Source organism: Barbus barbus (assembly GCF_936440315.1).
Source record: "Barbus barbus genome assembly, chromosome: 8".
In the NCBI taxonomy this organism is placed as follows: domain Eukaryota; kingdom Metazoa; phylum Chordata; class Actinopteri; order Cypriniformes; family Cyprinidae; genus Barbus; species Barbus barbus.
The window spans coordinates 22,319,570-22,573,646 of record NC_136736.1 but is presented as its reverse complement, the minus strand read 5'-3'; the positions used below and the strand labels follow the sequence as shown (position 1 = coordinate 22,573,646).

The window sequence follows — 254,077 nt, the reverse complement described above, 5'->3', positions numbered from 1 at the left end:
GTTCTTTATTTCCATCCCATTCTGTTTTATTTGACTTGATGGGGACATTTTATTGCCATTATAAAGTAAATAACCCTAACACTCATAAATAATCTTTCTGTTAAGTCATTTTAACAATGTTAATTCAATAGCAAACTTGTCAAGATGCATGTTTCAATTCTCCCATGGAGGTGATGAATCAAAGACACTTAGACTGCATGTGTATATCTACCTAAAATCTTTACTAAAATTGTCTGTTCACACAAACTGATTGTATAATGTAATAAATTAGTCAGTATGACTGATGCTAAGCAATTGACTGCAAATACTAAGAAGGAACAGTGTAGCATTTTAAAAAAACGCCCACTGGCTGTGTTGATACACCGCCAATGTCCTTTTCTAAAAATGTGAACAAGCAGAACAAATTTGTAAATGCAAACTTATAACTGGACAATTTCCAATCTGCTTAATAATACATCCAGATTAAAAAAAATGTCATTGCCGATACAACTAGACCCTAGTGCTGCCGTCATCCAGAATATACTCTAAGACAGACTGGAAATCCAGACAACACTCTCCGAGATGGTCCTCAGCTGGTTTAGATATTTAGAGAGCAGGGATTACTAATATTAACAACTATAAATCTGTGAGGGCCCCTATGAATTGTGGAGTCCCCCTGGGCTAAATGTTTGGACCTTTTCTGTTCGATCTGTATATGTGACCCTGGACCACAAAACCAGTCATAAGTGTCAATTTTTTTAAATTGAGATTTATACATCATCTGAAAGCTGAATGAATACGCTTTCCATGTATGGTTTGTTAGGATCGGACAATATTTGGCCAAGATACAACTATTTGAAAATCTGGAATCTGAGGGTGCAAAAAAATCAAAATACTGAGAAAACTGCCTTTAAAGTTGTCCAAATGAAGTTCTTAGCAATGCATATTACTAATCAAAAGTTAAGTTTTAATATATTTATGGTAGGAAATTTACAAAATATCTTCATGGAACATGATCTTTACTTAATATCCTAATGATTTTTGGCATAAAAAAAAATCTATAATTTTGACCTATTTGCTACAAATATACCCCAGCGACTTAAGACTGGTTTTGTGGTCCAGGGTCACATATGCTTTTATCATCCAAAAAACAAAATTTCTTACCAAAGCTATGCAAAATACACCCATATCTACAGAGCTCTATCACCAAGCCGTTACAGTTCCATAGATGTGCATTAGTGAAATTATGCATGTGCATTAGTAAAATTAATTTTAAAAGTTTAACAAGAATTACATTCTTTGTATCCAAACAAGACCTATAAAAACTAATTCACAAGATCCTGTCATAAGTTTTTTTCTTTTATGTCATATGTCATTTTTTTTATTAAACTGTATGGTTATGCATGTTTTTGCATGTGCCTGTCTGTGACATAGTAAGATTTTATATTTGTCAGATCTGCTTTATCGTATTTGATTTACAGTATGTATACAGATCAAATCAGATAAAAGCAGATCTTACAAAGATATAAAGTCAGTATCTGTCCAGCCATTGTGCAGGAGGAAGTGAGAGTATGTCATGTGATTTTGTTTTGACAAGGTAAATGCAAGCTAACAAAACTGCCATCAGAATATTAACGGTTCCTAAAACCATATAATGTAGTTGACACTTTCATTCTCATGTGTAAACTCACACACAAATACACACAAATACTCTTTATACCAAAATCTTCCTTTTCATTAGAGGTAAAGGTCAATTTTTACAAAAAATAAAAACAAAAAATTACACACAAAGGAATGAATAGTAATTATGATAGTACTTATGGCTGCTTACATACAAATGTGAGAGCACACAAACCCAATTTCAAAATCTCAAAACATTTAATGCTTAATTTTTTTTTAATGATGATGACATCTGTTTCAGACAAAAGAGAAAAAGTTGTATAACTTCAACTTTGTCCTCTTCGAGATGTCTTCCTCTTGTTGCTAAGCAACAGATTTAGCCTGTGAGACACTTTATTACACCCTGTGTTTTAGAGCTCATTGGAAATGTGAGTTTTTAAACTGTAGTTTCTTGTCAAGTTTTGCATCATAAAACGAAGCCTACTGTGTGGCGTCTCAATGGTATCTATTCATTTCCAGAGATTGCCGTCACTGCTCCTTGTTGTTAGTGTAGCTCATGGCGGCTGTCAGGAGTGTTTAACTGCATGAGGCTCAAAAGAGAAGGAGAGGTGACCATCCTCCCTCTGGTTAGACTCATCCTCACATTCATCACATCCTCTCCTATTTCTATTGGCCTTCACTCCATTACCCTTCACACTTTCTGTCCAACTGTCGGACATTTCTGTTCGATTAGTAGCCAAATAGTGACGAATGACTAAAAAATGTGTCAACTTTTATGTTGAGCTGATAGGCCCTACTTCCTGTAGGTCACAAAGAGTTATTTGGTCATTATTTCAGTTTTCCATAATGTAGATCACTGTCCATTTCTATAACTCACTTACTCTTACTCTCAAACCGATACTTAAACGTTTATTTCAAGTGTGTTAAATACCCCCTTATGGCAAAAAAACCCAAAAAACAAACAAAAGACCAAGTGTACCGTAACATGCATTTTTACATTATATTTTTATTGTTTGTCATACTACAAAGATCTGTTGTGTCAGAGGTCATGTGATATAATTCCCAATCAGAGAGAAAAGATCACTGCACTCAGTGAAGCAAACATGGATGATTTTGATCTATACTGCACTGCAGAACATCTTATTAGACTTGATGTGTCTTAATGTAACAAAGAGACAATGACAGAACTGCCATAGAGAAAGCATGGATATGAACAATATAAAAAGTAGAACATCACTGCAGAATCCACAGGATCTCCACACTGGCAGTAAAATATTCCATTCAAGTGAAAAACACTGTACAATTCCTTTCGAATATTACAAGCACGGATAACAGACAGTTGGAACACTGAGAATAAAAACAGCAGGCTCTGGAAATACATATTTAATTATTTTGCTTGTTATTTTCCCAGCACACTATTCCCCCTTGATTCCCTATAATGGTGACGAGAGCATCAGCGCTCACTTACACTTCAAAATAAATAAATATATCTGTCAAACGTGTTTGCTTGTGTTGTGATATTTTTGTTGCTCCAATTCTGGCCCTGTGTCGCTAAGCTATTGTGGGAAGTTAAAGAGCTTTCTCTAACACTGAGAGTAAACATGAAACGCTTCCTTTTTGAGAGATGCATTTTTACTCACTTGTTTGCACTAGCAACTGTCATATTGATGGCAACTATAAAATAAAAAGGTGAATTAAACTGTATAAAAGAAAATAATTACTATCAGGATAAACAGTATTGTTTGAAATGTGTTTTCAGTATTGCTCTCTATATTTAGAACATGCATGGGCTTTAAAAAAAAAAAAAGTCTAATGAACAAACAGGGAAAAATAGAAATCTGAAATCCAGAAAGATTAAAAAATACCTTCAGCAACTGAAATAGTTATTATATATACAGTATATGGAACATTGTGTACACAAAAAGCACAGTGACCTACCACACACAAACATAATCATGCCATGCATAGCAAATCTCTATAACTGCATTGCTTTGTAATCTGGGACTCTTTTGTAATGGTTGATCTTTTTGTGATTATGTTGTTGTGGTAATTTAGAACGGCTCGATCATTGATGTTGGCAAAATCCCAACAGCAGCACATGATAGTCTGCTCAGCAATAGAGGAGCTTGATAACCACTTCAATGATCTTCTATATATCATTTTGTATTTTCTGAGGGTAATTATCAAAAAATATTTTTGCTACTACACTTTTCAATGACTTCAATGACCACAGTGACCATAAAACAAGTGGTGAAGGCATTACATTTTTTCTTCTGAAAATATACTGAAAATCTGTCAATAAGCAATAGTATATCACACATAACGTGGTAATTAATATCAAATTAGAAATAGCAAAGTATCAATTACAATCATTATCCATCAGTGAAGATGTACATTTATTAAACTATACTGACACATTCCTATTTGTTTGAAAATAACAAAACAGAACAAACAAAAAACAGTTTAAAGAAGGGTTAGCCAATCAAGACCTCGATTATCTGGTTCTGGTGTGTTTTAATTCTGGTTTCATTATGGTATGGATCTAAACTCTTCCAGGAGCAGGACTGGACACCCTGGTTTAAAATAAACCACTGTGAGCAATAGCCCAACAGCCTTGTTCACACTGACAGCATTTAAATGGCTGGAGGTTGCGTGCTGCTCTGCACAGCTTTGTCACATCGCCAACCGTCGCTGTCACTCGTGACATCAGAAATCACAAAGTCTCTTTGAAAATGAACAATGTCAGGTCACTTTGTTCCTGCAAATTGCTGTCCATGTGAATGCCTCTTAAAAACAGGCTTTTACTTCCCACAGGCTTGGTTTGTCAAAGGAATAACTAAGAAGAAAATCTATTTAGTTTTGGTTTCAACACCCAGAACTCAAAAAAATTAATCCAGCACAGAAATAGTTCGGAGTTTCTCTTAAAAGTCACATTTGACATTCATTATACATTTAAATCCATCTTTGAATTTCTGACCTCTTGGGCTTTGCATTAATTTTTAGTTCTGCTTTCTTCGCTCCAAGTCAAACACGAAGCGAAAAGATTTCATCTTAGTGATCAAAGCTCAGTCCACTCGTCTGAACCTCATATAATTTCTGTTATGTCTTCAGACATTGACTCGGTCCCAATGAGGCCTCACTGATGCCGGACACTGGATGTTTGCAAGAAATTTATTCAGCATCCTCGCTTGATTTTGTATGTACAATTTTATGAGTATACTATAATACAGAGCTTGGAAAACAGTTCCAGCAATAGTCCTGACATCAATCATTATGTTTACTTACAATCACTCTTATTATTAAATGCACACCTTTGAACTAAATCTAAAGAGATGCATTTTTCAGAACACAGACACGAGTATCATTTACAAAACTGTACTAGAGATCTAGGCTACTAATTTTCAGTGACATCTTGGACACATCCGTGTGAATAGTCGACATTGCAACCATGTCATATTCATTCTCCCGTGCTGACACAATCTTGCAGAGTCGGAAGGCCCGGAGGTCACGCTGGAAGTTGCGGTTTAGGAACCCGTAGAACACCGGGTTTATGCAGACCGAGCACATCGCAGTCAAGTGACACAGCGAGAACAGGAGATTGTGGGTGCAGTTCATAGCCACTTCGTGGTTCCAGTCGATGACAGCGTTAAAGACGTTCAACGGGAGCCAGCAAACCGCAAATGCCACGACAATGGAAAAGAGCATGATGTTTATCCGTTTAGTCTCACTGCTGCGGTTTTTGTTTTCACGGATTCTGTCCATCATGTTATTACGCCGCTGTAGACGTGTGTAGATCTGAGTGGAAGAGAAGAGGAGGACAGATAAACAATTATAATAATAATAATAATAATAATAATTCATTACATTTATATAGCGCTTTTCTAAGCACTCAAAGCGCTCTACATTGTGAGGGGTGGTGTCTCCTCATCCACCACCAGTGTGCAGCATCCACCTGGATGATGCGACGGCAGCCATAGTGCGCCAGAACGCCCACCACACACCAGCTTACTGGTGGAGAGGAGACAGAGTGATGAAGCCAATCAGTGTAAGGGGATGATTAGGAGGCCATGATGGTCAGAGACCAATGGGGAAATTTGGCCAGGATGCCGAGGTCACACCCCTACTCTTTTCGAAAGACATCCTGGGATTTTTAATGACCACAGAGAGTCAGGACCTCGGTTTAACGTCTCATCCGAAAGACGGTGCTTTTTGACAGTATAGTGTCCCCGTCACTATACTGGGGCGCTAGGACCCACACAGACCGCAGGGTGAGCACCCCCTGCTGGCCTCACTAACACCTCTTCCAACAGCAACCTAGTTTTCCCAGGAGGTCTCCCATCCAGGTACTGACCAGGCTCAACCCTGCTTAGCTTCAGTGGGCAACCGGTCTTGGGCTGCAGGGTGATATGGCTGTGGCAATTCATATCTCATATATGAGGGTGTTTCTTCAATTACAGTATGAACACGTTTGGCCTTGTGGATATTTAGAAAATGATTAAATTACTGTATCATTTTTTTCTCTATTACAATTTCAAATGGTCCAAAAACTAAAACTTCACTGACCACAGTGAACATAAAACAAATCGGTATTACACTGACAAAACATTTTAATTATGAAGGCATAAAATATACTGAAAATCTGTCAATAAGCATTTGTACCTCACACATAACACATATAATATTCAAGCAGAGGTATCTAATATCCTTACCAAATTAGAGATAGCAAGGCAACCTTTTGTTCAGTTGCATTATGCATCAGTGCAAACGTACATTGCATTGAATACTGAGACATTTAATTTTTGCTTGCTTGTGTATAACGTGAATTAAGAGTAGGTTATTAAAACAAAACAAAGAGAAACACAAACAAAATCATCATGCGATTATGGTGCTGCATGCAGACAAGTGTAAATCTGAGTGTAAGAGTAGAGGGAGACAGATAAGCAATCATTTATTCATATTTCATATAATGTTTAATTTAATGTTGAAAAAATGTGGCCCTCTGGATATTTAGAAAATGATTTATATAATTTCCAATGTCCAGTAACAAATACATATATCAATATACAGAGAATTCTGCCATTTCTTTTGTTTTCCTGAAAGTAATGTTGTGTTTAATAACATTATTGTCATGATACGCAGTTGCAGGAAGACGTTGGAGGCACAAGGAAAAGTCTAACAGTCTTTAATCAAGGAAACACTAGGAATAATCACAACTGGAGCTGAACAAACACATGTAGAAACAAGTAGACCCGACAAAACCAAACTGAACAGACTGAGGCTTATAAACACAGGATAATGAGGGACAGACAGGTGCGGGGAATCAACTAATAATCAAACTAAACAAGGACAGGAAGGTGCCCAAATAAGGAAAATCAGGAACTGAAACACATGACAAAACGGGTCCAATCCTGACAACATGACACCTGAAACATTTTTGGAATCGAACGAATCCTTTAAGGCTAATATCAGAGAGAGAGAGATTTTATTATTATTATTATTTTTTAAAATTGTATGTATTATTTTATTGTATGTAGCATTATATTTATCCTGTAAACAAATAATGAATGTTTGAGTCACATTTTTTTAAAACTGATGTTTAAAAAAAGTCCATACATGAAATATTGAAATGGTTTATGTTCATTTGATTTTGTGTTTAAATGATACTTTATAGTTTTAAACAATATTTATTATGATGAATTCTCTTAACTGAATTTATGATTTATGAGTTTATGAATGAAAATCTGGGTCTTGGACAAAAGTAAAACAGTTTATACATAAAAGGCCTTTGAAAAGTACGAAAAATTAAAAACACAGTGGGGCGAAAGCTGCTCTGACATTTCAGATGATGATCTTTGTGTGTGTGTGTGTGTGTGTGTTTTCAGGCTCTGTGTCTTTTATAATATTATTGAGTCAACAACACAAACTGACAGACAGAATACAAACAGAACACTCTTTAAGGACCACAAACACAACATTGCAAGTTAAATAATGGCGTTTCAGCGTCAGTGTTGTCACAGAATGTTAAAGTTCCTCAGTAATCACAATCACAATGAACTTGCCAAAAACAAATCAAAGCAAATGCATGGAGATTTCTCTTGTTCCACTCTAACGACAAAGAGAAGACAGGTGAAATGAAAAGATGGGCTGGGAGGCAGGGGTCTGACCCAAAAGGTCCAGTTTTTGCTGGTTAGCATTGACTTAATTGCTGGTAGATATTTGTATTACACTATCTGTTCTATAAAGAGCATCTTTCTCAATTGATGGCCATTCAAAAAACTAAATATTTGTTTTCAAGTAACATTTAAATTACAATTATTTAATTGTATTGTGATATTTTCAAATAATAATATATCATATATTTGAGCATCCAGCATCATGTACAAACCATTAAACCATCGCATACATTCAGGGGTCCTGTGTTAGAAAGATTATTTTTTTTTTTGGTCTAACCCTTCAAATATATTTAGATCTAGTCATAGTTAACATTTACTTAAATAAATAAATAAATATTGGACACTAACTGAAACAAAAAGATTAACACTAAAATGACAAAAACTAAATTAAAGATTTAATTCATAAAATTGTTTTTGTAAAATAATTTAATAAATATTAAACACAAAAATTTGAAAATCATTTCAAATATTAATATATAATATTTAAATCATACCGAAATAACACTGATATATTCACATTGTTGCATGTTTTTCCAAACATGTCCAGTAAACACACAATCAGAAATTGTGTTAAAGCAAGTAACCAAGCATTTTTGATAAGATCATTATAGTATTAACTATCATTATAGTATAAACACTCTCATTATGTCATTAACATATCATATTAAATATGCCATATAATGTTAGCTCTTGCAATAGCTTATTAGGGTCCAAAAAAGGCAATTTAGGAAAATGTTGAAATGTGGTTCATCTTGTGCGATGTATATGGATATGTATATAAAAGTAATAATTTGCAACGTGGCATTAATGTTTAATTGTGTGAGTTTGGATAGCTATGGGTCAGAGCTATGGCATACTCAAAAGCCTTGTTTCTCTTTCCTAATGATGGAAAAACAGCCTGTCCACTTCGAACAGAACATCTACAAGCCCCACCCAGTGCATGTGCATTTGCATGCCTTATTAGCACGACAAGATGAATGAATTAATCATTAGTTCATTAGACACACACAGATCAGAGTCTTGCAAGCACAGCTGACTAAAGCCTTCTTTTCTCTCCTCTTTATTTCTCTCTCTTCCTCCTTTTTTCATTCTCTCTCTTTATTTGATGAATGGCAGCGCTGGCACAGAGTCCTGTGACCTGAAATAACTGCATGACACAAAACCCAGAGGCAGAGAGAGAGAGAATGAATACGCAGACTGAGATGCATGTGTTCATAACTTATTATTTACTTCAGCTCAAATTTCAAAGCCAGCATTAGCCAGACTGAAACAGTGAATTTGTATACAGTATGGTATGTAATTTGTAGGTTCAACTGCGTATCCAAATTATTCCCATGGAAGGCTGGTTTTGTTAAGTGGACTGATTAAATATGATTGTAGGTCGATTTTACTGACAGCTGAACAAAAAAAGTCCTTCAGTCATTAGGACTCATGAAGTCGTTGGCTCATACAGAGAGAGAGAGAGACTGATCTGATGCAATCTGACAGTTGCTGCCCTGACCGGACAGCCAGAATCTTTGTTGGCGTCACATTCTGAAGTATTGGACCGTGGGATGGTTGGCTGACAGTAGCCAAGGATCCAACTGAATATAAATGCTTTAGTCATACTCTGTGGTAGTGATAGACAAAGATTGGCCAGGGTGATTAATTGGCTGGTACATGGCCATTTTGAGATCACATGTTAAAAAAATAAATCAAAATCTACTATCAACGCTGTCAGTGAATAGCATATTTTAAATATTGTGGTGAATTTTAAGTAAATGTAGATATCAAACATATCAAAATATCAAACAAGTCATGATTTAAAAAATGTGAAAATCTGAGCACATCTTGTTTGCCATTATTAAAGGGTAACACTTTTGTTTTTGTTATACAAAGATTTTGGAAATATTTTACAATGCCTCTATTATTTATATTTGCATAGGTTTAATTGTTTTACCCTTGTTTTAATCCTTAGCTATGAAAATTCAATGTAAAATATTTATTTATTGCCTGTCAATCCAATCATAAATTTATTGACTGTGTAAAAAATTTTTATAAAATCCAATTACTGCAAAAAATACAGCTGTCCAAAGTTTTTTGCCATTATTTTACCACGTCATAAGAAGTCAGTATAATTTTTTAAAAGATGAAGCTGATTGATATGAAATATGAAACATGATGTATCTATAAAACAATGAAAAAAAATCTATGTAGATATCACTTGTGCATATTTTTTGTGCTTTATTTTAAGATTTAGCAAATAAGCAATTTGCTAAATATTTAATTATGTGTAGGCTATTTAGGAAAAGCTAGCTAAAAAATTGGTCTTGAAATGAGACAAATGAGACACCAAAATGTGATTTCCATCACCATTGTTTCCACCACAGTATGTTATCAAACAAAATACATAATTTCAGATGTGGGTTTTCATAGCTTTCTTAAAAAATGACAAAAAAGGCTGTGTCCACTGTGTGAAAAGTGCTTTTGCTTTTCTGTGATGCAATTTGGTCCAAACCACAAAAAGCACCATTTTAAAATGACAACGGCAGAGATGGAAAAAACACAAGTGAGGAAGAGGGGAAGAGAACGAATGAGACAAATTTGGATATGTGTGCATGTGGGTGTAAGTGCTGTTCCATTTTTGAACTAACCGCCCGTGGTTAATTGGGTGTAAAAGTGACAAGCATCCTTGACAAAACTCGGTCATTTCACTTGAACACCAACAAACGCTCAACAGCACTTGACAATCTGAACAATGAGCCATCATCATAATGACTGCAGAATGCTCATTCTGTCACCCCACACATGCATTTTAATTTTTACAACTCTATTAGCATAATAATCTCCATATTAAACCCATCACTGAGAAGCGGGAGCTTGTCACATGAATCTTCCTTTCCATTTACGCCGTCCTTTATGCACCATAAAGTTTTGAATCCTTTGTATTGCAGCATATATTTTGATTTCTTTATTATTATTACTTCTATTTTTGTTCCCTTTGCGGACGAGCCATTATGACTCATCCTTGTGATCTTGGGGGTCTTTGAATTTTTAAACGATCAGTTTCTGCACAGACCCTTTCTTCTCATCTTCTCTCTCCCTCTTACTTATTTATTCTACCATTCTCTAACCAATCCCACCCTCTCTCTCTTTTCCTTCAAAACCTGCAGCAGTACTGGGTTTGTGTTGGCAATGAGCTGATGTGGCAGGTCGTGTTGGCTGCTGGTCATGCTCAGTCAGAACATACACTCTGTTTCAATGAGCTATGTCCAAAGCTACTGGATTCTAGGACAAAAAAAACCTCAGCAATAATCTTTAGACAATACAGCAGAAGGGAAGAGACATGCCTTTTTGTTTGTGAGTGTGTTTATGATTGTATTTGTGAGACTGCTATAATATTCAACTAGTTCTGTATCTGTAACTTGTCTCTACTCCTAAAATGTCAATATGAATGTCTATTTTACTTCTGTAATTAAGATAATGGTAGACAGAGTACAAAAGAGTAAAACAGTCAGACTTACAGAATCTCACGTCGAGTTGAATTCCAAGTCAGCCGTTCACATCACAGTTACTAGGTCAAACACTGACTGACTCTTGTGCTTTTATTGCTTAGGGCTTTATAAATTATATTGTTACTGGAATGTATAACACATCATTTACCATGGCGGAAGTATGCTGTGCAAGAGGATGCCTGGGATTCAGTCGAAAATTCGATAAAAATTGGATTTACAAAATGTATATTAGGGCTGGCAGGATTACGATATCAATTAAATATCCTTAAAACAAAATTATTTAACACATTTACCAAATTTGATTTCATTCTGCTTTTGGAAATCATACAATTCAACTAGTTTATTTTATTGCATTGACTGTCCATGTGTTTAATGGTATATTTTATAGTGTTTAAAATATTTTAAAGGTTTATACATCTAGCATTACTGTAGTAGTAGACAAACTCGACTTACAATAAATATTTTCCAGATAGTATTTTATAATTAGCCTTAGTAAAATGACAATATAAAAGCTAATTATTTATTAACATGCCTGAATAATATCATATGTAGGGGGTCCCTTACATGATCACATTCATCATATTTGGGTGGCATCAAAAAAGTTTGAAAACCCCTGGCCTATAGGCTACATGAAAGAAAAATTCAAAATACGTTTGTACGCATCCTACACATCTGAATTATGCACATTACTAAGAGACTAATTTAAAAAAAATCATTTATCACTTTATTTGACAAAGGTTTGAGCATCTTGTGCCTCTTCTGACGGATAACCACTGACTATTAAATTGAAATCTATCAAGTATGCCAGCTTAACATTTACAAATAAGCACCAAACTCACTAAAATAATCCTGAATAAATGTCAAACTGCAAAGCCTTCAGTGACGTCTCACCCACCCCTAACTTCCCTGGTCAGACATAAGCTGAACTCTCCAGGGACAGGAAAAGAGCAACAAACATGTACAGTGCATATCATAGTCTACCACAAGAGACTTGTACTAGACTGTGATACAGCAGTCAGGATGTATTAGGAGGGATTTGTTCTGTTCTTTTCAGACTGACATAAGAATATGGAATAAATTGGGCTCTTGTTTAGTGTTTAAAAAAAAAAAACTTAAAGGGAAAATCTACTTTTCAACTTCAGTTAGTATTCTAAAGTAAACCCATAGGAAAGAGAAATAACATATGAGACTTTTATAATACTAAAATGGCTTCATTTGTTCTCACAGAGACAGAAATGAGATTAAACAAAAAAACAAACAGTGACTTTATGAAATTTCTGTCATTACTCACCCTTGTGACATTCTAAACCTGCATGCTTATTTTCAGAGAATTGTAATATTGATATTTTCCATAAAGCAACTGTTCATTGCGAACACAAACTTATTAAATTGGTCTGAATGCACTATATGCCAAGCCTTCTGAAGCCATATAATAGCTTTTAGTAGTGAGGAACAGGCCGTAATTTTAGTAAATTATTTACTGACGATGTTGATCTCTATAGCAGCTCTCAAATCGTATTTTGCCTATGATTCCTATGATGATGTCAAGGGTTCTACATCATGACATTTTGTTCAGAGACATTGAAGGACCAGTGGCGTCTGATGATACTGACGTGCAGTATGTGTCATAGTGGCATATCTGAACAGTGAAAAATGACTTCAGCACAAGGTCAATCTAAACTAAAATCACTGTGGAAAAGATCTATATATAGATGCTCTGTAAATTTGTTTGTTTGTTTTTGTGAGTGTTCCACAGAAAAAAAAAATTCTAAAAAGAAAAAAAAACAGCAAGCGAGTTTTTGAGAGTACATAATGACACAATTTTCAATATTTCATTTCACTGAACTGAAATATTGTCTGTATAAATCTCTCTCTCTCTACAGTATATAGGTATATCGGACCCACTTTATATTAAGTGCCCTTAAATACAATGTACTTACATTTAAATATATAATTTGTTATAGTGCACTAATTGTGTACATGCATGTTATTACATTATACTTATATTATGCATTGTACTCCCCTGTAATTAATTTCTGTAATTACATCTATAATTATACTGCTCACCCTTCCTTTACCCTTTAAACCTAACAAAACCACCAAACCTGCCTCAAACATTACCCATATCCCTCCTCAATAGCAGCAAAAGTATTTTGCAATTCAACATGAACCCAATAGATGGATAGATTGCTGTATTCCTGTGATGGCAAAGCTGAATTTTCAGCAGCCGTTACACCAGTCTTTAGTGTCATATGATCCTTTAGAAATTATTCCAATATGTTGGGAAAACCATTATTTTCAGGATTCTTTAATGAACAGAAAATTCAAACAAACAGCATTTATTTAAAGATGTTACAATGTAGACAATGTAGAATAAACAATGTAGAAATGTGTACTGTCACTTTTGAACAATTTAATGCATCGCTGCTGAATAAAAGTATTAATTTGTTTAGAAAAATCCAATCTAACTGACCTCAAACTTTTGAATGGTACTACTGTATATCGAGGGGTAAGAACCAGAAAGTCCTAAGTGACATTTCACCAACTGTACAGGGGAGCCAAAACAAAACTTTTACCATAGTTTGATCTGAATTTGTGTACTGATTTCACTTGTTTATAATACAAATTTGTGCACTCATGGATGACAGTACTTTTGCCAGTAGAAAGAGTTTTAAAAAATTCATTTGATATAGATATCTCCATTTCACCAAAAATGTCACTTACGCCCTTCTGGTTCTCACCCCTCGATATGTAAAAAAATATAGGTATACATGACTCATACATGACATAGACTTACATGTATAGGGCCAGATTTACTAACAGCATGTGTCAACGCAAACCATCTTTTGGCGTTAAAATAGTACTGTCAGGATTTACTAAAGAATAAGCGCTGAAAAGGTGTGGACACAGCTATTTTTGCACCTGACCTTACTGAATATGCATTTGTAGGAGTTTCCCTTTCAGACGCAAAATTATGGGAGGAGAGTATTAAAATGAATCACGCAAAACGATTTACTAACATTTGCACTCGTCAAATTACTGGTTTTTGCACCATTATTAATTATTAATTGCGCTGGTCATTATGGAAAGGATCTGGCTGCGTCTGTGTTCATTAATGTTCACATTGTTAGTAAAACAATTCTCCCCTTCCATCAACGCTTTTATGGAATTGCACTCTAACGCTAATTTGCCCTTTTTAGTAAATCTGGCCCTTATTCTTTTACAGTATGCCACCATCTCTTCTTACTCGTCTCTCTGGTCTTACCTTCAAGTAACAGATGAAGATGAAGGTGAGAGGAGTGATGTACTGCAGCACCAGCATGCCAGTGGTGTAGGTGAGCTTGATTTCTCTGGAGGGCCACTCCTCCACACACACCACCTTTCCCCTGTACTGCTCCTGAAACACTGAAGGCAGCTGCTTCAGCGGGGTGTCTGTCACCCTGGAGAACAGAAGAAAGGGTGTGGCAGTGAGGGCGGCCAGGGCCCAAGTGAGGCTGATGCCCAGATAGGCGTGGTTCAGGCTTGGCCTCCATCCACGAGGGTGTAAGATGAGCTGGTGTCTCTCAATGGCGATCAGAACCAGGGAAAAGATGGACACTGACACAGAGCAGCACTGGACCAGGCTGTTGAGTTTACACATGACCGCGCCGAACACCCAGTGGTCCATGAAGGTGTAGATGAAGGTGAACGGCAGACACACTAGGGACATCAGCAGGTCAGAAACAGAGAGGTTTGCGATTAGGACGTTTGTGACATTGTGAAGTTCCTGCTGCCGTGCGATGACAAGGATGAGAGCCAGGTTGCCGACAACACCCAAAAGTACCACAGCACTGTAGGCAATGGCCATCACAACAAACAAAGAGTGGCTGCCGTAGCACTCATCGCCATATGCGATTGTGGAGAGGTTGGCAAAGGAACAATTAGATACGTCCAAGGAACAGTTCAGAGCAGTGATTGGTGGAACTGGTGGAGAGAGGGCGGAGTCTGGCATTGTTCCGCCTCCTCTGCAGTAAATGGGTATTGGTTTATATCAAGTGATCATAGACTCCTTCCTTCCAGGTAACAACCTTTCCAGAACCATGTTTTAGTAATTCTGACAACACACTGTGGAGACATAAGAAAACATTTCAATCAATACTCAGAAAAGACAAGGCCGTATCTACCGTCATGTTTGATTACGGAACAATCCAGTTATAAAAATCAATAAATGTTCCCTTCAGTCATATTTAATAAAGAGTTATTTTAATCTTCTAGCATGACCATTTCTATTGACCTTAGCCTTGTTGACCTTTATATTTAAGACATATACTACACTTTGAAAGGGCAAGTAATACACATTTAATTGTGTAATAATTATAAATCATCCAACAGCATTCCACAGGCAATGTAATAACATTAAAAAATAATAATGTTTTCCATTTCTAAGAGCTGTTTAATTAAGCCTGCATGGTGTACATGGAATTGAGAAGTTAATTAAGATTTTGGCACTCGATTCTTTTTTATAATTAAGCCATTAAATACTCCTGACTGAGCTACTGACTCATAATATGAATAAAACCATTGGATTTTGGCCCATGCACACACAAACACACACACACACACACACACACACACACACACATCTAGGCATTTCCACTGACAGTAACACTTTATTGTAACAAGTAGTTACTAGGGGTGTAACATAATTTGAAACTTAAATTTTCGGTATGGATAAAGGGTCTTTCAGTTTGGTATGCATGTGTACCGAACAAATCATACATTTCTTTTCAGGAAATTCAAACAATAAATTGCGTTATGACGCCTTTGATGTGGCGAGACAGATCTTTATATAAAGGCCTCAGTTCAAACTGCAGCGTGGAGTGCGTGTGAGCGATTTCAACCCTTCCTCTTTACTACTTTTTACGCAAAATAAACATGAATGAACATCTCATGCCTCATGTTATCACTCAATCAGTGTTTCACTCACGGAAAGACGTCAATAAAACAGCTTGTAAATAAAATGTCACGTAGGATTTCATTTACCTCAGGTAAGTCATCAGTGTCCACAGCTCGTTAGTTTGCTGGAGAAATGAAGTCTAGAGAAGAGCATTTCATGAAATATTAGATTATATACTCATTATATTTTACTTTACATGTCAGTGATGTCTTAATTATTTAATGTATGTTTAATAAATAAATCTGTTATGAAACAAGTTATGACAGCCACTGTGTAAATTATTATATTTCAATAACAAATAGAAATGTAAAAATTTAGAGGTTAATTTAAAAATGGCATTATGTGCAGTTACATGTTTGCATACAATTTTTTAAGTTGAGAGTTGATTATTTAAAAGTAAATAGTATTTAAATTGAATTTAAGTTTGGGCTCTTGTTAATTGTAATAAGTTTAGAGCAGAAAATGAGGTAGAGTTTTATCCCTTTTTTTTATATATTTTTTTTATTATAATTTAATTTATTTAAAGAAAGAGCAATTCGTTTGCTCAGTAAACCATTGTTTAAAGTATAAAAATGCAATTTTGTTTAGTTTTTTTCCTCCTGCTTTATCAAAACCATTCCGAACCATGACGTCAAAACTTGAGGTACGTACCGAACCATCATGATTGTGTACCATTACACCCCTAGTAATTACACTTGTTGCATGTACCTTCTATAGTTAACTATAAATTATGCATAATTACAAGCAACTAACCGTAAATCAAACTCTAACCCTACAGTAGTTAATTATACTCAGTACTTGCTTGTGTAACTACACTGTAACAGCGACCCCTTAAAATAAACTAACCCCACTGGCTTCCATTGTTTTTATAGAAAGCTAATGATAAATTCTAAATATCTATATATCCCTAAACTCTCAAACCTTTCTGCATTTCTACATATTAAGACATTATTTAGTAAGCCATTTGCAACCTGACTCACACATTTCAAATTCTCTTTAAACTTCTTTAATATACTGTATGAACAGTACACATCATATATTGGTCTTAATTATAATTAATTTTACTTCCAGACATAAGCACAGACATAAACTCTATGAATGACTTGCATTGGTCTATATATCAGGGTGAAAGCAGGTTGTCAAGGTAACAGAGGTGGCAAAGCTTCCTGTTTTTAGGTCTGTGGTTCTATCATCTCGGGCTCCCTTTTCTATCAGCAGCCAAATTCAACTCTAAATTCCCTGGTTTATAATTCAGCATATTTAGTTATTGTAAATACATTGTATGAATATATATTTAAACTACATAAACATTACAGGAAGCCGAGCTGTGAATCTCTAACTAACCTTTCTCATTCATAGCAGGCCAATACGTTTACAGTACAATAGTCTTGTGCGCATGAACTGCAATGGGATATGCAGACGCTGGCTAATCCTGATAGTCTGAGGCTAAATGGCAGGCTGTTCACATGCTCTGTGCAGAGTATTCCCTTGACAGTACCTTTCTACAAAGTGACCTTAAGAGTAGAGTGGGCTACAAAGGGAATACGCCAGCATTTGAAGCAGGCACTTAAATGTCGAGATGGAGCGGGATTCATTCATTTGCCTTTTCAAGTCTGTAAAAGGAAAATCTAATTAGGTGTGCAGAGTATTAAAATTGTAATGTTAAATTAGATAATAAACTACTGAGAAGTCACTCAAAAACGCAATGTCACTTAATACTTTATACTTATACGCCACTTAATAATTATTGTAAGGGTATGTTTGCTTTATTTTATTTTTATGGACAACAGATGGCAAATGCTATGACAAATAATACACCCTAGTAGTGTTTAATGTTCCAACAGAACCTCATTAATACATAAACTGTGTGAATAATAGTCTCTTATCGCACTGACGTTTATCTTGAATCATTTAACAGACTCTTTTATTCAAAGCGACTTAAAAATGAGGAGTGATTCTTCATACGGAGGTGGTAACATTAGAAGTGGTGCCATAAGATTGTTCAGAGAACTACGCATTAGAACAGAGATAAAAGGGAAAAACAGTGAAAAAAAAGTCTTATTGCATTTGCAGGTTTGGGTCGAGCATTCACAGAAGAGATGTCTTTAGATGTTTTTTGAAAGTTGCAAGATGCTGCTTGGCTGTTCGGGTGTCTTGGGTATATAATGCATGCATAAATCATATCTGGGTTTAAGACTTTGGTAGGTTTGCTTCAATAGAATGGAGCATTCACTGAATGACAATCTGACAGGTCTGTTTGTCTCTTGAAAAGCTCTGTTTAACAGCCATAAAACCTCAGACGAGTTGCACTGTTTAAGTTGGCATGAAATGGAAATTTATCCTATCTATCTGTTTTCCAAATTTATTGATCTTAATGTGAATGATTCATCCATATGTTTCACTTTTTTGACCTTGTAATTTTTTTTAAATCAAAATGTCATTACTCCATATTCCAGTACAAACAGCTTCTCTCTGGTGGTATATACTGGACTTTATATTTATTTTTTTCCCCTCATAAACATCAAACAACAACCAGTGGATAGAACAAGGTTCCAGCCCTAATTTTTTTTTATCTTTTTGATAATCCAGTTCCTTGTTTTAGGATCTGCCATCTTTTGTTAGATCTAGTGTCCACTGTTTCTTGTATATTGCTGATGGTCACAGAAGTAATTCCCAGCTGTCCTAAGTAGGCCAGTAGTCCACATTAGCGTAGCGGGATAGGGCCCCCAAAATAAATTTTTTGTCATTATTTGTTTGAAGTTGTTCCAAACGTACATGCTGTTATTTTTTTCCCTGAGACACAAAAGGAGATTTATGCAGCCTAGAATCTTGATGCATCTTAAGTAGTCAATGCAAACTGTGTGCTATATTCAACATTTTCTGAAACCAAGTGAAAGAATAGTTCTAGGTCTTTTCAATTAACCAATAGATTCAGATAAAAAAAATCAGACTGAACAATTTGTCAAGATCAAGTTCAATTCACGGACTCTGTGATCAACTTGCAGCTCAAATTAACGAGAAGCCTGCCGGAGGAAACATTAGTGAACAATAATAATAAGTCTGCTAAACGATTAAAGCTAAATGTTAACGAGATAAGAAATAATTATTTGCACAGTTTACATATTAATGAGGCTCCACTTGAACATTAAACAGGGATAGAATTTGACAGGTTGTCCATAACAATAAAATAAAACAAACATACTCTATTATTCTCACTTTTTATTACCGAGGGTGTAATATTTGTCATTTCATTGGCCATATATTGATTGTCTACTCTAACATAAAAAAATAATAAAAAATCTTAGCACTCCTATGACTTCAAAAAATTATTATGGTTAATATTGCTTTTTAAAAAATGATCTGATAAACTTAAAAATTTATGCATTTATTGTCTTTCAATGAATCAGCAGACACTTTTAATGCCATTGAAATGACAATGTAATTAAGTCATCAACTGTAGTCTTTCTAGAGCCATATGGAGAGACTCATTGAAGAAACAGAATTGAAGATGCATGTAATGATGCTGATATGGAACATATAAAACCTTCAAATTGAGCCTTTGAGAAGTTTAAAAATGAGTTTATGATAAAAAGATGAAATTTTCTCCAAAAAGAGTAATTGGGAGCCATGGGAACCAAACAAGTGAGAGACACGGTGCAAAAAGACAAGTACTGAGATAAAGGAGTTGAAGGATGGAAGAACACAGTGACATATTGACTGACAGAAGAGGCAAGGAGAAAATTGGGAAGGCGAGACAGAGAAAACAGACGTCTTAAATGATATCTGTCTTTTTTTAGTGTTCTAGTACTCATATTATATTAGTATATATATCTCAGAATCACAAAAATCAAATCCCCAATCCATAGTGTAAAATTGCACAAATCAGTATTAAAATATAAAGAAAACATGTCTATCTTTCATAACACACATAGCATCAGACATCCTTCGACTAGAATGATGACACAAAATGAACTTTGATATTTTCAGTCTGCACCAGGAATTTATAGAGCACCATAAAAGACAAATTCACAGAATATGACAGCAGTTACAATAATATACAGGCCTGCATCTAGTGTTGAAATACAATCTTGATAAGACACAAAAAGAGTGGATTAGAGCTCACCAACACATTACCTTAATGTCTCCTCTCAACAATCTGAAATGTGCCATTACATCCTAAAGAGAAGATAAGCCCATCCAAGGAACATTTAGGCGTGAGGCATCTCCTCCTCACTGTTCTCTCGTTCCCAGGAGAGACAGTTTCGATGAGATCAATTATTGCGCGTTATTAGCCTCCAAACTCCTGAGTTAAGAGCTTTCATCTAGTGTATTGTAAAGAGGTCAAAGTCCTGAAGGCACTTTAGTCCTCATAACCTAATGATCCATTTCTTTTTGCCCGCCAGCTGCGCTCGGTATCGCGCGTCTGGGCGCGTAAAGTTTATTTGTAACGCATTATGAAATTAGCAAAATCTCCTACATTTCCCTGCGTTTTCACCTGAAGCCTAAATGTGTTATAGTGAATCGCGTCTTAACGCACAGAATAACATCAACCATATTGAGGAAGACTGAATCGCACTGCGTTGCTGGTTGTTCTTAAATAATAACATGACATTTTCGTACACGGAAAAGAAAAAGAAAAAAACAGATATAGTGACGATCGAGTGGAGAGATTCGGCATGTTTCCAAAAAGCCGCGTTCCAGAGTCTTACCTGCGGCGCTTCACGCGCGGTCAGACCTGAAGTCTCCATCAGTCTGAATGAGTGAAAGTGTGTGTAGCACTGACAGCTGGCTCAACTGTGCCTCTGCACAAGCATTACTCACGCGGGGGTCCGTGCCGTGGCCGTCCGAAAGCACTAAACGCCACCAATTCACAGCATGACGCTGTGATGCATTCATAGCATGACACTTATTCAAGAGCTGTTGAAAACTGGTCTAGTTCTTGTAAATCAGAATAATAATAAATTAATAAATAAATATATATATATATATATATATATATATATATATATATATATATATATATATATATATATATATATATATAGCCTATCTATCCACAGGTCTTTATTAAGGCTTTGTCATTTGATAAATGCTCTTTGCACTTTATTGACATGGTTCCTTTCCATTGCACAAAAGGTTCTTTATAGTGGAAATATTGTTACATTTCACGGTGCTTTTTCTTCTTTTTTTCAATGAGTAAATCCTGAGCCTTTTTTCAGCTGCGTAAAGGTTGACGAAGATACCACAATAGAAAACATCACAGAAATTCTAATGGTTTCCACTACAAATATCATTACAAAGATTACAAACCATAAACTTTTAACCATTAAAAATGATTTTCTGTAGCGCATTTGGGACATATTCCAATAGAATTCAGTGATTTTAACAAGCCACCAATAGAAGGAGATCAATTAGAGACCAACAGGCACCATTACAGTTTCCAATAAAACCAGTACAATTCCTATTATAACCATTACACATTCTGTGATGGTTTCTATGTTTTTTTTTTCAGCAGAGCACCCAGCTAACAAAAACATGTTCTAAGGTTTTGTTAACATTCACATTAAGTTAAAAATGTTTTCTTAACATTAGAAACGTCCAGTTTTTATAAATGTTTTTAAAACTCGTTTTCCTGGTTATGCAAACGTTAGAGAAAACATTAAGGAGACGTTGGGTGTGTGTGTGTGTGTGTGTGTGTTCTGACGTCTACAGAATGTTATTAAAGACCAGATAACTTTAAGCGAACGTTCTCCAGATGTTACTGGAATGTTTGTTTATAACTCTAAGATAATCTTGCCAGAACATAGCCAAAGTTCTGAGGGCATTTCCTGTTTGTTTAAAATTTCCAGTAACACATGTTGGTTTCAAACATAGATTATAGTTCAAAAACCCTCTTAAATTATATTATTTTCTGAGAATTCTGAAATTTCTATATTTTTGTAGGCTAATAGCTGTTAGGTAAACAAGTGAACATAAATCACACTGGCATAGCTACATTCAGGCATGATTGATGAGAGTGATGATTTGAATCGAAAAATTGAGTTGTGTTCTTAGGACAAAGACATTTGTCATACATGTCAGGTCAAGGCAAATTCTATTTGTATTTTAATAGCAGGATATAGGCCTATTTATGCAACTCATCCAGTTATTTTACATTTTAGTTGTTCTGTAAATTGCTTTGGTTCTGGTCAATAAAATATAAATATTCAGTAGGTCTATCTTTTTGTAGCCAAAACTTCAAGGTTCTCAGAATTTGGCATTTAAAAATAAACCAATCTGACAAATGCTGTGAAATTAGTTCCGATTGGCTGTAGGTGTGATGTTGTGAAACCTCTCTTATGGAATAGAGCAGCGCTACCTGGTGGAATAAAATAGTGAGAAAACGAGTTCAAGTGCATGTTAATGGATAGAATTGAATTTCAAATTCATTTGAAAATAGCCGACAGGTTTTACTGTATTTAAAATGTTTTTTTAGCTCTCCCAAAATACATTTTCTGTCATTGTAAATCATGTCTTTCTTTCTTTTTCCTTTTGACATGAAACATGAAATAGACATAAACATTTGGTAAAACTATGTTGTCCAATAACTGGAAGCCCACAGGTCACTGCAGAGGCGTTGAAACACTCTTCTGACACTTAATGACAACTAGACAGAAGCTCTATAGATTTTTCTGCCAATTACATCAGAAGGAGCTCTGGAGCTCAAGCTCTTTTAAATGTCAGTGAACTTTCTATTTGACCTGTTTGTGCGAGCTGTCACTTTTTATCTGGCTGGTTCTTTTTCCTCAAGCTTTTTTAAAAGGCCCAAGTGGTGGGAAGGTCGAAATTGTGAATTTTGAGCTGTTATTCAGTCGTGTGTGTGTAATGAACAATGTGCAATGGCACGAAGCTGAATTCTTCAACATCTGGATTTCAGGACGCAATGGATATGGAATAGGAATCAGAAAAAGATAAGAACTTTGAGAGGCCTATACTTTTATGTCCCAAGAATTTATTTTATTAAAATAGTATTAAACTTTCTTTCTCTCTTTCCTTTTTTCTTTCTGTTTTCTTCATTTTGTTATTAAATCTGTCTTGGAGACATTTTACACGTCTTGAGAACTTTCACATTTTAACATTTTTAAATGATAAAAATCAATGTCATGAATTAGCTATTATATGCTCTAAAACGAAGAGTAAAATACATAGACATACATTTGAATAAATACTGTGGACAAATAATTTTTCAAAAATTATGGCTCAGGCATCATTTCCAACACAATTAAAAATTTTGCCCCTATAAAAGTTTATTAATAGATGAAATGAAAAGTGATTGTGAGACTGGTGATGTGTAGCACTGTGCGGTGGAAATGTCAAAGCTAATGGCATTTATGTATTTACTTAGTAAATGCATGAACAGGCCTACATTGCATTGCACAGGACAGGAATTGCATTGCCTGTCCTGTGCACTAGGTGGCGATTCATTGCAGCTTTAATAGACTGGGACGTCTTTTGACGCACGCGAAGAAGAGTTGTTGTTAGTGGAAAAATGGCGTCGTCCATGGGCGGTATGTTCCCCGGTCAGCAGCCCCCAGGATCTCATCCACCTACAGGTCCTGGTGGTCCAGGTCAGCCAGGACTTCTCACAGGCCCTCCTGGTAACAGAGGGGCAAATGACACTTTAGTAGATGAGCTGGAAGCTTCTTTCGAGGTGAGCAGATCGATAAAACGGCTGATAGATTTTCTGTACAATTATACAAATAGCGACGGTTTCTAGATAAGTTAGACCATTAACTGATTATACACGCACTGAACCCTTTTTATATTTACTATGAATATATTCTTCTTTTATATTTAATATACATATAAGCACATGCTTTATGCATGCAGTAGAAGTTAATTGTTTGCTTGGTTGTAGATCGAAACGCTGTCCATTATTTTATTTTGTCAGTGAAGTTATCTTTTATATTTTAGTTTATATAATCAGTGGTGTTATTATTCTAGATTTTGTCATGTAATCTGTCCATTAACGTTTTTTATTACCACAGGCGTGTTTTGCATCTCTTGTCAGTCAAGACTATGTGAATGGCACAGACCAGGAAGAGATCCGGACTGGTAATCCCCTCCCCTCCACTTTTTTTTTTAATCACTCCATAAATCAGAAAATACTTGTAATGTTTTACCTTAATGATTTTGCGTGTCATGTATTTCAGGGGTTGATCAGTGTATACAGAAGTTTCTGGATGTAGCCAGACAGACTGAATGTTTCTTCCTTCAGAAAAGACTGCAGCTGTCTGTACAGAAACCAGAGCAGGTGGAAAAAGAGGTAAACACAGTTTCTCCGTAAAATTGTTTAAAATCCATCCATACATTATTTAAATCGATACCAACTTCCATGAAGATTTTAAAACTCTTACAGGTCCATTATAACATTTGAAACATACAGTATACTGTAATATAAACTATAAGTGCTGTTTGGTGTTTCAGGATGCATCAGAACTGAAGAATGAACTCCAGAGGAAAGAAATGCTGATTCAGAAGCATCTTACCAAGATCCATCATTGGCAGCAGGTGTTGGAAGACATCAACGTCCAGCATAAGAAGCCCACAGAACTGCCGCAGGGTCCACTGGCCATCCTGGAACAGGCCTCAGCCAACATTCCTGCACCCATGAAACCAAACTGAAGCATGTACAGAACACTATCCAGACTGTGTTTCAGGGGCCACGCTCTCTCGCTCTGCGCCCAGAAAATTGTACAATAAGCCTTTGTTGTGGACTCTGTTAGTGATATTTTTGTCATATTATGTACATCCATGATGCTTCAAGAGGTGCTAAAGGACGTTACTGCCACTTATCCCTCATGAGGAGTTTGTAGGTCTGCATTCTGACCAACTCGAGGGTCTTTGACATTTAGTCATCAGCATACTTAAAACCGAATTTGTTAGAAAATTGATTGCAAGTTAATCACATTTTTAATATTTCAAGCACAGATGTTCATACAGCTAAAATGACCAGAAAGAGCTTTAGTTGGAGACAATTAAGTGGGATACATTTTTCCCCCCATTGTTCATATTTTATTAAAATATCTTTTGTAAAGTTTAAAATAAACATGTTTTGTCAATACTGAAAATTGTGCGCTCTCTTACATTTTCTTTCTTTACTCAGTGCTTTAATTTTTCCCTTTATAACATGCTGTATCAATATAAGCAACATTTTCAGTTCACAAATCCTTTGCATTTGGATTTGAATATTTATTCCCTTAAAATCCAAAAACAACAACAACAAAAAATCAAATAAAACTAAGGCCTCTAACATAATTTGGCAGCAATAAAACAACCCATTTGCAATCCAAAATCTCATGAATTTCATTACAAAATCAAAAGAAAAGAAATTATATAACAAACTTGGATATTATACACAAGAAAAATCCTACTTTTAAAACATGAACATTTTTGCATGGTGACATTAATTGACATTCCCCCAGTATTGTAATGCAATATAATTGAAGAAAAACTGATTTTTGAAATATATATTTATAATTATTGCATTGCCGTATTTAAATGTAATGTACAGTAGAATAAAATACTCTTACAGTACTGGTGATCACCATTGAGAATAATTGGAAATATACAAAATTAAAAAAAGAAAAATGAATTTGAAGTGAAAATATGCATAATTGTCATGTAAATATCATGCAAAATATAATTTTTTTTTCTAATAGATAAATGGTTTTAAAATATGCTTCATTGTCTTTATGCTTTATATACCATTCCTGCTTTTATACTGTGCAGATGCATCAATATAAAAAAACTAAATAACCATTACATGTGCAAATATACAGTGAAATGAGGTCCATTATAGTGTAAACATGACATTTAAAAAAAGTTTGTTATTGCAAGTACAACAAAAATATGGTGAACTGTGTTTTTTTTTTTTTTTAAAACAATAACATGCTGATGTTGCTGTAACATTTCAAGTATTTTATATATTAATATATTAGAACGTATCCCTCCTTAATATAAACAATATTGTTTCTCTTCAATGTGTTCAGGTTTTTGTAGCTGCATCATCTGATACGAGAGAACAATGTCTCTGCAAATTATTCAAATGATTTAAAACAGTGATTTAAAAGATAAACCTAAAATGTTAAAACACTCAACCCAAGTTTTTTCTTTGCATTTTTGCTCTTGTCTAAAAATAGTTTAAACCTTTGAGAATGCAGTCAATAATGCCCCAGATAAAACAAGACAGAAAGCAACGACGAGGACAATGTAATTTCGCCAACCCTGAGGGAGAAAGAGGAGGAGATAAAGTTCAATACAAAAAGATAAAAGCAATAGACAGCAGGAACAGAACTCATACACCTTACACACAAGTATTTACCTTCACTTCTTTGAACACGACAACACCCCAAAGAGCTGCAATCAATCCAGGAACCTGGAATGAACCAAATTATGAAACATTAGCTGAAAAAATATTACCTGAAAAATATAAAAAGATGTGCACTCTTTTGAGATCTGTAACTCACTGTTGTGATAATAGGGAAGCTCACTACAGCACTGAGGTAGTGGTTGGCCAGGAACCAGCAGCATGTGGCTACACCCCACATGATGCCAGAAAGGAATCCTACAAGGAAAAAACATTATTCTATAAAACATAACATCAGGGAGTATGCAGAGTTATGCGGAAGACGGATCAATTCTAAAGGAAATGCAAATTACAGGAATAGTTCAGCCAAAATCCCCTACAGTGAATTGGTGCCATCAGAATGAGAGTCCAAATAGTTGATAAAAAATATCACAATAATCCACAATTAATCTGGAGTCTAGAGACTGGAGTCATGTGGACTACTTTGGAATACTGTGATGTTTTTATCAGCTGTTTGGCACCCCTTCACTACCAGTGTTGAAGAAAGTTACTTTTAAAAGTAATGCATTACAATATTGCGTTACTCCCTAAAAAAGTAACTAATTGCGTTACTTGGTTACTTTTTAAGGAAAGTAATGAGTTACGTTACTTTTAAGCAGAGTTGTGGACTGGAGTCGTATGACTCGAAACTTGACTCGGACTCGAGTCCCAAATTTGAGGACTTGTGACTTGACATAATCAAAGAAGACTTGCAACACGACTTAGACTTTGACAGCACTGACTCGAGACTTGATTTGGGCTTGAGCCCTGTAACTCGGCAAGTCTTTAAACCGTGTCTGCACTGGACGCGAGTGGAGCAGCGCGGCGCGACAAAATAAAATAGAATCCATTATAATCAGCGATGCAGTCTACACTGGATGCGGCACAACGCGACAAATCCCTGACAGTAAACGAATGCTGCGTTCTATTTATGACTATTTATGACACAAAGTTCAAATGATTTGAAATGGTCGAGTCCAGTGTAGGTAGATTTAGCTGTTGTGGCGTGGCACGTCCAGTGTAGACAGGGTTTTACGTTCTTTAAAAAAAAAAAAAGAAAGAAGAAAGAAGAGTTCTGATCAATATATGCTGGTTACTCGTATGATCACACTAAGATTAGCACAGTTTTTGGCACTGAGCCAGAGAGGGACTCTCTTAAATGAGCGCTTGTTAGTGTATTCATCCACATAATCACTATAAACCACTTATAAGATGAGAAGGAGAGGAAGACGCCAAACTGTGATCATTATGAACTTGTTTAAAACACAAAATACATTTACTTACATAGGCTATATTTGTGTCTGAATAACTAGTTTTGCTGTGAATAATTTTGCATGCCTCATTTCTTAAACCTGATATAGAGAACGGAACAAGATTATTGCGCTCGTCTCCTTGACAGCATAAAATGAAACACATCATGCTAAAATCCATTCACTGATGGTTTCTTATTTGTATATATTAGAACTATTGTTATTTACTTTTCTGCTTCATTTAATGTTTTCATGTTCTGTATCAATGTATCAGTTTAGGACTTGAAGTATAGCCTGCCATAAATGTTTTGTAGACCTATGTCAGTAGATGGCGATAAATCAGCGTCTGTTATTAAATATTGGACTCAATTGATTCATTAAAACCACTGAAGCATTAACATATGAAAGTGGACTTAAAAGAAGTTATTCATTCACTTATGCCTATATTTGTTTACAAACACTGATTCATTACTCAATGAAACACCATTAATTATTATATCTTTATAATTATACTTACTAGACTATAGTATAAATAACTTAAAATTTACTGTAGTAAGTTACACACTAATTAAAAATTAGACACACTAATTACTAATTAGACACTAATTTGGGCAAATAGCACTAATGACTTGTTTGGGACTTGAAACTTAAAGCTGACGACTTGCAACTCGACAGCATTGACTCGGGACTTGAATGCAAAGACTTGAGACTTACTTGTGACTTGCAAAACAATGACTTGGTCCCACCTCTGCTTTTGAGTTACTTTTAAAGGGGTCCTACTATGCTTTTTCACTTTTTGAATTTTAGTTGAATTGTGTAGTGTGTATGTTTGCGCATAAAAAGATCTACAAAGTTACAAATCTCAAAATCCACTCCAAAGGGAGATATTTCGTTTTTTAAAAATCCCATTTAAAGAACTACAACGAACGGCTCGTTTGGACTACAAAGTTGTTTTCCTGTATTTGTGATATCACAAAGCAGTCCATTAGAATCTTATTAAAAGAAATCCCGCCTACGTAAATTCGAATGGTTGGCGGGTGGGGAGAACGCTTGGTTGAGCACTGCACGTTTCAAAATCAAAACCCGGTGCGGGTGTTTTTATATCACTGTATTTCTGAAGGAAACCGACTGTCTTCAGAAAATTTTAGATGTCATTTTCATTTCATCTTGCATGTAATGTCTGATAAAGCAGCGTTTGTGAGCGGAGCGCAGCTTTGTGTACAGCGTTACTGGGTAAACCTCCCGCTCCAACAGCACCTCCTGCTGGCAGAGAATTAATTTGCATATATATGCCGCCACAAATAGTGTAAGTCTGTAGGACCATGGTATAAATAAATTCAACTTTATAACAGTTTCACTGCAATTCATATTATAATGTTAGAATTAAAGAACAATAAACATAATACATGACTTTCCTCAACTAGCATCAACTTGTTCAGACTGCGTAGGGTATTTCAGGTTTTAATAGGTTTACTGGGATGAGAGTTGTATTGTATAATTTTGTTTACTCACTATAGCATTATCTTATTCAAAATATTAGACATGTTTAAAAACATAATCCATATACTATTCTATGCAAAATATGATATCCAAATATTAATCAAGATATCTTATTACTAATGTACTGGGTGTCTAAATACTGATTATGGGTCTTGGAGTGCCATCCACTGGCCATACTGATTATAAGTCTTAAAGGGCCATACACTGGTCAAATGCAGGTGTTATACCAGTGAACTTAGAATAACCCGAGGAACTTTGGGTGATTTCCAGAATATGATAGGTACATGTAAACAACTGTGATGTATGTCTTCTGGGATCACTGCCAACCAATGGGAGTGATGGAATAAAGAACTTTTTAAAAATGGCGGATCTGGCCAAACGCCACCATTAAAATTGGACCAGGTAGGCTAGTAATTAATTGTGGCAAATCAGACAGGCATAACCAATAAAAAACAGGAACTACCAAATTTGGGCAGTAAAAAAGGTATATATGATGATGTACCAACACTTGAGAGCTCAGAAGCAGTTGATGTGGCGGCTGCGTTCTCGGCTTTGTTATTTTGTTATAATAAAGTCTTTTCTTTCACATTTGAAACTCTGCTGTTTTGAGCCTTTCTAATTGCACCAACTGAGATCCAGACGAGACAACCTCGGCGGGCCACGACAGTTGCTGAAATCGCGTTTGGTCTCGTACTGTATCGCGTATCTTGTCAGTGTGTGCACTTGCTTGGCCATTTGTAGTTGATAAACAGGAAAGTGGGTCCAGCTGAATTAAAATGATGATTTGTTGGATTGGTATAAAAAAGGTTATTATACCGCGGCAGCGGTCGCGGCAGTCGTCGTGTGAAGCCCTCTTAGTGTGAAGACCGAAGAGTGTAAAGACCATCGACTCTACCGTGCGACTCCACCGGGCAGGGACACCGGCAAGGGATAGTAGTAGCTTTTTATTAAATTTTTTCATTTATATGTTTATTATTGAAATGTTGTTATATGCATGTGTCGATTTTATTTAATTTCTTTATTTTCTTAAATATGTGGGTATATAGTATTTATAGAGTTGTAACTTTTTAGTTTTAGTTACTTTTTCTTATTTGTAAGTCGCTTTGGACAAAAGCGTCTGCTAAATGACAAAAGTAAGTAAAAAGTAAGTAATATGGCTGAATTAGATCATTGAAGTTCAGCAGCAAAGACATTGGTTAATAAAATGGGATTAAATACATAAATGATATTGGTCTTACTTAACATAATTATTGCAGGTTTGCATAATATTCTGAGTTTGCATTTGACAGTTGTTATTCATTTTGAGGAATACTGAATCTGTTTTTGTGCAGGTAAGAGGAGTAAATGCATGTTCATATTTAGTCTAGAACTACAGTAAGATCATTTTCACCCACAACGCCTCTGCAGTCTGCACTTACTCCCCATTTCTCTCAACATGAGAGCTGTCAGTTTAGACATGGGAAACAAAGTAACTGGAGTTACTTATTTGAAAAAGTAACTCAGACAGTTAGACAAAGCTAATTAAAAATTAATGCGTTACTTTACTAGTAACTTTAAAAAAGTAATCTGATTACGTAACTCACGTTACTTGTAATGCGTTACCCTTAACACTGTTCACTAGAGAGGATCCATTGTTGAGCAAGTGATGTAATGCTAAATTTCTCCAAATCTTTTCAAATGAAGAAACAAATTTATCTGCTGTACATCTTGGATTACCTGAGTGTACTTACATTTTGAGAAAAATTAATTTGGGGGTGTACTATTCCTTTAAATTTTAGGGATGGTGTTACCTGGCAGTACTGCTTTCGGAAAAACTTGAGGTCTGTTTTTTTTGATGGCACAGTACAGGATGAAATACACTGTACTAGTGAGGAAAATCCCACTGTATTGTGCAAAGACGTAATCCAGATCTACAAAGAAACATGGTATATATAAACAAAATGCATAATAGTTCATATTTAAGAATTCAACTAATGCTTGATTTACCAAACTGGCTAGCTCCACTGTATTGGCTGTCTGGATCTGATGCATGATTTTTAATGTACAGAACTGGAACAAATGATGATCCGTACAGCAGTCCAGCGACAACAGCAAGAAACGTTCCACTGCAACACAAAGCTCTTATTATAAACATATTTATAAATGCATTGTTCTGTTGCAGAGACTCAAATTTTAATTATTGTGTTCTGAGGCTGATATTATATACAATTAGTACTAAATGTATAAAAACATTTACTCAAACAAATTTGTATTTTAGATGCTAATGATGTATAACAAATGCAATTATTAATCTATATACACTTATTATGTAAGGGAGGTGTTGTAAACGTGTGTAACGGGTCATGTAAGTGTGATGTGTACATACACTAGCCGTTTGGTGCGTGGTGTTAATGCATCCACCCAGGAATCATCTGTTGCTACCACAGAATCGGAGTTCACAGTCTACGCATGCAATTAATGAAATTAGTTAACTGGATTATTCGAACATAAAATATAAAAAAAATGTGAGATGGGAGGAAAAAATATATTTCAATGCTTTTCTGTTCCTCTGAGAAACGTTTTGTTAACTCTTTGCACTCACAAAGAACAGTTTTATGTGCAAGCACTTGTATGTTTTTCGGGGGAACACAAAAGCATTGAAATAATAAATAATAAATGAATGATTTTTCCTTTCAACTCCTTTTTTTCCATCACCATGTCCCTTAAAATCACAATTTTTAAATATGTCAACATACATGGTCTATTAGTAATGGTGTTTCTTCAGATGTTGCAGATCTTTGAACATCAGTCTTCACAAAGAAAAAAACAATGGCACTATAAACACATACAAAATTAAAGAAATGAAAAGGGTGAAGAAAAAATAAAAAAATTCAGTCATTACTTAAAACAATGCAACATCACATTCTGAAATGTCTGACTCACAAAAAAAAAAAAAAAGAATATGATTATGAATGCATGCACATTTACCTTAGTAAACAAAGACCTGCTCCACAGGAGTTCAGTACTGGTTTGGAAACAGTCTCTGCACCAATGCCAAACCAGCCAAACCTAAAATCAACAGCAAAAATCAGTGTGTCACTCTTTGTGTGTGTTTATGTCACTAATAAATGGATTCTGAAATCAAATTTTGCTTACCTTGAGCTGGCCCAACCCAAAAGCAGATTAAACGAAGCCCATATAAGAAGACCAAGACCAAGCCCAATAGTCTTTACAATAGGAACTACAGTTATATTACCTAGAAGGAAAACACAAACATACGACAGACTTTCACACTGTATATCATCATTAACTGCATATTATATAATTAATGTTACCAGTAGCCCAGATGGCTCCTCCCAGCATAACAAGAGGCCAAAACTTTGGACTATGTAGAATGATGTTCACCACTAGGGAGACTGTCCATATAGCAGCACATAGAATCCACTGGAAAAACATACCTGCACATGAACACATTAGGGTAAACTGAAACTGAATGGAATATTACTGAACAAACTTCCTCACTTTAGTGGGCTTTCAAAGCAGGATATAATTTATTGTACATTGATTTATTCTATGTCCTCTACAAAGGGTTATCAATACCCAAGTATAATTTTTTGTAATAGTTGGGTCAAATTAAGGGAACGTATGCTAACATTTGTGTATTTCTATGAAATTGGAAGCATTTCTTAAGTTATATTCTAACTGCTATTTTATTTTATTTTTTGCCTAGGATCAAGAGAGTTTTGTCATAAGTTAATTTGTTACTTGGCAATATACAATTACTACATCTGGATGAAAAAAAGGACAAAGACAAATCAGCCATTACTTACTACACTTTTCAAACCTGAATGACTTTCCGTGGAGCACAAAAAAAGGATGACAGCCTCAGTTACCATTCACTTTCATTGCATCACTTTTCCATACAGTAAAAGCAAATGGTGACTGACAGACTTCTGCAGCTGCTCTCCTTTCGTGCTCCACAGATTAAATAAAGTGACACTGAGGGTGAGTAAATCAAAACAGACTATTGCAATTACCTACTTTTAACTAATACTATTACTTTTTTAAACTAGTACCTAACTATTACTTTAAAGGCATTTTTGTTGACAGTAGGCTACCATAAACAATTGCTGTGGCATAAAGAAAAGCCAGCTGAGAATCACTAACACAGCGAGACAAAAACACAATAATGTCTCAAAAATGTAAGAAAAAATTGACTAACCATCACCAGTCTCTATCTTTTTCACTGGTACAAAGTTGCTCCCGAAGAAGACTGCTGATACGGCGCAGGATATGAATCCATAAGTCAGATCAGACGAGTTGGTTCTGTTGGATTCTTGCTGAAGCTCCACAGATGCGCTTGGACCGTCTGATAGCCACTCCACTGAATCATAGTTATATTACATTGTGTTTTACTCATAAAAGGCAGCAAAGTTTTCATTATGCAACGCAGTTAATTCATTTTTATTCGTTAACGTACCTGGGTCCAGTTGTTGCGCGGCGCCGGTGGAGAGCGCGCAGAGGAGCGCAATGCTGAGCGCGGCCACGCGAGATTTCATCTTATAGATACACACGCAACAGCATTCAAGCAATCAACAGATATTCATAAAAGCTACTTTCAGGCGGAGATCGCTGGAATAAAAATATTCCGAGCGATAGCTGCTCAATGAAAAAGTGTGACTTTACTTCCTTGTCAGCTGACAGGCATGATCACATGATTGTTAAAAGACACGTCTTGGACATGAACCACGTGCTTTGGAATATGATGATTACCAGGGGTGGAGTCAGATATTGTAAACAGTAATTTTTCCCGCGCAGCTTTTTAAATCTAAATATTCTCTCTTTATCATGCAAACACACTTATAAATTGCCTTAAACATTTAGGCCTATGCTTTTACAGTTATATGCAAAAAAAATTAAAAATCAGAAACAAGTTACGAAATAAGTGTGGAAATATTTTAGCCAACATTATAGTGATAAGAGATGAATAAGGCAAGCGACTGAAAGCAATACTTAAGTTTTTGATGACCTGTGAGTGAGATACATGTAAATGTGGATAAGTAAAAACAACACTGCTGAAAAATCCAGCAAAAACCAGCATAGATTCCTAGACAGTTTATGCTGGTATAATGCTGGTCCAGGCTGGTTTATGCTGGTATAGTGCTGGCTTAGGTTGGTTTATGCTGGTATAGTGCTAATTAGTGCCGGTATATTGCTGGTCCAGGCTGGTTTATGTTAGTTTAGGCTGGTATAGTGCTAGTTAGTGCTGGTATATTGCTGGTCCAGGCTGGTTTATGCTGGTATAGTGCTAGTTAGTGCTGGTATATTGCTGGTCCAGGCTGGTTTATGCTGGTATAGTGCTGGTCCAAGATGGTTTATGCTGGTATAGTGCTAGTTAGTGCTGGTATATTGCTGGTCCAGGCTGGTTTATGCTGGTATAGTGCTAGTTAGTGCTGGTATATTGCTGGTCCAGGCTGGTTTATGCTGGTATAGTGCTAGTTAGTGCTGGTATAGTGCTGGTCCAGGCTGGTTTATGCTGGTATAGTGCTGGTCCAAGATGGTTTATGCTGGTATAGTGCTGGTCCAGGCTGGTTCACCAGCATGGTCTTGCAGGGTTGAGTGTCAGTAGGCCATTTGTCTGTATGCAAGTATAGCCTAGTGTTTTGTGGACAAACAGTTTTTTCTTGCATATTTCTCTATTTAACAGATTAATGATGCAACAGAAAAACAATATAAGGTTAAGACATAATATATTGAATGATATGATAACTTTGTAATTTCTTTTGCTCCCATGGCTGAAAGTAGAACTGAATATAGTAATTGCTTTAGTTATGATTGCATTACTAATTAATGTCACTGGTAAACTGGCAAAACGTTTCAAAGCATCAAAGGAATTGTCTCCTGTCTTTATAAGATCTGTACACAAGTACATTGCATAAATTAATTTAGAGATATGAAAACCAACAAATGCCTAATAGAAGCTTAATCATAAGCAGTTTGTTCAATTACAGGGGTTATGAGAAGAGCTCTTTCAATGGGACAATTAATAACAACTTGATAATGAAAGTTCAAAAGTGAAAGTTGTTATTTTTTAAAGAATTTCATACTTATCTGGGAAGTCACATACTGTGTCCAAATCCAGCTGTCAGTCACTGATTTAAAAAAGTACACATAATAAAAGATGTGTCAGTGCAGTGAGGACCATGAAATATTATTGAAAATAGTGTTAGTGCATACCACTGTAAAAAAAAAAAAAAAAAGTTGAGCCAACTTAAAATTTTAAAGCAACCAGCTTTTTGCAGATTTTTGAGTTCTCTCAACTTATTTTTGTAGGAGATTCTCAACTTTTTGTTGTATAAACTTAAAACAACAAGTTGAGAAAACTCAAAAATCTGCTGAAGTTTGTTGCCTTAAAATTTTAAGTTGGCTCAACTTTTTTGTGTTGCTTGTTAATCGTAGGTGTCACCACTAATGCTCAGTCATCATTTGTAGAGTTAATATACTTTATTTCACTAACTACAGCATTGCTTCAGTGTTACTTTTAGAATCAGAATCAGAATGAGCTTTATTGGCCAAGTATGTTTACACATACAAGGAATTTGTTATAGTGACAGAAGCTCCACAGTGCAACAGAAAGACAGCAACAGGACAGGACACAGATAATAAAATAATAATATACAAATATCCAAATAGGCAATGTACAAAGCAGCAAAAACACAATATATAATACAGACAACTATGTACTGTATGTACAGGTCAAGTATGTGAAAATTAGAAATGAGAAAATAGAAATAAAATAAGTGAGTGTGGTGAATGGATAATGTATTATAGTTGTGTGTTCCACGTTTATTGTTGAGTGTTCATGAGATGGATTGCCTGAGGGAAGAAACTGTTTCTGTGTCTGGTCGTTCTGGTGCACAGAGCTCTGTAGCGTCGACCAGACGGTAACAGTTCAAAGAGGGAATGTGCTGGATGTGAGGTTGTCCAGAGTGATTTTGCCAGCCCTTTAGCTCACTCTGGATAAGTACAGCTCTTGGAGAGTGGGGAGGGTTGTACCAATGATTTGCTCAGCAGTCCGGACTACCCTCCATAGTCTTCTGAGGTCAGATTTGGTAGCTGAGCTGAACCAGACAGTTATTCAAGTGCAGAGGACGGATTCAATGATGGCAGAGTAGAACTGTTTCAGCAGCTCCTGTGGCAGATTGAACTTCCTCAGCTGGCGAAGAAAGTACAACCTCTGCTGGGCCTTTCTGACAATGGAGTCAATGTGAATGTCCCACTTCAGGTCCTGAGAGATGGTGGTGCCCAGGAATCTGAATGACTCCACTGCAGTCACAGTGCAGTTCATGATGGTGAGTGGGGGGAGAGTAGGGGGGTTTCTCCTGAAGTCCACGATCATCTCCACAGTTTTGAGTGTGTTAAGCTCCAGGTTGTTAAGACTGCACCAGACAGCCAGCTCCTTAACCTCCTGTCTGTAAGCAGACTTGTCACTGTCCTGGATGAGGCCGATCAGTGTGATGTCGTCTGCAAACTTCAGGAGCTTGACAGAGGGGTCTTTAGATGTGCAGTCGTTGCTGGTTTTCTGGATCCCAGTAGTAGTCTAAAACTAGCACATTCAGTTATTCCTGGACTTTTGCACTGATGCTTTGACCTGTTTGGTGTTCAACAAGAGAAAGGCCTGCTACAAGTGTAGCCATTAAGCTGCTAACAACTTTACTAACAAAAATGCTGTTGATGCTTTTTCTCTAGTCTAGATGTTAATCCCAGTTTTTTTCAGACATTCTCTTTTTTTAACCAAATGAAGACAATTTCAAAAATGTAATTTAAAAGCTGAAAACATTTTAAAGGTGTATGCCAGTACTGTATGTCATTTGTCAGTTTTTAGGTTTTCTTCCTGTGAAAGCTTGTCTTGTAATGTGCTCATGCCATAACAGCAGTAGCCATTCTTCTGATGCGTATGGAGATACGACTCTGCTCAGAGAACTCCAAGTACCAAATTTGCCTCTATGGCTACATTCACTGTGTATGTGTTTTTATTTTATTTTATTTTTTGAGGTATTAAATGTACAATGTGCAATACTTATGTAATATGTTTGCAATCTGTTTTTTTATAGTTTTTTTTATTGCTGTTATACTTAAATGACAACATTTCTGCAAAATAATCTATTACTATAGTCTAAACTGTCTTTTTTTCTCTTTTATTATTGAAATGTAGTTCCGCTGCATAACTACACTTCACTACTCATTATTTAATTAAAACCAAGTGCACATTATACTTTATGAAAAGGATTTAATAATTTTACAGTAAGTCAATCACAACATGCTTTATTGGAAAACTATAATTTTTGTTGTTGTTGTTGCTAGACTGTTGAAGTATCTGACACAGAAATTTTCCCTTTGTTATTCATCACAGTATAGCCTTTAAAACAGTCTTTATGGTGCGTGGATCTTGTTAGTCTCTTATTTTCCCAGGATACTGAGTCACAGTGAGAAGAGCATATCATCCATAGGCTGCAAGGAATTAATTTCTCATCTTGTTGCTCCTGATGACTTAAAAAATGTACATTTGTAACAGAGCAAGAATATTTCTGAATATTTTTTTGATCTCACAACATAAAAAAACGTCAGGTTTTACCATCCAATTTAATGAATACCTTGACCACACACACATACACCATCTCCATCATTAAGCATTTGTGTTTTGTGTTCAGGTCATCCTCTGCATCATTTCTCAATGCTGCTGACACATTTTTCAGTAAAGAAAGTAAATGGTTTTGATATGGCATTTTTCTCACATGTCTTCTGCTTGTTCTAATTCGGTTAATGCTCAAAACAAGAAAGGACTGATGTAACAAAGTTAAAAATGTCTGCTCAAATGAAACCTTTATAAATGAATATCTCGCATTACACAAAACAGCAAAGGTACATCTAGTAGTTTAAAAAGGAAATATAAGGCCACCACAAATGTTCCATTATAAACCACCTTCAACCTGATTGGTTTAGTTCATTTCAGTGCAAATCTAGAAAGCTGGTGCTCTTTTAAAGGTTCTGATTATTCTTATCAGTTTTAGATAAAACAAACCAGAATAACATTTGTAATGTCTAATAAGGTTAAATGAGTTCAGGTCTCAAAAGGATTTTTCAGGCTCAAAATGTCAGAACAGAGAGGCAGGATTCACAAGCGTGATGCAAATAAAACAGTTTATTGGAATAGGCAGAACGAAGATGACTAGTGGTCAGAAGGCTGGTCGAGCACCGGCAAGGGAGACTGGTGACGCAGGATCAGTGGACAACCGAAAGCTGACAGTCCGGGAACAGAAGCGTCGAGGAACCAGAAACCGTCATCCAGCACAGCAGGAACCAGAGAGAAAACACAGGACACAGCCCAGGCGGGAGACAACACCAAACGATCTGACGATGAAGGACAAACAGAACAGATCTTAAATAGTGGTGTTAACGAGCCGCAGCTGGATCCGATCAGCTCGTCAACGAACCGAGCCACGCCCACACACACAGACAGGCACGCCAGAACACAGCCACACAACTCTCTCATACACACAGCAAAGATGAGTCAGTAAACCCATGAACCGTGACAGTACCCCTCCTCCTAGGAGCGCCTCCTGGCGCTCTCAGGGGAACCTACCCGTAGATTGTAATCATCAATAAGGGAGTGATCCAGAATGTCCCTAGCCGGAACCCAACTTCTCTCCTCCGGACCGTAACCCTCCCAGTCCACCAAGTACTGAATTCCACGTCCCCTCCGTCTCGAGTCCAGAATACGACGGACCGAATAAGTAAGCTCCCCATCTACGAGACGCGGCGGTGGGGGAACCGGGGCAGGCGGGTTAATGGGAGAATGAAAAACGGGCTTAACTTTGGAAACGTGAAAAACGGGATGAATTCTCCTGTACGCTGGAGGAAGTTTGAGGCGGACTGCCACCGGACTAAGGATCTTAGTGACAGTGAACGGGCCTATAAATTTGGGTGCTAGTTTATTACAAACGGAGCGGAGCGGAATGTTACTGGAAGAAAGCCACACTTTTTGACCAACGACGTAGACGGGAGGCTTAGACCGGTGGCGATCGGCCTGGGCCTTGGTGCGCACTCCCACCTGGAGAAGAGTCTCTCGGGCTCTTTTCCAGGTGCGATGGCACCTCTGGACGAAGGCGTGGGCGGAGGGAACCGCGACTTCGGAATTCAGACTGGGAAAAATAGGTGGCTGGTAACCTATACTACACTCAAACGGTGAAAGGCCCGTGGACGAGATTGGTAACGAGTTATGTGCGTACTCAACCCACGAGAGCTGTTGACTCCAGGAAGACGGGTTCTGGGAGACCAAACACCGCAACACTCTCTCGAGATCCTGATTAGCCCTCTCAGTCTGCCCATTGCTCTGCGGGTGGAAACCAGAGGATAGACTAACACTCGCACCCAGGAGACGGCAAAACTCCCTCCAAAATCTGGAGGTAAACTGGGGACCCCTGTCGGAAACCACGTCAATCGGGAGGCCATGAATGCGAAAGACGTGATCGACGACAGTAGCCGCTGTCTCCTTGGCAGAGGGTAATTTAGGCAAGGGGATGAAATGGGCCGCCTTCGAGAACCGGTCCACTACGGTCAAAACAACCGTGTTTCCCAGGGAGGGTGGGAGACCAGAAACAAAATCGAGTGCGATGTGGGACCAGGGTCTCGAAGGGACCAACAGCGGCTGGAGTAACCCCTCTGGGGGCCGATTGGAAGTCTTAGCACGAGCGCAGACTGAACAAGCCAAAACAAATTCCCGAGTGTCGCGGGCCATAGACGGCCACCAGAACCGTTGTTTAACCAGAAACTTAGTGCGATTTATTCCTGGATGGCAAGCCACGTTAGAACAATGAGCCCACTGAATGACGTCTGACCGTAATCTCTCCGGCACAAACAACCGGCTAAGTGGGCCCCCGGGCGGGGGCGTTACCCCTTCTAAGGCTGCGCGGACCTTAGCCTCCACCTCCCAAGTGAGAGTAGAAATAACAAGTCTCTCAGGAAGGATGCGCTCGGGGGTGGAGGGACGTTCCGAACGATCAAAAATGCGAGAGAGCGCGTCGGGCTTGATGTTCTTCGAGCCAGGACGATAAGAGATGGAAAAATCAAACCGACCGAAAAAAAGGGCCCACCGAGCCTGCCTGGAGTTAAGACGTTTGGCGGACCTGATGTATTCAAGGTTCTTATGATCGGTCCAGACGATAAAGGGTACCCCCGAACCCTCTAGCCAATGACGCCATTCCTCTAACGCTAACTTAACCGCCAACAGCTCTCTGTTACCAATATCGTAATTACGTTCGGTAGTCGACATGCGATGGGAAAAAAAACGCGCAGGGGTGCATCTTGTCGTCCGAGGAAAAACGCTGAGAAAGAACCGCACCTACCCCCACCTCTGACGCGTCAACCTCCACCACGAACTGACGTGTGGGATCAGGGGCAACAAGAATGGGAGCAGAAACGAAGCGGCTCTTGAGGTTGGTAAATGAAGCATTAGCTGCATCCGACCACCTGAACGCCGTCTTGGGGGAGGTTAAGGCAGTCAGAGGAGCGGCTAGTTGGCTGAAGTTACGAATAAAACGTCGGTAGAAATTGGCGAACCCCAGAAACCTCTGCAGGGCCTTGCGGGAATCAGGGGTTGGCCAATCCACAACAGCCTTAACCTTGTCGGGATCCATGCGTATTCCCTCGGACGAGACGATATACCCCAGAAATGGAACAGACTGTGCATGAAAAACGCATTTCTCCGCCTTGACAAAAAGCCCATTCTCTAGCAGCCTCTGGAGCACTCGCCTGACGTGTTGAACGTGTTCCTGGAGAGAAGAAGAAAAAATCAATATGTCGTCCAGGTAGACATAAATGAACTGATCGACCATGTCTCTCAACACGTCATTAACGAGTGCTTGAAAAACCGCGGGCGAGTTGGACAGGCCGAAGGGCATGACCAAGTATTCAAAGTGCCCCCTGGGGGTGTTAAAAGCGGTCTTCCACTCATCCCCCTTCCTAATGCGGACCAAATGATAGGCATTGCGCAAATCCAATTTAGTAAAAATGGATGCTCCCTGCAGCCTCTCGAAAGCTGAAGACATCAACGGCAAAGGATAAGTATTCTTTACCGTGATGTTGTTCAGCCCTCGGTAGTCAATACAAGGTCGCAGGGAGCCATCCTTCTTCTTGACAAAAAAGAATCCTGCCCCCGCGGGAGAAGAGGAAGGACGAATGAGCCCGGCTGCCAGAGAATCAGAAATATATTTCTCCATGGCCTCCCTCTCAGGAGCAGAAAGTGAGTATAATTTGCCCTTAGGCGGAGACGTACCTGGCAATAACTCTATGGCACAGTCATAGGGACGATGCGGAGGGAGAGAAGCGGCTCTGGACTTACTGAACACCTCCTTCAGGTCGAGGTACTCCTGGGACACGTTAGACAGGTTCACCGACTCATCCTGCAACAGAGAACGAGACACAGTGGGAACGGCAGACACAAGACAGTTAGAAAAACAAGACTCCCCCCAAGATGAGACGGAATTCTGGCCCCAATCCACCTTAGGATTGTGACGCATCAGCCATGGATGTCCCAGCACGACCGGAACCAAGGGAGACGTGGTGAGGAGAAAGGTGAGCTCCTCCTGGTGGTTACCGGAAGTGACCATGGTGATGGGAACAGTGGAGTGAGTGATGCACGGTAAGGATTGTCCATCCAAGGCGTTAACGGAGATCTTGAGTTTAAGTGGTGTTATGGGTACAAGAAGTTGACGAGCAAAGTTCCAGTCCATGAAGTTCCCCTCAGCTCCCGAGTCCAGCAAGGCCTTGCAGTTGTGGAATTCGGTTGTCCACTGAAGTCTCACCGGAAGGAGAGTCATAGCCGACGGGTTGCTCTGAGATAGACCGCCCGACAGTAACCCGCGTTCTACTGTCGGGCTCTGTCTTTTAACGGGCAGTTAGATAGGAAATGTCCAGCCGTACCACAGTATAGACAGAGGCCCCTAGATCTTCTCCGATCCCTCTCCTCCCGGGAGAGCCGAGCTCTACCAACCTGCATGGGTTCGTGATCGAAGACCGGGCCGACCGTGTTGTTGGCCGCATAGATGGGATGGGCAGGAAACTCCGATAGCGAAGGCGGACGGGTCAGCTGGTCACGGCGCTGAAGTCGAGAGTCCACCCGAAGGGCCAAGGAAATAAGTCCATCTAAGTCCGCCGGTAACTCAAGGGCAAATATTTCACGTTGAACACGGTCAGCCAACCCATGCAGGAACACGTCCCACTGCGCCGCCTCGTTCCACTTGTACTCGGCAGCCAGTGTGCGGAACTCGATGGAATAATCAGAAACGGTACGGTCCCCCTGCCGTAGATCCGCCAACACACTGGCTGCCTCGCGACCCATGACGGCGCGGTCGAAAACCCGTCTCATCTCCTCCGAAAGAAGTCGGAACGAGGCACAGCACGGGTGTTGGTTTTCCCACACCGCCGTCCCCCACTGGGCGGCCCGCCCAGAGAGCAGCGTCAAAACTAGAGCTACCTTAGACAGTTCAGATGAAAACGTGACGGGTTGCAGTGAAAAATACATAGAGCATTTAGTTAAGAAGGCTCTACAAAGGTTGGGCTCACCAGCGTAGACTTCAGGTGTGGGTAGACGAGGCTCGTGTACAACGCTGCGATTCTCAGGGACGGAACGGAGAGGCGGTGGTGGGGAGGGCGCAGCGGGCGATCCTAGCTGTTTCACTTGATTGGTGAGCTCGGATACCTGCGTCACCAAAGCTTGCACAGCTCGACCAGTAGCCAGCATCTGCTCCTCTTGTCGATTCATCCGAGTGTTGTTGGCTGACAAGATGTCCTCAAGCGTGGGTGCATCCGCTGAATCCATTGATGGTCAGATCGTTCTGTCAGAACAGAGAGGCAGGATTCACAAGCGTGATGCAAATAAAACAGTTTATTGGAATAGGAAGAACGAAGATGACTAGTGGTCAGAAGGCTGGTCGAGCACCGGCAAGGGAGACTGGTGACGCAGGATCAGTGGACAACCGAAAGCTGACAGTCCGGGAACAGAAGCGTCGAGGAACCAGAAACCGTCATCCAGCACAGCAGGAACCAGAGAGAAAACACAGGACACAGCCCAGGCGGGAGACAACACCAAACGATCTGACGATGAAGGACAAACAGAACAGATCTTAAATAGTGGTGTTAACGAGCCGCAGCTGGATCCGATCAGCTCGTCAACGAACCGAGCCACGCCCACACACACAGACAGGCACGCCAGAACACAGCCACACAACTCTCTCATACACACAGCAAAGATGAGTCAGTAAACCCATGAACCGTGACACAAAATGAATGAATTGGCTGCAGCTCACAGAGATATTTGCAGCAGTTTTGTGTCATTTTACAGTGAAAACCCATTATTCATCATTGTGTATTTATGTAATTAGTATTAGTGACAGTAAAAGTAGTTACATATTAATATTTTTGTGCATAATTACTGAAATCAATGATGGTCATGGCCCCCTGGCAAAAGCCATTGGTGGCACCCAGCACAGAAATAATCCTAATTCTGCTTTGCTGAGTATGGTGCGAGAAACAGATGCCTGCACACTGTCACTAGCTATTGACCAATTTAAACATTTTAAATTAGTATTGCTTATTTGGACAATTTAACGTTTAGATTATTGTCTATTGTTATGATATTGTTTTTGTATTTAAAAAAAAAGTAAAATTACAGTTAAAAATTGTATGATTACAATTCATGGCATTCAGCTTTTAATGTTGTCTTCTTTTCTAAAATCTTTGCAAAAATAATTTTATTGTTATTTGTTTATCTATTAATATGGTTTTGCAGACTCTTGTCTTAAGAGTAAAGTGCAAAGATTTGTGTTTGATTCAATTTAGACTGTGTACACTAATAATCAATATAGCTTTTATTTTTTGTATATCCAAACATAAATGTTAGGCCATCATGAATAAAACATCTAACCTATATTTGTCTTCTAGATTGTCCAGATAATGATTGGAGCAGCGGTGGACGAAGTATACAAATCAGTATACAATATATATATTTTGATATATTATATTATATATATATTATATTTAATATTATATATTACAGATATATATTTTGTTGTTGATATGGCCTATGCTGATGAGAGTGATGTAGTAATGTTCACTGTGAAGCTTACATTGTAATGAACCTGAGAGAAAACTGATCTGACCGTCTAATTTTCACCAGTAAGAAAAAAATGTTTTAAAGCTTGTTGTTTTGCAGAATGTCACATATGACATGAGAATTAGGCTGAAGTTAGGAAGAACATTTAAAAGAAAATATAATTATATTTTCATAATGATTTTTTTTTTCTCAAACCTTGTCTGTGGTGTAAAAACACCCCTGGCCAAATGCCCCCAGAGGGCATCACTTCCCACTTTGATTGGTCTTTAATTGCTGTTATTTAAAGGCACAGTTAAATCAAAAATTAAAATGCTGTCATTGTTTATTTAGGCTGATGATCCACAGGGCAACTTTTTGATCAATGTTGCCATCAACAGGGCAACCAGTTGAGACACAGGGCCCATGACCAATCTAAATGATCCAGATCAAAATTTGTAACCCATTCTCAATGGGAAAATGGCCAAGCCACATTGCTCAAAAAAGTTTCCAGGCAAACTTGTTTAAAAAGTTGCCCTGTGTATCATTAGCCTTAATCTCATAACCCTGCATTACTTTATTTCTTTCATATAACACAAATGAATAAATTCTGAAAATTTCTGGTCACTCAGTAACATACAACGACAGTGGACAATGCTCAAGTCAGTTCAGTGTTGCTTCAGTTTAGATCAATAAGAGTTCAATTCTGCTATAACAGAAATTGAGAAAAATATGTTGGGAGATACCAGGGGCTCAGTTGGGGGACCAGTTCTCCTCTGGCCTAAGCAAATGAAAACAGTGTGATACTGATCAAGGTATGTCACAATGTCATGAGGTGGGAAAGGAGTTGTAGTCTTTCCAGCAGGTTGGAAAAGTTGAAGATATAGCTGCTGTTTATCCAGTAGAAGACAAATGGCTTAGGCCTTAAGCACGCTGAACACCCTTCTTTATAAAAAGTCCCAGTTGGTCGTTGCATGACGCGTTCATAGATTACTATGGATTATTAAAGACAACTTTCCTTGAACTGTTCATGAGAACTCACGAGAGATGTAGCAATGTCCTTTGTACTTCCATTCACAAATTTAGATTTGTCCATTAATTGGACTGATCTGTTTCTTAAGTTCAAGACTCACTAGAGAGGCAAATTATCAAATAAATATAAACACGCATATCAGTCTGTTCCTGTTGATTCTGGAACTGCTTTTATATGGGCATGTTGATTGTTTTGCAGAGTTTTATTTTGAGGTCTGTTGGAATAATGCTGGTGTTCACCATTCCTCAGTTCATCATTTCCATCTGTATCTCAGCACTTGCCTGCAAAGCCACCTGCAACATCCATTCTACAGTGGTCAGTGTGGCATAAAACCAGGTAAATGATTTAGTTGTGGTAATGCTATTTTTGGCATTACAAGCTTAGCAGTTTTACCTCACCAATCAATAGTTATTTTAATTATTGAAATAGATATAGGAATTATACATCAATCACAGCCAGTGTTTATTTTAGTACCACTGTTAGTGTTTTTGTCATTTTACTTTATTTTATTTAAATATGTCTATATGTTTTTATTTGTTTGAGTTTTAGTTATAGTTATATTTTTAGTGGTCCCACTTTATATTAGGTGGCCTTAACTACTATGTACTTGCATAAAAAAATAAGTACAATTTATTTATTGTGTTCATATTGCATTGCAAAACACCTTTTCTGCAGGTTTGGTGGTATGGGTAGGTTTAAGGGTGGGTTAAGGTGTAAGGGATGGATCAACAGTGTAATTATAAATGTAATTACAGAAATTAATTACAGAAGTAATTACATGCAGGTATTTTTTAAATATAAGTACAATGTAAAAACATGTATGTACACAATAAGTGCATTGTACCAAATTATTCATTTAAATGTAAGTACATAGTAGTTAAGGCCACTTAATATAAAGTGGGACCGTTTGTATTTTAAATGTTATTTATTTTTTTATTGTATTTCAGTTAACGATTGTTTTATTTCAAGTAACAAAGATGTTTTTTGATGTGTGAGAATCTTTTTGTCAGAATAAAATTGATAATGATTACGAGATTCTTGTGTACTAACATCTTGTCTGTTACTTCTCAGGGAAACTAAGTCATGGTGAGGAGATCCTAGCATCCAAAGGCTATACAGAGAATTAAAGTCTCATATTGTTATTTTAGATTTTTAAAAAAAAAAAAACGTCTATTGTTACAGGCAATATTTTTGCATATTTTATAATTATATATTAAATGGATTTTAATATACTTCTGCCTCAGACGGATGGCCCAGTGTTTTGTAATGTAATTTCATGTTTGACATGGACTAAAGATTGTATTTGTTAACCAGGATTCTTAATGAGTATATCCTGTATTTTCAACGTTGTGATACAATGAAGCAACACACACACACACACACACACACACACACACACACACACACACACACACACACACACACACATACAGAAACTGTTCTATTCTACATCAGAGAGACTAGTAAACCCAGTGCTGTAATTTGAGAAATTAAGGTAAAAAATGACTTGATTCCTGACACAAAGACATTTTTTGCAGTTTTTTTTTTTTTAATTGCTTGCACAGTCTTAATTGAGGCACACCCTGTGAAGCCATTCAGCAAAAATCAAATACATGTTTCACCCCTTTCATTTGTTTACAGTACTTTGACAATATATTACTGAAAATGCATACAATTCAAGTCTCCATTATTTCTATAACGCTTTATACAATAAAGATTGTGCCAAAGATTATGTCTGCTCTAACAAGCCAATAATGTCATTAGACAGCTCAAGGCAGTTCAGTGTTGATTCAGTCAAATGTAAAGTTCAACAGTTGTGCATGCACCCTGCATATACAAGTGTATTTTGCACAAACATGTACATGTAAGTGCTATGACAATCTACACTGCACACCGAACAAGCAAAAGACAAGATAGTAGTGTTTTACATTTGTCACATTCGTGTGCAGTTTAGTGTATATGGTGAATCATTTGATGTTTGTGCAGTTACTATGCAAAAACAATTTTAATAAGAGTTATAATATGTTTGCAAGAAGTCTTTGCTTTTGCAAGAGATGCATAATGTTTTGCATATTGTGTGCATGTTTTGTGGTTTTGTGTGTTTAGAGAAAAGAAGCCACAGTTTCAGAAATAGTGAGTAATTAACAAAAAAACAAAAACAACTTTTAAATACAACAAAGACATACAAATTAAGTTTAACTGTTGGTTTACACTTCATCAGTACATTTTTAACACTCAACTGCGGGACCAGGCATATTTGTATTGTATAGGAGTCAGAAAGATGATGTTATACTGTTAGTTAAAAACCAGGTTTCAGGGGAATGAACAAGAAGCTTTTCCCTTGCATGGCAAGAGAACACATTAATAATAAGCATTTCTGGTCAATTCATTCTCTGCATCTTGTCTGCAAAGCCACCTGCTTCTAGTGACCAATATTTCAATAGACAAAATAAATGGTTTCAGTACTGGTGTGATCACCATAACCTGGATGGCAGGTGATGTTATCTCTATAGTTATCTATAGTATGCTCATGAAATAGAAACCTAAAACCTCTGTAGAGTACAAGTACTGCATTGCTGCTGTCTCCTCATGACAGTAAAAGCAATCTCTTCCCACTGTCAACAAGAGCAAAGTTACATCGAAACTAGCGGAATGGAAAGGAAATATCGAGCAACCACAATGGTAAACTGCCTGTCACCCGACTGGTGTAAAAGGACGTTCTGCTGAAGCTGTCTGAACTCATTCAAAACAAGAAATCCTTATTTATTATTAGATTCAATTATTAGTTTCCAGAGCAAGTTATATTCCATTCAAGGTAATATTGATTGTATTATCAGGTATGGTGCATTTCATCAGTTAAGCCTAACCCAGAGTGGCGTTAAAATAAATAAAAAAAACTTCAGTGTCTCTCTCATTAATATTACATATCCCTCATATTTCATTATTGATTAATTTTACACAGTTATTGAACTGAACACTAAATATTGTTTTGTTAGTTACTTTACAGAATTTGGATTTGCCTCATAGATTCTATTGCTTTCCTGTTTAACACTACGAAGCTGCTTAGAGACAAATCTATATTGTATAAAGCCCTATGTAAAAGTTACTGGATTGTAAAATACACAAAAAACTTCAAAAAAGTGCCCAACTACAGAACACAGGCACATTTGATTTTGCATTTAATCCTTATTGATATCATATTTGTGTTTTTAATCAATTCTGATAGTTTATGGTATTGTAGCAACCTCATATGACACAAGCTCCTCCTAGTCGCTCTTTACAGTCCATACACACAAAGAAACACCATAAGAGCGATCAGACATTCACATCAACACAACTCATTTCAGGTCAAATATTTCATGCATAAATAAACATTGATCTTTTTTTCTTATAATAGTGCCTGCATTTACATACACACTGATATATCAAATTAAAAATAAACAGCAAAAATCAAATGAAATATACAATCATGCAAAATATAGATTTTACATTCTGATCTTTCAGAATGGAGGAAAAGCTCCAAAGGCATTCTTGTAGTATATAATATGTACAACTGTTTACTGCAGACAATCAAAAGATTATGAAATGAGTATATACTAGAGTGACAACATTTTTAGCTGCTTTAAATTTAAATGTAGATGTACACGAAAAGCAGAGAACAATATGCATTAATGTGCATATTAAATCATAATATTAATTATTATTAAATTACATGTAATGCTCAATTACAGGTGAAATCCAAAACTCAACTTACAATGGAAACCAGTGAGGCTATCTCAACCGACAAAGCTACAGTTGTCATCCAAATAAATGGGAGGAAAAAAACACAATGTGACTCTTTATGGATTTTTCAAAGCACAACCAAAGGCACTGGGGGTAATGCTTTTAATGATGAATTACAATGATATGTTTTGGGATTATTTTTAGTAGTTCATTTCTTCTAGATGATTTAAAATGACAGTCTCTTGCAGTAAGTGCAAAGTACAAAGAAATGTGTTAGTCTGATTCCCTTTTGTGCAATAAAAATCAATAACTTCTAATTTTGTGTCTCCAAACATAAATGGTAGGCCATCATGAATAAAATACCTGACCTATATATGCTCTCTATAGACTGTACAGATAATGGTTGGAGTGATGACCTTCTTATTTGGTATTTTACTCACCGCAAATTTCTACAGATTTCATACTATTTCTGTCAGTATCACCTACTGGGGATCTTTCATTGTAAGTTTTATTTAATATTTTTGAATTATTCCCCTTTTAATTTTAGTTTCTAGAATGAATTTTAACATCAGTGTACATCAGTGCTGGATCGCTGTCTGTTGCTGCACATCCATGTGTGCTATGTAAACATAATGTACTAAAATCTGTGGATGATAACTCTATACTGTCACTTCCTACTACTTATTAGTATATCATTATTTACATTACTCAAAAAATTGTTGAGCAATTTAAATGTCTATGCATTGTGACTTTAGATTGGTGGTACAATGTTCTCTGATCGAGATTTGTATCAGGTGCACCACTGACCTTGCCAAACTCATCTGATATTTAACAGTTACAAGTTTCTGCAAGCATGAAGCCCTTTCAATTATCTGTTCTTTGAGTAAAGACTACATGTAATAGGGTACAATGGAACTACGAGGGGGTTCTGTGATTTTATTTTAATTCTAAAACACAAAAATTGCAAAAAATACCACAGCATTTTTTATCTACGTTTTTTGCATTTATATTTACATGATTTTAAATGAAAACTATTTATTTTCACACATACTATGTTGCTCCAATATTCAAGAAAAATTTAATTATTTTGATCACCATATATTTTGGGAATAAAAAAATCACCTCAGTGGTCTGAAACTAGTATGTTCTGTTACCGCAAGAGTACAGCCAGTATCAAGCTGTATTAAGCTATGGTAAACGACTTATGTCATTTCTATAGCCAGAGTGCCAGTCAGTTTTATCTCAAAATCCATTTATTTTAGTACTTATTTTAATCTATAAGACAGTTCTGCTACTTTTCACTCTTGTGTGTGAATCTTTTTAGTCTCTTAGTGTGCTAACATATCTTGTCTGATTCTTCCCAGAGATACTGGGTCACATTGAGGAGATCCAAGCGTCCAAAAGCTGCAACTGCAAGGAATTAATAAATCAAACACTTTATTTATTTCTAGTGTTTCTATCTGTAACAAGACAGCAAGCATATTTGCACATATTTTTTAATTATTGAACTCCAAACCTTAATCAAACATGTGAGCAAGCAAGTGAGTTGGGAGCAAAACTGTGACTGCATGGTCATACAGTAGACCTGAAACCATGTTGTCAACTAAATGTTGACGTTATTTTTAAAGCAAAACATGACTTGACTATGAGATTTTTAAATAAAGGCGACCACTTCAAATATCCTCAAACCTATAATATTTGTCTGCCATTATTTCCGTGATGTAGTACATCATTACTGACATTTTCAGTGTGATATGCTCTTTTGATATGATATGTGGTTACGTATTTAAAGCTACACAGAAAAACTGAATAAATCATTTACCCATTACAATTTTAAATAATTTATGTCATCTCAAACCCAAATTAGATTATTTTTGAATGGAAATTAAGGTAAGGTAAATTAGGCAGCTTCTGAGTGTCACCAAGCTGATCGAACTACCAAAAAAAAAAAAGTTTTCAAACAGTCTTTACAAGTAGGCTACTTTCAATAAAAGGTCCAAAATTATAGGAATACTTTAGGAATACTTTTTAATTTAGGAATACTTTTAATTTGAAGTTTAGTTTAGGCTTTATTTTCAGGGAGAAAATAACAAGAAATACAAAATTCTAGAATTATTCAGAAAACTATATTTAAGTACAAATTGGGACAGAAGTGAGACACAGTAAGACAACAGAAAGAGACTACATTTTGAACTTATTCTAGTAAAATGCACCAATTTTTGTACTGCATTAACATGTATAGGCCAGAAGTTCACAAAAAGTTGCAGTTTTCGAAGATAGATAGGAAATCAGATGTTGAGATTAGTCAGTATTGATTTTGTGCCTCTTTGTTTTTGTGCCATGACACACAACTAACTCACTGACTGCAGATTTCTAAAGGGAACACAGATTTGCTTAGGCTGCATATCCAGTGACTGTTCTGTACACAAGAATCAGTGCCTTGAACTCGCATGGATCAACTGGAAGTCAATGGAGTGAGTGAGACATTAATTGTTTATTTTCACTACTTTTGGTCAATCCTAATGAATCCATTTCAGATTCAAATCATTCTTTTTATATGTACCCTAAACTTTGCATTGCAATTCACATATTTATTTGCATGTGCACAACAAGTTTTTTTTAACAAACCTGACCAGCTTGTAAGAGGTAATGTGCATTTGCACATAAGTATTTTTGAATTTATTTGAGAACATAGTAGGATTATGTTTGGATTGTTTCAGGTCTATACACCACACCTTCCAACGTGATAGAAATTTCATTTGGATAAAGTCTACTTGAAGGTAATTCAGTCAGATTGAGCCATTATTATTTGTTTGCATATAAACTTCGCTAGTGAAAGGTGCAACACATGCTTTCTTGGGTTTGTTGGAGACCACAGAAACAGAAGAAAAAAAAAAGAAATTACATGTTTTGGTAGCTAACAATAGACTAAAAATAGTTTCTGGGGCCTGTCCTGCATTGTATGCTGAAGGGAGCAGGGACCCTTGTGTGTTAAGGAATGTGCCTTATGTCCAGAATGGCCCAGGGGTGTTCAGTTCATACTCTATTTACAAATAGCTCAGCTTCCTTTGGAACTCTCAGAATTTAAGACTTTGAGGGCCCTATAGTCTGATACCCCAAGGCACTGGCCCGATCCATAATCCTGGATGATGCTACTGTTGATGAGCCTAGCTAAACTGTGATGTTGTGATGAATTGCCAAGCTGGCTGGGAAAATGAGGAGCTCTGTCTTTGCTTGGCTGAGCTGGAGGTGGTGTTCTTTCATTCAGGCCAAGATCTGTGCATTCCCTGTGGAATTGTAAAGCTGGATTGAAAGGTAGAGTTGTGTGTCAGTGCTGCATACATAGAAAAAGCAATGCACCTGGATGTTTGGTCCCAGTTATATGCTATTGAGAAGAGAAGAGGTTATATTAAGAAGAGGTTTGAGTCCAGCACTAAACCCAGAGGTACCCCATTAACCCTCTGGTGTTATTTATTTCAATCAAATGAATGCACTATATTTTAGTTTGGTAATGTTTTTTATGTAATATTGTGTATGGTTAGGAGACTTATATTTCTGCTACATTATATTTCTGGAATAGTTATGATCCATTTATTACATGGTAACCACTTTTTTGCGCATAGACGTGAACATAAAATTTCCAATTTGAACTGTGGTAAATCTTGAATGCTTTGGAGCGTGCACTTGAATGAATGATGCATTTATGAATGAATGAATGATGCATTTATATAGTACTTTATTGTGTATTGCCGTACACCCAAAGCCCTTTACAATCACTTAAGTTTAGTCTCTTTTTAAAGACGACACTTGGCACATTAAGTAGAGTGAAAAGTGAAACTAAAAAAGGTTATAGAAGTTTATGTATTATTATGAAATGTGCACAAAAATGCCATTTTAAAATGTTATATGAAATATATATTTTCCAAAACATGTTTTACTCTAAAACTGCAAGAACATAAAAGCCAGAAATCTAAAGAAGTTAATTGAGTTAATATCTCAAAATATTAGCTTTCAGTAAGATTTCGTTTGGGCGCAGTACCAAATGTTTGATGAAATTCACTTCCCATTCATTTCCAGAGCAGTAATTTCTGACCGTGAACAATACAAGTGTGACTATTTTGTTCTGAGCCATTTAAACCTTGTTTTTTTGTTTTTTTTTTGTATGTGCGTGTTTTTTTGTTGCGAAACTTTTACCAAGTTTTATATCATTCAATTGAAGTAAGAAAAAAACACTGGAGGGTTTTTTTTACTGGAGGGTTAAAAACATATGCTTAACAACAAATAAAATCAAATAAAAAAGTGCAAGGAAAGCATGTTGAAATGTGCAATTCTTAAACCATGAATACAAACTGACCTGAATGTGCTTCATTCATTGATTTGATGCCGAGTGTTAATTGGCTGCAAGAGACATAACTATGTTTTGCTACAGGAGAATACTGATTTCTTATTGGCTGATAAAGCTAATAAGGAACTAGACACAGCAAGAGGAAACTCAACTGCTGAGCTGCAGATGCTATGTCAGTCTGTTTGCCTGGGCCCCCTGCCTAAAAAGAGACTAAAAAGAGACTGTGTGTGTTTATCTATGTCTCAGAACAATGATATCAACTAAACATCAGGCAGTAGGCACTGGTATTTTACTAAGAAATCAATAAGAAAGCACGCGCACACACATTTTGGCAATTTTCCTCACCCCAAAAGATTACCAGGCAATCAGAAACACTTGGTTAAAATACCGTAGCTTGTTTATGAGAACATGGAAGCACAACACTAATGTGTCCCCAGTACATACTGTACAGGGCCACATCTGTTCCTGTGTTACTGAGTTGCTCAAAGCACATTAGCTTGAACAAATCAACAAACTCTTTTCATTGGCTCAGAGCTCTGTCAGTGCACAACTCACTATTGGTAAAAGGCAGAGAGAGCAGTGAAAGAAATACAACTGTTATTTGCATATCCACTCTACACTGAGGCAATGATCTGATGAATTGAGAAGACTAATAATTTCTTACTGACCATGAAAATGTATTTTAAATTACTTTACATTTATTTTGTATTTTACATTATTTTTTAATTTTTATTCAAAATACATTTTGTCCCAATGGAATTATTTTGCTTTTTATTACATCAGTCCAGGTCATTGAGTTGCAGCAGATGTTGCATTTCTGTGACGCTGCACCTGTCACAAAATCATGATTTTGTTGCTCAGTTTGGGTTTGGTAGCTTAATGTGAGGAATATTCCACATGTGTTGCCACATGTTCTGTAAGAAAAAAAATAGGCATCCTAGATAAGCTGTTTCAACATTTTCATCTTCTGTATGTTAATTTTGGACCCACGATGTGAATTTATGAGTGAACAGCTGACATGCTTGTCAACCCCCTCCTGCGGCACTTTTGTCCTTCCCATGAAACAGAGAAAAACAGAATATCAGAGGATTCTCAGTCTTTGTTTATTCCAAAAGATTCCAAAAAATAAAGCAATCGGTCCACATTCCATTTAGAAAAACTACCTCCATTTCATCCCATGGCAGACTCTCCAACTGAAATTATGCTAGTGTCCATTTGTGTGTCTGTATGTGAAAAACAGCTTGGTACGACGGTCATTGGTTTCCAAACGTGCTCCCAAAAGCACATTATGAGCAATCCTCTTGTGTGCGTCTGTGTGAATTGGTGTATCATCCAAGATTTTAAGTTATACACATGAATGGTTTCTATTTACATGTACAGTACATATACATATAAAACTAATGAACAAGATTTCAGTTACACAACATGGCATAGAAAAGGGTGATCGGCTTATACTTTATCAATATAGCAACTGTAATAATCATCTCCATCTCTTAGTCTCAAGGTCATAACTGGACTACATAAATTAAATTTCTAGTTAACTAATATTAGTGATATACTTAATAATCGCTTTTATAAAACAAACATAACTAAAGGTTGTCATGCTTTTCACAGTTAAAACTGCATATCGTAGTGCACCTTATTAAAAGTACAATGCATCTGATATGAAAAACAAAACAAAACAAAAAAAAGCCAAAGATGACATAAATAACAAACCCCTGATTATAGGGTGCTAATTTGGAGTCTTCACATTTCCCCATACAGAGACAAAATTAATAAATGCATCTGAAATGCCTTGACATATTTTGGCACACATCAATATTTGGCATTTTGGGGTATCATAATATATTATATTAAGTTCATATATTAATTTACAGATCCAGCTTAATCAATATAACACTTTCAATATACCATCTAAATTGTGAAATGCAGAAGTTATAGTATTCTTGATTTTTTTTTTTTTTTTAATCAAAAGACTTGTAGAATTATAAAACTACTGCTTGCATTGCCCATAAGCAAGAAAAAATGGATCGGAACACACTGATCCAAAAAATAAACATCACAACAAATCAAACCAGTGAGGAGGAGAAACAAAACTACTTTTTTTAAGTCAAGCATTTGCATGGTAACATTAACATCAAATGAACAAAAGTGTAATTATATACATAATTTATTATACATATCTCATATAATAAGAAATGATTCCAGTCAAAGGTTTTGTTTTAAATATATATCATGTCGCTTGAATAAACAAAATCACATTTGATGCAGATGTTTTGTGTGCTTGAGTTCTTGAGAATCAGAGATTCCAAAAACACGTTGCTATGGAAACATGTGTGGAGATTTTCCCATAGGAATTATTTTCAATGTGTAACGTTGTTCCTCAGTCCACCATTCCAATGTCATCACTTACAATGTGAAAAATGTCTATCAAAACTGAAGTGGGGCAAGTGTGTGAATATATGAGCGAACAGAGGTCACATTATATGTGCGTATTCAAGTGTGTGACAAAATGAGAACTTGGAAATGCAGTTTTGTAAAACATACACAACAAGAAACTATAGGACTGTGGTTACACAAGGTTTGTGAAGTTATCTGCATATGTACACATAGCAATGTGCCTGTATACTTTGTTATGTGTCAGTCAGCTTGTTTTTTTTGCAAATGTTGGTTGTATACATCACTGCTGGTCAAAATATGATTGCACTGAACAGTAAACATAAGTGAAAGTGTGTCTATGCATGTATGGATTTGACATCCTCTCTGTAGATGTTGTGATTCATTGTATATGGAATAATTATTATTATGTATATATATATATATTTCTTTGTTTGTAAGAATATGTACATGTGTGTGCATATGTATGAAAGTGGAGGTACAGCATGCTTGCACCAATGTGTGTGTGTGTGTGTGTGTGTGTGTAAGGCACTCAGGACAGCTCGCTCACACTCAGAGGCATTGCCATGCCAGGTCTCAGGTACGGCACAGCATGGACGGCTTTAGAGAAGTCTGGAGTCAGCACTCGCCCGTTCTCCCCTGTACTGCCCGTTATAGACAACCTGGCCTTACTGCGCATAGCATCTGTGAACGTCATCTGTTTCCAAACACACACCCACACAAACAAAATACATAAATACACAGCGATTCACACCCAAATTCACACACAAGGAGACAGAAAGAGAAAAAAATAAACATTCATTAAAGTTATACAGTGCATGTTAAGTGTAATACAGATTTATTTTATATATACTGTATAACATCTATATAAACTGTAGATGTTTATGAAGAGCAGATGGGGTGGAGAATGACTGACAGCTAATGGGTCTCGCATTAAGATGGCGGAGCTTTATATCAAAAGCAAGCGGTGCAGCCAATCCACAAACAACCACAAACGTCAATGATGAAAAACAAACGGAAAATGAAGTCACGGCAGCTAAAATAAATTAATTCTCTATGAACCATCCATCTTTTATATTTATCCATACATTTTACTCTCCCTTTGTTTATCCTTTGTCTACCTAATTTCTTTAATCTTAATCACATAAATTGTGTATGTAGGCACAGTTTACCAAAACTGTGCTGTCAAACAACTGCTTGTGAGATACATATATATAAAATGTATGTTACAAAATATTTATATTTCAAATAAATGCTGTTTTGACCGTTCTATTCATCAAAGAATCCTGAAAAAATGCACAATGGTTTACACAAAAATATTAAGCAGCTCAATTGTTTTCAACTTAGATAATAATAAGCAAATAAATAAATCAGCACAAATTATATTAGTATGATTTCTAAAAGATCATGTGACACTGAAGACTGGGGTAATGGCTGCTGAAAATTCAGCTTTACATCACAGGAATAAACTGCACTTAAAAAAATATTCAAATAAAAAAGTTATTTTAAATTGTAATAATATTTCACAATATTACTGTTTTTACTGTATATAAATAAAACCTTACAGACCACAAACTTTTGAATAGTGTAGTCTGATATACTATGTGAAGATTCAGAACTGAAACCTGAAAAAAGAACATCTGAAAGTAAGATGCAAAAATCCTTTCAGAAATAGTTAGGATTTTAGTAGTGAACTATATATATATATATATATATATATATATATATATATATATATGTATGTATTTAAGACAAGACTGCCAAAATTACGTGAGCTCAAAAACTTGATCTGCCATTTGCAGTGAAATAATAAAGAGGAGGAAGCAGAATGATGTTATTATTCCAGTAAACTGATGATACTTCCAAAGGATGACTGAAGTTTATTTTTAAAGGTGTAACTTTAACAGTTAAAGTATAGGCAATTCCATTGTTGATTGTTTTTTAAACCCAGTGCAATACAGACTTTGCAAAGAGAATAGGCAAATAAAGAATAGGCAAACTATATCTGACCCGATTTTTGTTTTTCACAAACATTCTTTTCATAAAATAACATCTTGAATCATTAACAATAAGACAAGAAACATTATTTAATTAAATGTGGTCCATTTAGATTTCATGTTGGAGGAAAAAAGGCCCATTTAATTCTCAAGGATTCAGAAAGAGAATGAAAAAATATGGAAAACTTAAATTACAGCCTAAAATTAAATCTTACTAGTGGGCCTCAGGAAAAAACAAATGTATGATATGACCCCTTTAAATATTTGACAACTGCGTATAAGCATGATGCCTGGAGAGTCGTGCAGTGGCGATGAAGCATTTGGCATATGATAAAAAATGACAAAAAACAAAAACTGTGAACAAAAGACAAAAATAAAGCCTCTGCCATTCCTACCCCACTAGATCTTAACACTCTCCAGCCCATAAACGTTGTACCCTTCCTTATAAGTAGCAAAATTCTGAGAATTCTGCGAGGAAGAGGAGGGATTTAGAGCCTGAGTCTTGGCAACCTTCATGCGTTTGGCCTCCGCGCGAGACTTGTAGCAGAACTCCACCAGAGCGACCAGCATGGCCAACCCGAGGCCGCCCACCAGGATGTAGAAGACTCCCGCAACATTACTCAGGCTGAGGGCACTAGTCTTCTCCTGCAAGGAGTTGAAGGTCAAAGGTCAAAGATAAGGGAGAAAAACGATGACATTATGCCAATACTACTGATTATCACTATATATATGACAGATTACGACTATAAAAACAGTACAGTATTACGTGTGTATATGTGAGTGTTTAACAGTACATCACAGAATACATAGACGGCTACAAAGTACAACAGGACAATGCGGTGCAGTGTGTGCACATAAAGAAGGAAAAAAGACGCCACCTACAGAATTGCAATTAAAGACAGCTGAAGTAAAAGGCAAATATACAAACAACATTTACAGCATTGGTGAGGGAGAAGGAGAGACCGCATGGGAAAGAGAAAGAGAGATAGGAGGGAGAAAGAGAGAGTGTAAGAAAGATAAAAAATAAAAAGGAACATGACAAGTTGTCAATAAAGCACATAGAAATACAAAGGAGCACAAGGAAATTCTGAGCCTATACAGGTATGAGTATGCGTGTTTGTCCGTGAATTTGAATCAAGTACAAGCTTAAGTGTGTATAAAATATGTCTTCTCTATGTGTCAATCGCATGCATTACTGTGTGTTTATATCACATCCCTGTTTGTATAGGCATCATTGATTGTATACATAGGTCAGGCTCTGATTCATGCGGTGCTAAATCTGTGTAGGGGACTTGCTTTGACAGATACACACACACACATCACCGTAGGCTGTATTTCTTTTTTTGCACAAGCTTCCTTTCATATGACTCTCATACTCTTTTCCTCCCGAACACACAAAGACACACACATACTGTACACAGTCTGCTAATGCTTGGGTTCGGATCTCCCAAACTGAGACAGTGTTTTCACAAGTTTCACATACAGTACACATTCTAGCCCTGCCAGACACACACGCACACACACACACACACACACACACACACACACACACACACACACACACACACACACGCACACACACACACACACACACACACACACACACTCCCTGCAGTGACTGACCTTACTTCCAGAGTCCTTGGCTCCACATTCTCCCTTATCGTACCACCATTTGTTTTTCAGCTTGTCTAAGATGCCTTGCTCACTGAGTTTCAATACTGCAAGGTTTACTGGTGTTCTTCGCGTATGGGAAATAACATAAATAACATTATCAATGTTATTTTATGTTATTGTCAGTAACATTTGCACTCGCTAACAGCGCTGGTAATGATTCAGCCCTGAGCGTGGTGGCGATCGGCAGTCTGAGCTCCATTTGGCAGTCGGCAAACGCGGCTTTGCCGTGCCAGATGTGCACAGACTCATCGCCGTGAGCAGGAAGCAGAAACAGCGCCCGCCGACAAGCCGTGTACCTCTGGGAATGTCTTTTTTAGGTTGTTTCGATTTCATTCCAGAGCAGATGTGTCTTACTGAAAGCTCTTGCTAACCAACTGACGTAATAATCTAATTTGTTGGTGCCTCGACTTGTTTTCTGGAACTGCTGCTAGCGCTTCCTGCTCATTTGCATTTCATTCATTTCATTTTTTACCCATAAGTCCCGAGCACGGGTCTGACCTTTGACTCTCCGCCTCCGCTGCCGCACTCTCCTTTGTCGTACCACCATTTGTTTTTCAATTTATCCAGAAGCCCCTGCTCGTTCAGTTTTAGCACTGCAAGGTTTACCGCGTTTCTTAAACAAACGATAAAACATACTTGTCAGACAGCATGAGGGGGGGGCATGGCTGCAGCGGGCCACGCCCCCCACAAGTTGCATAGAATGAATGGAACATTGGGTTAGAGTTAGACAATCCATCAATCAATCAATCCATCAAATCAACCAACCAATCAAAATGACGTTAAACAACCCATTAAAATATGAGGTGGTCGAGCTTTAAGAGTTCTTTTTTAAACTCAAACTCTTGAGGCAGGAGGCCAGAACAGAGGAGGATCAGCAATAGTATCAGTTATTCCACAACCACACATTCAGATCCTCAAATCAGTTAGCAGAAAAAACTTTAAGCATTGAGGCAAACAAATCTGGTTAGAAGTATCAAGAGAGACAGCATGCATAGACAAACAGTGCATCATCAAATGCATTCATAATCAAGTTACTGTGTTTTTCAGCCTCTGCATTATCAGCTTAAACATTCTTTAATGCTTATGGCGACCATTCAAAATCCAAGTGCCCAATCACATGCATTGATTGTTACTCAATATCATAAAATAGCTTATGTCATAACACAGTCTGGTTGCAAGAGGCCATTGCTTCAGTCATTAAGAACAGACATGCATTCAATAAAACAGATACTAAAGGCAAACATGAGTAGAATGGGTTATACTAACCACAAACGAACATATTAGCATTTTTTTTACTACTACACTATGCTTGTTTTAGAGAGGGTTTAAAAATAGTTTCCCAATGCTTGCTTCATTGAACACATGGCAGTTTATGATCAGCAAAACAGGTGGAAAAAAGGCTTCAGAACTTGAAGACTATTGGATAAACCACATCTGAATTCTTCTCTTCAATTATTTACTGAGCTCCATAAGTAGACCTGTTAATTCCTGGAAAAGAATCACATGAACTTATCTATTATGTTTAGGGCTGTCAAAATAAGAACTAGGGATATACGATATCCGATATACCAGTATTTTTTAAATCATTTTGGCCGATAGATGATGCCGATACCAATATATATTTCCCTTTATTTTGAAACAACATCAAGTCTCTCCTGAGTGGAAATTATAAACAAATTGTTTTTAATTTTGCATATTTTTGAACAAAAACTTATTTGTTGGAACTAATAAACATTATTAAAGTTCTTTTTTTAATGAGAGTACATTGCATATACGTTTCCATAATTCATTTGAAAAATATATATTACATATTACTGAATAAATCTGTATATATTAAATGATATACTTTATAAGTGTTTGTGATTTTTATTCATGGAAACTATAGTTTCTGGCCTTTATGATACAGACATTACAGACATTTATGATACATAAACAGACATTTATTATATTGAAACTGCTTTATTTATTCAGAAACTCTTAATAATCTTAATCTTAATAATATTTGTGTATTTTACTTTCATTATATTACAAGTAGACCAACAGTGCCCCCTAAGTAAATAAAACGCCTTGCGGATGGGCATTAGGACCTGGGGAGGCTGCTTCTGCTGCTACTGTATGTATCTAGTGAATGTTCACTCTTTCGCACATCAGGTCCTTGTATAGTGCATTCTCAGTTTAAATGCAGCGATCCAAAACGGTGAATCTAATCATCATTTAGGCAAAAGTTTGCTTCAAGAATGCGCACACTGCTGACGCGATCTTATCACTATCACAGCCTAAACACACGAGCTATTCGTCTTGTCAGCAAGGCTTATCGGCATAATTTGTTCAAACCGGTTGATGTTTACATTTTAAACCATTATCGGCCAATTCCGATTACCTTCCGATAATATTGTGCATTCCTAATAATAACGATAACAAAAGCTATATAATGAATTGTTTAACACCATTAACGCATTTTTCACATATTTGCAAACCTGAACCAACAAAATCATTATTATTTTTTCCCATTACTCATTTTAGAGATAAGTATTCTTAATATCGGATCCTTACTCTTAACATTGGCTCTATTGATAAATGTAGGAAGCTATTTAGCAGGAACAATTTATGAGTGCAATTCCAAAAAATAATTGCTTACAGCACTGTTTGTTATCAAGCTCAATTATTTATTATTTATTAAATGAAAAGTATTACATAATTTTATTATTGCAGATGCACATATAGCCACAAATTACCGCAAGTCAATAATTACAAGTACTATTTAACTTAACAAAAATAGCAGTTGAATGCGTTTATGTGTTAAATACCAAAAATTATGAAATTATCCACAAGCAAATATTTTCATCTGACAGCCCTAATAATTTTTGTATAATTTTGATTAATTTTGCATTTTATTATGGTGCTCACTCACTCCCTGTTAAAATCTTAAAACTCCATTTGTTATTAAGCTTATGTTAAGATAATTACCTGTTTGTTTCAGACTACACTATACTCCATTTTCTACACCATCAGTCTCGGAGAGCACTGGTTGCTAGGTAACCTGCTTGTCAGCTGTCAGCTAGGCTTTTTAAAGCCCTCACTATCTGCAGTGTCCTTTGTAACTCTCTACACTGCTGTTTTTGCCATACATCCCTACACTCAGCACTGCTGTTACCTAGTTTACCTCATCTTAAAGGGGGACCCCCGGCCTACATCAGGGTAGGTGGGATACTATAACAACATGGGCCATATTGTTATACTACTCCACCCACCTTAAAGCAGATCCCTTGGGTGTAGCGATGCCGTAGCCTTTAGAGTCAAGGTTCCCTCCGACCTTCATGGTGTCACAGGGCTTGCGCTGCTCGATGTACTCATTCATAGTGGACTCCAGAAGGTAAGCATATTTGCCTTTGGATTTTCGGACACGCAAAACGCCTTCCACTGTATTTTTAACAAACACAGAAGGCTCTGCGCTCTTCATGTACTGCCACATCTTGTCAAAGAGAGCAATCTTAGATCTCTGGTTAAAGTGAAGAAAGAGATAAAGATGAAGAGAGAGAAAAGGAGAGGTTTAGATTCAGGTTAGTGAGTACATGATGTTTAGCTATGTCAATGCCATCAATGTAGATTCAAATGTCAAGAATAAGTCAACAACATGACATTTTTTTGCCTGCATTTAGTAATGTATTAAAAAATACTGGAGTTCGTTTCTTTATTGGAAAAGATTTGGAAAAATGTAGCATTACATTACTTGCTCACAAATGGATCCTCTGCAATGAATGGATGCCGTCAGAATTAAAGTCCAATTATGGACTGGTATTTTGGCCAGAATCCACAGTTTGGTCACACTTTATTTTAAGGGCCAATTCTCGCTATTAACAAACCATTAACTACAACCTTTGCTTCAACAAACTCCTAATTTTCTGCTTATTAATATGTAATAAGGTAATAAAAGGTAACAAATAATAAATAATAGTTGTTAAGTTTAGGTATTGGGTAGGATTATGGATGTAGAATATGGTCATGCAGAATATGTGCTTTATAAGTACTAATACACAGCCAATAGTTTAATAACAGGCATGATAAAAAGCGAGAATTACTCCCTCCCTATACTAAAGAGTTACCAACGGTTTAAAATTAAAATGCCTTAATGATGGATTATATATAACAAACATGCAGCTTTTGGCTTCAAACTTTACTTGTGGTTTATCAAACGCGAGCATTTTTGACGATCGTTTCTGTCCAGTCTGCTCGTTTTATCTCATTTAACCACAGCTGTCGTCAGTTTTTCGTCTGGCAGTGGCATCAGGTATGCCTTAAAATTTCAAATTGGAGCCTCTACAACATCGATTCGGGCACTCAACATCACAACAAGATGATATTTTAAGCTCCTTATGTAGCCGAATTTGCGCTGGTTTGAATGCGGTTTGAATGCTAGCACTGTGACATAATTGTGACATCGGCCCTAAAAGGGTCTATTGACATAACGTTTATGTTTATTATTTCTTATTCTCTTAAGCAGTGGCAGAGTTTTTTCTAAAATATTATAAATATTTGAAAAACATTTATCTTATTCATGACATGACAAAAACAATGTCATTTATTAATTAAAAATTCATGATTGGTTAAAAAAAATACATTGGATCTTTAAAAACATCTTATTAGGTGTACACAAATGTATTTAAGGTCTAAGGAAAATATGTTATTTTTCATTTGTTACTGATGGTTGGGCTATGGCTAGTTAGGATAGTGCTTGTCTGCAGCCCTTCCATACTGTCCACACTGGTCCACTCACCCTAAAGAACTCTTTGGTGGAGCCTGCATCCAATGTCCCATAGGCAATCTCAGTCTGTTTGGCCAGGTCTTCAGCACTCTCGATAGGTGACACCATCCTCTCCACAGTGAGAAAGGCAGCCAGGTTAGCCGTGTAGGAAGAGATGATGATGAGGGTGAAAAACCACCACACACCACCAACTATACGGCCAGACAAGGACCTACACACAGCAAACACAGTCAGCCACACACAACCGATCACACTCCACCAAGAGAACCAACATCTTGTTACTATAAAATCCCAAAGAAAGAAAGAAAGAAAGAAAGGAAACCCTTTCACTTTGGAGAAAATGGGGAATATGCAGCCGAAACACGGTACCACTCCAAGAGGGCAGGAAACGGCAACCTTGTGCATCTTACTGTTCCCAACCGGGTGAGTACATGTTCACAGAAGAAATGTTCAACCAAAGTTTAAACCACATCTTTGTTTAAACATTTCTAATCCTGTGTTGGCTCTTTCTTCTTACCCATGAAACACTGAAGTTGGGGACAAGGGAGTTACATAACACCTAGGTTATTTGCAATGGAAATGGATATGAAGCAAGAGCTGCAGGAGCGTGAACATCCACAAACCACGGCATTGATGGGAAAACTGTCGATGCACAAAGCCGAAAGCACACCCCACGCGCTAGCCAGCTAGCATTAGCAACCACTGCACGCACCAACCTTGGCGAAATATCGCATCCCTGCTGCATAAAAGCGCCCAGAGAAAACCACAGACTATTAAAGATTCCAAATTCGTTCGTAGATTCGCTAGGGCCCAGCTGCCCATCCTCAAACTCCTCAGTGTGCCACTCGTAAGGGCTGAAGCGGCTAACAAGGAAGAGCACAACGCTAACTCCGATGTAGGCAAATACAATGCACATCCAGATCTCGTAGGCCAACGGGTCCAGGAAAGAGAAGACACCCGGCTTGGATTTCTGTGGTTTCTTGATCATAATGGATATGCCCAGACTCATGAAAGGTTTCGAGAAGTCGATCACCTCCTCTCTGACCAGAGTGATGGTAAGCGGAGCTACAGCTATGTCTGCTTTCTGTCAACAGTGAAAAGAGGAGGAATTAGTTGAATGACACACATTGGCCTATAGGAAATGTACGATGAGGAGCTGGTGTTCACTGTTTTTCAAGAGTGCACTCTTGTGTGAGTGAGTGTATGCTTTACTTCTCACCCCGTACACCAGTTCCCCAACCATGCCATTCCAGATCTTGGTCTCAGCATCTCGTGCGCCATACTTTCCATCTGCTACAATCCTCAGCTGATACTTAAAGCCACAATGCTTTGCAATTTCGGCTGCCAGGTCCACACAGTATCCCTCATAACGTTCATTATCAGTGAATAACTCTGCATTCTTTTTCAGCATTACATACGGTGCCTCCTACAACAAACAAGCAGGGTGGGAAAGGTTAAAGGGGTCATATGATGCGTTTTCAAGTTTTCCTTTCTCTTTGGAGTGTTACAAGCTGTTTGTGCATAGATAAGATCTATAAAGTTGCAAAGATTAAAGTCTCAAAACCAAAGAGATATTCTTTATAAAAGTTAAGACTTGTCCACACCCCCCCTAAAATGGCTCATTCAAACACGCCTCCACATGTCTACGTCACGATGTGGGGAAATTTTCATAACACCACCCAAATGTTTACTCAAAGAAAGGGGGTGTGATTTTTTTTTCGCTGTAGTATTGTTGTTGCCGGCGCCAGGTCGTGGAGACGCTGTGTTTTGTTGTAAAAGTGAAACTACTTTGTTTGGGCTTCCAAAAGAAGACACAACTAGAAATCAGTGGTTAAGTTATATTTACAACACTGTTCCAGAGCAATACAGCGCAAATATTCGAGTGTGTGCGGCGCAATTTATGGAGGACTGTTTCCTGAACCTGGCAGGAGAGTAGCCTACAATGCTGGCTTGCTCAAAGGCTGTTTCTATAAAGTGGGGCAATTCCAACTTTGCAAGGACAGTCTGGCGCTTCTGACTCACAGCCTGTAAGTACGTTTCTGCTACTGACTATTCAAACGCGAGTTTTGAGCAGTGCTTGTTGTTTGTCGTTTCTCCGATCACAAATGCAGATATGGTAATGTTTTACTGAAAAAACAGTCTAAGTCATTGTAATCAGTAATTATGTCCCCACTGGATGCAACAAGCACCTCGTTTATAATGGGTTTTATTGTTTTAGTTTGGTCGTGCCGGGAAACGCATCACTATACGTTGAGGGGTGTAACATTTCCGTCACATGCTTGAGGTATTCGGTCAATCACAACGCACTGGATAGCTGGCCAATGAGAGCACGCCTCGCTTCTCAGAACGATGAGCTTTGAAAAAATCAACGCGTTTCAGAAAGGCGGGGCATAGAGGAGCAACAATAATGTACAGTATGTGGAAAATAATGTGTTTTTTGAAATTTAAACCACATAAACACATTGCATTACTCCAAATACACAAAATATTGTTCTTTTTAGCAACATGACCCCTTTAACACATCTTTGAATATAGGTGATTTCAATTGCTCTTGATGTGGAATATCATGGAATACCTCTTACCAGGATTGTCGTCACAACAACTGTTTTATTCTCCATTCCCATGGTGTCGTTGGGGAAAAGGTCAGATTTAGTCACCGCCATTTTGTCCACCTCATTCCAGTAACCAATCTGAGAAAAAGTACACACTCATGAAATTGAACTTCACTTCTGTTCAGAATACAAAACACAACGTTGAAGTTAGGAATCAAGAACCTTACTCAAAACCATTCTTTTGGACATTTTGGTTCAGTCTATAATGTATTTATTCCTAAATGTGACTGGAACACTGCTACAATATTCTCACAGTGTTTCCTACATCACTATTCAGCAGTGGTGCTGTTATACGACTGAATCAACAGTGCCAAGGAAAAATATATGATGTTTGAGCTTGGCTGTCTGCTTGTAGTCTGACTTGAATGTGATGAAAGAGAAAGACTGTGTGCAGTGAAATAAGACTGTCAACACACCTTAATACTGTGTTGCCCACACTGGCTGCGCAAACATCCTTCACAATCAATGTTCAATAATTATTTTTATGAACTGGTTCTTTGTAATGAATTACAATGAATAAACTCATGCCCATCTTTTATAAAAGTCATTATGTATTCATTTATTAACAGTTCAGTATTTTATGAAAGCATATTTTCATTAAGCTTTCCGCTACCAATGAAAGTTAAACAGTTAAACAGTTTATATAAATTCTTATAAATTTAAAGCTTGTTTGATAACATGATGATAGATGATAGATGTTAGATGATAACATATACGGTACAATGCCGTTCAAATGTTCTGAGTCAGTATGATTTGTCTGTTTACAAATGGTTAATGTTTACAAGGCAGATCTGTTTTTGATTAAAAATACAGAATAGCGAGGTCAAAATATAAATTTAATGCAGGATCTAGAAAAAATCAATTTTACTCAGAAAACAGGATACAGGAGGTTTAACTCATTTGAAATACTTCTGCTTAATGTTACACTGTTAGATATGCAAAAGAAATCTCTCCTATCTCTTGCTCTGGCTACTGTGTATAGACTGCCAGGGCCATATACAGATTTCCTAAAATAATTTGCAGATTTCCTCTCAGATCTATTAGTTAATGTTGATAAAGTGCTAATTGTCGGAGATTTTAACATTCACGTTGATAATACAAATGATGCGTTAGGACTTGCGTTTACTGACCTAATACACTCTTTTGGATTCAAGCAAAACGTCACCGGGCCCACTCATCGTTTTAAGCATACGCTAGATTGAATTATATTTCATGAAATTTATCTTACCGATATAGATATCGTACCTCAAAGTGATGATGTTACTGATCATTTCCTTGTATCGTGCATGCTGCGTATTACTGATATTAATTATATGGCTCCGCGTTATCGTCCGGGCAGAACTATTGTTCCAGCCACCAAAGACAGATTCACAAATAACCTGATTTATCTCAACTGCTCTGTGTACCCATAAATACACATGAACTAGACGAAATGACTAGCAACATGGGCACTATCTTCTCTAATACATTAGAAGCTGTTGCCCCCCTCAAATTGAAAAAGGTTAGAGAAAAACGTTCTGTGCCATGGTACAACAGTTATACCCATTCTCTCAAGAAAGAAACTCATAATCTTGAGCGCAAATGGAGAAAAACTAACTTGGAAGTTTTTTTAATTGCGTGGAAAAACAGTATGTCCAGCTATAGACAGGCTCTAAAAGCTGCCAGGGCAGAGCATATCCGCAAAATCATAGATAATAACCAAAACAATCCAAGGTTTGTATTTAGCACAGTGGCTAGATTAACAAATAAACACACGCCACCCGATCTAAATATTCCCTCACAGTTTAATAGTAATGACTTTATGAATTTCTTTACTGATAAAATAGATAACATCATAAATACAATATCAAATGTAGATTCTACTGCGTCTAGTATTTCAGCTTCATTCATCGCACCCAAAGAAAAACTGCAGTGCTTTACAACTACAGGACAGGAAGAGCTAAATAAACTTATCAGTGCATCTAAACCAACAACGTGTTTATTAGATCCTGTACCTACTAAATTACTGAAAGAGTTGTTACCTGTAGCAAAACAACCGCTTCTCAATATTATTAACTCATCGTTATCTTTAGGTCACGTCCCAAAACCATTCAAGCTGGTGGTTATTAAGCCTCTTATTAAGAAACCACAACTAGATTCTAATGAACTGGCAAATTACAGACCCATTTCAAATCTTCCGTTTATGTCTAACATTTTAGAAAAAGTTGTGTCTGCTCAATTGTGCTCCTTCTTGCAAAAAAACTGATCTCTATAAAGAATTTCAGTCAGGTTTCAGGCCTCACCATAGTACAGAAACTGCTCTTGTTAAAATTACAAATGACTTGCTTCTTGCTTCAGACCAAGGCTGCATCTCATTGCTAGTATTACTTGATCTTAGTGCTGCGTTCGACACTATAGACTATGACATACTCATAGATCGATTACAAAACTATACTGGTATTCAAGGGCAGGCTTTAAGATGGTTTAGATCCTACCTGTCCGATCGCTACCACTTTGTTCATTTAAATGGGGAGTCATCTCAATTATCACCAGTAAAGTATGGAGTACCACAAGGATCTATTTTCAATATGTTGCCTCTTGGTAATATTATTAGAAAATATGGGATTAGTTTTCATTGTTATGCTGATGATACTAAACTATATATCTCAACACGACCAGATGAAACTTCTAAACTATCTAAGCTAATAGATTGTGTAAAAATTTTTTAAAGATTGGATGACCAATAATTTCCTCCTATTAAATTCAGATAAGACAGAGATATTACTTATTGGACCAAAAAACAGTACACAGAATCTCTTGGATTGTTACGTCCTCTAAAGTAAAAAATCTGGGTGTTATATTAGACAGCAACTTGTCCTTTGAAAATCATATTTCCCATGTTACAAAAACAGCATTCTTCCATCTTAGAAACATTGCCAAGCTTTGAAACATGCTACCTGTTTCTGATGCAGAAAAGCTAGTTCATGCATTCATGACCTCTAGACTGGACTATTGTAATGCACTGCTAGGTGGTTGTCCTGCATCTTCAATAAACAAGCTACAGATAGTCCAAAATGCAGCGGCTAGAGTTCTTACCAGGTCAAGAAAATATGATCATATTACCCCAATTTTACAGTCTCTGCACTGGCTACCTATTCAGTTCCGTATCAGTTACAAATTATTATTACTTGCCTATAAGGCCCTAAATGGTTTAGCTCCTGCGTACCGAACTTGTCTTATACCACGCTATAATCCAACCCGCTCTCTAAGGTCGCAAAACTCTGGACTTTTGGTAGTACCTAGGATAGCAAAGTCCACTAAAGGAGGTAGAGCTTTTCACTACCAAACTCTGGAATAGCCTTCCTGATAACGTTCGGGGTTCAGACACACTCTCTCTGTTTAAATCTAGATTAAAGACACATCTCTTTAGCCAAGCATTCCCATAATGCATCTTATAATCTTGTACTGCAGTTATATCTGATCAAATGTACGTTTATTATTATTTTTTAGCTTGGGTTGAACAAATCATTTTTGCTTAGATGGAACAGCAGCTACGCTAATTATGTCTCTATTTGTTTCTCTGTTTCTGCCCGTGGATGTTAATCCCGTGGTAACAAGGAATTACAGAAGCTTCAGTCTGGATCCAACCCTTAAATGATCTGAGATGACCGAACACCTGAGAAAAGATCATGCCAACCCCTCCGAGGACCTCAGAGGATGCCAACGCTCAGACAACACACAGAATTACCAAATTTTGCCATAAGTTAAATATATTAAGGTTCTGCAATATATAAATATATTGTGGAAACTTAATTTCTTGTAGTGCTGCTTTGCAACGATTTGTATCGTAAAAAGCGCTATACAAATATACTTGAACTTGAACAGTAAAAACAATACTGTGAAATATTATAACAAATTAAAATAACATTATTATGAATGTTGAACTGATAGTTCCAAAGAACAGCTTTTATTTGAAATAGAAGCTTTTTGTAACAATGTAAAGTCTTTATTTTCACTTTTTAACATCTAAAAAAAATTGAATTTCGTGAAAAACTGCATTTTTTGTAACTTATTTCAAAAAGTGAAACTTTCATATATATTTTAGATGCATTACATGTAAAGTAAGACATTTCCAAAGTTTTTATTGTTTTAATTTTTATGATTAAAGCTTACAGCTCATGAAAGTCAAAATCCAGTATCTCAAAATATTAGAATATTTCCTAAGATCAATCAAAAAAAGGATTTGCAAAGCAGAAAAGTTCAAATTCTTTAAAGTATATTCATTTATGCACTCAATACTTTGTCGGGGCTCCTTTAGCACAAACTCCAGCATCAGTGAGGAATGGCATGGAAGCGATCAGCCTGTGGCTCTGCTGAGGCACTATTGAGCCTTCAGCTTGTCTGGATTGTTGGATCGACTGTTTCTCATCTTTCTCTTGAAAATATCCCATAGATTCCATATGGGGTTCAGGTCAGGCATGTTGGCTGGCCAATAAAGCACAGTGATATCATGGTCAGCAAAGCACTTGGAAGTGGTTTTGGCAGTGTGGGCAGGTGCTAAAGTCCTGCTGGAAAAGGAAATCAGCATCTCCATAATGCCTGTCATCAGATGGAAGGATAAAGTGCTCCAAAATCTCCAGGTAGACGGCTGCATTGACTCTGGACTTGATAAAACACCAGCAGACACCACGGCACCCCAAATCATCACTGACTGTGGAAACTTCAAACTGGACATCAAGCAGCTTGGGTTCTGTCCCTCTCCTGTCTTCCTCCAGACTCCAGACATTGATTTCCAAATTAAATGCAAAATTTAAATTTATCTGAATAGAGGACTTTGGACCACTGAGCAACAGTCCAGATCTTTTTCTCTTTAGCACAGGTAAGATGCTTCTGACGTTGTTTCTGTTTCAGAAGTGGTTTGGTAGCCCTTTTCCTGAAGATGTCTGAGCGTGGTGACTCTTGATGCACTGACTCCAGCTTCAGTCCACTCCTTGATGAAGCTCTCACAAGTGTTTGAATCAGCTTTGCTCGACAGTATTCTCAAGCTTGCAGTCATCCCTGTTGCTTGTGCACCTTTTCCTACCCAATTTCTTCCTGCCAGTGAACTTTGCATTTAATATGCTTTGATACAGCACTTTTCAGCCTTTCAGTAATGACCCTCTGTGACTTACCCTCTTTGTGGAGGGTGTCAATGATTGTCTTCTGGATCATTGCCAAGTCAGCATTCTTCCCCATTATTGTGGTTTCAAAGAACAAGAGATACTCGGAATTTATACTGTAGGGATGGTCGTTTAATGAAACGCAAATATAAATATTCTAATATATTGAGATACTGGATTTTTGAAATATCTTTACATGTTATGACTGTAAAATATATATGAAAGTTTCCCTTTTTGAAATAAGTTACAAAAAAAATGCAGTTTTTCACGATATTCTAATTTTTTTAGATGTACCTGTACATTTCTTTTAAAAAATTTAAAAAATATTGCTTTAGATTTGAGCTATCATATAATTAGAACTACTTGTAGGGCAGGGGTGTAAGAATCACTATTAGGTATTAAGTAGCATTGAAATCAGAATCTAGTAAAAATCTCTAGTAAAAATTCTTACAATTCCCATCCCCACCACAAGTGCTCAAGCTCTTGAAAAAGAAGAGATTTAGTTTAAGTCTGTGTTACCTTCACAGGGCCACTGTTTTTCAGCTCCATGACATTGACTGTGTAATTCACTCTTCTGCCATACTGATCAAATTGAATATTTCCCGTCAATCCATCCACACGCACCTGATCAAACACATGCGCAAATGTTAAATGTTATAAAGTTCTCACACACAGACAGCAGGCATTGAAAATGTGCTGGCAGAGCAGACCTGTTTGAGAGCACGCTCTATCTCCACCCCCTGAGCCCATGGCACTGCAGGATTGGCCAGGCAGTCTCCGTTGTTGCCACGGCGACTGATGTCAATCCTTTGTTTATGCAGAAAGCGGAATGCCTCGGTCATTACTTGCACAGCATCATATGTGAGAGCGGAAGTGTACTGCAAGGGAAAGAAATATGAAGACTGTCTTTCTTGGTGTTTTATGATAGACATAACATCCATAACAAATAGATATAAATAGCTATGTTCAAAATCCTGTCAGTTGCAATTTTGTTTTTGGCAAAATTTAAATATTTGCACTCCTTCACCCTGATTCTGCTGTCTGCTCCAGGGTACTCCTTCTCCTCCAGTGCCTCCCAGCGCTGGTCAAATTTAGCAACAAGCGGGTCATCAAAATCCACTATCTGAAATCCAGATACATTCGCTCCTCCATACTGAATCTTGGACAAATCTCCATCCACAAAGCCCTGAAACACACACACACACAAACATACACTTTTTAATAACATACTTCATGCTACACAAAATTGTGAGCTACTGTATTGTTTGTATCACAAACATGAATTCTTTAAATTCTGTCATTATTTGCTCACCATTGTAATGTTCTAAACCTGTACTACTTTCTTTCATCCATATAAAACAAAAAGGGATGGTTAGCCGTATGTTCAAGCTGCTCTTTTCCAAACAACAAAACAATTAGGGATTAGCTTTTTAACAAATTATATCTTAATTTCTGGTCAAATTGTAAAAAAAGCATCCCTAATTTGTGTGAACAAATTACAAATATTTAAAGAAAACATTCAATTATTAAAAGAAATGGTGTAATTATAAAAATAGGAATAGGCCTGAATCAGTGGGCTTCTGCAATGCAAGAAATGGATGTGTAGGATTTAGTTAAACAAAGAAGCTTTTGTTTTTTTTTCAGAACTGGTTTATCATTAGATTCCAGACACTGCAGCAGTTATGAAGGAAACTGAATTTTTTCATTTTCCAACAGAGGAAATTGCCTCTTTTGTGCCATCTGAAATGACATTTTAGTGCCACATTAAAAAAATATATATTTTGAGAAGAAAGTCAAAATTCTGAGAATAAAGTCAAAATTATGAGAATTCAGTTGTAGTAATTCCGAGATTAAAGTTCAAATATTTTGAGGGTATGGACCGGATTGGGAGCACCGCAAGAAATTCCGGTGGCCTGGCAAGTGATTTGAATATATGTGGGACTTTTTGCAGAAATCATACCATGTGTCATATACTCGCAGAGACAGTATGACTTTATTCAGACTTATTCTCATAATTTTGACTTTATTCTAAAATTTTTTAACTTTTTATTCTCGTAATTTTGACTTTATTTTCAAAATATTTTGACATTATTCTCGTATTGCCATGGCTTTATTCTCGTAATTTGGGCTTCTTTTTTTTTTAATATTTCAACTTTATTCTCATATTGATATGACTTTATTCTTGTAATTTTGACATTATTCCCAAAATATTTTGACTTTATTCTTGTAATTTCTCAAAATATTAGTTTATTGTCGTAAAAAAAGTTCTCAAATGTTACTTTCCTTATGACTTTACTATCATAGCTAATATTACAACATGAATCTTATAATGATGTGACATAATTCTCACAATTGTAGGCTAACCGAGACTTGTCAAAGTGCTTGCATATTGTTGCTCTTTTGTTGGTTTTGATTGCTACTGTTGTCCTCATTTGAAAGTCGCTTTGGATAAAAGCGTCTGCTAAATGACTAAATGTAAATGTAAATGTAATTCTCAAAATATTACAGCTTTATATTTTAAATGTGATTATTCTGGTAAAAGGCCAATTTTTTAGGGCACTGAAAAAGTGCAAAACTACTTTTTAGATTTAGAATACCTGGAATATATTGCATTAGCAATATTAGCCACCTATTGACAAAACTCCAGCTAACTGTATAATTTAGCTGTATTGGATTAATTTTAAAACTTTTTCCAGGGAACACTGATTATCAAATGGTTTTGGAACAAAAAGAGGTTGAGTAAATAATGACAAAATGTAAATGTTTGGGAAAACCATTTATATAACTGACAGCCGTAAAAAAAAAATCTTTGACAACTTACAAAATTTGCAATGATGTAATGATATCCTTTCACATGTCGACCGATCGTGATCACCTAAGGAGAAGCAGGCAAAAAACATTGTTCACAAGAGTAATTTAATTAAAGCGCCTCATAATGAATGGTAAAGGTGTACGCAGTACATCATCTTTTAACGACATTCCTGACCTTACACGTGTGCTGTAATGTGCTTTTAGTGCGTCATTCACCTGCTCCATAATGTCCTTGACTTTGTCCTGTTCACAGTCTAAAATGACTCTCCTCTCTTTCTTGTTCTCCAGGTCCTGAAAGAGGGAGCGATATGCCTCGTCTTTCCACTCATCCTTCAGGTTCCCAACGTTTATGGCTGTTACCTGCCATTTCCTCTCTGCTGCTGTGTCCAACACTGCCTGCAGGGTAGACAGACCTACATAGGGAGACGCACAGCAGTGTGTATGAGAGTGCCTCACATCAAATGTCTTCATAAAAATTTTCATCAATCTGCTCAGGCTTTAATTACCTTCCTAAAGTGTAAATGCTTTAAAACCCCACGTCTAGTTGCCTCACTGTGTCTTTTAAAATGAGATTCAATCTCAATTACGGTTACTCTCTGTTTTAACCACTGTTCTACTTTAATCAACCACTACTCCAAATTACACCCAGGGACCTTGATATCAGGAGTATTTTAATTGCACTAGAAGGCCCCTTGGGACACTTTTTCTCCTTCATTTATCATTTCTCCTCCTCGCTCTCTTTATTTCAGCGTTTTCTCTTTTGGTCATCTGCCCTTTTATACTCCTCTACTCTTAAGCTTCCCTCCTTACTGCACATCTCTCCCTCCTCTCCCTCTCTATCTCTCTCTCGGTTGATTTCATATCTAGGTCTTGGGGGAAAGATTTATTTTGCCGCCTCAAACCAGAGATGCAGCACATCACGGACACTCCAGTCAATAGTGGAAACATTCAGAGAGCATTCAGCTAGCATAGTCGTAATATAGAAATAGAAATTCCGAGACTGCCAAAAAATGTTAGGTAAGAGCTTACCGAATACGTCCAAGACTGAGTTACGATAAAGTGATATTTTTAGCCCTTTTACAATGCTTGTTATATATAAATATTTATGTATTTCTCCTTATTTAATATTAGAAGAACCATTGTTTTGACTAAACAGATACTGCAGTTTATTTAAAACCTGAACATATCTGAAAATTAACAAAAAAAAAAAATCTTGAATTTCTCTAAAATTCTCTAAATTCATTAGCTAGCTCTTTATGAGTGTAATATCTATAAAATAATAATAAAATCTAGTAATAATAATAATTATCCAGTAGGGGTGTGTAATGGTACACAAACATGACGGTTCGGGACGTACCTCGGTTTTGACGTCACGGATCGGTATGATTTCGGTACAGCAGGAGGAAAAAATACTAAACATATTTATTTTTTTTATTTAGTAATGTTTATTGAACACTTTCTGAAAAGTGTTGAACTGAAAATTTTCTTTAAATCTACCTCATAAAATCTATAGGCCTAAAAATCGACCTCAGCTTCTGCTCTAAACTATAGGGAGCCCTTTTACATTACTATAGCATAAGGACACAATTAACAACAGAGCCCAAACTTAAATATAATGAATATTTATTTTTAACTAATAATCAACAATCAAAAAAAAAAAAAAAAAAAGCAAACGTAAATTTCACTGAATGCAATTTTTAAATTAATTTCTAAATTATAGGCTACAATTTCTATTTGTTTTTGAAATATGATCATTTAGACAGTGGCTGTCATAGCTTGCTTCATAAAAGATTTATTTAAACATACATTAAAAGATTAAGACATCACTAACAGGTAAAGCAAAATATAATGAGTATATAGCCTAGTCTAATATTTCGCGAAATGCTCTTCACTAGACTTCATTTCTCTGGTGAACTAACGAGCCAACACGTTCTCACTCCCAACTCGTCACATATTGACGCTTGGTCAGGACCCCTTGGCGTCGCTTTTTGATGTACAGGGTCCTCCGTTGTTTTCAGTTGTTTGTCTTAATTTAATGGTTTGTATGCATTTGTAAAAAATATTAATAATTTTATATAAATGTATATTTTCATTGGAGCACCTAACCCCAGCCCTACCCACTTCTAAACAATACAGGCAAATATAAGTGCAGTCACAGGTATTTATTGCAAAAACTGACCATAAACAAGCAGTATAAAAGCATTACAAACAAGTCGTGTTGCATTCCAAGTCTTCTGAAGCCATACGATGCCTTTATGTGAAGAAGAGTGTAAAACACAAGGTTTTAATCGCTGAAAATGATCCCGCTCCATTAACACGCTCACATCTCATTCAAAAAGATACTCCCGTAGCATGACGGAATCGGTCACGAGACAAACAAGAGCTAATAGCATTTCACAACCAAGGCTCATCTAAGGCTTCTTCTGGCAGCATTTTTTGCGTTTGTGCACAGACTGCAGCACACAGGATGAGCTCACGGTGGACGAAGACAGCGATCGCGTCTATTCCTCTCACAAATCAATCGTTTTGCCTCTGAAGACTTGAAATATTGATCATTTTTGAATAAATTATGACGGTAGTTGTATCTGCCTGTTATATCTTGTGTTTTATTGACAAATGGTCGGTTTAGGGTCAGGTATTGGGTTATGTGCTCATAAATGTGTAAATAATGTAATATAAATAAAACTGTTGTGACTGTTTACATTTAAAAATCACCCCCCAACTATATGGAATAATGGCAATATTATTACCCAATATATAATTTAATCATGACGATAAAATTCCCAGTATCTTTCGCGTCTGCAGATTGACACCTAGGGTTTCTTATTTAAAGCAATGGAGGACCCTGCAAGTCAAAAAATGCATCTAAATGTGACGCCAAGGGGTCCTGACCAAGCGTCAATTTGTGACGAGCTGGGAGCTGTGCCGTTTATACAGCGATCTGTTCCAGTAACAACTGGAAAGGTCAAATTCATTTGTCAAAAGACAAAATTATTTTAATATATGAAAAAAACACAAAGATTTTCGTAAGCATGTCTGAGTCTTAACCAATTTTTTTTTTTACCTTTGTATCAATTCACTAAAATGCAGACACATTGGAAAAATTGGCACTCTTATACTTTTAAGTCCTGAGAAAAAAAGGATTGTGAAACAAGTCTTGAGGAAACTTAATGGGCAAATAAAAAATTGGAGCATTGGCAATGTTACTTGATTTTATTTTACCAGCAAAATTGTCACAAAAATGTGTGAATATTCAATATATTTAATGCAATATATAATGCAATTATGCAATAAACATCACTGTGTCCTAACCAGCTGTGACTATGACAAGTGACAACAGAAACCTGTCAGTTGCTTTATTTCTATTTTTGCGTTATCTTACTTCACATAACAGCGCATTACAAATAAAACATCCGATTGGCTATGACTGTATCATGATGCGCAGTAGTTTCACATTCAATTTGGACAGATAAATTGTTTATCAAGAGAAATTTGTCAATTGTTTTGTTTCTATTTTTTTGTGTTATCGTACTTCACATAGCAGTTCATTTCACATCAAATATTATCTGATTGGCAAAGACTGTATCATGATGCACAGCACTTCTACATTCAATTTGGACAGATAAATTGCTTCTCAACAGAAAATTATCATGTCACATCTGGTTAGATACAGAGGACAAAACCTGCAAAAATAATACGGAATGAATAAGTAAATAAATGACAGATGAAACTATTTGAAATTAAATAATTAAAAGATGCATAAATAAAGAAAAATAGACAGAGAGAGAGAGCAAGAGAGAGAGAGGGAGAATGAGAAAGAGACTGTAATGTGCATATCTGTAAGCACTCCCAACTCACATTTCACCACAAAGTAATAGGACTATTGATTGAATTCTCTAGTGTATGTGTATTTAAGTGTGTGTGCAAGCAGCTCTGAAAGAGCCTTGGCTGAGGAAAAAAAGATACAAATGCATACATTTCTCAAAAGACAGAGAGAAAGTGTTTACCCCTGTCGCTGTCATACAGATAGGCAAACTTCTCCCACTTGTAATACTCCACCAGGCTGATGAGAGGACCTTTGATATCAGGCCTCATCTGCAGAACAAACTGGTTTAGCCCATCAGCTGGAAAACTGGGTGTGATGAAGGACACGTGCAGCGTCTCACAGAAGGATGTGATGGTGTTCACCGACTTCTTATCATAGAAGCCAAAGATGGCATACACTCCTCTGGAAAACTGTGAGCAAACTGAAAAAATAAAACCAGTAACAGACATCAATACACAGTAACTAAACTAATTAAAATATTGTAAGATAACAAAATATTACATTTCTGGCCAATACCAATAAATGTCTGACATTACAATTCAAAAGTAACCTAATTTTGTCTAAATGATAAACGGATATTCATTTTCAGATTTCACATTACATGTAACTAATTTAATACTATTTTACATTTAATTAAATTATTGATATTTTCATTAATTAAAGTTGCAATGACGTTGCGAACAGAAGCAGCGCCATATCTTTTCATCTGTGTATATCCGACTGAGACAGATTATCAAAAAAGAAAAAATATATTTTGTGCGGGGACTAGCTTCTAACCATTGGTTGTTGATTAGGCAAATGATTGGACTAAATACTGTAACTAGAGAAGTCCTGCATATGTTACTAGAGAGAAATTATTAGCATTCCCAACTAAATATCCAGAGTCATAATAAAAAAAATACAGATAATTTATATATATACAGTTCCCTCCAAAAGTATTGGAACAGTAAGGCCAATTCCTTTATTTTTGCTGTAGACTGTAAACATCTGGGTTTGACATCAAAATATGAATATGAGATGAGAGATTAACATTTCAGCTTTTATTTGCAGGTATTTGCATCTGGATCTGATACACAACTTAGAAGATAGCACCTTTTGTTTGAACCCACCCATTTTTCATGTTACCAAAAGTATTGGAACAGCTATAATTAACATATATTAAAGTGAAAAAGACTTAATATTTAGTTGAAAAACCTTTGCTTTCAATAACTGCATCAAGCCTGTGACCCGTTGACATCACCAAACTTTTGCATTCTTCTTTTGTGATGCTTTTCCAGGCTTTCACCGCAGCCTCTTTCAGTTTTGGGGGGTTACTCCCTTCAGTCTCTTCTTTAGCAGGTAAAATGCATACTCTACAGGGTTTAAGTGTGGAGATTGACTTGGCCAGTCTAAAACCTTCCACTTCTTGCCCCTGATGAACTCCTTTGTTGTTTTGGCACTATGTTTTGGGTCATTATCTTGCTGCATGATGAAGGATCTCACAATCTGTTTGTTTGCATCTTTCTGTAAATTGTCAGACAAAATATTTCTGTAGACTTCTGAGTTAATTTAGCTGCTGCCATCATGTTACATCATTAATGAAGATTAATGAGCCTGTCCCAGAAGAAGCGATGAAAGCCCAAGCCATTACTTGTGTAATGTGTACTATAATGTACACCTGTGTACACTGTGTTTCAGATGAGCTTGTATGTTTGGGATCATGAGCAAATCCTTTCTTTCTCCAAACTTTAGCCTTTCCATCACTTTGGTCCATAAAATCAGTCCATAAAACCTTGTCCCAGAATTTTTGAGGCTCGTCTCCTATTCTTCTTGCTAATGAGTGGTTTGCATCTTCTGGTGTAGCCTCTGTACTTTTGTTCATGAAGTCTTCTGCGAACAGTAGATTGTGATACCTTCACTCCTGCCCTCTGGAGGTTGTTGCTGATGTCACTAACAGTTGTTTTAGGGTCTTTCTTTACAGCTGTCACGATGTTTCTGTCATCAACTGCAGATGTTTTCCTTGATCTACCCGTTTCAGATGTGTTACTTAGTACACCAGTGGTTTCTTTCTTCCTCAGGAGATTCCAAATGGTTGTACTTGCTATTGCCAATGTTTGTGCAATGGTTTGATTGATTTTTCATCTTCTCTCAGCTTCACAATTGCTCATTTTTCACCCATAGACACCTCTCTGGTTTTCATGTTGGTTACACGTCTAACTATAAATGCAGTCTGCCCGGATCTGAAACTGAGCGCAGACATTCAGTGCTATTTATTGTTTGAATAATCAATTAATAGGACACACCAGGGCAACAAAACACACCTGTCAGTCACATGTTCCAATACTTTTGGTAACATGAAAAATGGGTGGGTTCAAACAAAAGGTGCTATCTTCTAAGTTGTGTATCAGATCCAGATGCAAATACCTGTAAATAAAAGCTGAAATGTTAATCTCTCATCTCATATTTATCTTTTGATGTCAACCCCAAATGTTTTCAGTCTACATCAAAAATAAAGGAATCGGCCTTACTGTTCCAATACTGTTGGAGGGCACTGTATATATATATATATATATATATATCAAAATATTTACTTTCGAGTTAGATTATGGGTGGTAGGCCTGGGAACCAGTGTGACCAAAATATTGATTTGCATTAGAGATAACCATGTGATAATATTTTGTAAATAATAAAATAATAAAAGCAAATGAGTTAAAAACTTGAAAGGTTCTGACAAATAAAACACACATTTCACTCAAATATTTTCTTTTTTTACTTAGCAAACAAAAGATGATAATTCATAACAAATGAATTGTATGAGGAACATTCAAAGTCATTGTAAAATTGTTTTAAAATCACTGTAAAATGTCAACATTGTTTTGCAACCAACACATAAACCCCTTAATAAGTTCTGTATTGACACATTACTCAATGCTTTTTTGTTGAAGTCCTGCCCACTAATAGCCATGCAAATATATTGGTATTAAAAAAAAACGGATAGCAAAATGTTCCATGGTACAGTATATTCTTTATTGGTGATTAAATATGTGCCTAGATGGCAATGTAGTAAAGTAACTTAATTGTGCAGCCCTGAGGAATAAAAGGGGTAAAAGTGTCATGGACTATGGAAAGGGATACACTTCATGATACTCAAGATGAAAATTTTCAGGACTCACCACTGACCGACAAACCAGAAAATATTTAACTTACATGCAAATGCAACTTTTTTTTGACTATTGAAAGTGGTAAGCTCATGGTCACTGGTGTGAGGTCAGTTCTCTTATGCTAAATTTAGGAATGGGACTGATGAGCTGAATCAGTGCCTGCAGTTCTATTGGTTGATAGACTAGTCTGAGAGTATTGAGCTTAATCCGATCTGAGAATGTGTGACTGAGCATTGAAGAGAAAGAAATGAATTAGACACAGATAACGCCCACTCCTCAAGCTAGCCTGGCTTTTTAAACACAATAAATCTATGCAAACATCTCAAAAACTCAAACCACTGCCAACAACCTAAAGTATTTAGTCTTTAGTTGATATATAGAGTCTCTTATTTTGACAGAAGCCACTGAATGATCTACACTAACCAACAGAACAGAAATTGAATGGAGAATTAAGTGTTTGCTTGCACTTTAAAAGTTTAATTTCATTTTGGTTTTAGGTTTTAAGACAACTTTGATTACACGTTTTGATCCACTTCAAAAGTTGACTAGTGTAGTAATTTTATGCAAACAATTCAACATGACATAAAATGTATCAACATAAAACCCTGAACTGACCTAAGCATACTGTTATATAGTTTAGAAACAGTATTCAGATATTTCTTGATCTCAAACATAAGATCACACATTGTAAACAACATAAAGACCTGAAATTTAGAAGAAACAAACAAGCAAAAAAACTAAGAAAATGAAAGGTTTGTAATGTCAACATATTTAATTCTCTGTAAAAAAAAAAAAAGAATATTCTCTGTAATAAAAATCTTCTGGGCAAATGCTAATGATGTCTGACATCAATTACATAATACGGGGTAATGCATCTTGAATATGCACAATAATATGCACAAGATTATGAATCTTCAATGCAAGCATGATATTGTACAATTGCATAATTGAGGGTCCAAAATTAAAGGTAAAAGCAATGCCCCTGCACAATTAAACACATTTTTGTATGGTTGTTGCAATTAATGTGAAATGTTATAAAATAAAAGATCTGCATATCCCCTGGCATAGATCTGCTCATGTTGCATAAGATTTATTTTTAAGCATTTTTGCAACATTGAGCATAACCAATAAATACAATGGCCAAAAAGAGGCATTTGGAAGAGTGTGCATGCTCATCTGCACTGTTCTGAATTCTCTCATCACAGACAACAAAGTGTGGTAAGAGATTCATTCAACAGTGTAAACAGCTTTAGTGATTATAATGTGAGTTTTAGCGAGTGTGCAGAACTCACACTAGACTGAAGTCACAGAGCGCTTCAGTCATGAGAAATGTCCTTTGCTCGCTTTCTTTATATAATTTATTCCCAGTTTGAATAAATGTTTTGTTTTTCATGCTCCTAAAATAACCAAGGGTAAATCTTGATTGTCTAATGCATAAAACGCAATAAACTCATTTATAAATAGTTCTTAGCTTGTTTTGTAGCCAGAATATTGAATTTGTAGCCAGACATGCTGTTTCCACAAACACAGAGAAGTGTATGTATTTCATTAATCAACATTTATAACTTTATGTAGGCTATTCAGAATTATGCAATTGTTGTATAAAAACATGCACATAATTGCCATGTCAGATGCAGCTTCTGTTCCACCTATGCAGTGTAAAGATGGCTTAATGTGCCTTAAGGTTGATAGAATTTTTCTGACCGATTGAAATAATTAATGTATTTGTTATCTTTACTGTAAAATACCAACTTCAAACAATAAGTTAGGTATTTGACATAATAGCAAATACATTAATAATAAAGTAAATTATAAAAATGTCCTTGGAAATCAATTCCAGGGAGCAAACATTGCCCTTTAATGGAAAAGTTAAACTCTGAACCTAATTAGTCATTAAATACTGACCGCTACTCTGAATATCAAGATGAACATGTCCCCTCAGTCCTGTATTTGAGAGATGCAATGGGGGGCAAAAAATAGGATCATAATATGTGTGTGTGATTTTATATATATATATATATATATATATATATATATATATATATATATATATATATATATATATATATATACACATACATATATTCTAATTTACGTATTTAATTCCATGTGTATGTGTGCTTTTCAAACTATGAAACATATTCATAATCCAGCTGCAACTTGAGCTCACACACAGTGATCTTCAGACAGTCTGCATGCAGTCAGAAAGCTAAATATGAAACTTTGATCAGCAGTCACACGGAAGAGTAGAGAGAGCCTGCTGCTCCTGCTGCTGTCTGAGCTGGCACTGCCACACATCAGGACTTATGGGATATGCCTGTGTGTGAATGGGATGTACATGCACTGGGGATTAATTTGTGTGTCAATTGCTCTAAATGTGTTGTCAGTACAGTAGGGAATTTCAGTGTGGCAATTTGTATGCCATATTCATCCTGGGAATCGTGACCAGAAAACAATGTTCTCCCAGCATATTCCCTTCCAGTAGAATCAACTAAAGGATAAGTAATAACAACAAATATTTCAAACAAATGTATGCTTGTTCTACACTCTTAAAAAAGTGGGTTCTTTAAAAGTTCTTCACACACAATAACAGTTCTATGTGGAAATATATCGTCCTGAATAACTGTTTTGTGTTAAAGTTTAGGGTTCTTTATTCCAGACCTTTTTTTTTTTAAAAATCTGTAACTGACAAAAAATCTTTTCAAAGCCATTTCAATATTGTTTTTTGGAGCTCAAACATCCATCTTCACAGACTGTCAACACACTCTCAGCACGTACTTGTTATATTTCATAAAATGTCTATGAATTGTTGTTTCCTACCAATCATAATTTTTTTCTCTAACCCTAACCTGGTACTGTTCTGGTACTGAACCATTTTTCTAAAAGAGTGTATAGCATTAGTTCTAATACACAAAAACACATTTTTGGTTGTAGTTTTTTAGATTTTCAAATGAATGAGCAGAAGGTAATCTCTTTCAACTAATTGGATCTGTCAGCTGTTATTTGCATAAACATTAAAGTCAATTGACAAGCCTATCCGTCAATCAGTGGTAATCAGAAATCATGGGTGTTTCTGCATTTGACCTTGGATGAGAAAGAGATGCACCCACTTTTGCATTTGGTCCTAGGCATTAACATATCACTCCTGTCATTTATAATTTGAATATGCAGATATTATTGAGACTTTATGACAGAAAATGCGCTTTGTTAAAGCTTTAAAGTCTCTCCTCATAAGTTCAGAGTAAATATTTCATGAACATCACACATAAACGCACACTACAATGTAGGGGTGTTATAAATGAAATTGTATCGTATCATTGATTGAGTACAACAGGAAGTTCTGGTTTCACACTTCGCTGTGATTCAGAAAACTTTTCCATGCCAGAGCATTCCTATATTCTGTGTGCTTGCATTCACACACATGCCATAAAGGAACATGATATCACAATATAACATCATCTTATTTGTCAGTACACATATGCTGCCTTCAAGACCACCTGGGAAACTCATACTTCAGATATGAGTATTCGTTCTTATGACATCACACATTTAAGTGTGGAAAAATAACACGGAAATAGTCTAAACAAAACAAAATCACTATACTGTGAAAAATAATCCCAAATAACTACATCTGAATTTAAAATGCTGAAAATACTCATTTCTATCACATATTTATACACAGAGGTGCAACTAAATAGTTTTGTACCATAAAACAAACCACAAATGTTGAGTGATTCACTTTACACCATTAGCTACAGACAAAGGCGGACTTTGAGTGATTTGGGGGTCCCAAGCAAATTCCAGGTATGGGGCCCCAACACAATAACCATGTGCTCTTTTATGCCTAACCCTTATTTTTCTTGTTCACTCTCATAGTTTATGGTTTATTTATCCCTTCACAACCAGTAACGCTTTGTGCACGAACGTCAGATCCAAGCAAAGTAAGTACGCGTTTGTTTTCCAAATTGCCTTTCTGAAAGAGATTCTTGGCACTCTGTAAGGCTTATTGCTAAAGCTATCATTGTCTCTGCCTGTTTTCACTGATGCTGCCTTCAAGTGCTATCAGAATGATTGTGAATAGGAATGTGGTAGTTAAAAGTTGTGTATGAAAGCAATGTGAGTCGATCGCTTGTTGTTGTCGTGTTCAAAATCAGAATTTATAAAGTTTGTGACAGCATGAGACCAGCTATGTTGTTATTTTTATCCCGCCATGCTCCCCGTCTGTGTAATTCATAAACGCAAATTTATTATGCACAGTATCAGATGACTGACTTTGAAACTGAATACGTTTTGTGTAAAGATAACAGGCTTGTATTAATAGTGGAATGTTTATTTGCAAAGGCTAGCACTGCTAATGTCGAGCTTGAGCTCTTGAAGCTCCGTCCCTCTTCTCCGGGAGCAATAGCTAATTTGCATTTAAAGCAACATACTCAAAATCAGCGCGTGTTGGCTCATACCCTAAAAGTGGCAATTTTAACAAGCTATAAAAATTTACCTGTGGGGTATATTGAGCTAAAACGTCACATATACACTCTGGGGACATCAGATACTTATTTTACATATTGTAAAATGTGGCATAATAGGTCCCCTTTAATAAACTTGCACTATCAATGTACTATTATTGAACTAAACTGTATAAACACTGAACTGACTTTATAGCTGAGTTCACTCAGTGAAAATATTTAGTAGTGAACTTTGCAAAATTCATGCTGTTAACTACATTTAACAATGAACTAACCTGAGCTGAATACTGACACTATTATCTTTTTAGGGCTGCTTTACAGCTGAAAATGTATTTGATTCATATTTGAAGAACTTATTATTATTTTTTATTACTGTGAAGCTGTTTTGAGATAATCTATATTGTATAAAGTGCTATGTATTGAAATGTGACTTGACACTCTTGCTTCTGTGATAATGATTAGATAGATATATTTTAGCTTGAAATCTAATGAAGAAATGTTGTAATGCCTTTTTCCCCCAGATAATCCAGACAGAAAAATACTTTAAAAATACAAATGACAATTTTTTTTTATGGATGCAAAGCAGAGCATTATTATTCATTATAATGTGGCAATACATGCATGTGACAGCACATCAATTGAATTATAAATTAATGTGCCAAGTTGGGACAACTATCTGCTGGCACACCCCTTAATAACAAGCTTACCTCTTAATAACAACATGTCATATTGCCCACTACTTTCTTATCATCACACTTTTGACTGATTGATGGCCTCATCCAGCTTCTGACAACACGCAATCATCTTTAACCTTCAAAAACATGTTTCCTCTGTAATGATCAGGTTATCCTTGCAGGCATACATTAATGACTTTAAACAGCCCTTTTCCCTGCAGAGCACCAAATCATCACATCACATACACATTCCTCATTCAACCGTCGACTGTGTTCTTCTGATTAACTAATGACTTTAAATAAACCCCTGCTTTACTTGTCCCCCCCACACCTCTCTTTCTGCTCCTCAAGGTGATTGCAGATTGTTGGGATTGAGGGACTGTCAGTAAAGGAGAGAAAATGCTCAGTCACTCATTTTTCATCCTGTCTTCAGCACTAAATCCTCCACACCCCCTTCTGGACGTGCTGATGTGAATATCTTTAATATAGTACACACACATATATAACACATCACCATACTGCCTTCAGCATGCTGGTGGTTGTGTATGTGAGAGAGACAGATTTAGATTTAGCAGAAGTGACAGAGAGATCACTTTATTAACGCTGATCTCATTATACAGGTCCTTCTCAAAAAATTAGCATATTGTGATAAAGTTCATTATTTTCTGTAATGTACTGATAAACATTAGACTTTCATATATTTTAGATTCATTACACACAACTGAAGTAGTTCAAGCCTTTTATTGTTTTAATATTGATGATTTTGGCATACAGCTCATGAAAACCCAAAATTCCTATCTCAAAAAATTAGCATATTTCATCCGACCAATAAAAGAAAAGTGTTTTTAATACAAAAAAAGTCAACCTTCAAATAATTATGTTCAGTTATGCACTCAATACTTGGTCGGGAATCCTTTTGCAGAAATGACTGCTTCAATGCGGCGTGGCATGGAGGCAATCAGCCTGTGGCACTGCTGAGGTGTTATGGAGGCCCAGGATGCTTCGATAGCGGCCTTAAGCTCATCCACAGTGTTGGGTCTTGCGTCTCTCAACTTTCTCTTCACAATATCCCACAGATTCTCTATGGGGTTCAGGTCAGGAGAGTTGGCAGGCCAATTGAGCACAGTAATACCATGGTCAGTAAACCATTTACCAGTGGTTTTGGCACTGTGAGCAGGTGCCAGGTCGTGCTGAAAAATGAAATCTTCATGCTTCCATCTGCTGAAAAGCTTTATGGAGATGAAGATTTCATTTTTGTGGCTTGACCTGGGGAATGCGGCACCTGTAGCCCATTTCCTGCACACGCCTGTACACGGTGGCTCTGGATGTTTCTACTCCAGACTCAGTCCACTGCTTCCGCAGGTCCCCCAAGGTCTGGAATCGGTCCTTCTCCACAATCTTCCTCAGGGTCCGGTCACCTCTTCTCGTTGTGCTGCGTTTTCTGCCACACTTTTTCCTTCCCACAGACTTCCCACTGAGGTGCCTTGATACAGCACTCTGGGAACAGCCTATTCGTTCAGAAATTTCTTTCTGTGTCTTACCCTCTTGCTTGAGGGTGTCAATGATGGCCTTCTGGACAGCAGTCAGGTCGGCAGTCTTACCCATGATTGCGGTTTTGAGTAATGAACCAGGCTGGGAGTTTTTAAAAGCCTCAGGAATCTTTTGCAGGTGTTTAGAGTTAATTAGTTGATTCAGATGATTAGGTTAATAGCTCGTTTAGAGAACCTTTTCATGATATGCTAATTTTTTGAGATAGGAATTTTGGGTTTTCATGAGCTGTATGCCAAAATCATCAATATTAAAACAATAAAAGGCTTGAACTACTTCAGTTGTGTGTAATGAATCTAAAATATATGAAAGTCTAATGTTTATCAGTACATTACAGAAAATAATGAACTTTATCACAATATGCTAATTTTTTGAGAAGGACCTGTATATGTGCCAGCAGAAACTTCCATTTAGGTGTGTTAGATACAATTGAATAGAAACTAAAAGTAGTCCTTATAATATTTTACATGTATTTATAAAATGATTAAAATTATTATTTTTCACAGTATAAATTGGATCTCATTGTTATTATATTTGGGGGTCTGTGACATCAATAAGTAAAAACAAAAACTGATTTAAATAATTGAAATGGGAAAATCATCATTGGGAAAATTCAATTCTGCTCAAATGTTCAGGGTCAGCTAAATTTTTTTAATGCTTTTGAAAGTCTCTTATAGTCACCAAGGCTGTATTTATTTGATCACAGTAAAACAGTAAATATTAATATTATCATACTGTTTTCAATTTTAATATATTTTTAAACTTAAATATTGCTTACATATACCCTTGAAATACTGATTTGATTTGAAAATGTATAGATTATAATGTTATAATGTGACAAGAAATTCAGCGTTGGTATAACAGACAGATTTATCATTGAACAAAAAACCTGATCGCAATAATGCTGCGATTAACCAACTAGTTATCAGAATCAAGAAATCCACAGAGCCATGGTGTGTGCTCCAATTGTTGGTGCATCACAATAGGTTGTTGTTGTATAGTGATAACATCTCATAACTGGCGGCAAGCTGGAGGCATAGTATACTCAGTGTTAACATTAATGTGTTATTCAATCTGACTATTGAAGAAAAGCTGCTGTGCTCCAGGAACACACTCTTAATCTCATCAAGTAATAAGCAAATGGGACTATCCAAAAAAAAAATGCTTCTGTAAATTTTTGAAGAGAATAACATATTCTGCTGTACACTAAAGAACATAACTGTTCTGATACAACATGCAAAAGCCACAACAATGCTGAAACCTTTCAAGGCCACATAGTATCTGTCAATAGACTTGGATGGGTTGCCGATGAGTCACTTCAACCACCTCCAGGCTAAAACAAGTGATAAGAGTTTGTGTGTTACAACATAAATTTGTTTTTCGCTATAGCAGACCATAAACTGGCTAAACAGTTGGCTTTTCTGGCAGAGAAATTCTTATCATAATACTTACATATCATCCACAGAAAATGCTGCACAATGCCATGTATATACTGTATATCTGAATCAATGGCATCAGTGTTCTCACATACAGTTTTTCTTTTTATGTTTTTTATAAATAAAATGTAAATTCATGTCCCTGTTACACTTACTGTTGTCACATTTTTCTAATTAGGTAATTATACCTAAACTATCAAAAAAAAAGAAAAAAAGATGAAGAATATAAATGTGACACAGGGCCACAAACCCATAAGGGTAAATTTTTTTAAATCGAGGTTTATTCATCATCTCAAAGCTGAATAAATAAGCTTTCCATTGAACTATGGTTTGTTAGGATAGGACAATATTTGGCCGAGATGCAACTATTTGAATATCTGAAATTTGAGGGTGCAAAAAAATCTAAATATTGAGAAAATTGCCTTTAAAGTTGTCCAAATGAAGTTCTTTGCTATGCATATTACTAATCAAAAATTAAGTTTTTATATATTTATGGTAGAAAATAATATCTTCATGGAACATGATCTTTACTTAATATCCTAATGATTTTTTGGCATAAAAGAAAAAAATATCATTTTGACCCATACAATGTATTGTTGGCTATTGCTACAAATATACCTGTGCGACTTATGACTGGTTTTGTTGTCCAACGTCACAAATACAATTAGATTTTGTATTTTTACATTAACAATGTAATTAATGTTCTAATTATTAGAATTAATTAGCATCGGTCTCATCAATTTAGTGGTTTTAAGCATTTGTTATTTATTCCAAAATAGTAACTCAAGACAATAACAATTTAAACAATATATTTAATTGGTGAACTACATGTCTGCTCTTTTTAATAGTCGACTTTTTTTTTTTTTTAGATCATCAAAGCTGGGTAAACACTGGTCATAGACACTGAGATGAACTGTATCTTTAAATTCACCAAGCTAATTGCTCGCTAAAAATGCGCATGAAAACCAGAGGTGGGATTTATCACATGAACCAAATCATATCATATCCAATCATATCTATCTAATCATAGCCAATCACAGCACGATGCCTCATCTCATGCGATTTCCCCCCATTAATTCTCAATTACCCACCGCAAGCTTTAAAAGGTTTGTTAAAACTCAGCAAGAGAGGCAAGAGAGACACAGTCTCCCACTGTAGCTTTACACACTGGCGTTGCTTTTGGACAGTGTCCAAAATTTTTCTAATATTTTCTTTGCTTTATTTTTGCACTATGAATTATTTTTCCCATCCCATTCTTTAAAGAGGAACTGCCTCCCTTACCTCAAAGGAAACACCCCTGATCTGCTTGTGGGTAAATTCAAGAGCAAAGGAAATCCCTTGTGAGCATTAAACATAGAACATTATGTAGGTCTAGGCATGTTTGCATATAGCAAGACAAAATAATAGGCCCACTCATCTTCCAGGTGCAGTGAATACATGTATGTTCTATATTTGCAGGCGAAAAGCAGTAAGCACAGGCCCCCATTCCACACACCTCCTCACAATCAAACACCTAAGCAATTTTCAACATATTATTTATGTGTCTCCTTAAGTAGCCTATTTGAGATTTTCAGTTCATGATGTATGCATCTGTGGGACGGGAATGTGGGGGTGGGCAGGCCATGCGAATGAATCAGCGGCAGTTCTCTCTGTTGAGACACAGACTTGTCGCAGTGAAGCTCATATCGCAAAGCATCAGTGTTTGACATCAAAAGAGCCATGCACACCGAGAGACAACTCATTCAGGTTAATGGATTGGGTGAAAAACTAACGAGGCCAAGCCAGGTGTCTCCACAGCCCATTCCGGTTTGCGTGCCTCTTCAGGGACCTCAATGAAGCAATGTGTTTGCTTGCTAATGTTAAAACTGTCATGCATTTGCATAGATTTCTATTTAGAAATTATCGCTTAAAATATGCAATTGTTAAACAAAACAAAATTGAACACACCTATATACAGTTTTATCATTCCTCAAATGCCTGCTTGTTAGATTCTACTAAATACTAGATTTTACCAAAGGAGAAGTGATTTGACTCATTTCTACGAATCGTTTCTTGTGAACAGTTTGTTTCAAAGCAGTAGTTTTTTTTTTTTTAATAATCAATTATTCATTTGCATCATGACATCATAGCATAGTTTCTGACATTCCGACATGACATATTATAATCGCACCTAAACATTTTTAAGAGTATGTAGCACATACATATTGCTGTTTTACTTTTTTTCAGTTTAGTCTGTTGCAAGCATAATTCAGCTCATAAAAATATAGATGCAGTTTTATGAATTTATATTAAACATAGCCTAAATGCATTTGTATACATGGTGATGGACGATCTGACTCATTTCTGTGACTTGGTTTGAGAACAGTTTGTTTCAAAGAAGTATTTTAAAAAATGATTCAATGGTTCATTTGTATCGTGCACAAATTGTAAATCTTTTTTTGTCCTGGCATTCTGGTGTGACATATTACAAACTCTCTAAAACATGTTTAATTGTATATATGTAGCACATACTGTATTGATGTTTACTACGTTCTTCCCAAGTTCAGTCTGTTGCAAACATGATTCAACTCATAAATACATAAATGCATATAAATAGCATTTACATTACTGACTATACTTTAAAATCTCCAAGACGTCTTATTCGTAACATTTTTGCAATTCGGCCAAACAAGTAACTTTTCATCCCATCAAATGCTCTCGATATAAATTCACTCACAGGTTCTCATTTGCTCATTACGAATCAGACATGTTGGAAAGAGACCGTTCTCAGTTCAGTGAATCAGTGAGTTGTTGACTCGAAACTGATTCAGCCCAATTCGTGAATGAATCTTTCAGGCCGGTTTTGTGAATCCGTCAAACAGAACCATTGAACAGATCTGACTAGATAGAACGAGTCAGTATGTCGTGTAAGGCCAACAATTTTGAAGAATCTTAAAACCCTTTATACTGACTACTAGTACTAATAACTAATCGCATTTTTGAATCGTAAAGCGTTTCATCCTTCAACACTGGTCTTCATGCCTCAGATCATGTAAGATGCGTGGGGGGAGGGATGCGCGCCAGGTCCATTTTTACGCCCTCGTGCCTCGCTTGTCATAAACCCTTAAATTATATACATCGCAGAATAAAATAAAGAAATTCGATCGTAAAACATCAGATAACGACAAAAGACACTTAGATACTTTCAAGGGAGACAATCTGCTGTTTCATTTGGCATCTAATTGTGCAGATGCTGATAAAACGGGGCCATCTCCTCTCCTCTCCCGTTACTGTGGAAACCATCATCATGCTGCTCCCGCGAATGCCAATTATCGCATCCCCCAAAAAACTGGTTTATATAACCACTATCTTCCCAACGCATAGTTTGCACATCTAGACAGCCAGAACCAAAATGTGCCACAGTTCAGACTGATTAAAACAAAAGTGCTTGAATGATAAACCGATTGTTTGCCAACAACCAGTCCCATGTCCTTTTAAGCGTTGCGTAAACGAGTGAATAACACACCAGCGTTAATAATAGAACACATGTATGCAGGCAATATCTTTTCTGTTAACTCGAATACGAATAACGCACAGAAGCTGCCATAAAGGCTCATGTAATATTAACACGGCATGACTGGAGGATGAATGAATAATATAGGGAGGGAAACTAGCTGCCTTATGATCACACCTGTGCGTCAGTAAACTAATTCCTATCAACACCCAGATTATAATTCATGGGGGAAAAATAGTTAAAGTGGTAAAAACTCCATGTTGACTTACAGCAATTTGTTATGGCGAAGCTATTAGCCACCTCCAGGTTATCAATGTGAGGAGTGAGGCGGAATTCGGCCGTGCCGAACTGAACCATTCCGATCCGAAACGCGCTGTACTCTTGATCTGCTCCTCTGGGGAACAGACCACCTGAGAAAAGAACACATTCAAATGATTCATAATTAAATCATAAGACGAATCACGTCTCATATTCCAAAAATAGACATATTTTATAGCTCTATCACGAAAATCTCACATGGCACACACATAAAGAAGACGTTTATCATGTAATTTCGGTAGTCAGACGTATCAATTCGAGATTCCTGTAATCTAAAGGCGTAGACAGATGTAGTGCGCTCACCGATTTGGACGCTTGGAGATCCGCCGAGCGCCAGTCCCCATAACGCGGGGAAGAGGAGACCCGACAAAATCATCGTCTTCTGCTTATCCGCGCGACCACATCTACCAAACGCGCACTATTCACAAAACAACGGGCACAATATAGTGTCAACACATGTTAAAATTGACCACAGTTCAAACGCAGAGTCTCTCGATAGACCGCGGTGCTGATGAGGGAAAGAGCGGGCGCGATGATGCGGGAGTCTTGCCCTCCTCCTTTGCGGCTCCGTCCCTGAGAATCGTTTCAACTCAGACGACACGGTAAGAATACTGATGAAGACGAAAAAAGCCGAGCGGAGCCGAAGCTGCTCTTATTTTGAACGCGCATGGAGAGAGGCGCGCGCTCGCGCTGGGACATTGGCTCAGCTGCTTAGGGGAATAGGATTACGATTCGTCGATCTTATTCTTTAGTTTAATATATGTCGCATGATTTATTTTGGTTATGAATTTATTGAATTAGAAAAAGCCTAGTGTGTATCCACTATAGGCAGAGTGTGACAGATGTTCCCTTGCAACCCAATAGGTTTGGGCTCCCCATCTTCTGAAATATAACACATAACGAACAGTTTAATCACCTTCCCCCAGACTAATCAATAACTGACATACACCCATTATTACATATTATTTTCACACTGTCTAGAATGGGCTCCTTTTTCAGACTATAGACCTTTTGGTGGATAAAGAGATGGAGCAAGGACCCTTGTATAAAATGCTATCCAAAAGGAATAGTTCATCTCAAAATTAAAACTTGCTAAAAATATGTAGGCAACTCACCCATCACGCCATCCAAGATGTAGGCTAAATGAGTTTGTTTCTTCATCTGAACAGAAATATTAACCATTGCATCTTACCAATGGATCATCTGTGTGAATGGGTGCCGTCAGAATGAGAGTTCAAATAGCTGAAAAAAACATCACAAAAATTCACAAGGAAACCACTCTACTCTAGTCCATCAATTAATGTCTTGTTAAGTGAAAATCTGTGTGGCTGTAATAAACAAATCCACCATTTTAACTTTAAACCATCACTTCTGGCCTAAATATGCTTCCATCAGTAAAAAAAGCAGTCTCGTCTGAATCAGGAGACAAATATGCACAGATCAAGCACTCTTTACAACGGGGGTCACCAAACTTGGTCCTGGAGGTCCGATGTCCTGTAGAGTTTAGCTCCAACAACACACCTGAACCAGCTAATCTGGGTTAACTCCAACCCAGCGCTGGGTAAAATATGGACAAACCCAGCGATTGGGTTGTTTTGACCCAGCGGTTGTGTTACTGCCCAGAGGGTTGGGTTAAACATTTAACCAAACTGTTGGTTGAAAACAACCCAATCGCTGAGTTTGTCCATATTTTCCCAAAATATATTTTACCCATGTTTTACCTAAATCTTAACAACCTGGAGCTTAACACGCTCAAAACTGTGGAGATGATCATGGACTTCAGGAGAAACCCCCCTGCACTCCCCCACTCACCATCATGAACAGCACTGTGACTGCAGCAGTGGAGTCATTCAGATTCCTGGGCACCACAATTTCTCAGTACCTGAAGTGGGACAATCACATTGAGTCCATTGTGAAAAAGGCCCAGCAGAGGTTGTACTTCCTTTACCAGCTGAGGAAGTTCAACCTGCCACAGGAGCTGCTGAAACGGTTCTACTCTGCTATTTCAATAACTGTCTGATTCAGCTCAGCTACCAAATCTGACCTCAACAGAGGGTAGTCTGGACTGCTGAGCAAATCATTGGTACAACCCTCCCCACTCTCCAAGAACTGTACTTATCCAGAGTGAGCAAAAGGGCTGGTAAAATCACTCTGGACCCCTCACATCCAGCACACTCCCTCTTTGAACTGTTGCCGTCTGGTCGACGCTACAGAGCTCTGAGCACCAGAACGACCAGACACAGGAACAGTTCCTTCCCTCAGGCAATCCATCTTTTGAACACTTGACAATAAACGTGGAACACACAACACTTATACATTATTTATTCAACATATACTTATTTACATTTCAAATTTGCACATATCATACCTGTACATACATAATTGTCTATATTATATTTTGTGTTTTTGCTATTTTGTACATTGTCTATTTTGTATATTATTCTTTTATATTATATTTATAGTATATTAACTGTGTCCTGTCGCTGTCATTCTGTCGCAATGCTCCTGTCACTATAACAAATTCCTTGTATGTGTAAACATACCTGGCAATAAAGCTCATTCTCATTCTCTCATTTTACCCAGCGCTGGGTTGTATTTAACCCAGCATTTTTTTGAGTAAGGTCTTGCTAGATATACTTGAAATTTCCAGGCAGGTGGTGTTGTGGCAAGCTAGAGCTAAACTCCGCAGGACACCTGCCCTCCAGGACCGAGTCTGGTGACCCCTGGTTTACAATTCTAAAATTATTCTAAACAGACATGTCGGTGGATTTTGATGTGAGAGGAAAACAGGAGATGGACTTTTCCCTTTTTCTCTAAATTTCTCCAAATCTGTTCCAGTGAAGAAACAAACTCAATCTACATCTCAGATGGCCAAATATTGGCAGATCTCAATTAGAGAAATGAGCCCGAATTTGAGCCTGAATCTCTTTGTGCTTGTGAGCCTTTTGCATGTAAAGCAAGATATGCATTTTAAATGACCTACTTTTCTTACAAAAGTGAAACTGAAAATAAAGTGTATGTCTAATTAACAACATTGTAATTTAGATCACAGAAGGCATTTATCATATCACAAAAATGTGCATAGATATTAAGACACGAGAATGGCACAGTATCAGTATACAGCCAATTATAAATAAACCATTGATTTAACAAAACAACACAAGAATAGGTTTAAATATTGAAGGAGACTCAGTCTAGATGCTGTTTTTGTCCAATAAACCTGGCTATTCAAAATCCGCAAGCATCTAAGTAGTTCCCAGGATGACCAGCAGAGAGCAGTGAAGTGCTGTGAAAGTCTGACCCTACAAATGCTGAATCCAGGTACATTGGTGCCCAATCCTGTTCTTGGAGATCCACATAAATCCAGAGTTCAGTATCAACTCTGATCAAACACACCAGTCTGTAATTATCATGTGCTCCTGGGGCCAGTTGTTCAAAAAGTTTAATCTGGATCAGAACTTGGATATCCCATGTTTTGCTATCCAGGATCAGGTAACCCATCTGATCTCATCAGGTCTGTTTTTCAAAGTACAATTGGATTGGATCACCCTGATCCAGACAAACTTTTCCAGATTTCTAAATCTGGATTAGTGCTCTATGGAGCCCCTAAAGGGACATGGTGATGGAAAAAAATAAAATCTCAATGTTTTGCATTGGAAATAACTACTCTGATGATTGTGCAAATGTAGTTTATAATCAGTGATTTTAAAACAAATTAAATGAAATGAAATATTTTCGTTTGATATTGACAGCTGTTTGGGGATTTGGGGATATATTAGGCTACATTACATTTTTGTTCCTGAAATCCACCCATCTGCTGGGATCCGAATAAAGTTTTTTTTGGATCAAAAGTATTCCAATCTTGCTAAAATGTTTTGAACAACACAAATTGAGGATTAAATCCAGATCAAAACCAAGATTGGATTTTGTGATCTAATGCGAATACTTTTTTCTTTTGAACAAATCATTTTCAAAATTTGATCCAATCCGAGAGCCAAAATCCAATCAGACTACTTTTGAACAACTGGACCCTGAAGATCGTAAGTAGTTGGTTCAGTTGTGATTGATCAGGGTTGGAGATGAACTTTACAGAGACCCCTGCACTAGTACAAAAGTTTAATTCTTTTCATACATGCTATTTAGGCTAGTGTAGGCTACATTATAATAATGTTAGCACAACATGTTAATCATGTTAGAATCTTAACCTTTCTAGCATCAAGTTAGGAACATGCTAATAATGTTAAATTCATATTAACAAAATTCTAATCATGTTAGACTAGTTTTGCCATGGCACCACTTTTCTACAAGATCATGCTAGCATTATGCTAATGATATGTTAGCTGCGTTAACATCATGCTAAATATATTAGCTTCTTGTTAAAAATGTTAGCAAAAACTTAAATGTGTAAAAATCATACTAGTTATATTAGCCTTTTGCAAAAAAACTTATTTTTCCCGTAACAGCGGGTGTGGCCATTTGTAAATTTTATGTGTCTGGCTTCCGTCTCATCTGCGTCCAGCAGTTTTTAGCTGTACAAAACAGTTTTGCTGCTTGATAATTGCAATTTGGTGTGGCTTACCATATTACTTTAATGTATTATCTTAATTATGAACACATTGGTTTGTAGTGCAAACAATTTTACCGTTTACTGCATGTTGTTATTCTCATTAATGAACCGGAAGTCTTACTCATAGGTTTACTTCCGCATTGAAGAATAAGGTGGAGATAATGTGCAAATTATGCACAATTTATAGAAGTTATATTAATTAAAATGTTCCCCCAGTCAAGTAAAACCTCAAACTGCACATGTCTGTGTTTGACTAAATGTTTTCCTACATCATTACAACAAGCTAACTAACTCTACCTACACTTGCGTGTCATCTATCAATGAATCCATCCTTCCATTTTTTAATTCTTTTAATTTATATACTGAATGCTATAGGCTGCAGTGCAAATTTCATTTAATTACACACAAGGGATGTATGCAAATTTTGTATAAATTTGATTATTTCAAATGCTCCCCTATTCAACTTAAAACCTGAAACTGCTCATGGTGCATGTCTGGGTTTGACTAGTGACATTCTACATTCACCATTCCAACACATTAATTGTTGAGCATTACAGAGACTGAAGAATATGGATTACACTTTATTTTAAAGTGTCCTTGTTACAGTGTAATTATACATTTGAGTAATATGAATTACCTACATGTACTTACTATATATTTAGGGTTAGGAATAGGGTTTGGCTTAGGGTTACTTGCATGTAATTATGCATAAATTATTGTTATTATAATATTAAGTATGTAACATGTAGAGCAAGGACACTATAAAATAAACTGAATATTAAATAACTGTTACTGCATATTATAAGAATATGAAGCCAGATAAAGCAGCACATTTACTGACACAGTGATTTCACTCATTATATTAATAAAATCACTTTGTATACATCTTTCATAAAAAGATTTAGTCAGTTGTATGATTAACCATGATACTCAAGTTACCCACTTTTCCAATGTTTGTATGTATATGTAGGCCTACAACTGGGGTTCATTGTTACAGATGTGTTAATTTTGCTATGAAGGAAAAACATGTCTATATCTGAGTAGCCCTGGATGTAATATTTTGCAAAGTGCATATTATATAAGTCAAAGAGGTCGACAACATACATATTTAGCACAACCAAAAGTGTTGCACAATGGACAAAGACATTAATTAGTAGGTCAATAATAAACATTATAAAATCCCAGTCCTTCAAGCATAATTAAGTATTTATTATGTATTTAACTAGTTTTGTATCTTTAAGGAAAGTGCTTGGAAGACAGCAATACTGTAAAACTGTAGGTATTGTTTTTCTTTCTGCAAAAATGAAATGCTGCAACAGAGAGCCATGTCATGGCACTAACCATGTGTCTTGTTTTCAGGCGGCTGCACACAAGAATCAACACAAGTGCAGCCTAGCTAAATATAGCTAAATATATGCAGGAATTTAAGATATATGCAAGAAAGTAATACATATGCAATGTATATACAATGCAAGAAAGATACGATTAATTAATTACCCAGATGTTCAAAAGACAAGTTGTAAAAAAGTTTGGAATTACTACAATGCATTTGGATACAGTTTAAGTATTAAGCACTGTATTAAAGCCCATCAATGGGAGATTTTGACTAAAATAACATTCAAAAAAATTCTAAAAGTTTGTATGTTACGTTTGTGTAAGTTTGTACATTAAGCGTCTTGAAAAAATTGTAGATGTTTTGTGTTAGGGTTTTAAAACAAACTCCTGACCAAAATGTCAACAGTAAACATCTGATCATCCAAAATAATACAGACAACAGAATGTAGCTGATGAAGGATCTTTATTGTATGGCTCGATATCAGCAGTTAATTCCCTTCTTATTACAGACTCATATGCAATAAGCCCATTATGAATACTGCATGCTGTCTGTGTCAAGATCTGACACTGCCAATAAGCTATTTTTTTTTTGCCTGAGTTTATAAACAATAGACATTTGTGGATGTTTTGGCATGGAACATCATGGAGAGAATCACTATATAGCACTCTGGCCAAACATGGCTGAACACACTGTCTGTAAAGTCATGCTGCAAAGTTTGCTCGTATTAAAGCTACACATTTAAAAAAAAAGCAACTTATAAGGAGAAATACAAATAAGCAAGACTATTTAACTGGCAGAACAAAAAAACAGACATTAAAGCTGCAGTCCGTAACTTTTTATTTGGTTAAAAATTATCCAAAATCAATATTTGAGCAAGTACATAACCAGCCAGTGTTCAAAACTATCACCTTACTTTAGCCCTATTCACAACAGTTAGCTTATAATAATGTGTTCTAATTTGAGTGGTATGGGTAGGTTTTCGCAGGAAATATATATACATAATTAAATTATATTCCAGTTTTAAATGTGCTTCTGATTACAGATAGCCTGGGATTACACAAGATTTGTATTTTAAAGAAAACCAGTTCGAAGGAAGAATATCTACTTTTTGGGTTAAAAGAATTTCTTAATATGAAATTCGAATGGCATGATGATTAGATATTAGACTGTACAGAAATTGAAATCTACATGCTAATACACACTATACTCATAGTCATGCAATGCTGATGTTGTCAAATTAATAATTTGAGAATAAAGTATAACAATAAAAATAATTTGCACGGTTTGATGTGATATGAGCTAACCAATCGTTAGATTTAATCACCATTGGTAGCGCGATTTGTTGTAATGTTTTTTTCCTCAGTTGGTCAGAACAAATATGGCAGACTTGTTACTTGTTCAGATGGCAATATACGGAGAAAATTCTTATTTGGGTCATATATTTAAGACGTAGAGTACAGTAAATATTCACTCTGGTGCAGTGACTGACTGCCATGCCGACGCACAACCCCACGCAAGGAAGATCATTCCGTAAGCAGCTGCAATTCCAGCGTTTCAAACAGAGATGGCAACAAAGAGGCAAAACTTACGGATTGCAGCTTTAAAGAATGAAAACATTTTGACACTTTGTTCATGCTTGATTATCACCCTCATCAACATAAAAGCACTCACACACACACACTTACACTGTCATGGTCACAGGTAGACAGACCAGTAAATAACATTGAAGAAAAGGAAAGTGAAAGGGAACAGAGCTCGAGCATAGAGATCAATCTGTTTAGCAGCAGACGGGATGACGGGTTTCGGAGGTGACGGCTTCTTTTTGTTAATGTTCTGTGATTTGCCGGCAGCATCTGTGACCTCAATGGGCTTGCCGTAACAGTCGAAGTTTGAGAGTTCGAAATCTCGTGGGAGAGAACCGACAATACTGAAATCATTTGAGCGCAGATCAGATTTTGAAGTACACACCTTCTTACAGCGGTTTTCCACAACCTACACAAACATAAACCACACAAAAAACAATCAAATACATACAAGAAAATCTATCTCTAATCTCCCATCCATTCGTCCGTCCGTCTCTTCATCCATCCATCTGTTTCTCTCCATCCATCCATCCATCTGTCTATCTATCCGTCCGTCCATCTATCTATCTATCTATCCGTCCGTCACTCCATCCGTCTATCTCTTCATCCATCAGTCCGTCTATCTCTTCATCCATCCATCTATCTGTCCATCCATCCATCCCTCTGTTCATCTATCGTTCATCTATCTATCTATCTATCTATCTATCTATCTATCTATCTATCTATCTATCTATCTATCTATCTATCTATCTATCTATCTATCTATCTATCTATCTATCTATCTATCTATCTATCTATCTATCTATCTATCTTTGTTTTACTGTGTAAATCTAACAAATAAGAATAAGTTAAAACCTGTCTCAACAAGAATTGTTTTGTCACTTCGCTCAATTAACTGCTAAATAATAAATGTATGATTGGAGCCCTATATTTTATTCCAAAAATGACCAGTTTTTCATGAAAGTCAATCTGCATGGAAGCCATTGCAGTCATCCTCACAAGACAGTTCTCTTAAATATTTTTGTAATATGACCTCTCCCCCTCACACATACACACATGCAAGTGCACACACACTTGTGAACCCCAGTGCTGCTCTGTCATAGCTTCAGGCCTCTGTGCTGTCGGGTCACATTACTCTCAGTCCCCCAGAATCCTCTGCTCTTTTCTGCACCCATGTCCTACTGAGCACGCTCAGAGCAGTAGACTCAATTACAGCCATTTCATCTCCCCATGTACCCATTAACACACACACGCACACATTCATCTTACATAAAGAGAAGACACACACACACACACACCCTACACAGAGAGAGAACAGTCGCACACATACAAGTACACATGAATGCACACATTCATTTTACTTAAAGGGGACGTATTATGCCCCTTTTTACAAGATGTATAATAAGTCTCTGATGTCCCCAGAGCATACAGGTGCATCTCAATAAATTAGAATGTCATGAAAAAGTATTTTTTTTTATTTAAAAAAGTGAAACTTTCATATATTTTAGATTCATTGCATGTAAAGTAAAACATTTCAAAAGTTTTTTGTTTTGTTTTAATTTTGATGATTAGATCTTATAGCTCATGAAAGTCAAAAATCAGTATCTCAAAATATTAGAATATTTACATTTGAGTTTCAATTAATGACCATCCCTACAGTATAAATTCCGAGTATCTCTTGTTCTTTGAAGCCACAATAATGGAGAAGACTGCTGACTTGGCAATGATCCAGAAGACAAACATCGATGCCCTCCACAAAGAGGGTAAGTCACAGATGGTCATTACTGAAAGGTGTGGCTGTTTACAGAGTGCTGTATCAAAGCATATTAAATGCAAAGTTGACTGGAAGGAAGAATTTGGGTAGGAAAAGGTGCACAAGCAACAGGGATGACTGCAAGCTTGAGAATACTGTCAAGCAAAGCTGATTCAAACACTTGTGAGAGCTTCACAAGGAGTGGACTGAAGCTGGAGTCAGTGCATCAAGAGTCACCACGCTCAGACGTCTTCAGGAAAAGGCCTACCAAGCCACTTCTGAACCACAGACAACGTCAGAAGCGTCTTACCTGGGCTGTGGAAAAAAAGAACTGGACTGTTACTCAGTGGTTCAAAGTCCTCTTTTCAGATGAAAGTAAATTTTGCATTTAATTTGGAAATCAAGGTCCCAGAGTCGGGAGGAAGAGTGGAGAGGCACAGAATCCATGTTGATTGAAGTCCAGTGTGAAGTTTCCACAGTCAATGATGATTTGGGCTGCCATGTCATCTGCTGGTGTTGGTCCACTGTGTTTTCTGAAGTCCACAGTCAACGCAGCCATCTACCAGGAAATTTTAGAGCACTTCATGCTTCCTTCTGCTGACAAGCTTTATGGAGATGCTGATTTCATTTTCCAGCAGGACTTGGCACCTGCCCACACTGCCAAAGGTACCAAAAGCTGGTTCAATGACCATGGTGTTACTGTGCTTGATTGGCCAGCAAACTCGTCTGACCTGGATCCCATAGAGAATCTATGAGATATTGTCAAGAGGAAGGTGAGAGACACCAGACCCAACAATGCAGATGACATGAAGGCCGCTATCAAAGCAACCTGGGCTTCCATACCAAATCAGCAGTGCCACAAACTGATCACCTCCATGCCACGCCGAATTGCGGCAGTAATTAAAGCAAAAGGAGCCCCTACCAAGTACTGAGTACATATACAGTAAATGAACATACTTTCCAGAAGGCCAACAATTCACTAAAAGTGTTTTTTTTTATTGGTCTTATGAAGTATTCTAATTTCTTGGTGGGTTTTTGTTAAATGTGAGCCAAAATCATCACAATTAAAACAACCAAAGACTTAAACTACTTCAGTCTGTGTGCATTGAATTTATTTAATACTAGAGTTTCACAATTTGAGTTGAATTACTGAAATAAATGAATTTTTCCATGATATTCTAATTTATTGAGATGCACCTGTATGCGAGTATGAGTTTTAGCTCAAAATACCCCACAGATAAATTTTTATAGCTTGTTAAAATTTCCACTTTTAGGGTATGAGCCAAAACATGCTGATTTGGAGTATGTTGCTTTAAATGCAAATGAGCTGCTGCTCCCGGAGAATAGGGCGAAGCTTTAAGAGCTCAAGCTACGGGATTAGCAGTGCTAGACTTTGCAAATAAACACTCCACTATTAGTACAAGCCAGTCATCTTTACAGAAAACATACTCTGTTTCAAAGTCAGTCATCTGATTATACTGTGCATAATAAATTCGCGTTTTTGAATTACAGAGAAGGGGACCACGGCGGTATAAAAATAATAACATAGATGTTCTCATGCAATCACAAACTTTATAAGTCCCACTTCTGATTATGAGCTCGACAACTTCAAGCGATCGACTCACATTGCTTTCATATGCAACTTTTAACTAACGTTACCACATTCCTATTCTGGTAGCACTTGAAGGCGGCATCATTGAAAACAGGCAGACACAATGATAGCTTTAACAATTAGCCTTACAGAGTGCCAAGAAGCTCTTTCAGAAAGGCAATTTGGAAAACAAACGTGTGATACTTACTTTGTCTGGAGCTGACGTTTGCACACGAAGCGTTGGTATTGATTCCTAAACATTTAGGGGGCGTTACCAAAGTTTTCCAGGATAATTCCTTTGAAAATGAAATTTAACCACAGTGTCCTCTACTCAGATGGGAGGAGTTTATGGAGACTCCTATGTTCATAAGTGCATCCCAAAACACAACACTTGTAAAGCCTCTTTGGTGCTGACAATGTATATCTCCTGTAATGGCGGACTGCAGCTTCTCACTCAGGGCTGTGTTTATGCTAATAGGGCACAAATGGGTGGGACTTTTTCCCCTCGGTGACATGAACAGAGGGAGAATCTAAAACAGCTCATTTGGAGAGACTGTTCATGATATATTGATTTTATAAAAAAATGAGTTGGTGGATTTTTAACATTATAGGCTGGTTGTTTTCACACACTGCGGCAACACAACTGTGTTCAAACACCTTATAAAAGTGATTTTTGCTTAATAGGTCCCCTTTAAATGAATACACGTGCATACACACACTGACCTGTAGTGTGCTGACATGTATAGGTGTCCCACCAGTGCCATTGGCACTGTTAGTTTTAGCTGGTGTCTTGTTCTCTTTTTCTCTTGCTTTATCTTTCTCAGCCATCTTTACCTTCTCTTCCTCAATGCGCCTGGGACTGTTCAGCATCACCTAGGACACAGAACACAGACAGAGCAAATTCATGCAATGCAAACGCTCCCTTATGACCTTCGAAAACCAAAGAACATTATAAGAAAATACTGAACAACAATATGATTAGTAAGCTGTTACATGATTCCATTAATCTACGAACATTATGCCATACTTTGAAGAAAGGCCCTTTATGTCAGGCATCATGTTTTCCTTGTACAACCTCAATAAAGAAACATGACACTCCCCCATCTTCCACTGGTCAGACAAATGTGTTTGCACTCTTATGCCACACATTTTGTATGAATACCATTACATAAAAAGTCAAATGAAGTGGCATTTTTTTTTAAAGAAATAAAGCACATTTTTTAGCTAGACATTTAACAAAAATAAGTTTGATATTTGGACACTTTCTGGCTGTTAAACTGCCCATATTAATTTGATAGACTACACCAGATATAGTCAAAGCCTTTATGCAATTACACCAGTGTTAACCTGGAGAAAACTTAATATTGTGAACAGTAATTATACAAATAATTAAAGTTCAGATCCAGACACCACTTGGTATCTAATGCAATGAAATTCATACACTTTTAAGTTTAGTTTAAGTGTCCTAGTAACAAATACTGTACATTTGGCCTCATTTGTAAGTCGCTCTGGATAAAAGCAGCTGCTAAATTACTAAATGTAAATGTAAATATAATTTTAGGCCCAATCTATATACAGTAGCAATCTTCTAACCTTTTCTCACTGTTATATTGATTGCTCAAACATATGTCTACTGGCAGAAATAATATTGCACTCAAATTGAAAGAAATTGGGTATTTAAAAAGATAAATAAATATTACTGCTTTGTTGATTTTTCCCTGAGAGAATTCATATATAAAAATGTAATACACACAAAATCATTGTCAAAATCATTTCAGGTCATTTTCATATACTTTTCATATTTATGCGCTTTCAGCACAAAATTAGGAATACATTATTATGTAATTGCAGAATGTAAATTGCAGTGTTATACGGCTCCGTGCTCCCAGAGCTCTTACCCCAGTTTTCCAGGATTGATGGACAATGTAACCACAGCAGTGCTGTCGTGCTGCTGAGAGGTTTGCTATTGTAGCTCCGTGTAGCTTCGCTTTTCTGTTGAATCTCTATCTTACTTTCACTCTCTGTTGTTTAAAGTGATCAAATATAACTTAATTCCCACCATATTCCGGGTATCTATCAAACTAATCTAAAATCTTTTTTTTTTTTAAACCGCGAGTGCAGCACGTTAGTCGGTTAGCTTGTCACTCGCGGTTCCATTCGCGTTTCTATTATTGTTTTCTTTTTTCTCGCTCCATTCCATTTCTCTCTCGCTCCGTTTTTCACGAGTTCATCAAACAACAGCGGTAAGTGAATCATTCATCAATCACGGTGAGTAATGGCTTCTTCTCCTACTATTGTTGTTTGCACTGTTTGTCACATGTACATTTTATCTCCCTTTGTCGGCAACAAGGAATTCACATGTGATCAATGCAGGGAAATAGTTAGGCTGACAGAGAAGATTTCAGAACTAAAGACACACATCTAAACTTTAGTTGAGGATAGTAAGAATGTGAGGGCTGTAGAAACTGCTTTGGATGCACCTAGCTCAGGGACTCCTGTACATTGTTCAGTTCTGGTTTCAGCGCCTCGGCAGCAGGGCAACTGGGTGACTGTGAGGCGGCCTAGTCGCGGGTCAAAACACTGCTCTTCCGTTCTGATCAAAACATCAAACAGGTTCTCCCCACTCAGTGAGGCACCCACTGAGAAACCTGATGAAAGTGCTCTAGTTATTGGCGATTCTATTGTACGGAACGTGAAAATAGAGACACCAGCCACCATAGTCCAATGTTTACCGGGAGCCAGAGTGCCTGACATCTTGGCAAATTTAAAAGTGCTGGCTAATGCTAAACGTAAATTCAGTAAGATTGTTATTCACGTTGGCGCTAATGATGTTCAACTTCGCCAGTCGGAGATCACTAAAAATAATGTTAAAGAGGTGTGTGAACTTGCAAATACGATGTCAGACACTGTAATATGCTCTGGTACCCTCCCTGCTTACCGGGGTGATGAGATTCATAGCAGACTGTCGTCACTCAATGGATGGATGTCTAAGTGGTGCCCGGACGAGTTTTTTGGGCAGACCAGACCTGTTGAAAAGAGATGGTCTTCATCCCTCCTGGGGTGGCGCTGCTCTTCTCTCTAGAAATATGGCACAAAGTCTTAGAGTTCGTACTTGACTAACTGGGGCCCAGGGCAGGAAGCAGACAGACTGGCTAAACCGACCGTCTGCTAGCCGCATCATATCGAAGGAAGTCAGTTCATTTTCAGCACATAGAGACTCTTTCACCTAGATAATCACACTATAGACTTGATGATGCAACGGAAACTATGGACTCTCTCTATTCTAGCACCTTAGATACAGTTGCTCCTTTACGCTTAAAGAAGATTAAGGAAAAGAGTCCAACACCGTGGTATAATGAGCACACTCGGGCCCTAAAGAGAGCAGCCTGGAAAATGGAGCGCAGCTGGAGAAAAACAAAATTACAGGTATTTCCGTATTGCTTGGCGGGAAAATACTCTCTCCTACAGGAAAGCCTTAAAAACTGCTAGATCTGCTTACTTTATGTCTCTTTTAGAAGAAAACAAACACAACCCCAAGTATTTATTCAATACAGTGGTTAAATTAACAAAAAATATAACATCAGCAGGTGCAGACATTACCCGGCAGCACAGTAGTAATGACTTTATGAACTATTTTACTTCCAAGATCGAAACTATTAGAGATAAAATTGTAACCATGCAGCTGTCAGCCACAGTATCGCATCAGATAGTACGCTATAGATCCCCTGAGGAACAATTCCACTCATTCTCTTTTATTGGAAATGAAGAATTGTATAAACTTGTTAAATCATCTAAACCAACAACCTGTTTGTTAGACCCTGTCCCATCTAAGCTCCTAAAAGAGGTGCTTCCAGAAGTAATAGATCCTCTTCTGAATATTATTAACTCATCACTGTCATTAGGATATGTCCCAAAAACCTTAAAACTGGCTGTTATTAAGCCTCTCATTAAAAAACCACAACTTGACCCCAAAGAATTAATTAATTACAGACCGATCACAAATCTCCCTTTTCTGTCAAAGATATTAGAAAAGGTAGTATCATCACAACTATGTACCTTCTTAGAGAAAACTTATATATTTGAGGATTTCCAGTCAGGTTTTAGACCATATCATAGTGCTGAGACTGCTCTCAGAGTTACAAACGACCTGCTTTTATCATCTGATCGGGGTTGTATCTCTCTATTAAAAATCAAGATCTAAGATGGCGCCGCAGATGGCAGATACAGTGCTTTGCTCTTCAGTGTTTGTACTGTTTATGTTTGTTTTTCCTGTTTTTTGTTTCTCAAACACGATCAGTTTTACCAAGGATGACCTGCTGAACATTCGGCAGAACACACTACAAAATCTTTTACTGGATTTTGACTATTCGGACGTTTTGCTGGACATTGTAGTTGGCGGAGCCGTAGCTCTGGTCAAACGCTTCAGGATGCGCAGATTTAGAACGGCGTTGCCTAGCATCCACCTGGCGAACACCTGTGTGTACACAGAGTATACACAGAGTGTGTACTACACCTGTAGTAACACACTCTCCTCTATGTGCACTAGACACTTTCCACACACTGCTGCGTGTATACAATCCCACAAAAGACTCAGCAATACTGTATATGTATGTTTACATGCTCAGGCACTACAAATCATCCTGCTCTGTTCCCCCACCAGCTGCTCGACTCAAAATGTCTCTCTGTGCACGTGTACAGTATTTGTGAAGCATTCGTATAGTTTGTATTTTTTATCTTCTATTTTTTAGTTTGTATAGGGTAAATATTTATGTGACGCATTCATATAGTTTGTATTTTTTATCTTCTATTTTTTAGTTTGTATAGGGTAAATACTTATATATAGTATACTTATAGTTAAACGATTAGTGTTTTTTTACTTCATTGTTGTATGTCTGTATTTATGTAGCACCGTGGTCCTGTGAGGCACGACATTTCGTTCCACTGTATGTCCCCACATGTAGCAGAATGACAATAAAGCTCAACTTGACTTGACTTGAATCTCCGCTCTCTACCCAACAAAACATACAAACTCCTTCTGCTCTCTCGGACAAACAAGGATTTTTCTAACTCTGCTGCTCTGTGTTTCAAGGAAACCTGGCTGAATGGCGACATACCGGACAGCGAGCTACATCTGGCTAACTTCACGCTGATCAGAGCAGATGGTGACGTGGAATCAATGGGGAAATCGCGAGGCGGCGGGATGTGCTTTTACATAAATGAAAGGTGGTGTACAGATGTAACTGTGTTAAAGAAGATGTGCTGTTCAGATGTAGAAACGCTTTTCATTAACTGCAAGCCATTCTATTCGCCGCGGGAGATATGTTCGTTCATTCTCGTAAGTGTCTACATTCCACCGTAAGCGAACGCTAGATCAGCTTTAGAGAAACTCGCTGATCTGATCACAGACACAGAACAACAACACCGGGACTCTGTTTTAATCATTCTCAGGGACTTTAATAAAGCAAATCTCTCCCCCTGAACTGCCAAAATACAGACAGCACATCACATGTCCCACCAGAGAGAGTAATATATTGGACCACTGTTACACAGCGATAAAGGACGCATATCACTCTGTCCCACGGGCAGCTTTTTTCACTGTTTGTTTCATCTCATACTGACCTACAGGCAGAAACTTAAATCTGCAATACCTGTATTAAGAACTGTTAAAAGATGGACTAATGAAACAGAGCAGGATTTACAAGCCTGTTTCTCTCTCACTGATTGGACTGTTTTTGAAGCTGCTGCAAACGATCTGGACGAGCTCACAGAGACTGTAACATCTGTGGCGGGAGGAGCAAACGACAGACACAGTGGGCGTGGCGTCAAGCCTCTGAGAGGTTTTTATTAAACAATAAGGGATAAAATAAAGTGTCCAAAGGGAAAAAAGTGTCCAAATAAACGGGGAATCTGGTGTCCTCGTTGTGCCGCGGGGCTTGTGCAGGAAGGTAGTGTTCAGAAGGGAAGGGTCCAGGGAAGGGGCGGAGTCCGGTGGCCGCACGCGCTCCCCTCTCGGGGCCGGGAGCGAGTGGCGGCGGCGTCTCGTGCGCGGCTCCTTCCATCTCCTTGGTTCCCGGCGCTTCTGGGGGATTCGACGGCCCGGCATCCTGGCCCGTCAGCCGTCTCACGGGTGCGGCAGTCCTCCTCGACGCACCCTTCCTGGACCCACGAGGACACCAGCGTGCATGCACGGGGAAGAGACCGGTCTCCCGAGGAGAGGCGCGCTCGGCGTTTAAACGGCGGCGGTGATGAGGCTCTATTCACGTCAGGTGCGCCCCATCACACGCCGCCAGCCCTGCGTGTTCAGCGCCCCTCCTCTCTCACACACCCACTCCCGTCGGGAGCCTGGTGAAGGGCGGCGAATACGGGACGGGGTGGTGATGATGGACAGGGGGGAGGCAGCCGACTCGTCACATTCCCCCCCCCCCAAGCGACATCCCCGTCCGAGGGTCGCCGCCCACGCGGGAGTGCTACCTTCCTCAACCAGGCTCCAGCGGTCGGAGTGGGCGGGGCAGGGATTCCACTCCGGGCAACTCTCCCTCTCGCACCGCGCCGGAACCGGGACAGAGGAACCGGGTATTAGTTATCAGCCTCAACCAGCCACAGGGTAAATGACAAATAGAAAGAACGTCACTTACCCCTTTGGTGGCTGGGAGGCTGTCCCCGTCCTTCCTCCGTCCCCGTACGGGCTCGACGGCTTCTTGCGAGCGAGAGGGGATGACGTCATCTGATGTTGCCCAACTGCGCTGTCTAGGCTCCGCCTGCCCGCATTCTCCACCACTGTGGCGGGAGGAGCCAACGACAGACACAGTGGGCGTGGCGTCAAGCCTCGGAGAGGTTTTTATTAAACAATAAGGGATAAAATAAAGTGTCCAAAGGGGAAAAAGTGTCCAAATAACCAGGGAATCTGGTGTCCTCGTTGTGCTGCGGGGCTTGTGCAGGAAGGTAGTGTTCAGAAGGGAAGGGTCCAGGGAAGGGGCGGAGTCCGGTGGCCGCACGCGCTCCCCTCTCGGGGTCGGGAGCGAGTGGCGGCGGCGTCTCGTGCGCGGCTCCTTCCATCTCCTTGGTTCCCGGCGCTTCTGGGGGACTCGACGGCCCGGCATCCTGGCCCGTCAGCCGCCTAACGGGTGCGGCAGTCCTGCTCGACGCACCCTTCCTGGACCCACGAGGACACCAGCGTGCATGCACGGGGAAGAGACCGGTCTCCCGAGGAGAGGCGCGCTCGGCGTTTAAACGGCGGCGGTGATGAGGCTCTATTCACGTCAGGTGCGCCTCATCACACGCCGCCAGCCCTGCGTGTTCAGCGCCCCTCCTCTCTCACACACCCACTCCCGTCGGGAGCCTGGTGAAGGGCGGCGAATACGGGACGGGGTGGTGATGATGGACAGGGGGGAGGCAGCCGACTCGTCACACATCTTATATCAGTTTCTGTGAGGATATGTGCATTCCTACCAGGACTCACAACAATGACAAACCATGGTTCACTGCAAAACTCAGCTCAGTCAGAGCCAAAGAAGATGTTTACAGAAAGGGGGATAAAGTCTTGTATAAACAGGCCAAATACACACTGAAAAAGGAGATCAGAGTGGCAAAGAGGAATTATTCTGACAAGCTAAGGAACAAATTCTCTTTCAGCGATTCTGCTTCAGTGTGGAAAGGTATGAAAGATATCACCAGTTACAAGACACCATCCCCCAGCACTTTGGAGAATCAACAACTGGCAGACGATCTGAATGCGTTCTGCTGCAGGTTTGAAAAATCACCCCACACCCGCCCTGAACACCTCTCCACACAACCATTCACACGTCTAGGAACTCCCCTCTCCCCCACACCTACAATTCAGATCAACGAAGATGATGTGCGCAAGGTCTTCAGAAAGAACAAAAGAAGGAAAGCACCAGGCCCAGACGGTGTGTCACCAGACTGCTTAAAAATCTGTCACACAGATCTTCAACAGGTCACTGGAGCTGTGCAAAGTCCCCTCATGCTTCAAATGCTCCACCATCATCCCCGTCCCAAAGAAACCCAATATTACTAGACTCAATGACTACAGACCTGTGGCTCTAACGTCTGTGGCCATGAAATAATTTGGCTTATCTGAAGGCCTCCACTGGACCCCCTGCAGTTTGCCTACAGAGCAAATAGGTCTGTGGATGATGCAGTTAACATGGGACTGCACTTCATCCAGCAGCATCTGGACAGACCAGGGACTTATGTGAGGATCCTGTTCGTAGACTACAGCTCCGCTTTTAACACCATCATCCCGGACACCCTTCAGAATAAACTGACACAGCTCTCCGTCCCCACCTCCATCTGTCAGTGGATCACCAGCTTCCTGACAGACAGGCAGCAGCTAGTGAGGCTGGGAAAATTCACATCCAACACCCGCACCATCAGCACTGGAGCTCCTCAGGGCTGTGTTCTCTCCCCACAGCTCTTCTCCCTCTACACCAACGACTGCACATCTAAAGACCCCTCTGTCAAGCTCCTGAAGTTTGCCGATGACACCACACTGATGATGCAATGGGAACGCCCTCTGGGTGTGCCAATTTTCTGAAGCCCCTTTTAGAATCACGCCAATTCATTGGCTGATGGCACGGGCACCGCCTCAACGCTCTTACGTCGCCATCCATATACTGGCGAACACGCTATCTGCTCCTCAGATTTCTCTGCCTTCATGAAGCGGACATTTTAGCCCTTCTGCAGTTTTGTCATGGAGTTTTGTCGCTGCCAGCCACCGTGTTCTCGCTTCATTGTGCGCGACGACCCACACGGTAAGTGTGTTTAGTGTTTCGGTTTTTCACATGTGCGCGAGGTGGTTTACGGCGCTTCTAAATGTAAATTCTGTGAAAACCACTGTCTCAAAACCCTCCGCACTAGGCTTGCAGTTTTTGAGAAGGAGTCATCCGTTTTTCCCCCATCGCGCTCCGGAAGCCACCGAGGCCCTCCAGAGCGAGGCCAATCTGCAACCTGGGGTTCGGATGTGGAGCTCGAGGCGATGGCGATGGGCCTCGCCCCATTCTCTCTCTCTCTCACCTGAGCCCACGACAGGTAAGTCACTACCTTACCACGGATTCACCGGTGTAATTCTCGCATGATTATTTATGCCTAAGCCCGGAGGTGCTCAAAATTATTTCCTTCGGGCTAGAGGACGTTTTGTACACCGCGGCATCTGACCTGCTTCAGCCAACGCTCTCCCACCTAATGGCCAGGAAGCGCAGCCTTCCGTGGTCAACTCAGAGCTTTTAGACAAGCTGGCGTGCACCTCAGAGAAGCTCTCTATTGATTGGCCTGACGAATCCCAGTCATCTAAGCTTGACGAGCGGTTTCTGAGCGGCCTAAATTCAAGGCCTGCGTGGAGAAAGCTGTCCTTTTTCAGTGATCTGCATCAGGAGATCTCCAGATTCTGGAAGCAGCCATTTTCCCCCCGCCTCACTAACAAAACCGCTCGTTTTGCTGCTTGATAACGCAAATTGGTATGTGTCTTACTATATTATTTTCGAGTATTATCTTAATTATGAAGAACACACTGGTTTGTTGTGCAAAAAGATTTTCCATTTACTGCATGTTGTTATTCTTATAATTTACCTATAGCAGCTATGAACCTGAAGTCTCATCTATAGGCTTACTTACGCATTTAGGAATAAGGTGGATAATGCCATTCTGGCGATCAAGGTTACGACACCTCTCGTCATCTTCGGCTCCTTCATGGAACTCCAGCCCCCTTATCGGGAAGTCCTACATGGCAAGGCTGTTTGAGGAGGCAGTCAACTCTGTGGTCGACAAATTTCGGGCGTAGTTTTGGTTTGAATATTGGGGGGTTGATGTGGACCCCGGGTCATGCTCCCTCTTAAGGTTTATTTATTTGTTTGTTTGCTTAAATGTTTATTTTTGTAAAATGGTCTTTTGTGCTATCCACCACACATGCAAAGTTGGTTGATTGCGTAACTGCAATAAAGTAATAGGCTAGTTAACAATTACTTGTTTACATAGGATATATAATGTATTTTATATTATTTAGATACTTAGGCTATAGTTTGACAGAATGTTCTAATTCAACACGCCATGTTAAGTCAATCTAACTTAACATTTTCGTATATCGATATTGTTTGTTTCTTACTCCCTAACAGTTCATCAAGCTCTTAATGATTTAATCTATGCCATCACTGGAATATCTGAAGGCCAGGTTTTTCCATCACTCATCATTAGAACCCATTGGCTCTCGATTCTGACTTGTACTTGCTCTTATGAAAAAGTACCATAGTTCTTAGTTAGCATTTGTTATAATAAGGCTAGCCTATTAATCATTACCAGGCCAATAATGACTTTTTATTAATCTATATTGCATTTGTTATGAGAAACGACAGCCTTTAGAAACAATAGCTACAACATGCCACAGTTGTAATATAAATCTATAGGGAAAAATCTATTCCCTTAACAGATTATCTATTATAAATTCTACAATTTAGACAAAAATTTACCACAATAAAAATGGGGTGGTGATGGCGCAGTGGATAAGACACATGCCTTTGGTGTGAGAGACCCGGGTTCGAATCCACTGTGAGACACCAATGTGTCCCTGAGCAAGACACTTAACCCCTAGTTGCTCCAGAGGCGTGCGACCTCTGACATATATAGCAATTGTAAGTCGCTTTGGATAAAAGCGTCAGCTAAATGAATAAATGTAAATGTAAAAAAGTCTACAGTAAAACGTGATAAATTATAGGAAAGGTGGTCATGAGTAGTTTAAAAATACTTTAATATTATGTCAGTGCTGGTGCAAGATTGTTTTCTCCTCTTTTCATCAGTCTTTTTAGATTGTGCTTTTTTTAAGATAATATTCGACTTTCTGCATAGCATTTTAAAGTGGCAGTTTCTAAATAGAATTCAAATAGATCACATATTTTGCCATCAGCTTCGCAATAGGAATGGCGTGTTGTGCTGATTAGCACTCTGTTCGGTTCATACGTGAGGTTAGCGCTTATAAAAGTGCAGAAGGCGCGATTCAAATAATTAATAAATAGCCTGATTCTAGGTTTCCATTAACCGTGGTATAAATATTGGGGGGTTGTACTTGCTAGTTTTGGTTAATGGGGGCCCTAATCTTCATTGTTTATCCTTTTTATATATCATTCAAAAAATTCACAAAATTCCAACCTATCATTGAAGTAAAACAATTGAAAGTGGGGGGAAAATCGCTCTCGGTTACTTACGTAACCTTGGTTCCCCTTTCTTCAAATACTACTGAAGCCTTATTGAATCACGCCAGTGAAACTGGCCAATGGCGTTCAAGTGCACGAAATGTGAGTGGGAATCCCACTCTATATAAGGCAGCGCTTGTACGTCATCCATTTAGAATCTTGACTGAAGCAACTTGGCATTCTAAGATTCTGAGCTAGGTGACACGGCAATAAGAGCAATGTCTTGTTCCCTCATCTCAGGGAACTGAGTTTACGTAAGTAACCGAGAGCGTTTCGAATTGGTCACTCTACATTGCTATGGGAACATATAAAATCCCGCCGTGTCATAGCGATGGAGCATGGCTCGACTAAGTATGTCAAGTTTCACATTCTGAGCCATAATGAGAGCGGCAATGATATTGGTGCTCTTGGTAAACACAGCTCAGGTCTACAGGGCCTAGTCGAAACCATGTAATAGTCAAGTGGGAGCGTGACAACTAGACGATGCCGCATCACACCAGGGGCGGAGTTAATTCCGGTGAAACAGAGAATGTGAAATGGTGGCGGCTTCGGCACTTTCACATATAGATTAGTTGAAATTTGTTTCATTTCAATTAAATCATTTGTTATGATGCAACGGCCATACCGGAGTATGATGGTGATCAAGTCCTAAAAGACGTGATGAAGTATATCATAACAATATGATAAACTGATAGGGACAGCATTGAATGGTGCGTCAATAGAGGGGTGTATACGACCAAGTCAAAACCACTGAGATAATAACTGAGGCTGAGTAGGTGCGTGCGCTGCTCACACTGACAGCACATGTGAGGCCAGTGATGACACATCTAGGTTATAAAACCTTGTGAAAGTGCTGGGTGATGACCAGTCTGACGCCATGCAAATGTCTTGAATTGATATGCCATTTGCCCAGGCCCACGAGGACGCGAGTCCGCAGGTTGAGTGGGCCCGAACCCCTATAGGACATTTCACGCCCTTAGAGCTAAGCAATTGCGTCGACGAACCAGTGTGACAGCCTTTGCTTGGAATCAGGCAGGCCTTTTGTGCATCCTCCAAAACATACAAATAGCTGCTCCGAGAGTCTGAACCTAGAGTCTAGAGCGCTCGAAATAAGTGCGCACTCCACGTACAGGGCACAGCAGGAGTGCAAGCAGCCAGTGTTTCGGGGTGGAAAGCAGATAGTGTTATGACCTGCGCTTTAAATGGAGTCGAAAGCACTTTAGGCATATAACGTTTTCTAGGCTTCAAGGTGAGTCTGCAATCACGAGTCGTCAATTGAAAGCACCTGCAGGTCGCCAACTCGCTTAACCTGTTAACGTTTAACAGAGCGACAGCGCACTGAAGCGTTTTTTTCCCCACTAGTTTAATGTTTATGAATGAATTTAACGTGAAAGAATATCGTTAATCTTGACAAACTATATATCATTCTGAAGGTCTAAGCCTCGAGCATCGACGACAGATCGCTGTTTTCCGATGGAAAGCTTATAAGGAATGTATTTGCTACATTTGTGTAAGCAGTACACATCAAAACAGGCAGAATAAAAAAGCCGTACGTACCAGATTCATTGTAATAACGAGCCACAAACGCGTTCACTGCTGAAATCCCAGTTTAGTTAGAGAGTTAAGGGTCCACAGAACAACATCCCAGCGAGCACTTTTAGTCCAGCGAAACAATAACGTTGTAATAAGGATGAATATTCCTCTGTTTACGTTTCATTTCCTCGGAAGAGTTATTGTTCGCGTCCGTTATGGAATAAATTACGCTCAAAAACAACGTCTTGGTGGTAAAAAAACAACACGGTGCTGTAGCATACAGTTTTACAAACAGAATGAGACCGTCCACGGAAAAAAAGCCTCAGAAAAGCGGAATATAGTTTCTTTGAATTTGGCGCTCCCTCCTGCGAGCCGTGACGCACACTGTGACGCAGCTGTCATCTGAGTGGGGCGTAACTTAGCGATCTGCTTTATCCATAAAAAACTGTTTTTTTTTCTTCTACATTTTTTATATGTGTGTGTGTGTATTGTGTGGGGAATGTGGCCGTATCTGCATGATTATAATATGTATGGACGGACATCAGCGTGTTTATTACCGACTCTATGACGGCTATCATTGTGATTCAATGATCAGCTATTATTGATTATATGGCCCATCTGTATGATTATCATCTGAATGGAAGCACATCAGCGTGTCATTACTGACTGTATGACCATGTCTGCCAATATCACTTGCTATTTTTTTCTATTTTTTTTTCTATTTTTTTTCCTTTTTTATTACTCAAATAATTATTTTTGTATTTTTTTAGTGCTCAAATAAATCTGTCTATTATTTTATAATTGAAAAACTATGCAGGAACATGTATAATGACTAAATTAGCTTGTATAATTCTGCAATCCATTTGGTGGTTATTTTTCCTCAAACAGGGGGGTGGGGGGACTATAAATAGTTTCAGAAAAAATATTGCATGAATCTCATTTTTCATGATATCTTCTTCAAATTTGAAATATGAACTCAGGAGACATGTGGCTTTCAATCCATTACTTTTCTGGATTGCTCCAGGACTTATTTCATGTATTTGGAGGAGGTCTCTCACCAGCCACAGCAGTGGCCGTGAGCTCACACCACCTTGGTGATTTATAAACGCTACCATTGTCATGCTGTCCGTCCTGATAATGGTGGAGAATGTCCGGGAGAAAGCACTCGAGCACTAGGTGTACTTTGATGCGCAAGGTGCCCGTGCACCATGCGCTTTGTGGCACCCGGCTCTTTAGCCAGAGCTGAAGCATTCGCATATGTAGGCATTTCAGTGGGGGACAGTGCCCTAACTTGAAGACTGCGAGAGAGCTGTTAAGTTTTTGCATATTCACAGTCAGCCCTAAGCTCTCAAGATGAGCGAGGAGTCTGAGCTTGTCGCTGAGCAGCGCACTCTTTGATTGGGCAAAGACTAGCCAATCGTCGAGATAGTTCAGGATGTGCATTCCACTCTGCCTCAGAGGAGAGAGAGCAGCCTCCATGCATTTCGTAAATTTACGAGGGGCCAGGCATAAGCCGAAGGGCAGGACCGAGAATTGGTACGTATCCTCTCGAATGTAAATCTCAGGAAACGCCTGTGGCGAGGGGCTACCTGAATGTGGAAATAAGCATCCTTCAAATCCACAGAGATAACCAATCTCTCGATCTGATGTGTGAGAGGATTTGTCTCAGCGTAATCATTTTGAACAAGCGCTTCGAAAGCATGCGATTCAGCGGTCTCAGGTCCAAGATTGGGCGGAGTCCGCCATCTTTCTTTGGTACCAGCAAATAACAACTGTAGAAGCCGCTCTCGTGGTCTGCTAGGGGCACTGTGTCACTGCGTTTTGCGAGGAGGTTGTGTATTTCCTCTCGCAGAACTGAGGCATTCCGCTCCCGTACAGTGGACATTAACACACTGTTGAACACACCGGCTTCTGGCCGGCTCGGCAGGAGGCGCCCACTCTAACCCGAGCTCATCAACTGCCTTGGACAGGACGCTTAGGAGCTCGACATCACTACGATGGAGGTCCCCTGCATTGCTGCTGTGGGGTGCAGTGTAATCCAGCAGGCTGTTCGACCACTCCTCTCTCTCAGACGCAGCCACCGAAATAGCACCACATCTTGCGCGCTGGGGAGGAGTGGAGATCAACGGTCATGAAGCGCACTGGAAGGGAAACTGCAGCAGGGGGGTGAGGATCACGTGGGCAATGAGCCGGCGCGAGCTCATCATCTGACCTTGACAGATCCACATCGGAAGCTCTCGGCACTTTCCTCCTTGGCTCAAAAGAGGCTGCAGAGGAAGAGCGTGGCAGAGCTAGTTGGGCGAGTTCATCGCCTTGGATGATGGCCACATGGAGCCTGAGAGTCCGAAGGCTCATACCTCCACAGTGGGGGCAGTACGCCCCGCCAAGCGCCGCCTCTGCATTGGTGCGACCCAGGCAGAAGACGCACGACTCGTGGCCATCAGAGAGTTCGATTGGCTCCATGCAGGAGAGGCAATCGCGAGTCATCCTTGTTTCCTAAGCTCACCGGAACACAGCAGGGGAAGAGAAGGCGTGTCTGCTGCAGCATGTAGATCATGGTGAGTAGTCTTGTTGATAGGCTTCTTGCTTCTCGTAGAAGGTTGGCTGAAGGAAAAAATTCTGAATGGATGACGTACAAGCGCTGCCTTATATAGAGTGGGATTCCCGCTCATATTTCACACACTTGAACGCCATTGGCCAATGTCACTGGCGTGATTCAATAAGGCTTCAGTAGTATTTGAGGAAAGGGTATTTCCCATAGCAGTGTAGAATGACCAAATCGAAAGGGAACTCATTGTGAAATACATGCTTTCTCTAGTTCATGTTGGACACAATTATTGGCACCCAATTATTGCAAGGTCCTTTTCCCAGGGTAACAGCTCTGAGTTTTCTCCTATAATGCCTGAAGAGTTTGGAGAACACCTGATAAGAGATCAGAGACCATTTTCTTCATACATAATCTCTCCAGATCTGTTATGAAACACAAGGATGATGGAAACAAAGATGCAAGTAACCAGTTTATTGACAGACGGTGAAATGGCAGAAATGAACAGAAAGGATGAATGAAGTCTCTCGGATGGGTAGGTGGTGCAGGGACTTTGATGGTCAGCGTGGTGATGAATGGTGAAGAGTGATCCAATGTAGAACATCCAAAGACACGATAACCAAGACAAGACAAACCAGAGTTTCCAAGGACGAACACACGATGAAACAATCCACTGACATCAAACAACGATCTGACAAACAGGAGAGATTGCAGTGAGTTTAAGTAGCCAAGAGAAGATGAGCAGCAGCTGGAGAGGGTAATGAGAACAGGTGACGGGGATACAAAATAATGAGGGCTAAACCAAATCAGACAGATCGATGGGGGGAGACAATGGAAGAAACCAAATCAGAACAATGACAAATACCAGAAACACAAGGAGACATGTAACACACAGACCTACACAAGTACACGTGACATGAAGAACACAATGGATTCATAAACCGTGACAAGATCCTTCAGATTCACAGCTACATGTTAGTACTTCTTCTCTTCAGTTCACCCCACTCATTTTCTGTAGGGTTCAGGTCAGAGGACAGGGACAGCCATGGTAAAAGATTAATTTTTTGCTCATTGACCCATTTTTGTGTTTATTTTGATGCTTGTTTTGGATTGTTGTCCTGGTGGAAGATCCAAACATGGCCTATTATAAGATTTCTAACATAGGCAGTCAGGTTTTGATTTATCTGTTGGTATTTAATAGAATCCATGATGCCATGCAACTGAACAAGATGTTCAGGACCTCTGGCAGAAAAACAGGCCCACAATATTAAAGATCCAGAAGTATATTGAACCGTGGACATGGGGTACGTTTTTATCCCTGTTTTTACTAAACTCATCTGGTGGGTTTGCTGCCAAAAAGCTATTTTTTCAGTTTCATCTGACCATAGAAGCCAGTGCCATTTGAAGTTCCAGTCGTGTCTGACAATTGAATTTGCTGGAGTTTATTTTTGGATAAGTGAGGACAATTTTCCTTGAAACCCTCCCGAACAACATGTGGTGATGTAGGGGATGTTTGATATATATTTTTTTAGGTTTCTAACCACAAGACTCAACTAATCTCTACAATTCTACAGCTGTGATCCTCGGAGAGTCTTTGGCCACTCAAGCTCCCCTCCTCACCGTGCATTAGGACTAGGGCTGAACGATATGGACAAAATTTAATATCTCGATTTTCATGCCAGATATCTCGATATCGATACGATACGATATGACTACGGGTTCGGTGAAAACCAAGCATTTCTCAGAAAAATAAAAACAACATAATACAAAAAAATTTGGAAAGTGTAGTTTTATTTTTAAGAACTCACTGGTGGACGTCGACTCGTACGGCGTAAAGGCCCTTTCAAGGCCCTTTCACACAGGACGCGGCATGCGCTGCGCTGCGCTATGAAACCCATTCATTTCAATGGCTTGCGCTGCGCGAGGGCGGTTAGTTGCTGCGCCGACCAAAGCGCACGCGCAGCGGAGCGCACCAGCGGCGAGCTTGCGCGCGCGCCGCGGTCAAAGTTCAAAATAGTTCAACTTTTGCCGCTGCGCTCTGTGACGTTTCCCCGCGTGGCCAATAGAAACGGGGCATCCAAACAAGCGCCGAACTCAAAATGGATGAACAGCTGATTCTCTGTGTGTCTGAATTTCCAGAGCTATACCATACAAGTTTGCGGTCGAATAGGGACCTCAGCGGTGCATTCAAGGGCACTCGTAAAACTGATGTTAGTTGTGTGACTGCCAGAGTTGTATGCAGGGCGGGGCGAGCGCGGAGAGGGGAAATCTATATCGTCTATATCGTTGCTTTTTTCGATAGTAATATCTTGAAAGTTCATATCTCGATATAGATACGATAACGATATATCGTTCAGCCCTAATTAGGACGATATAGACATGTCCTCTTCCAGGCAGATTTTTAACATCTTTAGTTGATTGGTACCTCATAATTATTACTCTGATGGTGGAAATGGGGATTTCCCCTGCTTTAACTCTTTTCTTACAGCTACTTTCTATTTTGTGATGTTCAACAATCTTGTTCTGCACATCAGAACTATATTCTTAGGTTTTACTTCTTGTGATGGATGATTAAGGGAATTTGGCCTTTGTGTTCCTCATATTTATAATCCTGTGGAACAGGAAGTCATGACTCAACAATTTCATACTCCTAGTCACCCTGGTGTGCTAAAAAAATGTAAATATGAATGGGAATATACTTCACATATATTTTACACAAGAATTTCAAGGAGTGCCAATAATTGTGGCCAACATTCATTGGAGACAAACATTTATTTCATCATGAGATTTTCTCCCCACTTTCAATTGTTTTACTTCAATGATAGGTTAGAATTTCGTGAATTTTTTGAGTGAAAGATCAAAAGGATAAACAATGTAGATTTATTTTCACAGCCGCCTTTGCTTGTATTTATCATGGGTGCCAATATTAATGGAGGGCACTGTATATACACACAGTATATATATATATATATATATATATACCTGTGTATATATATATATATATATATATATATATATATATATATATATATATTAGGGGTGGAACGGTACACAGATGTCACGGTTCGGTACGTACCTCGGTTCGGGGGTCACGGTTCGATACGATTTCGGTACAACAGGGAAAAAAAACTAATCTACTATGCTCCGATTCTTTTCATTTCTTTTGAACAGACTGTAGTGCAAATTACAATTTTTTCCACCTAGATGTGAAAATACTAAATATTATTACATTGTTATATTTATAAAATCTGTTTTGTTTTGATTGTGAGTGTACACAAATAAAAGCAGACCTTTATACAGTGATGCATTATTAATAAGACAATAAGTGTTTAAAGTTGATTCTGCTGGTATAAGAAAACAGTTGAAGTGATCACGCCGGAGCGCGTACACACTACGCGTACATACTACACACACTAGGGTTGGGCCGATAGACGATGCCATCGTCCATTGCCAATGGCTGACAGACATCACGATGTTGAACCGACATTGTGATTCCTTTCCCCCCACCCCCTCTTCTGCAATCCGCCACATCCCAATACCGTGTTCGGATAGGAAATTAAGTGTACTACGGAACCCCTAAAGGGAATAAATAGCCTATGAAATGGGAGGATAAAAAAAATAAAAAAATCAATACTTTCTCTCGCAATTAAATCGTTGGGTAATTATACTGTATATAAATTGCGGGCATCAGGGAGCCGCTACTAATATGCAGGGCATTGAAACACTTTCGAATATGCACTCTCATTTCACTTTGACTTTCGAGATTCGTGATCACATGGACTCTATACTACAGAGCGGCAGTACTTACCACACATTTTACAAGATTAGATATTATAACACACACACACACACACACAAAGTAGATCAAGGTCCGTTCTTCGTACCTCGCTTAATACATCTGAGATGATTTGAAAAATGCCAGATCTTCTATCCTTATAATTGATCTCTGGCTAATTTGGTTCCTCAAATGAATTTGCATCTTAGATTAAAATATCTGGATTAAGTTGTCTAAGATTACTGCGCATTCTCATGTTCCCTGAAAAGGGCAGATGTATCGATACTCAAAACCACAATCAGCAACGCAGCGATTGGCTGGTGGCAAGACAGCAACGCAATGACATCATATAATTAAAAAGACACCTGACGAAAGAGTTGACAAATTTATGGACCTTTATAAGAAAACAAAACTACATAAATGTATATAGGCATAGATATAAATAGATAAATTAAATGTGCACTGTTTTTAATTTATTTGTAATTTGTTTTTTACATAATTCCCAATTATTTATATTCATGACTTCTAGTATTTGTACAGGCTTTACATTTTTATATCTATGTGGTAATTAGCAATTCATTTAATTTTATCTTTGAAGCAGATTTGTTACGTAACAGCATTAATTAAAGTTTCTTCAAGTTATCTGCATCTCCTGCGCTGCATCAAGCCCCTCCCATAATATCTGTCATCACTCAAATTAATGCACAACTCAGATTAACTGTATAGCATGTGTATAAGACTCCAATACAATTATAAATTAATTATTTCATCACTAATAAATCTTTCAATGAGTAAAACTGGCTGTGTCTATAGTACTATTGTCACGTGTTGCTGGGAGCAAGGAGAATGCAGGAGACGAGGAGAACAATTAACATTACTTTTAATGAAGATACCAGGAAACATGGAGCACAGGAATCACACAAACAACGAATGACGATTAAGACCGGACACAGAGGCAGGGAAGCAGAGGACTTATAAACACTGGGGAAAACTAGATAATTAATAAAACACGGAAAAAACAAATATGGGCACAAGAGGAAGGGAAACACAAGACACAGGAAGACAGGACTGACAATTATAGACTACACAACATTGTTATCTTATTTTCAAATAAATTTTTAAATTGTTATTATTTTAAATAAGTAGCAGTGGTTGGGACAGATTTTAAGTATCAATTCTGCTTAAAAAGATGCGATCTAATCCTGTTTACATGAAATAAACCTGCTCCCGAGCAGATTTAAGCTTACGGACCTGTTGCTATGACAGCAAGTCCAGGATGAGCTTCGAAGAAGCAAATGATCCAAGATAAAGTGAAATCGTCAACCATCAAATCCAGCTAACTGAGTTAGGGATGTAGAAAGATTGGACCCCAGTTCCAGCATTGCTAACTTGACAGTGCAGTTGGTACTTTATCAAAATAAAACACAGTGAACCAAACATCAGTGCGCCCGCCTCTGTGTCACCGTTGGACCGCGACTGAAGTACAAAGCCTATAATTTACATAATAAATAATAGTTTAGCATTCAGATACATCGCAAATATGGAAATATTATGGAATAGTTGGATTTGTGCCGAATGAGAGAGGTAGGATACACGAGCACAAAGCCCCATTTCGCAAACAGTTGAGCACTCCATTGTCAGTATATGTGAGAGACGCGTTCAGAATCAGCACATGGTCACTGTCTGGGGGCTTTGTTTACAAGTGTGCAACTCATGGCATTCGCTGTTCTTCTGCTGGCGGTTATCAAACAGCGTTGCATTACTGTGGGCACCCCCTTATGGATTGGGGGTGAATTGCCTGTTTTCGTTGAAAGGCCTCACACCTGTTTCACACATACTCCGTTTGCAGTGTGTTTGCGGTGCGTTTTTTTCCGCACCCATGTTAACAGATTAAAGCATTCACTGCATGCGATTGCGGTCCGGCAGTGTGTTCCAGGAGCGGTGCGTCTGCAGCAGTGCAGCGAACGTTTCTGCACCGAGTCTATTTTTGCTGTGCTGCACGCGCTGAATTAAAGTGATAGCACTTTGTTCGCTTTTTGGCTAGGTTCAAAACAATTAAAAGAGCACATTTAGATAAACAAGGCAACATGTCTTGTGGAGGTAGAAAAACAAAGTTCTTTAAGACCCTCGGGATGTTTGTAATAAAGATTTAAATGTAAAAGGCACTAGAGCCAACTGTTTCTGTCAGTGGTAAGCTTTAATTTAAAATATTTTTGAAAAGTAGGCTGTATGCTGTGTTTAAATGTGTTTCCACTTGCTTGAGCAACTTAATATACAAATCTAGAAGCCAAATGCATTTAATACGTTGTTTATATTAATTGAGTTTAAACGTAAATATGTCTGAAAGATTGTGTAACTGTACTGTGATAAAACAGGATCACAATGCTGAAAAAGCGCTTTCAGTAGGCTATAGGCTAACAAGATTTGGATTTTAAATCAAAATAATGGATAAATGTTGTGTTTGTGGTAAACAGCTGCGGATCAGGAGCGAACTGCAGAAATTGCAGATATCAGAAATTCTGAGTATCTGCCGATACCGATATCGATCCGATAACTGGGCAGTCTTTATTTTAATCAGTGTTGAATTTTTATACCTCAATTTGTGTTGACCTGATAATGACTCTTTTGTGTTACACACAATCTACTAAATATAGACAATTTTATTGTAAAGAAAGACAACAAATGAATGCATATATAATTATACTCTATGACAAAAATACTATTATAAACTAGGTTAGTGGATAATTCAGTAGCAAAAGTTACTCTAGAAAATTCATGAGTGCACAATTATATAATATCTAAAATTAGTGGGGGAAAAAACATTATTTAGTGGGGAACAAATAAAAGTGAATAACTGTAGGACTAAATCTAAAATGATAATGTAAAATTATATACATTGCTCTCTGCATTATAAAATACAATCATGAAAAACATAAATATATTTAATAATGTCTTTTATATATATATCTTTTATATATATATCTTTTAATATATATCTTTTTATATATATATCTTTTAATATATATCTTTTATAAAAAAGTTATATATTTATATATAAATATATATACTGTAAAATTAAAAGACATTTATTTTAAATGTATAGCAGAGTAATGAGGCAGAAACATATGATAGATAAGATGAACAAGAAAGGCCATTAATAATCTTTCATTGTGCAAAAGTATTATGATACGAAAGGCTCCAAATACAGAGCGGCACAAAGCGCTTAAATGCGCATTCTGTGTGCAGAATGATGCGCTTGAAGCAACAAGGAGTCACATCGCACAGCGCTCCACAAGTCCGCATAGAAAGGTTCAAAGCACAAAGTGAAAATATATTAATGCGTAGTGTATTAAATCTGTGCGATAGTTTATTGAGCCTTTTCTTTTAACAGTTTTAAATTGTTAAAACAATTCGCGTTCGACACTATAGAACATGACATACTCATAGATCGATTACAAAACTATACTGGTATTCAAGGGCAGGCTTTAAGTTGGTTTAGATCCTACCTGTCCGATCGCTACCACTTTGTTCCATTAAATGTGGAGTCATCTCAGTTATCACCAGTAAAGTATGGAGTACCACAAGGATCTGTCTTCAAGTTCTCTGCTATTTTCAATATACATGTTGCCCCTTGGTAATATTATTAGAAAATACGGGATTAGTTTTCATTGTTATGCTGATGATACTCAACTATATATCTCAACAAGACCAGATGAAACTTCTAAACTAAGCTAATAGATTGTGTAAAAAAATTTAAAAGATTGGACGACCAATAATTTCCTCCTATTAAATTCAGATAAGACAGAGATATTACTTATTAGACCAAAAACAGTACACAGAATCTCTTGGATTACAATTTGCAACTAGACGGTTGTACTGGTACATCCTCTAAAGTCAAAAATCTGGGTGTTATATTAAACAGCAACTTGTAAACTTTGCAACTTTGAAAATCATATTTCCCATGTTACAAAAACAGCATTCTTCCATCTTAGAAACATTGCCAAGCTTCGAAACATGCTACCTGTTTCTGATGCAGAAAAGCTAGTTCATGCATTCATGACCTCTAGACTGGACTATTATAATGCACTGCTAGGTGGTTGTCCTGCATCTTCAATAAACAAGCTACAGATAGTCCAAAATGCAGCGGCTAGAGTCTTTACAAGGTCAAGAAAATATGATCATATTACCCCAATTTTACAGTCTCTGCACTGGCTACCTATTAAGTTCCTGTTATGGAAGGGGACTCAACACGAGAGAGATGGTACAAAAGGTGAGTTTATTAAAAGCAGATGAGCGTTGGTAGATGAATGACTTGGTAAATTCAGACTATAGAGACTGTGAGATGACAGGATACTTGACTGTTGGTTATTGGGATCTTGACAGGAGCTCGTGGATGACAGCGGTGCCACACACCTCACTTCGGGATAGACAGAGACTCGGAGGAAGGATCTGGATCCTGGACACGGATGACGACAACACTTGGAAGGAATACAAGAGGTAAGTACACACATAGGTTGGTAACAGGTCGATAGCTGAGATAGCATACTTGAGTCCACTTCGTTGGAACGAGATCGGACGTCTGATGCTTGTGAGGTGTGTGGTTTTATGGTGACTGGTGATGAGGTGATGATTCAGTGCAGGTGTGCTCATTAGTACTCTGGTGAGGGTGCTCGCTGTGATTGGGTGGACTGAGAGCCTGGTCGATCTGTGACATTACCCCCCTCTCCATGGCCCGCTCCAGAGGGCCGGAAACCTCGACGACGTGGTGGTCTTCCTCTTCCTCTGGGTGCTGCTCGAGTCGGATGAGTGGTATGGAATTCCTCTAGTAGGGAGGGGTCCAGAATGCCATCTCTAGGGACCCAAGATCTCTTTTCCGGACCGTAGTCCTCCCAGTCCACTAGGTATTCCAACTGACCACCACGGCGCTGGGAATCCAGGATTTCCTTCACTCTGTAGATGGCTCCGTCTTCCAGGATTAGCGGGAGAGGGGGCTCGACGTTCGGACCAGGCTCTGTGGAGGGAGAGACAGGTGAGTGGTAGGGTTTCAATAGGGAAAGGTAGGATGGATCCGGTTGAAGTTTAAAAGTGACCGGGTTGACCTGACTGAGGATGGTGAAGGGACCAACAAATCTGGGACTTAGCTTTTTGCAGGGCAGGCGCATCTTGATGTCTCGGGTGGACAGCCAGACCTTCTGTCCTGGCTGATATTGTGGAGCTTCGGATCTACGAAGGTCGGCTGTCATTTTGCGCCTGCACACTGCACGTTGGAGCTGATGGTGAGCATCGTCCCAGACCCTCTCGCTTTCCCGGAACCAGTAGTCTACCGCAGGTACTTCAGATGGTTCTCCAGACCAGGGGAAGAGTGGTGGCTGGTACCCGAGTACGCACTGGAAGGGAGTGAGTCCAGTTGAGGCCTGACGTAAGGAATTCTGGGCGTACTCGGCCCAGCCAATGAACTGGTTCCAGGATTCCTGGTGTCCGTGGCAGAAGGTTTGCAGGAAGCGGCCGATTTCTTGGATCTTCCTCTCCGTCTGCCCGTTGGTCTGAGGATGGTATCCGGATGATAGACTCACGGTCAGTCACATCTAGGAGTTTAAAAAATCCTCTCCATACCCTGGAGATAAACTGAGGGCCTCGATCGGATACGATATCCTCCGGGATACCGTAGTAGCGAAATACATGTTTGAATAGTTTTTCTGCCGTTCCCATGGCGGTGGGTAAGCCCTTGAGGGGTAGAAGTCTGCAGGATTTTGAGAAGCGATCTACGATGACCAGGATGCAGGTGTTGCCATCGGATGCTGGTAGGTCAGTGACAAAGTCTATCCCTAGATGTGACCATGGCCGGTTGGGAACGGGCAGCGGGAGGAGTTTGCCTGCAGGTAGATGTCGTGGACTCTTTGACATGGCACATTCCGCGCAACCCTGGATGAACCTTCTCACGTCCCTGGCCATACTGGGCCACCAGTAGCGATCTTTCAGCAGCGAGAGGGTGCTGTTGGTCCCAGGGTGGCCAGTGCCCAAAGAGTCGTGAATGGAGCGGATGGTGGGTATGCGTTGAGATCGGGTGACATACTGTTTGCCAGGTGGGCAGCCCGGCGGAGTGGCTACGGAGGCATTGGCGGGAGTCTCAGGGTCCGGGTTCCACTGAATGGGGCAGGTGATGATACCATCAGGGATGACAGGTTCAGGATCGGTATTCTCTTCTTCCGGGGCATGGAGACAGGAAAGGGCGTCAGCCTTAACATTACGGGATCCAGGGCGATAGGTGATGGAGAAATTAAACCGGGTGAAAAACAGGGACCAGCGGGCTTGACGGGGATTCAGGCGTTTAGCATCTCGTAAGTATTGTAAATGTTTGTGATCGGTGAGTACTGAGAATGGATGTTGTGCACCTTCCAGCCAATGCCTCCATTCCTCCAGGGCGAGCTTTATAGCAAGGAGTTCTCGGTTTCCGACGTCATAATTCTTCTCCGCCGGGCTGAACTTCTTGGAAAAGAAGGCACATGGATGAGTCGGGCTGGATTCCCCTGCTGCTGGGAGAGTACGGCTCCTACTCCCGAAGTTGAAGCGTCGACCTCCACCACGAAGGGCCTCTGAGGATCGGGGTGGACGAGGATCGGAGCGTGGGTGAAGGCGTCCTTCAACTTCTCGAAGGCTTCCGTGGCCGCTGGTGTCCAGGACAGAGACTTGGGCTTGTTTCTCAGGAGGTTAATGAGCAGACTGGTTATAGCACTATAACCCTGGATGAACCTCCTAAAGAAGTTCGCGAAGCCTAGGAATCGCTGAAGTTCTTTGATATTGCTCAGTTCTGGCCAGCTCCTGATGGCATCCACCTTCCCCTCGTCCATTCGGATGCCACCACTATCAATAATATAGACGAGGAAGTACACTGAGGACTGATGGAATGAGCACTTCTCGGCTTTGAGGAATAGATGGAACTCCTGCAGGCGTTTTAAGACCTCCGCAACGTGCTGGCGATGTTCGGCCAGGCTCCGGGAGTAGATGAGGATATCATCGATGTATACCAGGACGAACCTGTGGAGATACTCCCGGAGCACCTCATGCATGAAGTCCTGGAATACGGAGGGGGCGTTGACAAGGCCATACGGCATGACGAGGTATTCATAGTGGCCGGTAGGTGTCACGAAAGCTGTCTTCCATTCGTCCCCCTCACGTACCCGGATGAGGTTATACGTGCTGCGGTGGTCTAGCTTGGTGAAAATGGTGGCTCCGCAGAGATGTTCCAGAGCCGCAGGGACGAGAGGAAGTGGGTAGCGAAACTTCATCGTGATGTTGTTTAGAGCCCGGTAGTCAATACAAGGCCGCAAGCCTCCGTCATTCTTGGCCACGAAGAAGCAGCTTGATGCAGCAGGGGAAGTAGAAGGGTGGATGTAACCTTGTTCAAGAGCCTCGCTGATATACTCCTCCATGGCCTTCTGTTCCGGGAGTGAGAGCGGATAGATAGTACCCTTGGGCACTGGCTCACCTGGTAGGAGATCGATCGCGCAGTCCCATGGCCGATGAGGAGGGAGTTTGGAGGCCTTCTTCAGGCTGAACACGTCACTGAAGGGGGCATAATATGGTGGAATGGATACAGATTGCTTCTCGACGGGGCTTTCTATGGAAGTGGAATTTACAGGAACACTTTGGACCGTTTGCTCGGATGGTTGCGGGATGCTGAGTTAGCAACCTGGGAAACATTGTATGCCCCACTTCAGGACCTCCCCGGTGCGCCAGGAGACATGGGGTTCATGCTGTACGAACCACGGGCGCCCGAGGACGATCTCGGTGTGGGCTCCCTCCAGAAACAATAGAGAGATGTTCTCCTCGTGCAACTGACCGAATCTGATGTGGACGGGCCCAGCGGTGTACCGGACGGTGGTCCTTCCGATGGGTTTGCCAGTTATCGAGTGGACTTGGTAGATGGTCGGGTTTGTAACTTTCGGGAGGTTGAGCTGGCGGCAGAGGTTGCCAGAGATGAAGTTACCGGCAGAGCCAAGGTAACTTCAAGGAGGGCTTGTACTGGAATGGAGACATTAGAAGCAGTAAGCAAGACTTCGACAGTGAGGGGCTTCATGTTTTGATTGATAGGTTGGAGGGCACTCACCAAGAGTTGAGGCGGATGGACTGGGCAGGTGGATCGGATATGCCCGCTCTGACCACATTATAAGCAAAGTCCCTCCCTGAGCCGCCTCTGCCGCTCGTAATCTGTAAGGTGGGTTCGGTCAGTTTGCATGGGTTCCTGACTGGGTTCTGGAGGGAGACTGGGAGCTGGGTGGCGGAAAGGTGGAGAGCAACGGGTTAAGGAGGGTTGTTCCACAAGGCAGGATTGCATGCGCGTGGCGCAACGAATAGACTTCTGTATGAAACTCTCCAAGCCGCAGGTGTCATCCAGGCTGGCCAGTTGCAATCGCAGTCTGGGCTCCAATCCTTGCCGGTAAGTGGTGAGTAGAGTTCTCTCATTCCATCCGCTAGCCACCGCCAGGGTTCGGAACTGGAGGGCATATTCAAAGATGGTACTGGAACCCTGATTGATACCGCTGATCGCTGATCGAGGAGTCTCCATCTACTCGTCCAAATACCTCGCGGAAATGAGTGGTGAAACTGCTATAAGATTGAGTTACAGGCCCAGACTGCGAAAAAATGGTTTCAGCCCACTGTAGGGCTTTACCGGTAGAAAGGCAATCTTTGACATCTCGGTGGGATACAGATACGGCTGCATGTCGAGATTGAGCGAGCACTGCAGAAGAAACCCGTTGCACTCCTCCGCCACACCAGAGAAGGGCGCTGGTCGGGCCATGGGACTGGAGATCATTGGGGGTGAAGGAGCTGTGGTACCGGTGACTGGTGTGATCCGAGGTGCTGGCGGTGGTATGGGAACAAGAAATCGCCGGAGGTGATCCACGAGCTCCTGAAACGGGTCGGGAGCGCTCATCCTGCTGTTCGGTGAGGTCCGATCTTCTGTTATGGAAGGGGACTCAACACGAGAGAGATGGTACAAAAGGTGAGTTTATTAAAAGCAGATGAGCGTTGGTAGATGAATGACTTGGTAAGTTCAGACTATATAGACTGTGAGATGACAGGATACTTGACTGCTGGTTATTGGGATCTTGACAGGAGCTCATGGATGACAGCAGTGCCACACACCTCACTTCGGGATAGACAGAGACTCGGAGGAAGGATCTGGATCCTGGACACGGATGACGACAACACTTGGAAGGAATACAAGAGGTAAGTACACACATAGGTTGGTAACAGGTCGATAGCTGAGATAGCATACTTAAGTCCACTTCGTTGGAACGAGATCGGACGTCTGATGCTTGTGAGGTGTGTGGTTTTATGGTGACTGGTGATGAGGTGATGATTCAGTGCAGGTGTGCTCATTAGTACTCTGGTGAGGGTGCTCGCTGTGATTGGGTGGACTGAGAGCCTGGTCGATCTGTGACAGTTCCGTATCAGTTACAAAATATTATTACTTGCCTATAAGGCCCTAAATGGTTTAGATCCTGTGTACCTAACTTGTCTTCTACCACGCTACAATCCAACCCACTTCCGAAGGTCACAAAACTCTGGACTTTTGGTAGTACCTAGGATAGCAAAGTCCACTAAAGGAGGTAGAGCTTTTTCAAATTTGGCTCCCAAACTCTGGAATAGCCTTCCTGATGACGTTCGGGGTTCAGACACACTCTCTCTGTTTAAATCTAGATTAAAGACACATCTCTTTAGCCAAGCATTCCCATAATGCATCTTATAATCTTGTACTGCAGTTATTTCTGATCAAATGTACATTATTATTCTTTAGCTTGGGTTGAACAAATCATTTTTGCTTAGATAGAACAGCAGCTACGCTAATTATGTCTCTATATGTTTCTCTGTTTCTGCCACGGGATTAACATCCATTTTGAAAACAGCACAAAGATAAAGTCCTTTTATACAAAACCATTTATCTTTATTTACAGATCAAGTGTAATATTAGGAACATTTAATAATCTTGCAGAGAGTTTTATCGTCTTGACTCTAGCAACCAAATGCCACACGCTGTTTGAACTCTGAATGGAGGATGACAGACAGCCGCAACGGAGAGAAGAGTTTACATCAACTTGATTTAAATATTCATCTGTACCTCACATTAAACTGTGGAATGGCTTCAGAACACTTGAAATATAGTGCACAAAAACTTTATGGTGTTTTATAATGTGGTATAATGGCTTTTGTGGGGCTTAACAATAACACAATAGTATACGCACAATATCGGATTTGGATCGTCTCTGCTAGCCGATACCCCGATCCGGCAGAAAATGCCAGTATCAGAGTGATACTGATACTTAACACGTTAATTTTGACAGCACTAAAATATATATATAGTTTTAATTTTTACTTTGGCAAAATGCATTGACCAAAAATAAAAAATTGGCTCTTTGGTCAAAAAAGGTTCCCGACCCCGGCTCTAGAGGATATTTGTGTAGCAGCAGGATGGTCCTCTCTGCACACTTTCATTAAGTTCTATAATTTGGATCTTGACATGGATCCTGGTTCCTGGGTCTTGTCTGCTTGAACTATCTGGTTCATCCTCAGGTCAGATACGGCAGCGCTTTAGCCTAGCGTGTTTGGTATATCGTTTCCATTGCGTCATAGCTACTCAGTGTCGAGTGAACATATGAAAGAGAACGTCTCGGGTTACTAGCGTAACCCATGTTCTCTGAGTAGGGAACAAGATGCTGCGTCTGCTGCAAAGCTCCTTGCGCTGCCGACAAGAGCTGCCTTTTTCGGTAAAGAAATCTGAGGAGCAGATGGCATTCCTATTTAAGGAATAGTTATATAAGAAATGTTTGGTTCTGGGATAAAGTTTTAAAATTCTAAGTCAAACACAGGTTAGAAATCCTTATAATATGGCCCAAAACACATGGAGATATAAGACTCGAGTGAGAACACATCAGTATACTGCTACATAAGCAGATATTTATAACAAAATGTGGCAAACTGTCTGATAATCATTAAAAGCCCACAGTTTCCAGAACTATATTAAAATATTTGTTGTGGTTATTTTTGTGTTTATTAATATTGTTTATTTTATTTTCATTCATTCAAGCTGCAAATTATGCAAAAAGTATTAAAATAACATTTAATTGTATGTGTTTTTAAGATACATAGAATGCTATACCTACAAATTACACCTTGGCAAGACAGAAATCTCCCATTTTACTCCAAAATTCAGTGTCACTGAAGAATGTTATTGAAAATATCCTTTTAAATGTAGCTGAAATGTAAATCAAATGTTCACTGTGGTGAAAATGTTTATATTAAGGAAAATGACAAAAATAAATTAATTCTCTTTTATGTTTTTCCACTTTTGGATATTGTTAGTAGAAAAACTGAGATTGTGAAATGTGTATTTTAAATAAGTTTATTTTCTGAAAGTGAGAAATGCCCGTACTGAGTGCTGAAACAGCTAAATCTGTAGTTCTTCAATGTCCTGAGTCAAGGAAATGTAAATGTTTCAATACAAGACAACAGCAGACATGTGCATACACACCTGAACCACAGCGTACTCCACAAGAGAGGCAAAACCATACAGCAAACAGGCAATCATCCAGATATCAATGGCTTTCACATAGGAGACCTTAGGAAGCTCAGATGCTAGAGACATAGACTCGGATGAAAGTGACAGAACAGACAGAATACCTAAAGAGAGACAGACAGGACAGAAAGAAAGAAGACTTCCTCATGTAGTTGCATACTGTAACTTCATTAATCACTACACTGTGCCCTGATCTTAAGCAGATATCTTGTGTTTCTTCTCACTTTACCACAAGATATAAAATCACCTATGATGCTTTAATGTTAAAACTGACCTGGGAGTAACAGCCATCCCTGGAATGGACAGATGAACAAATGAGAGAAAGGAATGAAGGAGAGGTGGAGCCTATGAGAGGAGGAATATGGAGAGATGAGAGAGGAAAAAACGGGTTGGATTTTGGGTAATCATGGGAATGATTGACAGATGAATTTCCCAGTGTAAGTGGAAATATATCTCTCTTTCTTTAACATTTTTACCCTTTTATGTGTCCAGATGTTTCATATATATTTAAATTTAGAAATGTTTATAAATAAATAATCCTAAAACGATTTCATTTTTAAATAATTATCAGAGACTTTATCAAAAATAGGACAGATTTTAATTTCAGTACATTATATTCGAGCCATTTTAATGCAAAATTATATTATATAAGAAAATATAGAAAGGCTTTTATAAAGGTTTTTCTTCTTTTGGGGATGAGTATGGATAATTTAGAGAGAATGAAAAAGAAGAGAGAAGTTCAGGACTGGGTGACTTGCTGTTATTTTTTTATGTTGCCCCTCTAGAAGTTACTAGTTGATGCTGTAAACCAGAGGTGGCTTACATCTAGGGCAGGGGTTCTCAAAGTCTACATTCAAAGGTCCAAATCTGAATTTTCATCAGTGTCAAAGGTCCGGGACAATTGGTTATTACAAAACTTGTCTTTAACAAACATACATAGCATGCACACAAATAAACATTAATAAAAAAATTAAAAATAAAGTGCCCTTTGCATTCAAAATACATTAATAACAAGTGCAAAAGTGGCAAAACAATTCATTTAAGTGTCAGCAATAGAGGTCGACCAATAAGGGTTTTTCTCTGGCTGATGCCGATATTTAGAAATCAGGGCAGCCAATGGCCGATATATGATACAGATTTTGTGGCCGATATGTTTGGCCGATTTTCTTTTTTTTCCCCTTTATCTCATAAAAGAGAGTAGAGTAAATGTTTATTGCAGGGCACAAGATGGTAATAGTAGCTGTAGTAGTTGCCTAATTCGTAGTAATAATACATGGCTCAAAATTTAAGCACCTTCTCAAAACAGTTCTGAAGCATGCTTTTTGTTTATGTTTGTTGACAGACACCAGTGTTTCCCACAGACTTGAAAATGCAAATTCATTCTCTGCCAGCAAGAGGCGCTGTTGGATCCTAGAAATTGCAGATATCAGAAATTCTGAGTATCTGCCGATACCGATATCGATCCGATAACTGGGCAGTCTTTATTTTAATCAGTGTTGAATTTTTATACCTCAATTTGTGTTGACCTGATAATGACTCTTTTGTGTTACACACAATCTACTAAATATAGACAATTTTATTGTAAAGAAAGACAACAAATGAATGCATATATAATTATACTCTATGACAAAAATACTATTATAAACTAGGTTAGTGGATAATTCAGTAGCAAAAGTTACTCTAGAAAATTCATGAGTGCACAATTATATAATATCTAAAATTAGTGGGGGAAAAAACATTATTTAGTGGGGAACAAATAAAAGTGAATAACTGTAGGACTAAATCTAAAATGATAATGTAAAATTATATACATTGCTCTCTGCATTATAAAATACAATCATGAAAAACATAAATATATTTAATAATGTCTTTTATATATATATCTTTTATATATATATCTTTTAATATATATCTTTTTATATATATATCTTTTAATATATATCTTTTATAAAAAAGTTATATATTTATATATAAATATATATACTGTAAAATTAAAAGACATTTATTTTAAATGTATAGCAGAGTAATGAGGCAGAAACATATGATAGATAAGATGAACAAGAAAGGCCATTAATAATCTTTCATTGTGCAAAAGTATTATGATACGAAAGGCTCCAAATACAGAGCGGCACAAAGCGCTTAAATGCGCATTCTGTGTGCAGAATGATGCGCTTGAAGCAACAAGGAGTCACATCGCACAGCGCTCCACAAGTCCGCATAGAAAGGTTCAAAGCACAAAGTGAAAATATATTAATGCGTAGTGTATTAAATCTGTGCGATAGTTTATTGAGCCTTTTCTTTTAACAGTTTTAAATTGTTAAAACAATTCGCGTTCGACACTATAGAACATGACATACTCATAGATCGATTACAAAACTATACTGGTATTCAAGGGCAGGCTTTAAGTTGGTTTAGATCCTACCTGTCCGATCGCTACCACTTTGTTCCATTAAATGTGGAGTCATCTCAGTTATCACCAGTAAAGTATGGAGTACCACAAGGATCTGTCTTCAAGTTCTCTGCTATTTTCAATATACATGTTGCCCCTTGGTAATATTATTAGAAAATACGGGATTAGTTTTCATTGTTATGCTGATGATACTCAACTATATATCTCAACAAGACCAGATGAAACTTCTAAACTAAGCTAATAGATTGTGTAAAAAAATTTAAAAGATTGGACGACCAATAATTTCCTCCTATTAAATTCAGATAAGACAGAGATATTACTTATTAGACCAAAAACAGTACACAGAATCTCTTGGATTACAATTTGCAACTAGACGGTTGTACTGGTACATCCTCTAAAGTCAAAAATCTGGGTGTTATATTAAACAGCAACTTGTAAACTTTGCAACTTTGAAAATCATATTTCCCATGTTACAAAAACAGCATTCTTCCATCTTAGAAACATTGCCAAGCTTCGAAACATGCTACCTGTTTCTGATGCAGAAAAGCTAGTTCATGCATTCATGACCTCTAGACTGGACTATTATAATGCACTGCTAGGTGGTTGTCCTGCATCTTCAATAAACAAGCTACAGATAGTCCAAAATGCAGCGGCTAGAGTCTTTACAAGGTCAAGAAAATATGATCATATTACCCCAATTTTACAGTCTCTGCACTGGCTACCTATTAAGTTCCTGTTATGGAAGGGGACTCAACACGAGAGAGATGGTACAAAAGGTGAGTTTATTAAAAGCAGATGAGCGTTGGTAGATGAATGACTTGGTAAATTCAGACTATAGAGACTGTGAGATGACAGGATACTTGACTGTTGGTTATTGGGATCTTGACAGGAGCTCGTGGATGACAGCGGTGCCACACACCTCACTTCGGGATAGACAGAGACTCGGAGGAAGGATCTGGATCCTGGACACGGATGACGACAACACTTGGAAGGAATACAAGAGGTAAGTACACACATAGGTTGGTAACAGGTCGATAGCTGAGATAGCATACTTGAGTCCACTTCGTTGGAACGAGATCGGACGTCTGATGCTTGTGAGGTGTGTGGTTTTATGGTGACTGGTGATGAGGTGATGATTCAGTGCAGGTGTGCTCATTAGTACTCTGGTGAGGGTGCTCGCTGTGATTGGGTGGACTGAGAGCCTGGTCGATCTGTGACATTACCCCCCTCTCCATGGCCCGCTCCAGAGGGCCGGAAACCTCGACGACGTGGTGGTCTTCCTCTTCCTCTGGGTGCTGCTCGAGTCGGATGAGTGGTATGGAATTCCTCTAGTAGGGAGGGGTCCAGAATGCCATCTCTAGGGACCCAAGATCTCTTTTCCGGACCGTAGTCCTCCCAGTCCACTAGGTATTCCAACTGACCACCACGGCGCTGGGAATCCAGGATTTCCTTCACTCTGTAGATGGCTCCGTCTTCCAGGATTAGCGGGAGAGGGGGCTCGACGTTCGGACCAGGCTCTGTGGAGGGAGAGACAGGTGAGTGGTAGGGTTTCAATAGGGAAAGGTAGGATGGATCCGGTTGAAGTTTAAAAGTGACCGGGTTGACCTGACTGAGGATGGTGAAGGGACCAACAAATCTGGGACTTAGCTTTTTGCAGGGCAGGCGCATCTTGATGTCTCGGGTGGACAGCCAGACCTTCTGTCCTGGCTGATATTGTGGAGCTTCGGATCTACGAAGGTCGGCTGTCATTTTGCGCCTGCACACTGCACGTTGGAGCTGATGGTGAGCATCGTCCCAGACCCTCTCGCTTTCCCGGAACCAGTAGTCTACCGCAGGTACTTCAGATGGTTCTCCAGACCAGGGGAAGAGTGGTGGCTGGTACCCGAGTACGCACTGGAAGGGAGTGAGTCCAGTTGAGGCCTGACGTAAGGAATTCTGGGCGTACTCGGCCCAGCCAATGAACTGGTTCCAGGATTCCTGGTGTCCGTGGCAGAAGGTTTGCAGGAAGCGGCCGATTTCTTGGATCTTCCTCTCCGTCTGCCCGTTGGTCTGAGGATGGTATCCGGATGATAGACTCACGGTCAGTCACATCTAGGAGTTTAAAAAATCCTCTCCATACCCTGGAGATAAACTGAGGGCCTCGATCGGATACGATATCCTCCGGGATACCGTAGTAGCGAAATACATGTTTGAATAGTTTTTCTGCCGTTCCCATGGCGGTGGGTAAGCCCTTGAGGGGTAGAAGTCTGCAGGATTTTGAGAAGCGATCTACGATGACCAGGATGCAGGTGTTGCCATCGGATGCTGGTAGGTCAGTGACAAAGTCTATCCCTAGATGTGACCATGGCCGGTTGGGAACGGGCAGCGGGAGGAGTTTGCCTGCAGGTAGATGTCGTGGACTCTTTGACATGGCACATTCCGCGCAACCCTGGATGAACCTTCTCACGTCCCTGGCCATACTGGGCCACCAGTAGCGATCTTTCAGCAGCGAGAGGGTGCTGTTGGTCCCAGGGTGGCCAGTGCCCAAAGAGTCGTGAATGGAGCGGATGGTGGGTATGCGTTGAGATCGGGTGACATACTGTTTGCCAGGTGGGCAGCCCGGCGGAGTGGCTACGGAGGCATTGGCGGGAGTCTCAGGGTCCGGGTTCCACTGAATGGGGCAGGTGATGATACCATCAGGGATGACAGGTTCAGGATCGGTATTCTCTTCTTCCGGGGCATGGAGACAGGAAAGGGCGTCAGCCTTAACATTACGGGATCCAGGGCGATAGGTGATGGAGAAATTAAACCGGGTGAAAAACAGGGACCAGCGGGCTTGACGGGGATTCAGGCGTTTAGCATCTCGTAAGTATTGTAAATGTTTGTGATCGGTGAGTACTGAGAATGGATGTTGTGCACCTTCCAGCCAATGCCTCCATTCCTCCAGGGCGAGCTTTATAGCAAGGAGTTCTCGGTTTCCGACGTCATAATTCTTCTCCGCCGGGCTGAACTTCTTGGAAAAGAAGGCACATGGATGAGTCGGGCTGGATTCCCCTGCTGCTGGGAGAGTACGGCTCCTACTCCCGAAGTTGAAGCGTCGACCTCCACCACGAAGGGCCTCTGAGGATCGGGGTGGACGAGGATCGGAGCGTGGGTGAAGGCGTCCTTCAACTTCTCGAAGGCTTCCGTGGCCGCTGGTGTCCAGGACAGAGACTTGGGCTTGTTTCTCAGGAGGTTAATGAGCAGACTGGTTATAGCACTATAACCCTGGATGAACCTCCTAAAGAAGTTCGCGAAGCCTAGGAATCGCTGAAGTTCTTTGATATTGCTCAGTTCTGGCCAGCTCCTGATGGCATCCACCTTCCCCTCGTCCATTCGGATGCCACCACTATCAATAATATAGACGAGGAAGTACACTGAGGACTGATGGAATGAGCACTTCTCGGCTTTGAGGAATAGATGGAACTCCTGCAGGCGTTTTAAGACCTCCGCAACGTGCTGGCGATGTTCGGCCAGGCTCCGGGAGTAGATGAGGATATCATCGATGTATACCAGGACGAACCTGTGGAGATACTCCCGGAGCACCTCATGCATGAAGTCCTGGAATACGGAGGGGGCGTTGACAAGGCCATACGGCATGACGAGGTATTCATAGTGGCCGGTAGGTGTCACGAAAGCTGTCTTCCATTCGTCCCCCTCACGTACCCGGATGAGGTTATACGTGCTGCGGTGGTCTAGCTTGGTGAAAATGGTGGCTCCGCAGAGATGTTCCAGAGCCGCAGGGACGAGAGGAAGTGGGTAGCGAAACTTCATCGTGATGTTGTTTAGAGCCCGGTAGTCAATACAAGGCCGCAAGCCTCCGTCATTCTTGGCCACGAAGAAGCAGCTTGATGCAGCAGGGGAAGTAGAAGGGTGGATGTAACCTTGTTCAAGAGCCTCGCTGATATACTCCTCCATGGCCTTCTGTTCCGGGAGTGAGAGCGGATAGATAGTACCCTTGGGCACTGGCTCACCTGGTAGGAGATCGATCGCGCAGTCCCATGGCCGATGAGGAGGGAGTTTGGAGGCCTTCTTCAGGCTGAACACGTCACTGAAGGGGGCATAATATGGTGGAATGGATACAGATTGCTTCTCGACGGGGCTTTCTATGGAAGTGGAATTTACAGGAACACTTTGGACCGTTTGCTCGGATGGTTGCGGGATGCTGAGTTAGCAACCTGGGAAACATTGTATGCCCCACTTCAGGACCTCCCCGGTGCGCCAGGAGACATGGGGTTCATGCTGTACGAACCACGGGCGCCCGAGGACGATCTCGGTGTGGGCTCCCTCCAGAAACAATAGAGAGATGTTCTCCTCGTGCAACTGACCGAATCTGATGTGGACGGGCCCAGCGGTGTACCGGACGGTGGTCCTTCCGATGGGTTTGCCAGTTATCGAGTGGACTTGGTAGATGGTCGGGTTTGTAACTTTCGGGAGGTTGAGCTGGCGGCAGAGGTTGCCAGAGATGAAGTTACCGGCAGAGCCAAGGTAACTTCAAGGAGGGCTTGTACTGGAATGGAGACATTAGAAGCAGTAAGCAAGACTTCGACAGTGAGGGGCTTCATGTTTTGATTGATAGGTTGGAGGGCACTCACCAAGAGTTGAGGCGGATGGACTGGGCAGGTGGATCGGATATGCCCGCTCTGACCACATTATAAGCAAAGTCCCTCCCTGAGCCGCCTCTGCCGCTCGTAATCTGTAAGGTGGGTTCGGTCAGTTTGCATGGGTTCCTGACTGGGTTCTGGAGGGAGACTGGGAGCTGGGTGGCGGAAAGGTGGAGAGCAACGGGTTAAGGAGGGTTGTTCCACAAGGCAGGATTGCATGCGCGTGGCGCAACGAATAGACTTCTGTATGAAACTCTCCAAGCCGCAGGTGTCATCCAGGCTGGCCAGTTGCAATCGCAGTCTGGGCTCCAATCCTTGCCGGTAAGTGGTGAGTAGAGTTCTCTCATTCCATCCGCTAGCCACCGCCAGGGTTCGGAACTGGAGGGCATATTCAAAGATGGTACTGGAACCCTGATTGATACCGCTGATCGCTGATCGAGGAGTCTCCATCTACTCGTCCAAATACCTCGCGGAAATGAGTGGTGAAACTGCTATAAGATTGAGTTACAGGCCCAGACTGCGAAAAAATGGTTTCAGCCCACTGTAGGGCTTTACCGGTAGAAAGGCAATCTTTGACATCTCGGTGGGATACAGATACGGCTGCATGTCGAGATTGAGCGAGCACTGCAGAAGAAACCCGTTGCACTCCTCCGCCACACCAGAGAAGGGCGCTGGTCGGGCCATGGGACTGGAGATCATTGGGGGTGAAGGAGCTGTGGTACCGGTGACTGGTGTGATCCGAGGTGCTGGCGGTGGTATGGGAACAAGAAATCGCCGGAGGTGATCCACGAGCTCCTGAAACGGGTCGGGAGCGCTCATCCTGCTGTTCGGTGAGGTCCGATCTTCTGTTATGGAAGGGGACTCAACACGAGAGAGATGGTACAAAAGGTGAGTTTATTAAAAGCAGATGAGCGTTGGTAGATGAATGACTTGGTAAGTTCAGACTATATAGACTGTGAGATGACAGGATACTTGACTGCTGGTTATTGGGATCTTGACAGGAGCTCATGGATGACAGCAGTGCCACACACCTCACTTCGGGATAGACAGAGACTCGGAGGAAGGATCTGGATCCTGGACACGGATGACGACAACACTTGGAAGGAATACAAGAGGTAAGTACACACATAGGTTGGTAACAGGTCGATAGCTGAGATAGCATACTTAAGTCCACTTCGTTGGAACGAGATCGGACGTCTGATGCTTGTGAGGTGTGTGGTTTTATGGTGACTGGTGATGAGGTGATGATTCAGTGCAGGTGTGCTCATTAGTACTCTGGTGAGGGTGCTCGCTGTGATTGGGTGGACTGAGAGCCTGGTCGATCTGTGACAGTTCCGTATCAGTTACAAAATATTATTACTTGCCTATAAGGCCCTAAATGGTTTAGATCCTGTGTACCTAACTTGTCTTCTACCACGCTACAATCCAACCCACTTCCGAAGGTCACAAAACTCTGGACTTTTGGTAGTACCTAGGATAGCAAAGTCCACTAAAGGAGGTAGAGCTTTTTCAAATTTGGCTCCCAAACTCTGGAATAGCCTTCCTGATGACGTTCGGGGTTCAGACACACTCTCTCTGTTTAAATCTAGATTAAAGACACATCTCTTTAGCCAAGCATTCCCATAATGCATCTTATAATCTTGTACTGCAGTTATTTCTGATCAAATGTACATTATTATTCTTTAGCTTGGGTTGAACAAATCATTTTTGCTTAGATAGAACAGCAGCTACGCTAATTATGTCTCTATATGTTTCTCTGTTTCTGCCACGGGATTAACATCCATTTTGAAAACAGCACAAAGATAAAGTCCTTTTATACAAAACCATTTATCTTTATTTACAGATCAAGTGTAATATTAGGAACATTTAATAATCTTGCAGAGAGTTTTATCGTCTTGACTCTAGCAACCAAATGCCACACGCTGTTTGAACTCTGAATGGAGGATGACAGACAGCCGCAACGGAGAGAAGAGTTTACATCAACTTGATTTAAATATTCATCTGTACCTCACATTAAACTGTGGAATGGCTTCAGAACACTTGAAATATAGTGCACAAAAACTTTATGGTGTTTTATAATGTGGTATAATGGCTTTTGTGGGGCTTAACAATAACACAATAGTATACGCACAATATCGGATTTGGATCGTCTCTGCTAGCCGATACCCCGATCCGGCAGAAAATGCCAGTATCAGAGTGATACTGATACTTAACACGTTAATTTTGACAGCACTAAAATATATATATAGTTTTAATTTTTACTTTGGCAAAATGCATTGACCAAAAATAAAAAATTGGCTCTTTGGTCAAAAAAGGTTCCCGACCCCGGCTCTAGAGGATATTTGTGTAGCAGCAGGATGGTCCTCTCTGCACACTTTCATTAAGTTCTATAATTTGGATCTTGACATGGATCCTGGTTCCTGGGTCTTGTCTGCTTGAACTATCTGGTTCATCCTCAGGTCAGATACGGCAGCGCTTTAGCCTAGCGTGTTTGGTATATCGTTTCCATTGCGTCATAGCTACTCAGTGTCGAGTGAACATATGAAAGAGAACGTCTCGGGTTACTAGCGTAACCCATGTTCTCTGAGTAGGGAACAAGATGCTGCGTCTGCTGCAAAGCTCCTTGCGCTGCCGACAAGAGCTGCCTTTTTCGGTAAAGAAATCTGAGGAGCAGATGGCATTCCTATTTAAGGAATAGTTATATAAGAAATGTTTGGTTCTGGGATAAAGTTTTAAAATTCTAAGTCAAACACAGGTTAGAAATCCTTATAATATGGCCCAAAACACATGGAGATATAAGACTCGAGTGAGAACACATCAGTATACTGCTACATAAGCAGATATTTATAACAAAATGTGGCAAACTGTCTGATAATCATTAAAAGCCCACAGTTTCCAGAACTATATTAAAATATTTGTTGTGGTTATTTTTGTGTTTATTAATATTGTTTATTTTATTTTCATTCATTCAAGCTGCAAATTATGCAAAAAGTATTAAAATAACATTTAATTGTATGTGTTTTTAAGATACATAGAATGCTATACCTACAAATTACACCTTGGCAAGACAGAAATCTCCCATTTTACTCCAAAATTCAGTGTCACTGAAGAATGTTATTGAAAATATCCTTTTAAATGTAGCTGAAATGTAAATCAAATGTTCACTGTGGTGAAAATGTTTATATTAAGGAAAATGACAAAAATAAATTAATTCTCTTTTATGTTTTTCCACTTTTGGATATTGTTAGTAGAAAAACTGAGATTGTGAAATGTGTATTTTAAATAAGTTTATTTTCTGAAAGTGAGAAATGCCCGTACTGAGTGCTGAAACAGCTAAATCTGTAGTTCTTCAATGTCCTGAGTCAAGGAAATGTAAATGTTTCAATACAAGACAACAGCAGACATGTGCATACACACCTGAACCACAGCGTACTCCACAAGAGAGGCAAAACCATACAGCAAACAGGCAATCATCCAGATATCAATGGCTTTCACATAGGAGACCTTAGGAAGCTCAGATGCTAGAGACATAGACTCGGATGAAAGTGACAGAACAGACAGAATACCTAAAGAGAGACAGACAGGACAGAAAGAAAGAAGACTTCCTCATGTAGTTGCATACTGTAACTTCATTAATCACTACACTGTGCCCTGATCTTAAGCAGATATCTTGTGTTTCTTCTCACTTTACCACAAGATATAAAATCACCTATGATGCTTTAATGTTAAAACTGACCTGGGAGTAACAGCCATCCCTGGAATGGACAGATGAACAAATGAGAGAAAGGAATGAAGGAGAGGTGGAGCCTATGAGAGGAGGAATATGGAGAGATGAGAGAGGAAAAAACGGGTTGGATTTTGGGTAATCATGGGAATGATTGACAGATGAATTTCCCAGTGTAAGTGGAAATATATCTCTCTTTCTTTAACATTTTTACCCTTTTATGTGTCCAGATGTTTCATATATATTTAAATTTAGAAATGTTTATAAATAAATAATCCTAAAACGATTTCATTTTTAAATAATTATCAGAGACTTTATCAAAAATAGGACAGATTTTAATTTCAGTACATTATATTCGAGCCATTTTAATGCAAAATTATATTATATAAGAAAATATAGAAAGGCTTTTATAAAGGTTTTTCTTCTTTTGGGGATGAGTATGGATAATTTAGAGAGAATGAAAAAGAAGAGAGAAGTTCAGGACTGGGTGACTTGCTGTTATTTTTTTATGTTGCCCCTCTAGAAGTTACTAGTTGATGCTGTAAACCAGAGGTGGCTTACATCTAGGGCAGGGGTTCTCAAAGTCTACATTCAAAGGTCCAAATCTGAATTTTCATCAGTGTCAAAGGTCCGGGACAATTGGTTATTACAAAACTTGTCTTTAACAAACATACATAGCATGCACACAAATAAACATTAATAAAAAAATTAAAAATAAAGTGCCCTTTGCATTCAAAATACATTAATAACAAGTGCAAAAGTGGCAAAACAATTCATTTAAGTGTCAGCAATAGAGGTCGACCAATAAGGGTTTTTCTCTGGCTGATGCCGATATTTAGAAATCAGGGCAGCCAATGGCCGATATATGATACAGATTTTGTGGCCGATATGTTTGGCCGATTTTCTTTTTTTTCCCCTTTATCTCATAAAAGAGAGTAGAGTAAATGTTTATTGCAGGGCACAAGATGGTAATAGTAGCTGTAGTAGTTGCCTAATTCGTAGTAATAATACATGGCTCAAAATTTAAGCACCTTCTCAAAACAGTTCTGAAGCATGCTTTTTGTTTATGTTTGTTGACAGACACCAGTGTTTCCCACAGACTTGAAAATGCAAATTCATTCTCTGCCAGCAAGAGGCGCTGTTGGATCCTATTTCCCAAGGTAACAACTGTATCAGACATTACAGGAAAGACGAAACGAAAATGAAATCGAAGCTTTTCTGAAGATGGTCGCTTCTTTTAAAGATAAATTCATATAAAACACCCGCGCGGCATTTTAATTTTGAAACGTACAGTGCTCAGTTTATTCAACCATAAGCCTTTTGGAAAATGTATTTGTGGCAGTCAGTTTTGATATTGTGACGAGCTGCCACAAATAACTCAATGTATGGGGAAAACAGGGTCATGGCCATAATCTAAGTGATAACAAAACTAAAATAAAAATTACTCATATTTGCGGTGAAATGTCAAATTTATGTCAAATTTGCTGATTATGTCAAACGTCCTACGCTCACTGGATGTCATGACAACAAATGTCATGAAGGAAAAGTTTCAATATCTCGGAGTTTTCATTTCGGACCATCTCCAAAAAAACATTAAAAAAGCAAACAAATGATTTACAAGTTTAACATACGTTAATCAAAGTAGAAAATATAATTAGTGCTCTTGAAATACGAAATGGAGGCAGGTCCGGATTGAATTCCCGATTCGACCGGAGTCCGGACTTTGAGAAGCACTGATCTAGGGGCTCAGAAACTAATCTGCACATTTTTTATTATTATTATTGTTATTATTTAATTTGTATTTGTCTTATTCTGAACAAATATTTTATTATTATGACTATTATAAATTATTAGTTGTCATTTATTAGAAATTGATATACATTACCATTCAGCAATATGTTTTAAAATAAATTAATATTAAATAATGAATATATTCTGCAAGGATGTGTTGAATTACGAAAGTCTGCAGATTTTTTTTCAGATGCAACACCTTTGTCACATAAAATCCTATGACTTATTAAATCATTAAATGGTCAATACAAGAAAGACTGAGCTGTAGCAACTCTGATAAGGGTCATCAAACACAACACTGTAATTCCAATAACAGCTGGCGTGGTGTTCTTTTGTTTTAACTGACAGCTTCATTTGAAGGCTGACTCACCTAAGGGTACTCGAGCTGCACTGGCGTCTGGGTTGATCCAGAAGGACAGCCATGATATGACGACAAGGAGCAGGGTGGGAGCATAAACACCCATCATATAAAAGCCCACCTGCCTCCTGAGAGTGAAGATGACTTCCACACAAGTATAATAACCTGTAGATTTTAAGAGGGGGAGAGAGAAAGCATTAAAATTATATGAAAGTCTTGGAAGTGTTGCAGCATATCTTCATTATTTAAGTTCCTACAAAATGCTTTTTATGTACTGTATAGGGTTTTATTGTTTTACCATAATCCCAGATTCAGACTTTAAATCGTAAAATATGAAAATCTAAAAAAATATTACATTAATAATGTTAACAAAGAGTGAAATTAACAAACCATTTAAAAGCTTAGTGTGTAAACTATTTAATAATGTTTTACACAAATTACAACAATATAGCACAGTATCATTTCCACAACAATTAATAATGTTGCTCCTTACAGATTTCTTTTTTAAGTAACTGTACTTGGTTTCCAAGGAGACAGCAGTGTCAGTGGAGAGCTTGAGATGAAATATGAGATGACTGTGATGTGTGAAATATTTTTTATTGCATGTAATTTCCAATTAAGATATGATTTAGTCAAAACATTCAGGTTCAATTCTGTGGATTTTTAGGATACTTAAAATCCTGGAATGAAATTAGCTTTAGTAAAACAAAGGAGTATTCCATATTATTCCAAAAATGTTTCCATCATTGTCATTTCCACCATAGTTATCAAGCAAAATACATAATTTTGTGTGAAAGTGGTGGAAATGACATTTGTTATTTTAGACAAAATGACTAAAATAAAATAGTGTAAGATATCAGAGACTGAATCAGACAAAGTGAAGAGGCGATCAGAACATTGAAACCTGAGGAGCTGGAATTCAGAGAGGCTCCAAGAAACAGGATGTAATAAATCTGTCCAGATCCGAGCACCAGCTAGTTTGAAGCAAAAAAACCGGCAAGCCTCTTTCACAGAATTGCTTGCAACATTGAGACAAAAGAACACTTATTAATAATTCCAATTCAGGAAGGAGACTGTCAAATTTGTTGCAAGTAATCAAGACTGATGGTCACATGTAAACCTGTAATAGAAAATCACGAGCTACAGACTCTCTTGGGCAGGTCTCCATACATAGAAGACAGACCAAACCAAAATTCCTTTGTCTAAAAGAACATGCCTTCGTTCTCCATAGAACTACATAAAATACTTTCATTTTAAATTTTTAATGAAACTAATCATTTCTATGCATAACTGCATATTGTGTATGTAACACACATTTGAATATCATGCTTTAATAAAATATTATGTATGGTCTTTTTAATCATTATTGAATAGCTGAAGGATTCAAATGCATGATTGGTATGTATGAGTTTGAAAATTCATGCTTTAAATGTTTCTTCCAATTAATTCTTTGTCAAATGCATGATAGTCTTGTTATAGAAATCATGCTCAAAAGGTATACTTTGCAAGAGCCTGTAAAGTTTGGACCTCTGACTGAACAGATAACAAGTTGATTTATTAGTGAGGGGTGGAGAAACAAAGCAATACCCCAAGCAAGGACAGTATCTAATTGGTCAAGACATCCAGATGGGACGGTCTGAAAGCAGAGTTTAAAAACTCAGGACATCCATCAAACGCTCTCTTAGTCTCTCTTACGCTTTTTGTGCTTCACTTTTGCCACTGCGTGCTGCTCTTTGAGCGTGCTCTGGCCCACATGCCAGCTGCTACCGCGATGGAAAGAAAACCAACCTAGTCTCGTTACATCCTTTTATTTTTATTCTTTTACTTTAGTTTCTTTTCTTTCCGTGGAGTTTCGTGTTCTAATGTAAGTTTGCTACAAAGTCCAGCTCCGACTGCACTCGCTTCAAACTTCGACCAGACCAACTCCGCATCCTCAGCCAACGCCCAAGACCTCACTTCAAAGACTATTGAACTTCCAGCCAATCAGACACTTCGGGGAACCCCTGTCTGCAACCAGATGCAAAGGAAACCCGTAACACAGGCAATGCAAGCAAGTAACGCCTCCAATTTCTGAATTGGTGACTTTAATATAAATCTTAGCCTCATTGAGAAACTCAAAGCGAGGGTTAAATAAGTGATTGATGGTTGTTCAGGTCTATGCAATTGAACATATTGCTGTAAACTTGGGATTTCACATTTCCATTCTCTTAAACTCATCCTTTCCTTACTTTCTCTCTTCCTGCAACGTGTGAATGCTTGTGTTCATGTGTTAGATTAGTTTATGTCTCAGGTTTATATAAATAAAATCTGATTTATATTGAAAAAAGAAGTATCTTGTGTTTTCTGCTCACACGTTAATGTCTTAACCTGCCGATTTTGTTATTGTGCCATTTAATAGTGTTTTCACTATATTTGAATTTTAATATCCAGTACAGAGTTTGTCATACGGCTCGTTCAGTGAATCGCCGTAACACTGATTCTGTTCAAATCCCTATAAAATCATAAATGATTCCCTTTGAGCAAAATTAAACTATTTCTTTAAATTACATATTAATATTACTTGTATTACATTACAATAGTGAGTTTGAAAAATTTATTTTCTACAAGTACACAGGGCCAAAATTTGCTCATAGTTGAAGAAACACCCATCTATCCAAACTACTTATTCACTAACAGTACACCGTCTTAGTCCAGTGCTCATGTGTCTCTCTATGTGTGTGTGTGTGTGTGCATTTGCAGATTCCATAAGAGGTTCAGGAGTTCATCTGTCTCCTGAGGTCACTGTGAAATCAGTGTTAAAGGGATCATATGATGTGATTTCAAGTTTTCCTTTCTCTTTGGAGTGTTACAAGCTGTTTGTGCATAGATAAGATTCCTGAATTTGAAAAGATTAGTCTCAAAACCTATTCTATATTATATATTCTATATAAAAGTTAACACTCTGCCATGCCCCCCTAAAATGGCTCATTTAAACACGCCCCCACATGTCTACATCACGGTGTGGGAAGATTTGCAAAACACCTCCCAAAAGTATACGCACAGAAAGAAGGCGGAACTATTATTTTCACTGTAGTATTGTTGCTGCCACCGGCGCAATGTCCTGGAGACGCGGTGTTTCGTTGTGAAAGTGAAAGTACTTTGTTTGGGCTTCCAAAAGAGGACACAACTAGAAATCAGTGGTTAAGTTGTATTTACAACACTGTTCCAGAACAGTTCAACCCAATATTAGAGTGTGTGCACTGTGCAGCGCATTTTACGGAGGACTATTTCCTGAACCTGGAAGAGTAACGTTAGCCTACAATGCAGGCTTGCACAAAGGCTGTTTCTATAAAGTGGGGCAATTCCAACTTTGCAAGGACAGTCTGATGCTTCTGACTCACAGCCTGTAAGTACGTTTCTGCTACTGACTGTTCAAACGCGGGTTTTTAGCTGTGTAGCTTGTTGTTTGTCGTTTCTACGATCACAAATGCAGACATGCTAATGTTTACACGGCGTGATGCAACGCGATGCATAAAAAGACAGTATAACGCCCGTTTCACACCACAAGCGTGAGCGACGCGTATGCAGAGCTGAACTGCGGCTTGTACTGCATGCAATACAGATGAGTATCGTCATTTCTGTCATATTTTCCAGTGTTCTCCTCCGAACACTGTGTGCCATTTGCTTTGATATATGATATGGCCAGCATACTCTGTGATGCGACTGTGTCCCCCTCCCCTCTGTCCCACACACATATGTAAATAACATATATTAAATATAGGTAGTTTACACGATAAACTCGAGAGAAAAAAGTTTTCAAGATGTGTATACGTAACTTGCAGACCCTGTCAGAAAAAATTGTCTGAACTTTCTCACATTTTGTATGAGGAATATTCATTTTTGCCATCTAACAGAAGGCTTAGACTATATGCTAGATTGAATTGGCTATGTTACGTAAATCTTTTGTGTATCAGTCTGTAAAATTAATAAATCAGAATCGGGGGTTCAAATAGGCCTCACTAAAAAAGGACTCACTATTCTAATGCACTGTAGCCGTGTGTTTACAGTATGTATATAGCTACTGTTGTTTTTTGTATTAAGGTGTGTCTATTGTATTGTTTGTTTAGTAATTATCGGTGTGAATTGATATGAGACACATGCTGTGAGACCCAAGACAAATTTTGGGAAGAATTCCAACAATAAAGTATAATTGTATTGAATAACTGAATTGAAAAAGTAATATTACAGCTAACAAATGCCTCTAGTTTTATTAATTTAACAGACCTTTGAAGTTTGGGCAAAAACTCATGGAAGTGATGTGTTTTCATGCATTTTATTTTTTCATATGGTGATTGTGAAACACATCACTTACATGATTTTATGGTGAAAGGTGTTATTTTAATGTTAATCGGGTCAATTTTGATCAAGAACAATGCACTGTGACTTTAATTCAGCATAAGCGGCGCATAAAAAACAGACTCGGCACCGAAACGATCTCGGCACTGCTGCTCCTGAGACAATCCTGCTTGACGCTCACGCGCTGCTCCTGCTCCCGGTGTAAATGCAGGCATTTGTTAACATGCACGCCAAAAATAATATGCGCTGCTCGCGCTTGCGGTGCGAAATGGGCATCAGTCATTATAATTGGTAATTATGTCCCCACTGGATGCAACAAATGCCTCATTTATAATGGGTTTTTATTGTTTTTCCGTCACATGCTTGAGGTATTCGGCCAATCACAACGCACTGGATAGCTGGCCAATCAGAGCAGGCCTCGCTTCTCAGAACGATGAGCTTTGTAAAAAAAAAATGTGTTTCAGGAAGGAGGGGCATAGAGGAGCAACAATAATGTACAGTATGTGGAAAATAATGTATTTTTTTAACCTTAAACCGCATAAACACATTGCATTACACCAAATACACAAAATAATGTTCTTTTTAACAACGTCATATGACCCCTTTTAAGGGGTCATCGGATGCAAAATTCACTTTACAAGTTGTTTGAACATAAATGTTTGTTGGAAGTGTGCGTACACATCCATCCTATAATGATAAAAATCCACCCAGTGTTTTTTTTTTTTAAATCCCTATTTTAAAATCCTCTTTCTCAAAGCAGGCTGTTCTGAGAGCCCTGTCAATATGATATAGTTCTGCACAGGCCGCTCCCACGATAGTTGATTGACAAGACTGTCTTACCTTAGACCCGCCCTGAGTGAACAGAGCAGTTCACTCAGGGCAGTTCACTCACTGTCCTCCATTGTGTCGACTCCGGTGCAGGGGAAGACAAGAATGTCTCAGATTAATCGATTGTTTTGTTTTTGGATGTAATAATGAACATAGCAGTCGTCATTTACTCCCGACATCTGAGCCGCTGAAGACGCAGAGGATTAATGTTACTTTTGTTTTGAAGGGAATGCACCAATCATGTAGTACTGCAGTACTGCTCGTCACCCAACGGAAGAGAGGGGCGGGGTCAGCAGAGCTCATTAGCATTTAAAGTAACATGGACTAAAATGGCTTGCTAAAAACAGAGCTGATTTTCACATGGCAAAAAAAGGTGTTTTTTACACTACCATTGAGAAATTTTTACCAAAGTATGTTATAGACTTTTCATTAAGACCCTAAAGAATCATATCAACTTATATCAAATGGGCATCCGATGACCCCTTTAAACACTGAACAAAAACCTTATATAAAGTAAAGTAAAGTCGTGACGTATTGTCAAGTATGGTGACCCATACTCTAAATTGGTGCTCTGCGTTTAACCCATCCAAGTGCACACACAAACAAAAACAAAATGAATAAAGTACAACAAAAACAAAATGAATTACACTGAATAAATCAGATGAGCACAAGCTCTATTTCACTACATTAAGTGGAGCAGAAATTATTCCATTAATGTCTATATTTAGATGTCTTATACATAATTATTCTAATATGAACATACTGTGCATACAGCCATAAATATTTGTTCTTTTGCAATTTATATTAATAAGTTATTTTAAGTGTACAATAATAAATGATGCTGAATAATATACAGCAACTTCAGTGATCAATGAGCATATACTGTATTTCAACATATAAATTTAAAACTGCCAACTGCATGAATAAATTACCCAACATGATGCACTATCCAAAATGTTGTCAAAAACAGTTTTTTATAGTTCATTTACAGTATAGGCACCTCAAATATTCACAGATAGACAAAATAGTGGTGACTTTGTGGTTGCGGTGGGCTTAAAGATATAGTTCACAGAAAAATTCAAATTTGAAGAAAATCTGCTTACCCTCAGATAATCTAGAATGTAAATGAGATTTTTTCTTCATCAGAACAGATTTGGAAAAATTTAGCATTACATCACTTGCTCACCAACGGATCATCTGCAGTGAATGGGTGCCATCAGAATGAGAGTTCAAACAGCTCATAAAACATCACAATAATCCATAAGTACTGAAACCAAAGAGCTGTGTTTGTAAGAAACACGTTTATCATAAAGACATTGTTTTAAGGCAACTTTAAACCAATGCTTTTGGACAAATACTAATAGTCCATAATCCATAATAACACTTCTTCCAATGAAAAAGTCCAACCCCTGTATTCATCACACATCAAAATGCATGTTTGTTTAAAATGGTTTTGGTCTGTTTTTGCTTATAAACAGTGCTTGATCTGTGCATATTTCTCTCCTGATTCAGACTATATGATTTTTTTCACTGGAAAAAGCTATTTTAGACAGAGGACTCAAAAGCAATGTTTTTTTACAAACACAGCTTTTTGCTTCACAAGATGTTAATTGATGGACTGAAGTTTTGTAGATTATTTGTGGATTATTGTGAAGTTTTTATCAGCTGTTTGATCTCTCATTCTGACGGTACCCATTCACTGCAGAGGATCCATTGGTGAGGAAGTGGTGTAATGCTAAATTTCTCCAAATCTGTTCCAATGACAAAACAAACTCAAACCTCTTGAATGACCTGGCTGAGCAAATTTTCATTTTTGGGTGGACTATTCCTTTAAAGGGGTCATCGGATGCCCAAGTTGATATGATTCTTTAGGGTCTTAATGAAAAGTCTATAACATACTTTGGTTAAAAATTCTCTATAGTAGTGTAAAAAACACCTTTTAAACCTGTCAATATCAGCTGTCTTCAGCAAGCTGATCTAGTCCATGTTTCTTTAAATCCTAGTGAGCTTTGCTGACTCCACCCCTCTCTTCTATGGAGTGATGAGTAGACCATAGATAAGTGTAGAGACCCTATTCGACCTCTCCAGATACGTTGACGCATCAGCCATCTCGCATTCACCATAATAATCAATGAATATTCAAATATATATACAAGCGTATAACTTGCTGTTGTAGACGCACACAGTCAATGCACTCAAAGATTCGCAGACCGTTCCAAAAATGGTGGATGGCTTACATGTGTAAGAGAACTGTTGTGTGTGTGTCATGTGTTCCTGCCTCTTGTGCCCATTTTTGGTTTGTTTCCTGTTCTCGTTTCATGTAATCAGTAGTTTATTCGGTTCCAGGTGTGTTTGAGTTAATTTACCTGTGTATTTATAGTCCTGTCTGTGTTGTGCCATTTTGTCTGGTCTACTCGTTACTCCCCGGTGTTCCTGTCAGTGTCTGCCTTGTCTTGCCCTGCCTGATGTCTAGTAAATATGTTATTTGAGTTTACATCCTCGTATGCGTGTTCCTTGTTCCTCCCTGCTGTGTGCACCGTGACAGAAGACCAGACCAGTACAGTAAGCGTCGTCCCTTCACCGCGTTTTGTTTTGTCAAGTTTTTCTAGTGTTTTTTTTGTTCCTGTGTTTGGTGTTTTTGCCCGCCGTTCGCGGGTCTCACGCCGCGGTCCGTGGGGAAAGCACACCCACTGTCCGCGGCTCCCACAAGTCATGCCGGCCGCTCACTCCAGCCTGCCGTTCGCGGGAGGTGAGGCCACCGTCCGCGGATCATCGAGCCCGCCGTTCGCGGGAGATGAGGCCGCCGTTCGCGGATCACCAAGCCCGCCGGTCGCTGGAGAGGAGGCTGCCATTCACGTGAGTCAAGCCCGCCGGATCGCCGCTGAGTCAAGCCCGCCGGATCACCGCTGAGTCAAGCCCGCCGGATCGCCGCTGACTCAATGCCCGCCGGATCGCCGCTGACTCAATGCCCGCCGGATCGCCGCTGACTCAATGCCCGCCGGATCGCCGCTGACTCCAGCCCCCCGTTCGCGGGGTATCACGCCGCCGTCCGCGGTTCACCGACCCCGCTGTCCGCGGGAGATCACGCCGCTGTTCGCGGCTCACCTTGCCCACTGAATCGCGGGGAAGGCCAACCCGCCGTCCGAGGTCACTCGGCCCGACACCGGTTGGGGCTGCCTCCAGCCCACCGGTCCCTGCCGTTGGGATGGTCAGCCGGCCAGCTGCCACCGTTGTTGTAGTGGCAGCCGGCTGCCGCCGTATTGACCAGTGACCGAGGTCTTTTTAACTTGTGTCTAGCCCCGGAGGGCTCCTGATACCCCCAACATCCCCAGGGAAATTTTTTGGGGGGGTAGTAGGGTTCCGGCTGTAGGGGCCGGGCCGAGAGGGGTCCGAGGCCAAGGCTCCGTAGACCATCTGCCTTGGCCTTCAGTGCTCCCTGCACCGCCATGGTCACCTGAGCCCCTGGCTCCACCATGGCCTCCTGGGCTCTCCTGGGTCTCCGCTGGTCTCGTCCAGCTCTCCTGGGTCTCCGCTGGTCTCGTCCAGCTCCGCTGGTTCTCCACTGGTCTCGTCCAGCTCTCCGTCTGTCTGTTCCGCTCTGGAGGTCCCTGTCCTGTGTTCCGGTCCGTGTCTGTCCTGAGAGGCCTCCAGAGCGCCCACCCCCCCTCCCCGATGGAACTGTTAAGGCTCGGGACGAGCCTTTCGGGAGGGGGGAGTAATGTAAGAGAACTGTTGTGTGTGTGTCATGTGTTCCTGCCTCTTGTGCCCATATTTGGTTTGTTTCCTGTTCTCGTTTCATGTAATCAGTAGTTTATTCGGTTCCAGGTGTGTTTGAGTTAATTTACCTGTGTATTTATAGTCCTGTCTGTGTTGTGCCATTTTGTCTGGTCTACTCGTTACTCCCCGGTGTTCCTGTCAGTGTCTGCCTTGTCTTGCCCTGCCTGATGTCTAGTAAATATGTTATTTGAGTTTACATCCTCGTATGCGTGTTCCTTGTTCCTCCCTGCTGTGTTCACCGTGACAACATGTCGTTGCCCATAGAAACAGTTGATAATGAGGAAGCTAGGTATATATATCTATGGAGCATACTAAACTTCAGCCACAAAACTGGCTTACTAGCACATTATTAGGAAAGGCGATTTGCAAAGATTCATAAAAAAAAAACCTTATACTCACTTCTTCTGTAGATAAAGCTGGATCACTAATGATTCGTGTGAACATAGATGCATTTATGTAGATCGAGGATCAGCGCAATCACTTCAAAGTGAAAGTAACATTAATCCTCTGCCATCAGCGGCTCACTCAGGGCGGGTCTAAGGTAAGACGGTCTTGTCAATCAACTCTCGCGGGAGTGGTCTTACAGAACTACGTCATTCTGACAGGGCTCTCAGAACAGCCTGATTTAAGAGAGGATTTAAAAAAAAACACTGGGTGGATTTTTTTATCATTAGATGGATGTGTACACACACTTCCAACACACATTTATGTTCAAACAACTAGAATTTTGCATCCGATGACCCCTTTAAATGAATGATGCTTATAACAGGGCCAGGATGCAGATAAACAAAGTTGTAGGATAATTTGTGAATTATTTATTTATAAATGTTCAGTAAAACATTTATTACCTATGCGTAATAGGTAACACAGACACTCATAATTACTCTTAGAAACACACACCAGAAATCTATAGATTCAAGATTCAAGATTCAAGAGTTTTATTTGTCACATACACAATTATACAGAGTATAACCAGCAGTGAAATGTAGGTCAGGTCCGCTCCAAGGACAATGCAATTATAAAGTATACAAATATTAAGAGAAGAAAAGTAGAAAAAAATAAAATAAAATAAAAGAATAAAATAAAATAAAAAGATAGATAAAAAATATAAATATAAATGTGCAGGTCAGTATGTTGTTGACTTAAATAGTACTAAGAGGAATGTGCAAAATAATGTGCAAAAAAGTTGTACAGGGTATATAATAGCAGCAATATGAGGTAGAGAAAAATTATGAATAGCTTATTGATATGGTGATATTTACATGGAGTCAAGTGATGTTATGACACAGAGTTAGAGTTTAGGAGCCTGATGGCCTGGGGGAAGAAGCTCCTCCTAAGTCTCTCAGTTTTTGCCATCAGGCTACGGAAGCGCTTACCAGATGGAAGCAAAGTGAATAGCTGGTTACCAGGGTGATTTGAGTCCTTGATTATTTTGACAGCTCTATTTTTGCAGCGTTTGAGGTAGATGTCCTGCAGAGAGGGGAGAGCAGACCCTGAGATGCGCTCAGCTAAGCGCACAACTCTCTGTAGTGCTTTGCAGTCCTGATTGGAGCTATTTCCATACCACACTGAGATGCACTGAGTCAATACACTTTCTATGGTCCCTGAATAGAAAGTTTTCAGGATTGCTGGTGAGACCCTGAATTTCCTCAGCTGTTGCAGATGGTACAGTCTTTGCCTGGCTTTCTTTACCTGTGTTTGGATGTGTGTAGTCCAAGTCAGGTTCTCGGAGATGTTTACACCGAGGTACTTGAAGCTGCTCACCCTCTCCACAGGGGTCCCACTGATCATAAGAGGAGTGTAGGGCTGCTGCTGTCTCTTCCTGAAGTCCATGATCAGCTCTTTAGTTTTGCTCACATTCAGAGAGAGACAGTTGTCCTGGCACCATGATGTGAGTCTCTCTACCTCGTCCAAGTATGCGGTCTCATCGTTGTTGGAGATGAGGCCCAGAACCACAGTATCATCAGCGAATTTGACAATAGATGTGGAGCTGTGAGAGGACACGCAGTCATGCGTGTAGAGAGAGTAGAGCAGGGGACTCAGGACACAGCCCTGTGGGGCTCCTATGTTCAGAGTGATGGAGTTTGAGGTGAACTGGCCAACTTTCACCACTTGAGGTCTGCCGGTGAGGAAGTCTTGAATCCAGTCACAGAGTGAGGAGTTTAGGCCGAGGTCTGTGAGTTTAGATGCCAGCTTGATGGGGACTATAGTGTTGAAAGCTGAGCTATAGTCAATGAATAGCAGCCTTACATAATTTCCATTGTTGCTATCCAAGTGTGTGAGGGAAGAGTGGAGAACGTGAGAAATGGCATCGTCCGTGGATCTGTTTGGGCGATAGGCAAGCTGAAGAGGGTCCAGAGTATCAGGGATGGAGGAGCAAATGTGGCTCTTTACAAGTCTCTCAAAAACCTTCATGACTATAGATGTGAGGGCAACTGGGCGATAGTCATTCAGGCAAGAGGGTTTATTGTTCTTTGGCACAGGGATAATGATGGATTTTTTGAATGAGGTGGGGACCACGGCGGTAGCAAGGGACTCATTAAAGATAGAAGTGAACAAACCAGCGAGCTGATCGGCGCAGGACCTCAGAACACGGCCGGTTATCCCATCAGGTCCGGCTGCTTTCCTGACGTTCACTTTCTTTAGCGCCCTCCGAACCTCATCCTCCGACACGGTGATTACAGGATCATCGCTGCTCTGCCTGTTGCTTCCAGACGCGCTGGTCGGCAGAAACGCGCCGCCGCCGTTGCCATCGAAGCGGCCGTAGAAGATGTTTAACTCGTCGGCCAGCAACGGATCTGCTCTCACCTCCGCGGAGGATTTGTTTCCGAAGTCACAGATGGTCCACAGTCCCTGCCACATCCGTCGAGAGTCGTTGAGCTGGAAATGAGACTCAATTCTCTCTCTGTATCTGTGTTTGGCGGCTCTTACTGCGCGTCGGAGAGCATAGCACGATGCTTTGTACTCGCTCGTATTCCCAGACAGAAGAGCCTCATTGTAAGCGGCAGTGCGTGTGTTAACCGCGGCACGGATTGTTCTGTCCACCCACGGTTTCTGATTGAAGAATGTCCTTATCGTTATTGTTTCTGTAGCTTGCTCGGTTAGCGTGTTTACGAAGCTTAATGCTACATCCGTGAACTCGCTGACGTCAGAAGAACTCGCCCGGAACATGTCCCAGTCGACGTCATCAAGCGCCGCCTGCAGCATAGTCTCTGAGTGGGAGGACCAGCGCGTCACTACTCTCTGCACCGGAGGTTCCTGAACGAGCCTTTGTTTGTATCTCGGTGTTAGAAAGATGGCGGCATGGTCCGATTTGCCAAAAGCCGGTAGTGAGCGGGCTTTGTAGGCATCCTTGAACTGAGTGTAGCAATGATCCAGTGTGTTTGGTCCTCTAGTTGGACAGGATACATGTTGATAAAAGTTCGGCATGACCTGCTTGAGGTTGGCTTTGTTAAAGTCCCCCGCGATGATGAAGGCAGCGTCAGGATGTTTGTTAATGTGGCCGCTGAGCACATCGTGAAGCTTAGACAAAGCCAAGCCAGTGTTCATTTTAAAGCAGGATCATCACTCACAGAAATGAAGAACAGAACTGAGCATTTAGAAACAAGGGCTGAACCTCTGACTTGTAAAATCATGTGCTGATACCATTGTCTGTGTACAAAAAAAAGAAATAAGAAAAACACAAGAAGCTTTGAGCTCTGTGTGACCATTTTACAATAAAATAGTTAAAGAGATAATTAAGAGAAGGCTACAGATGTTCTTTTTATTGTCTTGTTTATGGTGTGTTTGATCATTTATATGAAAGTGTGTGAAGGTACTGCTGTCTGTGTCTGTAATGTTAGCAAGTTATGCTTATGCTGTTCTGCTCTCTTATATAAGCAGTGAATACAGTATTATGTAATAAATTCCCAAAGGAGAAATACACTCCGATACTTCTAAAGCTATACTTTATGTTAAAGGTACAAATGTGAGTATGTGTGTTTATGAGGGTGGCGAAATGAGGGATAATATATATAGTCAGCAGGTTCCAAAATAAGTAGTTTTTTATCACCCTGAAGGGATTTATTTTGCAATAATGACCTGCTGACTATACACTATCCCCCTACATTTAGTTAAATGTATATGAAATTTTCATTTGAAATTATCATGTGAGAACAAAGAGACACTAATGAATCCTCTGCAGTGAATGGGTGCCGTCAGAACGAGAGTTCAAACAGCTGATAAAAACATCACAATAATTCACAAGTAACCAACACGATACCAGTCCATCAATTATTGTCTTGTGAAGTGAAAAGCTGCATGTTTATAAGAAACAAATCCATACATTAAATAAGGTATTTTAACTTTTTCCAATTCTGGCCAAAATACAAGTCCATAATCCATAATAACGTTTCCTCCACTGAAAAAGTCCATTCCCTGTTGTCCTTTCACATCAAAATCCACTGATGTTTGTTTAGAACCGTTTTGGACTTTTTTCACTTGTAAAAATGTGCTTGCTCTGTGCGTATTTCTCTCCTGATTCATACAGCTTTTTTTCCACTGGAAAAAGCAATATTATGGACAAAGGACTTTTTAGCCGGAGGCTATGGCTTGCTGCTTTTTACCTCACAAGACGTTAACTGATGGACTGGAGTTGTGTCGATTATTTTTGGATTACTGTGATGTTTTTATCAGCTGTTCGAACTCTCATCTGACGGCACCCATTCACAACAGAGAATCCACTAGTGAACAAGTTGTGTAATTCTAAATTTCCCCAAATTCTGTTCTGATGGGGGAAAAAAAAAACTAAAAAAAACTCCTCTACATCTTGGATGGCTTGAGTGTGAGTGAATTTTCACATTTTCATTTTTGGGTGAACAATTCCTTTAAGCAGTTCCTTTTTAGACAGGTTTCTAGGAAAGCTGAAATATATTAGAGCTTTTAAAAGACTTACAACACTAAGTTCCTTTTAAAGAGAATCCACTATAATGATACCTTACTGATAAGGCAGTGGGATTGCATACAAGCAAGGTATTTACACCATACTCAGCAATGGAATAGAGAGCTCAAAGCTCTGCAAATTCAAATAAAAAATACCCCAGCAAATTAAGAAAACAACTTCATCAGTTTGACAACACATGCGCTGCAAATACTCACGATACGACAGAAACACGTTGAAAATACTCACAACACAACCAAATACAGAAACACACACAGACCACATTGGAAATGTTTAAGGGAACTGCAACAAGTGACGAACCTGGCTGGGACATGCTTAATGTCTACTCTGAAAGGTGAGATTTTTGTTTATTTTAGCATCCTGATTTTATGATTCCTTAGTTTTTTTGGGATATTATTAGCCTAAATAAGCTGACAAAATACACAATTACTGTAACTGTGTAACGCTATGTAAACTGTGTAAACTTACTTTTACAAATTCTTTTAAGAAATTTAACCATGGTTTTACTATTAAAAAAAGGTTGCTGTAGTTAAACCATGATAACCACAAATTAACCATGGTTTTGCTACACTAACCATAGTTTAACCATATAGTCTTTATACAACTGTGGTTATACAAATGGTAATCAATATACCAAAAACATGGTTCCCTATTGATACTCCACTCGTACTGCATCTTGTTAAAGACGCAATGGGAAAACACCTTTTTTCTCCTGAACTGAAGTCTTATTCAATCACGCAGTGAAACTGCACGGCTATTGATTTGTGCAGTGTGTATAAAACGAACCAATGGGTTGGCATCGGAGCTGCACGAGCCTATGGCGACAAAGCCCGCCAGATCCCGCCAGAATGGGCGGGGCTATCTGGCTTTATAAGCGGCCGTTTCGCCATAGGATCCTCAGATTTCTTCTCCTTCAGCGACGACGACTTCACCTTCACTGATCCCAGAAGCCTGCTCGCCGTTCACACGCCTCGCAGCTGAACCAGCGACCTCAATCTGCAAGCTGAGACGCTGCCTTTTCCTCGCGCTCCAGAGCCGCAGAAATCCCGGTCTCGTTCACTGCCGCCATCCAGCGATCACTCACGCTACTAAAAGAGCAAATAGGCGTTGTTTCAAATGCCTTGCCGTTATTGCGACTCGTGCAGGGCCCCCCTGCACGCCGATGACGGCCACAGCGAGTGCGTTTCCTGCTTGGGGAAATCCCACGCGGATGCCGCGCTCGCTGGCGCTGATTGTTCTCACTGCGAGAACATCAGTCTCGCCTCTCTGCGCTCGCTGATCACTTTCTTTTCAGAGAGCGACTCCGCCCCTCGTGCACTCCCGTTTTCTTCCTCCCAGGGACCTGTGAGGAAAAAACAGCGGGGCAGAGGATCTTAGTGCCCAGCTGAGAGCGAGCTCACAACGGCTCACAACTCTCGCCATAAACAGAGGTTTCTCCCGTCCTTTTTTCCCGACCTGACCAGCGTCCCTCTGCAAGAGCAAGCGATCTGGTCTCGTTCAGGGGAAGTGACGAAGAGCTGGCCGATGACAGCATGTCAATGGCAGCTTCGGATGCTGAGGAGCTGTCGGGCTCAGCTACTGACTCCGCCCTGCGCCGCCAAACCCGGGATGGATGCCGAACTCTTCCGTGTCCTCTCGAGAGCGGTTGAAGAGCTGGGGTTGGATTGTTCTCCACCAGAGGAGCCCTCTCGCAGCCGTCTCGACGAGTGGTTCCTGCCGGGGCACCGTCAGGCTCCTCGTCAGCGACCCTCATCATTCTTCCCTGAAGTTCACGACGAGCTCACGAGATCTTGGCACTCCACTTACTCCACAGCATAAATGGCTGCCCACTGCTCTGGGTGTGTGTTCACGGTGTGTGTGTGTTCACTGCTGTGTGTGTGCACGTTGGATGGGTTAAATGCAGAGCACGAATTCCGAGTATGGGTCACCATAGCCATATCACCCTGCAGCCCAAGACAGGTTGCCCACTGAAGCTAAGCAGGGTTGAGCCTGGTCAGTACCTGGATGGGAGACCTCTTGGGAAAACTAGGTTGCTGTTGGAAGAGGTGTTAGTGAGGCCAGCAGGGGTGCTCACCCTGTGGTCTGTGTGGGTCCTAACACCCCAGTATAGTGACGGGGACACTATACTGTAAAAAGCACCCTCTTTCGGATGAGACGTTAAACCGAGGTCCTGACTCTCTGTGGTCGATAAAAATCCCATGGCACTTCTCGTAAAGAGTAGGGGGTGTAACCCCGGTGTCCTGGCCAAATTCCCTCCACTGGCCCTTATCAATCATGGCCTCCTAGTAATCCCTATCCATTTGATTGGCTCTATGACACTCTCCTCTCCACCTGTAGCTGGTGTGTGGTGAGCGCACTGGCGCCGTTGTACTGTGGCTGCCGTCGCATCATCCAAGTGGATGCTGCACACTGGTGGTGGTTGAGGAGAGACCCCCACATGATTGTAAAGCGCTTTGGGTGTATGGCAATACACAATAAATGCGCTATATAAATGCATCATTCATTCATTCATTCATTCGTTCACCATACTTGGCAGTATGTCACTTCACTTCACTTACTCTGCTCACCTCCGTACTCCCGCTTCATTTGCCCACATTACAGTTGACGGCCCTGAAGAAAAGGGGTATGAGCAGATGCCCCAACTGGATGAGTCAGTGGCTGCACACCTCTGCCCACCCACTGCCATCGGCTGGAAGGCAAAGGCCACCCACCCGTCCAAGCCATGCAGGACCACTTCAGCACTCGCTGGACGCTCCTATGCCTCAGCTGGACAGGCGGCTTCGGCGCTTCATTCTATGTTTTTTTTTAGCCGCCCATTCCCGCCCGCAGCAAAGTTCAAACCGCCCGCTCCCGCAAGATTTGCGCTGGGTCCCGCGGAGTCTTCCTGATCTGCAGCACAGGAAGAGGGCCGAGTCCCGCCACGGCCGGACCGCCCGCCAAACAGCCTCTCTTGAGCCTCTTTTCACCCCGCTCATTGCCGGGTGGAGAGGAAATTGTGTTTGTTGCAAATACAGGGCCCGTACAAGCGCCCATGCAACCATCCGCTGTGATAGTGGAAAAAATAAAACACATACATTCTCAAAAAGAGAGCAGATTTCCTCTTCCTTCCCTCACGAGCGCACTGCCTCTGTGCAGTTGATCGCTCGAGTTTATCCAGCCCCTTGCCACGCGGGCCGAGGCCTGGCAGGTCATCCCCGGAGTGTCAGAATGGGTTATGAGGATAATAAAACGAGGTTACTCACTTCAATTCGCTCGAAGGCCCCTGCGCTTCAGCGGTGTGGTCTCCACCTCTGTGGAGGGCAAGAACGCTCACGTTCTGCGCTCAGAGGTGATGACGCTGTTGAAAAAAGGAGCCATAGAAAGGGTTCCTCCAGCTCAGAGCGAATCAGGCTTTTACAGCCGTTACTTCCTCGTTCCCAAAAAGGATGGCGGCCTCCGGCCCATCCTCGATCTCAGACGCCTGAATCGCGCCCTCATGAAAAGGTCGTTCAGGATGATCACGCTGAAGCAGATCAGGGGACTGGTTCTGTTCTCTGGACCTGAAAGACGCATACTTTCACGTCCAGATAGCCCTCCATCACAGACAATTCTTGAGATTCGCCTTCGAGGGTGTGGCTTATCAGTACACGGTCCTTCCTTTTGGACTGATGGGAATCCGCATTCTCAATTACCTCGGCGACTGGCTCATTCTGGCCCAGTCAGAGGTGCAGCTACTTTCGCACAGAACCCTCCTCCTCAGCCACTTAGAGCGCCTGGGGCTCAGGGTCAATTTTGCCAAGAGCACACTGTTCCCTAGCCAACGGGTGTCGTTCCTGGGGATAGTTCTGGACTCAGCTCAGATGAGAGCTGTGGTAGCGCCAGAACGCGCTTTGGCCATTCAAAAGCTCGCGGCCTCGTTCAAGAGCGGCACCACTAGCCCCCTCAGAGCGTTTCAGAAAATGCTGGGCCTCATGGCCGCAGCATCACCAGTAAAGTTGGGCCTGCTCCGCATGCGCCCCCTTCAGCGCTGGTTGAAACCACGGGTTCCACCCCACGCATGGCGGCACGGTCGCCAGCATATCAGGGTGAACAGCATACCCTGGAAGAACCCACAATGGATGAAAAAGGGCGTGGCCATGGGGATGGTCTGCAATAGGAAAGTTGTCATGACAGACGCCTCCAACACAGGTTGGGGGTCGCTGTGCGAGGGCAAACCGACCTCTGGCCTTTGGTCAAAGGCGGAGGAAGGCCTCCACATCAACTTCTTGGATAAGCTAGCAGTATGTCGAGCCTGCCAGTTTTTCCTGCCAGAGCTAATAGGCCGCCATGTGCTGATTCGCTCAGACAACATGTCCATGGTGTCCTATATAAATCACCAGGGAGGTCTCTTCTCGAAGCGCCTCTTCATTCTAGCAGAGCGCCTTCTGGAGTGGACTCAGCTCAACCTGCGCTCGCTGAGAGCAGCACACTTACCGGGCAGATTGAACCAGGGAGCGGATATGTTATCTCGGAGCAATGTCCCCTCGGAAGAGTGGATGCTCCATCCGCAAACGGTTCAGTTGATTTGGAAGATCTTTGGCAAGGCCGAAGTAGACCTTTTCGCCTCCAAAGACAACTCTCACTGCCCAACTTATTATTCAAAGGTCAAGGAAGCGTTGGCCCATGACTGGCCCAACCTCCTCCTTTATGCATTCCCTCCAATCGCCCTGATTCCACAGGTCATCAGGCGGATCAGGGAACAAGGACACAAGGTCTTATTGGTGGCTCCTCTATGGGAAAACCAACTTTGGTTGTTGGAGCTGACTCAGCTGCTGACTGCAGCCCCCTGGCCCATGCCCCTGGGACGAGACCTCCTCTCTCAGGCGAACGGTACAATATGGCACCCCCATCCCGAAATGTGGGCCCTTCACCTTTGGCCGCTCAACGGGAGCCTACCAGACTCCCAGAGAGAGTGCTAAACACAATTTCTGAGGCTAGAGCCCCATCTACGAGACGCCTCTATGCCTTTAAGTGGTCGGTTTTCTCCGCTTGGTGCCTAGACCGCGGTGAAAATCCCTCTACCTCTGAGTTAGCGGTGATTCTGTCCTTCCTGCAGGAGCTGCTGGATAAAGGACGTTCTCCCTCTGCACTCAAGGTCTTCGTAGCAGCTATAGCGGCCTTTCACGCTCCTATTGCGGGCCAATCAGTGGGCAGAGACAACACAATTGTTCACTTTCTGAGGGGAGCTGAGAGGCTGAATCCGTCTCGGCCCCTTACCATCCCTACATGGGACCTACCCACTGTACTGAGGGCCCTGAAAGGTCCTCCTTTCGAGCCGCTACAGTCTACGAACCTTCGGTCACTGTCGCTGAAGACTGCTCTGCTATTAGCACTAGCGTCGGTTAAGGGAGTAGGGGACCTACAGGCGCTCTCTATTAGCCCTGCCTGCCTGGAATTTGGGCCCAACGACTCCAAGGTTGTCCTGAAACCAAGGCATGGATACGTACCTAAGGTACTTTCAACTCTGTTCAGAGCTCAGGTCATTACACTCTCCGCGCTTCCTCCCTCTGAGGAGGACAAGGAGTTATCCTTGTTATGCCCTGTCAGAGCTTTGAGGATCTACTTTGAGCGTTCCGCTTCCTTTAGGCGTACGGAACAGCTCTTTGTTGGCTTTGGTAACCGCGCCAAAGGGCATCCGGTCACGAAGCAGAGACTCTCTAAGTGGATAGTGGATGCTGTTATGTTGGTGTACTCTTCCTTGGGCCTACAATGCCCCATTCTACTAGAGGCATCGCCTCGTCATGGGCTTGGTCCAGCGGTGTGTCCACTACAGAGATTTGTGCGGCGGCCGGCTGGGCCTCGCCGTCCACATTTGCTAGGTTTTATAACCTGGACATACCGGCCTTACAGGCCAGGGTCCTCTCTGCTAAGATGAGCGTAGATTTATACACTGTGGGAATACTCCTGACAGAGAATCCTTGACCGCGAGGCGCTCAAGCTCTCTGGTGGGTTCCTTGCATACTTCGGTCCTAGTAGTACCTAGTATGTAAGAGTTTCATGGAAAGATCTCTCAGGCCGAGTATGAGTTTAGCTCGCTTTAGCCTGGAGTACACTGTTGCACTTCCCTAGGAGCATTAACATGCTTATGGAAGTGCATTGGGCAGTCGTTCCTCTACCTTGGCACGGCGTGATTGAATTGTGTTCCCATAGCGTCTTTAACAAGACGCAGTACAAGTGGAGTATCGATAGGGAACGTACTCTGTTACTGTCGTAACCTCGGTTCCCTGAGATACGGAACGAGTACTGCGTACTTTGCCGTGCCAGGCAGCTGCACGACTCAGTCGTCGCTTCAGTCGAAGTAACCTGAGGATCCTATGGCAAAATGGCCGCTTATATAGCCAGATAGCCCCGCCCATTCTGGCGGGATCTGGCGGGCTTCGTCGCCATAGGTTCGTGCAGCTCCGCTGTTGACACATTGGTTCGTTTTATACACACTGCACAAACCAATAGCCGTGCAATTTCACTGCGTGATTGAATAAGACTTCAGTTCAGGAGAAATAAGGCTTTTTCCCATAGCGTCTTTAACAAGACGCAGTACGGGTGGAGTATCTCAGGAAACCGAGATTACGACAGTAACCGAGTACGTTATTACTTTAAAACCATGGTTAATTTTCGTAAGGGTTGTTGGGGGTCCCCTTGAAACATTTCCATTGTGGTCTGTGCTACTTGTAATGCTTTTCTGTATTGGGTCACATTGTGCGTAGTGCCTATCTGTATTTGGTTGTGTTGCAAGTATTTGCATCGCATTTCTGTATTTGATTGTGTTGTGAGTATTTGCAATGCATTTCTGCCAACATTTGGTTTTCAACCACTGAAAATGGGAATTATACAACATTCTGAATATGGGGCCTCATTGAGGTCCCCATATCTCTGGGACTGAATGATACAGAACCTTGAAAATAAAGATTCCAAAAGAAAAGTTTATTAAGAACTAGAATCTAATATTATATTGCGATATCTTTAAGACTTCTTGAGATATAAGCACACAAACTTTGGAAAAAGAATACTTATGGCACTCAGACAGGTAACTGTTTAATGCAGTTGTTTTGACAGATGGAAACAATATACATTTCTAGCTGAGAGGTTTACGATTGTAGCTCTGTGTAGCTTCGCTTTTCTGTTGATTCTCTATCTTACTTTCACTCTCTGTTGTTTAAAGTGATAATATATAACTTAATTCCCACCACATTTCTGGTATTATCTATCAAACTAATCCAACTAATTTGATCATTCGCTTTTTAAAACTGCGAGTGCAGCACGTTAGCATTCGTTAGCCGGTTAGCTTCTGCACGCTGTTCTGCACGCTTGATCAACAAACTACAGCTGGTCCAAAATGCAACAGCTAGAGTTCTTACTAGAACCAGGAAGTATGGCCATATTAGCCCGGTTTTGTCAACACTGCACTGGCTCCCTATCAATCATTGTATAGATTTTAAAATCTTGTTAACTACTTATAAAGCCCTGAATGGCTTAGCTCCTCTGTACCTGAGCGAGCTCTTATCACATTATAGTCCTCCACGTACGCTGCGTTCTCAAACCTCTGGCCGTTTGATAATATCTAGAATATCAAAATCGACTGCGGGCGGCAGATCCTTTTCCTATTTAGCACTCAAACTCTGTAACAATCTACCTAACGCTGTACGGGAGGAAGACACACTCTGTCAGTTTAAATCTAGATTAAAGACACATTTCTTTAACCTGGATTACACATAACACACTAATATGCTTCTATTATTCAAACCCATTAAAGGATTGTTAGGCTGCATTAATTAGATCAACCAGAACCGGGAACACTCCCCATAACACACGATGTACTCGTTACATCGTAAGAAGAATGGCATCTACACTAATATTTGTCTGTTTCTTTCTTATTCTGTTTCTCAATCCGTGTCCGGATCAGATGGTGGATCGGCGCCCGGGAGATGATGTCTCCCTGATCATCGGCGGAGGCTGGGACACCTGGATGAGCCCTGGGGACGTATCCCCAGTGAAGTCCTCGACTTAAATACAATAAAACTAAAAATAAAATAACTAAAAATATAATAAAATACCTGACTACATAATACTGTTATTGTTAGAAATTGCAACAATATAAAATAGAAATAAATACATTTACACATTTCAAATTTTAATTAAAGTAATAAATAAACAATAAATAAACAATTATCTCCTGTCCAGAGGAGAACTGGCCCCCCAACTGAGCCTGGTTACTCCCAAGGTTTTTTTTCTCCATTCTGTCACAGAGGGAGTTTTGGTTCCTTGCCGCTGTCGCCTCTGGCTTGCTTAGTTGGGGACACTGAATTTCTAGTGATTATCGTCAATTTGATTTTGCAGATACTATTTAAACTAAACTGATCTAGACAATGGCATCTCTGAATTCAATAATGAAATGCCTTAACTGAAAATTGAGTGTTTAATTTGATATTTTATAGATTACTGACACTCTATCCTCCAATTTGATACTGTTAAGTGCTTTGACACAATCTGTATGGTTAAAAGCGCTATATAAATAAAGCTGACTTGACTTGACTTGACTGTGAGGCGGCCTAATCTTCCGTTCCGATCAAAACATCAAACAGGTTCTCCCCACTCAGTGACGCACCCACTGAGAAATCTGATGAAAGTGCTCTAGTTATTGGCAATTCTATTGTACGGAACGTGAAAATAGAGACACCAGAGTTATCTATCAGAGTTAGTGCTGGCTGCAGATAAATCATCTTAATCGTTGGTGATAATGGGCCCTCTGGTGAGATGTCTCACTCATCTCCCTCAGAGAACCAAAGTTATAACCATGACCCAACGTTCTTTCGGTCAACTCGCTCGACATCTCACTATGGGATATAGAAAACACTCAATATTCGGGCATCCCTTAGTTTATTCATTGCACTTAGGAGTCTTCTATCCTCCCACTCGTTTTCTTACAGTGCTTCCAGTACTGCCTGTACCAAGAAAAATTCTCCAACCTGCCAGAGAGAGGAGATCTCTGCGCTGAGGAAGACGTCATGGATGTGAATACAGTAGTTGAACTATCTCTGCTAACCATGTCCTCCCTGGCCATGACGGGGCTCTTAGGAGCACCCTCACCCTCTGTGATCTGATTCTGGACAGTGGGGAGGATAAGGCTTACCGGTGGGAAAGCAAATAACAGGGTCTCTGGCCAGGGATGCGCTAATGCATCGATCCCCAGTGGTGCCTCCATCCCCTTTAGTGAGAAGAAGAGGGGACAATGTGTGTTCTCCTCTGAGGCAAACAGATCCACTCTCGCCTGACCATATTTGCGCCATATTTCCTGAACTACCTGGGTGGAGCCTCCATTCCCCCGGGTGAGGATTCCCCCTGAAGGATCTGAAGGAATAAGCTAGTCAGCCCAACTCGTCGTCGGTATGGGAGATTCCATTTCCTGCGAGGATGCAGTCTCTACCTTGTACGGGATCGCTGCACACATCCTGCACAAACACCGCTCTCCTGCGCAGCACCCTAGGAGACAGCTTGCTGCATTGATTACAAGAGATCGGTGCTTGTAATGCAGCTTGGGCATGCTCCAGGCCTAGACACGCAGGACATATTACATGGAGATCTTTAGTTGCAATAGTGAATCTGCATCCCCCAGGACAAGGTCGGGAAGGTGCTCTAGACCTGTTTGACTTTGTGGAAGAAGCCATAACTCAACTGGTAAGTTGATTTTGTCTACTTTATGTGATTGGTAAAGGGTTTCAATAGACTTAATGTTCTTATATAGCCTGACGCCCTACAACAAGTGGTAACTTGTTTTCCGGACAGTTTAGTCTTGCCAAAGAAACACTAAGTGCACTGAAAACAAGGGCTCGTAGCTTAGATGCCACGAATGAAGAGATGTAGGATGCCATACTGAGCCAGCGCTGCTGTTTATATAGGAAGAGGTGGGACTTTCCGAGAGCGCAGGCCTGTGGGCGTGATTATATAGGGCTTCACGGATGACCACGCAAGAGGCGTTTCCCATAATGAGATGTCGAGCAAGTTGACCGAAAGAGAACACGGTGTTTCGCTGATGATACTCAGCTCTATATTTCTTCGTGGCCCAGTGAAGTGAACCAAATTGAGAAACTAACGGAATGCATAGTCTATATAAAAAATTGGATGACGAGTAATTTCTTACTGCTAAATTCTGAAAAAACAGAGGTGTTAATTATCGGACCTAAAACCCACACATGAAATAACTTAGAACATTGTCTAACACTTGATGGCTGCTCTGTAAATTCTTTGTCATCAGTTAGGAACCTAGGTGTGCTATTTAATAGCAATCTTTCCTTTGACAGCCACATTTCTAGCATTTGTAAAACTGCATTTTTTCATCTTAAAAATATATCAAAATTGAGACCTATGCTCTCAAAGTCAAATGCAGAAATGTTAATTCATGCATGTATGACCTCAAGGTTAGATTATTGTAATGCTTTATTGAGTGGTTGTTCTGCACGCTTAATAAACAAACTCCAGATGGTCCAAAATGCAGCAGCTAGAGTTCTTACTAGAACCAGGAAGTATGACCACATTAACCCGGTTCTGTCAACACTGCACTGGCTCCATATTAAACATTGTATAGATTTAAAAATTGTGTTAATTACTTATAAGGCCCTGAATGGTTTAGCTCCTGGTTTAGTCGAGCTCTTATCGCATTATAGTCCTCCATGTCCACTACGTTCTCAAAACTCTGGCCATTTGATAATCATCAACTGAACATCAAAATCAACTGCGGGCGGCAGATCCTTTTTCTATTTAGCGCCAAAACTCTGGAACAATCTACCAAACACTGTTCGGGAGGCAGACACACTCTGTCAGTTTAAATCTAGATTAAAGACCCAATGTTCATGTAAAGAAAGAAGGCGTGGTTTCAGTAACCACAGTCGTGTTGATGCAGTCATGAAGACGCTGTGTTTCTAGGCGAAAGCAAAAGCACTTTATTTGGCCTTCCGAAAGTAGATGCATTTAGGAATCATTAGATTACTTACAACAGAACAGCAATTAATTTTATGGACGACCGTTTCGTGAACCTAGGAAATTCTGACTTTGCCATTGCAATCTGGCGCTTCTGAATCAGCGACTGTATGTTTTGTTATTAGTTTAAGTATTTGCTATTGACTGTTCAAATGCAGAGTTTTGCGCATCGTGTGTGTGTGCTCGCATGTGTGAGAGAGGGAGGCACGGTCACACAACCGCGGCTTGTGTGCAAACACATACGAGCATCATCACTGTGTCTGTCACGCAACTCTGTTCCCCTCTCTGGCTTGAACTGATGGTAAAACTAAGGACATTATTAACTGTCTTTACATTTATTTTGAAAGCTAAAGCTTTCTAAAGATTATGGAAAGGGGCTTTACATTTCCGTCTAATGTACAGTATTTGAAAAATAATGTGTTTTTTTTTACATTAAAGCATGTCAACACCAATATACACCAAATACACAAAATAATGATCTTTAAAAAAGCATCATATGACCCCTTTAACTGAAAATTATGTGTTTAATCTTGTCATTTTACATTATTGACACTATTTTCCTATTTTGATATTGGAAAGTTGCTTTGACACAATCTGTATTGTTAAAAGCGCTATATAAATAAAGGTGAATTTCTTTTATAAAATTGTTCTTCAGACATAAAAGAAAAGAGTTATCATATTTTTGCAAAGTGACCCACATTTGGTTTTTGACCACTGAAAATGTGTATAATTTATCGATTTCCATTATCTCTGGAATTACCATTACCTCCCGGTCTCCGTCTTGAAACCAACACGGAAGTGACTTAAACTGCAATTCATCGACTGACCGCTAGAGACTGGCTCCAAAAGGGAGTCAGTCCCATAGACTCCCCATCTTAAACTGACCAAATTTACAGCAAAAAATAATTTTTTACAGCCTGGTACAAAAAGTGGATTTGGTCTATATAGCTAATTTTGCCCTTCATGACAACTGTGAGGAGGGTGAATTTTTTTTTATAACTCATCTGTTTAAATTATATTAAGCCTTAAAGTTCTGCATAATTAAGGGCGTGGCCACTTGAGTGACAGGTGGATTGTCGCTGCTGTCACCACTGTCGCACTAGGCGGGCGTGGTTTCAGCAAGCAGTTCCACCCACGTCCCGCCTTTCTGCCCATTTTCGATTATTTAGGAGTGATGCGCTGCCAAGATGGCGACGGCTGTCTCCGCGCACTTTGAGCTTCAAAGATGCTCTTCAGAAACCTACGGGTCACGTCTTGTTTACAGTCTGTGCGCTGGAACTGAACCATATAGGGCCTTAAAAATGAAGATGCCAAAAGAGAAGTTTGTTATGACCCAATATCTAAAAGGGCATTAAGGTATATTTAATACTTTTTGAGTTACAGGCCTTCAAACTTTGGAGAAAAAACTTGAAAAGTGCTCTTTCCCCATTTTGAATGGTCACCATTGGCACATAATGCAACAAAGATTGCTAAATTCAACAGATTTTACTAACAGACCAACCAATCTCTCTGTAAAATTCATTTTTAACCCCCTGTAATTTGGTTCTGAATCTCAGGTTTTGACCCCCCTCAACAAAAAAGTGGATTACTTAGTAAATATTCATCCATGACATTTAATATTTTGGCTTTCATAACTATACATGTTTATATTTCTTCAGAATAAATATTAGCAAAATCAAACATTTTAGCCGGGGACCTCTGGTTAAGTTGACACGGAATGACCCACAAACATAACTACACAGATCACATGGCAAACATGCTGTGCACAGTCTATAGCAACATTAACAGTATTATTATCACTAACATCTCTGCCAGCTTGCCTCAGGCTCAGAATGCAGCAGCATCATAGATACTGTAGCTATATCAAAGATTTGTGAATAAAGCAAGAGACCAGCTACGTTCACAATTAAATATTTGCATACTGTTAGATATATACACAAGAAATACTATGTAAAATAAAACTGTGGCAAATGTTAAGGTAACTTTACAAGGTTTCGTAAGTTCAAGTTAGTTAATGCATTAACTAACATTAATTAACAAATGAGCAACAAATTTGTTACAGTTTTAATTACCTTTGTTAATGTTAGTTTAAAAATGCAACTGTTCATTGTTAGTTCATGTTAGCTCAGTAACATTAAATAATATTAAAATGTATAAAATTGTTATTTTAATAATGAATTACTAAATGTTGGAATTAACATTAACTTAGACTAATAAATGTTTTAGAAGTATTTTTATTGTTAATTCATGTTAACTAATGTAATTAGTTACTGCAGAAATGGCATGGGTGGTATGGTAGTATGCTATTCCAATCATAGCTAGGGTGTGGGAGCAAAAAGGGAAGTGGATGGGAACATACAGTTCCCGCACACAAAAAAGTGGATCAGGTGTTTAGAGCTTGATGAGAAAACAGAAGGTCCTCAGGCATGAACATTTATCATATAACAACCATAACATTCATTAAAAAAAGAAACACATGATCATTCCAAGTGTTTAATGCTACAGTAAGACTCTGGATCTAATACTGAGTTCATTCTGCCAAGCTATCCATCCCAGAGGTATTGATTCATTTGAGTTTGAATTAGGAGTGTAAAAGAGGTATGAGGTCAGCGTTTTCTCACTTGCATGTGTGTGTGTGTGTGTGTGTGCTATTCTTGAGCTGTTGCCGTCCTGAACACTATGTCCTCTTTCTGTGTTGCCCTCCTTTAATATGCAATATATAAGTGTCTATTTATATGCCAATCCATACCTGTTCCAGGGTAGAACTTTGTGCAATTTCCATACTTAATGTCCTCTTGCTTTACATCAAACTGTGGCAAAGCAATCTCATCCATCTGAACAGGGTCTCCAGACTGCCACATAAACACCAGATCCTTTGTGGTATAGCCAACTACATACACACACAAATAACACACAACCTTAACATTAACCTGTCACCTCATCCTTATTTCCATCTCTTAAAATAAAAATAAAATTTGGTAGTTTCGTCCTATTGCAAGAGTACCAGTTTGTGTCCGTATGTGTTTATTTCACTTACAGCTCTCTAACTGTATCTTGCAGAGCTGGGTGTCCATAGGAAACAGTGTTAGATCCAGAGGGCAAGAAAGAGTGACAGACAACCTGAAAAAAAAGATAATTTACTTGAATACAGTTTTTTAGAATTTAGAACAGACGGTATGCGTGCGAGAGAGTATGTGAAGAGAGGACACACACACACACTGCAAGGTTCATTAATCTTGGGTGCATGTGGCGCAGCAGTAGCAGATGAGCGAGAGAGAGAGAGAGAGAGAGAGAGAGAGAGTAAAGAAGGCTGTGGGGTGACATTCTCATTCCAAGGCTCTCTCACACATGCACACACACATGGAAAAGCAAAGATGTAGCATATTCTCTCATCTGCTACAAAGACCCTTTCAGCTTGAGCAAACAGCCATAGCTTCAAACATCCTGTTATCTAAATATGCTGCGGTTAAGGATAAGAACAGAATAAATAGCAAGAAAAACAACAAGATACACATGTAGTGAAAAAGTGTCAAATTATAAATGTGAATACGAGAAGAATCATTTCAACAGCTCTTTCAGCGAAGCAAATGTAACAAGGACACATTGCCAGAGGTGCAATAAGCATTTCATATCTGTGAAATAAATAAACTCCAAGGCCAGATTTGAAACGGAGGGAAATAGCACTTTAAAAACTTGAAATTGAAACGTGACACCCTTTTATGTTTCTATTATAAAAGCAGTATGAACAGTTTTCTTCATATTAATCTCTTTATATAGCTACACTGTTTAGGACTAATTTTAATCTACTGCAAACCATCTGGTGAATTATGCATCAAGCACTGATATTCTTTGATTCAAAACTCTAATCTTTCTGAAACATCACAAAGAGATCAGATAATAAATTCTAAGGATGGTGACTACTTTAAGACTGCTTGGGAAGCCTGGCTTACTTTAAAATTTTATCACAAAATGCAGCAATGTCATTCATCTACACTGTCATTCAAAAGTGTAAGGTAAGACTTTTTAATGTTAAAGTCTCTTATACTGACCAATGCTGCATTTGTTTGATTAAAAATACAGTAAAAACAGCAATACTGTGAAATATAATTGCAATTTAACATAGCTGTTTTCTATTTTAAGATATTTTAAAATGTAATTAATTCCTGTGATAGCAAAGCTGAACTATTCAGCAGCCATTACTCCAGTCTTCAGTGTCACATGATTCTTCAAAAATCATTTTAATGATTTGATGGTAAAGAACTACTATGTTGCTTGGCTACTGTAAATGGCCTCATGAACTATATTACATCGTGGATAAATTGATTATTAGTATTCTTAATAGCAAATAATTCAGGGAAAACTATACACTGAACATTGGTGTTTTTATTATCATGTTGCCACTGTATTATTGAAACAATAAACTGCATTACAGATTTGTATGTAGAGCATCCAGAATATGAACAACCCCTATATGTAATAGCGCAGGTCTCTTGTGGCTTACCAAATCAGCAAAATAATTTGATTTCAATATACAGTACAATGCTTATTTTAGTATGTTTGCACTACACAGCAATGCAGTACATTTTACTACCATGTGAAAAATTCTTTCTTTTAATGCTTTTACTAACACTGTTATTATTATTATTATATATTTTTTTTTACAAAACTGTGAAATATCTGACCATGGATTACCTCATGCTGATGAGGACATCTCCATTGCGGAAAATGAACAGGAGTATGTTATCCTGTGTAACGTCATGAAAATTAGCATTTTTTTCATTGGCGAAAAACAGATCTGGTTTCCACAGGCACTGGAACATTTTTGGATCAACGGTCAATGCATCTGACTTAAAATCAGCTGGCAACCGTAGCCGTGGGTCATTCCAGCGCTGGCGCAGGAATATATTAATACGATAATCCTGGAAATTAAACATATAATTTGTCTTGGTACAACATAGTATAAAATTAGACACATCTATTTTAAAATCAATCAAACATACAACATTTAACAAGATTGTGTGCCTAAATGACTAATATGAGACAAAAAACATGCAAAGAAAAGATATGTCAAAACAGTTAGGCGGGTAGAATAAACGGATAGTAAATTACACACACATACAACTAATGTTTTGTTTTTTTTACAAACCATTGTGGTCTCCTGGATTGACCCAAAGCTGTTGATGAAGATATTCACCTTATCCTCCACTGGGATACCTGCAAACACATGATAGCATACCATTCAGAGGAATATAATCATGGACATCAGCCATGTATGTAGGATAAAAGATGTGTGCTATTCTCAGATTCACCAAAGTGCGAAATAAATACTCCCAAATGTGAGCATATTTTGTGCACTGTTGGATGTGAGAACTCAGGATGGTAGCAGATGCCCATTGATCTAATGGAGTTTCGTTCTGACATATTCTAATTCCACAGGGTCTTGTGATCCTCAGCAGCACCACGGAAGAGAATTTCCAATTACTCTGTACAATACATACTCTGCCATTCTCAGACACTGTGATTAAATTATCATTCTAATGAGGTCATCATGTTATTTGTGACTTTTTTGTGAAAAAAAGAGCAAGCATTGAATTTTATAGGTGTTTTATGAACTTGCTAGAGGTCTGAGAGATTTGATAATCAGGGTATGACACAAATACTACAATGCTTCACTCTCTCTCTTCCTTTGGCTTGCTCCCTTTATCAGGGGTCGCCACAGAAGAGTGATCCGCACAACTGATTTGGCACGTTTTACTAAAATGCTTCTAAAGTATGTATATATAGTATGTGTATGTATGTGTGTGTGCGGGGGTGTGTGTGCACGTACAAGTATGTGTGCGTATATATATGAAAAAAAAAACAACAATTATATTTGAGTCTATTCTCTTTATACATAAATATATAAAAAAAAAAAAAAATATATATATATATATATATATATATATATATATATATATATATATATATATATATATATATATATATATATATATATATACACTCACCTAAAGGATTATTAGGAACACCTGTTCAATTTCTCATTAATGCAATTATCTAATCAACAATCACATGGCAGTTGCTTCAATGCATTTAGGGGTGTGGTCCTGGTCAAGACAATCTCCTGAACTCCAAACTGAATGTCAGAATGGGAAAGAAAGGTGATTTAAGCAATTTTGAGCGTGGCATGGTTGTTGGTGCCAGACGGGCCGGTCTGAGTATTTCACAATCTGCTCAGTTACTGGGATTTTCACGCACAACCATTTCTAGGGTTTACAAAGAATGGTGTGAAAAGGGAAAAACATCCAGTATGCGGCAGTCCTGTGGGCGAAAATGCCTTGTTGATGCTAGAGGTCAGAGGAGAATGGGCCGACTGATTCAAGCTGATAGAAGAGCAACTTTGACTGAAATAACCACTCGTTACAACCGAGGTATGCAGCAAAGCATTTGTGAAGCCACAACACGCACAACCTTGAGGCGGATGGGCTACAACAGCAGAAGACCCCACCGGGTACCACTCATCTCCACTACAAATAGGAAAAAGAGGCTACAATTTGCACGAGCTCACCAAAATTGGACAGTTGAAGACTGGAAAAATGTTGCCTGGTCTGATGAGTCTCGATTTCTGTTGAGACATTCAGATTGTAGAGTCAGAATTTGGCGTAAACAGAACGAGAACATGGATCCATCATGCCTTGTTACCACTGTGCAGGCTGGTGGTGGTGGTGTAATGGTGTGGGGGATGTTTTCTTGGCACACTTTAGGCCCCTTAGTACCAATTGGGCATCGTTTAAATGCCACGGCCTACCTGAGCATTGTTTCTGACCATGTCCATCCCTTTATGACCACCATGTACCCATCCTCTGATGGCTACTTGCAGCAGGATAATGCACCATGTCACAAAGCTCGAATCATTTCAAATTGGTTTCTTGAACATGACAATGAGTTCACTGTACTAAAATGGCCCCCACAGTCACCAGATCTCAACCCAATAGAGCATCTTTGGGATGTGGTGGAACGGGAGCGTCGTTCCCTGGATGTGCATCCCACAAATCTCCATCAACTGCAAGATGCTATCCTATCAATATGGGCCAACATTTCTAAAGAATGCTTTCAGCACCTTGTTGAATCAATGCCACGTAGAATTAAGGCAGTTCTGAAGGCGAAAGGGGGTCAAACACAGTCTTAGTATGGTGTTCCTAATAATCCTTTAGGTGAGTGTATATAAATATATATATAAATATTCATATATAGTTTTTACATAAATTTATCATACATTTATGTTAATATTGATATATTTAAATTGAATTAATTTATATATTATAATATAATTAATCTTATTTACAAGGTATTATATATATATATATATATATATATATACATATATATATATATATATATATATATACACACAGTGTTGGGGAAAGTTACTTTTAAAAGTAATGCATTACAATTAGGGATGTAACGGTATGAAAATTTCTCATCACGATTATAGTGACCAAAATGATCACGGTTATCAGTATTATCACGGTATTGTTAAAATGTGCTGGAGATGTTCAAAAAGTACCGATACATAAATCACTTCACCAAGTTTTATACTTAAAAATCAACAAACAGCAAATAAAATGACTTTTTGTTTGCATAATCACTAAAACAATAACATTGCCAATGAGGTCTGGATTTTAAATGACAACTTGACTGACAACAGTTTAATAGCATGTTCAAATAAATAATGTAAATGTTCTAATAAAGCTTTGAAAAAGTTTCATATAAAGGTAAACCTCACATTTCAGCCTTTAAAGAAAAGAGTTAAGTCAAAATGATAATTGATTAATAAGGGGGGGGGAGTGGTGTATGGCCAAGTATGGTGACCCATACTCAGAATTTGTGTGCTGCATTTAACCCATCCAAGTGTACACACAGTAGTGAACATACACCCGGAGCAGTGGGCAGCCAATGCTGTGGCGCCCGGGGAGCAGTTGGGGGTTCGGTGCCTTGCTCAAGGGTCTCACCTCAGTCGTAGTATTGAGGATGGAGAGAGTGTTGGTTATTCACTCCCCCACCTACAATCCCTGCTGGACCTGAGACTCGAACCCACGACCTTCAGGTTACAAGTCCAACTCTCTATCCACTTATCTGCTCCATAAATAATTCTATATAGCTTATCTGAATTGTTTAAATGTGTAGAATTCACATAAGCTTGTTTTTTTATAAACCGGTTAAAATTTACAACAGGGCATGCAAATATGGTCCGTTTTTTGGCCAGACAGAAACTGCACACAGACTGAATGTAAATAAGTGTCTGTAAATCCACTCTCTGACAGCAGGTGGCGCTTTATATGGAAAAGCTGAATTACAGCTGATTCCCGTGAACTCCGCGAACAAAGCAGTATTGTGTTTAAGAACACTTCCTTTGGGTATTACATGGAGCTAAGATGAAAACAAAATGCCATCGAATCGTTTCTGAAGACAGTCAGATCCTTCAGAGGTGCATTCATATAATCAATTCACTGATATATTCATTTGTATAATTCCCTCAGCACTCTTTTAAAACCTCCCAGCTTTTCCGCCCTATTTTCAGTCAGAATGAAACTAACTTACTCTGCTGCCGTGCGCACCTGAGACTGTTACACTCTGCTTTATGCTGGACAGTATTTATTTATCGTGAGTTGTTCAGATCGCGGTAATCGAATACGGTTTTAATGATAATTAAAATATGAAACGGTAATACTAACCGTGGGGAATTTGATCATGATTTATCGTCAAACCGGTAATTGTTACATCCCTAATTACAATATTGTGTTACTCCCTAAAAAAGTAACTAATTACGTTGCTTAGCTACTTTTTATGGAAAGTAATGCATTACGTTACTTTTGTGTTACTTTTGCGTTACTTTTTAAATATGAGCAGGGCTTGATTGTTTTTAATACAAGAAGTTCTAATCATAGCAAATGTAAAAACCCTTTCACACCAAAAAGTGTAATGAATAAGCCTCAGGCTGAAGGAAAAGTAAATTCACGTCTGTAAAGTAGAACACATGAGAAGAAGGTTCAACACTCTTCAGCAATAAAAAAAACAATGAAGCACAATTGTTAGTTTATCTAAAGTAATTTTTGCTTATTAGTATGGTTGAACTGGATCATCAAAGGTCAGCAGCAAAGACATGGTTAATAAAATGGGATTAGATATATGTGTGTTGTTTAACATATTTAATTATTGCAGGTTTGTGTCATATTCTGAGTTTGCATTTCACTGTTTTAATTCATTTTGATGAATACTAAATCTGTTTTTTTGCGAGTGGGATGAATTAATGCACATTCACACGTAGTCTAGAACTACAGTATCAGCATGACACAGCGTACTGTCAGTCAATAAATGGCGTTACTTTTTTGAAAAAGTAACTCAGATATTTTCTGGTAAATTAAAAAGTAATGCATTACTTTACTAGTTACTTGAAAAAAGTTATATTATTACGTAACTTGCGTTACTTGTAATGTGTCACCCCCAACACTGTATATATATATATATATATATATATATATATATATATATATATATATATATATATATATATATATATAAATACACACACACACACACACAGTATATACAGTATACTATATTATATATACATAGTCGTGGTCAAAATTATTGGCACCCTTGGTAAATATGATCAAAGAAGGCTATGAAAATTAATCTGTATTGTTAATCCTTCTGATCTTTTATTTAAAAAAAAAAAATCACAAAAATCTAACCTTTCCTTGGAGAATAAGAATTTAAAATGGGAGGAAATAGCATTATGAAATAAAAGTTTTTCTCTAATACACATTGGCCACAATTAACGGCACCCTTTTATTCAATACTTTTTGAAACATCCATTTGCCAGTTTAACAGCTCAAATTTTTCTCCTATAATGCCTGATGAGGTTAGAGAACACCTGACAAGAGATCAGAAACCATTCCTTCATCCAGAATCTCTCCTGATCCTTCAGATTCACAGCTCCATGTTGGTGCTTCTTCTCTTCAGTTCACTCCACTCATTTTCTACAGGGTTCAGGTCAGAGGACTGGAATGGCCAGCAGAAGCTTGGTTTTGTGCTCAGTGACCCATTTTTGTGTTGTTTATGAGGTTTGTGTTTGGATTATTGTCCAGTTGGAAGATCCAAACATGACCCATCATAAGATTTCTAACAGAGTCAGTCACTTGTTGTTTTTTTATCTGTTGGTATTTGATAGAATCCATGATGCCATGTATCTAAACAAGATGTCCAGGACCTCCAGCAGAAATATAGGCCCACATCATTAAAAATACAGCAGAATATTTCATTGTACACATGGGGTACTTTTTATCCCTGTGTGCACCAAACCCATCTTGAGTGTTTACTGCTAAAAAGCTAATTTTTTTGTTTCATCTGACCATAGAAGCCAGTCCCGTTTGAAATTCCAATCGTGTACTGAATAAAACTGAATATGCTGGAGATTGTTTTTGGATGAGTGAGGAGAATTTTTCTTGAAACCCTCCCAAAGAACATGTGGTGATGTAGGTGCTGTTTGACCATTTTTTTTAAGGTTTTCTAACCCCGAAACTCAACCTTTCTCTACAATTCTCCAGCTGTGGTCCTTGAAGTGTCTTTGGCCACTCAAATTCTTCTCCTCACCATGCATTAGGACGATATAGACACACGTCCTCTTCCAGGCAGATTCATAACATTTTCTGTTGATTGGAAATTCTTAATTATATTAATTATATTTATATAATTCTATATATATATATATATATATATATATATATATATATATATTAATTATATAGAGATATTTTACTTTTGTCATTTAGCAGACGCTTTTGTCCAAAGCGACTTACAAATAAGATATTAATATAATATATTAAAGATAATATTTTACTCATAAGAATTTTGAAGGGTACCAATAATTTTGCCCAACGTGTATTTGAGAAAAACATTTATTTCATAATGAGATTTTCCCCCCATTTTCAATTGTTTTAGTTCAATGAAATGTTAGATTTTTGTGATTTTTTTAAATAAAAGATCAAAAGGATTAATAATGCAGGTTTATTTTCAGAGCCTTCTTTGATCACATTTACAAAGGGTGTCAATAATTCTGACCACAGTCACCAGATCTCAATCCAATAGAGCATCTTTGGGATGTGGTGGAACGGGAGATTCACATCATGGATGTGAAGCCGACAAATCTGCAGCAACTGCGTGATGCTATCATGTCAATATGGACCAAAATCTCTGAGGAATGTTTCCAACACCATGTTGAATCTATGCCACGAAGAATTGAGGCAGTTCTGAAGGCAAAAGGAGGTCCAACCCGGTACTAGCAAGGTGTACCCAATAAAGTGACCAGTGAGTGTATATTAGGGGTGGGAATCTTCAGGCACTTCACGATCCGATTCAAAAACTGGCAGACGATCTGAACAAGTTTTATTGCAGGTTTGAAAAAACACCGTTAACACCTCCATCAAAATCCCCTCTCTCCCACTCCTGCACTTCAGATCAGTGAAAATTATGTGCGTCAGGTCTTCAGAAAGAACAAGAGAAGAAAGGCACCAGGCCCAGACGGTGTCACACCAGAATATCTGAAAACCTGTGCTGACCAGCTGGACCCCATCTTTTCACAGATCTTCAACAGATCACTCGAGCTGTGTGAAGTCCCTTCCTGCTTCAAACACTCCACCATTATCCCCGTCCCAAAGAAACCCAAAATTACAGGACAATAATGACAACAGACATGTAGCTCTAACATCTGTGGCCATGAAGTCAATTGAAAAATTGCTGTTGGCTTAAGGACATTACTGGACCCCCTACAGTTTGCTTACCGAACAAACAGGTCTGTGGATGATGCAGTCAACATGGGACTGCACTACATCCTGCAACATCTGGACAGACCAGGGACTTATGTGAGGATCCTGTTTGTGGGTTTCAGCTCGGCTTTCAACTCTATCATTCCAAACCTCCTCCTGTCCAATCTAACTAAGCTATCCGTGCCCACCTCCATCTGTCAGTGGATCACCAGCTTCCTGACAGACAGGCAGCAGCTAGTGAGGCTGAGAAAATTCTTATCCAGCACCCATACGATCAGCACTGGAGCTCCTCAGGGTTGCGTCCTATCCCCACTACTCTTCTCCCTGTATACCAATGACTGCACATCTAAAGATGCAAATCCTAATGTTTGCAGACGACACCACACTTATAGACCTCATTCCGGACGAGTCTGCCTAAAGACAGGAGGTAAAAGAGCTGGCTGTCTGGTGCAGTCTTAACAACCTGGAGCTCAACACGTTCAAAACAGTGGAGATGACAGTGGACTTCAGGAGAAACCCCCCTGCTTTCCCCCCACTCAACATCATGGACAGCACTGTAACGACAGTGGAGTCATTAAGGTTCCTGGGCAACACCATCTCTCAGGACCTGGAGTGGGACATTCACATTGAGTCCATTGTTAAAAAGGCCCAGCAGAGGTTGTACTTCCTTTGCCAGATGAGGAAGTTCAACCTGCCACAGGAGCTGCTGAAACAGCTCTACTCTGCCATCATTGAATCCGTCCTCTGCACTTCAATAACTGTCTGGTTCAGCTCAGCTACCAAATCTGACCTCAGAAGACTACAGAGGGTAGTCCAAACTGCTGAGAAAATCATTGGTACAACCCTCCCCACTCTCCAAGAACTGTACTTATCCAGAGTGAGCTAAAGGGCTGGCAAAATCACTCTGGACCCCTCACATCCAGCACACTCCCTCTTTGAACTGTTGCCATCTGGTCGACGCTACAGAGCTCTGTGCACCAGAACGACCAGACACAGGAACAGTTTCTTCCCTCAGGCAATCCATCTTATGAACACTTGACAATAAAACATGGAACACACAACACTATCATACATTAATTTATTTAACACACATACTTATTTACATTTCAAATTTGCACATAACATACCTGTACATACAAAATTGTCTATGTTGTATATTGTGTTTTTGCTATTTTGTACATTTGCATATTATTCATTTTATTATCTGTGTCTTGTCTTGTCACTGTCATTATGTTGCACTGTGGAGCTTCTGTCACTAAAACAAATTCCTCGTATGTGAAAACATACCTGGCAATAAAGCTCATTCTGATTCTGATTATATTTTTTGGGCCGTAAATGTTTTTAATATTTTTGTGTATTTTTCAGTAAATCGTTTAGGTTATTCAACCACTATAGCAGGATTTATTTAGCAAGGAAAATGAAATGAAACATTTTTGTAAAAAAAGAAAGTATATCAAGATAGTATACTGAAATCTCAGTACCTTTGAAGTTTGGTCGTATTCGTGAATCATAGGTCATCAACAAGCGGTTCAGTATGTTGCTGGTTGAGTTGGCTGGGACTCTGTCCAAGTCTTCTGCTGATAACTGACTGGCAATGTCAAAACAGACACACGCACACTATACTGGCAGTACATCACTTACCAAAGTCACACTAGGACATAACTTGCCCTGGCAAAGAGTCAAAGCCTTCTCAGATTCAAGAACTATTCAACACTATCAGAAAAAACAGTTAAAAGCACAGACATTTATTCATGCTTATAGATTTGGGCCACTAGCCCTGTCTATGGCCTAAGGCCAGTTTAACTGGATCTGTTAGTATGCAACAGAGAGTGTTGACAAAAACACAACTGGTCCTGGACCAGTGCTAACAGAATCATCCAGTCTTGCAGGCTCCAAAATTTATCGCTAGACTTTCACTCTGCTTAACAGCACTGTAATTCTTCATGACTGACATCCATGCATCCTTGGCAACCTTAAATGATAATGGAATCAGCACAAATATGTGTGTAACTGCCTGGGAGACTTACGAGGGACAGATGACTTGCTTGCCCTTTTTCCCCTTCTTGGGTTTGCCTCCTTCTTTGGCAGTGCTCTCTGCAGAGAACTGTGCCAACAGCAACAACAAGATCAGCCCTTTGAGAACCATGTCTGCACACCTGCAACTAACAAACACATTAGTCAGCAAAAATACTTTTGAATGTAACTGTGGCATTAATTTAACCATTACATGAATGCCACCAAAAAATAAAACATCAGGTACAATCTGGAATAAAGGAATGTGGAAGATATTTATTTGTTTGTTTGTTCACCTAATAATGAAAATTAGCTGAAAATGTACTCGCTCTAAGGCCATTCAAGATGTAGAAGATTTTTTTCTTCTTTGGAACAGATTTGAAAAAAATTCTCAAAAAAATTTCACTAATGGATCCTCTGCAGTGAATGGGTGCCATCAGAATGAGAGTCCAAGCTGATAAAAACATCACAATTTGACTTCAGGTCATCAATTACCATCTTTTAAAATGAAAAGCTGTGTGTTTGTGAGAAGCACATTTGGGGCAGTCGTGGCCTAGTGGTTAGAGTTGGACTTGTAACCTGAAGGTCATGGGCTCGAGTCTCAGGTCCGGCAGGGATTGTAGGTGGGGGAGTGAATAACCAACACTCTCTCCACCCTCAATACCATGACTGAGGTGAGACCCTTGAGCAAGGCACTGAATCCCCCAACTGCTCCCCAGACGCCACAGCATTGGCTGCCCACTGCTCCGGGTGTATGTTCACTACTGTGTGTACACTTGGATGGGTTATATGCAGAGCACAAATTCTGAGTATGTGTCACCATACTTGGCCACACACCACTTCCCTTTCCCCATCCATTATTAGTGCATTTTAACTTGTCGCTTCTGGCCAAAATATGAGTCCATAATCCATTTAATGCTTCCTCTAATGAAAAAAAAAAAATCCACCCCCCTTACATCAAGATGACGTTTTTCATTAGAAAAGGCAGTATTATGAATAGAGGAACTTGTTTCTACAAACATGCAGCTTTTCTCTTTACAAGATGTTAATTGATGGACTGGAGTCAATTGGTTTACTTATGGATTATTGTGATGTTTTATTAACTGTTTGGACTCTCATTCTGACCCATTCACTGCAGCAGATGATCCATTGGTGATCAATGTAATCATCAAACTCACCTACAACTTGAATGGCCTGAGGGTAAGTACATTTTCAGCAAATTTTCATATTAAGTGAACTCTTCCTTCATTCATTTAATTTGAACAAGTTCATGCTTAACAGACATAGAATGATATAATCCGTTATGTCTGATGTACAAAAGATCAATGCATGTTTTTAAAGATGGAAATGTAACAGCATATGGGTTGAATAGAATGTGGGAGACAAGACAAATTCAGAAATTTCTCATAAAGCTTTAAAAAAAAAAACAATACTAGGGAAACATATGGCTTGCGTTGTATTATATCTCTCCCACAAATATAGTCACTTATTTTCATATAGGAGACCAAGGCTAGTTGTTGAGCTATTTTTCTAGTTCTTGAAGCTACATTTCGACTGTGATTTCCCAGGAAAATAGAAACAGTTCACTGAACACATGTTCACCTAGGGGCAGGCTGTCATAGTTCTTATGGTCTTGGTCACAATGAAACATTCAATTGCCCATTATGCTTTTCAGCTTAGATAGATAGATAGATAGATAGATAGATAGATAGATAGATAGATAGATAGATAGATAGATAGATAGATAGATAGATAGATAGTCCCAATGTATGAATTAATTTTGAACTACATGCTTGTAATATACATACAGGCCTATAATTAAAGTGTTTGGTTTAGATGAGTATCATCAGAGAAATGTGATTTGCTTAAACTCATAAATCTCTTACAAAACCCCTGGAACAGCTTGATCAGACCTATGTGCAGATTAATTAGCCTCTCGCTCCAGTGGCGGACTGAAAAACACCCGGGACAGAATCCAGCACTAGACATCCGCAGTGGAAACACTCATCTCAGCACAAAACACTTCCAGATCTCCCGGCGCAGACGTATACAACAACATAAATAAAGAGACGCTCGTAATAACTCACTCTGAGAACTTGTGAAATCATGTTGAACCGAGAAAACCGCGTCAGTGAGATAATCTGTACATATGACAGTATAAAAACACGTAGCCTTACCTCAAGAAGAAAACACAGCTGATGTTAGTGTCCCCCGCTCAAACACGCTTCCAGCAAACACACGTCTGTCATTGCATGTAGGCTACATGCACACTCGGGCTCAGTGTCGGTGTGTGTGATGGATCGCGCGTGGATGCACCTGTCCCGCTGCAGTGAGGCTGCTGCTGTGCTCTCGCGTGATGAGGCACGCGCTGTCCCGCACCGGCGTCACTTTCTCTGCCTGGATTTAACTTACGAAACCTACTGTGCTACTATAGCCTAACATTAAGTGATTCTGAAGATATAAAGGACCTGCATTATGCAGAATCAAGAGTTGAACAAATAGAAGCTGTTAGCAGCACATAAAAAGCATAAGAGCCAGAGAGATGTTAGTGGTTTAGGAAAAAGCTCCTCCTCACCTCGATTTGTCCTTTGTGTCACATTAAATCACAGCCCTCTCTCTTAACAGATTTACACTGAGCCCACAGAACTAAAATGAGGGCATGGGATGGGCTCGTGCGTGTGTGTGAGGGAGAGAAAGAGAGAAAGAAAGTGGCAGGAAAGATAAATGATCCCATGTGAGAATGGGAATAAGAGAGAATAAGATTCACAAATAATATGAAGGTACACTGAGAAGATGAATTATATTTAAATATATCATTAATTTATTGATACAGAATAGACTGATTAAATATAATTCAATTTTTCACACACACGTAATAGCATAGCAATGATATATTTATGTATAAACATGAGGTATAATACCAGTCATACATAATTCACCTCGGTCTCTCGCTCTATAGAAAATAATATTTAAATATATTATTGATAGATTTATGTATAATAATAGGACACACTGATCAAATAAAATTCATCTTATTCTCTCTCTCTATACATACATAAAGTAATAGCATATCAAACGTTGGTGCATAGGTGTGTGAGAGAACCCAGTACATATACAGCACAAATGGGAAATAAAACAATACAATTGTGTTTCAGAATTTGAAACCCATTCTGCTCACAGCGTGGCACAACGCCAGCATGCTGCAGAGGAGACACACACAAACTCTCACTCTCGCACGCACACACACACACACACACACACACACACACACACACTGGACAGCTTCATGATGGTCTTTACGAATTACAAACTTACCTCAGCGTTTCAGATGCTGTAAAATATAAGCTTTCACTCCTCTATCCCACACACACACACAATCTTGTGTCAGATGTGGTAGTTTCACAGGTGAATTATGCTTTGAAGAATACAATTACAGAGAGTGACTATCATTCTTATAAAAGTGATCATTACACAACATCATCCACTCTGATAATACAAAACAAGACAGATGCTATGCAAATATGGGCCATGCTTTCATGCCTTCTACACATATACAACACACACACACACACACACACACACACCATCTGTCCAGGGCTGACAGGAACACAATTCATCTTCTGCTTGGGCAAATTTGACCACTACCAATGAAGAATGGAGCTCACTGGCTGGATGCCGTGTCCAAAGACAGAGCAAGGGTGTGTATTTTGAATCCACATTTTAATATGTATTAAATATGACGAGTGTTGACCTTATTTATTGCTTTCACTTGCCCTACTCAAAAATACATTAATATAAAAATCTGTCAAACTAACAACACAGAGACAACTAAGTTAAGATGTAAGAGCTGATAATACATGTTAAAGGAACAGACTCACCCTCATGTCATTTTAAACCTGTATGGGTATTCTTTCTTCTGCAGAACATTAAAAAAGAAATGTTGAGAAATGTCTCAGTATGTTACTTTGTCTAAAAAAATGGAAGTCAATGGTCACCAAAACTGTTTGGTTACCAACATTTTTCAAAATATCTTTATGTGTTACACAGAAGAAAGGAAGTCATACTAGATTTGAAATAACATGAGGGTGAGTAAATGATGAACTATCCCTTCAAAGCACAAACTTGAATCTCAAAGCAAATATACCAGCAAATAAATCAGGTTTCACAAACTCAATTAAGTACAATTACACTATTTTAGTCCATTAAACATATTCAAAATGTAGAACATTTGGCCTAAATCTCAAAAGCAGCAAGGTGAAGGTAAACTAAAAAAAAAAAAAAAAAAATACAAGAGTCACTGACTTTAAATCTTTCTTTACAAAAAGGCCACATGTAAGGTGAATGGACAGTCCAGCTCAACATAAATGCCAGCACTTGGGTGGTTAGATTAACTGTCTTTCCCCTTTCATTAGCTCACACTGCAGTGCTGAACTCTTGTGGCCAAACTATAAAACAGCAGCACAAATCACTCGGACTAAAGGTGATTTGTAATTTTTTTCTTTACCAGTTTAATGTGCGAGAAAACAATCATAGGTTGATGTTCCTCAAAAGTATAAATGCTGTGGCTGCATTGTTTTAAACATTGCTTTGTGAGTTTGATCCGCTCAATATGGAAACATCGACTTAGCCAATGAGTATGACCAATGGCAGATGGAGGAGGGTTCGGGAGAATTTCATATATTTTCATTATTTTAAATGCTGCTAGTTGCCCCTAAAAGTATGCACTTCACCTGTAAGACACTGTAGAAATACAGTTTAAAGTAATTTTACAGACATCTATAAACATTTACAATGTACAAAAAAAACTCACATATTTTCTTTTTTATTCTGTATTTTAAGATTAATATACCATGATTGCAAATTCTTACAATATTGATAAATAAATAAGAAAAATATTTTTGTATTTTCAATAAAAGAATATCAGTCCTGACTTCTCAAAATTCTGTAAACAGGAAACATAAGGGGCACAGCTACACAAATCATACATTTTAGTTTTGCCCACAAAAATAAATCACAAAACAACAAGTATTTAACACTGAATTTCCATTTCAGTAAGCAATAAAATATGGGAGGCTGTGCCTTTTTCAATAAATTACAGTTGTGTAAATATACACAACTAAAGGACACAACAATTACTACATTAAAATATTAAGGACAAGTATTAAATATTAAAACATTTTTAATCAAAAATTTTATTTTATTATGCAAAAATAAGTGTTAGAAAGTGTAATTTCTGACATTTAATGTAAAAAGAAAGAGCTGTCGAAATTATGTAAAATAAATAAGAAATACATAAAGGGAAATGGCTTTCTTTCTTCATGAAAGAAGGCATTTACCCTTTCATGTCTCTTTTCTTGCTCTCTGGATCTCAGCGCTCCAGTTGGTCCTGCTGCAGATATCTGGAACAGTCTGAAACTTTTTTCACCTCACTAACATTTAAAGTCTCAGAGCACATAGGGCAAACCAACTCGGTCTCTAAGAGCCTGAAACAAACACATACAGATACAGAAAATCAATGGATGGATGGGTGACTAGATAGGTGGATAGATAGATGGACCATGGATGGATGAGACTTACTGGGTGAACTGTGAATAGAGAGCAGGGAAATCACAGTGTGGGCAGACACACCAATCCTCCTTGACCAAGTGACAACCCTGAAAATAATGACACACACATCTATCAGACAAACTGTGTAACTGTGTGTGCCTGCATATACACACCAAAAGGTCACGTCAAGTTTATTGTCATTCCTCTCATTACAGTCACAGGCAAGTCAAGAATGAAATATATATAGCACCTAGAGAGGAAGCTAAAATAGGGCCTGGGTTTCTGGCAGTTCTCTGTGACGTTTACTGTGGAACTGAAGCTGTAGGTCGCTCCCTCTGAGCAAAATCTGCTTGTGTTCAGGCAGTGCAGTGATGCAGTAGATTAAGTTGTCTGTACTCACTGTGGCGATACAATAGGGCAGATTGTTTTTGCAGCCAGGACAGAGCAGCTCACAGTCAGGCAGGCTGAAGCCGCAGTAGGGACAGGGTGAGCTCTCCTCCTCCACCTCAGAAGTATCTGGACGACTGATGCAAAACAGAAAGGGTCACGGCAATAGGAGCAAATTCAATTTAAAACATTTGTGCTGCTTTTGTACAATTTTGTTTACTAACCATCTGCAATCCAGTTTGAACCTGTGGTTCTAAACAAGGGGGTCAAGGCCCACAAGAGGGACATGTGTTGACTAAAATATAAAATTAAAATAAGCTAAAATATATATTGAATTCTTTGAAGCACCAGGTTTTGGAACTGAAACTGAATTTTGAGAAAAAAAGAAGAAAAAAGTGGAAAGAGGGGTGATTTGAATGAAAGCCTGTTTTCGCCACTGAATAAAAAATATAAAAGTTAATTGCGACTTTTTATCTCACAATTCTGACTTTTTTCTCACAATTTCAAGTTTAAATATCGCAATTCAAAATTATTTTCCCTCAGAATTGTGTGATACAAACTTGCAATTCTGACTTTTTTTCCTGAGTTTGTATCTCGCTAGTCTCGAGTAGCCAGTAGACTGATGGCAGAAGGTCTGAGAAGGTCTTGGCCGCTTTGAATGGCCAAGAGGCTATTTGTTTGACAGGTAGAGCAACCAATCACGTTTCATTTTGTGCCGCGTCATGTTTATGGGCGTGGAAATATCACCACAATAACAGACTGGTGTGTAAAACTCTTGGACATATTTTAAAGATTCTATGCCATGAACTTTACATTTTTCACATACTTTTGAAAATCCAGCATTTAATTGATCCTGATATATTTAGTTGATCCAGATATAAACGCAGTTCTGACTTTATAACATGCAATTGCAAGTTTATATCTCAATCTAAAGAAAAAAGTCAGAATTGGGAGATGTAAAACTCACAATTGCGATAAAAATTGCGAATATTGCTATGGACAATGGGGGACAAAAAGGTCAAAAACTACTGGTTTAAACAGAACCTAAATGCACTGAAATAGCATTGTGCTAAAACAAAACAGTGTGTGCAAATAGATGACGCTATTAATTGGAGCATTTAATTCTTATTATGTGTCTTACCGGACCATGGCCTCAATCTTCTTCTTGTATTTGAGATCAATCTTGTTACGATACTCTGGTCTCATCAGCATAGAGGCAAAACTGAAGGCAGAGTTCCTTAGTCCAGCACGATGACATTCAATAACCGCTGATGTGAGGATGGGGACAATGTCTGTAGGCCATAAACACACACACACACTGCTTTATGCCACATTAAAGGTGGCTCCAGCGCCTCCAAAGTTAGTTAAAAAAGGCTTAATGCTCAGGGAGACCACAAAGACTATGAAGGAGATGCTTCAATACACTGAATAAACTGCTTTTGTGTGGAAACATCTCATTATTCATCACTGTCGTACAACTCTTAAAGTGTTTCAATGATGTCAGGGTCATTATATAATTAGCTTAAAGGGCACAAGAGATCCAAGTGATCTATTATTGACTGTTAAACCAGTGATATAGACGCAGAGATTGTCATCTCCTCTAGATAAGAAAATGTCTAGTGACAGCCATAACAGTACTGAAGTATGCACTGTGTGTGTGTGTGTGTGTGTGGGTAGGTGTACAAAAGAGGCTCACGCGATGGGAATTTGCTGATGTTGTTGGACACACGGATAAGCATTCGTGCCCCCTTTAAATGATCTCCTCTTTTAACATGGATCTGAAAAAAGAATAAAAAAATAAACATCTAAAACTTTACAGAACAGTGAATATCTTATGAGTACATGCACATCAAATCACTGGACAAACTGAGAAGAAAGCTCCACAGATTTCTGTAGAATATGAACATTCATGTTTGTTTATTTGGTTTTCTTCATTACATAAATATGAAAAATAAATAAAAAAAACTGGTGCCGCAAAAAGAATTTGAACATTTTTTGGTCACTTAAACCACACTTAAAATGTATGTTTACAATATCAGATACAAAACATCAAATCAAGTGATGAACAACCAACCGGTATCTAGGTGATTTTTTGTGAAGTAAGCTTCCCCTCGCGTTCACACGTGTCTTTGCAGAGTAACCACAGGTGTATTAATATTTGACATCCAGAAGGTATCATAATACTTTTATCTTAACAATATGTTATAATTTATAACTGAAATAAATTATATATACTACCGTTCAGACGTTTGGAGTCGGGAAGATTTTGAAAATGTTTTTGAAAATCTCTTGTACTCATCAAAACTGCATTTATTTGATAAAAACACAGTAAAACAGTAACATTGTCGAATACTTATTACAATTTAAAATAACTTTTCTCTTTTTATATGTTTAAAACATTATTTCTTCCTGTGATGGTAAAGCTGATATTTCAGTCCCAGTTACTCCATTACTTAAGTATCACATCATGATCCTTCAAGTCATCATTCTTTTTTTCGTTTGAGGTTTTAAAAAAAACTGACCAACAACAAACCTTTGAACAGTAGTAATATGACACTTGGTTTGAAATTTTGTAATAAAATGCAAAAACATTCATTCATTTTCATCATAATATTTTTTCTATTTTTCTGCAAATAATATATGTGAGAATGTGACAGTGCATGAGCAGACATGTGTTTCCCACCTTCACTAGTATGTAGCTGTGCAGGATCATCAGGTTTGTGGCCATCTCTGCTGGGATCTTAATGTGCTGTGTCTGAAGCTCAGCGTACATGCTGAACAAAACATCATGGGCATTCCTGTAGTTTCCTACAACACATAATACAGACACGAACACAGGCTAGGAATTCCCTAAGAATGTTTTATCTTCTTATTTTCACACTTTGAGTCTGCATTGGCGCAACATGCTCCCAAAAATTTACACTGAACACAATAACAGTGAATGACAATCTGTTTAGTAAACTCACTCCATAGACCTACACTACATGGATAGCCAAAAACACTGAAATCAGACCTGCAGATTGCTCCTCTCTGGCAATAATAATAGCAGTTCTTGCTGCCTCTCTGTACTGCTTGAGAGCCATGTACAACCGGAACAGATATTTTGCATCCTAGGAAAGAGCAGACCCAACAAACATTACCTAGTCAAAACACTTTTTTTGATAACACACTTCTGATGCTATATACTATATATATATATATATATATATATATATATATATATGATGCAACCAAATAAGGTAAACCACCCTATACAAATGATTTGCTCTGAATCAAACTATTTTCCAAACTAAACAGTTCAAATAACTACAAAACTGAAAACACACAGAGTCAAAATTTTAAGTAATAAAGCAGAGGAATTGAAACACAAACACAATTTCACATTGCACACTGACACACACACACACAGAAGTGCCTTCTGCTGGGTCACCACAAACAGAAATATCAGCAGATGCAATGAGCTACTCACGGCAAGAGACTACACACATGCAGTGACACGCAAGAGAGAGAGGATGAGTGAGAGATGATGAGTGTACGGACAAAAGGAACCAATCAGATAATGAGTGCAACAACATTTACAGCACATAATTGCAAATATCAATAGATGCTTGTTTTAAATGCAGACACTTAAAGGGTTCAATGACCAGATTTTCTAAAGAGGACACACACATTTACAACAAAACAAAACCTGATAATAAATGATAAAGTAAAGTCAATGTTACAGTAGCCTGGAGCCACTAGATAATCCTCTTGTGTCTAATTTAATCAAATATTAAAAGAATCCTATCCAGTAAAAGTCCTCAAGCAATAAGTGGTGATGAACCCAGCAGGGTCATGGAACAAACAAGAAATAAGCATTCATGGACTCCTAATTCAGATGCTGTGTTCAGTTATAGCAGCACAACTACGTATATTAATATTTTGTGTGGTCTATACAAATGCAGCAAGTTGCACTACTGTTCAAAGTTTTGGGTCAGTAAGATTTTAAAAATATTTTTAAAAGTTTTCCTCACCATTGCTATATTTACTTGAACAAAACTACAGTACAAACAGTAATACTTTTACATATTATTACATATATTCTTATGATGCTGAATTTTAAGCAGCCATTGCTGCAATCTTCAATGTCACATGATCCTAAATATGCTGATTTGGTGCTTAAGAAACATTTCACTCCACAGTTGTGCTGCTTAATAGTTTGTTTGTAGAAACCATGATACATTTTTTTCAGGATTATTTTAATAAACAGTTCACAAAAACAGCATTTACTTGAAAAAAAATAAATTATATAACAATGTAGAAGCCTTTAATGTCATTTTTAATAATTGAATCTTGCTAAATAAATATTTTTAATCCATCTAAAATGAACAAATTAATACAATTTATTTTATTTTAATTTAATTTATTTATTCATTTAATTCCATATGATACAGTTTATCTTTCATTTTCAGCTCTATTAAGATCTGTGTTAAGTTTTCAATACCTTTGGCATTCCGTCACTTTCCCCCATCAGGTAATCAATAAGCTGATTGGTTAGAGCTTCGTCCTTGGCTTCCCCGACCTGGTTAATCAGACAGTAATAAAATCATCATCATCATCACCATCAACATCAACATAACAAAAAGCAATAGCTGCTTCCAACTAGAAATAATCACCATAATTCTTGCCAAACACCTTTTTTCTGATTAAGGCATCAACAGAGAATTAATTATAATTATTTGGCCACACTATAACTAATCAAAAGTAAAAATTAAAAAGAAAGGAAAAATGGTACAAGTGAATTCAGGCATCAAGCAACATGTGCAGTATGTTTTCTAGTATGCATGATGTTTATTTCTGGTCTTTTTAAACCATTAAATAGAGATGGGAATCAGAATGGATCTGGTGATATAATTGATTTCTGGGTTATAATACTATTCTTTTCTACATCTCACAGTCTTGATTTGAATTTTGGTCTTCCAGTGGAACATTTAGAGAGAATACTGACATACTTTGAGCTAAAATGTCCCAATCATTTGAAAGATCCCTTCCAATATCAACCGGCACTAATTTTTAAAAACATATACAGTATAACAATTGCACATCTCCTGTTCTGATAAATTATGTGAATTGTAGTGTAGTAAAGAGTGAAATAGCAGCTCCCCAGCTGTACTCACTGTCTCAATGGCCATCTCTATGGCCAAACTGTCATCAGAGCTAGGACATTTCAAAAAGTGCTTCAGCGCCTGTGTGTGGACAGACAGATACAAATACATCAATAAGCATTTAATGACTGATGCAATTAGCACAGTCAGTTGAGCAAAGAATCCCATTGGAGATAATGAGCAAAGAGGGAAGAGCAACCAAGTGTGACGAATAGTGAGAGCTTAAAAGACGAGAGGAAGTGCACTCAGGCATGGGAAGGAAAGACAGAAAGGAATCTACACTAACAGCACACACAATTCTCGTACCCTGCTGTACTGTCCACACTTCTGAAAGAACTTCCCAGCCTGAAGATGATTCTTCTCTCCCTCAAAATACAGTGCTATGCTCTGATAGTCCTCTATTGTAGCCTCTGAACCTGAAACTCAAGTAGAATTTTGTTGAATAAGCCTTATAAATGGTGCTGTGTAGTTAAATGAAGTAGGTCATTCCTATATGCAGCACTGTGGTTTTATGCAGTAATTGAAGGAAGTATTCTTATAACAGGGTTTGCTATATTTTTAGAAATACACTCTGCATGGTAGGAATGACTCAAGTGTGAGATGATCAGAGAGATCACCGATGATGTCAGCATAGACCGCCATCTGCCCATGCTGCTGGGCCAGCTGAAAAGCTTCATCACTGCAACGCGACAAAACCAGGAACTGGATCGCTGAGCCGTAATCACTCAAACGCAGGAAAAACCTGTGCAGACACCGAACATTTATCACACAACAGAACATCAAGATGAGCTAAGAACTTGAATTAAAGACAGGTGCTTAACCCTGATAATCTGGAAAAAACTCATTTTTGCTGGTTGGCGAAAAAAGGGAAATGTTATAATTCAGTTTTCTTGGCACACAGATTTTTAAAGTTTCTCTCTTTACTCACCTGGCCACCATTTTGGCTCCTTCGATGGACTGAGTTTCTCGTACGATGCGTACAGCCTCCTCAGGGTTGTTAAGATGCTCCAGTAGGATTCGAATTACATTGTCCCAGTCTCGTGCACTTTCATAGGCCATTGCTGCCTCTTTATATCTATACATATACACAACATTTGTAAAGTGGCATGTGGTTGAACATGGTTTTACAATAGTGTACATAACACAAGGAGACACATTTTCCTCAATAAACAGTCAACTTTCAGAAGCTAAAACATTTAGAGAGAAAAAGACTACTTATTAAATGGAGATAAAAAATACTCTATACATCACAAGCCAGATTTTCAGTCAATCAGAAAAATTGTTTGCTGAAAATATTTTTTTCCTAGTGCAACACACTGTGCTGTATCACTTCACTAAATTATATAAAAAAAAAATTGCTAAATTATATTTACAAAAATAAGGAACTTATGGAAATAATCATTCAATTACGGAAAGACTCTGTAATTGAGTCCTCAGATTATTGGAGTGTGTTTTCTTAAAGGGACTGTACTGCATTTGGTACATACTTGCCATCCATCTCCTTTGCCTTAGCATACTGCAGGTGAATCTTTGGGGAGGTCACATGGGGCAGGAGCTCACCCACCTTTGCCCTGTGTTTAGACAGCAACATTAGTAACAAATTAGCTACAAATCACAAATTTGCTTCCACTGCACAACACTCAAATTTGTGATGTACACTGTTAATTACTGCTGTGAAGTTGTATTACCAGTTTTTGCAGCGTATGTAGACGGAGGCAGCTTTGTCATAGTACTGGCCTTTTTCATACAGTTGAGCCGCTTCTGAATATTGCTGCACACAAAATCATTCAGCCAACAAGAAATTCTGAATCACAGTATACTACTGTCTAACAGAGGTAAATGAAAGTGATTTGTATTTCAATGAACACACATAAACAAACACACACACACACACACACACAAACCTTCATGCTTTCCAGAATGGCTCCACAGTCTTTCTTCAGAGCTCTGCTGGGGTGTTTGATGGCCTGGTTGGCTCCTCTACGAATGTCACCCATACGAATAGACATACGAGCCACTCCTGCCAGACAGCTCTCATCATGATCCTGGAACTACAAACACACACACGTCAGGATCTCCCGCCAGCGATGGTCACTGAATGAGTGATGCCTTGTTCCATCACAATGAGGCACAAAACTTTCACCCTCTCTGATCCTCTCTGGTGGAATCAGATTCTGGCCTCCACTGAAACTGCTGTGACCATCATAATAACTTTTTCATTTCATTTTCATTTTTGGATGAGAATTCCCTTTAAAGTTGTTGATCATCATTTTACAAACAGGTAGACACTCACCTTGTTGTTTCCAGTTATGCCTTTCTCATAGTGAGCCAGTGCATTCGTATAATCTCCACTAGAGGGCAACACAACAAATTACATTACATCATCAGTGATAACACAATCAGACATATTCAGCACAGAAAACAAGTCCATGCAACTTACAGTCAGGTACAGTAAGCATGTAATGTCTCCAAAACAGATGTAATTAACTAATGTAATGTAAGCTAACTTACACAAATTCCAGCTGTATGGCATATTCTTTAGAAATAAATGGGATCTCATCAGGGTCCAGTCTTTTAGCCAGCTGTAACGCACTGTCCCAATGCTGTAGGTCCCTTCTCATCTACACATACAATAGCTCAACTGTTACAGTAGTCAAAGTGACTTGGGAAGTATAGATGCATACATGTACACTTTCATGAATGTGTGTGTGTGTCTATTTTACCTCCAGGGCTGCCATAGGATACGAAGAAGTCAGATACAAGTCTTGGGCTCTGTTGTAGTCATTGCAGAACATGGCCAAATGACCAGCCAGCAAATTCTGATCTTCTATTCCCTACAAACACAGTTAAGGAAAGCACTTCATTGTGTAACAGAGTTCAGTTCTCTTGCACTCCAGACAAAAAATTGCTTTGTTTCAAAACTTAGTGAGCTGCTTTGCTGCTTACTACCTAAATTGAGACTTTTCTTAGACTGAGAGCATGGTTCCACAATTACTGGCATTGTATTTTTTTATTCTAACACTATATTTTATGTTGCATTACCTTGGCAATAAATTACAGAAAAATAGTTAACGCTGCCATGTGAGTGTTTCTAATGCAATGGCTGAAATTGTAATGGCAAATTTGTGAAAAGCATCCTTCTTTGACCAATGAAATCAATCTCTCTATATTCATTTCCTCTTATGCAAAGTCATAGAAAAGCTATCATGGATTTTGTCTTTTGTATTGAGCAAACTGGAATGCAAAAAATCATATCTGTTGCGGTTTGTTCACAACTATAGATGTTTACCCAACTATGACGACTTCAGTTTCTGAGAACTCTGGAAAAGTGAAAAAGGTCTATATGCTGCTGCCTACTATGGCAGCATACTAATTGAAATAGATTTTTATAAGCGACTCCTTGCTATTCAGTACATCAGGGGTGCCCACACTTTTTTGTGTGGGGATCTACTTTTCAAATGAGAAACTCACCAAGATCTACCAAGTGAAAAATAAATAAATAATAAAATGCATATAAAGAACCACTTTTGAGAACCACTGACCTAAAGCGCGATCTACCAGCATTGCCAGCATTCGACCTACTGGGCACCCTTGCTGTAAATCATGTAAAAGTGCTCCTTATGTGAAACACACAGAAGACTCGACAATCCAGGTAAAATTATTTATCTAAGAATGGATTTGATGGATGCAGATTTTAATGCAAGCTTGCAGTTGATTGTAAAAAAGGGGCAAGGTTTATGCTGACAAAATAACTGGAGTAGTCTGGTATACTTCACCAGAGAGAAATCTGTCATTTCATGACATTTTGATTGAAAATATTTTTTTTTTTAAATGAAACATATGCATGGATTAATTATTCACAATAAGATCAGTAACATGCACTTAGAAAACAGGTATGGTGAATTTCCATTTTATACCAGCTTTAAAATGCTGCCTCTTGAGGCAAGAACTAGTGACATGTTGTCATACCTTGATATCCTCTAGGGACATGACCATGCCGACATTTCCCATCATGCGGTATACTCTGATGGCCAGTTCCACCTCCATGTGATGCAGACATGCCCTTCCCAGCTCACCCCATGCCTCGGTTCTGTTCAGAGCTTTACAGATATTCCACGCATCAGAAAACCTACACACACACACACACACATACTGTAATGAATGTTGCTGAAGAAATCTGAAATGCTGAAGTGAAATCAGATGTGATCACTGATACCTTATGCATCGAACAACCATGCTTTTAGAAGCATTTAAGTTTGTATTATTTGGCTTAATTTAGTTAAGCCACCACAATAAACTACCAAATCAAACTAACGTAGTATGAAAATACCTTTTCAGCATAATGGCCTGTTGCAGTAACGGCTGGTGTTTGTCTTTACTGGTGTCACTGTGTGGGTTGTTGAGGAATGAATGTGTGTTCAAAACCACACTATTAATCTTCCCACTCTGGGTCTGACATGTCAGCTCCCCATTATGCAACAGCAAGGGCTTATGGGAAAATGGCAACTTGGTGGCACCAACTAGAATCACTTTAGAGCCTAGACATACAAAAATAACACAAATAAACTAAATGTACCAGTAAAGTCTGTTTCAATGCCCAAATAAAACAAAATGTCTTGCACAGGGCACTGATGATTAGGAATGGAATTTGAAAATTAGTTTAGAACCAATTCCATTTTTAAACATAGGTGAATATGTTTATCCAAAGTTCTGGAGCATCTGCATTCTTCCACTGTACTAAACAAAACATGTATAAGCATCACAACCGCAAACTGATTTTCTGCTGGCTGTGTATGTTTACTTTCTAGCATGTGATTTTCTGTTTCTTGCAATAAATATAATATTTTAATACCATTTTTCACATGCACGTGACATTACTGTGGATATTCTCGTAGTTTGACAATTTGAGGCTTATCTCTCCAAGGCACTGTTCATGCTTTCTTAAAACCGTTAAAAGAATGTCTAACAGACATTAGCTTTACCCTGTATGGTGTCTTTGTGGAAGGCATATGTGTAGACTTTGTCCTCCTCATATGCTACAAACACACCCTTATTGCTGATCCAGTTTTCCCACAATACCCCTTTAATGGCAGGAGAGAAGTCTGGGATCTCAAACACCGACTCGTTCACCTGTAGGAAATACAGACTTCACTTGGTTTAAAGTTTAAAATGAATCTCTCATGTATGTCATATTTTTACTACTGGTCATTAAAAAGATAGTCCATCCAAAAGTAAAAACTTGGTCACCAAAACTGTTTGGTTACCAACATTGTTTAAAATATCTTATCAATATATCTGAAAATTAAAGTCACACATGTTAGGAACAATGTGAGTGTAATTCATTGTTCGGTGAACAATCCTTCTAAGAGCGGAAATGTGTTTGTTTGTATGTATGTACCGGACAGTATAGGAAGCCGTCACTTTTTTCATCAATAAAAACGAGACGCGTTCCATTGGGGTCTGGAAAGACTTTGCGTACACCCACTGTATGGCGATACTCATTCACACTCTGCCAGTCTTCAAAATAAAAACACTGAATCAAGCCGGTCTACAGAAAGAGAAAAACACAAAGAATGCTACAAATGTAGGTAATAAGGTACATAAAGCCATGTTATATCATGAACAGTCACACTAAAAGACTCACATTACTCACACTTTAGTATCTTATTGCTTTTATAAAACTATGAAATGACAAACTTTTATTAAAATGTTATTTTAATAAGCATCCTTTGCTAGAAGATATACTCTATTCACCATATATAAATAACAGGACTATTATATGTTATTAACAAAAACCTGGGAGTGTCAATATAGGTAAATTAATTAACCACAATTAATGTTGGTTTTCCAGAAGTTTCAAGAACTGTAGGTTCTTCAAAAAACGGATGGCGCAGTGGATAAGACACATGCCTTTGGTGTGAGAGACCCGGGTTCGAATCCACTGTGAAACACCAATGTGTCCCTGAGCAAGACACTTAACCCCTAGTTGCTCCAGAGGCGTGCGACCTCTGACATATATAGCAATTGTAAGTCGCTTTGGATAAAAGCGTCAGCTAAATGAATAAATGTAAATGTAAATGTAAAACTATAGTTATTGAGGGGGAACAGGAAATACTGTGTGATTTCAGTTTACATCTTGACTACACTTTTTTATATCGTATAGCATCGTATTTAAATTAAGTTAGATTGTTTTAATATTTTAATCATTTTAAACTAATACTATCCACTATGCTGGCATTGGCATGTGAACTATGATGTAAAGCTGTGTCGCTGTTCCTCGCCAGTTAATGATGTGATGGCCATGTGATGCGCAGAATCTGAATCTCAGCAGAAGGCCATCTGGGTATCTTTCATCTAATTTTTTAATGAATGCTGCATGTTTGGACATATTACTCATTTGATGTAATAGTTTTTGCATACTGTGTAGTACAGAATTAGGTGATGCATGTGTTTTATACAGTATATTTTAACACAAACCAATCAGCATCCAGGACCATAACTATCAATTTAATAAAATGAGACAAGTGAAAAAAAGATGTATAGATGAAATACTCACGTCCGTCCCATAATACAGAAACTCAGAGGTGAGAGCATGACTGAGGATGCGGTATTTCTGATCGGGTTCTGGAAACAGTTTTGTCTGTCTGTCCTCCTGAACAACCTGCTCATCTCCATCAATCTTTCATATAAACACACACACACACAAATTAAAACAAAAAGTACAAAAAGCCGAGTCATATTATTATTATTTTACACATGATTGGTTTCTTACCACATGCAGCTGGATCTTCCCCTCAAACAAGGCAGCAGCATAGTCACAGTTCAGACACATACTGGCCACTGTCCCTAAATACTCAGTGTCTTTTACACGCTCCACACCTAAAACACACACATGCACACTTAAATGGTTAGTTCACCCAAAAATGAATATACTTTTATCATTTACTCATTTATATCATGATGTTCCAAATACCCATGAGCCTTTCAGGTTTTTTAAACCTGACAGCTTTCTGTCCCTCCATTGAAAGTCCAAAAATCAAAACAAAGTAATAAAGTTTTTTATTCACATATAAACACACATACATAGAGGGCATCACATTTGGTAAACACCATATAACAGCTTGTCACATGCTAGAACAAACCTCATTGGTTATTTTCTTGTGCATCAAGCACACACGCTTGAACTTCCCTTTTTACCGTGCGTGAAGTGTTATATGTTTGTGTATCAATTGTTCTTTAAATGTAAATAAATGGCTAAATAAAATATGTTCATCATATGAAGCAATCATATCGCTTCACAAGAATTGGATTAAACCACTCTATTCACATGGATTCGTCTTATGACACCTGTATAACTTTTTTGGACCTTCCAAGTTTGGTTACCTGGACTTTCAGTTAAGGGACAGAAACCTTTCTGTTTTTTTTTTTTTTAAACTTAATTGGAAGATTACTTTGATGATTAACCAAAGTCTTATGGGTTTGGAACTACATAAGGGGGAGTAAATGATGACAGAGTTTTCATTTTTGGGTGAACTTTCCCTTTAAGTACAGAAAGTTAATACTACAAGTCAGAATATTCCTTTTTTTATCCCCTAACATGAATTCATATTGTTTTTCACTTACCACTGTCTCCTAATGCATAAAACCACGCTCTGTTATTCATGCCCACAGCAACATGATATGGTCCCACAGCTATGAAACTAGGCTCTACCTCCACTGCAAAAGCAATAGGGGACTCCTTAGAAGAGAGAAAATACATCAAATTCTATTATTACAATTTCTATGAAAAACATTCTGGTAAAAACACACAAACAATAGAAAGGTGTTGTGGGAGGGAGTCTTTCTGAAGGTCTCGCTAGATGATTTCTAATGTGTTCTGCGTGGTTGCTAAACGTTTGCATAATGGTCCAGCTTAAAAGAACCTCCTGATATGGTTTGTTTTTTATGTAATGTGTAATGTGTCAGCTCCTTACCCCTTCCACCTGGTTGGCAACCGTAACCTCCAACAGGGATGTAAGAAAGGCGATTCTAGTGCCACTGCTGTCTCCCAATATGGGCAGCTTGGTGAGGAAGACATGCAAAGTTCCCTGCTGAGAAGATACAGCTAACAGCTGCCCATCATCAGTCCAACACATCTGATCAAGGCCTGAGAAACACACATACAGAACTAAGAACTAATGCTTTTCACACAAATACAGTGCAGCAAAAAATATTTTTTACCTTTGGTCTCCTCATCCAGAGTGACTATAGCATACATTTCCTTCAGATCAGTCAAGTCATGTATCTTAATACTGACAGAGAGATATAATAGTGTTATCTTAAAACACAAGATGAAAAAATCATTTTTAATGAGTGGTGGATAAAACTATCATGATTGGCAGAGAAAAAGGTGGAATGTGTGTCTGAGAGCTGAAGGCGAGTTGTAACTATAATAAGCAGGCCTGAGGATGATATAACTTTTAATCCTTTAAATCAATATATAATGATTTTGTAGGGCTGTGCATTATGGCCTAAAGTTCTCTTTATTATTTGGCTGAATTGCAATATACAGTATCTCAGTATTTTCTATTTTTTTCTATTTGGATTAAAATAATAATTAAAAAAATTGTATTTGTTATTGTCCAATGAAACAATGTTCATATTTAAGGCTATGCAAATGCAATGAATGTAACCATGTGCACTATTGAATATATTATGTTCAAATCTAGGGTTAAAAATCACATAACATTCTAACATTACAATCTAAAAACAATCTAGAAATGAAACTAAACGGAAAAAAATAAAACAGTTTTTTATTAGGCTATTTAGATTACCCCATTACAGTCACATTACAGTTAGTGCTATCATAAAAATACACTTATAATATATAAAGGCACATTTATTATCCAACTACAAATATTTAAGCAAAATGTATGTATGGTGCACTCGCTCACTGAAGTCTGTGAAGCTGAACAAAGCTTATCCTGACAGCAAAATGAAAATATTTCCATGACTTTCTAACATTTACAAATGGAGAATATACCTGTGAAATGCACTGAGGAAAACACCACATCTAAAACACATTAAACAGTGCAAGTAGCCTATCTGTCAGCACATGTACAGTATCTGTCAGAGAATTTGACAGGGTAACCTCTTTAAACTACAGCCCTTAATATAAAGCATGTCTCATGTTTATGGCAAATTGGATTATGCACTTTCACTGGAGCAGCTCACTGTGTGTCTACCTCTATTTTTCAGATGAGCTCGTATCAAATTACTGTATGTCGATATAAATGGTCTTTCCTCATTCCATATTGTTTACAAAAAATATATTGATATACCATACAAATTTGATATACTGCCCAGCCTTATGGCTCTGTACATGTAAATTGGTTTTGACAACTGGCCAACAAGTCAATCTGCCCACCGGGTAATGTGGCATATGGCAGCATGCAAACATCTATTGTAATGACACATGCATACTAATGAACACTTACCAGTTGTCCCCACAGGACGCAGCCTTGTTTAGAGACTGAGAGATGGCGATGCTAGTCAGGCTGTCTTTATGATTGTGGGCTTGAAACAACTCTTGGCCAATCTCACGGATATGTGTGGAAATGACTACAAAGTAGCCATGTGAAAATCCAATCATGATATAGCCATCCCCATACCTAGAGAGAGAAAGGAAAATATGTAATATATAAAAAAACACACTGAAATTAGTGATTTTCTTCTCTTTGTATTTTTAAGTGTTATAACTTAATTATAAGAAATGTACATTCGAGATATAACATTATTTAGCACGATTAATCGCATGTGATTGTCATGCGTGTCTCGTCAGTAAAGCTGGTTCTGTGATTAGTAGTAAATGACCATCACCTGCTTTCAAACGGAGTGCCATTTACTACACAGAGCTGTAGTTCACTGACAAGCTATGCAATATCGCATTCATAATCGAAGATGAATCGCATTCGATTATGAATATTGCGTAGCATTTGAAAGCAGGTGATGGACATTTACTACTAATCACAGAACCGGCTTTACTGACGAGACACACATTACAATCACATGCGATTAATCGTGCATCCCTAATATTATTATTATTATTAGCTAAAATTGCATGGCAACCAGGAAGTTTATCACATCGTTTTTATCCAAACTTAAAGTTACCAGTTCACTGAACAAACAGTCCTTCAAACTGTGGTTAAACATCTTGTTTATGCACAATGGTTAAAGAGCAGGGCAGTGACATACATGCTAAAAATGTTACTACCACATACGTATAAGTACATCTCTGTGTGTGTGTGTGTGTGTGTGTGTGTGTGTGTGTTTGTGTGTTTGTACCAGCGGTAGGAGATGATGTTGCCGTAACGCTGCTGAAAGGCCAGTTCTATAGGGTTATCTGGGTCATTTAGATTAAACAGAAACAGGGTCTTCTTTCCTAAAACCACACTAACCTGCAAGTTAAAGATCATTTAGTCATCCTGTAGATATATTTGCATTCTCATGAAACAATGTGAAAGAGCAGAGCTGGAGTAAGTGGCCCAAGCTGTTATCAAGGGATGCTTTTAAGCACAACATGAAGCCGAGGTGAGATGGATATGGTTGGCAAACAATGTTGAAACTAGCTGGTTGGAAATCAAATTCAACTGATGTGTATTCACAGGTTTTACATAGGCTTCAAATGCAGCTAATCCTTTCAAAATTACAAATTGGAAATGTTAGTGTTGTAACAATGTTAGTTGTCACTGTTTATACAGTGATGCCAGACTCAGAATTAATTTGTTTTGAAATCTTATTTTTATTTGCATCTATAAAGTTAAAAAGAAAAATAAGTAATTCACTGCATCATCCCATATTCTGTCTATTACAATGCAATAAATAATAATGATGATGAATATATTTCATATTTTTTTCTTACTTTTAACTAGATTTTATATTTGATTAATGTATTACTGTAAAATTGCTGATGTAACAATGCAAGAAATTGTGCAAAAATATTATTGGAATATAAGATTTCACTCTTACGTTGACCTCTACCTATATAAGTGAGTAAAAGTTTAAAAATGAAGTAAGATGAGAATGTTAACCTACAGTGCTTTCTCCTGGAGATGATCGCTCATCTGTTTTCATCACTGAGAACTGAACATCGGCAGGATCTGCTCTCACGGAGGTCTGAAGGAGAGAAAAGGAGTGCTAAACAGCATGTCGAATTATGCTATTTATATGTCTGCATCAGCAAATACAATATAAAGGATCTTGTTCTGACAGAGCCTCATGTACCTGTCGAATGGTGTCTCCCTCGTGGTTGCTGATTGTTATGCTGCGGTCTTCACTGCCCAGTGCCAGGAGGTTCTGAGAGCTCCAACAGCCACATGTGATTTTCTTTGTGTGCTTACCTACACACAAACTAAACTTACTTACACATGTATGATGTGTAAACTATTCACAGTATTTTATACTTTTTTTTTTTTTTTTTAATTATTGAATTTAACCCAGAATATATAATAAAATAAAGAGGAAATTAAAGAGAAAAGTATATTTTATGAGGATTACCAAAACCCCAGTATTTGAAGAGTTTATTCCATAGAGCAAATCATTTTTTTGTGTCTGCCCAAAATATATGTGAAGCACATTATAAATATAACTTGTTAACTGAAAGTTAAAAAAATAAATACAAATTAAATAGAAAATATATCAATTTTCTCTCTTAATTCTGTGTGTGTGTGTGTGTGTGTGTGTGTGTGTGTTTTAAATTGCTTAATTTTACCCAGAACAGGAATCTTGCGTGAGGTTTGCTGGTTGTAGATGAGCAGGTTTCCTTTAGATGTGCCAACAGCCAATAGTGGCCCAGTTTTAGACCAGAGCAGAAAGGACATATGATCTCTGAAATAAATTAAAATAACCCAAAGATATTTAAAAAACAATCCAATTCAAGGAGTTTATTCTCAATAACTCGTTCCCTCATCACATCACTCACCTCATGCCACTGTCCAGCTGTGAGGTTTTGTTAACATTTGCATCCCACAAGTAAATGGAACTGGATTTTTCAGCAATCACAGCCAAGATATCGCCATCTTTATCCCAGTCAAGAGATATGCAAATCCTGCAATAATAATAATAATAAAATAAATGAAAAAAACATGAAAGTATGAGCAATAACAGAAAGAGAATATCGGTCCAGCAATATTCTTGTTCTTTATGTTCGTTATGCAAAAACAAAATCACATAAAATCTTTCTCTCTCAATTATAGTCTCAGATCATAGATGAATGCTCACTTACCCTGGCAGATTCAACTCATTAACCTTCTGTCCATGCCGATCAAAGATTTTTACTAAATTGTCAGGGCTGTGGATCAATAAAATATGACATACATAACTTTTAACTTGCGTTGCCTAAAAAGATTTACACTTAATGGCTAAACTAAGAAAGTGCAGGTACTCACCCTGCAACTGCAAGATAGTTTCCTACTGTTTTCTGCCATTTGTATTGCAAACATGATCCAGACCAGGACTTTTCTGACAGCGTGAAAACACGCTGAAAAGAGACAAAACTCGTTTCAAATCAATACAACTCGCTGATAAATTGAAGTCATACAATATCAGGATAAAATGACTACAAAACGATATAACTTTACTATAAAAAAAAAAAAAGATAAAGTAAAAACAGTCCATCCCTTTAGGTCAACATTTTGTATATAAGGAGACACACAAATATGACCAAGTTAATCAATATTTCCCAGTTTATAAATATTATTTACACGCTTTTATTTTCTCTGCTAAAAGACATGAACTGCTGTTGAGCTAACTAGCCATCGTGCTAACGCTATTCATGATGCTCCTAAAAACATACTAACTAATTCGTCTTTGAGAAAGCACATGTGCACTTCAAACAGCGACATTCCCCTTGAAATACAATGGGACATTAAATAGTTTATATATGTAAAAACATACGTGCCTTCATTTTTGTATGTCGAAAACGTTACACTTCCCAGGGTGCTTCACTCCGACGCGTCTTGATCTCTCTTAGCAACCTCTTAGCAACAGCCAGTCAGCGTTCAGCAAGACATGACGGACAAAACGAATTTATTACAGATAGATAGATAGATAGATAGATAGATAGATAGATAGATAGATAGATAGATAGATAGATAGATAGATAGATAGATAGATAGATAGATAGATAGATAGATAGATAGATAGATAGATAGACAGACAGACAGACAGACAGACAGATAGATATTATTGGCACCCTTTGTATAAACAAAGAAGCCTGTGAAAATAAATCTGCATTGTTAATCATTTTGATCTTTCATTAAAAAAAAAAAAAATCACAAAAACCTATTATTTCATTGAAGTAAAATTGAAGGGATGGGAAATCTCATTATGACAGATTTGTTTTTCTCTAATATCAATTAGCCACAGTAATGACACCCTTTTATTCAATACTTTTTTCAACCTCCATTTGCCAATTTGACAGCTATGAATCTCACCTATAATGCCTGATGAGTTTGGAGAACACCTGACAAGAGATCAGAGACCAACACCTTCATACAGAATCTCTCCAGATCCTTCAGATTCCCCGCTCCATGATAAACTCTCTCCTCTTCAGTTTTCTATAGGGTTCAGGTCAGAGAACTGGGACGACCATGGCAGAACCTTTTTGTGCTCAGTGACCCATTTTTGTGTTGATTTTGATGGTCCCTTTGGATCATTGTTCTGTTAGAAGATTCAACCATGGCCGATTATAAGGCTTTCTGACCCTAGAAGACTCTAGAAGACTGCAATTATCCAGCTGTGATCCTTGGAGTCTTTGGCCATAAACTATTTTCCTCACGTTGCATTTAGACAATATAGACACGGACAATATACTGTAGGCAGATTTGTAACATTTCCTGTTGATTGGAACTCCTTAATTATTGTCCTAATGGTGAAAATATAAATGTTCAATGCTTTAGCTACTTTGATTTATTGACTTTCTATTTTGTGCTATTTTCTTGACTTCATAGTTTGTGAAGGTCAACAATCTGTTGCTGCACATCAGAACTATATTCTTTATTTTGTTTAGTTTTTTTCTCATTGTGTTGGATGATAAAGGGATTGTGGCCTTTGTGTTCCTTCATATTTATATTCCTGTGAAACAGGAAGTCATGGCTGGATAATTTAATGTTCCTAGCCACCCTGGTGTGTTAAAAAAAAATATATGAATGAGAATATAGATCTTCAGAAATTTTACTTATAATTTATTCGAAAAAAATGATGTGATTTTGTTGAAAAGTTCGATTTTTATGAGTTTTAAATGGATTTTTCTTTACTTTTTTTGAAAGATCAAAAGGATAAACAATGCAGATTTATTTTCAAAACCTTTGATCGTATTTTCTTAGGGTGCCAGTATAATTCTGATTTTGACTCTCTCTCTCTCTAAAACAGCTGCTTTATGGATATTATAAATCATAATAAAAATGTTGCAAAACTGATAACAACAGCTGATTGCAAGAATCTATGCAAGAAGTCATTGCAAAGATATTTCTAGGCATTCCTTTTCTTTTATTGAATTGAATCCAATCCAATGTGTGCAGTTTACTTTGCCTACTTTAAAAAAGGTTTTTGCTTGTTCAGTAAAGTGTTTTTGTTGTTTTATTGCAGTCTTTTTTCCACTGCTGTTTTTAAGCTTTTCTTGCTTCGCTCCATGTTTTACAGGCAACCTCTGTCGTGCTAATTCAGATTAGCACAGTTGATTTTAAATTAATCTAGTTTATTTTAGTTCAGGACTCCATAGTCCAGGAGTTAGTAATCTGTTTCAAAAAGCCATTTCTTAAACCATGATTAACTATTCTATATTAAACCTACTCCTGGCTTAATTTAAACCCTGCCCGGGAAACCGCCCCAAAGAGTTACATATTTCTGATTAAAACCTGCTGGTTTGGACGCTGTATAATCTGGACAGATATCAAAAGGCGCCTGTCGCCCTCATGTAGCACTAAGATGAATTGCAACCATTGCTACACTGAACTTAGTAAATAAAGGGGAGATGCTATTGATATGCACAAGATGCTCTTTGGAATATTCTCAAAGAACGCTTGATAAAATCAAAAGGAAGGAAAAACAAAAACATTCTTATATTCATGCCATATGTTTACTTGGCTCAGATGATTGATTTTTATCAATACTACAAGAGGTGATGTGTATAGTAAATAAACATTAACATTTATTACTAGAGACACTTGCATAACATTTATTCTAAGAGAAAAATCTGGTATTTCTATACTTCTTTTATTCTTACTTTTTCTATGCAAGGACAACATTTTTGTGTTGGTGTGTATGTGCGCGCACGTGCAGTTATCCATAAAGTGGCAAACTTTGTTTTAGACACCATAAAAATAAACAAAACACTGTTGTGTGGCAATGTTTTCTTTTAATGTAATACAGCCATTAATTGTCAGCCACACTTTCTCTACAGATATGAACCACAAGAAAGGTAGAATGTGGCTTTCAGACAAGTACATTTCAATATAACAAGGAAATTAATAATAATAATCCACATGATACAATCCAAAGTATCAAAAGATTTTAATGGCATTGCTTTTAACAACAAAAATCAAAAGTATCAAGTCATCTGTGAAATAAAGAGGGCTTGTTCTAAAGGTTGTGGTATAATTAACACTCATAAAACAAGCACACAAACATTCACTAGAACCTTTTTTTAGTTCTCAGTTTTTGTACAAGAGGAGATTCCACATTCCACTGCCTGGGCGCCGGTTTTCTGTGTGTGTGTGGGGGGGGTAAAAATATAGTAATGTTAAGCAATAAACCTTAGATAAATATTTTGGTTTAAGATATTTTGCTTATTGATGTTGATGTTAAATTAAATGAAACATTGTAAATTCATCTCAACTCATCTGAAATGTATAAACTTACTGTTGTTCTGGTGACATGAGATGCAGAACACTCTCTTCTTCATCCTCAAGTTTGCTTCCTGTAAGCAGATTTTTTATTTAGTACTTTTGCAGTTTATGACACAAAATCATATACAGTGTGTTTCAAAAAGTACTTTTAGGCTTCCAACATGTAAAAAAAGGTTTACAATATAAAATATCCAATTAGAAACGGCTATTACATTATTTTATTCTACTGACAAACCCCCCCAAAACAAAACAAAAAACCAAAAGACCAGTCGCTTTTTAAACTTTAGATGTGCAGGCTACAAACTATGAACTATCAATAGACCTGGGTTATGGTGTCAACTGAGATTTCTGACCCTAAAGGTCATTGCACAGTCCGAAATTTTCACGTGCGTTTTTCCATATTAATCATCCTTTCCCATCTAAATGCTTTAAAAAAAATTTAACCTGATCCAAATTTTTTTATGACGGACGAAAGTTTCGGAGGCAGTGTGTAAACGTGATTGACACAACGTGAGGTTGTATTTATTTTTTAACGTGCGAAAATTTCAGACTCAGTGTGCAATGGTCTTAAGGCTTAACCTAACAGATTACAAGAGAAAGAAAATTTGAAAAACATACCTCTTCCAGATTCATTGCAGATGGCACTGACTTGCTCTCCAAATGTGACTTCATTGATGCTCGCTTTAAAGAATCAGAAAAGCCCTTAGCATTCCTCAAAGGAAAACAATATCTAGGGTTTTACTAGCTCATTTCAGCACATGTACTTTTAAAATCTTTAAATTGACATACAATAGCATATACAATCATTTTTACTTCTATAAAGTAAAATTGGGGTGCCATTTATCGAAGCCATTCACACACAATGCTTTTTGCATTTTAAAACATAAGATGCAGCGCAGTGGGGAAAAAAAAGTTTTTTTTAGTAAAAGCCGAACTGTTTTTAACTTAAGTACCACGTTTTTAGATAGCAGTGTCATCACTTGAGACACTGCCAAAAAAACGCAAATGTGACAGCCAAACACATCTGTTTAGCACATGTGATCAGCCCCTAAGGGTGGACAACTGTAACTATGGGAGACATCCAAAAGAATCTTACCTTGTGGAGTACTGATGGCTCTCCCAACCTGTTTTCCTCGTCCTGTCAGTGGAGGGAGGGAGGGAGAGGGAGAGAGCACTTGAAGTAAAAAAATATTTTTAACTGATAATACAGATGTTCTTTATTAAAGTACACAAAAAGCAATGCATTTGGTTTTTATTATTGCCAATGCTTTTTTTTTTTTGCACACAATTTTAAATTTTCCACCCATAACGGAAGCAAAATACGCCTTGGAATGGCCAAAGTTTGTAGCCATAATTGCAATTTTGATAATTCCTTATTAATTATGCAGCCCTGATATAAGGTGCCTTTTGTTTGAAGACCAGTTTGAATTTAAAGAGACACAGAATGTGAAATCTATCTGTTTGTTTAATCTCAACTGGTCTTTTCATTATTTTCTTTAAAATGTGTCTTATATGAATATGGAAAACACATTATAGAAAATAAAATAAAAATCTAAAATTCATTTGAAGATGTGTAATTAATTAAAATTGCATTAGAAATTAATTATATCTTTATTGTTCTGTATAAGCAATATTATTGTTCTGTTGTTGACAACAGAAAGGCTGTTTGTTTTACCTGTTGAAAACACTGTAGGGGAAGAATGGGTCCTGATTGGAGTTACCATTCCAGCATAAGTGCGACGCCTGAAAGAAAGAATAACTGTAAATGCAACATAGCTATGCATACAAATAATCTTTACAGATAATGTTTGCTGATGATACTATTATTACACTGATATAATACTGACAATGTCCAATTATCTGTTGTACTGGGATGTGGCTCAGTTTTACCTGAGAGCAGATTTAGGGGTTTGTGCAGGACCTTTAGCAGCATGAGGATTTCGAGGGGTGGCAAAACCTGTCTGCCCCCCAACGTTTGCTGCCTGGGCAGGGGAAGCCACAGCATTACCCTAAAGAAAGAGCAAGAGAAGGAAAAACAGGGGAAGGAAACAAAGTCGTCAAAAAGCAGCAGTAACACTTAATGGCTGTGTTGTCAAACTTTTACTACTTTCCGATGCAGATGTATGATTGTCTCACGTTTCGCCGGGGTGACAGTGTGAAGTTGGCCAGATGGTTCTCCATCTGCTGTTGTTCTTCTAGTTGTTTTTCCTTTTCAAACTGCTTAAGGTTATACTCCACCTCTGCAGCCAACTGCTCATCAGCAGCAAACAGCTCTTTCACTTCTGAACGATAGTCCTGCATTGTCACCTGTAACACACACACATAAAAGGCTCGAGTCAGAATAAATGTTTGTTTGGGGCAAAAGATTTGTTTGGAATAAAGCAGCGTTTCAAATACACATGGTTAAACTACTACTATGTAATAGACAATGATCAGTTTCCTTAGCTTCTCTTTTGTGTTTATGTATGAGTAAATTATGGTCAGTGGTTAATATAATTACACTTTTCTGTTGCTTAAACAGTTGCAAAAAAAAAAATACTACAAGTAAAACAAAGGTGGGTTTCCATGTTTGATGAAATGGACACCTTTCAGACTGTGGTGACATTTCCACAGTTATTAACATTATAAATCTAGTCAAGTTTTTTATACTTTCATCTTTTGTCATGTAATGTACATTTGTAACACTATACTTTGTGAAATATTAGCATAGCATTAAATTAACTAGGCCTAGTTAACACTGCTGCTGAGGGAGTGACAGCAAATTTGAAATCTTTTTTCTTGTTTCTGACCACCAAAATCAATCTCAACATTTTTTCCCCACTTTCACAAAGTCACAGAAATGCTAGCATGCGTTTTATTTCTTCTGCTTTTGGAGAAAATGGGAACATAAAAATTCTATTTGTTGTAGTCTCCTGTTCACCACTAATAGGAGTCTTTGTTTTTTACCATTTTAACTGAACAGCTCAACTGCATGCTTTTTGCAACTAATAAGACCCAAAGTCAGGGGTCCTGAGATATAATTTTAGACATTTTCAGCAGCGCTTTAGAAAGTTTAACTTGACAGTTATCAGCTCTTTAAAAAAATGACACTCATGGTGTGAAGTGGTGGAAGACATTTGTCTGTTGAATATATGCATAGAGAAATAATTAAGAACAACATTTATATAAAGAAGTTTGGAAAAAAGCACATCCCTTTTATCTAATCACATCTATATGCATCACCTGTAGGTAGGCCATAAGGTGTTTCAGGACAGGTGAGTGTTGCTCCTCCAGCATGTTCTTTAGACTGATAATGATAGGAATAACATTCTCCACAAAGTTCCTCTTTTGGACCTGAACATAAAACAGACGGGAAGTTCAACAAAGATCAGACAATAGCTTGATGACCACCTTTGGAATCCACATTCAGGATGTTTCCTCACCTGTGAGACCAGCTTTTTTTGGGCCACCTGTAAGACAGCTTTAGCCATGGCCATCTCATCCTCCTGAGGGTCCTCTCCTGCTGCTGGGACGCTCATGGATGTCAGTTTCATCTCTTTCAATGACAGGATGTCAAATGTATCTGCAAGCAACTCTGACCCCTCAGAATCCAGAGGAAGCTCAGAGTCCACAAAACTGGCTGGAGAAGAGAAGAATCTGTAAGGATAACATCTATGTATCCTCTTTTGGATGAATTCAGACTCAGAATTTGTTTCATCTTTGTTTTGCTCTTGGTGTAAAAAGACCATTCGTCTCAATTTTACAGTTCATCATTCATTTGTTAAATACTTTTCTAATTTGGACTTAATGAATATAAATTTACAATTATAATAGTTATATTATAAACAGCTCCTCCACCCTTGAAAAACTAAAGTGCTTAAATTTCGCTCCCAAAATCTGTACAAACCCTGCACACTGCAAACACCACAGCAAGCAGTCAATCACATACAGCTCTCACCAAGGATATCTTGGCAGATTTTGGTAGTGATATTGAATCGTTGTTCATCAGTAAAGTTTTTCAGTAGGAACCTGTAGATCCTGAAACGTTTGCCTTGATTTTGTGGTCCTTTCAGAGAAAACTTGCTTTTTTCACTGACAGAAAATACAAACAAACACATTTTAAGAACTCACTGAATTTCACAAAGTAGTTTCTTCCCATAAATGGAAGAAAATTAAACAGTATTTTTTGCAAACCACTGCAAAAGCCATATCCCGGTTCATATGATGAATCATTTTAGAATTTACCTCTCTGTTTGAGGGAATTTATTATATTTCTTGTGTTTTTCATAAGAGTTGAAGTGGAAAATGCATTCGATGAAATGCTGGGAAAACATGAGGGGACTCTTCTTAAGCAGGAGGTCAACCAGGCAGTACTCACAAAGACTAAACAAAAAAATTAAAATCACATCAAAACATTAGATTAAATGGCAAAAGAAACTGCACCATGATAAGCTTTTTTTTGGTCACATTTCTTACTCTGCAATGGTAGGGTCTGGGTCCACAAGAGCAATAGCAAAGCGGAAAAACAGTGCACCTTTCCATTTCACATATTCTTCCTGTTAAAGAGCAAAACATCAAAATGCAGAACAAAACAGACAGCAAGATAAAAAATTGATTGCAGGTTTGAGTGTGTACCTGCAATAAGTTGGTGAGCATAATGAGGGTCTGCTCTCGGACGATGGGGTCTTTGTCTCTCAGACAGGCTGAGATATTTGGGATATATCGGGTCACTGTGTTGGTGTAGCGCACGCAAAGATCACACATCACCACCACAACGTTACTGCGAACGGCCAACTCTGTGCCCACTTCTAGCTCCCGTGCAAACACAGGGAGATACTTCAACATCAGTTCCTCGTGCTGCAGACACAGCTTACCTATGACGGACAGAAAACAAGACCAAACTCAAAACAGATGTCGTCACATTCTGCCTGCTGGGTTTTGTGTGTCTAAAGTAAGCAATTAGTTTGTAAATGTTTCAGACCTAATGTGATAACAGCATGCGCTCGCACCACTGTTGGCATGGAATTGGGTTTGAACTGAGACAGAGGCTGACTAGCAGGCAGCTCATCTCCTTCAGCAGGAACTGAAAGAAAATAGAATAAAAATAAAAAATACATGCAGTTCAGATGGTTTTGCAACATTTCTCCAAGACCCTAATACGGACATCAGGTGTAAATAGCTTGAAACCTCATCTTAGTCTTAGGCAGATAACTACAACAGTTTTCTGAGAAGCTCTTTTTCAGCTTAATACTGACACATGCACATGATAAGAAACCTGGGATAGATGCACATCCATACCAAACAAAAAAAAAAAAGTTGCATAGACAAACCTGGCTGCTGCTCTGAGGGAGTTAGAACAGACTGAACCAAAAGGAAAATTCTCTTTCCCACTTTAGAAGGGCAATGGAGAGAAGCAGCACCAAGTGTATAAAGATGTTTCACCTGAGACATAGATGGATTGAAAAAAGGGAACAAAACATTGCCATTTAAAAATGCAAAATGTAAATTAAAAACATCCTTCACAACCTGTTTAATAGAGTCAGAGAGGGTGTAAAACAGTCATGTAAAACTAAATTATACTTGTTTTCGTTGCAAAAGCTTTAATGGTATAATATATAATAATATATAATATAAAGCTTGATCTATACCAGCAGGTCTTCATTGAAGTTTTCAGCTCCCTTCTCTTGTAGAATGACACCAGACAGATAACTCTCACACACAGAGACAAGCTCTCCACAGAAACGATCCAGGAACTTCTAAAACACACACACACAAAACATATTATAGTATAAATGGCACATTTTATTAAAACCTTATTGGCCATGTATGATGATCTTACCAATGTGTCCTGAGTGTTGTCTGAACTTGCAAATCTGACCAGAGTATCCACACAGGAGCTGATAACCTCTAAAGGCAGGCTGAAAGTCTTCAGCCAGCTCATCAGATCATCTACACAGGTAAAACGTGCACATAGTACATTTGTAATGTACTTGAATTAAATTACCATTATTAACAAAGTTCTATGTATTGTGAGCGGGATAGTTTAACTGAATTACCCGTCTTACTCAAACATGGAGTAGGTAATTAAATTGACTACCTATAGTACAAAAGTCTCAGGTCAGTAAGGTTTTCTTTTTTTTTTTTTTTAAATAAATAAATTAATAATTTTATTCAGTAAGGACACATTAACAACAATAAAAAGTGACATTTATAAATGTCATAAATTATTTCTATTTCATTTTTATAATTAAAAGAAATGTTTCATTCGCATCAAATCATATTAGAATGATTGCTGAAGGATCCTGTGGCACTGAAGAGTAGAGAAAATGCTACTGAAAATTCAGCTTAGTAATCACAAGAATAAATTACATTTTAAAATATATTAACAGAGAAGGTATTTTAAATTGTAATACTATTTATCAACATTACTATTTTACTGTATTTATAATTAAATTAATGCAGCCTTGGTTAGCATAATAGACAAAGAAAAAAAGAAAAGAAAAGAAAAAAGATCTAACCCCACAGTAGTGTGCATCACCAACCTGAAGTACAAATGTGACCCTGGACCACAAAACCAGTCTTAAGTCGCTGGGGTATATTTGTAGTAATAGCCAAAAATACATTGTATGGGTCAAAAATATTGTGGTTCAGTAAGACCAATAACTTTTGAGTGCAAGACACATTCATGTTAAAAAGAACTGCCTCACAAGACCAACTTGTTTGCTCTTTAAAAGACGTAATAAATTGCTGCCACCTCACTATTAATTATGATGAAACCACATCATCGGTCACCAGTGGGAACTATTTTTAATTATAATAACAAATAATACTCTTCTGATGCATTTGCGATCATATCAGTCACATTTTGAAGTCCTGACACACCACACTTACCTACTATTCTGGTTTTGGTGTCATCATTCAGATTAGAAGCAATGTCACCCAGAACGCTCAAGATATGACATGTCATTGTAACTGAAACAACTGGTGACCTATTAATAATAAAACAAAAACACACAATTCAAAAAAATCATGATACAAATATTTTTGGAACAAGCAGTCACCATTTACACACTGTAACATCAGAAAAATCTAAATTATTAGAACAAAACTACATATTCTGTGACCTTTTTTCTTTATACTGTAACAATTTGTATATTTACTATGAGGTTCAAAAAAACAAATACATAAAAAATTATGTATTAGCTCTGTTCTCTGACCTGATAGTATTCTCCCAGGTATCCAGTATGGTGCCATAGTTCAGTTTAGGAGAGCAACTGGCAATTTTAGCTAACAGCAGCCAGGCAGCAGCAGCCCTCTCTCCCTCGGTATGAGACAGCAAACCATTCACAAAGGCAGGAGTGAACTTCTGCTGCGGAGCCCACACGCTGAAAGCCTTGCTGAAATACCGGCTACAGAAGAGAAAGATGTGGAGGATGACAGAATAAAAACGATAAAGAAAAGAAAAAACGGGAAACATGTCACACCCCACTAGTCACAGATGGTTAGGACACGCGTTACTGACCTGAGGTTTTGACACTTTTCACACATCAGTCCCAGTAATTCCCAGGCCAGCTTCTGAGACGTGTCGCTATCCCGATATTTGCTTTGACTCTTAATGTGAGCAATGACGACATGGTCCAGACACTCAAGAGCTTTCTCTTGCACAGAGCTCTCAGAGTCCATGACAGCCGGTAACACTCCTCTCAGCCAGGCCTCCTGCACTTCTCTATTCTCAGGCAGAGCCTGCAAACATAATCATTGAAAGGAAGAAGTTTACAAGATGCTGGAGACACACTAAACCAGTGGGCAGGCCAAATTTTTTTAAATATTTTTTATTTTGTAAAATAGTGAAGTTAGGAGTAAACAAATAAGATTAATACCTTATTTGGGAAAAAAGTGACCATACTGTCTGACTTAAATTGTTCATGAGAGAAACAGGACAAATTTCAAGTCTTTAAAAAAAAAAACCTAGTTAGAATTCAAACCTGGCTTTGGTGGTAACCATTACAATGCTGAGGCACAGGTAAAAGTTTGACTGTTTTGACTAGCTAATTATAATATTATTGGTCATAACAGATGGACATAGTATTGTGAGGTTGGGAGGGGGTGCTCACAGCAAGGAGATCCATAAGGCACTGCATGGCTTTCTTCTTCACTGAGACAGCAGGATCCCTGCAGCGATCTGACAGAATACTCAGATTCTCCGCACTGCATGAGATCACCCCATGCTTCAGCAGACTCATGACGGTCTACACAAACACATGGAAGACACACAATCAGTTATAGCTGTTTTCTTTATACTATTTTGACAATGAAAATCATGGTTTTGTTGGAAAAGATGGAAAAATAATGGAAAAGTTTTTGCAGTCTAGCCCAAAAATGGATTAAAAACTTAAATATGCATGGCTACAGCAGCAGTGCAACTTTCTCAAAAGGGTCTTATCTTACAGTACAAATCATGTAACAACTAAAGTACAGCATACAAATTAAAACACCACCAATGAACATATAGACACTAAACAAATAAAACCCTCAAAATGAACTAGTTGAACATGCAATAAGTTGACTGTTGGACAACTAATCGGCCATCGAGATCTAACCCTACTGTGAGCTACACCAATATTCAAAAGGTCAAACGTTTGTCAATCACAAACATTTATTAGGTAATTTAGCAAAAAAAACATTTTATAGATCAGAGAGGGCGGAAAGTAAACAAAATAAAAATTAATTAATAAAGAGGTTTGGTGGAAGAAGCCTTGACTTGAATATTAAACGTTTACAGGAAAAACATGAAATGCTTTAAAGTGTAGAATGTATTTCATACCTCCAGTGCACTTTTTCTAGCATTGGTTTTTGGATCACTGACATGTTTTTTAAACAGAGTCAAAGTTTCCTCATCTAAAAGTAAATAAAGAAACATTAATAAAGAAATAGTCAGTCATGCAAATTTTTTTACTTAAATGACAAGGCCTATATGAGGAGAAGTTACTCTGTAAGGAAGTATTCATGACGCTCCTGTGGGTCGAAGTAATGCTCTTGTGTTTTGTAAGCTCAATAGTTCTGAAGGTCAGAGCGCTTTTCTGAACAGTCTCTCTTCGTTTTAGAGTTTCTGAAAAACAAAACTCAAACTGAACCATCACGGACTACAAAAATACCTTGCACTTATTTCATTTAAAATACTGAAATACGATCTTACGCTCGGAGCTGCCTGACTCCAGCATAGTCTGAGCACCTGATAAGAAAAGAATGAGCTTATTCTGTATTCAAACATACTGCTTGTTACAAATAAATAAATAATATAACTCACTCATATACAAACATTTTACACAGAGCTGTATAGTTACTGTATTGCAGTAATATACATACTGTTGGAAAAGAGCTCATGAACACATTTTGTAGCATTCTGGGAACCAAGCTCCAGACACCGTGCCAGGCAGTGCAACGCGTGACCTCTGACTGTTGGGGAAACATCATTACGATGATTGTAGATTATGTTGTGCACCAGAAACCTGTGAGGCAGGAACACAGCCAGTTCAGGGTCCACTGTATCGTCCACATCCCTCTCACTCTGCTCCAGCAGGACCATGGCAACATCAAGCGCAAACATTCTGAATGCCACCTGAACAGAGGTTTTCATTGGTAGTCATCAGGAACAGACAAGAGCATTGACAAATATCAACTAATTTGTGCACATGGTAAATTGTGTTTAAATTAAAATTGTCATGGGGCTGTGACATGACGAGTCACATAGTTTACCTTGTTGTTTCGGGAGTAGCTATAGAGCCACTTAACAATGGCTGCAAAATCCTGACACGGCATCTTAGCCATCAGTTTCCCAACAGCCTGTGCTCCACTGACTCGATATTCAGACTTCTCCACCATCTGAAACAGACACACAAACACAGAGTTACCTTTTTGGATCTTTTAAGTTTAAATTACCTGTACTTTTAATGGAGGGACAGAAACCTCTCAGGTTTCATTAAAAATATTAGTGAAGATTAACAGAAGTCTTATGGGTTTAGAATGACATGAAGGTGCGTAAATGTCAGAAATATCCCAAAAGATGTGTTGTTGTTGTTCCAAATTTGGATGCTGGTTTTTTTCCTGTTAAACTCAAACACAGAATCATATAGAATCTCAACTCAGGTCTTTGATGTAATAATGTTTGGTCTCAAGGTATTTGATTTGAGAGCTGCATATTGATTTGCATGAATGATTCGATAGTGAATAATTACATAAATCTCTGTCTGGCATTTTAAAAAACATGGAAAATAGCACACAGTTATATAAACTACTTTTATAGAACTTTTTATGTATTGGACAGATGTGGTCACATAAAATGTAACAATCTTCAAAAATGTACCTGTTCCATGAAAAGAATAACATACAGGTTTGGAATGAAATGAGAGCTGAGAGTCAATAATGACATAAAATACATGACATGAAATAACTGAAATGAAGCAATTCATTTTATTTTAAAATAAAATAAACCTGATGGCAGATGTGTTGCACGAGGATCCGTAAAAGCGGCAATGTGGCCTCCCTCTGCTTGTCAACAACATGACTAGAACACAGGACACACATAATTCAGATATAAACAACTCACAGGATCAATGCTGAACACACAGCATGGGACAAAAAAAAAAAGTTTAGAAATTACATGTAATTTTAAAAACAAAAACATAAATATTCCTACATGAATTATTACTAGAATTTCAGGAAGATTGGAATAAGCAGTCACTAACTTAATGAAAAGTATGGCCTGGTCTCTGGCACCACAGACAGTCTGAGATAGAGCAAGGAGACATGGCTTGGACCTCTCTTGTGTTTTCATCATTAGAATAACATAGAGTAGTTTGCGGAACACTCGGCGACGGCACTGTAAAATACAACACCCAGAAAGATCAAGCAATGTAATGTGACTCATGCTAATAAAACACAGTGGTCTTTTTGGAGTAACCCCACCCACCTCATCTCCTTCACCATGAATGGTTGAGCAAAGTAGCCCCAGTCCATGGTAGGACAGCTCAGGCAGACTCTGTAATTGGTCGACACTCCTTGAAAACACACAAAAATCATGTGTGAAAGACTCTTAACAAATGCATTAGAGTTGATATTGTTAACTAAAACTACAATAGTTTGATCTAAAAGAATAGTTTAGAATAGCTTATTATAAAATAGTTTAAGATGAATATAAATATTGGATGAAAAACATTTTACTTGAAAAACAAATGCTAATTAATAAGTTAAATAAGTTTAAATTGAAATGCTAAAATTACAAAAAAACTAAAACTGAAATCAAATCAAATTAAAGCTAAATATCTATATATTTTTAAATTATATAACCACATAAAATTACTAAAACAAAAAGTAACCCCTTAGCATTCCTAAGGTCTGTTTTTGAATGGGATTTGTACCTCAGGAGGGACATTGGAAAGCTATTAAAATATAAAAAAAGCCAATTCAAAATATTAATAAATAATATCTAAATAATACTAAAAGTATTGCTGAAATGCATTTCCTCATCTTTCTCATTTTCTTTTGCATTTACCTTTCCTGAGAGAATGACACATCTCCAATGACTGGCTCAAAGTTGGTAAGTTCAGTAAAAAGCTGAAAGTAAACAAAAATAATATAAAAATCTCAGCATTCTGTAAATCTAATTGTAAAAATACTAATTTTTTAAAGGTTTCAAAGGTCTATACAAAAACATATGCTCTGTGAGAATTGATTATCTAACGACCCATTTCATGAACACTTGACAATAATTGTGGAACACACTATTTATACACTTATTTATCTAACACACATACTTAAGTCTACATTTCAATTTGCACATAATATACATGTACATACAAAACTGTCTATTGTAATATACTTGTACAAACAATTGTTAATTTGTATAGTTATTCCCTATTTACTTGTTCTATTTTTTATTCTTTTATTATCTGTGTTTTTGTTCTGTCACTGTCATTCTGTCACAAAAAAAATTCTCCTGGCAATAAAGCTCATTCTGATTCTGATAATAGTCTCAAGAACGCAAAGAGGGTCAAATTGGCATTTTAAATAGAAAAAATTAACAGCTGTACCTAAAACTACTTTAAAATTTACACAAATCCCCAATACAATCACAAGTAGCACACAAGTGCTGAGAGGGGAACTTACTGATCATTCGGTCACCATTGACTGACCTGAACACAGCTGTCAGCACTCTGAGGTTTGTCTCGAAGAGAAAATCTCTCAAGCAGTCTCAGAAGTGTGCGAACCAGCAAGACAATGCCCTCTCTTAGTTTCAGCAAATCCTGTGCAGAAATGTACACTGCCTCTTCTTCATTATCTTCATCATCATCAATCTCCATCTGTTGGGAAACAAAACACCAAAATACATGACACCACTGTCACACTGACAGAGTAGGAAAAAACGCTTTTAAAGTGTAAATGTCCCATATACAAACAAACAAAATCTAAATTCTATACCTCTTCTGACACTTTCTTGGGGGGTTTAGATCGTTTTCCAGTTTTGAGATCACCTTGAGAACTTTTCAAAGAATCTTTCTTGCGTTTTTTGCCAGAATCTTGAGGCCAGCATTTCAGGGGCATGTTCAGACAGGTATCAAAAAGAATCTGATGGTACACTTTATTCGCAACACTCCCTAAAGATGGAAAAAAAAGAAAACCATCAAATAAGCTCATGAGGGCCTAACAACCTGAACAAGTGTCATGCCATGCATTAGGAAGGAATTCAGCACTGTCACCAGATGCAAGGGATGGAAACTGACCAGGTATTTTTAGCAGCAACAAGTATAGAGAGGCTGCCTGTAGACCACATAGTCTCTGTTCAAGACTGGGACTTTTGGTTTTAGCACTAAGGATGAAGTAGGAAAGGACAGCCACCAAAGTTTTTGCAGAGACTCCATTCTCACCAAACACCACCCAGACACTCTGCAGGGAAAAAATACATCATAAGCAAATTACATTTACACTGCCTACATCGCAAACAGATTTTAACAGAACTATTTTGTGGCGTGAAGCACAAAGAAATCACAGCATCATGACGTTACACCTGTGTATTGTCATCATCCTCATTGGAGAAGGGCAAAAGCTGCATGTAATTTGTTTTGAAAACATCAGGGTCTTCCTTTATCTCCTCCTCAATAACAGGGTCAAGAGGGTCTGTGTGGGTGAACTCGAAATCCCACACTGCATCCACCCAGGCTGAAACATATCAACAAGTCAACAATATATGTACACTCTCGTTAATAATGCCCAACAATGCTGCAGGCTGCTCATTAAGTTGACACAGACTGTGATTATGCGATTTATATATATAGTATGACTATATAACGATAGTGATATAGTCACCCTGATTGTGTTCAGTCTAATTATAAACACTATGACAGTTTGAACGGATAGTTAACGTTTCTCTACTATGGTAAAACTAAAAAGTTTTGCGTTTAAATCTCACATATGATATAATAATCCATAAACTGAAACCAAAACAATCCCCCGAAATGGCAGCGTCTGTTGTAACTCAACACATTTCGAGGATTACTACAACAAAACACACAGTGGACCTCAAAAGTAATTTAGCCATTGTTTCTAAGACATGCTCGTGACACAAATTAAACCGTACCTGTAGACACACTGTTTAATTTAAATAACTGAAGCGCCCGTATCAACTCCATACTTCGTTCAAAATAAGCCGCCAACAGCCGCTGTGCTGAGGGACAGCAATCCCGGCATGCTTAGCGACATACGGAGTGGAGCTCATGAATATTAATTAGGTGAATACTTTTTTTTTTTTTCGTTTTTACAAAACTTTCTGTGATAACAGTACAATAACATCCATAAACAGCGTGAATCTACAAAAATATAACATGAAAACAATTAGACAAAAATAACGTCAAAAACGACTAGGGTGGGTGTCGACTTATTAATATTCGTGACTCAAAGCAGTTCCGTTACGCGCTCGAAATCCAGCGCATGCGCAACGCGTCATCTCGCGCAGTTCAAACCAGAGAATGCGCGCGACAGAGGAAACATTTAAGACTGTAAATATACAAAACAAATTAACAAAGCACTACACAAGGAAGAATACAAGTAAGTGACCAAATAAAGTGTAGCACTTATTATTTAAATGTATTCTTCGTACAGGGGCAGGATATATAAATATCATAGAATAACGTTAAATTGTATATGTTAACCTGCTGTATATATTTTATATCTACTGTCTCATCCGAAACCAGTCAAATTAAATCTCTCTCTCTCTCAAATTCAATTCAATACAGCTTTATTAGCATGAATGTGTATGTTGCCAAAGCATTAACATATATATATATATATATATAACAACAACATAAATAATAATAAATAAAATCCATCTAAATAAATGAAAAGATAAAATAAGTCAGTTTCAAGTTAATCATGTTTAACATCTAACATTGTGAATGGTTAATACATATTTAGCAGCTACTGTGTTATCTTCAAGTAAGAAGGGCATTTTCTCAGTATCACTAAGTTCAGTAAATGATGGGATCATGGCTTCAAATCTGGGGAGAAATGTATCCCTCATATTGTGATATTTAGGACAAATCAGCAGAAAGTGTTTCTCGTTCTCTATTTGCTGTAGATCACAGTGTCTACAGATCCTCTGCTCTTGCTCTGTCCATGTTTGTCTGTGTCTTCCTCTCTCTATTTAGTAAAAACGGTGTAAAAGGTTTTAATAAATATTTTTTTAACAATATGTCTGACACACCTTGGAGAGATGTACTTCAGCTTAATATAGATGAAAAACCAGAATGGAGAGCTTTATATAAGTCACCTTTGGTTAAGAAAACGGGATTTGCAGTGGAGAATATTGCATGGTGCCATTGCTGTAAATGTGTTTATATCTTCAAGTCTGACGGTGCTGATTGTTGCCCTTTTTGTTTACAAAGAGAAACCCTTTTTCATGCATTTATTTATTGTGATAGGATGAAACCCTTTTTTGATATGCTTGAGATGCTTTTTAATTCTTTCAATGTCATGTTTTTAATTAAATTGTTCATTTGTGGGTTTAAGTATGTTAAAAGTAGCCGTTATAAGTCTCAGTTGATTCATTTTTTGTTGGGGAAAGCAAAAATGGCAATTGAGAAAATTGACATGAAAGGTTTAGTAGCTGTTTTCTCTAAACTTGTAAAATCCAGGATTTTTATTGACTTCTATTATCATAAATCAATACATGATCTTCTAATGTTTGAAACGAAATGTCATGCTTTACTGTTCACATCATTGGGCGTTAACTACAAGTAGACACTTCTCACTCTGTCCTCTCCATATACTGTAGATCTTACCGTCTCCTTTTAAAGAGGTGGATGAATTTGTGCTGACACTTGTGTGCAAGGATGGCATTCAAGGAAGTAAGGGACAGTAAAAAAAAAGAGATGGTGCAATGCTTTCATTGTACCTCAGTTTCTTTCAAATGATTGAAACTTGTTTGTCCCTCATGTAACTCAAAGCAATTTTTCACAAAAGGAATAATGTTAGCTGAAAGCTTTGTTAACTGAATGTCACATTTAACCCAAACAGGCATTCGGCGATGGAACTACTTTGCATCTGAACAGCTGTTGGTTTATGATATTGAGAAATTCCGCTGGTGCCACAACGTGAAGCGCTTTCACAAGAGCGATAACATCATGTGAGTCTGTATTGCTGTGATTTGCATTACTTTACATTGTCTGTTTGATGGTCTGTAACAATTATGGATGCTCTTTCTTCTTCTTATTTACAGAATTGTGGTGGTTCTCAAAGAAGAAGTGTGGTATCAGAGATGTCATGACCCTGAGTGCAGGAGACAGAACTACAGATCCTCCAGTACGCTCCACAGAAGAATAAATAACACTACATCTAGCTACTATATAGCTTTGTAGCTTTACTACTATAGCTTTTACTGCCATTAGAGGTGACAGTTTGTTTGCTATAGATGATATTGCTTCTAGATAATAGTCTGTTAAGAAGTTGAAGTAGTAAAATGACTAAAATAGATATAAAAGATAGATGTAAAAAAAAAAAAAAATTACAAAAGAAAATGTAAAACATAAAAGTTCATTCAAAATCATAATAATTGCTATTATAGTATATAAATAATGCTAAAATAACACTTAAGATGTGGCTAGATATGGAACATTTGTGGGGAATGATATAACATTTAAGTAGGTTCAATTGTAATATTATGGCATTTCTATGGTTTTACAGGCTTCCCACTGCCTCAAGAGATCTGCATGAGTCACCTGCTGATGGAGGTCAGTTAGGATCAATTCACCTGTAGAAGCACCTGTAATTTACATAACCATATATTAGTTTGAATGTATGTTTGTGTGCTGACTTGGACACCTTTCTTTACATAAGGATGAAGAGGATCAGGCATATTTAACGGATGAACTGGGGAACATGTACCCAGGACTGATTCAACAGAGTCCTCCTCGGCTCCTCAGGCTGAGAAGGTTGAGGATTGGGGAGAGTGGCCTGATGATCCTCTTTATCTGGAAGCTCTGCAGGAAGTAGAAAGGGCCACTGAAGAGGTTCCTGATGAGCTTCTGCTCCAGGCAGTGACTGATTGTGAATGATGGCCTTGTAACCTAAAAGGTTCTGGATGGAGGATGTCATTATTAACAGATGGGTGCAATACATGAAGTTCGTTCTTTCTTTCTGTGTGTAAAATATGGTCTTAAATTCTGTTTTTTTATATGTTCAAAGATGATTTATTTCCATAAATTATTTTAGATTATATGACTTGGGATATTAAAAGTGTGTAAAATTTATTAGATTTTATATACATAGATGGATTAATTTAGAAGCACAATACTTGTTAGCCTGAGTAAATAAAAATTTGAAATAATACAAAATAATCTGTGCACAGGAATTTGTGTGTGTGTGTGTATGTATGTATATGTATATATATATATAGATATTAAACATCTTATACATTTTAAATCATCCTGTATACATTTAATGCTGAGCAATTTTGCATATGTTAAAGTTCATTACAATACACCTTATAAATTATACAACAGCCAAATTGGTCTGATTGTGGACACCTTAGACCCCTTTCAAGATCCTCATATGGATCTGATGTAATTTGATGCAGTGTAAAGATTTTAACCTACTTAAAAGAAATCTTCAATTTTAAATTTAACAGTTGCTTTAAATTAAACATTTGCCATTAAGTAAAATAAGTGTTGCCAAAATTCATTGTACCTTTTCAACCACTTTAATTTAGTTTTAATTCTGAAACTGAAAAACCATAAAGCGAGTAAAAAAGACAAATTATTGTGACAAGTTAAATGGATGGAAAACTGATTTTGTTACTTTTCTGATTCATAGAAGAAAAATGTATTATCAAATGTAGCACAACAAACACATGATTTAAAGTGTCCTGTTTCCTCCACTAGAGGGCAGCAGTGGTCTATTACTGAGCAGAGATACAGCACAGGGCTGCATAGATTGTGTGTTGCTATATTCTATAATTCTGAGAAAAACTGAGGAGGTGGGTTTCCCAGCTGAATCTTGCTTCTTCCAAAGGAAGCATAGTTGTTCATTTCTCTGCAAAGCTGCTTTTGAACAATGTGTATCATGAAAGGCCATTTGTGAAACGCTTCTGTGTGATTGTACATATGACTGAAATTGAAAAATGTTTACAAATGCACATAAATAGAAATTAAATCTAAAATCCAATTCTATCAATTCATCTATCTATCTGGAAGAGTGTTTTTCTGTATTTCCTATATTGGGATGTTTTCCCATGAATCCCATATTGTTATTAACGCGTTACTATTATTAACAATAACAACTTCATTAATAATAGACTTTATCATCTAACAAAGAAAAATGGGTTCATTCTATTCCCATTCAGCACTGTATATATATACGGCATTTTAAAACTTTTTTCAATTAGAGTGTCTCAGTGACGTGACGAGTCTTTTCTACATTTTAGAACTCGCCTTCACCATCAGGTGTTGTGTCATTTTTGTAATCTCAGGTCAGTGTGAGAGGGACATTCTAAAGCATGTATGAATTGGCAGGCAAGTCTGTTGTGCTCATACTGAAATGGCCTTTTGAAGGGGTCATATCAGGATTTTTTTTTACTAATATTACATATGGACTTCTGGAAAAAAAAAAAAAAAAAAAAATAGGATCACCCCAATACCAAAGAAACAGACTTTTAGATGTAATATTTAGATAAATACTTACAATTTATTGTGTAAAGAGTTCATTTAGAATCTTTAGATGTAAACTATCAGACATTTAAATTACCATTTTGACCAATTTTAAATCTGTCATTGTTCATTTTTAGACATTACTCAATATGATAAATTAAGTAAAACAGGCTCGGTTTTTATTTGCAATAAATACTCATTTGCTCATGGAGCATTCTCATTTTGTGTTTTAAAAAAAAGATGGGCAGGGAACATATACTATAAGTCTTTGAACAGTGGTGGAGATGAACAGTGATGTCAGATCCAGCTGAAAACAGGTGGGGATGATGCCATGATGAGACAAGGACATCATAATTCAGGAAAGAGGAGCGGAGGTGTCACATTTCAAGAACCAGCAGATCACCGCAGTGTGCCTCTCTGAGTGACCCGAGAGCATGATGCACAACATGTGGTGCGATAGTATGAGTACACACACAAACGGGCCTGGACTACCACCACACAGTTATAGTACATATCCCTGCAGGACTCATCTACAGAGAAAGACACAAAGAGAGAGATATCTTGAAGGTACAGTTCACCCAAAAATGAAAATGATCATCTCTCATCATCATATTATCCTAATCTATATGTTTTTGTTTGTTTTATTGTTTTTTACATTGTGTACCACATATTTGACATTTTATTTGTGTTTTTTTGTAATTTTGTGGATCTTGATAGCTATAGCTATTAAGACTATCAAAAAGACAAGCTACTGGTTTAAAATATTTGTGAAAGACTGGCCATAATAATTCACAGCATTAGTAGAGAGAGAATTCTTTCTATAATAAGAATATGTAAACCAAATGAAAAAACTGAAATATATACAGATGATTTGGAATTTGAACAAATCGAGAGATTGTGAATAAGATTCGAATCGGGAAATATGTATCGATACCTAGCCCTATTGTGGAATGACATAAGTAGATGACAGAATTATAATTTTTGAGAAGGATGTATTGTAAAAAAAGTACGAAAATCATACCAATCTGTGGCGTGCAGGTGTGTGTGTTGCAATTCTCCTTGTTTGCAGGTTCAAGAGCAGGATCACAGTCATGGCTGGTGGTCAAATCATCTTGCAAACAACGTACCTCTCTCACTCGAAAGCCTCCGTCACAAGAACGAGAACACTGAGGCAGTTAGATAGATTCTTGTTAAATAAGTCAGCTGAAATAACTGGATTGAAGTTCCACTGTGTGTGAGAAAACCTTACTGAGCTCCACTCCGTCATGTACCACTGTGATCCACAACTCTTCAAAAAGCAGGTCTGTGCACTCGGAGGACGGGGCAGATGAGAGCAACGGTCTTCTGGGGTGAATTCTAATTGGCCACTGTTTTGGACAACACAGACCACACCTCGACTCTGGGTACCATTGCCACATTCAGATGAGCACTGTGACACACACATACATATTAAACCTCATGTTGTGATCCAGTCATTTTGACCTGGAGAGGATTTTCTTTTTTAATGTGCTAGTTTTAGCCTAATACTGGACTTAGTTTACACAGGGTATAACAACTTCCCCCTCGAAACATTTAATTTTTGTGCTTTTTTGGGGTGTTTTTCCCCCAACTTTTTACACTTGTGGTGTTCTGGGTCAAAAATGGCCAGCCTACAAAAAAATTGCTTTCTCTTTATGCTATATTATACCAAACCTTAGATTTTTAGATCTTTTCATCAGCTTGTTTTTTTTTTCAATTAGCACAAGTTTTGTATTTCTTTTTGGAACTTACTGATCGTAGGCCTTATACCGCTTTTTCAGTGGACATTCCCAAAATTATCCACAAATAATGCTTTCTTCACTCAAAATCTGAAGTGCATAAACTCAGATAAATGAGGCCTACAACCATTCATTTCCCCCAAAAATACAAAACCTGTGCTACTTGAAAGAAAACAGGTTGCTAAAAATATTGAATCTGAGGTTTGATGATAATATAACACAATTGAGAGATTAACAAGCAATTTTAAAAGGCTGATCAACTACGTAATACAGTGTTTGACGACTTTTCTGCATGCATATGTGTGTGTTTGTTCGTGTACCTGTCCCCACGGTCCTGTGTACCACTCCAGTCGCTGTGTGCAGGGTCCCAGGTCACACGGCATGAGCTCGTCAGGTTTATCCTCATCATCACAGTTGTCCAGTGGCAATGAGTTGGTCTGACTCATCATACACACCACCGACCGGCTCCGACTTCCTTCCCCACAGTCTGCAGAACACTGCAGAGAGACATAAACAACTGTTTTTGAAGTACTACTGCAAAATACCAAAGAAAAACACACCGATTTCTCACCCTGACACTCCAGAGAGAGTAGAACCAGCTGCTGGCACACACTCCTTTGTCACAATTCTGCAGGTCCTGTGGGCGAAGGGCCATGTTGCATTCCTCATCAGCAACAATGTCACCCAGGTTATCCACACACACAACTTCTCTTTTACGCTGACCGACTCCACATGGCACCGAGCACTAATAGAGAGAGACAGAGTTTATCTATAACCAGTGTTTTCTCTGAGCACTTTATATTGATTGCTGTTGATCTCCAAACACCATGATCTGGTGAATTTTGTCATAAACAAATAAAATGTAAGTAATATTTATTTTCTTTTGTACATCCTCTCTTCTTTTCCACATATATACTACCATTCAAAATTTGAGGTCAGTAAAATTGTTTGATATTTTTGAAAGTGTCTTTTGCTGACCTAGTCTATATATATTTTATCAAAAATACAGTAAAATCAGTTATCTTGTGAAATATTATTATTTAATATAACTATTTAAAATGTTGTTTATTTCTGTAATGACAAAGTTGAATTTTCAGCACGTGATCCTTCAGAAATGATTCCAATGTACTGATTTGCTGCTCAAGAAACATTTATTATTATCAATTATAAACAATTGGGTTGTTTGATATTGTTGTGGAAACTGATACATTTTTCATTTTTTTGATGAATAGAATGGTCAAGTTTTACTGTCACTTTTGGGTAGTTTAATAGGCCTACATACATGAAAAAAGTATTAATTTCTTAAAAAAAAAAAAAAGACTTACTGACCCCAAAAGTTTGAACGGTAGTGTAAGGAGAGAGTGAGATAAGACGAGATTTGTATTTACAAATATTTAGGAAACTGAACAATTCATAAAGTCATAATCATATCCTAAAGTGACCCCAAGAAATATTTTACCTGAGCCATATTTAACTTTACCCAATGCAATGAAATGAATACTTATGAATATTAATTTCATCTTACCCCAATGTCCCCTACACACTCAGACACATTCACAAACCTCTGTCCACTCTGAGCGGATCTGCCACTCACTGCAGATCTTGAGTTGGCACACGGTGGTCGTCTCTGGCATTTCTGTGTTATCGCAAAGGCTGGTCGCCACAATGACGGTGCTATTGCCATGGTGTCCTTGTGCCTGCTGGCAAATCACCTGACGATACTGAAACCCTGGACCACAGGTCTTACTGCACTCAGACCACTCCCCAACGTCCCAGCTGCACACACACACACACACACACACACACACACACACACTGATTGAAGGACAACTGCTTGGTTTCAGTTGCATGTGCTTCTTATTTGCACCATTTGGAAATCAACCACATGGACAGTTTTTAGCTGTTTTAAGATATGCAGGCATGTACGTCTGCTTGTCATGTGTTGTGTTCAAATCTACCCTTAAAAAATGTTTTTCAAGTGTTCTATTAGCATACTTGTTAACTAAAAATTAAAAGAGAGCATACTTTCAATGTATTTTTAATGTAGAGTTATACAAAATTTTACTTGGCTTAAACAGACAAGTGCACTTTGTAAAAGTTTTAAAAGCGCATGTAAGGTACTTATAATTTTAAATGTAGTGTTACTTGATATTACACGTAAAGTTAATCTATTAAAATGCTACTCCAGCATTAAAAAATACAAAATGTTTTACATACATGACATAAAAATGTCAATAGAAATGGCATTCAATATTTTAGTTTATCATAAATTTGTCAGTACTGTTTAACTATGTTTCAAAGAGTTGGCCAGAAAAGCACTCTAAAGTTCAACTAATTGCATTCAAAATCATTTTTAACAATAATACATTTTCCTTTAATTGCATTTACATCGAGTTCATTCTTAGTATTTTCTTTTAAAGTGTTTGATTTCTGAAATAAAAAACTAATAAACACGTTTATAGACAGCACTTTATGTTCACTTGTAGCATACTGTAAGTATAGTTGCAACAAACAAAAAACTATATAAGCTAAATGTGGCTGAATTTAGACCCAAGAAATAGGCCTATATTGAAAAAAATACACTTACAAGTATAATACTATTACATTGATATACTTGACCTTAACTGAAGTTAACATACAACACAATAAAGTAAACTTAAAGTAAACTTCTACTTTTTTTTCTGTATTCGGTCCCTCTTGAACTATTTCAAGTACTGGTTTGTTTGTTTTTCTAGGGTTTTTTAGAGTTTAGTGTCTGCTGGAAAAGATTGTGTATTTTCACTCACAAGGCCGGGCAAGGCTGCGATTGACACTCTTCTACCTCAGGGCCAGGATGACTGGAGAAGCTACAGAGGTCCCCTGATACAGTGGTTTGAGTGGCTCTTTCCACACAGCCGAAAAGAACTTGACGACTGCCTGATACAACAAAACACACACACACACACACGTTTGTTTTTGTGAAAAGTGGGGACATCATAGGCGTAATGGTTTTTATACTGTACAAACTGTATGTGCTATTGCCCTACACCTACCCTACACCTAAACTTAGCCCTCACAGGAGACTGTGCATTTCTGCTTTCCCCCCAAAAAACTCACTCTGTATGATTTATAAGCATTTTGAAAAGTGGGGAAATGGGGCAATGTCCTCATAAGTCACCTTCTCCTTGTAATACCTATGTCATACCTGTGTCATTATACAAATTTATGTCCTCATTTGTCAGAAAAACGCACACACAAAACAACACACACACACACACACACACACACACACACACACACACACACACACAGACACACACACACCCACACCAGAAAAACAGATTAAACAGACAGACAGGAAGACATAACATTATCATTGTGATGTCTTACAAGTACAGTGTCTGCTGCTGGGAGAATACCAATCTGTTTTAGTTTTATTTGCAGACACAAAAGTATGGTTACTCTGGATTTGATTTAGAATTTAAACAGTGAGGACATTTTGAAACCTCTGCAATGGCCTGGAATGCATGAATGTTATGTGTCACTATTTTATAATACAGAACACCATTTATTAGTCACAACAATGTGTTTATTTGTCTCAGGTCCAAAAATATTGAATATCTAACCATTTCTTTTCTATTTTTGTCTTCTGGGATATTCTAGGAATCTTTTAACAGACCACTTAGTTTACACAAACCAAATTAAACAGGAAGAAAGAACCACAAACACATATTAATGTAAGATTTGTATAAATAGTGTAATGACTAACAACTAAAGTATACCCGTTCCACAGGTGACACTGCAGGGTGTTGTTGTAATGGCAAGCCAGCTGTACAGAGGAACTGGTTCAGGGGTTATAAGGTCCGATGGAACTTGGTTAGGATGAGAGCTGCTTAATGAGTTTTCACTGTCACTATTGCCAGGATCTGGAAATATCCCATGACTCTCTACTGTAGGATGGGAGAAAAAGAGAGAGACAGTTGCTTAAGATTTTAGAACATGATAAAAAGGTAAATGATTTTAATACAGCACACACATTTCCTCTATTATCTAGAAAGTATTGATTTAAAAAACTATTTCAATCATTTCCCAACATGGAGGGATATGGGTCACTGGAGAGCAAAGTGAAAATTAGCTAAACAGAAAGGAAACATTACATTAATTTGCAACATTCTGGTTATTTTTGGAATTTTGTTCATACTCTTTGTAATACATAGCTGTTCAAAAGTTTGAAGTCTGTAAGATTTTTTAATATTTAAGTCTTTTTCTCACAAAGGCTGCATATATTTGATCAAAAATACAGTAAAACTGTAATATTGTGACATATTATTACAATTTGAAGTTTTCTACTTTCATATATTTGAATATATTCATGTAGTGGCGAAGCTGAATTTTCGGCAGACATTTCTCCAGTCTCCAATGTCACATGATTCTTCAGAAATAATTCTAATATTCTGATCAAAATATTTTTTTTTTCTTTTTATTATCAGTGTCATCGATCAATGTGATGTTACAAAGTTATGATATTTAAATTTTCTGTGTTTTCTATCTACTATGACTGAAATTCTATAAAGATGAATTGCGTTTCTTATCATAATTTGTGATGATGTGTTTATGCATCACAGTGTTTGGTCATGTGTGGATTTTAAATTCTATTGTGTTGTAAGAGTTTGTTTGTATGCCTGATGAAGGTCATGGGACCGAAAAGTTGAGTATAATAAAATCCCTTTTTGATATTTTTACAAGTACTGATAGTGTAACCCTAACCCTAACCATAACTATAACCCTAACCCTAACCCTAACCCTAACTAACCCTAAGTACTGATAGTGTGTGGGATTCATTTGTTTTTGTTGTGATTATTATCAGTGTCGAAAACAGTTGAATAATTTTGTGGAAACAGTGAATTCATGGGTTCATAAGAACAGAATTTATTTGAAATAGATGTAACAATGTAAAAATGTAATAGCCTTTACTGCCACTTTTGATTAATTAAATGCTTAAAAATCAACTCAGAACTTTTGAACATTTGAATGCTGTCTCCCATTGATTTCCATATTTTTTCCATACTACGGAAATCGATGGCTACTATCAACTGGACATTCTTCAAAATACCTTCCTTTGTGTTCAGCAGAAAAAACTCATACAGGTTTGGAACTTAAGGGTGAGTAAATGTTGACAAAATTACTTACTGAAAATACTTACCCAGAGGTAGTACACTAGAGTCTGAATATGCATCTGAATGACTGTCGGTAATGGGGTCTTTCGGTAGAATGTATTCATAATACACTGCTGGATTGGGTTGCTGATAAATTACCTGCAAAATATGGAGTGTAAAACTGAAAATCTGCAGTCTTAGTATTCATACGAACTTAATCAGAAGCTCATGTCATCATAAAATACGATATATACTTCTTAACTTTCTAAAACAATACATCACACTGTAGAGAGAGAAAAAAAAAAAAAAGGTACAGGTCATTTTCTGATATTATATGTTAAATTATGGACATTTCATTTAACTGTAAAACGCAACACATTGCAATACTTAATTCAAAATACGGGTAAAACAAACGTAAAAAAAAATGAAATACAGAAATTTCCTCATATATTAACACAGTATATTGGATTTTTCAGATTAAGTGCAGCCACACTAAACCACTTTCTATATGTATCTTTAGTCAGGGCAGTTTTGTGATATCATACAGTAGGAGTGGTCTCTCACAAAAAGATGCAGCTCCTGATTGGTTGGACCAGGAGCAGTGATGGATTCTCCCGCTCTGCTGCGTATCTCATTGGGCCGTTTGTAAGTGAGCTGAGTACCCACAGCGTAGAACTGTCCTGGCCTGTCGATCACCCAGTCACCATTTATCACAGAGTCACCAGTCTCTGTCCTGAGAGCTTGAAGAAACAAAGAGGGGGTAAAAAAATGATGGATGAAAGGAGGACACCTGGTGGTTCCACACCACATATTAACCCTACTGGAAAAACCAGGCCACACCAGCTGCTGTCCGGAATGTGGTAACTGTTATTCTGCTAGTCTAAAGTGGTCTACCAGCTTGGACCAACAGAAACCATGTACAGTAAAATCAGATCCTACCTTTTTATTTTTTAATAATTGAGATAGGAGGTGCTTCATCTTCAGGATGAAACTTAATATTTTAGATGTTTTTTCTATTCCATTTTTTTTTTTTTTTTATAATAATTTTTTCTACCAACAAACATATTCTGATTTTTTGATTAACAGAAATGACAGATGCAGTCTAAATTAAGTTGAACAGGAACAAAATGTTGATTTGTAATTATTGATAAACTTCCAATTTCCAGTTTAGGCACACTTCTGAGCAAAAATTTAGGGTTGGTCATTTCTTTTTTTTCTTTTTTAAGAAATTCATATTTTACTCTGTAAGGTTGTATTTAATTTCTAAGACATTTCTAACGTTACAAAAGGCCTATTTTGCATAAATGCAGTTTTTTTACTTTATATCCATCAAAAATATACATATCAAGGTTTCTTCAAAATAGTAAGCAGCTGTTTTTGACATTATAACAATGACTATAATAAGTCATGTTTCTTGAGCCCTAAATCAGCATATTAAAAGGATTTCTGAATGATCATGTGACACTGAAGGCTGGAGTAATGGTTATTTAGCATTGTAAAAATATCATTTTACAATGTTTAGTTTAGTGTTTTTTGTTTGTTTGTTTATAAAAAAAAACACATTGATGAACATAAGAGACTTTTTTCAAAAACAATCAAAAATCATACCGATCCCAAACTTTTGAACGGTAGTGTACATTATTTGTTTGATCAGTTGAACGGCTGTGGTAAAATAGTCAAATGTGTGTTAAAATGAACAGAACTTCTAGAGTTCTCAAAACACAAAGCATGTGTTGTCTTGAATGCTTAATGGGATACTAAATTGTACCCCATTTACGGAATGTGACATGATAATGACCCTGAAGTAAATTAAAAAGAATTAAGAGCCTGCAGGAATTCAGTTCAATTACCCAAGTAGTTCCTGGTCTTCTCCGTTTCCTGTATTTTGATTCGTTGCGCTCCAGAGGGAATGTCCAGGATCTTGTGGTAGCCAACAGAGAGCACAGAAAGAAAGAGTGTCCCGCTGAACAGCTCACACGTGCTCCCATCTCCTGCACACACACCACAAACATCCACCTGGAAACCCTCACAGCCCTGCGGGATAGTAACAACAACACACACACAACTTTACCTCCAGAGCAGATTCAATACTGAGTAATGACTCTTTCACCACACAGACCAAAACAGGGACTTCACCAGTTCAAATGGGAGACTATCTGGGCAGATGTGTTTGCTTGAGATCTTATTAATATACAGATTAAAATCAAAATTGAACGGCTAAGATGATTTGATTTCAACATTGGCTGTCTTATCTGGTAAGAGTTAATCAGAAAAAGCAAACACATGTAGCTTTGCTGTTTTTCACTCAAAAGACACTCACATTTGGCTCACACTGAGCTGGATATATGCCTGCATTTTAAAAAATGCTTTCAATTGTTTATAATCTATATTAAAATGAGATTGAAAGCACATTAGTGCATATGCACTGATTCATATTTCATTAAAATTTTATGTAAATCAGCACTCAGTCTATGTAAACACTGAAGCCATCATTTATCCACACGTGCATATAAATACAGAAAGAAAGGCATGATTGATGAGGAGAAAGATTGTGTGTTTGAGATTCACAGATTTGGAAACAATGCTGCTATAATCAAAATAATTTATTGTAAGCCGTTTCCTAAAGCCTTTCTCATTCACAGCATCATCACTCCCTTTTAGCATAACACTGTAATGAGAAACACACACATACTTTCTGGTCAGACAGGGGCCAGGTTGTTTCATGATTCAAGCTTACTCACACTGCAAGCTATCGGATGCAAATTTCAATCCGTAAACAACTGTTTCTATTGTTAGTTCAAATACATCTTTAAGAACTGGGATTGATTAAGACTTTGAAAACACCCACACACCTTGTCTCTCAGTTTGTCAGACTTACAATAAGAAACAGATTTAGTTTTAAGAATATCATACTAGACAGACTGGAAAAATTCTGCTTCCTAACACCAACACACACACACATGCCTACACAAAATGTGTTTGCTTTTCTATCATGGTTGGGACTTTCCAATGACTTCTTTTGTTTTTATTTTGAGTTCATTATGTTTTCTATCCCATAACCCTCACATAAACCTTTCTGCAATTTTTACAATGTTAGTAATATGTTATTTAGTATTTTTATTAAGCCATTTTCCTTATGGGGACCTTTGGCTGATCCCCACAATTGATGTGATTTCGAGTTTTACTATTCCTGTAGGGGCATTTGGTCCCAACAATGTAGGCAAAACCAGACCTCAGAGCCCCACACACATACATCCACAGTGGTTAGTTTTGAAATGGTTTATCCCCCAGCTGATTTTTACAAGAGCCATCAATGTTTCCTGCTGTGTTTACTACACTAGACTCAGAATGAGTAATCTGCTCACATGACATTCTCATAATTATGACTCAATAGAGTAAGAATTAAAGAAATATTAAGAATTTTAGACATTTTACACTTTTTGTTTATTTTTATTATTATTATTTTTTTTGGGGGGGGGGGTGCTTTTCTATGCAATGCATAAGTTTTTTTATGAGTAATCTGAAGTAACTTTGAAGGAACATCATATGATGGATGATAATTAAAAAAAAAATTATAGATCAACATTTTGATTTCTACATTTTGATTTCTACATATTGATTTCTACATATTATTTTTATTTTTTATTTTTATACTCAACCTTCAGAAATTGTTACTGTAGTTTTACAGTTCAATATATTTCTTGTTTTATAATGAGTACTCTGTACTTTGTTTGTTACTGTATTTGCAACCATTTTAATTTATTAAATAAATAAATAAATAATTATTTAAAAATATTTAAAAATGTATACTGCCTGGAAATAACTTTCTGAAAATATACCTGGACATTTCTATATTTTACATTTTTTATTTTATATTTCATGTCATATATGTATATTTATATATATATAGAGTTAGAACTTTATACTACACATATTGAATACTTTTATTTTTTAGAATTTTTCTGAACATTTTTACAAGTATATTGCTTATGTATATTTGTACTACTGTATTAATGTATTCTAATTAAGTAGCACCACAACATGCTATAAAATATTGCTCTGGGTAAGCATGGTTTGCCCATGTATGCATTCTAGTTCTGCCAGCTGGTATCATTTGTCTTTGTCTGTGGTTCTTACCTCTCCAAGGCTGCTGCTTGAGCCGTTGTCCAAGAGAACAGGCTCTGTGGGTGGGCACAGGAGAGAGAGCAGGAGGGTCATCTGGAGGAAATGCTGGATGAGTCTCCAGTGGTGTCCACTCCAGGACGGTAGTTGCATCCCACAAGCCATGAGCAGAATAAGACAGTTAATATGTGTGTAAATATGTGTGTATGTTCAGTCCTAATAAGAAGTACAGCAGTGGTACTGTCTGTGAATGGAGAAGTGTGTTTGTGTGAGAGAATGTTTTAGTGAAAGGGGGTTTCTCTCTTTGGTATTTAAGTGTGCGTGTGTGTGTGTGTGTGTGTGTGTGTCTCTCTCTCTCACCCCCAGACAGCGAGTCATATACACACTGGCACACATCTCCCTCCTCTCCTCTCTCTCCTTTTTTCACTTTCTCTTTTCTCTTTCCACTCACCCCATTTTTTGTTCTTTCATAAGCAGCAAGAATTCATTCCAAGAAATCTCTCTGTGAGAGAAGCTGTAAAATGCTTAGAATTACAATCACTTTCTGATGGACAGACACAGTCTCTCTATCTTTCTTTCTAGCACTCAGAGAGGCTTATTCCTACCTAACCAGAACTAAATCAGAGAATTAGAGCAAAAAACTCTCTCTCCCTCTAAAACCCACAAGAACAGAAAAACAAATGTAAAACAGGCCCATTCTGTACTGCAGTCCCCAGGCTTCTCTGCATACTTGAGTGTGTCTTGTGGTGTGTAATTTTGTAGTAATGAGGGTGTATGTCACTTGTGTCCAGATGGTGTGTGTGTGTTTTTCTATGACCTGCACACCTTCTGGAGGTCACATGATCTTCACCTCGTCAAACGGTAGAGGAAAGGATAATATCAAGACATCAGACCTGAAGGAAAAACAGAGCGAACATTCAGAACTCCTGTGCTAAAACATTTGGTCAATTTTGTTCACAGAAAATATTTTCACGGACATAAACTACTGGAGCTCGGACAGACATGCAAAGGAATGTTTCTTGTGGCAGTGGTTTTGTGTTTCTTTATTCCAGGTCAATAACGCAAGTGTCTTACAGTTTTTCTTCATTGCAAACACATTCAAACCGATACTGTTAGCATTCAAACCCAGAGCATCACTTTAGCTCTCCAAACATAGACACATTCTCCAATACTTTAAACTCTATTCACCTGTTTTCATGTTTCGGAAAAAATCCTTGCAAAGATGCTCTCATGCTGCACATATTAACTATACTCTTATTTAGGAGACTCAAGCACTGAATATAATTCACTCAGGATGTCTCAGTTAACACACACAAGAAAAATTATTCACATAAAAATCTAATTGCAGATTGAATAAGTAGGGACACAGACGAGCCGTGTTTAAAGGTAAAGGACAGAGACCAAGAAGATGATGAAGGGACAGTTGTCTCAGATGAAATCTCTTTTTTTTTTTTATAAAATAACAGGAAACCTGGTCCAAATTTGAGCCGTTTCCCAAATGCGACTATCACTCAAACTTAACCTGCAAAAACCAGGATGAATGCGGAGGTTTAGGTCATGGTGATTTGACTTTTTCTTTCAGATGTGTTTCTCAGGGAATCTGTTTGAAAAAGAAGTACAGTTTAGTGTATACTTTTAAAAAGAATACTAAAGAAATAATATAAACTGAAAGAATATACTTAAGTGTAAACTGAATATAATGTTTTGGAATACCTAAATGCATGTTCCTTGCAATTATATGAATATGTAGTGTATATTAAATGCAAATAGCTAAACGTTAGAGTGCTTTTTTGAACCACTTAAGTAGAACTCTTTAAATAAATCGTTATAATTACTTATGTTGTCTTTTAAATATGGGGCATATTTCAATATAAAGTGAAATATTAATATTGAAATCTTAAGTTTGGTAACAGTGGTGAGCCCAACACAATGAAATCTCCACAACACAATGCATAGGATAAATTGTTTTGTGTGGTGGCTTGTTTAAATTGTGTTGTGCTAATTTTGTTGTTGCAGCTTTTTTCCATTGTGTTGTGCTAATTTTTTGTGATGTGGCTTGTTTCCACTGTATTGTGGCTTGTTTCCGTTGTGTTGCGGCTTGTTTCAGTTGCGACTTGTTTCCGTTGTGTTGTGCTAATTTCATTGTGTTGCAACTTGTTTCCATTGTGTTGTGGCTTGTTTCCGTTGTGTTGTGCTAATTTTGTTGTGTTTTGGCTTGTTTCCGTTGTGTTGCGACTTGTTTATATTGTGTTGTGCTATTTTGGTTGTGTTGTGACTTGTTTCTCTTGTGTTGTGCTAATTTCATTTTGTTGCCACTTGTTTCCATTTTGTTGTGCTAATTTAGTTCTGTTGTGGCTTATTTCCATTGTGTAGCAACTTGTTTCCGTTGTGTTGCGACTTGTCTCCATTGTGTTGTGCTATTTTCAGTATGTTGCAGCTTGTGTTATGTACTACTGGGCCACCATAGTGAGTGGGTCCAAAATTTCGGAAAAAACCCCCAGCAAATTGGTTTTTGGATTTTACAAATGCACATGTACAGCTATTCATTGTAATTACAACAGTGGATTTAACTGTAGGGGGCTCCACGTTCACAATTATAATCAAGTAGGGGGTGGTGGGGGGCCTTTTGAGGTCTGGTACAAATATGACATGGGCTACAAAAAAACATAGGCTCATATGTGTGAACCTTTATTCATTAAAAGATCGCAATCTCGATTCAAACACAAGCGATTTTATTCCTAAATGATGATTCCACTATGACAATTAAACCTTTGAAATCACATCACATCTGAATATTTAAACCTGCTTTCGTGCAGCCGCTGAGCCAGAGAGAGCAGCCATATTCTTTATGTTTGAAACAGCTTCACAAACAGTCTAATTACACAGTAGGCTACACTGCAAACATTAAATAATAACGAAAGTATTGGGATGAAAGTTTTTAATTTGGATATAGACTCTGATGTTGCGGCAGCCGTGATCAAAACTAGTAGCCTAATTAACCTTGTAACTAATGATATGCTTTTAAAAAAAAAGGATTGTTACATTATGACAGTAGGTGGCAAACAGTGACTGTTAAATGGATTTGATGCTTGAATCATTCAAGAGATTTGTTCAAAAGCTCTGGACTAAACAAGTCTAAATAATGTAATAAAGTAAATAACGTGGTTTGGTTGTCTAATGTTTGTTTTCAGAATCGTGGGAGAATCATAGCATAAAAATACACAGACTAACATATGATCTAACTAATACCATTAGTACTGTTTATAGCCTATTATATGTTATAATGTTATGTTTACTATGTATGTATTATGTAGTTCAGCTAATGTCTGTCTACACTGGACCCAACAAAGCGACCATTGAAAATCATTTGAAATTTGTGTCAATATGTCATAAATAGAACTTGGCAGTAGTTTAGTCATGTCGTGCTGCCCGCGTCAGGTGTAGACACAGTGTTAAGATAAGGCAAGAAGTAGGAGCCGTGTAAATATCGGATCAGCTTTCTAGCGCTGGAGAGAACTCAAGGAGCGGTAAGGCTCCTTGAGCGGGAAGGCTCCTACTCTCAGTCACTGAAGCCCTGTGAATTGCAAAAGCCGATTCCAAATCATCAGTCCTCATTCTACTGGATCTATCTGCCGCTTTTGACACTGTCAATCATCAGATCCTCCAGTCCACCCTCTCATCACTGGGCATCACTAGGATTCCCCTTCGCTGGTTTGAATCCTATTTCACTGGTAGGTCTTTCAGGGGAGGTATCCAAAGCACATCAACTGGTCACTGGGGTTCCTCAGGGATTGGTTCTTGGACCCCTCCTCTTCTCCACATACACTACATCACTGGGCCCCATCATACAGGCACATGACTTCTCCTACCATTGCTACGCTGATGACACACAGCTCTACCTCTCTTCTCAACCAGATGATCCAACAGTAGCTGCACGGATCTCAGGCTGCCTGGCGGACATCTCGGCATGGATGAAAGAACATCAGCTCAACCTGGCAAAGACTGAGCTTCTTGTCTTCCCTGCCACTCCAACTCAGCATGACTCAGTTCAGTTAGGTTCATCAACTATTACCCCATCAACTTCGGTCAGAGATCTTGGTGCAAACTTTGATGACCAGCTGACCGTCAAAGAGCACATTGCAAAGACTGCTCGATCTTGCAGGTTTGCATTACACAACATCAGAAAGATCAGGCCCTTTCTGACAGAGCATGCTGTACAACTTCTTGTCCAGGCCCTTGTCATTTCTAGGCTAGACTACTGCAATGCTATTCTGTCTGGACTTCCATCAAACACAATCAAACCTCTACAAATGATTCAGAATGCAGCGGCACGACTGGTCTTCAACGAGCCCAAAAGAGCCCATGTTACACCTCTCTTTATCTCCTTGCACTGGCTACCAGTTGCAGCTCGCATCAAGTTCAAGACACTGATGCTTGCATATAGAACAACGACAGACTCAGCACCCGCCTACTTCCACTCACTATTACAAATCTACATCCCCTCCAGAAGTCTGAGATCTGCTAGTGAGCGACGCCTCGTGGTACCATCACAGAGAGGCTCAAAATCACTCTCCAGAACATTCTCGTTCACCATTCCTGGCTGGTGGAATGATCATCCCACCCCTATCCGGAATGCTGGATCCCTGTCAATCTTCAAGCAACAACTGAAAACTCATCTCTTTCGACACTACTTGACTTCATCCTAAAAAAAAAAAAAAACTTTCTCTTTCTCTTTGTTTATTCCTTCCCTTGCTAGCTTGTACTTATTTGAACAATGCTACTTGGTGTTACAAGCACTTCCTCTGTCTGATCTTCAAGATGAATCACTTTATGTATTCCCCAATTGTAAGTCGCTTTGGAAAAAAGCGTTTGCAAAAAGACTAAATGTAAATGTAAATATAAAGCCTGCGATCGGACGCTGAGGTTGCTTTTCTTCTCGATAGGTGAGTAATATTGGTTTTGCTTTGTTTCACAGAACTAATCGTTGCCTGGGTTGCGTACATATGTGTGGGGAGGAGCTATCAAAATAGGGGCGAGAGCCTTTTGGGGTAGGGGCGTGCTTGATTTGGTGATTTGAAATATCAACATTGGCTACCAGAAATCACTTAACCCACCTTTGAAAAGGCTAGCGATAGCAAGTTAGCTTTGAAAGCAAGATCCCCACCTTCCCTGCACTCTGCAAAGCCACGCCTCCTCCAAAACACATGAACGTGCTCAGTCAAACTGGAGACTAACCTGCGATACAATGAGAGACGACGTTGGTGAAGGATTGAATGCAATGCTGTCAGATTACCTCATGTCTCATTCACCGCTGAAAAAAAAACAAAAACAAAGTGCATAATATTACAATAATAGCACCTTTCATTCTAACTGGAACACGCTGATGATGTATCATGTCTGGGTGTTCAGAGGTATGCAACTATATACAGGTGCATCTCAAAAAATTAGAATATCGTGAAAAAGTTCATTTTTTATTTCAAAAAGTGAAACTCTCATATATTTTAGATTCATTACATGTAAAGTAAAACACTTAAAAAGTTTTTTTGTTTTAAGTTTGATGATTAGAGCTTACAGCTCATGAAAGCCAAAAATCAGCATCTCAAAATATTAGAATATTTACATTTGAGTTTCAATTAATGACCATCCCTACAGTATAAATTCTGGGTATCTCTTGTTCTTTGAAACCACAATAATGGGGAAGACTGCTGACTTGGCAATGGTCCAGAAGACGATCATTGACGCCCTCCACAAAGAGGGTAAGTCACAGAGGGTCATTACTGATAGGGGGTGGCTTTTTACAGAGTGCTGTATCAAAGCATATTAAATGCAAAGTTGACTGGAAGGAAGAAATTGGGTAGGAAAAGGTGCACAAGCAACAGGGATGACCGTAAGCTTGAAAATACTGTCGAGCAAAGCTGATTCAAACACTTGGGAGAGTTTCGCAAGGAGTGGACTGAAGCTGGAGTCAGTGCATCAAGAGTCACCAGCTCAGACATCTTCAGGAAAAGGGCTACCAAGCCACTTCTGAAACAGAAACATTGTCAGAAGCATCTTACCTGTGCTAAAGAGAAAAATAACTGGACTGTTGCTCAGTGGTCCAAAGTCCTCTTTTCAGATAAAAGTAAATTTTGCTTTTCATTTGGAAATCAAGGTCTGGAGTCTGGAGGAAGACTGGAGAGGCACAGAACCCAAGCTGCTTGAAGTCCAGTGTGAAGTTTCCGAAGTCAGTGATGATTTGGGGTTCCATGACGTCTGCTGGTTTTTGTCCATTGTGTTTCATCAAGTCCAAAGTCAATGCAGCCGTCTACCTGGAGATTTTGGAGCACTTTATGCTTCCATCTGCTGACAAACTTTATGGAGATGCTGATTTCCTTTTCCAGCAGGACTTTAGCACCTGCCACAGTGCCAAAACCACTTCCAAGTGGTTTACTGACTATGATATTACTGTGCTTGATTGGCCAACCAACATGCCTGACTTGAACGCCATATAGAATCTATATCTGGGATATTTTCAAGAGAAAGATGAGAAACAGTCAATCCAACAATCCAGACGAGCTGAAGGCTCAATAGTGCCTCAGCAGTGCCACAGGCTGATCGCTTCCATGCCATTCCTCACTGATGCTGGAGTTTGTACTAAAGGAGCCCCGACCAAGTATTGATAAATGAATATACTTTAAACAACTTGAACTTTTCTGTTTTGCAAATCCTTTTTTTGATTGATTTTAGGAAATATTCTAATATTTTGAGATACTGGATTTTTGACTTTCATGAGCTGTAAGCTCTGTTCATCAAAATAAAAAATAAAAATAAAAAACTGTTTTACTTTACATGTAATGAATCTAAAATATATGAAAGTTTTACTTTTTGAAATAAGTTACAAGAAAACATGAACTTTTTCACAATATTCTAAATTTTTGAGATGCACCTGTATACCGAACATTTTATGGTCCTACGCCTTCCACTGATGATATAAATACATATAAATAAATTTAGACCACTTAACTTAGTGATTGCAATCGGGATATGAAGAGACTTTCAACCAGCGTGTTTTTGAACCAAATCACCTACACTGCCTTTAACATGTACTTTACTATGGTCAACATATCAAAATAAGTGTATGTCTTTAAAGCGTGCCAAAAAGAAACATGAAAGTGTACTCTAGTCACCTTTTATAACATTAATATTCTATTATCTGTGAGTACAGCTGCACATTAAATACAATTAAGTGCACTTCTTTTTTACAAGGGAAACGTGGATTAATCTCTGTATTTGTTGGGTTTTATGTTCCCTAGACCATTTTGGGGTCATAACAGACATCTCAAGCCAAAGTTTGGTTGCGATGGAAGATAATCTGATATTGAGTTACAGTAAGACTTTGAGTCTGTCTGAAGTTTGTACAAAAGAAAGTGAAGGAGAGTGGATTACGTCCTTAGATGTGATTTAAGACCAAAAATAATTTGTCTAAAGTGCACATCATCATTGTGAGCACTATTAACCATTGTTTAACAAAACATTGTTAAAACAACTTCACTTACTGGCAGTGAAATTAATTCAGTCCCATTTTTATTAAATATACTTAGACTGAGTGACCACCACTGACATTGTTTGTTGTGTTCTGCAACGAAAGCACTCTATGAAAATTAATTTTTGTTTGGAAGTAATACAGTATGAAGCACTGGTTGAGGAGGAAGAAGGGGTATAGAGGGCTTTGCTCTGATTTACAAGCATAAAATGGACACATTCCCAATCCGCACACTGTAGACTACACACCTGTTGCTGAACAGTGATTTAGATGACATGTCTCCGTTCATGTGTAGCCTATGCGTGCGGATAGTGTAGTACATGGTCACTAGTCATATTTGCTCATCCTTCTGGATGGTAAATAGACAGAAATCTATCCTGTGACTGCTTGGAGGAAATATCCGAGTCACGTTAAATGCAGGCAAGGCCCTGACAGTCTTCATAAACAGTTTTTAAGACAGAAACAGATAGAGCTAGAAACTGGACAGAGACTCATTCAAAAGTATGGGGATTTGGAGAGGAATGTCAGTACTAAGCATACTTAATAACAGCTCTGAGCCCTGCATTCTGCATGGCCGCTGTGGATTAGTATGGACAGTAAATAACATAATAGCAGTGGATGTCTCCCAAGTGTACTAAATCAAACAACCCAAAATCTTTTTGCTAAAGTACTAAAGGTGGAATGACACTGGTGAGAGGATGCAATTGCAAAATACAAATACAGCATTGTCAACAGAGATCACAGCCTGTGTACAACATTAGCAGTGGGGCACCAGAGTTCATAAAAATGAATTTTCATAACCTTTTAGTTTAAAATGAATTATACTGAAGTACAAATTTGTGTGCAAATATCTCCAATAAGACCATGAAGAGACAGACGAGACTGATGTTATCACACTAGCTTGAGGGCAAGTTTACTCTACACAAGCACTAATGTCTAACTGATGAAATACTTGAGAGGAGCATAAATAGAAAAAAAAAAAAAAAATGCTGCATAGCAGTGTTAAACTTTCCATGATATATCCAGGCTTGGAAATCAAAATTGTAATATGTTATTTTCAGGTTTTCCATGGCCGTGGGAACCCTGTAACTCCTGTCTCTCTCCCACTGTACAAATATTCATACTTCCCTATGCAAAATGCAGCGTCAAATAGCAGAAGGATGTTGGAATATACAGTATTTGTAATACAGTAGGAACAAATATCTGGAAAACCTACTAACCTCTGAGATTAAGTGAGGAATTGTTCACCTAAAAATAAAAATTTGATGAAGATTTACCCACCCTTTGGCCATCCAAGATGTACAGTAGATGAGTTTGTTTCTTCATCTGAACAGATTTGAAGAAATTTAGCATTACATAATTTTCTCACCAATGGATGCTCTGCAGTGAATGGGTGCCGTCAGAATGAGAGTTCAAACAGCTGATAAAAACATCACGGTAATCCACATGACTCCAGCCCATCAATTAACGTCTTGCAAAGCAAAAAGCTGCAATTTTCTAATAAACAAATTCAACACTATGACAATTTTAACTTCAAACTGTTGTTTTTTTGAACTCTCATTTGCACCCATTCACTCCAGAGGATCCATTGGTGATGTTATCTGTTCCAATGAACAAACAAACAAAATATACATCTTAGATGGCATGAGGCTAAGTACATTTTCATCAAATTTTCATTTTTGAGAGAACTATTCCTTTAAATGTATAGCCATAGCCGCAAAATGGCAAAGAACTGTAAGTTCTCTTTTCAAGTGCATGTGCTATAGGTACCAAGAAAGTTGTTCCTAGTGGTTAAATAACACCAGAGTAAATGATTTTTTTTTGCGGGGATTAGTACATCATAGTTCAAAGAACTTGCAGACTCAAGCTGATAAAAAACGAATCCCAACAAATACAACTTCATGCTGTGCAGATCACTAAAAGTCTTCGTTCACTTGGGTGCATTAAAAACCCAGGCCTTATTTTTATGTGCATTTCTTTACTAGGCTGTTAAAACATACAATTTTGACATGACCTATGTGATTTAAGACCGATGCAATAAAGGCTTCATGCTACCAGCATTTCTTCCATTTCAAGGATGCTGAAAAATTAATCAGTTCAATTTATGCCACATTTATGTCTCACTCGAGTAACAAACACATAAAACAGAAGAATTTATCATAATCCCAGCCATCAGGATGTCATAAGGATGTATTGTATTGTATTGTATGAAAGTACAAAGATTTGGGGGGGAAAAATAATTTATTGTGTCATGATTATTATATTATACCTTGACAAAAAAGATATACTTGTTTTGCCGAAACGTTGGTAACTAAACAGAGCTTTAGGGAGTGTGCAGTTCCATTTATTATTTTTTTTAACTTGCACCACAAAAAGTTGTGTTTGTTTCTTTACTTTATTGTATGGATTGATTATCTGTCAGATGTTTTGAGGGGACTGAGTTTAAAACAATAATTATGACCACCATCTATAATGAATAATTTGTGATTTCAGGTCAAACTACAGAATAGTGTTGCTAATGTTAACTAAAACTAGAACTATTAAGAATGTTTTTATTTTTATTATTATTTGGAAATAAAAAAAATGAAATATTAGATGATAAATTAGATGCTAAAATTACTCAAATGAAAAAAATATATACTAAATAAAAAAAAACAAATAAAATGAATAAAAATGGCAAAAAAAAAGTAATTCCTAAAACAAACTAAAATTATTAAATAATAAAAGCTCATTCAAAATATTAATGAATGCTATAATAGTATATAAATACTAAAATAACACTGCTATACAAATGTTTGGGGATCTCAACAAAAAACAATTTTGTTTTTAAACAAAATTGCAAACAATGTTTTTAAACTGGTTTCCACTCCCACGTCTGCCATTGGTTGGCCAAACAGTTTCAGATCAAACCAAAAGTTTTTTTTTTTTTTTTTTAAATCATACTCCATCTCTGTCATGGTTTCCATAAACTTGGCCATGCTCAGAGTCAGCATTGAATGACATTTTCTGGCAAGCAATCAGCACATATGCAGGGACCATAAAAAGTACTGTAAAAAAAAACATCTGAACATCTATTGTAACCACAAACTCTTCCCATGTTTCATTATTTTATTACTTTCATGGGTTTAAAGCTATATTCATAGCTATATTTATATGCTTTTTTAGCCTGTGCCCATTTATATATAGATTTTATTAAGCCCTAGTTGGGCTGCACAGAGAACTGGACTAACGAAAAAGACATGTCACATACAGAAATGGACCACAGAGGTGGAGGCAAGATTCAGACCGGCAGGCAAATTTAGTTTCAAGAGGAAACAAACTATAGAGTACTTACTAGGCTTGACCTAAAACAGATTTTACATGCAAATACTGTCCTTGAAAGTGAAATGGTTTTCAGTATGGTTCATTAATTACACTTAAGAGGATGACTGTGAATGTTTTGAGGACTGCATGTTGAGTCAAAGTGCTGGGAATGTGTTG

The 254,077-nt window shown here is 38.5% G+C and overlaps 9 protein-coding genes across 11 annotated transcripts; 2 read left to right on the top strand and 7 right to left on the bottom strand.

Annotated features, from left to right (window-relative positions):
* Window positions 1-4,977: 4,977 nt before the first annotated feature.
* On the bottom strand, window positions 4,978-15,257 carry LOC306874044 (neuropeptide Y receptor type 1-like; the record flags this gene model as incomplete). The annotated part of the gene is made up of 2 exons (XM_079423760.1): window positions 4,978-5,394; window positions 14,532-15,257. 2 exons carry the CDS (start codon window positions 15,255-15,257, stop codon window positions 4,978-4,980), a joined length of 1,143 nt encoding a protein of 380 aa, XP_079279886.1.
* Window positions 15,258-23,706: 8,449 nt separating this feature from the next.
* Window positions 23,707-25,805, top strand: LOC306874188 (mediator of RNA polymerase II transcription subunit 28). The gene is made up of 4 exons (XM_079424034.1): window positions 23,707-23,892; window positions 24,230-24,296; window positions 24,395-24,507; window positions 24,669-25,805. Exons 1-4 carry the CDS (start codon window positions 23,731-23,733, stop codon window positions 24,864-24,866), a joined length of 540 nt encoding a protein of 179 aa, XP_079280160.1. The 5' UTR covers window positions 23,707-23,730; the 3' UTR covers window positions 24,867-25,805.
* On the bottom strand, window positions 25,212-34,061 carry LOC306874187 (transmembrane protein 144-like). Its single transcript, XM_079424033.1, has 12 exons — window positions 33,799-34,061; window positions 33,541-33,702; window positions 32,654-32,776; window positions 32,475-32,574; window positions 32,307-32,387; window positions 32,075-32,153; window positions 31,705-31,781; window positions 31,326-31,444; window positions 31,130-31,249; window positions 26,711-26,808; window positions 26,566-26,619; window positions 25,212-26,468 (listed from the first exon to the last, which is right to left on the bottom strand). The coding sequence occupies exons 1-12, from the start codon at window positions 33,875-33,877 to the stop codon at window positions 26,385-26,387; spliced, it is 1,176 nt and encodes a 391-aa protein (XP_079280159.1). The 5' UTR covers window positions 33,878-34,061; the 3' UTR covers window positions 25,212-26,384.
* Window positions 34,062-58,360: 24,299 nt separating this feature from the next.
* On the bottom strand, window positions 58,361-94,232 carry LOC306873489 (glutamate receptor 2-like; the record flags this gene model as incomplete). Of its 2 annotated transcripts, none has more annotated exons than XM_079422818.1 (15): window positions 58,361-58,606; window positions 60,134-60,248; window positions 62,887-63,134; window positions 64,410-64,608; window positions 65,114-65,481; window positions 65,617-65,823; window positions 66,980-67,087; window positions 72,667-72,771; window positions 72,858-73,025; window positions 73,175-73,333; window positions 74,969-75,022; window positions 75,175-75,371; window positions 78,966-79,205; window positions 93,808-93,948; window positions 94,160-94,232. In XM_079422818.1, 15 exons carry the CDS (start codon window positions 94,230-94,232, stop codon window positions 58,361-58,363), a joined length of 2,628 nt encoding a protein of 875 aa, XP_079278944.1. The 2 variants fall into 2 exon arrangements, with proteins under 2 accessions (XP_079278944.1, XP_079278945.1); XM_079422819.1 differs by lacking the exon at window positions 60,134-60,248 and adding an exon at window positions 59,585-59,699 and having other exon boundaries at window positions 94,160-94,178.
* A 5,971-nt stretch (window positions 94,233-100,203) lies between these two features.
* LOC306873394 (glycine receptor subunit beta-like) lies at window positions 100,204-189,546 on the bottom strand. Its single transcript, XM_079422656.1, has 11 exons — window positions 189,104-189,546; window positions 186,941-187,075; window positions 186,395-186,501; window positions 178,235-178,302; window positions 177,781-178,007; window positions 176,126-176,208; window positions 175,838-175,978; window positions 148,233-148,385; window positions 145,765-145,913; window positions 105,410-105,559; window positions 100,204-101,751 (listed from the first exon to the last, which is right to left on the bottom strand). The coding sequence occupies exons 2-11, from the start codon at window positions 187,057-187,059 to the stop codon at window positions 101,455-101,457; spliced, it is 1,494 nt and encodes a 497-aa protein (XP_079278782.1). The 5' UTR covers window positions 187,060-187,075; window positions 189,104-189,546; the 3' UTR covers window positions 100,204-101,454.
* A 2,177-nt stretch (window positions 189,547-191,723) lies between these two features.
* On the bottom strand, window positions 191,724-211,007 carry LOC306873492 (WD repeat-containing protein 19-like). Its single transcript, XM_079422823.1, has 36 exons — window positions 210,942-211,007; window positions 210,430-210,521; window positions 210,267-210,332; window positions 209,964-210,089; window positions 209,754-209,869; window positions 209,267-209,382; window positions 209,078-209,158; window positions 208,328-208,440; window positions 207,481-207,654; window positions 206,225-206,295; window positions 205,978-206,150; window positions 205,628-205,742; window positions 204,777-204,883; window positions 204,561-204,683; window positions 203,403-203,552; window positions 202,987-203,134; window positions 202,335-202,542; window positions 201,974-202,133; window positions 200,728-200,838; window positions 200,516-200,625; window positions 200,298-200,355; window positions 199,909-200,055; window positions 199,693-199,775; window positions 199,492-199,575; window positions 198,933-199,079; window positions 198,622-198,746; window positions 198,311-198,420; window positions 198,017-198,085; window positions 197,344-197,421; window positions 195,874-195,970; window positions 195,544-195,668; window positions 194,557-194,638; window positions 194,002-194,152; window positions 192,874-192,997; window positions 192,504-192,580; window positions 191,724-192,409 (listed from the first exon to the last, which is right to left on the bottom strand). The coding sequence occupies exons 1-36, from the start codon at window positions 210,945-210,947 to the stop codon at window positions 192,295-192,297; spliced, it is 4,038 nt and encodes a 1,345-aa protein (XP_079278949.1). The 5' UTR covers window positions 210,948-211,007; the 3' UTR covers window positions 191,724-192,294.
* Window positions 211,008-213,380: 2,373 nt separating this feature from the next.
* LOC306873388 (condensin-2 complex subunit D3-L-like) lies at window positions 213,381-227,608 on the bottom strand. 2 transcript variants are annotated; one of them, XM_079422647.1, is made up of 35 exons: window positions 227,501-227,608; window positions 226,931-227,082; window positions 226,647-226,809; window positions 226,345-226,520; window positions 226,059-226,226; window positions 225,419-225,480; window positions 224,837-224,924; window positions 224,613-224,746; window positions 224,359-224,431; window positions 223,624-223,749; window positions 223,234-223,486; window positions 223,064-223,099; window positions 222,857-222,976; window positions 222,692-222,765; window positions 221,982-222,116; window positions 221,390-221,610; window positions 221,085-221,276; window positions 220,759-220,856; window positions 219,707-219,816; window positions 219,516-219,623; window positions 219,198-219,309; window positions 218,849-218,950; window positions 218,503-218,741; window positions 218,344-218,423; window positions 218,113-218,250; window positions 217,826-217,959; window positions 217,311-217,507; window positions 217,111-217,221; window positions 216,025-216,195; window positions 215,779-215,897; window positions 215,564-215,631; window positions 214,985-215,062; window positions 214,507-214,569; window positions 213,902-213,959; window positions 213,381-213,746 (listed from the first exon to the last, which is right to left on the bottom strand). In XM_079422647.1, the coding sequence occupies exons 1-35, from the start codon at window positions 227,550-227,552 to the stop codon at window positions 213,674-213,676; spliced, it is 4,284 nt and encodes a 1,427-aa protein (XP_079278773.1). In that variant the 5' UTR covers window positions 227,553-227,608; the 3' UTR covers window positions 213,381-213,673. The 2 variants fall into 2 exon arrangements, with proteins under 2 accessions (XP_079278773.1, XP_079278774.1); XM_079422648.1 differs by having other exon boundaries at window positions 214,985-215,026.
* Window positions 227,609-227,851: 243 nt separating this feature from the next.
* Window positions 227,852-231,583, top strand: LOC306873415 (DNA-directed primase/polymerase protein-like). The gene is made up of 5 exons (XM_079422683.1): window positions 227,852-227,967; window positions 229,435-229,543; window positions 229,637-229,719; window positions 230,101-230,147; window positions 230,254-231,583. Exons 1-5 carry the CDS (start codon window positions 227,889-227,891, stop codon window positions 230,407-230,409), a joined length of 474 nt encoding a protein of 157 aa, XP_079278809.1. The 5' UTR covers window positions 227,852-227,888; the 3' UTR covers window positions 230,410-231,583.
* Window positions 231,584-232,072: 489 nt separating this feature from the next.
* On the bottom strand, window positions 232,073-243,385 carry LOC306874240 (thrombospondin type-1 domain-containing protein 4-like). The gene is made up of 12 exons (XM_079424139.1): window positions 243,091-243,385; window positions 240,804-240,987; window positions 239,518-239,693; window positions 239,001-239,112; window positions 237,580-237,747; window positions 236,605-236,734; window positions 235,381-235,594; window positions 234,390-234,563; window positions 234,139-234,315; window positions 233,311-233,490; window positions 233,083-233,227; window positions 232,073-232,591 (listed from the first exon to the last, which is right to left on the bottom strand). Exons 1-12 carry the CDS (start codon window positions 243,238-243,240, stop codon window positions 232,461-232,463), a joined length of 1,941 nt encoding a protein of 646 aa, XP_079280265.1. The 5' UTR covers window positions 243,241-243,385; the 3' UTR covers window positions 232,073-232,460.
* Window positions 243,386-254,077: the final 10,692 nt, after the last annotated feature.

Excerpts from the sequence above, each read along its gene's own strand:
- LOC306874188 (XM_079424034.1), top strand. The coding sequence starts at position 23,731 with ATGGCGTCGTCCATGGGCGGTATGTTCCCCGGTCAGCAGCCCCCAGGA. Across the intron at positions 24,297-24,394 it reads CCAGGAAGAGATCCGGACTG|GGGTTGATCAGTGTATACAG; the intron begins GTAATCCCCTCC and ends CATGTATTTCAG. Across the intron at positions 24,508-24,668 it reads CAGAGCAGGTGGAAAAAGAG|GATGCATCAGAACTGAAGAA; the intron begins GTAAACACAGTT and ends TTGGTGTTTCAG.
- LOC306874187 (XM_079424033.1), bottom strand. The coding sequence starts at position 33,877 with ATGAAATCTCGCGTGGCCGCGCTCAGCATTGCGCTCCTCTGCGCGCTC. Across the intron at positions 32,777-33,540 it reads AAAGATAGAGACTGGTGATG|GTATGTTTTTCCAGTGGATT; the intron begins GTTAGTCAATTT and ends GTTCATGTGCAG. Across the intron at positions 31,250-31,325 it reads CAGTGGAGCTAGCCAGTTTG|ATCTGGATTACGTCTTTGCA; the intron begins GTAAATCAAGCA and ends GTTTCTTTGTAG.
- LOC306873394 (XM_079422656.1), bottom strand. The coding sequence starts at position 187,059 with ATGGTTCTCAAAGGGCTGATCTTGTTGTTGCTGTTGGCACAGTTCTCT. Across the intron at positions 186,502-186,940 it reads AAGCAAGTCATCTGTCCCTC|TCAGTTATCAGCAGAAGACT; the intron begins GTAAGTCTCCCA and ends TGACATTGCCAG. Across the intron at positions 175,979-176,125 it reads CAAGATACAGTTAGAGAGCT|TTGGCTATACCACAAAGGAT; the intron begins GTAAGTGAAATA and ends GTGTGTATGTAG.
- LOC306873492 (XM_079422823.1), bottom strand. Across the intron at positions 210,090-210,266 it reads AATGAGTTGAATCTGCCAGG|GATTTGCATATCTCTTGACT; the intron begins GTAAGTGAGCAT and ends TTATTATTGCAG. Across the intron at positions 198,421-198,621 it reads GGTCTATGCTGACATCATCG|GTTCAGAGGCTACAATAGAG; the intron begins GTGATCTCTCTG and ends CTTGAGTTTCAG.
- LOC306873388 (XM_079422647.1), bottom strand. The coding sequence starts at position 227,552 with ATGGAGTTGATACGGGCGCTTCAGTTATTTAAATTAAACAGTGTGTCT. Across the intron at positions 218,424-218,502 it reads TGCTCACCAACTTATTGCAG|GAAGAATATGTGAAATGGAA; the intron begins GTACACACTCAA and ends GCTCTTTAACAG. Across the intron at positions 213,960-214,506 it reads CTGCAATGAATCTGGAAGAG|GAAGCAAACTTGAGGATGAA; the intron begins GTATGTTTTTCA and ends ATCTGCTTACAG.
- LOC306873415 (XM_079422683.1), top strand. The coding sequence starts at position 227,889 with ATGCGCGCGACAGAGGAAACATTTAAGACTGTAAATATACAAAACAAA. Across the intron at positions 229,544-229,636 it reads CACAAGAGCGATAACATCAT|AATTGTGGTGGTTCTCAAAG; the intron begins GTGAGTCTGTAT and ends TCTTATTTACAG. Across the intron at positions 229,720-230,100 it reads ACAGAACTACAGATCCTCCA|GCTTCCCACTGCCTCAAGAG; the intron begins GTACGCTCCACA and ends ATGGTTTTACAG.
- LOC306874240 (XM_079424139.1), bottom strand. The coding sequence starts at position 243,240 with ATGGCTTGTGGGATGCAACTACCGTCCTGGAGTGGACACCACTGGAGA. Across the intron at positions 240,988-243,090 it reads CAAGCAGCAGCCTTGGAGAG|GGCTGTGAGGGTTTCCAGGT; the intron begins GTAAGAACCACA and ends ACTATCCCGCAG. Across the intron at positions 233,491-234,138 it reads ACACAGGACCGTGGGGACAG|TGCTCATCTGAATGTGGCAA; the intron begins GTACACGAACAA and ends TGTGTGTCACAG.